The sequence below is a fragment of the Monodelphis domestica genome, chromosome 7, assembly GCF_027887165.1.
Source record: "Monodelphis domestica isolate mMonDom1 chromosome 7, mMonDom1.pri, whole genome shotgun sequence".
Taxonomy (NCBI): Eukaryota; Metazoa; Chordata; class Mammalia; order Didelphimorphia; family Didelphidae; genus Monodelphis; species Monodelphis domestica.
In genome coordinates, this window is record NC_077233.1 from 8,250,766 (window position 1) to 8,537,397 (window position 286,632).

Consider the following 286,632-nt stretch of genomic DNA (forward strand, 5'->3'; position numbering starts at 1 on the left):
AGTCATTTTGGGGGTCGGTCAGCTCTTTTACAGAGCCCTATCACACTGGGACTGGCCCATATGATGTCTCAGAGGCAAGCTAGTGCAACCTCAATTTGGCCAAGATTGCCCTCTTTGATTTCTACAACCCTTTAGTCACTGGGGGAAAGGGGGGGGTCTCATATTAAGAACTCTAGTTAACCTAATGCTGATAGATGATCAGGGAATGACAGGATTCTTAGCAACCTTTGTCTTTTCTCTTTAAATGAGAACCACCATTTTCTTTTTCATTTTTTCATCTGTGTCTTGGTTGTCCTTTTAAAAAATGATTCATTGCCTTTGGGACTGTATTTGAAGCTTTTCCAGCTTCATAAAAATTGTCACAGTTGTTTCTTTGCTGCCTTAATCTTCAAGAGCCCAGGGTCACCACCCACACCATGGAGAGGCATCTAAGCAGCAGAGCAAGATTACAAGTGGTCCATTTCTCATTTCAGTTCATTTATTTAAAGAAAAACCCTCATTTTCCATCTTAGAATCAGTACTGTGGATTGGTTCCAAGACAGAAGAGCATTAAGGGTTAGGCAATGGGGGTTAAGTGACTTGCCCAGGGTCACAAGTGTAGGAAGTATCTGAAGCCACATTTGAACCCAGGACTTTTTCACCTCCATCTTGCTTCTCAATCTACTCAGCCACTCACTACCCCAATTTAATTTATTTTCATTGTGGATCTAAAAAAAATTCTTTGCAAGCATAATCCTAAAGACATCTTTACCCAATATCAAGCCTTATTACCTACCGGCAGTGTCCGATAAGACATCAGTTCTGATAACAGCAATTGTCCTTTCAAGGATTGGCTCAAGATTTTTTGATTTAGCAAAGTCTGGAAAAAATTGGATGAGATATTTCCTTGCTTTTTCTAGATTGTCTTGAAGATCACAAAAACTGAACATTTCAAATTTTTCCAACAGCTCGCGGATGCTACAGAAATAAACATCAAGATAACCAATTAATTTGGATTCAACAGCTATTTACCATTTAGACCAATATTTAGAATTTGGTAAACAATACTAGAACTTCACACCTATTCTTTCTATGAAGACTTCCAACCTGGTTTTCATCTATTATCTCATTCTGTCCTAGGGCCCCGGCCTCTGAGAGGTGATCTTTCACCTTCTCTTGTCTCTTTTCTCCTATCACACTTTCCATACAGTTCAAAATCATACCACCTGCACTGTAGCCATTCTCCTCCTCTTCTCACCAGAATTCAGAGGCACTTAGGCAATACAGTAAATAGAATCCTTAGCCTAGAGTTAGAGTCCATATCTGAGTTCAAATATAGCTGGATATGTGACCCTGGACAAGTCACTTAACCTCTGTTCACCTTACTTTCTCCCGCTATAAAAATGGAATAGTAGAACCACCCGCCTAGAGTTGTTGGGATGATCAAATGAGATCAGATTTATAAAGTACTTAGTACAAAATCTGGCACATAGTAGTACTTAATAAGTGCTTGTTTCTTTTCCTTCTTTCCTTCCTTTCCACCCCTGGGATGCTGGGCAATGAATGATGGGTCCAGAATCAGGTCACCATCTCCCTGTTACAATGCTAGCTTCCCTTTATATGCTGTCTTCCCCTCAGAGAATTTAAACTCTTTTAGAGCAGAGATGACATGCTTGCCTGTATCCCCTACATTTAGCACATCAATCAGGGTTTAATAGGTGACATCATTCATTCATTCATTCATTCACTGTCCAGGTTGTAACACAAGGTATTGATTGGCTAAGTGAGCCCAATGCCTCTCATGGGATTTATTTCCAGTAGACACTGGACATTAGTGGCAATTGCTGATAGAAAGCATGGTGGAGGTTCTGTTAGAACAAAACCTAGCCTCTCTGGTGGATTTTCCCATATGAATGAATGGCCACAAAGAAATAGTTTCCACTGAGTCACTCAGTTTGGCATATGCAAAAAGACTTTAAATTCACATCCTCACCACCAAACCACAGACAGATGTTCCGTTATAGTTTTCTCATTTGGGGGTGGAGTCAAGATAGCAGCATAGAGGCAGCAAAAGTTCAGACCTCTGAAAGCCTTTCCTTACCAATTACAAACTAAATGCTCCTAAGGAATTGAAAATAAAACCTAACAACAAGATAGAGTCAAGGAACCCTCCTGCTGGACTCAATTTAAAAGGTATGCCCCCCCCAAAAGCCAGAATTCATGAACACTTGGGTTTAAGGGGAAGGGAGAAGAAAGGTCTCAGGACCACCGCCACCCCCCCCACCTAGAGCACTAAGCCTCCAGTGGCAGCTAGAACCTCTGGGCAGGCAAAGGCGCTGGTCTGGAGGGAGTACCTTGCGGGCAAAGCTGTGCCAGGCTCAGAGCGTCGAACACAGATGATGGGGAAGGAGTTAAAGAAGTAGTGCAGAGCAGGCAGCCTAGTTGCAGCAGCAGAGACCCTCCATATTGCTCCAGGCTTCCAGGAGGTTTTGGTCTCTGGGCACATCCAGCCCAACCCAGCTGAACTTAATCCCATCAACAGTCCTCAGAGGGCAGGGAAGCTCAAGCGCCAAAACCCCTCCCTCACAGACTGCTGGAATTTAATCCAATCAAAGCCTCCAGAGCACAGGGAGGCAAAAGCTCCAATACCCCTCCCCCACAGACTGCACTGAGAGATTTGCTGACAAAACTCCAAGAGGGAAGACTGACAGAAAAGCCCAAACCCACAGATCCAACACATAATGAGAGGAGCAAGAGTACAGGCAACTACAGGGAGAAAAGAAGGGGAACATATAGGCAAACAACAGAAAAAGAAAAAAGAAATTACAATCGACAGCTTCTATACAGGCAATGAACAAAAAGCAAATGGAACAGAGGAAGAAGGACCACCAAGCAATAAAAACAGAAAACCCAATGAATTGGACATAGGCTTTGGAAGAACTCAAAATAGAATTCAAAACACAATTAAGAGAGGCTGAAGACAATTGGGGAAAGAATTTAAAAACTAAGATAAGTCATCTGGAAACAGAGGCACTTGAATTAAAACAAGAAAATAGTATATTGAAAGCCAAAATCAACCAGCTTGAAAAAGAGACAAAGGAGATGAAAGATAAGGTAAAGAGGATGAAAGATGACCTCCAAAGAAAATCAGAGCGGAAGGGAAGGATGACCAAAAATCCAGGAATGAAATACAATCTTTAAGAACCAGAATACAACAACTAGAATTAAGTGACTTCACAAGGCAGCAGGACACTATAAAACAAAATCTAAAGAATGAAAAAATTGAGGAAAATATGAAGCATATCATTCATAAAACAGAAGATTTAGAAAATTGTTCCAGGGGGAACAACTTAAGAATCATTGGTCTACCAGAAGACCATGACAAAAGGAAAAGCCTAGACATCATACTACAGGAAATTATCCAAGAAAACTTCCCTGATATTCTAGAACAAGATGGAAAAGTGTAGATTGAAAGAATCCACACATCACCTCCTATACCCCTATACTTAATCCCCAACTGACAACACCCAGGAATGTTATAGCCAAATTCAAGAACTATCAGACCAAGGGAAAAAATATTACAAGCTGCTAAGAAGAAGCCATTCAGATACCATGGAACCACAGTGAGGATAACACAGGATCTGACTGCATCTACACTGAAGGATTGAGGCATGGAATATGATATTCTGGAAAGCAAGGGAACTAGGTCTACAACCAAGAATCAACTACCCAGCAAAACTGACTATATTCTTACAGGGGAAAGTATAGTCATTTAACAAAATAGAATTCCAAGCTTTTGTAAAGAAAAGACCAGACCTGAACAGGGAATTTGATGTCCAAACACAGAATTCAAGAGAATCATCAAAAGGTAATTTAAAAAGAGGGAAAAAAGAAAAACAAAACAAAAAAAAAACTCTTTTTAAGAGACCCAATAAGTTAAAATGATATGTATCCCTATAAGAAAAGAGGTCATTGGTAACTCTTAAAAATTGTTATTACTACCCAGGCAGCTAGAAGAAGTACACTTAGAGGGAACAGTGACAAACTGTGTAGGATGAAATGAGAAGACATAAATATGTATATAGATACATATGCATAAATACATATATATGTGTGTATATATACATATATGTATATATACATATATGTATATACAACTAGAGCTAAAAAAAGAGGTTAATACTAAAAGAAATGGGAAAAGAAACTGAAGGGGGTAAATTTATATGTCACAAAGAAGCACATGGCTGGAGGGGGGAGAACATCAATACACTGGAAGGTAAAGAGGTTGGAGATAGAAAATACTCAACTCGTACATGCATTGAAATTGACCCAAAGAGGGAAGAACAATCCAATCCATTAGGGCAGAGAATTGATTTGCATCCTATAGGGAAGTAGAAGGGTAACAAACAGACTGGTGGGGAGGGAAGAAGTACAAGGGAGGGAGAGGGTGGGGTAGTTTAAAAGGACTGTAAAGAAAATAAATGGGGAATAAGAAGGGAGGGGGGAAGAAAGGGAAGTAAAATAAGGGTGGAAATTAGGGTAACTGATTAAAAAATCAACATTGGTATGGAAGGTAATAGTGAAAGAAGAAAAGTCAGGACTAGGAGTAGAAATCAAAATGCTGGGAAATACACCGCTGGTAATCATAACTCTGAATGTGAATGGAATGAACTCACCCATAAAATGCAAGTGAATAGCAGAGTGGATTCAAATTCAAAACCCTACCATATGCTGTCTACAAGAAATACACATGAGGAAGGTAGATACACATAGGGTCAAAGTAAGAGGATGGAGCCATATATATTGGGGATCAATTGATAAAAAGAAGGCAGGAGTTGCAATCATGATATCTGACAAAGCCAAAGCAAAAATAGATCTGATTAAAAAGGATAGGGATGGTAATTACAACCTGATAAAAGACAGTATAGACAATGAGGAAATATCCGTACTCAACATGTATGCACCAAATAGCATAGCAACCAAATTTCTAAAGGAAAAACTAGTGGAGCTCAAGGATGAAATAGATAGAAAAACTATACTAGTGGGAGACCTGAACCTTCCTCTATTCGAACTAAATAAATCAAACTAAAAAGAAATAAGAGTTAAGAAAAGTGAATTCAATCTTGGAAAAATTAGAGTTAGTAGATATGTGGAGAAAAACAAATAGGGACAAAAAGGAATACACCTTCTTTTCAGCAGCACATGGTACATTCACAAAAATTGACCATGTGTTAGGGCATAAAAACATTGCAAACAAGTGCAATAGAGCAGAAATAATAAATGCAACCTTCTCAGATCACAATGCAATGAAAATAATAATTAGTAAGGGTATATGGAAAGGCAAATCAAAAATTAACTAGAAATTAAACAATACAATTCTCCAAAATCAATTAGGTAAAGAACAAATCATAGAAACAATAATTTAATTGAAGAAAATGACAATGATGAGACATCCTTTCAAAACCTATGGGATGCAGCCAAAGCAGTACTCAGGGGGAAATTTATATCCTTGAGTTCATATATTAACAAACTAGAGAGAGCAGAGGTCAATGAATTGGGCATGCAAATTAAAAAACTAGAAAGTGAACAAATTAAAAATCCTCAGATAAAGACTAAATTAGAGATCCAAAAACTCAAAGGAGAAATTAATAAAATTGAAAGTCAAAGAACTATTGATTTAATAAATAAGACTAGAAGCTGGTACTTTGAAAAAACAAATAAAAAAGACAAAGTACTGGTAAATCTAATTTTAAAAAGGAAAGAAGAAAACCAAATTGGCAGTATCCAAGATGAAAAGGGAGACTCTAATGAAGAGGAAATTAAGACAATCATCAAAAACTATTATGCCCAATTATGTGGCAACAAATATAGCAATCTAGGTGATATGGATGAATATTTATAAAAACATAAATTGCCTAGACTAACAGAGGAAGAAATAGATTACCTAAACAACCCCATATCAGAAAAAGAAATTGAACAAGCCATCAAAGAACTCCCTAAGAAAAAATCCCTAGGTCCAGATGGATTCATAAATGAATTCTATCAAACATTCAAAGAAGGAGTTCTACCAAATTCCTTTTATGGCACAAACATGGTACTGATCCCAAAGCCAGGCAGGTCAAAAACATAGAAAGAAAACTATAGTTTTCTCATTTGCACATCCCAAGAGCCCTGTGTGGTAGGTAGTAAAGGCACCTGAGACCCAAAGAGACAGTGAGATTTGACTGACTCCAGGCCCAGTCAAGGACAGTTGGGTGATATGGTGGATAAAGTATTGGTTGGGCCCAGAGTCAGGAAGACCTGAGTTTAAATCTGAGCTCAGACACTTACTAGCTGTATGACCCCGGGCAAGTCACTGAATCCTATTTGCCTCAGTTTTCTTATCTGTAAGATGAGCTAGAGAAGGAGACGACAAATCTCTCCAGAATCTTTGCAAAAAAAAACCCAAATGGATTCACAAAGAGTCATATACAATGACCATAAAATAACTGGGCATATCCCCCTGTTTATGTTCCCTCCTAGACCAATCCCAGATAGACCAGAAAAAGTTCCATAAACCTCTGGACTCCCCCTCTGACTCCTTGAACATACCAGGCTTTAGAGTTACAAAAAAGCTTGGTTTGGGCCATGTTTTAAACTTGGCTGAAGGTTGTGAGATATTTGAAATTTAGCTGAAGACATTCATTTGTGCCTTAGTAATTATTAGAAGGAAGCCAATTGGACAGAGGGGGCATTTTTTCCAAGTCTTCTTGTACCTTTTTGGCCTCTCTTCTTCCACCTTTTTCTCTTCTTCAGTCTCTTCTGCATTCTCTTCTGCATTTTCTTCTGCATTCACTTCTGCATTCTCTTCTGCATTCTCTTCTGCATTCTCTTCTGCATTCTCTTCTGCATTCTCTTCTGGTTTCTCCACTGGTTTCTCCACTGGTTTCTCTTCTGGCTTTTCCTTTTTATTCTTGTTTCCCAGGGAAATGCCCAGAATATAACTCAGGTTACTTGTCATAATTGAGACAAAATCTTCAAAACTAGCCTACAAAGAAATCAAATCTCAGTGATTCCTTGCAGAAGCTCTTCCTGCAGTCATCAGAAATTGATTATCTCATTACAATTTTACAAGGTAAAAATCATTTTCCAAGTGATTATGTGCATGAACAAAAATTTTGCTAGGAAATGCCAAGGGTAAAAATGTTAAATGGCTCTTAAGTAAATGGGAAAACCTGTGAATTGTAGAATAATCCATTTGGAAGGAACCTTAAAAATAAGCTAGTTTGAGCCCTTCATTTTATAGGGAAGCAAACTAAGGCCTTGAGAATAGAAGTGATTTACCCAAGGTAATGCAGCCACTCATTGGCAGAATCAAGACTTTTGACCCATTATTCTTCGCGTTGTCCTTTTCTGCCTCTATTACTTTTCCCCATATGACAGGAGACAAGAACCCTGAGAAAGACAGTGAAGGGCCACACACTGAGGTCAATTGAAGGAATCAGGAATTTAGCCTGCAGAAGAGAAAATTTGGGATTGATTGATTGATGGCTATCTGCAGGTTTTAGGAAGGATGTCATGTGGAAGAAGGTTTAGACTTGTTCTGCTTAACCAAACAGGGTAGAATTAGAAGAAAAGTGGGAAAATGATAACAAAGCAGATTTTTGTCCTCCTATCAGGAACAACTCCCTGACACCAAAAATAGAATGAGCTACCTCAGAAGAGTGGGGACTTTCCTTCTCTGGAGTTCTTTGAGCAGACGGGTGACCATTGGGTTAGGGAGAGGGGATGATTTTGTAGGAGGAATTCTTATACCTAAGTGAACTAGATGATGGGACCTCTGAAATCTCTTCTAACTTTTCCCTTCTGAAATTCTGAGACATTCTTGCTGAGATCAGAAATAGAAGGGAAAAGATAAAACGTTTCGTTTAGTGAATGAGAGATATATCAATAAGTCAGAAGTTATAAAGCAATTTTTATCACAGCTAAAAACAAGAAGTGCAAAAGAAAAACCAGGCATTAAACAAAAGCTTGGCATCCAAATCATCTCATTGGGCTATAGAAACATGGGCTGAAAGAAGTAGATGGAGCTTAGTTTTAAAAATCATTATAGGGGGGCAGCTAACTGGCTCAGTGGAGTAAGAGCCAGGCTTAGAGACAGGAAGTTCTGGGATCAGAATTGACCTCAGATACTTCCTAGCTGTGTGACCCTGGGCAAGTCACTTAACTCCCATTGCCTAGCCCTTACTACTCTTCTGCCTTGGAACAAATACACAATATTGATTCTAAGGTGGAAGATAAGGGTTTAAAAAAGAAGAAGAAAGAAAGAAAAATCAATATACACGTCTGTTATGGGCCCAAACAAACAATTGCACAAATGCAAAATGAGATCAGGATGACTAAACAATATTTCATGTGAAACAGATTCAAGTTTGTGTGGATTATAACTTTACCATGAGTCCGGGATCCATATAGGAGACAAAGAAGCTAAGGCAATGTTGGACAGCCTTAAAAAAAAAAGTACAGGATCTAGAATGAGAAAGGACTTGGACCCACCATCCTCTGCCTTGCTGAGATGACATCTGTTGTGTTATATTCAACTCTGGGTGCCACATTTTGGGAAGAACATTGGAAAAGTTAGAGCATACCCAGAAGAGGAAGAGAGTGATAAAGGAGAGGAGCAGAGTCTCTGTCACACAAGGATCAGAAAGAGAAGACCTGCCCTCAAGGAGTTTATTCCCTCCCTACAACTGAAAGAAATATAACATGTCTACAGAGAAGTGCAGGATGATTTGAGAAGCAAAAGATCACAAACAATTGGGGATCACAGGACAAATTGTACCTATGCTGAACCTCAAAGAAAGAAAAGTATAGGAGGGCAGTGAGGTGGTTCAGTGAAGTGAGAACCAAGCTTGGAGATGGGAGGTCCTGAGTTCAAATCTGGCCTCAGACACTTCCCAGCTGTGTGACCCTGGTCAAGTCACTTGACCCCCATTGCCTAGCCCACTGCTAGTATTGATTCTAAGACAGAAGGTAAGAGTTTAAAAACAAAAGAAAGAAAAGTATTTTTGAGAAGTGAAGATGAGGAGGGAATACATTATTGCAATGGGAGATAGCCTGTGGGATCACCTAGGGAAGGGAAATGTCATGTCATATAGAATGAATGAAAGGAGGAAAAAGAAATAAAGCCAAATAGGCTAGAGTCAGACTGTGAAAGGATTTAATTGTGCATATTGAGAGGAAAAAGATTCGAATCAGGAAAAGCAGTTGGGGAGGCTATTAAAATAGTACAAGAGGAAGGTGGTGAGGACTTAAACTAGGGTAGAGGAAGCACAAATAGAGAAAGGGGAGCAGATGCTAGCATTTTGATAAGAGAACTTGGCACCTGATTGGATTCAGGGGGTGAGGGAGAAGGGAGAGGTAGGTATGGCTAAAAATATCATCCTGAGTAACTGAGTGGATAGTGTGACCTTAACAAAAATGGAAATTTATCTATGTGAGAGAATGAGGTTCTTGTTCCATGATCAAATGGTCCTTGTCCCCCAGCATCTAGTAGATTAAATAATGAGCTTATAGCACAAAACAGTCACTTGAGACCAAAAACAGTTTCAAGAAATGTGATACCTTGCAGCAAGGTAGAAAGACAAATATACATTGAAGGAGGAATGGCAACTATGGAGAGAAATTCCCCAAAAGAAAAAGGACCCCAGACCCTTATTATACAAGAAGAATGAGTTGTCTTGGCCACAGAGATTTCATATATGTGAGTCTCATTGCCATCATGCTTGAAGCTTTTGCCCACTCTTCCCATGGACACTGGGCATATTTCTGGGAGATGACACCCAACACTTGTGAGGGGAATCTTTTCTAGCTGTTGCTCTTACTGTGTTATTTTAGTAAATGTCTTTGCTTTGGGTGAATTGTGTCTACTTTTTGACTGTAATGAGGAAGCACACCGGTAGGGGCCCATGAACTGTCATTCTGTTCCTGAAGACCCAAAGATTAAACCTTTGAAACTGGGTTCTGCTGTACATCCCCTCTCTAAAAATAGCCATATGCTATACATGGAATAGACATTTATTTTTCTAAGATAAATACCAAGAATAGTCAGATCCCATACTCCCTCTAACTTCCCTTACCGTTTCGGATTTATCGTAATAAAAGGTCCGAACTTGCTCATCATCTAGGAGTAACTGCATCTCGGCTACTATTTCAGCGCCAAAACCTGTAATCTTCAATGAGAGATTCACGATCCATTTCAGAAGCATCGATGGGGGACAGAGAAAAGAAATCACTCAGGTTACTCTCGAGGACGGAACAGACCGTTTGCAGTAGATTTCATTTCCCCAAAGACTACACCTAATGCTAAGCTGCTTTAAGTATACAAATGGGAAGTCTGACTGGTCTTGGAGCTTTCCAGAGCATTATTCATTGCTATAGAAAGATGGGCCACATGAAGGCTGAATGCTGGAACGCTGACAAGATGTCCTCAGTTTACAAGGAGGTCAATTTACATGTTCCTCTTTTAAGCTGGCTGCTTGGAATGCCCAGGCACATTTTCCCATAGAAATCATGTTGTAAACAATGATCAGATTTCTGGTCCAGGTGACAAAAATTTAATGTATAAAGTAGCTGAAATTCTACACATTGAGAAAGAAAAGACATAGAAAATGATACTTTTGAAAAAGCAATCATCAAACCAAAAAGGAGTATGATCAAATGAAATGAAAAATACATGTATCTAGGGAAAGCTGGGGGGCTCTTTGGGTTGAGAGGCAAATCTGGAGACAGGAGGTCCTGGGTTTGAATCTGACCTCAGGTACTTCCTAGCTGTGTGACCCTGGGTGAGTCACTTAACCCTCATTGCCCAGCCCTTACCACTCTGCTGCCTTGGAACCAATACACAATCCTGATTCCAAAATGGAAGGTGAGAGTTAAGACAAATAAATGCTCATGGAGACATGAAATTAATTCAATAACAACCCTGTAAGTGCTGAAGGTCCAGTACCCCAGTACAGCACAGATGGATCACCGTGGAAGGGCAGAAAATAGGAAATCACAAGTCCTAGATTCAAATCCAGGCTCTGCTGGATACTTCCTGTGTGGCATTTGGCAAGTCACTTAAACTCTCTTTGACTCAGTTTTCTCCACTCTAAAATGAAAGGGAGTTGAACAAGACAACCTTTAAGCTCCACCTAAGCCCTGGATACCTACAAACATGCTTGGCCAAGTTACTTAGTGCTCCTTGGTCTCAGTTTCCCCATTTCTCTGTAAAATGGGGTAAACTCTAAGGTCCACATCCCCTCACCAACCTCTGTGTGAACCAAACTCAGTTCATCTCACAGTTGGGTCCATTATCTTTATAAAGTGGCCCCTCTGACACCAAGACAACTGGCTGGATCTACTTCCTACTATTCTCATTGATCTGCATTCCCATGGATGAGGTGGCGCAAAACCTTGTCACCTGCTGGCTAGTCACAGAAAGGTAATGAAGGCAGGAATGTGAAACAAAGGACTGAAGGCCAGGCCCTAGCTCCCCCTAGTTAGAGTTGGAGGGGTTTGCCCTTCCCCCTCAGGGCAGGTAAGCTAGCTCCAGCACTTTAGGCAGCTTTCCTTGATCCTGGCACAAAGTCGCACTTGGCCTTCAAATGTAATTCTCACCCCAAGATCAAGAACATGACAAGTTCTTCCTTGGGCCATAGGCCACATGTGGCAGGTTCCTTATGGTTCCTGGCAGCGTTCTCTCCTCTCTGTATATCTGTCTCTACCTCTTCCTGCCTTCCTACCTGGACCTGCCTCTCCAATGGCCTGTTACAAAACACATATTTTTTTTCTCCCTTCCTCCTTCCATCCCTCTCTTTCCCCCCTCATTTCTCCTCCATTTCCTTTCTCTCACCTCTTCTCCTCCCTTTCCTCCCTTACTTCAATCATTCCTTTGCCTCTCCTGTTTCTCATTTCCTTCCTTTCAACCCTCTTTCCTTATGCTCTTCCCTCACTACTATCCTTCCTTCTCTCTCTTCCTTTTCTCAACTCTCCCAAAACCAATAATAAACTGAGCAATGAGGCAGAAACAGACATAAAAAGGATGCTAACCTGCACTCAAGAAGACTATGATCTAACTAGAATTTATCAGCTGGTCCTTGAGGCATGATAGCCCCTCTCCATGGACTGGGAAGGAATGTCTCGCCCTTTGGACATTCAGATCAATTTGACAATGGAATTTTCTATTTTGTTTAAAACTTACTTACCAGTTGTTTGATCGTATCAACTTTTTCCTCTTCCACACCATTCGGTTTTATTATCAATATGTTGTATTCATCCTCTAGGATAAAAATAAATTGGCTTTTCTTACAAAATACCAAAGGAGGAGTTTTTTACTAAAATGTAGACTCTTAACTTTTCATTAATACATCAATCAACCACCTTTGTGTCAGACTGTATCATTTTCGCAAGGTCTCTTTAGCTCCACCATCCTTGGCAATATTGAAGCTGACTCCTGATGCCTTCAAGAAATTGGAATGGGGGCAAGATATAGAATAACCCCCACCCAGACCTTCCCATCTTCCTTCTAGCCAGCACAGCAGTGGTCCTGAAGAGGGGCACAGTAGTGAGAGACACCACAGGTCAGGATCCTCTTGATACAAAATCTGGTTCCCAATGAGTCACAAGTAATGAAAAGTAGCCTTAGATCTTGGGATAATAGGATATGGAGGAGACTTTAGAAGTCATCTCATTTAACAGATGATGAAACTGAGACTTAGAGAGGTTAAATGACTTGACAGAGTCACTTGATAAGAGATCACTTAAGTAGTAAGTGGCAAGATATTTAACTAAAGACCCTGTAGTGTGATTTGACTGAAAGTAGTGAGTGGTACGTGATGCTGGGATGCTGGACTCTTCTTTTTTTAAAGCCCTCACCTTCTGTCTTAGAATCAATACTGTGTATTGGTTCCAAGGCAGAAGAGTGGTAAGGGCTAGGCAATGGAGGTTAAGTGACTTGTGTGAATCTTAAAACTACTCAGACTCTACTTCAGAAGATTTGATTAAGTTATTCCCCATTTTTAACAATGGAGATACTTGATCAGGAATGTATTGAGAACTTTAAAAATTACTCCACCCTACTCAGACAGTGCCTTAGGGGAAGATAAAGTTGAAAACCCCTGATTGAACAATGAAAAGTCTCTAACTCATACTTATAGTAAAGCTAGAACCTTAAGCTAGGTCTATTTTTAGATCTAATACAAAAAGGTACTAAGTACCTATAAAGGTTAAATTAGTACCCAAAAGGTCAAGCAACTTATAAAAGGCAAGCTTAACAAAAAAGGTGTGAAGTACTCAGAGGATTTAATCTAATCAGAGAAGGTGAGAACAAAAGAAGATGAGAACTAAGAATGGGAAGTCCTGGGAAAAGGCATCTACTGTGATTGGTAGACATGAAGATTTTGGGGAGGTGACACAAGAGAAAATTTCTTTAAAAGGAGAAGGCAGTTCAGGTAATGGAGTGGTAGTTGGGTTTAGGATTGGTTGGAGTTCGAAGTTGGAGTTAGTTGGAGTTCAGAGACTGGAGCTTGCTTGGAGACAATCTTGTGGTGAGTGATAAAGACTGATGTGCTCTTCCTTAGGCTCAGGCCTAGGCCATTTGGCCTAGCCCTTTTCTACTACTTGGCTATTCTCTCTCTCTCTCTCCCTCTCTCTCCCTCTCCCTCTCCCTCTCCCTCTCCCTCTCCCTCTCCCTCTCCCTCTCCCTCTCCCTCTCCCTCTCCCTCTCCCTCTCCCTCTCCCTCTCCCTCTCCCTCTCCCTCTCCCTCTCCCTCTCCCTCTCCCTCTCCCTCTCCCTCTCCCTCTCCCTCTCCCTCTCCCTCTCCCTCTCCCTCTCCCTCTCTCTCTCTCTCTCTCTCTCTCTCTCTCTCTCTCTCTCTCTCTCTCTCTCTCTCTCTCTCTCTCTCTCTCTCCTTCCCTTAATTCCTTCATTTATATTAATTAAAAATCTCCATAAAACCCAGCTGACTTTGATATTTTTATATTTGGGAATTTCCCATGGCGACCACTTATTTTTGATGTTAAGTCAAACACTAAAATTTATCCTTTACAGTTTGGCATTTACAGTTTTTAACATTCACAGTTTTAGTAACCACATTTTGCCGGTTACACTTGCCCAGGGTCACACAGCTAGGAAGTGTCTGAGGCCAGATTGGAACCTAGGACCTCACATCTCTGGGCCAGCTGCTCCTTGGACTCCTGATTCTTGACCTGTCTCTCTCTTTCTCTTCTGATGAGCTGAAATAGCCTCCTTATTCTTCTCCCATCTTCTGCATTCTCACTTTCTACCTTTCTTGCTCTTATCTCAAAACTCTTTCAGTCTCTTTTTGTTTCTGTGCTTGTGTGCCCTCTCTCTCTCAAGCAATCTCTCTCCCTTCTCTCTCCCTTCTCTGTCTCAGTATCTGTCTCTGTCTCTGTCTCTGTCTTTCTGTCTGTCTGTCTGTCTGTCTCTCAAGGTGGCTTGGTGAATAGAGCACCAAGCCCGGAGACAGGAGATCCTGGGTTCAAATCTGGCCACTGGCCAAGTCACTTAACCCCCATTGCCTAACCCTCACTGCTCCTCTGCCTTGGAACCAATACTCAGTATAAATTCAAAGACAGAAGGTAAGGGTTTAAAAAAAATAAAAAGAAATACTAAAGAAAATGACATACTAATGAGAGATACAATTCACAAGGAGATCAGAGATGTTCTATTGTCTTTGAGCTGTAGTTCACCTGGAGAGATCCAGGGACAATCAGTGGACAAGTCAATGCTAGAGGAGTCCTCTATGCCATTCTTCTCAGTTTAGTTGTATGCCCTAAACTTTCTTAAGTTCTCTTCCCTAATTTCTTATGCATTTACCATTCATCCATTTCATAAGCCTATGTTGAGCTGATCTATATAAACTGACATTTGTCATCATTTCATAGATGGGAACTTGTAGGGAAATAGCACTAGAATAAAAGGGTTATTTGGGAGAAGCACTTTGCAATTGTGGCAAGCTAGCATCATTAGGTAAGTAGTGGTGTCTTTGTTAGAGCCTTGTGTATTGAACAACTAGATTAGACTTAGCTGCTTTGAACTGGGTCAACGAAGACCTAAGCTTTTCACTCAATTTTAGCTTTGCTATGAAAATAGAAAATGATAGTTCATTACCATATTTTAAAAGGTGGCAAATAATTGGAGCAAGACTTAAAGAAATACAAACTAGGTTCAACTAGGTTCCTTTTCATTTTTCTTTAATTTCATCATTGCTGAGTCTGATACTGGTTCCATTGGCTTAAGTCAAACATACTTATTCATCTCTAACTAATTTATCCCCAAATTGCCTAAGATTTGTCCACAGTTGTGGAATCTCTAGTAGGGTTTGCCCAACTTTCAGAGCCCTTCTACCTTTAGACACACCTTCCACTGAGGTTAACTAAAGAGCTTACTTTTCTCTGGCTCCTTAATTTCACATAATAATCCCCTCTTAGCTTTTTACCCAGCTTCCAAAATTCTTTGAATTCTGGTTCTTCAGAGGTGCAGTTGTCTACTTTTGCAGACACTTTCTCATTTAGTTACTGAAGAAACTCCCTAGATGTTTAACTCCCTTTTCTTCAGGGGCTTCCTTTGCCAATCCACACAGCTTGGAATCATCCAGAAGCAAGAAGAAGTGATAACAATCATGCTTCTGAACAGGAACACTGAATTCCTGAAACCATCTTCTTTGTTTCAAGAGCTAATGGAGTACATCTCTGAATTTAGTGTGTAAGGTTAGTTACTGACTAATTTACTTTTGTGTCAATCCACTTTAGAAACCACCTGAACCAAGAGCAGATTCCTTTTCTCTGCCCTTAAAAGGGCTGTGCCCCTCTTCCTAGGAAGACTTTCTTTAACCCCTTTAATCAGAACAGAACTGGGTTAGAATAATGATATAAAGTGGTCTTTATTCTAAAGCTACTCAATCTAATCATTTTAAAAACATGGTAATATTTGAGCAACCCCTTGTCACATCAGAGGCAATGGAGATTGCATGGTTAGATTGAAAAGGCTGTGCTATATTATCATGTGAATTGATAGGCTTTGGTACATGCCCAGGGCATTGAAGATGGATTTATATTTATATATTATTGACATTTGTCATCATCACAAAGGTGGGAACTTGTAGGAACATAGCATTAAAAAGTCATATGGGAAATGCCAGGGACCTGGTTCTGGGAGGGGACATCCTGGCTTGGCTTGCTGCATGGGTGGCAGTAGCCTCTTTCCAATGGGCATATAGTCTCTGACTTTATCTTCAAATCTACCCAGCTGAGGTACTATCATTCCTTTTTTGTGTCATCCGGAAGGGAAGGGTTCATTCACTCACAGTGAGGACTCTAAGCAATATGGGCATGGAAGATCTACCTTTACGTCAGCCTTTAGACCCCGTAACCCTGAAAAACTGTCCTCTGGTGTCTCCAAGATTTTTATCTTGGGTTGTTTGTTCTATTCAGTCCTAGATACAGAGACTGGAGTCCCTCAAGCAGGTAACTCAAGCCATGGGATCTCAGAGTCCTCCTAGCATCTAGTGTCCAGGCCAGAGGATGCAACCAGCCCAATAGAGAAGGCCTAAGGAGCCAGAGTCATGGCTGGAGCTCCTGGGTCCCAGACCTCACTCCATATCCCTAGAACTGAAAAAGACAAGCAAAATAAGACAAAACCCCCAACCTCATGTCTTGGGGTGGCAAGGCCTATGGGAAAGGTGGCCCTTCTCCATCCAGCTTACTGTCTGGCAATCCTGCTGTGAGTGACTAAGTCCTTCACCCCTGATGCCTCCAGAAAGAGAATGAGGAGAAAGCAGCAGACACCTTCTGCAGATCCTCTGTGGGGAATCTTAGGGAGGATGTGGTCATGGGCCAGAATCACCCAGGACTAGGAAGCAACAGTCTATATCGCTGAGGGTTTACATCTAGAAGATCGCAAGTTGACCAAAAGCTATATACAGAAAAAACTCACCCCAGGATTGGCAACCCTCCTACAGGCAAAGAATTTCATGGACTTTTAAACCCAATAGTTAACTCCCACTAAATTCAACTCTCTAAGCCCAAAAGGAAAAGGGAACTAAGAGTTCAGATAGCACCTCCTATGGGTCAGGCACTGTATACTTTATATGTTTCATCTCATTTGGGTCAAACAGATCCAAGTAGGGATAGCTAGGTAGCTCAGTATATAGAGCACCAGACCTAGAAACAGGAGGTCCTTAGTTCAAATCTAACCTCAGACACTTCCTGGCTACATGATTCTCAGCAAGTCACTTAATGCCAATTGTCTCACCCTTACCACTCTTTTGCCTTGGAACCAATACTCAGTATCTCTTTTAAGACAGAAGGTAATGGGTTGGTTTTTTTTTTTAAAGGATTCAAGTTTTCCCATTGGTTTCTTTGTAAGCAATATTCAAAAATAATATAATAAGAGAAGGCATGATTCACAAAAAGATCAGGGATGCCCTTCACCTTTAAAGATGGTGACTCTAATAATAAGGGAAAAGACTTGTACAAGAATATTCATAGCCACGCTGTTTGTGGTAGCAAAAAATTGGAAAATGAAGGAATGCCCCTATTGGGGAATGGCTGAACAAATTGTGGCATATGTTAGTGATGGAATACTATTGTGCTCAAAGGAATAATGAACTGGAGGAATTCCATGTGAACTGGAAAGAGCTCCAGGAACTGATGCAGAGTGAAAGAGGCAGAACCAGGAGAACATAGTACACAGAGACTGATACATTGTAGCAAAATCAAATGTAACTGACTTCTCTACTATCAGCAATGCAATGATCCAGAACAATTCTGAGGGTCTTATGAGAAAGAATGTATCCAAATCCAGATAAAGAACTGTGGGAGCAGAAACACAGAAGAAAAGCATATGCTTGATCACATGGGTCAATAGGGCTATGACTGGGAAAGTAGACTCTAAATCAGTGGTTCTCAACCTTTCTAATGCCCTGACCCCGCAATACAGTTCCTCATGTTGCAGTGACCCCAAACCAAAAAATTATTTTGGTGGCTACTTCAAAACTATAATTTTGCTACAGTTATGAGTCAGAATGTAAATACCTGATGTGCATTATGTATTCTCATTGCTACAAATTGAGAGGTTGAGAAACACTGCTCTAAATGATCACCCTGGTGCAAATATTAATAATATGGAAATAGGTCTTGACACATGTTAAACCCAGTGGAATTACACATCAGATATGGGAAGGGGTGGGGGGAGGGGAGGGAAAGAACATGAGTCTTGTAACCATGGAAAAATATTCTGTCATCTAATTAAATAAAATTTAAATATATATATATATAAAATAAAATAAAGATGGTGACTCTGGACCCCTGAATTGGCTCAGAATTTCCTCCAGAAGCCAGAATCACAAAAACATGTCTTTGAGCTAAAGAAATTCTGCCTCTTGGGTCACCACAGCCAAAGAATCCATCATCTGGTGAGTGGGCAATCTACTGATGGCCAGTCTCCCCATCTATAGAGAGAGGGAGCCTTAGGCCACAGATTCCAGCTGCCACCAGGACCATACCAGGATCTCCTTCAAATAGGTCAGAGGTGCCAGAATTTGGGCTGCTGGGATGACCCTCAAGAACTGAGAGCAACTTGCATGCCATGAGGAGAACTATTGTGGTTGAGAGATCACATGATTACACTCAAGAGTCATGTAATTTTGGTTAAGCATTTCTCATTTAATTTAAATAATGATTACTTGCCTACAGGAACCTCTGGAACATCACTCCATTCAGCCTCTTCGTCTGAATCCTCCAATGCTAATTCAGGAAGCTGTGGGGGAGGACATACAAGTAGAGGATAATGACTGATTGGCTGGTCAATAATGCTTTTAAAATTGAACTGCTAAAATAAAGAAAAGAACAGGCACAATACCTATAGAAATTTAATATGAACCAAAAAAAAAAAAAAAGCAGAATCCTGTGCGATAGAATGGTCAAAATTTGAGAAAATGTACCTCATTCCATTTCATTCCAGCCAGGATGGTGAACTATGGGGTTGGAACATTACATGCTCAATTGTTTTCTTCTGATGTTTTCATCTTTTCTTACAAGGAACTAAATGCTAGCCAGAAGAATAAGGAATTTTCCAAATATGAGTTTGGAATGAACATCAAGGTAATAAGGATTGATAAAGTGCCTACTATGTGCCAGGCACATAGTGTGCTAAGTGCTAAAGATAAAAATAGAATGGGGAGTATGGCTTATATCCAGATTACACAAGATTAAGGCATCCAGCATGAGGGACCCACTTCAGATACAACTGGTACATACATGGACATCTAAAGTAGTTCTACTATAGGGGTGGGAATTGCCCTTTCCCATGGCCTGTGACTTTAAATCTGCTTAACTGAGGCATGGTCTCTCTCTTTCAGGTGGTATCTAGGGGGTAAAAGACTCATTTGTTCATTCTAGGGATACTAAGCACTAAGGTCCTTCTTCCTCTTTTCTTTAGGTCTTGAGAAATGACCTTGGAGTGGTGGTAATCTTCAGTTCTAGGCACCTGAAAATACTCTCAATGGAAACCAGAATGCAGTCTCTGAATGCCAGATCTGCACACACAGAGAAAGCAAGCCAAGAAGCTTTCAAGGGGAATATGTACACTCCAAAGGGACTCATAGACAGGATGGAGTGATGTTTCTGAAATGTGAGGATCACGTGGATTGTAAAAGAAAATATAACCTGACATGAACTTGACCACTATATTTCAGGAAATTATTCCATATGATTTCCCAGAAACAAGGGACATATTGCAAATCACCAGAATTTATAGACTGCCAACTGGGGATGAGCCCAGATTCAAATAACCCAGATGTATCCCTAACATGGCAATGGCACGAAAGTGGGCTTTTTCCAAAGGAAAATATATTATATATCCAAAAGCCCTAATTCAAACCACATGAGATTTTTTCTAAAGGTGAGTAATTTTTAAAAAGCAGAAAGATGAGTCACAAAAAGAGGTTTGGGGTTTCACCCCCAAATTGCCTTCCCAGCAAAGTGAAGCTTTCTCTTCCATGTTTTTATCAGGCTTAAAGATACTAGTAGTAAAGTCATGCCTATGAAATCTTGTGCATGGAATAAGTGACAGAGCTGTCTTTGCTACAGTCAGTGGACAGAGGAAGAAAATCTGGAGGCACCAGCAAATTTACCAGCTGCTCAGGAAGGAGGATCTGTACTCATTAAAGTTCCTTAGAAAATATTAATAAGTCTGTTTCATTCATTTTTCTTTTATCTCTTCTCCATTTTTCACTGGAAATGAGTTATTTGAAAAGTGCAGTTTGTAACTGCCTCAATTATACCATATCTTCTCACTTTTATTCATTCTTCTAATACATTTATTGTTCACACTCTCACATCTGTTGTCAGACTAGACACAGATGGCTAATTTAGAAATAGTTCATAAGAAGTAATCAATTATTTTCTGTCTATTAAAGTGTAATAATAAAATATAATTCTGTGATATTATTTAGCGGTCATTATGGCCACCATCTCTCAAGTCTTTTTGTTCATGTTTCTTGAGAGAGAGAGAGACAGAGACAGAGAGAGAGACAGAGAGAGAGAGACAGAGAGAGAGAGAGAGAGAGAGAGAGAGAGAGAGACAGAGACAGAGACAGAGACAGAGAGAGAGAAAGCCAGAGAGAGAGAGACAGAGAGAGAGAGAGAAAGGAAGGAAGAGAGGAAGAGAGGAAGGGAGGAAGATAGGGAGGAAGGGAGGAAGGGAGGAAGGGAGAAAGGGAGAAAGGGAGGAAGGGAGGAAGGGAGGAAGGGAGGAAGGGAGGAAGGGAGGGAGGGAGGGAGGGAGGGAGGGAGGGAGGGAGGGAGGGAGGGAGGGAGGGAGGGAGGGAGGAAGAGAGGAAGGGAGGGAGGGAGGGAGGGAGGGAGGGAGGGAGGGAGGAAGGAAGGGAGGGAGGGAGGGAGGGAGGGAGGGAGGAAGGAAGGAAGGAAGGAAGAGAGAGGGAGAGAGGGAGGGAAGGAGGCAGGAATGGAAGGAAGGGGGAAAGGAAGAAAGGGAGGGAAGGAAGAGAGAAAGGGAAGGAGGGAAGAAATAGGAAGGAAGGAAGGAAGGAAGGAAGGAAGGAAGGAAGGAAGGAAGGAAGGAAGGAAGGAAGGAAGGAAGGAAACAAGCAAGGAAGGAAACAAGCAAGGAAGGAAGGAAGGAAGGAAGGAAGCAAGCAAGCAAGCAAGCAAGCAAGCAAGCAAGCAAGCAAGAAAGCAAGCAAGGAAAAATCAAAGAAACATGAAAGGAAAGCAAAGCAAAGCAAAAGGAAGGGAAAGGGACAAAGAAAATTGATTCAGAAGAATTGGGGTCAAATATTGACTGGCTCTTCCCCCTAACTAGCTATAGAACCTTGATTATATTACTTCCCCTTAGTTTTCTCATTTGTAAAATGAGGGAGTTGGACTTGAGGGCCCCTAAGGTCTCCATGATTTTCTGACCTCCTATTTAATAGACCAAGAGATAAATTAATGGTTATAAAGTCTATAGACTCTTGGTCCTGGCTTCTTTCTCTCTCTAACACTGTCCCTCCCTGCACTCTATGCTTGTGATTCATGAATCTTAATGCGTAAGACTTCACTGCTGAGTGGCCAGCCGACTGGTGGTCATGTTCTTGAGAATCATCTCTGGGAGCCACAGTCTGTCACTGAGACTAGTTTCAAAGCTTTCCCCATTTGGAAGAATCTGGCTGAGTCTGTGCTATTTGAGCATCACCTTTAAGACTCCTGCCTCCCCTCCACATAATGTGTGCGATCAGGGGAAGACTTTAAACTAACACAAATTTGATATAGAAAACCATAAAGGATTGGCACAAATTTGCCCAAAATTCATCTCCCTCCCCTTGTAATAGGTAGACCAATAATCTGAACAAGGAGCACACAAGAAAAGAAAAAACCACAGATGATCAAAAAAAATTTTTAAATTCTCATCAGCAGAAACTCTGGGCAATCCCTTTATCTTTCAACATTCAAATGTTCATCTGTGATCTCACAAATTGGGCCCGTGTTCCCAAGATGCACATTATACTCCATCCATGTTGTGTAACCTCCATGAATCTTCAATTAATCAATAAGCATTTATTAAGTATTTACTAGGATGCTAAGTGCTGGAGATACCCAGAAAAGGAAAAGCAATTCCTGCCCTCAAGGGCATCTGGTTCTGATGGGGGAGATAACCAGCACATAAGTAGGTATCTATGATTAGATGGGATGGAACCTTAAAGGGAAGGAGCCATCAGCTGGGGAAAATGGGAACGACCTCCTTCAGAAGTTGGCTTTCAGGCTGAATCTTGAAAGAAGCCAGAAATTCATTCCAAGAGGCAAAGGTAAGGATATTGAGCCCCCTGAAGGGGAAGGGGGGAGCTTCCCCTAGTTTTCTTGACCTAGCAGGCACTGATGGAGCATATGAGCTACTTATCAGTGATGCCTCCCTCTGGCTTCTCCACCAATCCAACTTGTTTTCCAGTGATCTCTGACCTCTAGGAAACAGCTTCTCCTGCCCAGTAATCTCCTGTCAGTGATAGGTCATACCTTGTTCACACCCAATGTTCCCCCCCCCCACCTCCTTTTAGAGATGCTCACCTTCGCTTCTTTAGAAATGGGCTCTATCTCTTACAGAACAAATTGTTGTTACAGCAGTTTGTTTGGTTTTTAAATAAATCACCCTTTTGGTCCATAATTAAAATAAAAAATCACCCAAGTGGACTCCCCCCCCAAAAAACTTCTAGGAATTGATTAGTTATCTAGTCAAACTAATGTTATAGGATCATAAATAGATCCAAACCTGGGAAGGACCTTAGTACAACCCCTTCATTTTTACAGATGAGTACATGAGTTTAAGGAGTGACTTGTCCATGGGCACATAGTAAGTGGCAGAAAGGGATTTGCACTCCAAATTCAGTGCACTTGAGTCACATTGGGTCCTCTGATCTCTTATCACCTATCTGTGGGGCTCAGGGATGTTTTCATTGACTGGAAGGAACAAAGGGACTCAGTGGATTAAGTAATCTCCAACTGATAGAATTTGAAAAGGATAATAATTCTTTCCTGCTTTTGTTTTCTACTATGACTATATTTTAAGCCAACTTTTGAAAAACTTCCTCCCAAAAAAGATATTTATTCTTCTTCTGGGTTAAGTAGTCCCCCTCGCCCTTAAGCAACAAATAGCTGTAAGTAAGGTTGAGTGGCCAGAGCTTTGTCCCCTCTGCCAAATTTAGAGAACACCAACAGTATTTACAATCCTTCAGCAACACAGAAACAACAGAACATGGAGCCTAGCTAGCAAGAATAATTCGTTAAACTAGGAAGCTACCAGATGGAGTGAGCTCCTCCCCTTCATGATTCTGCTTCTCCCCCTTTCCAAGAGATTCTCTATCTTCCATCTGTCAAAACTGAAGAAATATCACCTGCCCCAGGATCAGTTTGGAGCACTTCAGTGCAAAAATCCAGTTAGGGGGAGAGCTAGGTAGCTCAGTGGATTGAAAAGAGCCAGGCCTGGAGATGGGAAGTCCTGGGTTCAAATCTGACTTCAGACACTTCCTAGCTGGGTGACCCTGGGCAAGCCACTTAACCTCCATTGCCTAGCCCTTACCATTCTACTGCCTTGGAACCAAAACAGTATTTATTCCAAGATGGAAGGGAAGGGGTTAAAATGTTTTAATTTTTAAAAGTCCTTAGAGTAAAGAGCTCCCCGTGCTTTCTTGCTGCCCCTGCTCTATCAGAAACCCAAGATAAAATCTCCAGTGTGGAGGACTTACGGGGGAAATGAATCAATGACACAGGCTGAGGATTGGAGGGTTTATTATCTTTGGTTCTTGAACCCCTCAGTTGCTAGTGTCCTCCCTGCCAAGATCTTACTGATCCCTAAATATGAGCATGTTCTCTCCTGTTGGAATGGAGGCTTCTTAAGGGCAGGCGCTGTTTAACTCTTGTATGAGTATCCCCAGTGCCTGGCACACTAAAGGTCCTTATTACTTGCTGATCGATGGACTGTCAGTAGAGAGCATTCACATTGGTGAAGTGTCTCATAGTCTCAAACTGTCACAAGGAGAAGTCAAGTGGCTCTTTGTCAATTACCGATCTCCGGGGCATTTCCCCTGCTAAAACTTTCCTCTCGTCTTCTATTAGTTGAAGCACTTTAGAATTCAACAGAGGGGCATTTGCACCTTTAACCATTGAGACGATTTTGCCATTCTGAAAGAAAAGAAGATAAAGAAAATCACATTTTCAGTGTAACTTGAAGGTTAGTTTTTCCCATTGTAACTGTCTTTTGTTAAAGTCTTTTGTTGATTTATTCTGTATAATTTATTATAATTCACTGTTTTAAAAGTAAGTAATTAGATAATGATAACAATAAAACATACCCTCCCTCTCAGCAGAGAGATGGGAGATCTCTAGGGAAAAATGTTCAGATATCATCACTGTATGAACTGTTTTCCCTTAAATAAATATCTCTCATTATTAACAAGAAAGTGTTCCATTTAAAGGTCAGGAGAAGAAAACATTTCCAAAAAAGCTGCACTCCAAATCACTACTGATTAGAGAAATGCACATTAAAAACAACTTTGGGGTACCACCTCAGAGCTAAAAAAAATAAATAATAATAAATGTTGGAGGAGGCGTAGGAAAATTAGAATACTAATGCATTGTTGGTGGAGCTATGAACTGATCTAACCATTCTGGAAAGCAATTGGAACCACCCTAAAGGACTATAAAACTCTGTGTACCCTTTGACCCAGCTAGGTCTATTTCCCAAAGAAATCAAAGAAAGGGGGAAAGGGCCTATTTGTACAAAAATATTTCTGGCAGCTCTTTTTGTGGTGGCAAAGGACTGAAAACTGAGGATGTTCAACAATTGGGGAATAGCTGAACAAGTTGTGGCGTGACTGTAATAGTATTCTATTGCACCATAAGAAATGATGAACAGGATTTCAGAAAAACCTGGAAAGGTTTATATGAACTGAGCCAAAGTGAAGTAAACAGAACCAGATGAACATTGTACACAGTAACAATTATATTCTATGACAATTGAATATGAACGACAAAGATTATCATCAGTTCAAAGATCCAAGACAACTCTAAGGGACCCGTGATGAAAAATGCCATCCACCACCCCAGAAGGAATGGATGAAGTTTGACTACGCATTCATGAATACCATTTTTCACTTTATTTTCTCCGTGTGTTACTTCTTGAATGTGCAATATGTGTCTTCTTTCACACAATGAAGATGGAATCATGTATTGCATGACAGCATACGTCTAACCTATCTCGGATTACTTGCCATTTTAGTGAGGGAGGAGGAAAAGAACTGAATTGTAAAACTGTCAAAAACAAATATTAAAAACTGCTTCTATGTGCAATTGGAAATTTAAAAATGAAATAATAATAATAAAATAACTGTGGGGTAAAAACAAACAGTATGAATGAAACCAACAAGGAAGGAAACAAAGCTAGCTAGCTATACTCTGTAACGCAGACCCTCAATGCCATGAAGGTCATTTATCACCCCATACAAACCATGCCAATACCTACCTGGATTCCTTGGCTCAGACTTTTAATCAAATTTAGAATACTAAAGGAACCTCTCCCCCAATTCCAAAATTAGCAATAAAATGCTGACTATATGCAAGATAGAATGTTAAATGCTAGAATACAATGTCAAAAACAAAATCATCCTTACCACCAAGGAGTGTGCATCTATTGGGAGGGGATGGAGGAGCGCAAGAAAGCAAAGAAAGCTTCACCATGGAGAATCTAAACTCAGTCTTGAATGTGGACCTCAAATTGAGCTTTCAGAGAAAACAAGACTGAAGTTCAATTGAAGAGGGGGGACATCCCAAGTGTCATTTACAGGTTTATCCTCCATTTTGTACCTTGTCATTTTGAGTGTGGCCCAAGGCTGTCCTGGGTCCTCTTCTCTTTTTCTCTTTCTTCCCTCATCAACTCCCATGTTTTTAATTATCATCCTTATCCAGATTGCTCATATACTCTTCCTCAATCTCTCCTCTAAGCTGCAATCCCACAATAGCAGCAGCTCTCTATTGGATTTTTCAAACTCAATGTTCCAAAGTCATCACAAACTCGACATGTCCAGAACCCAATGAATGATTCACTCCTGCCAAAACCTTCCAATGTTGTGCATTTCCCTATCCCTATTGAAGGTACCACCATCCTTACAGGCTCCCAGGTTCTCGACTCCACCATTACCCTAGATTCTTTACTCTGAGCTCAGCCCACATATCCAGTCAGTTGCCAGACCTCACCATTTCTGCTCCCATCTCTTTCATCCTCCCACATAGGTCCACTAGCACAGCCTCGCCGCCTTGATGTACGTTCTCATCCCCTCTCACTTAGACGATTGCAAACACCTCCCTGGCACAGGCCCCCTCATTCCAGTTTGTTCTCCACACAGCAGCCAGGGTGATTTTTTCCTGAATGGAGATCTAATCACATCACTCCCTTGTCACTCAATAACGCCGGTGATTTCCCATGTCTTCAAGGATAAAAAGAAGAATTCCTCTCTCTGGCTTTTAAAGCCCTCCAAGCCCACCCTACCCTGCCTTTCCAGGCTCATTCTCCATGACTTCCTGTCCCCCACTCTGTAATCCATTTCCAATTACGCTCACTCTATCTATCTATCTATCTATCTATCTATCTATCTATCTATCTATCTCTTTCTCTCTCTCTCTTTTCCCTTCAAATAGCCCTCCATCCTCCATGTCCGTGCCCTCACAATGGCCATGCCCCATGCCTACAGTGCATTCTCCCGTCACCTCTGGCTCATAGGACTTTCCCAGCTATTTCCAAACCATGTCTCTATCTTCTACCCGAACCCAGACTCTAGCACTGGGACTTTGAGAGGCAACACTTTACATCATACTGCCCAGAACCAGGTTAATCCAACACTTCCTGGCCACTTGGTACCCTGGCTGTCCCCTGTCTGGCTCCTCTTTCCATATCCGCTTCCTTCCATTAAAATGGCAGCTCTTTGAGGGAAGGGGCCAGACTGCTTGCCTCTCTTTGTACACCTGCTGCTTCTCACAGTGGCTAGCTCACACTAAGCGCTTAATAAATGCTTTATTCACTCAGACTCAGAAAATCTCCCCTCCTCTTCTTCACGAAGCCTTCTTTAATTCACTTCCCCACTACCAGTCCCCTCCCTCTCAAGCTACCTTGTGCTGAATGCTCTGAGTGCGTCTCTCTATGTTCATTTCATGTCTGCCTTGTCCTTGGACAGGCACAACTTGTCTGCCCCACTTATTTGAATGTGAGCTCATCCCAAACAGAGATGGTCTCATGCCTCCCCATGCTCCAAGAGCATCTAGGGGGTTGATATCAAACACAGACCTCCAGAGATTTCAGACCAAGCAAGAGCTCTCCTGGACTTTAATGGCAGCTCTTGACTCCAAAGAAAAGGTGACAAAATCAGCCTCTTTCCCTTCTGTGGGGGCTGCAGGTTGAAAGGAAGCACTGGGCGGGGGGGGGGAGGGGGAGGAAGTTGGGTAGCTCAGTGGATTGAGAGCCAGGCCTAGAGATAGGAGGTCCTAGGTTCAAATCTGGCCTCAGACACTTCCTAGCTGTGTGACCCTGGGGAAGTCACTTGATCCCCATGGCCTAGCCCTGACCACTCCATGCCTTGGAGCCAATACACAGTATTGACTCTAAGTTGGAAGGTGAGGGTTTAAAAAAAAGGAAAAAGAGAAAGAAAAGAAAGGAAGCACAAACTGTCAAACTGAATGATGTATTGGTAAGCTTTGCTGACCTACTTTCCCCACCCTCTTTTTAATTCTTAGCGGTACTGAATGGCTCCCTGGAGAGTAGAGGGGGGAGGATAGATTTGGTGGTCAAAGCAAGAGATGTGAGAACAAAAGAGTCAGGAGTCAATTCCTCCACCCACTTTGGAAGCGTTCTATAATCTGGCAAGGGGCATCCACAATCCACTATTGGCCACCAATTTATCCTGACAAACTGGTCCCATCATAACCCATCCCACCGTCCTACCCAATGTGGCAGAAACTAGGGGGGCAATTCTGCCTCCAGTAGAGAGAAATCCCAAACAAGAAGATTTTCCGAAGGAGGACAACTGCCCAAAGTGCTAGGGAGTTCCCCGACCCAGCAGGGCAGCATCAAGCACACCTGACGGCTGGAGGGCCACTTGTTGGGGATGCTGGAAAAGGGATTTCCGTTCCCTACTTGGCCCCTGGAGCTCCCGCCCCCAATTTTGAGGATTTCATGATCCTATGAAGTATTTCTTGAGCATCAAATCACTGGGACGGCAGTGCACGTTGGGCAAAGACGCACATGACAATCCTCATCACCAATGAATGTTTCAGTCGCTCTTATAGGACGCGTGTCACATTTCAGCTGGGAGTCTGAATTGGGCACGATAATGGAGAGCATGGGGGTGATACTTACAAGACTAAACAGGAAAACAGGCTCACATTTATCTCTGAATGACTGCAGGGGCCCCAGACTATCTGCTTCTGCCTGAAAGAAAAGCAAATGTTCCATATATTCACAGGCTGGCATAGACACATTCGGTTAGAAACTATATAAAATCAATTTCTACATTCTCTTAAAACAGTGGAAAGAAGCCACTAGTGGGCTTTACAATTCAGGGGAAATTGATGAGCATCTCTGGGCCTCAGTTTCCTCAGGTGCATAATGAAAATGGTTGGCCTGGATGATTTCTTTTTTAGGTTCCTTCCTACTCTAAGTCCTATGACCCAAAGCACATGCATCTGCTGAGGAAGCTTGATGTGGTGGAGAAAATGCTAGCCAAGGTTTGGATTCAAATCCTACCTCAGACACTTGCCATCTATATGACTAAGAGTCTAACCTGTCTGTTCCTCAGCTTACTCATCTGCAAAATGAGAATAGAACCTACCTGATAAGGCTATCTTGTAGATGTAATTAGATTATATGTGGTACTTAGCAAACCATAAAATGACATATGCATACATATCTATTTATATATGTGCATAAATAAATATGTTTGTGCATTGGGGCAGCCTATGATACATAGTAATTATCTGGAAATATATAATATTTATATTTTATTACACTATAATATATTTAATTTATAATTAATTTTATAATATGATTATATTTCTAATATGAATATTAAAATTATATACTATATAGAAAGGAAATGCATATGTGTATGTGTATGGGGGTACATCTATATCCGCAAAGGAATTAACTTCCTTAAAGAAATAATTATATGTATTTATTTCCAGGAACAGAAAAAGAGAGATAAAGATAATACATGTGTGTATAAATGCACTTGAATGTATGGATATGTCCATGTAGATGCATATACTTGGTTTGGCTATCACATAGGCTGAGATCAGAATCCAAGTTACAGGCCTATCGGTATCGTTAGATATCTAGTTGGACTCCAGAACTGCATCCACCTCCAGCTCTCCAAGTCTAGAACCTGTCATTTCATTGATAGGGACAATTCCTGGTATGGAAATTCCCTCCTCAAATGAGGGTCAACAACTCCCCTGCAACTTACAATTTTCAAGGGGGTCCTGAGATACTGAGAGGTTAATGACTCATCCTTTGTCACAGAACTAGTATCAGGGGCAGGACTTGATCCCAAGCCTTCTTGTTTCCAATGGTTTCTTGAACACACCATGTAGCAGGTGCTTAATGGATAAAGTGAGGTGAGTATTTTCTATCTGGTTTGTACCATTTCTTTTAAAAATCCCCTCCATTGTGGATTGATCCAACCATTCTGGAGGGCAATTTGGAACTATGCCCAAAGGGCGATAAAAGACTGTCTGCCCTTTGATCTAGCCATAGCACTGCTAGGTTTGTACCCCAAAGAGATAATAAGGAAAAAGACATGTACAAAAATAGTCATAGCTGCACTCTTTGTGGTGGCAAAAAAATGGAAAATGAGGGGATGCCCTTCAATTGGGGAATGGCTGAACAAACTGTGGTATATGTTGGTGAAGGAATACTATTGTGCTCAAAGGAATGATGAACTGGAGGGATTCCATGTGAACTGGAAACACCTCCAGGAAGTGATGCAGAGTGAGAGGAGCAGAACCAGGAGAACACTGTCCACTGAGACTGATACACTATGGTACAATCGAATGTAACTGACTTCTCTGCTAGCAGCAATGCAATGACCCAGGACAATTCTGAGAGACCTATGAGAAAGAATGCCATCTACATTCAAAGGAAGAACTGTGGGAGTAGAAACACAGAAAAAAAAAAAACAACTGCTTGATCACAAGGGTCGATGGGGATATGATTGGGGATGTAGACTCTAAGCAATCACCCTACTGCAAATATTAATAATATGGAAATAAGACTTGATCAATGACACATGTAAAACCCAGTGGAATTGCATGTCAGGTATGGGAGGGGATGGGGGAGGGGAAGGAAAGAACATGAATCTTGTAACCATGGAAAAATAATTAAATAAAATTTTCAAAAAATAAATACAAGAATCAGAAGGATCACTTACATTATAAGTGAAATTTTAAAAAATTAAATTAAATTAAATTAAATTAAAATCCTCTCCATAACATTCTCAGAGTTATTAAGGAATAAAAGCCAATGGTCTCTCCAAATCTAACCAAATTCATCCTTGAATAACATACACTTGAACCATCTTTTCCCCTCCAACATAGCTGAAGCTCTGTAGACATTCTTTTTTTGAGAACCCAAGAATTGTAGAGCAGAAATAAAGACAAAGCCTCATGCCAAGTGGAGCTGAGTTCAGGATTTCGTGGATGATATTCAAACTAATAAACATATCCAATCATGCAGATAGGAATCAAGAAATGTGCCCATCTCACTGCCACCCTCTGGGGTCCCAAACTTATTTGACCTGGGGGAAATGAGACTGAATATGTGAACTCTCCACAATAACTCTCCCTCTCGATGGCCCACACATTGTGAGGCTAGGAGGTTTTACACCGAGTTACCCAGTGGAAGCTGAAATCTATTCCAAATGTACCAGTATTGTATAGGTCTGAGAGCACAGAAATGAATAGTGAAACCCAGCAGATGTCACAGAGGAGGGAAGACTAGTTGAGAAGCACCCCCTACGCTTCCCTTCAGGGGAGTGGAATTGATTCTCCCAATTACACCTGCTTTCATTCAGTGAGACTGGTTCAAGGTAGGCCCACTTCTTTTGATGCCCACCTGTGTTCCTCTCCCACCCCAACGCCATCTCTCCTGTGGGCAGCAGAAAAGGCCTGAAGGCATCTTTTACAAAGCAACCTGCCAGCTAGAAATAGATATCAATCAGCTCATAAGAGTGTCAGCCCAAAACAAGGGTCCCCCGTCCACTGGACTTCTTCTCCCCCTCCACCACCACAGTTAAAAAAATATAAAGCTACAAAGTATGAGTGAAATCCTTAAAACCACCGAGGTCCCAGTTTGTCTTTTGATTGCCAGGCTAGAGATGGGGTTTCCCAGACAACAGGATTCGATGTTTCCAATTATACACCGGCTCTCTCCCTTATCCTTTTTTTTCTACAGCATAGACGTTGGTGAAAGATGCACGAAAATGATCTTATCTTTATCTAGAAATCCATCATTAAAATAACCAGTTTAAAAATAAGCATTTAAAGAGCCAGGCCTAGAGGCAGAGGTCCTGAGTTCAAATCTAACCTCAGATATTTCCTAGCTGGGAGACCCTGGACAAATCACTTAACCCCAATTGCCTAGACTCACCCTTCTGCCTTGGAACGGATGCTTAGTATCCATTATAAGATGGAAGATAAGGGTTTTTAAAAAAGAATACTTAATAGCAAACAACGTAGCTGCAGATACATACTTGCTGTGTGATCCTGGGCAAGTCATTTAATCTGTTTCCTCAACTGTAAAAAAGGGATAATAGTAACACCCACCTAAGAGAATTATTATGAGGATCAAACGAGATCATATATGTAAAAGCATTTCACACGGTCCCTGGCACACAGGAGGTGCTCTATAAATGCTTATTCTCTTCCCCTCCTTTGGTCACAATAAATTAAAAAGGGAGAAATCAGAGCCATTCACCATCCATCCACCAGCCTCCCTGAGTAGGCAGAGTTCCTCAATGTTCTGTTGGGGTCTCTTGAGAAGTCAGCCAAGCAAGGAAGGCAGGCAGACTCCAGCTGCTACCAAGCTGAGAGCTAGTCGCCCTGGCACACAGGTGGGCTCAATTCTTCTCGCTGAGTGGTTCTAAAGCCTTCCATTCAGTACAAAGCAAACCTCCCCATGGAGAGGTGGGAAAAAACCTAAACCTCCCGGGGTCCTTAGCCATTCCCCTCCTAAGGCGGGACAGCCAGTCTGAGCCTTTCTCTGAATGACTGTTACAGGAGAATTTCTTGTGAATTAGTGGCTACACTCATGGACATGTATCAGCAGGTCCATCCCAGGTTATATAGCCCAAAGCAAATAATTATAATAAATATACCAGAAATTTAATTCAAAGAATTATTTAGTAATCAATTTTATTTTAAAAATGTGCTTCAAAATTCATGAGTCTGGGGCAGCTGGGTAGCACAGTGGATAGAGCACCAAGCCTGGGATCAGGAGGACCTGGGTCAAAATCTGGCCTCCTTAGACACTCCCTAGCTGTGTGACCCTGGGCAAGTCATTTAGTCCCATTTGTCTAGCCCTTACTACTTTTCTGGCTTGGAACTGATAGTATCAATTCTAAGACAGAAGGTAAGGGCTTATTTTTTTAAACCCTTCCCTTCTGTCTTGGAATCAATTCTGAGTATTGGTTCCAAGGCAGAAAGAAGAGTGGTAAAGGGTAGGCAATGGGGGTCAAGTGACTTGCCCAGGGTCACATAGCTGGAAAGTATCTGAGGTCAGATTTGAACCCAGGACCTCCTGTCTCTAAGCCTGGCTCTTGATCCCCTGAGCTACCTAGCTGCCCCCTAGGGCTTATTTAAAAAAAAAAGTGGTACATTTTGTGAACTATTGAGAATTTAGGTAAAGCACCCAGAATTTTAAAATAGATGGTGCAAGATATATCAGAACTTCTAAGAAGACAAACAACTTGGCCAAGTTGAAGTAGTTGCTCTTTGTTAAACATATACGAGGCAAGAAGAAGAGGAAGAGCTCTGTTAGTCACCTAGGAAATGGGCTTCAGTAAATTCAAGTCAACTCTCCCTGCCATTTGGAGAAATGGGCTAGAGGCCTTCTAAGGTGCCTTCTTCCCAGCATGCACCGGGGACGGGTGATCGGAAATCCTTACCACGGCGAAATGTAAAATCTCCTCATCATTCGAAAGCTCGTTTCTCAGTCTCCGGAACAAAGTCTGGGTTGCTTTGCAAGGGCCACACCATGCTTGATAGACGTCAATGACTAAAGCATACAAACGTGCAGGAAGGGTTAGCCAACGTGAGGAGCCTGTCCCGGCCAGAGGCACCCTCCAAGTCTGGGCTGTCCCCCTTATTGGGTGCCAGAGGATCTGTGAAGCTGAGCAGGGGCTTGGGGGAAGGACTGGACCCCAATCTAGCCTGAGAACTGGGTAACAAGCCCCGGAGTACCTGTCAGGCCCTTGTTGGTCAGCATTTCTTCCCACAGGCTGTCAGTGTTGACGACTGTCTGCAAGAAGGAAAGCACAGGAAATCAGTTCCCCAGGGGGTTCCTCTCCAAAGGAAGCCAGCCTAGCAGATGATTCCCAGCCAATGAGCATACCTGTAACTGGATTTCTTTCTTCTTGGTTGCCATTTACTGCCTGGATGGGGAAAAAGAAAGCATTGAAGAGAAAGTGGGAGGAATGGGATGGAGTTTGTTCCCACCAAGTCTGGATGGCCCCCCTCTTGGCCAAGGGGACTGCTCCAATCCATGCCGGGATTCAAGGCATCACTGCTGTGTGCATCTCTCCCTGGAGATGGGAAGCAGGCCAGGCCTAGACTTCCCATCGTCTCCTTTTGGACTATAGCATAGTGACTGGAGGTACAAACACATCCACATGAGCAGGGGCCCACTCTCTACTCTAGGTATGCCGAGAAGGCTTAACCTTGTTGCTTAATGGACTGAGCATTACCGCATGGCCCTGGATTCCCCAAATTGCAGATTTTGAGAGTTGGACAGGAACTCAGTCAACCCATACAAGAAGGAATCGTCAGTATAACACCCCAATGAACATGCTAGAAGGCCTCCAAGGAAAACCTCTCGAGAGCCTGAGCCCTTTTGTACAGCTCTGATGGTTGGGGAGGTCATTTGTAACTTCCACGTTTTCCTTCTGAGTCTGTTCTTTGGGACCAAACGAATGAGTTATCAGTAAAGCGCTTGGCACGGGGCATGGCATTGCCAGGTGTTTTAAGAATCCCACTAATGATCATTATGCAAATGACTCATCCTCCGGTCAGGGCTGTCATGTATGCCACCCCTCAGCACCCTTTTATCCAGACTAACCCTGCCCAATTCCTTTCAGTGGCCTTCACCATCCTAGGGGTGCTATCCAGTTGATCAGGGTTCTTCTTATGTGGTGATGCCCCAAAGAGGAGATTGTACTGCCAATGAGGTCTGGCAAAGGCAGGGTTCTCTCAATTCCCTCTTTGGGGAAGCTCTGTGCCTCCGACTATAGTCCAAGGTTGCATCGAATTCTTTGGCAGTCCCATCACACTGCTGGCTCATACTGATCTTGCAGGCCATCAAAACCCCCAAATCTTTTTCTGAACATCTATCTCTCTGGCAGTCTGTACCTTCCCCAACTCTGTATCCAAGGGCAAGACTTCACATTCACCTTATTGAATTCATCTCAATAGATTCTGTGCCATGGTCCGGCCTTTGGGATCCTGACTGTTGGCCCCCGGAGCAGGGTCATCTGCCTATCTGCTGAGCAGGCCTCTGAGAGGCATAGTCAGAGCCCCCGGGTCCTCTCCCGGAGATACCGTGCCACACTATTGAAGCATCCACACTGACTTGGAAGCAGCCATCCAACCAGTTCTGAATAATCCACCTGTTATCAGATGATCTAGTGGGTACCTCTCGAGGCTCTCCTCTAGTACCCAATGTGCCACTTTATCAAAAAGCTTTACTGAAATCTCTGCCCTCATCCACTAGCTCAGCACTGCCAGCAACAAAGGAAATGAGGCCACTCTGATTCCATTTGTTCTGGAGGAAGCCAGCCTGGCCCTTTGGAATTGCTGCATTCTCTTTCTGAGGAATGAGGCACCAGTTAGTTATCTCTTCAATGGGCAGAGATTTCCTAGGAAGCAGAAAAGCCCAATTCACTGGTCTATACTGGCTGGCCTCTCTCCCACCGCTGGCTCCCTCTCTCTCCCATCAGCACATTTGCCCTTCCCTGGTCACGTAGCAGCCCTCCTATTTCCACACCTCCCAGTTCTTTCAGGGCCTGCAGAGGCAGCCGAGCGATCTTTTACTATGTCCTTGTTTATCTGGGTATTGACTTCTTGTGAGTCATCGTATCACCGTCTCCTTGGGAGAGAAAACACAAACAAAATGGGCATCAGGCAGCCCCACCTTCTCTCTCTTGTTGGCCATCAGTCATCGCCTCCCATCTTCTGCAAGCGAGGCCTGAGGCTTCCCGCATCCTTCTTTGTCTCGCATCTTTGGGTTGTTTTTAGCTTTAGCATCCAGTTATCCCTTGTGGCCTGAAGACAGTGGCGCTTCCATTTAAGGAGGCTTCTTTCCTAATTGGGTGAAACGTCCCCCTTCAGGGTCATTTTTGGTAAAGCCTTGGGCTCGCTTGCCAGCTAAGCATTCGGTTCACTATGATGTGTAGCTGCTGGTGAGCTCCGAATTTTCAAGCTAAAAGGTCCACCGGTCTGCTTCTTCCTCTGCAGGGACCCCGCCTGGGCTTCCCGTCCCCTCCTTGACATGATGCTCTAGTCTTCCAGTGCCACTCTCAGCTCTGATAGGACCATACAGCTGGGCCCACCCTGAGAAGCAGCCAGGAGTCACCCAGAGGGCCCGAATGTCACTTTTCCCTTCCCACCTCAATAAGAGGCTTGTGCATGGAAGGCTGCTGATAACCTGGCTGAATGGCCAATCATGAGGGAGGAAAAGAGAAGCCATGGCAGCCATGTTTAGCCATATGTCTCCTAGCTCTTTGAACTTTCAAGACCATTAGAAAAATGGAGACTTTACTGATGATAGATGTTGTTGGGGGGCAGCGAGGTGGCTCAGTGAATAGAAAGCCAGTCCTGGAGATGGGAGGTCCTGGGTTCAAATCTGTCCTCAGATATTTCCTAGCTGTGTGACCCCATTGCCAAGCCCTTACCACTCTTCTGCCTTGGAATCAATACTCAGTATTGAAGAGAAGGTAAGGTGGTTTTTATTTTTATTTTTATAAATATAATTTATAAATAAATATATTTATTATATTTGTATAAATAAATTATTATTTTTATTCATTTTTTAATTAAAATAAAAAGAAATAAGTGATCTCAGAAGCAGAGGTTTGTTTGTCATTTTTTTTCCTGAATAAATAAGACCAACCTAGCCAAATCCAGAGGCAGCAAGTAGTTGGGCTTCTGAGAACAGATAGTTTTGTCTTACTTTATCTGTCATCTGTAGTACTTTAAAGATATTATCTCATCTCATCCTCACTTAAGATTGTACAAAATAGCCCTGCTCTCCCCAGGTCCTCGGGGACATTTCACTGATTTTCCTAGGCTGGCCCCGTCCAGGTACACTCTTCCATCTGAAAGTAGCCACCTAGGATTTTCGAAAAGGAAACCAATGGCTCTTGCTACCGTTTCTGTTAATGAGGCCAAAGCAAACACTGAGTGCAAAGGGCCAGGTTGGGATTCCTTTCCACTAAACTTGGTGGCCATTGTTTTGGATTTGGAGTCAGGAAATGTTAGGTTCAACTCCTGCCTCTGCCATAGTATCTGAGCCTCCATTTCCTCTCCTGTAAAGTGATGAATGCAGGTAGTGCCTGGCTCACAAGGTGACTGCAAATCTCATGAAACAATACAATAAACATTTCTTCAATCCTGTGCTGTAGAGGCTCTGGAATGTGGGCCAAGAGCAGGCTATCGGAAGACACAATTAACCCTTTCATCTCATGTTGGAAGTGAAGCAACCTGATACAGAGGACACAAGGCTGGCCTTGGAGTAAGGAAGACCTGCCTTTGGTCTAGATTATCTGGGTCGCTGTGGTCAAGTAACCTGACTTCTCTAAACCTCGGTTTCCTCTTCTGTAAAATGGGGATAATAACGCCCCAAGGAACTAACTCTACGGTTCTGCATACAATGAGGCATCCAGTTCAAGTTTTAAGAACCAGTTAGGACCCAAGACAGGAAATCAGAAAGATCCCCGGAGATGTCTGGGTGTCAGCACAATCGAGCTAGACGGTCATCATATGGGCGCATCCACTGACTTGGAAGTCCGAAGACCTGGGTTCAAATCTCTCTTGTACTTACAGTCGGTGCGGCCAGAAGGAGCTCACCCCAATTCTCTGAGCCTCATCTGGGCAAGGGTACGAGGTCCCTAGCGTCTCTTCCAACTCTGAAGCCCAAGACGCTGTGACAACTCACAGTGATGTAAGCATGACCAGGGCAAAGCCCGGGGTCCCCATTCCAACTCTCCGGAAGAGGGGGACGCCCCGCGGTGGGCTTTTACCACCCTAAGTGATTGGCGCCCGTCGAGCAGCTTTTTCCGTCTCCTACCCGCCCCCCTTGCGTTTCTTCCCTTTCAGAGTACCTAAAGAAACACCTAGCGGTGTGCAGGGAAAACTGCAGGGTAATGGAGAAAGGGAGAGACCACACCCAGATGGAAGACGGGATGGCGTTGGGATGGACTATGAATGCAATCACGACCGCTGAACCTTTGAGGGAGACAGAATAAAGGGCTCGGGACGCTGCCAACCCCCAGCGCCCTCGAGCTGCGGCCAACCACCGCCACCGTAACGGGAGTGGGGGGGGGGGGAGGGGCGGATCCCGCGCCACCCCTTCGACCCACTCAAAGCCCCTCTTCTTGGACCCCAACACGCTGCAGTTCTGAGTGAGGCAGGTGGGGAGGGCACTGGCCCACCACCCGTGCGCTTGGCCCAAAAGCATTAGGAGCCTCCAAACGATTTCTCCAGGAGCGACAGAGTCACGGCTAACCCTGTAAATCTGGAACGTTCTGGACTAAGCGGGCCGCCCTACCCCAGCAGCCAGGACCATCCCAATGTCTTATGTCCCTTTTCTTTATTCTTTTTAAATCATTCCAGACTTGGGGATCCTGGGCCCCCAAGGGAGGGGCATTGGGTGAGCCCCTGGGGAGAGAGCATTCCACAAGCTGGCCCTGGGTAGCTTTCTAGTCTAAAAAAAAACACTCCCCCCCTTTCATCTTAGAATCAATTCTGTGGATTATAAGGGATTAAGTGACTGGTCCAGGGTGGCAGAGCTAGGAAGTGTCTGTAGGCAGATTTGAACCCAGAACAGCCTGACTCTCAATCCACTGAGCCACCCAGCTGCTCCACTTTCTAGTCTTTTAACACCTTCCTCTTTCCAGGAATTTTCTGGATCAGCCAGACTGGCCTAGCTGCCAGTCTTCACCCAGGATGCTCCACATCCATCTCTTTGCCTTGATCTCAGTTCTCCTGCCCCACCCTTCTGGTTTTGAGGCTGGGGAACTGGAAGGATGTCCTTGCCCTCTAGAGTAATAAGAAAGAGTATGAGGGAGGGAGTTGGGGGAAAGACCATGAGTTTTCCTGCCTACCACATGAAGCCTGGCATGGCTCCCATGTCTACCCCATGCCATGTCTAAAGCTACCTTCCTTCTAGTCTGTATTTTTCTTGTAGGTAGCAATTACGTGTCTGTTGTCTTCCCATGGGGCAGAGCTTGTCACCCATGTCACCATCACTTAGCACAGGGGCGATAGTAAATACCCTAATAAATCTGGATGGATTTCTTGATTTCCCTTGATTTTTGCCCTCTGTTTCTTAAGTTGATACAGTCCTCTGGGGGATCCTGTTGGTTCCAGCATTGAATGAAACCTACATCGGTAGGTTTCTGGGCAGCCTCCTCAACACCTCTTGAAGCCCCAAGGTGACCTGGGAGTAACAGGCTGAAAAAAAATGTCCCTTTTGAAGGATCCCTGTGCTTCTGGGAAAGGAACTCGGTGCTCAAAAGGCAAGCAGGCCTTTGAGGTCTGTTCTCCAGCCCCCACATTCTTCCTGTTGTATGCAGGCAGTTACCATTGAAGCTCGTTGGGGACTGGGGCTGAGAGTGTGGAGAAGAGGGGAAGACATAGCCCTGCCCTCTTGCCCTCCTTGGTGAAAGCCCCGAAGACCCCTGGTGTTGGCTGTCCCAGCAAAGAGGATGCCTAGAAAAGAGACAAGAAGCTCTTTCCTCTTCTCGCTCTTCCTGGCTCTATTTGGCATAATCCCCAGTCAAGGGACCATGTGAAATTCATCCAGAAGAGACTGGTTGTTGTGAATGTCCTTTAAGAAGGGGACAAAGAGGGGCATTCCTCCCCTGGGAGGCTCCCCACCAAAAGTTCAAGGGTTCTCTGGTCCCTCTTGCTAGATATAAATTCTGAAAGCAGCCACCAGATACCACTGGGTATCCTCTGAAGAGTCTTCTAAGAACATGGGCGAGAGTCACCCAGGATGAGAAGGGTTAATCTAGGGATCTTTCCTTCTCCCCTCCCCCAGCCTGCCAGATATTGAGTCACCAATAAGCCCCTGATAGATCAGCAGGAACAGGCTTTGGGAAACTCATCCCTCTCCTACCAGAGCACCTATTGCCCAATTCCCACTACACACTGGATGGATGCCCATTCTTAGCTAGATGAAGAACATACTTCCCAATAGCCACCTCTGCCTAAAGTGATCCAGAGCTCTATACCATTCCAATGCTGAGTCCAATTAGATAGGAACCATATGCCCTGCAATGGCTCCCCAGTCCCATTGGATCTAACCACGTGCTCTTTTCTTAGCATCAGCCAGTCATTCCATCTGCAAGAAAGGTGGAACCTTTATGTGATCTCAAGTAATTCAAATGTGAGCTCCTTGAGATTAAGGACTAGTTTACCTTTCTTTGTCCCCATCTCTTACCACATAACATATGGTATTTCCATCCCATTTTATAAGGAGAAGGAATTCTCTTTCATTTTTTTGTCTAAGACTCTCTGAGCCATTTATCTCCTCAGATGTGCCTTCCTCATTCTCTCCTCTGGTTCCATTTATAATGACAATTTCAGGACTGTTGGCATGCCATTCCCTCCTCTTCAATCCACCCTCCACAGCTACTAAACTGATCTTCATTCATTGTCATGCCTAGCTTACTTCAAAGCTCAGCTCCTGGGCCCCCTCTGTTCAGGAGGACTTTATCTGCTAGTGCTGCCCTCACACACCAAAAACAAACCAAGCCCCTTCATATTGATTTGGGGCACATTTCCGGTACACACAGGCAGTCTCCTAGCCAGAATGTAAGTGCCTTGGGGAGCAGAGACTGTTTGATTTTTGTCTTTGTATTCTCAGAAGCTAGCATAGTGCCCGACACACACTAGGCACTCAGCAAATGCTTCTTCATTGGTTGCTTGGCAGACTGCACATGATAGAATTGAGAATAGGAAATGGATTGCTCATTTTAATATTTACATTTAATACTGGCTTTGCCACTTAATGACTGTGTGCTCTTGAGTCAATCATTTGACTTTTATGAGTTCTCTCGACCAGTTTTCTCATCTGTTAAATATAAGGATGAATTTCAGGCATTCTTTAAACTGGAGTCTGTGAACTTGTTTTTAGAAATCTTTTAATAACTATTTCATAGGGCAGCTCCTTGGTTTAGTGGATTGAGATCCAGGCCTAGAGATGGGAGGTCCTGGGTTCAAATCTGGCCTCAGACACTTCCTAGCTGGGTGACCCTGCGCAAGTCACTTAACCTCCCATTGCCTGGCCCTTACCGCTCTTCTGCCTTGGAACCAATACACACTATTGAGTCTAAGACAAAAAGTAAAGTGTTTTTTTAAATAACTTTAAAAACTTTTTTTAATTTAAAAAAGTTTTAAAAATAACTGTTTCAGTCTTGATCAATGACACGTGTAAAACCCAGTGGAATTGCACATTGGCTATGAGAGAGGGATGGGGGAGGAGAGGGAAAGAACATGAATCATGGAATCATGGAAAAATATCATAAACTAATATTTAAAAAATAAAATAAATGACTATTTCAGTATGGTTGGTTTCCTTCATACTCATAATCATAATTGTGAATTTAAATAATTTGTCTGAGGAGTCTGGAAGCTTTACAGTCTGCCAGATAGGTTTCTCTACAGTCCCCTTCCAGCTCTAAAAGCTTGTTTTTAGAAAGCCATCCTAATGGTAGAGCTCCCTTCTGCACTGTCTTTTTCATTTTACTGGATTATTATTTGTGCATGAAATCTAAGACAAGAGAGTTTACTGGATCAAACACTGGGCTTGACATGAGAACACTTGGGTCCTACCAGCACCTCTGACATTTGCTAGTGATATGACGGTGGCCAAGTCACTCAACCTCTCTGAAGGTCAGTATCTTTATCTGTCAAATGAAGGGGTTTAAGCATAAGGTCTCTGCCACCTTCTAGTCCAAAATCTATGAACCTAGAGCATATTCATTGAAACTTCAGAAGGAAAGGTTTTTTCTCTTCCCATTCAACAAAAGTGATAATTCTACAAAGGAAATCAATATTTATAGATATCATCAATTATATAAATATATAAGTAATTACCTAGAATTAATGACAAATTATAATTTTAGAATTATAAAATAGAATCTTATCATTAAGATTAATTATATAATAATTAAATAATAAATACATGACAAAAATAATAAATATGTTGTATAAAATGTGTGTGTGTGTATAACCAGTAGATGGCACTTGAACTCAGAAATGTTTTCTATAGACTATTTTTGGTGAAATAAAAGCATGAATTAGAACACAAATGGGTTCATCGGGGTTGAAAAATCCAAGACAGATGTAGGAGTCATTTGCATTCTTAGATGCTACCATCAAATACCAAGAAAACATTATAAGAAAGAAACTCCCTTTAAAGCAACACCAAAAAAGCATTAAGTATCTGGGAAGCAACATGTGATGGAGATCATCAAAAATTTCAAAATACGATCAGCTGAAAAGAAAACCCAACCAATTAGAAGAAACCCAGTGGGCATGACTGGCAATAGAGTAAGAAACACAATTTGCTTTATATTCATTGATGTATTTGATGAAACTCAAAAATATCCAAGTATTTCTTTATGGAACTAACTAAAATTCCAATTAACTTCATAACCCACTCCTTTACTAAAGTTATTCCTCAGCTCAATTACATTTTTATTGACCACCATGGAATTTCTAGGAAGATCGTATTGTTATTAGTGAATAGAAATCATGATTTCCCCATCACTAATGCTTAGCCTTTTCCTTTCTTTTGTGGGCCTTATTTCCAGCTAAGCTTTATAAATATTGGCCAAGTAGGATTTGTGAGAATGGACATCTTTTACATCTTTTTCATGGGAATGTTTCTACTATAGACTGTAGAATATCAATTCTTGATTTTAAGATATAATTTCTACCACAGAAGGGGAAGATACTTACATTGTGGCCACTAAACCCCAGTTGCCTAGCCCTTACAACTCTTCTGCCTTGGAACCAATACTTTAGCATCTATTTCCAAGACAGAAGGTAAGAGTTGAAAAAAAATTGAACTGACAAAAAATATGGAGAAAGAATGACTCTAGACACCCTTTAAGCTAATTACTCGTGGAAAGGACATAACACTTGAGCTGAAATAGGCTACACCTGACTCTCTGACAGGTTATGGTGTTCTTCTGCTCTGACATAAAACACCACTGCTAAGGAGAGGGAGAGAAATTCTCTCCACAGCCACCAGCTCCATCTCCCATACTCCGAAATCTGTACAAGGAAAGGGCAAAGAGGGATTCCCTCTCCGGGGTGTTGGTCTTCTCCAGAGCTGACTCCATCTTCAAACCCAGAGATAACTCATCTCCAAATTTTACCCTTGTTTTTTAAGGCCACTAAGGGTGTGGCTAAGGTTTTACCAGCAAGTTAATGGAAGAACGTCTTCATACTCCCTAGAGAAATAAAGAGAGGAAAACAATTCACACTTACTTGACACTAGCCAATCCAAGTCTGAAAGGAGCACACTTCTTACAGTCTGTGAATGGGTCACTGAATGGGGGAGTCAATAGAGCTTGAACACACTTCATAAGCATTGCATGGGCCATTCCAAATATTGTACCCTCTATGATCTGTAAATAGGCCGCTCGAGATGATGATTCGAAGTCTGAAATGGCCTTTGCTCCACAGCCCTACACTAGAAACTTGGTTGATGCTTTGAGGATATATTAGAAGGTCTTGATTTCAAAAGAAAAGGAGGAAGAATAGGAAGATGCAAATTAAACAAAAACCCAAGCAGTAATAGACCGTCTATGGAAACTAGGTTTAGAAACTTGGGTGCATATTTGAGTAGTTTGTAAAGAACTAGGTGTGTTTATAAAGTGTGCCTGGAGTTGTTTGTGGGTGTGGAAGGGAGTGATCCTAATGCAAGACTCACTAAGAAGACTTAAGGTAGCTCTTACACTCTAATGATCAGAGCTTGGCATGACCGAGGAGAAAGCAAATTGAACAATGATGACTTTGAATTTTCATTAACTGAATTCATCCATAAAAAGAAAATGTGCTCGAGAGTGAATAAAAAGACAATGACCCAAAATATGTTAGCCTTAAGGTAACCTAAAACCAGAGACATTGACCGGGTTAAATTGTGTTGGGGGAGAGGAGAGGAACTCATCCCCCACCCTACTACAGTCAGTTCAAATTTCTGCTCAGGAGTTCCACCTACTTACTCAAAGACAGTTGTTACCTAGTGTTGCTGCTGCTGCTGCTGCTGTAAAATATTATAGTTCTTTTGGAATGAGACCAACCTAGACAATTCTGGTCAACACATTTCCAATGTGTAGGCTTATAGGTCAATCCAGAAGCAATGGAGACATCACTCCTGCACAATTTAGTGTGAGATGCCATTCATCTCTTGCTCCCTGCCTCAAGCATGGGGCAGGAGACTAGGCAGGGAAGGCAGATAAAGAGAGAGAAGAGGAGGGAGGAATAGAAGGAGAGAGAGACAGAGACAGAGAAGGACAGAGGGAGAGGGAGAGAGAACTCAGCATATATTACATTCTAATAACTCTACTAAGGACTTAAACTATAAATATAAGCAAGCAACATTGTCCCTATCTTCAAGGAGCTCCTAATTAGAACACTTAATTATAAGAGTGGAAAATAACCGAGAGGAATTGGAAAGCAGGAAGTGAGAGTATCTGCATAGGTGCAAGGCTATACACTGATAAAGATGGGGAGCTGTCCAGAGAGGGAGTGGAGCTAGGAATGGATAGAGCCTGTCTAGACCCTTCATAAAATAATGGTTTGGGCTAGGGACTTGCCAATAAGGAGAATGGGTCTGAGAGTCCACTGAAGGGCTGGAGAAGTCTAAAGAAAGAGTGTACTCCTCTTTCTCCACCTTTCTGAAGGTAGAAGACATTGACATTCCTTTCCATTTGTCTACCCAGATCCCTTCATCTGTTCTAGTAAATAGCATCAGGCTATACAAATTAGCCCAGGCTTTAAGAAGCATCAAAATAGACTGAACTCTGAACACTGGAGAAGGAGGGACAGGTATGGTTTAATGCAACAAATTCATTCTGGTAAAGATGCTGATCTGAAAGAGAATGAGGACCCTTCTTCCAAAAAGACCAGAATAACATATAAGGAAAGGATCCTCCATCCTGATCTGAAGCAGACACAGGTAGTTTCTTTTCTTTTCTTAATGATATTTTCTTTTCCCCCACTTGCATATAAAAACAATTCTAACATTCATTTTAAAATTTTCCTTTCCACACTCCCTCTCACCCTTCCCTCTTCCCTGAGGTGGTAAGCAATCTGATACAGATATTACATATGCAATCATGTAATACTATTTTCCATATTAGTCATTTTGTGGAAGATATCTGAAACAAAAAAAGGCAAAAGTGAAATATAGGTTATTCACACTTGTTCATCAAAAAATATTGGCATCACTATGTTCAGTGTTCTTTTGGTTCTGCTCACTTCACCTTGCATCAATTCGTATGTCTTCCCAGATTTTTCCAAAGATATTATCCTGATCATCATTTCTTATAGCACAATAGTATTCTATAATAATCATATGCCACAATTGTTCAGTCATTCCCCAAATAATGTACAACTCCTGAATTTGCAATTCTTTGCTACTACAAAAAGAGTTGCTATAAATATTTTTATATGAATAGATTATTTTCCCTTTTAAAAAAAAATCTCTTTGGGATACAGACCTAGTAATTGTATTGATCGGTCAAATGTACAGTTTTAGAGTCCTTAGAGCAAAGTTCCAAATTATTATACAGAATGGTTGGATCAAATTGCAGCTCCACCAACAGTGTATCATTGTTCCAATTTGTACACATTCTCGCCAACATTTATCATTTTCCTTTTCTGTCATATTGGCCAATTGGGCACACCCATTTTCTAACTAGTTCCATATTGATAACCATATGATAAAGAAACAGATTGTTGATTGGCTATGCAGCTGGTGATGGAATGTATTCAAAAAGCACTGTCGGGGGGGGGGGGGAAGGAATCTCTACTCTGGCTCTTCTCTACCTAATTGTGCTCAAATTTGGAGATAAGGAATGCTGTGAGCCTCTATGAGGAGAGAGTCCTCAAGCTTTCGTCTTCATACCTGGGCCACCATGATGGGATCTGTGAGTACATGATGCTACTATTACTTTTGTTGCTATTGTGTCTATTCTTTCTTGCATTTGCAGGAGTTTTGGGGACAGCTACCACCTTGTGAATTTCAAAAGTTCAAAGGTCTGGGAAATATAGTCTATGTCAGTTTTGTAGATAGCTCAGATGGGTAAGGACCAAAGTACTGAGGAACATGTTTGACCCAACACCAATCAAAGGTAACTTAGAGGGAGCAACAAGGATCCATTAAATAGGATAAACTTGGGGACAAATGTTAAGTAGAAACTACTTTGAGTTTGAGCCCACTCTTGCCAAGGACCAGGATGGTACGGGGGAAATTGTACTACAAGGTATTGAGGGGATATATTTGTTCTCTTCTTCTACCTTCACAGTAAATATTCTTTTGTAAAAGCTAATTGAGGTTAACTGATTAAATGAAATGGGTTGCTAGTCCCTAGTGATTAATAGTGGAGAAGATACAACAGAATGGATGCTCAAGCCAATAACATTAAAGAAAGACATCCTTGAGCTCTCAGTTACCCCAAGAACCCTAAAAGAGAATACAGAACTATCCCCTGAGATCTCAACCTGTGTGTGAGAGAACAAATTATATATGTGTCTGTATGTATACCTTATATTTATTACATATATATATTTCCTTGTTAAAATTCAAATATGGGCAATTGTTTATAAAAAGTTGATCACATCCTAGGTCCTAAAGAACTAATAAATTAATCAAGAAGAATTTGATAAGTGTTCACTATGTGCCAGGTGCTATACTAAATGCTGAGGATACAAAGGAAAACAAACGAAAAAAACTACCTTCAAGGAATTCAAATTCTAAGGGTGGAGACAATACGTAAGTAACTATATAAATACTATATGTGTAAAAGTTCCTCCATGAGATCCCTTTTCTCCTCTACCCTACATATAAAAAGCACTGTATATCACCTCTCCTCTCTTCCTTCTCCAAGGAAGAGTTGAGCTATTCTCCTTATCAAGACCAACTCTTCCACTTGGGAATCTGTTCTTATTCCTTCCCATCTTCCCTGAGAGCTGCCTCAGATATCACTATTTTCTCTCTCATCTTCAGTCTCTTCCTTTCCACTTGCTCTTTCCATATTGTTTTCATACTAGTTCAAATCTTGCCCATTGTCAAAATTTTTCGACTTGTTTCCCCTATTCCCTCAAGCTCTATGTCTTTTCCCCCTTTCCCCTCAAAATTCTAGAAAGAATCACTGTAAGAATAGTGTACAGACAGGAAGTGAAGCTAAGGGCAATAAAAGCCTGAGTAGGAAGCTACAGTGGAAAAAGGCAGAGGGTCAAAAAAAGGATAAAATCACTCCTCGGGAGGGAATGGGATAATGACAACTGACAAGAGAGAAGACAGTGCCATTAAGTTCTTATTTCCTGTCTAAATTCAATGCCAAGGAAAATAGTATTGGGGATGGAAAGGGCAGTATAAAGCTGACACAAAATAGCAGAGGACTGGAACAGGTTGTCCAAATATTTTAAAAGGAGAAGATACTAGCATTGGTGAATCCATTCAATGGGCTTGATTCTACTTCATGGACATATTTTAGAAGATATTGTTCTTTGTTATTTAAATTATCTTATTGCTTTGGGGTTTTTTCCTATTACAATAATTTCCAGATTTTTCCTTCATCGTTTCTCCCCATTCTCCTCCCCCATCCTCTTCCATAAGCCTTTCTTCTCTTATTTAATTTTCTGGTATTTTAAGGTTTCTTAAAATAGTGTGGAATTTATAGAAGTCAACAAAGATAATCATTTGCATATTCAAAGAAGAACATTGTCCCTGAAAGTGAATATTATGTACAACTTGTGTTTTCTAAAAAAATGTATGAAATTTAACATGATAATACCTGCATGGCTTCCTTCTGGGAACCTTTCCTCCTAAAAGAATTTAGTGTGCGTGCTCACTCTTCCAGAGCCAGGCTGCCATAGCACATATTCAGGGTAATTAGATACCTCAAAGGTTTGAGAGTTTCTCTTTTCTGTTGCTGTCAGCTTAAATACTCATCAATCCTATAGACTGGGGACCAGTGAGTGACTGGCCCCCTGTTTCATTGAAGTATTTAATATAAATTAGCTTTTACAAAACACTATTTATTGCAAAGACAAAGACAAAGGAAAAACACAAACCTTTTCCCCAACACCTCTAGGGAATAATCTCTCCTATGCCATCTACGAGAGGAGGAGTAAACTCAGGTTAGGTGAGTTTCATTCCCACCAAGTTTATGTCCAAAGGCAAGATATCTGCCCTACAAAAGTGGCAGCAGTAATGCACTGGCTGAAAAACCTGGCTGGATCTAGACTCCCTCATTCCTGTGGCTTACTGTAGGAACCTTTCAAGATTCTCAAGACTGTACTCCCATTAGTAGCAGCAAAAGCTGGAACTACTCCAAGAATCCTCCCAAGCCAACCTTAAAATAGTGCCTCAAAAGGGAACTGACGTCACAGAACCAAAAAGGAGATGAAATGAAGGGGCTCTCCCTTAAAAAACAACTTGAAAGATAAACAAAAAGCATTGGTTTTCACGGGATAAGAGGGAACCAGAAGTAAAATTGTGCACAGAGGAGTGTGGGCCAACCACCCCCCACCTACTGCACCAAGTTCCAAGCCTGAACAGAAGCCAACTTTGGGATACTGGAACCCTCCCTAAGCCAACAGCAGCTCACCCTACATTCTCTGCTTGAAGTCTCAAGTCCTGGCACTAGCCCTCAAGGAGGTCTTAAAGTCCAGGAGAGCTTGATCCTTCTCAAGCCTATAGTGAAACCCCTAGCCCCAGGGCAAAATAGCTCACAGTGCTCTAAGTCCCACAAGCCAACAACAGAGGAGACAGAATCAGAACTTTTCAGAACTCCACAGACAAAAAAAAGAAAAAAGAAAAAAAGGTTGGTAAAATTACCAAACAGCAAAAGAAACACCTAACCTTAGAAAATGTTTATGAAGACAAAGAAGAACAAGGCACAGACTCGGTAGGGAACAGTGAGAACAAAGCAACCACATGCAAAACTTTAAAGAAAAATGTGTGAATTGGTCTCAGGTACTAGAAGAGTTCAAAAAAGAAATGTGAAAATTAAATGAGAGAAATGGAAGAAAACATGGAAAGAAAAGTGGGGAAAGGAAATGAAAGTAACTCAAAAAGAAAACAGTTTAAAAAGCAAGATTGGGCACATGGCAAAAAAGGCACAAAAATCCAGTGAAGAAAAGAGTTTCTTTAAAAATAGAATTACCTGCTGGAAAAGAGGTTTAAAAAAATCCAATGAAGAAAAGATCTCCATGAAAAATAGAACTGACCAATTGGAAAAAGAGTTTCATGAAAAGTAGAATGGACCAAATGGAAAAGAGGGATCAAAAGGTTATGGGAGAAAATCAGTCTTTAAAAATTATAATTGGACAATTAGAATGACTTCATGAGACATCAAGAAACAACAAAACAAAATTAAAAGAAGAATAAAAAGAAGAAAATGTGAAATATCTCATTGAAAAAACAATTGACCTCAAAAATAGATCCAGGAGAGGCAATCTAAGTATTATTGAGCTACCTAAAAGTCATTATTTAAAAAAAAAAAAAGCCTAGGTATCATATTACAAGAAATTACTGGAAAAAAAATCCTTGATATTCTTGAAGAAGAGGGCAAAATAGAAATTGAATGAATCCACAGATCACCTCCTGTAATAAACCCCAAAATGATAATTCCCAGGAATGCTATAGTCAAGTTCAAGAGCTCCCAGGCCAAGAAGAAAATACTGCAAATAGCTGGAAAGAAACAATTCAAATATCATGAAACCCCAGTCAGGATCTTGCAGAATTGGAAGGCTTAGAATATGATATTACAGAAGTCAAGGGAACTGGTTTTACAACCAAGCATACCCTATCCATCAAAACGGACTATATTCTTTCAGGGGGAAATATGGTAATTTAATAAACAGAAGATTTCCAAGCATTCCTGAAGAAAAGGCCAGACCTAAATAGAAAACATGATGTCCAAATATAAAATTTAAGAGAAACAAAAAGATAAATAAGATAGAGAAAAAATTTAAGGGACTCAATAAGGTCAAATCATTTATATTCCAACATGGAAAGATAATATTTGTAACTCAAAATTTTTATTATTATCAGAGTAGTTAGAAGTATATGTGGACACAGAGTATAGTAGTAAACTGTTTAGGATGATAAGCAAAAAAAAATCAAGGAGTGAAAAAAGAGGATTATACTAAGAGAAATGGGAAAAGAAGGGTAAAATGGGATAAAGTATATCACACAAAGAGGTGCAGAGGAAAAATACTGTTATAGTGGAGGGGAGGATGAAGGTGGTGACAGGTAGTACTTAAACCTTACTCTCATAGCAATCAGCTCAGAGAGGAAAGAACAACCAGACTCATTGGGGTATAGAATCGTATCATACCTTATAGAGAAGTATAAGAGAAATAAGAAGGGGTGTACTGTGGGGAGAAAAGTAATATAAGGAAAAGGGCAGTTAGAATTGGGTGATTAAAAGATGCTACAGAGAAGTGGGAGGGGAAGAAGAAAGAAAAGAAAAAGGAATATAAAGAAAATGATCCAGGACAATTCTGAGGGACTTATGACAAAGAATGCTCTCCACCTCCAAAGAAAGAACTGTTGGAGTCAGAATGCAGATCAAAGCAGAAGATTTTTCACTTTAGTTTATTTAGATTTTTATTGGGGGGGTTGTTTTATATGATTATTCTCCTATAAGAATGAACAATATGGAAATATGTTTCACATGATAATACATGGATAACCCAGATCAAATTGCCTGTCAGCACCAGGAACAGGAAAGGAAGGAGGGACACTTTGGGATCATATAACTTTGGAAAACTTAGGTGGAAATTTGTTATTACATGTAATTGGTAAAATAAATAAATAAATTACCAAAAAAACAAAGACTGCCCTCCCTTCACCAGATACCAGGAGCAAAGGCGTCTCTGAGATCCCCAGGAAGAAAATGAGGTAAAGCCAGTAGCCCAAGCTGCCAAACTTATTGAATATTTCCATAGCTAATTAAAAAAACTTCCTCTTCAGCATGTGATTAGCCAAGCAAAACCAGTTCCTAAATGTCTAGCCATGTTCCATTGTCTGTCTCTCCAAAGCACTTCCCTCCCATCATCACAATTCTCCAGGAAGCAGTCTCCCAGCATTCCCCCTGTGGAGACGCCATCTGAAGCAGCCTGGGCATAAACATTTTTTTTTAATGATTTTGCATTGATTTAGCTAAATGACAAAATCCAGAACAACCTTGAACAGATTAACAGCACACAGCCAGAAACAGATCAACTTAATATCCACTGAGGAAAACTTTCCTTTGGACTCCATGGCATTACTGGAAGTCCACATTCATGCCAAGACCTATGTTGCCTTCCAAGACATACACCCATTAATAAAGGGGGGAAAGAAAACGAAAGGAAAAAACAAACAAAAAAGGTCAACAGCTGACTGTCATGCAGTGCAGGAAATATGCTCTCATTGTTTCCCACCTCAGCCATGAAAGGAAGGACTCACATTTCCTCATTTCTTCTCCAGCACCAACATTAGTCATTAAAATATCATAGCCTAGAATGTGTTAGTAAAGATTTAGGAAGTGAAAATATTGTGGGGAGAGTCATCATGGCTCCATTAAGAATGAGTCATGTGGTGAAAAAGTGTTCTAAATCCCTCCTGATTAGAGAAATGCAAATAAAAACAATTCTGAGGTACCACCTTACACCTATCAGACTGACCAATATGGCAGCAAAGGAAAGTGAGAAATGTTGGAGGGGATGTGGCAAAGTTGGGACATTAATGCACTGCTGGTGGAGTTGTGAATTGATCTAACCATTCTGGAGGGCAATTTGGAACTATGCTCAAAGGGTGCTAAAAGATTGTCTGCCCTTTGATCCAGCCATAGCACTGCTGGGTTTGTACCCCAAAGAGATAATAAGGGAAAAGACTTGTTCAAGAATATTCATAGCTGCGCTCTGTGTGGTGGCCAAACAATTGGAAAACGAGGGAATGCCCTCCGATTGGGGAATGGCTGAACACATTTGTTGGAGATGGAATACTAATGTGTTGAAAGGAATAATGAACTGGAGGGATTCCATGTGCACTGGAAAGACCTCCATAAACTGATGCAGAGTGAAAGGAGCAGAACCAGGAGAATATTGTGCACAGAGACTGGTACACTGTGGTACAATCAAATGTAACTGACTTTGCTACCAACAGCAATGCAATGATCCAGGACAATTCTGAGGGACTTATGAGAAAGAACAAAACATAGGGTGGATCACATAATTCAATATGGATATGATTAGGATTTTGATGTTAAAAGATCACTCTGTGTCAATATGAATAACATGGAAATAGGTTTTGAACAAGGATACATGTCTAACCCAGGGGAACTATTTGTCAACTCCAGGAGGGGGGAGGGAAGAGAGAAGGGAAAGAACATGAATCATGCAACCATGGAAAAGTATTCTAAATTTAAAAAAAAAAAAAGGAGTTGTGGGAAAGAGGAGCAGCTAGGTGTCTCAGTGGATCAAGAGCCAGGCCTAGATATGGGAGGTCCTGGGTTCAAATCTTACCTCAAATACTTCCTAGCTATATGACTCTATGTAAGTCACTTAACCTCGATTGCCTAGCCCTTATTGTTCTACTGACTTAGAACCAATATTTAGTATTAATTCTAAGCCAGAAGATGAGTTAAAAAAAAAAAGAATGAGTCATGTCCAAATAACCTTATTGTCATTTTTTAAAATTACTAAAATGGTAGCTCTGAGCAGCTGGGTGGCACAATGAATTATGTGCCCAGCCTGGAGTCAGGAAGACTCATCTTATCTGAAGGATTTCTGTATGAACCGGGAGAACTTCAGTGAACTGATGCAGAGAGAAATGAGCAGAACCAGGAGAACATTGTACACAGGAAGTAAAGCATTGTGGAAAAATCCAACGAAATGGACCTTGCTACTAATGCAACAAGCCAGGATACTCCTGAAGGACTCCTGTGAAAGAATGCTATCCCCATTGAGACAAAGAACTATGGGAGTAGAAATATAAAAGCAGAACATATGGCATCACTTGCCACATGTATATATGGGGATGTGATTTGGGATTTAGGCTTTCAAAATCACTGAGGGCAAAAATGAATAATATGGAAATAGGTATCAAGTGACAACATTTGTACAACCAAGTGGAATTGCTTGTTGACTCCGGAAGGGGGGAGGAAAGAGGAGAGGGAAAGAAAATGTAAATATGGAAAAATATTTTAAAATAAAAATTAATTTAAAAAAACTAAAGACTCATCTTCCTGAGTTTAAATTTGGTCTCATCCCCTTACTAGCTGTGCAATACTTGGCAAGTCACTTAACTCTGTTGACCTGTTTCTCCATCTGTAAAATGAACTAAAGAAGGAAACAGCAAATCACTCCAGTATCTCTGCCAAGAAAACCCCAAATGGGGTCAGGAAGAGTCAGACAAAATGACTGAAAAACACACCAAAAAATAGTAGCTTAGAAGAATGCTATAGTTGTAGGTTACCTAGATATTGGGGAAATCTTTTGTCATGGTAATAATAATGATCATCAAATTTTAATAATGAAAACCATAATTTTATTACAGAAATAATAGATTATTGCCTTAAGATTTGCAAAGCATTTCCCTAATATTATTTCCTTAATCCTCACAACAGCCCTGGGAGATAGGTGCTATTATTATCCCATTTTTCAGATGAAGAAATGGGTTGATAGAGATTAAGTGACTTGTCTAGGGTCACACAATTAGGAAGTATCTGAGGCTGGATTTGAACTTAAGTCTTCCTGAAACCAGATCCAATGCTCTATCCATTGAACCACCTGGCTGGTCATAGGATTATAGATTTCTAGCCAAAAGGACCTTAAAGATGATTGAGTCTAAGTTACATCATAAACTACCTAAATTACATTTTCAGGTAAGGATACTGAGGCCCACACAGATGAAACCCAGCTGTAATTTGGCACTAGGTGCCTTTACTGTAAATCCAAAGCTGTTTCCCTTATACTTTGCTTTTATGTTCCATCATTTCAGTCAAGCCTAATTCTTTGTGGCCCCATCTGGGATTTTCTGAGCAGAGATCCTGGAATGGTTGTCATTTCCTTCTCCAGATCATTTGACAGATGAGGAAACCAAGGTAAACAGAGTAAAGTGACTTGTCTAGGATCACATGACTAGTAAGTGTCCAAGGCTGGATTTGAACTCAGGACTTCCTTACTCCAGGCCATGCACTATGGTGTCCCTTAGCTCCTCTAGACTTTGCAAAGTTTTACACCATTATTTGCAGAAGATATGTAGAGATGTGGACCAGACCAGTGGGTTCAAACTCAAATGGAAATGGATCCTTGCAGGCCTCATATGGATTTCAAAAACCACAAATGAACTATATTGCATTGTATTTTTAGCCTTTTGATAAACATTTCCTGTTATCTGTTAGTCTGGCTGGGGGCACCTTGCAGGCTGCCTGTGGCTATTGGAGGTGACTTTGATGCCTCTTGACTGACAATAATACAGTTAGATAGTTGGAGTTAAGTTATATAGCAGAACCCAAAGATCAATCATTAATGACACCTTGGCAAGAGCCTTCCATTGGCCTAGTACTGTTTCACATTCTTATCAGGGGGTTGGATAAAGCCATTGATTCCCTCCTTATCAAATGTGCAGATGGCCCAAAGCTGGGAGGGAGAACTAATACAATGGAGGGCAGAGCCAGGATCCAAAAAGATCTTGATAGTCTTGACAGATACTTAGGGCCAAATCAGCTCCAATGAAATGTCATTGAGATGCACAGAGTTTGGGGTTTTGTTGTTCTTTTTTTTAAGTCTGGATACTGTGCTTCAAATGAAAACTACTATCTCAATCTACTAAGTCCAAAGGACAAAGTAAAGCTAGAAAGAATACACCAATCTCCTCTCAAGAAAAGCCCCAAGAATGTGAATGCCCAAATCTAGAATTCCTTCATCAAGAAATAAAAATCCTGGAAGCAGCCAGAAAGAACATGTTCAAATACCCAGGCTCTGACAGCTCCTAAGAATTACAGAGAATATTTTAGGAAAGAATATTTCCAAAGACATAAAAGGTAGGCTTGCAACCAACAGTAAGTTACCCCACTTATAATCCTAGAAGAGGGAAATGAGTCTTCAGTGAGACAGAAGATTTTTAAGTTTTTCTGATGAAAATGCCTATGAAATATCAGAGAAACTGAGAAAGGTGGATTATTTGAGCAACTGGAAAGAATTGAATGAGGAGCTAAAGTTAATAGTCTAAGCAGGAAGAATAAAGAAGTGTCCCTTCAGAGTCTTCATGTCTCCAGATTATTGAAAGAATTAAATGAGAAAAGAGAGAGGTCCTGGGGATAGACGGTTCTGTTGAGTCTAAAAGGCGGAGGAGGGAGAAAAGGGAGGAAAATAATGAATGCACTCATGTAGAAAGGCAAAAGAAGGGGTGAGATATGCTATTTCTCATAATTAGAGTTTATGAAAAGATACAAAATGGAAGAAGGGGTTGAAGGTGGATATTAGAAGAGCCTCATTCATCAACAAAGGAGAGTTAAACACACACACACACACACACACACGCACACACAGCATTCAGTAAAGAAGTACATAAAGCTCAAAAGGGAAGCAAAGGGGGATGGGGGCAGGGATTAAGAGGGAAGATAACATTGAAGAGAGAAGTCACAAACACCTGCTAACTTCTAGACCTTCCAGTAGAGATTCAAAAAGGAGTAAGAAAGAAAGAAAGAAAAGAAAGAAAAAGAAAGAAAAGAAAAGAAAAGAAAAGAAAAGAAAAGAAAAAAAGAAAAGAAAAGAAAAGAAAAAGAAAAAGGAAAAGAAAAGAAAAAGAAAAAGGAAAAGAAAAGAAAAAGAAAAAGAAAAAGAAAAAGAAAAAGAAAAAGAAAAAGGAAAGGAAAGGAAAGGAAGAAGAAAAGAAAGGAAAGGAAAGGAAAGGAAAGGAAAGGAAAGGAAAGGAAAGGAAAGGAAAGGAAAGGAAAGGAAAGGAAAGGAAAGGAAAGAAGGAAAGGAAAGGAAAGGAAAGGAAAGGAAAGGAAAGGAAAGGAAAGGAAAGGAAAGGAAAGGAAAGGAAAGGAAAGGAAAGGAAGGAAAGGAAAGGAAAGGGAAAGAAAAGGAAAGGAAAGGAAAGAGAAAGAAAAGAAAAGAAAAGAAAAAGAATCTAAAGGGGTGCCTCCCTTTGCTTGCAGGCAATTGTGGTAATGTGCTGCACAAATGCGTGGACATTATTGTGCTATGAGAAATAATAAGAGAGAACAAAGGATTCTGAGTCATTTGAATTGATAGAGAGTGGAGGGAACAGAATCTGGGGGACAATTTGTACAAAAACAATACCATGGTAAGAGAGACAACTCTGAAAACCTTATGGGCTCTGATCAAAGCAATGGCTAGCAATATCTCCAAAGAACCTGTGAAGAAGTATGTTCCTATCTCCTGAAGAGAAGTAATGGATTATGAAAGGTGCAAAGACAACACGGTGATAATTCCTTTTCTTTGATTTATTTGTCACAAATTAATTTATCCCTCTCAATTAATTGGGGAACAGGTCAGGGGAAAAGATTAATAATGAAAAAAACAAAGAACCCTGGAAACATTTGTTTAAATGCACAGGAGAATTTAAATGCCCAGAATTCAGAAGGAGGCATAGACAAGCAAGAGTGTTGAAACTACATATGGTTTTTATTATGAACTTTTATTTTTAAGCAAGACTTGTGAAATGGAAAGTCATTGTTTACTAGAGGATCCTCTTTTTTTCTTCTGAATCTATATGAACAAGCTCTCTAGGGTGGTTAGTTTTAGAATTAAAATTTTTTTTTATTTTTTTAATTTCAAAATTGTATTTAATTAATTAATTTATAATAAGAAAAAATGTTAAGAATGTAATTGAGATCAATGGAAATTCTTGAACTTGGGTTCCAAATATGGACTTCATAAGAACAAGATGGGGAGGTGACCACTTAGTAACTGTAGTGAATGACAAGCAAGCTCAGTAAGGAAAGTTGAGAAAGGAAGGAAAGAAAGGAAGAAAGGAAGAAAGGAAGAAAGGAAGAAAGGAAGAAAGAAAGAAAGAAAGAAAGAAAGAAAGAAAGAAAGAAAGAAAGAAAGAAAGAAAGAAAGAAAGAAAGAAAGAAAGAAAGAAAGAAAGAAAGAAAGAAAGAAAGAAAGAAAGAAAGAAAGAAAGAAAGAAAGAAAGAAAGAAAGAAAGAAAGAAAGAAAGAAAGGAAGGAAGGAAGGAAGGAAGGAAGGAAGGAAGAAAGAAAGAAAGAAAGAAAGAAAGAAAGAAAGAAAGAAAGAAAGAAAGAAAGAAAGAAAGAAAGAAAGAAAGAAAGAAAGAAAGAAAGAAAGAAAGAAAGAAAGAAAGAAAGAAAGAAAGAAAGAAAGAAAGAAAGAAAAAGAAAGGAAGGAAGGAAGGAAGGAAGGAAGGAAGGAAGGAAGGAAGGAAGGAAGGAAGGAAGGAAGGAGAAAGAGAAAAAGAGAAAAAGAGAGAGAAAGAGAAAGGAAGAGAGAGAGGGATGAAGGAAGGAAGGAAGGAAGGAAAGAAAGAAAGAAAGAAAGAAAGAAAGAAAGAAAGAAAGAAAGAAAGAAAGAAAGAAAGAAAGAAAGAAAGAAAGAAAGAAAGAAAGAAAGAAAGAAAGAAAGAAAGAAAGGAAGGAAGGCAAGTTAGTTAGTTGTGGGACGGGACTAAGAAAGACCCAGCTCTCAGGAACAAGCAGAGGACAGTCCCAATACAATCAGTCCTGGCCAGAACACATTTAGAGCATTAAACTTGGTTCTGGGCACCACATGTTTGGAAGGGAACTGTAATCTGGAGAATGACCAGAAGAGGGAGCTCAGGATGCAAAGAGCCTTGAATTGATGCCATTCGAGAATTAGCAGAAGAAACTAATGATGTTTTCCCTGGGAAATAGATGACTTAAGGGCAATGTCATACACACATGTACATATATACATGCATGTACATATACATACACACAGGTATCCCTTCCACACTGTGGCTTTCCCCATCGCAGTTTCAAAATATTGCCAGTTTCCGTGAGAAATTAAATGGGAATTTGGATGGAGTTTTGCAGACGCCAACAGACAGCACAGAAAAAGTTTTGAAACTCAGAAATGCATAAAGCATTTGTCTAGTTTTGCATAATCTCAGCCTCGTCCATCGTTTAATGCCATAACGATACATGATTTCTTTTTTCAGGTTCAAATGATTGGAAAGAGCATGAAAGCCAGCAGATAACGATCAAAGGCTCGAAATGTTTGCCTGCACATAGCCTGTGGTCTATGTAGAGTCTGTGGCCAAATACTTAACCAGTATTTCACAATAAGGAACTGTAAACACTCCATAAAAGAATAAGGAAAATTTCGGACTTCTCCTCTGGTATAAAGGGAGGGCCAAAAATTTTTGCCCAGATTTTCCAGAGGGTGGGGGCGCCGTGCTCCTAACCTGCCATAATGTGGAAGGCGTGCCTGTATGGATGAACACTGAGAGGGCTGTTGTGCTGAAGAGGGATTCCACTTGTACTATTTGGGCCAGACAGCAAAATTAGGAGCAAGGAGGCAAACTTAGTCTTGATGTCAGGAAACAAGATGGTACCATTTAGAGCCATCATCAAGTGTCTTGACCTGTCTCAAAAGGACCTTACCGGAGCTCTTCCAACAAAGACTGGGTCGCCAATTGTTAAGCACATGGAAGGGGAGATTCTTTTCCAGGTGTGAGTTAGACTCACTGACTTCTGAGCTGAGGCCCCTTCCAATTGTGTTCTGTGATGTTGTGGAAGGGCAGCCGCCTGGGGGAGGCACTGGCACCTTTATTAGGACTATTGGCAATAGCCGTGAGATGATCACTTGTTGAATTTGTCATATAAGAAATTCTTTTTCCATACGAGATGGATTAGATGGCCTCTGAGGCCCCTCTAACTCTTTGTGCTTGTGTTTCTTCCCCACACCTGAAACACTGTGTCCTGCACTGGAAACACTCTGCCTCAAGGTGCTGACAAAAAGCTTAACTCTTTCCCTGCTCCAGGCTAACTCAGAGTAAAGGGTAAGTGAGGCAGCTAGTTGGCATTTAGCTAGGGGGCACTGGACTTCAAGTCAGAAAGATCTGGGCTTAAATCCCATTTCAGATACCTACATATTGGATCACCTGGGGCAAGTCCCTTGACCTCTCTGATCCTCAGTTCCCTTATTTGTAAAATGGGCATAATGATTGCATCTATCTCCCGGGATTATTGTGAAAATCAAATTAGGTAATTTGTGTGAAGTTCTTTGAGTCTTAGAGAGCTATATAAGTGTCAGCTGTTCTTATTAAGGGTATTGACTGGTCTCTGATAAGGGTTTGGTATCCAAGATATATAGACAATTAATATAAATAGATATGAGTGGAAGCCATTCTCTGATTGATAAATGGCCAAAGGACATGAATAAAGAACTCACTAAAGAAGATTTGCAAACTATTATGAAAGAGTGCTCCAAATAGCTAATAATATAAGAAACGCAAATCACAATTCTGAGATTTGACCTCAAATTCAGCAAATTGTCAAATATGACAAAAGATGGAAACAATCATTGCTGGAGGGAGTGTGGAAAGATAGGCATGCTGATACATTGTTGGTGGAGCTTTGAATTACTGTAACCATTCTGGAAAGCAATTTGGAAAAATGCAAATAAAGTGCTGAAACGTTTGTATCCTATGATGTAGAGATTCCAAAGCTGGGCAGATACATGTATATACATAGAGATAGAACATTTACTAAGCACATACTATGTGCCAGACACTATGCTAAGAAAATATATATATACATATATATGTATGTATGTATGAAGAGAGAGATCCCAAAGTCATTGATAAAAACAGATTCCATATATGTCAAAAGAATTATAATAGCACTTTTATGGCAGCAAAGAACTAGAAACAAATAAATGCCCATTGATTATGGAAGTCAAAACAAATTATGGAATGTGACAGTTTATTTCTCTCTGGGAAGAAATGACAGTTATGATGAATTCAGCTCTAATGGGGGCCTGATGAATGGCCAAGCAGACTTAGACAGTATCTCCATGCAGAAGATGCTTCTAGGACCGTGATGGTGACATGCAGAGCTCTCTTTTTGGGCAGTCTTCTTTTGCAGTCACCCACCAGAGTTCCTGGGGTAGAACTGTTCCCTTCCCCCTCTCCTTGGGCCTGAGGACATTCCTCACTTGACCCCCACCTCTGCCCAGCAGCCCAATGGGAGCACTTCCTCCCTCACCTGTCTGAGTTAAGGGAGGGGAGCAGGGGTTGGGGGAGGGCACAGTACTCAGTCTGGGGGATGGGGATGGGGTTGGGGCAAGGCCTGGTACTTACTTCATCTCTAAAAGGTTCACCATCACTGTTCTAGGAGAATAATGTCAGCAACAAACTTTGGAGATCCTGGGCTTATAAGGACCTTCAGTAACTGATTCCAGGATCACTGGTTACATGGTACAAGGAAGGCTTTCTGATTCTCCTTGGAGATATCCAAAAGGTCCTTGTCAACTTGCTCTTTCCAAAAAAGATCTTTTTCTCCAATGTTTTCAACCATCTCTGTCCACAGAGACATTTAGCTGTAAGAGCTTCAGGAACAAGAGAACTCTTCCCACCATGAGCCATCTGGCTCTCAAGAAACAGGCCTTGGGTTCTTAGATTTTTGTTCATTCTTTTCATCCTGGGTGTAGAGAGTGGAATTTCTAACTTTAGGAGGTTTAAAGTCTGGGAGGAGCCCTTCAGGTCAAAATCCAGGCTGGTTATATAGTTTTGAAGCCTTGAAAAGAAGAATCATCTTCCCACATGACCTTGAAGCTTCCACCCCAATGGAAGGATTTACCCAACTTGAGCTAAATGTTGAGCCTACTCCCTGCCCAAATTCACATGGTATGGGGGTGGGGGGGTCATGCCCCCAAGATATTGGGGGAAATGTTTGTTCTCACTATATCCTTTATAAAAACTAGTAGATCTCAGTTAAATGGCTAAACAGAACTTAGCTTAGAACTGGGGGGTACAAGACATTGCCCCCTAAAAGCTGGAGGAAGCCTTGCCAGTGAGGATAAAGCTAATGGCAGAGGAAAGAGGGTGCCTGAGAATTCTGAAGAGGCAATGGACCTTGGCCCTGGGAGAGTAGAGCCAAGCATGTATGTGGTACAACAAAGTATGAAAAGACTTATCTGAACTGATCCAGAGTGAATCAGAAGAGCTGCAGAAACAGTAGCTATAGAATCACCACCACAATGCCGATGGAAAAACAACCACCCCAAAACAGCTGAAAAATAAAGGAATGATGAAAAATCGGGAAGAAGCAGCTTGGCCCCTAAGAAGAGCTACAAGAAGACACCTCCAACACCTTCGTCTTGGTGGGGGTGTTGGGACGATGGAGGTGAAACATCAGACTTTGGGTAATGCCTTGATCGATCTTCCTTGATCGATCTTTTAGATTTTTTTCTCTTTAAAAACTTTGTTCTACAGGATGGCTCTGGAAGCGGAGAGCAGGAAGAACGTGGGGGAAATCTAGGTGAGTTAAAACAAAAGATAGCAAGAGAACATCATTAAGGGTTTTCTCCTGCTGATACCAGGCTTAGTCATGAGACCTCTGGGGCTGGGTTTGGCCAGAATCAAAAAGTCCTTGAATGAGAAGCAGGAGGATGTCATTAGTGAAGGATCCATGGCTAGTTGGCTCTAATGGACGTGTGACATAATACTCCAGAATTCCTACGAGACTAGAACAAACCATGCTGTTATGCCGGCTCTACTTCCCCCTGTCCTAGACCAGTTGTTTACCATTTTGAATTGAATTTTCAGCTGTTCCTGCTGCGGAAATCTGCTCAGTGCACTGGGAGATGGTTGGCTCTGTCCCCAAGTTCTCTCAGCCCCCACCCTTGTTCCTACAATGATCATCAAAGCCAAGCAATTAATCTACAAGGCAGAAAGGCAGAAACCACAGCTGGTGACTCTGAGGAGGGTGGTAGCCACTCTCCCTCCGTTCCTTAGGGGTGTCCCATACATAGCCTGCCAAAAAGGGTAGAGCTAGCCCAGTTTTCTGGGTGGGTGCTTCTAAATTGGCCCTCCTACAACTGAGTCCCCCGTGTGGAGAGGGAGATGAGTAAGAGACCCAAGTGAGGCTCATTTCAGACAGAGTAGTGGCTACCTGACTGGCTTCTTGTGAGTCCACACTGGCGTTCTCCTGACCACTTCCCAGGACTGGGCAGTGAGGACACTGTATCAAGGTGTCAGTGACTACTATGTCCAGAGACACCTTTGGGGGCTTGCCCCTTTCCTTCAGATACTATGGGACCCTAGAAGTAAGAGGTCCTGGGCCCTGACACATTTGGATTAGAATCTCCTCCCCACCCCTGCCCTAACTAGCTTGGGAATAGTGAGTCAGCTTTGGTCTCCATCACATTTTGAAAGCCTTGAAATTGATCCTAATGGTGCGTCAATCAGTGCCAACAGCCAGGCCTGGGCAGCTGCTCCTGTCTCCCAGGAACTGTCATTGAACTGGAAATTGCCTGTCCCAGAAATACACCAGCACCTCAGGGAGATCTAGCACTCTGAATAATAGAATGCTGTTAGCAGTGGGCCAGGAGACAACAGGCCACAGCTGAGGCCATACACCAGTGATGAACGCCCAAGTCTGAGTGCTTTGGGACCAGAGAAGGAAACCTATTTAACAAGAGCTCCCAGTGCACTTTACAGATAGTAAGTATCTCATTTGAACCTCATACACCTGGGAGGTAAGTATCTGAGGTCACATTTGAACTCAAGACCTTCTGTTTCCCAGCTTTCTCTCCACTGAACCACCCACCCACCTAGCTACCTTTCTACCTCATTTTAAAGGAAAACCCTGAATGCTCAGAGTTGTGGCTTGCTCCTTTGATATGGCCAAGAATTGGAATTGGGAGGATTTGGGGCGAGTCACTGAACCCCTCTGAGGGTTGGTTCCCTCCTCTATAAATTGAGGGGATTGGTCTGGACTTGTTTTCTGCCTTCTGGGCTCCAGCTTGGAAATGATTCCCTGGCCACTGTCCATGCTCTGCTGTCATTGGATCACAGGATTAGGGATTAAGTGGTAGAACAATCCCAGCAGCAAGGCCTCAGAGGGCCTTTAAAACTTTGCAAAGTGCTTTACTTGTGTGCCCTTTGTTGCTCAGTTGCCCACAGGCTGGGACCCCATAACCCACAGCTAATCCTGGAGTGTTCTTAGCAAAGATCCTGGAGTCCTTTGTGTTTTCCTTCTCCAGGGGATCCAGGAGATCCTTTTGTTTAAGTGACTTGCCCAGGGTCACACAGCTAGTGTAAACCTTAAAATTTCTTAAACTTATGAATGTTGGAAATTTCCCCATTGGGAAATTTCATACTTGAAAAATTTCCTACTGATAGTAAGAACTCTATTGGAATGTGAAAATCCTTGGCATGGGAGGGTCCTTCTCCTCCCTACTTAAGACTACTTTAGGACAGAAACCTTTTGCTAAACAATGGAAAGGGCTTTGACCTATACTTAAGAATAGAACAGGAAGTTCTTTGAGTCATGATTGATTTTAGAATTGATACAATAGAGATACTTGGAATGACAGAACCAGGTCTTGGAACTTACAATCTCCACCCTTCTCAGAGTAACAGGATTTAAGAAGGGCTGCAGCAAAGATCAAGATTTAATTATTTGAGAATATGACCTTCAACAGACATGCAAAGTGGGGCAGACCTCTGGGCGGTCCTGGGTTAAGCTAGAGCCACCATTGGCACAGGGGAGACATGGACAGTGATTGGTAGATGTGAGAACTGAGGGGAGGGGACTTAGACTGTTGACTTAAAGATAGCAGGGTCTGAGGACAGAGGAGGAGAGGTTTTGCTCTGAGGAGGTTTTGCTCTGAGAGGAGGGCTTGCTCTGAAGGAGGCTGGAGGTAGAGGCCCCTGAGACTGTTTCTCCATTTTGGTCACGTGAGTGATAGGGACTGATCTCTTTTCTTTGCCTCAGCTATCTAAGGGCTTGGGCCTTTGGCCCAGCCTAAAGAGAGGGGGTATTTAAGCCCTATTCCCTTCTTTCCCCTTTCTCTCTCTCTCTCTCTCTCTCTCTCTCTCTCTCTCTCTCTCTCTCTCTCTAATACCTTTCTTCCTCCTGTTTGTAATTAAACTCCATAAAAGGTTGACTGCTGACTTGAGTTTTCATTTAGGAATTACATAGCTGAATTCCTTGGCGACCTTAAATTAATATATATGTCTTTTAAAGTGATTTCCATGTCACACTAGGAAGTGTCTGAAGCTGAATTTGAACTTGGGTCTTCCTGGCTCCAGCCTAGATGCAGGTATTGAGAGTCTAAACTGGTGGGAGAGTTTGCCAAGCCCCTTCCAAAAGGGTTGCTCATTCACCTGTGACTCCAAGAAACTGTAGCATGCACAGTGGCAGATGGGCTAAACAAGGCTGAGGGCGACTGATGCCGTCTCTGACCCACCAGTGAGTTAGGGGAGGCCTACCCTGGCACAAGAAGACTTCTACTGGAGGAATGGGCAGGTGAGAGCTGCCACAAAGGCTGCTGAAGCAGGCACCAGGGGGCCCTAAGAACTTGCTTAGACATCAAAGAAGTCAGGGTCATCCATCCACTCTAACCCCCACCATCTGCACTCAGTCTTGCAGCTGAACTTCAATGACTTTGGAAGAGCGAAGCTGACGGCTTGACGCCATTCTGCCTCACTTCAGTCCAATCTGTGCAGACATCTTTAGGCATCAGTGATGCCATTTTGGTCCTCTTTTCGTATGAAGGACAAGAACCAATTTATGTGACCTCATTTGATCCTCACAACAATCCAATGAGGTAAGGACTATTATCCTTATTTTCTAGAAAAAGCACCAGAGGCTTCCAGAAGTGAAATGACTTGCCCAGGTTCCTACAAGTGTCTGAAGAAAGAATTTGAACTTGAGTCTTCCTGACTCTCTGAAAGGAACCCTCGAGAGCCCAATGAGGCAAACCTGCTCATTTTACAGTGGAAGAAGCAGAACCAAAAGTAGTTAAAGGGACTTGCCCAAAGTCTCTCTGGAAATTCTTTATCAGCTCCCTTTCATTTGCCTCAATCACAGGGTGTGACCTTAATCAAATCTTCCCCAACCCTAGATTTAATCTCTCATCTTCACTGAATTGAGAAAGAGTCAAGTCCTCCACTCTTCTCAGCATTTCCCATTCCTTTTTAGGCTGATGGGATTAATACTCCCCTAGTAAGCACTCAATTCAATTCAATGAGCATTGATTAAGCCCCATTGCTGGTTTTCTAGCAGGGTATGGCTAGAGAGTTGGACTAGGAAAGCAGATCCTTTGAAATCAAATCTTTCTAAATGTGCTGCTGGGGAGCCTTTGGAGAGACCCTGGGCCAGCAGGAAGATACATTGATCTTAAATAAATTAACTCAGGGGCAGCTGGGTGGTTCAGTGGATGGAGAGCCAGGCCTAGAGACAGGAGGTCCTGGATTCAAATTTGACCACAGACACAGACATTAATTCAGACTAGTCTCTGAAAGGTCAAACACTGAAGGTGAAGCTTAAATACTTTGGCCACATAATGAAAAGCCAGGACTCATGGGAAAAGACCCTAATGTTGGGAAAGATAAGGAAAGCAGAGGATCAATGGATAGAGTGTCACAGAAGCAACAAACATGAGCTTGGACAGATCTGGGGAGGCCTGGTACAGCCCCCTGGGGGGGCATGAAGAGTTGGACAGGACTGAACAACAGGATATTCTAAGCCCTGTGCTAAGTGCTGGGGACCCCCAAAGAGGCCAAGAAGCAGCTGCTGCCTGCAGCAGCTTATATCTAAATGGGCAAGAGCACCATGATGACTTCCAAGCAAGGCTGCAGAGAGTTAAGCTGCTCAAGGCACCTCCCACAGATAGACTTTTCACGTTTCGTCCCAAAATGGAAGAGACGGGATTGTTGGGGATGGAGGGATCAGCTGAGGGGTTTTGAGGATGGAGGGTGTTTGTAGAGAGCAGGGAAGCAGCCAGCACACAGGGAGAGCCTGAGGATAAGTGAGAGAATAGGGATGATGGGTAGAGGTCACTTGCTGGAGGAGATGGGAGGAAACCGAATCATTTGTGCAGGGAGAGAGCCAGAAGGAGACCCTCGTTCTGGGAGACAGAGAAGAAGACAGAGATCTTGGTAGAAATCCTCTAGGAGATGTGATTGAGGAAGAGGAAGGAGGATGAAGCTCTCAGCAAATAGTCTCCATATTTTCCTGGAAATATGAGGCAAGGGCCCAGCTGAGATGGAGGGCAGGAGGGAAGGGAGCAAGCTACGGGAGGATTAAGGAGTGCTGAAATGGTTTGGAATAGCAGCTGTAGACAATGAGGGCTCAGTTGAGTTACTTAACCTGTTAGCACAGCTGTACACTGGGTACAAGAGAAAATAGTCCCGACGGCAGTGGTGTGTCATTCTAAAAGCAAGCCCAGCTCAATAGACACCCAACCCTGGCTGGCACTTTCCAATCAATCCTGGGTTTGGGTGTTTGGTTCTTTGTGGAAACCTGCAGCACCTTCAAGCAGCATTCCAAAGGATTCTTTAAGGAACAGAAAAGATTCTCAAAGAGGGGGACGGTGAGACTAGAAGAGTCGTTTCCAGACTAGGTACCCTCCACAGAAATAGGGATTTGTGGGGAAGTGACAATAGCAACACCATTGCCCTTCTCAGCTCTGAAATCTTCCCTATCCAATGGGGCAGCAGGTTTCACTTCCTCTGCTCTAAAATGTCCCAGACCACCTTGATTTGGACTCTGCCGATGCCATCTTTGATGCTCAGAAGGACAGGGCTGCTAGATGACTGTTCCATCTTGGAGGTCTCCCCAGCTTCAAGTCTATGATTCCTTGGAACAAAGTATTCAGTTTAGACATTCCACACCCCTCCGAATCAAACTGATTCAAAAAGGATGTATATTTTTACATATATATATATATATATATATATATATATAAAGCAAGGGCAGCTAGGTGGCCCAATGGATGGAGTCAAGAGTTCAAATCTGGCCTCAGACACTTACTAACTGTGGGACCCTAAACAAGTCTCTTAACCCTGTGGGCCTGTTTCTTCATCTATAAAAATGAGTAGGAGAAGGCAATGGCAAACCCCTCTGGTATCTTGGCCAAGAAAACTCTAAATGGCCCAGAAGCCTCAGAGAGGACTGAAATGATTCAATAGCAACAATGTATGGAGCTAGATAAAGAAAGCGATCATTTAATGATACCTTGTTAAAATATGATTTGCTATAGCAGTTAAAAAGCCACCTCATCCAGGAAGCCTTTCCTGGTGCCTCCCAGGGTACATCTACCCAGCTGTGAGTATCTTCCCCTCTAAGGCTGCCCTCCATCTACTCTCTATAGGCATCTATTCTGTTTTATGTGTTGTCTCCTCCCTGGGTGAGTATAAGCTCCCCGACAGCAGCTTATACAAGAAGCAAGCAACATCCCCCTTCTCTACACCACCATGTCCTTGTAAATCCTGAACTGACCCTGATTGGGAGGGTTTCAGATCAATGGAGTAACAGTGAGGCAGGGAGGGCTGAGTACACAGGAGTACTGTCATCTCTCACCCTGATGACTTCTTCGGAGCTGGCAGCCCTCGAAGATCCCCAGATCCTTTTCCCTGGGGGGATTCTGGCTCCCTCCCACTGGAGGTGCATAACTCAAACTCCTCATCTCCTCCCAATCTCTGCTTCTTCTTTCCACTTCTCTCTGGCCAGTTGCCATTCTTCCAGTTGCAGAGCTGGGGCTGATGGCTTTCCTTCCCCACCAGTTCATTCTTCTTTTATCCCCTCTCTCCCCCAGTGCTTTCCCAAGGTCTCTTCTCTTGTGCATTTAAAACTAGGGGTCTGTAAGCCTGCAGTAAAGAAATCTAGGGAATTCTGGGGGGCCGGGGATGGGGTGGGGATCCATGCCTCCTGTCACCTTCCTCTTTTCTCAGGTGGCAGCAGCAAGAAGGGCTGCACAACCATTAATGCTAAAGAGGAATCTATGAAAGGGCTCAGGTTTCAAAGGGCTCCTGACACCAATCTGCATTAGAAGGTGTAGACAAGAGAGCTAGGTCTTGACACTGGTTTGGTAGGACATGAGCCCAAGGTCAGGGGTGTGGGGAGCCAGGATATTTTTTGTAACATGACTTCGCCCCTTAATGACAGAGAGGAGCTTATGGAAGGGCTCTGAACAGAAGAGTTGCATTTCAAAGACAGTAAGGGCTCTTGATGCCAATCTATTTTTCAGGAAGTATAGGCAGGGAAAGTAGGCATCTTGGCACTGGTTTGGCAGGGAGCTCTGCTTAGAAGGGTTCAATCCTGCTCCTCAAATAAACTTGTGGCTGTTTCTGAATCTCATGCTGACAGCTTCAGTTCCATGCCAGTGTAGACACAAAGTATTGCTCAAGTTATTGAGCTACTGGATCTTCCAACATTGCCTGGGGTTCACTGGTATCAGGGCTCTAAGGCAAAGGAGCTGTGGGGAGGGCTGAGCTCAACATAACCATCGTGATGTCTCTTCAAATCATCCCTTCTTCTGGGAATGGGGCTGCCAGAACAGCCCAGGCACTACCTGGCACTGCCCTGAACCAGGTGGCAGAGGGGAGTGTTGGGAGCATTCCAAGTGTCCTCATCAACTATGAATGGGGATGGAAAAGGATTTTGCGGAAAGAGTAACGGGTTTGGCCTGAGTGAATCCAGAGAGCCTCAGCCTGAATCCTTGTGACCTTGGAAAAGTCAACTCAGCATCTGTAAGCCTCAGTTTCTTCTGTAAAAGAAGAGGTTCAGACTAGATGGGCCCTAAGGACCAAAGCCCAGCTTTAAGGCAATGGTCCTATGGAAGATCCTTAAGGGGAGACTTTCATTTTTGCCTTGGTGCCCCAGGCTAATCCAGGACTGGGCATACTGCAGATCCTAAAGATGGGTTACCAATGGCACCTGTGATGGTGCTCACAAATACCAAGGAGTCACCACCAAAGTCCCAAAGGTCAGCTCCTCATTCCTGATGAGGCCATTTCCACACTGATCTCTGGGGTCCTGGAGAGGCTCCTTGAAAAGTTGGAATCACCCTGGCTTTTCAGAAGGGGAGGAGGAAGGAAGAAGAGGGGCAGTGGGAATCAGTTGGCCTGGGGGAGGGAGCAGGCCAGAGTCCTGGGAGATAAAGACCACGATGGGCTTTTGGCTCTGACTACAAAAGGGAACAATAGCTTGACTTGAGTAGAAACAAGGTGAAACAGTGGGATAAAAATGGAAGACAAGGCTACAGTCTTGCTAGAAGTAAAAGCCATGCAATGTGGCAGGACTTAGGGCCAGGGACGGGGTCTTATGGAGGCTGGGGTGGCATAGGAACAACAGCTCAAAAATACAATGACTCTGGGGCCAGAGGCCCTGGATTCAAATCCTAATCCTGAGACTTGAGAAGTGGTAATCATCCTGGGCTAGAGGGTCTCTGAGGTCCTTTCCAGTCCTGTCTATTTATCTGGCCTCTCTGACGCCCTGGGCTAGAGGGTCTCTGAGGTCCTTTCCAGTCCTGTGTCTATTTATCTGGCCTCTCTGACGCCCAGTGCCTGGCACAAAGAATAACAAAGCTCCATTAGTGCCCATTGACTTGCCTTGGATGTTTTGTGGGTGCTTAACAGAGGTTTGGGATCGATTTAGCGCTGCCATGCATACAGCAGGCGCTGTACAGTGTGCTTGTGTCTGTAGAAGTATACCGTCTTATCTGGATTCAAATCCCGGCTTTGCTACTTGGACTGGCCTGGAACTGAACCTCTCCGAGCCTCGGTTTCCTCATCAATAAAACAAGGCATGCAGATCCTGGAGGAGCGCCACAGTCTTGCAAGGTGGAGCTGCCCTTCCCATTTATAGATGAGGAAACTGTGGTACCGAGAGGGGGAAACGAAGGCCGCACAGGTCTCCAGCCAGGCCCGGTGGTCTTCCCTCACTTCAGCACCTTGGGGGCCAGAACCGGAGAGGCGGCCGGAGAGCCCCAGTGCCCAAGCAGGGAGAGCGGACCGTAGAGGGACCAAGCGGCCGGCGACCGTGCGGGGGTATCTTCGGACCGTTAGTGAGGGAGCTGAGACGCTACTGGACGCTCGCGTCAGCGGTCAATCACCGCACGGCAGGGGCGTGTTCCGGCCGCCCCGCCCTCCTTCCCTTTCAAAAAAGGCCAACAGCTGCGAGGCCCCGGCCCAGGCGGAAGGGGGAAGCGGAGAGAACTACATTGTATCGTCCGGGAGCCGCCGGCCCTCTGTGACGTCAGCCGCACCGGCGTTCCAAGGAAAGCGGCTGCGCTCCTGCTCGGGCTCGCAGGGTCCAATCGGGCGCGGCCCAAGGAAGGGGGCGGGGCTCCAGGAGGGGGCGGTGGGGTAGGGAGGCCTGGGCGGGGCCGCGCGAGCCTCCTGGGCCTTGTAGTTCCTGAGGCCGGGAGGGGCCGGGAGCGGAGGCAGCTCATCTCTTGGCCTCGCTGCGCTTGGGGCGGGCCCGGCGGAGGCGGCCCGACGCTCCCCGTGGGCAGACGCGGAGGCGGCGGTGGTCGGCAGCCCGGAGCAGAGGCTAGGCTGGGGTGGAGGAGGCCGGCGGGGCAGCGAGAGCGACAGCAGCATCGGCAGCGACAGCATGGTGTGAGGCCCCCGGCCCCCACCCAGCGAGGCCAGCAGGGAGCCGGTAGGCCGGCATGGGCGACCGCCGCCACTGCTGCAGCTGAGGGCCGCTGGGCGGGCAGGCAGGGGCAGGGACAGGGGCAGGCGCCCAGCAGCACAGAGCAGCCAGGCCCCCTCGTGCGCCCCCGCGGCCGGGCCATGGCCGGGGCCATGGAGGAGGACGAGTACACCAAGCTGGTGATGGAGTCGCAGCCCGAGTGGCTGCGGGCCGAGGTCAAGCGGCTCTTCCAGGAGCTGGGCGAGACCACCCGCGAGAAGATCCAGGCGGCCGAATACGGGCTTGTGGTGCTTGAGGAGAAGCAGCAGCTGAAGCTGCAGTACGAGGAGCTCGAGCTGGAGTACGAGACCATCCGCGGAGAGATGGAACAGCTCAAGGAGGTGAGTGAACCAGCGAGCGAGCGCCGCCGGGCCTGCCCTCCTTCTCTCTCCCCTCCTCCCCCGGCCTGTCAGGCTGGCTGCGCTGTTCCTGCCCCAGCCCCCTTCCCATTCCCCCAGGAGTCCCGTCGGCCCCAGCTGCCCCCCCTCCCTTGGAGCGGGGATCCTTGGAGATCCTCGTTGGGGTGCTAGTCCAGAGCCCCTTAACAAGCTGGCAGCAGAGAGGTCCGGGAGTGGGGGCTGGCCTCGGTTGGCCGACCCGGCCTGACCGTCTAGAGGTTCGGCAACCCGGGTCCCCGCCTTCCTGGGCAGCTGCAGTGGCCTTTGTGTGGCCTGCGTGCTCATAGCTCCAAGCTGGGTCTGGACCTCGGTGCTGATTGGCCTTTCCGTGCCCCTGGAGGACACCTGGCATAGAGCTGCCCCTACCCTGCAGACATTTCTCTGCTGGGATCTTGGCCCTGGGAAATCCCCTTCTGGGACACAAGCTTTGCTTGGGAGGAATAGAGCAGACTGTGAGAGAGAATAGCTCATACCACACACAGAATCCCCACAGCAGCCCCATCTAGAATGCCAATCATAATCGGAGGCGGAGAACACAGGAACTGGGCCCTGGCTGGCACTGTTGGCCAGATAGCAATCCTGGCCAGTGTGTGTTAGGGAATCTCAAAGAAGTGGTTGGAGGCTGTATATGGGGTTGTGGGCTTGTCATCCCTGGAGTATCTGCATCCTCTCTAGAGTCAGGCATAGGTCACTTGCATGGTTATGTAATGATGCCTCTGTTTCTTTGCCTGGGTTCTAGCCAACAGCTTTCAGTCAGCCCTCTTGAGAAACCTGGGGGAATGTGGCATTAGGGAGATCTGGTACCTAGAGTGAATTCATTGAGGGAGGGGAGAGGCTGAATCCCTTCTGGGGGGACACCCCCCAAGGTGTCTGACTTTGTGGGAAGCCTGTCACCAACTGATCCAAGAAGGCTGTTCTGACTGGGTGCCACCCTCTTTCCAATATGCTAGTGGGGGATGGATCAGAGGAACTTGCCAGCAAAGGTATCCTGGGGGGATCCATCCACAGAGCAGTAGGAAGGCCTGTAGGAAGCCCTCCCAGAGTGTCGGGTTGGTGGAGCCGACCAGCCCCAGCCTCACTTAGTGACTGATCCCCAGTGGAGACCCAGAAAGGGCTACTGGGATCAAATGGAAAGAGGCAGCATTATTTGATTGAGAAGAATTCTGGGGATTGGGTTCAAATATTGCTTCTGACTATGTATGTTGATTAGGGATCTCTTATCCCACCTGAGCCTATTTCTTCTGTCTAATGGGGGTAACAGCAATCAATCACTTGAATATCAATATCATGCATAAAAATCAATTTGGTGTTAGTAGATTGAGAGCTGCTGACCTGAAGACCTGACTTTGGATCCCACTTGTGACACCTAATGGCTGGTTGAATGGGTCCTCCTCTCTGAGAGCTCCCTAGACCAAGGAAATGACAAATCAGATGGAAAGGATTGTTATAAGGAATACCCAGAGGAAAAACCTTTCTCTGTTAGTATAGATCATCACCATCAATATAGCCTCTAGCATGTGCCAGATGGGGCTGGGTCTTCCTGATTCAAAGGCCATTTATTTATCTTATAAATATACTTGTGGGGAAATCTGATGACCCTACTGAGAACTCAATCCAGAACAAAACTTAGTCTGGCTTTTTGATATGATTATTTTTTACTCATAAACACATGAACTCGTTCATTTGCTTTGCTTTTGAAATGGTTTTTGAAAATTGGTTTTTTTAACTAATGAACATTTATTTCCTTTTCTTCCCTCAGTCTTTCCCCTAAGAATATTTTTCAAACATGCAGCATTTATTAAGTCCTTGCTACTAAATGCCAGGCCCTGTGCTACTCTCTTGGGATACAAAAAAAAAAAGACAAAAGCCCTGCTCTTTGCTATCAAACAGCTATCATTCCCAGTTACTTTCTGTTCTTGGCCAGTTCTGCCTCCCAAGCAGATCCCTGGGAAGGAAGAGCTTAGACCTTCGTTTGTGCTGTTTTTCCCATTTATTAAGGAATTTCCATTCTATGGAATGCTTGTGGTTCTGTGCCCCGAATGCATGCATCCCCCTGGGTTTTATAGAAAGGGAAAAGGGACCTTGAAGCCTTTCTGTTATCCTACAGGAAGGTTCTATTGATCATTCTAGACTTGAGTTGGAATTGAATCATACTGAAATACTTGCATAGATTTCAGTGGATAGAGCTCTGACTCTGGAGTCAGGAAGAACTGAGGTCAAATCTGACCAGCTCTGTGAACCTAAGTAAGCCAGTCACTTAGCCTCTCTCTGCCTCAGTTTCTTCCACAGTAAAATGGGGATAATAATTTCACTTCCATCCCAGAACTGTTGTCAAAATCAAATGACATAAAAAAGCATTTTCCAGGCTTTAAAGTGATACATAATTGTTTATTTGTTATTATTTCATGGCATTATTTTATTACCCAGTAAAATGCCCCCACTCCTTCCTCTTGCACCTAACCCTAATTCTAAGCTTCTGTTTAGCCTGGAAAGATCCCTGTTGTTTCATGTCCTCACTGTCTCTTGGAGCTTTGGCAGTCATCCCTTTGATGATTCCCCACACCTAGCCTGCCTTCTCCCTCTCCTTTCCTTATCCTCCTCTGAATTTCAAGTCTGCTGGGATTATTCAGCCTCCCCTTCCCAATCTCCAAACTCTCCCAGAATCGATGACCTGTACCACCCAATTACATCCTGACTTTTATTCTCTCTTAGGTTTGCTCTGGCTTGGTGTGCCCACCCCTCATCCCTAATAAGTGTATACTGACCACTCCTGTATTGGCCTTCTCCTTTGTCTTTTCATTCCCCCAACCCCCAGTGCCCAGGCCATGCTGAACTCTTGGCAATCTCTTGGCAGTAACTGGCTGGATCCCCAATACAACTTCTGCCCTGTGTGTTTATCACCCCTCTATTTTTAGTCTTTGTGTACTAGAGTGTTTGATGATAGGAAGGATCTTTGAGGGCAGCTATTTTCCCCCTCCCAACTGCCCTTTTATTAGAACATCCCTGGCAGGGGACCATCCATCTGAGGAAGACAGCATGGGACTGTTGAAAGAGTCTGAGCTCAGAGGCCACCTCTGGTTCCCTCCCTGGGTGAACATGAACCAAGTCACTAGATAGCCCTGGACTCCAGCTTCCTTTTCTTAAAAGACCAAGAGAGCCTCCTCCATATCTAGCTTGATAATCTTTTGATCTTCCAGCCTCTGTTTGAATGTTGCCAGTGAAGGGGAACTCATTGCCTTGCAAGGAATGCCTATATAACTTAGGACCTGTTTATTTAGTAGTAGTAGTATTTGAGGACTTCCTCTTATTGAGGAGAGGCTCTCTGAGTTGTAGTTTGCTCATCTGCAAAATGGAAGTAATACTACACACTTTGCATCTGTGAAGACCATTTGAGCCCCTCCCATTAGAATGTCAGCTCCCTGAGGGCAGGGCTGGCTTCTTTATGGCTCAGTAATCCAGACCAACTGGTATACAGTTGATGCTTAATAAAAACTTGTCTTTGAGTTGAGTTGATCTGAAATAGGCACTCCTCAAACTGCCACCTTTAGCTCCAGAGTAAATTTTACTGTCTTCTTCATAATGGCCCTTCTGCCAGTTGAAGGCAACTCACCTGGTCCTTCCTGCTGCCTTTTCCTTCAGACTAAGCTTTCTCTGTTCATTCAGCAGATCCTCCAAGAAGAGTGCCTGGATTACTCACTGCCCTCTGGGTGGTTCATAATCTTTCCTTCAAGGATGTGGGCTGACTCGGGCAGAGGATGATGGGATTGTCCACTCTCCTGGGTCCTATGTCCACCCAGCTGCTAAGAAACCCACATTCCCCACATCAAGGTCATGATTTCAGTCTTTTTTCTAGAACTCATCCTACACCAAACTTGATTGAACTCATAAAGTGCCTGGTACGGTCTTGGAAGAGTCATTGTCTTTAGAGAGGTGACTGAGAAGACATACCTTTTCATCCCAACAGGAAGCTAAGTTGTCCCCTCACTAGAAAAGGTCATACTTTTTTTTTTTAACCCTAAAAAATGTTTATTGATATTCTTTTTTTTTAAATGGCACTGCTTCCCGTTGTATCTCCTTCCCCCTAGCACCTCATAGAAACCTGTTACAAGAGATGACAAGTCTGAGCAATCAAAATAAGACAACCCAGAATTCATGTTCCCCTCTTGTCCACCACCATCTGTAGAGACATGGTAGGCATGTTTCACCAGCACGATTTGAAGGCAGAACTGGTCACTAATCAAGGATGTAGAAAGTCCTAACTATGGTCCCTGCTTTGATCAGAGCTGGTTTTGTAGTCCTTGAACATGTTGCTCTTGCTTATTTCACCTAGCATCAGTTCATACAAGTCTTCTCAGGTTTCTCTGAATTCTTCAGATCCATCTTTTATAGCTCAAGAATAATTCTCTTACATTTCTATACTCCAGTTTCTTTAGCCAATCCTCAATTTCTGAGCACCCATTTTGTCTGAAGGTATAAATGGACTTTTGTCTCTGTCTTTGCCTGACGTGGCATACAAGTAGTTATAGGGTCCCTGGGTCAAAGGGCCAGTAGAATCAATTGAGGGTTATGATTCCCAAATGTTTTCCAAGCTGGACCAATTCTTCCCTTACCCAGAAGTGCAGTGGAGGGCTAGGATTCTTCTTTCCTCAATTTTAACCTCAGTGTTTCAAGCCAATGAATACCTAAAATATTTTAACAGGCTTTATTTTGACTCCCCACTCCTTATACTCTATAATAATAATAATAATAAATAATAATATTGGAATCCTAATTTCTTAAAGTTTGCAAAGGACTGTACAAATATAGCCTCATTTGATCCTCGTAACAACTCTAGGAGGAAAGTGCTATCCCTGTTTTGCAGATGCAGAAACTGAGACAAAGTCTAAGGGTCACTCAGCTACTGTGTCTAGAATGGGATTTGATCTCAAGTCTCCCTATAGAAGGGGGCCTCCCAATGAGAGTTGGAGCTCACATAGATTGGAATTTACAAGACACTTACTTTACCAACCCCTTATGAGGTTGAGAGTACACATATTATCCTATTTCACAGGTCAGGTCACTGAGGTAAAGTTCCTTGCCCAAGGTCCTGGCAGCTTGACCCTAATTGCATTCCCTTCTTAATCTAACTACACTGGCTCTCTCACAGGGCCATTCTCTCTCCCCAATACTTCCCTTCATCAGTTATTATTTGGCAGATGGAAGGGGTCCCCATCTTCCCAGTGATTTCAGGACCTCCTTGGCATCCTTGTTTTGTCCCCTAGTGCTCAGAGAAGCTGGTGTGTGGGTGTTGCTGGAAGAGACTCTGCCTGAGCTAGATATGCTGTCCAGGGCCAGCCCCTCCCTGGCTCAGGGCTCAGTGGAAACTTGGATATGAACCTATACTGTAGACCAGAGTGCTGGGGTCTGGAGCTTGACATCAGCTTGGCCCCACTCTCAGCCTGCCAGCCTTTTCCCCAGCTGATCCTTTAGCCTCCTAGACTCAACTGCCTGGGGAGGGTGGGGGAGGAGTGGAGAATGAGTCACAGGATGTGAAAGCTGGAAGGGACTTGAGCAGCCACTAAAGCCAGCCTTGAGCTGACCCAGAATTCCCCCTACAATGTCTTCAGTCTTTGCTCAGAGACCTCCAGAAATGGAGATCTCTCCACCCCCCACGGAGGTAGCCAGAATCCTTAGACAGCATTCTTTCTTGGCAGCACACATGGGGATCTTTTTAGTTATCTGTCCTCCATGTATCTGTTGTCCGAGGAACATCCAGGGCTCATTCCTCAGCAGAACCTTGGTTATCAGAAGGGATTGTGTTTAATCAAAGATCTGGAGCTGGAAATGCCCCCAACAGCCATCTAAACCCCTCTCCTGTTTCCCCATTGTACAGATGGACAAAACTGAGTCCCAGAATGGGCAACCAATTAACCCCAGATAGTACAGGTGACTGAGCTAGGATTTGAACTCAGGCCCCAATTCACTGTGCTTTCTACTACCACATTGCCTCTTTATGTAAGATGCCCTAGGCACAACCAGGATACCATGACAGCAGCCTCAAGGGGGCTTAAGGGAGGCATTGGGTAGACCTAAGGCTCAGTTGCCAGACTATCTCCTCTCAGATGAGAATAGAGTTGAAGGATCTGGAATTTGGGCCCCAATTAAATGTCTCTGTGGTAACCTGAGTTCTCAATGCTGGAGGCATCTTCTAACATATCTTGAATGACAGCCGTCTCCTTCAGAGGCGAGGCATGCCCAGAATGCTGAGCATGGCATCAAACCTGTCGATTGGCGCGACCCTTCTCACTCCAAGAGGCTTTAGGCTCAGGAATGAGGAGAGCCTGCCAATGCTCCTTGCAGAGCTGGTGTGGGCTTCAAAATTAGTTTGTTGTTCATTCGGCCTTGGAATCTGACTCTCCAGTTTCAGGTTTCCAGATTTATCCATCCCAATTGGCCTCATTAAAATCTATTTACCATTCTGGTCTGAACTTGTTGGTTCTCTCTTGGTGTGATACGAAATTGAAGTGCTGGGTCTATTGGAGTATGATCTGAGAGAGTGACAAGGACAATCCTGGGATCATTGAATCTTCAGTGAACCTCAGCAGACACTGCTGGGCCAACCCCCCCCCCACCCCAATTTTACAGATGAGGAAATGAGACCCAAAAAAGAGTACATAATAGTTACCAAGGCTGAATTGGGGCTCAAGTCCTCCACGCTTTCCAGCATATCAAAGAATAACAAGGATGAAAAAAAAATCTGCAATAAAAGGGAAAAACATTTCTAAAATTTTCATAAGAAATGATCTTTTTAGTATGGTCTTTTTTTTTTGAGTTTTCTTTGTTTTTAACCTACTTAAATATTTTTCAAATTACATGTAAAAATTTATTAACTTCTTTTAAAATTTTGATTTCCAAATTCTCTCCCTCCCCCTTCTCTCCCTTCTCATGGAGAAGGCAAGCAATTTCATATAGGGTATACATGTTCAGTCCTGCAAAACACATTTCCATATTAGTCATGTTGTGAAAGAAAACATAGACTAAAAAAAGAAAAAATAATAACGTATTAAAAGTCTGCTTTGATCTGCTTTCAGACTCCATCAGCTCCTTCTGTGGAGGTGGAGGGCATTTTTCATCATGAGCCCTTCAAAATTGCCTTGTACAGTGGAGGGATAGCTAAGTTGTTCACAGTTGGATGTCGGATAATCACTATTTCTGTGTACAATGGCCTCCTGGTTCTGCTTACTTCACTTTGCATCTGTTCATGAAGGTTTTTCAGAAATCATTCTGCCTTCCATTTCTTATAGCACATTGTATTCCATCACTATTATATGCCACAGCTTCCCTAAGTGACCAGCATTCCCTCAATTTCCAATTCTCTGTCAGCCTATAAAGGGCTGTTGAAAATATTGTTGATTGGATCAGCCCTTCTCCTAAAAAACCAAAAAGAAAAATCACTTTGGGATATCAACCTAGTAGTGATATTGCTGGGTCAAAGGGCATGCACAGTTTTATAAGCTTTTGGACATAATTCCAAATTGTTCTCCAGAATGGCCGCATCTGTTCACAACTCCCCCAACAGTGCATTAGTGTCCTAATTTCCCGACATCTCCTCCAGTATTTATCATTTTCCTTTTCTGACATCAGCCAATCTTATAGGTGTGCGACAGCTGTTTTAATTTGCATTCTTCCATCAGTAGTGATTTATAGCGTTTTTTATGTGACTATAAATAGCTTTAATTTCATCTGAAATTCTTCCTTTGACCGTTTATTAATTGGGGAATGATTGGTATTCTTATAAATTTGGCTCAGTTCTCTAGAGAAATGAGGTCTTTATCAGAAAAACCTGCTATATACAATTGCGCCATCAGCTTTTTGTTTTTCTTCTAATCATAACTGCATTGGTTTTATTTGTACAAAACCTTCTTAATTTAATGTAATCAAAATTTCTGCTTTATATTCCATAATAGCTCTTCATCTCATTTGATCATAAGTTCTTCCCTTATCTATAGAACTGACAGGTAAACTCTTCCGTTCTCCTCTTAATTTGCTTATGGTATTATCAGCCTTTATGTCTAAATCTTGTACCCATTTTGACCTTATCTTGGTATGTGGTGTGAGATATTGATCTGCTTTTCAGGTTTCCCAGCAGTTTTTGTCAAATAGTGAGTTCTTCTCTCAAAATCTTGGATCTTCAGGTTAATCAGACACTACATTACTATGGTCATTTATTGCTGTGTAAGGCGTACCTAGTTTATTCCTCTGATCACTGTGTTTCTTAGCCACTACCAGATTGGATTTGTTTTGTTTTGTTTTAAACCCTTACCTTCTATCTTAGAATCAATACTATGTATTGATGAAGGCTCAAGTCCTACCTCTGAAATACCTGGGGAGGTCCCTCCCCAGGGCTGCCTGTACCAATGACCTCACAAGTCCAGTCCATTTAAAAATGATATTGAATAGTGGTATCAAACTCACATAGAAATGGGGGCCACTAAACAGTCTGAGCATAAGGATCTTTGTGAGCTGCAGACTGATTTGGAACACTATATATTAAAATGATCTCTGTTATATTGTATTTATCTTGTTAAATATTTTCCCAGTTACATTTTAATCTGGTTCAGCTTCACTCAGGAGTTTGCAGGGCCCCTCTGGCTGGTATTTGATGCTTCTGGTGTAAAGATATCTTCTGAAAGATAGAGACTGGGAATAGAGGGCCATGTAGTAGAGCAAGAGATAACCAGTGGGATAGCCCATTGGGCCACTGGTCTATGGATTTAGAGAAAGGTCCCCAGTCCACAAGATGATCTCCCGGTGGAGGTTTCATGAGAGCTTCCCAGGATTTATAGGTATGGACATAGATTCTGGAAGGATCCCTTTAGATCAGATCAATGTAGTCAATGTTCCACCTCCAGGATGACTGAATCATAAGATTTTAGATAGGGAAAGGAGCTTTGGAGATTGGCTGGACGATCATGACCCAGTCTTGGGGGTGGATATATGTTACTCAAATCCTTAAGTGTGAGATGAAGGTGGCTGGGGAAATGTTAGAGGAAATTAACTTGATTTCCCTGTTGAACAAATGACCCATATTCTAAGTATCTTCAAAAGAGATGTGATTTTGTATTTACTATGTCAGAAGTGAAACAGTGGCTAGGGCTGCTCACATTTTCTTTCCTTTTTTCTTTCCCCTTACCTTCTGCCTTAGAACCGATATTAAATATCAGTTCCAAGGCAGAAGAACAGTAAAGACTAGGCAACTGGGGTTAAGTGACTTAGCCAGGGTCACACAACCAGAAAGGGTCTGAGGTCACATTGGAACCCAGGACCTCCTGACTCTATCCACTGAGCCACCCAGCTTCCCCAACATTTTCTTATAGATACTCATTAGTGGTGGGGATCCCCTCACTGCCGTGGTTTCATCTCCTCCCTTCCCGCCCTCTGTTCCCAGCCGTGAGTCTGGAGCATTTTTAAGCAGCCTACCCTTTGGAATGTGGCTGTTTTCAGCTCCGGTGGCCCTGGCCTTGCAAGAATGCAGCTGACACGCTCAGAATTGCACCTCCAGGCACTGGCCAAATCCCCCAGCTCAGAACCAAAGTGCCCTGACTGTGTTGGAGTTAAATCACTGTTGGGCCAACTTGGGGAATAAGCTGGAAGAGACCTTTGAGCTCTACCCCCGTCACTTGGCAGGTGGTCCCACAGCTTTGCCGTCCTGACCCTTTGATGGCTGGGGGGGGGGGGGGGGGGTCAGAGCAGGGGGAGGAAGAGGAAGGCAGCCAGCCACTCTGGAAGGTACCCTGGATCTGCAGTGGGGGACCTGGCTTTGATGCTTCCCTCTCGTGGGATGGGGGGCTCCCTGCTGAGTCTGGGATGGCTTCGGCCCCCTCCCTCCTCGGAGGTAAGCAGAGCGTGATCCCCTCGGGCTACCAGAGAGGCTGGGTTTGGACGTGTTTGGTCCACCCTGCGGACGGGCCTTCCGTCTTTGGCTGGAGGAAGCCCTGCCTCTTCCTGACCTTAGTTTAAGTGAAGTTCCAGGCACCTTTTTGGAGCTGGTGAGGAGGAAGGACAGAAGGGAATTGTCCCTGAAATGTCCCGTGTCCTCTGGATGAATCTGGTGGCCTTCAGAAGCCCCTGGGGCCCAGGCTGGAGAGCAGTTTGAACCCTGAAGTTCAACTACCCTCTGCTGTCATTGCCCAGAGCTGAGACCAGGGGACATTGCCTTCCCCTCCCCACCACCTACTCCTTCCCAATTTAAACCAGCTCCCTGGATTTAGAGCCCATGTTCCTTTTTTTAAACCCTTACCTTCTGTCTTCTGTGCTGGTTGCAAGATAGAAGAGCAGTAAGGACTAAGCAGTGGGGGTTAGGTGACTTGCCCAGGGTCACTACAGCAAGGAAGTGTCTGAATCCAAATTTGAGGCCTCCCATCTCTGGGCCTGACTCTGAAACCCCTGGGCCCCTCCGCTGCTCCCTCCCCTCCATTTTCTGATAAATGACACGTGGGTAGATGAGAAGAGATGATTTCCATTTGCAAAGATGTCGTCATCATTGCTGGGAGGTTTCACTGTATTGACAGTCAGCTTTCCAGGCTCAGGGTTGGGCCCGCTCTGGGCGCCTACCAGGGCACGGAGTGGCTGTCAAGGGTGGGGACGGTGCCCTGGCAGCCTTGGGAGCAGGGCAGGCGGGGCAGAGAAGCCCCAGCCTGGCCACGTGAGCTGATGGCGCCCCCCCCCCCCCCCAAGGCCTCCAGAAAGGCCGAGTCCTGGTGGGGGATGGAGAGGCCACCTGGAAGCTGCAGCGGGCCCAGGAGAGACTCTAAGACTTCAGCGGCAGAGAAAGGTGCCAGCCTGCTTGGGCCGAGGGAGGTTCCTCCTCTGGAAATGCCTGATAACGACCCGAGGCGGGCCGCCCGTCCTTCGTGCTTGTTCAGCGAAACTCGTGGGCAGCCGGTGTGGGGAAGGCGGGCACGAGGGGTGGGGAGGGGCGGCCGGTCGCCTCGTGGAGCGCCGCAGCCTCGGGCCGGTCAGGGGCAGGGGAGGAGGCACGGCACCCGCAGACCTTTCTGGCTTCCGTTTCGGCTCTGAAATGCTGGCTGTTGGGACGTCCCCTGGCGCCTCTGAGCGGATCCCCATCCTGTGCCGGTGGCCCTGCCTGGAAGCTGAAGCAGCCGTGCCCTGCGAGGTTTCTGCTCACTCCAAGCCTCGTGAGTTCATCCACAGGCCCAGAATCTCAACGAGCCCCAGCGAGGGTGCCTGACGGCTCCCTCCTCGCCATCTCCAGCCCCAGCCTTCCTTCTGCAACCGCCTGGCCTTCGGTGCCCTTCGCTGTGCCCCCGGGCTCCCCTCCGCCCCCCTGTAAATGGACCCTTCTGGGGAGGCCCCCGCAGTGTCCACTGGGGCAGAGATCTGGACTCCGGGGGCCTCCTGCCCTCTCTTCTGACCACCGAAATCCCTCCTCTTGGGTGGCAGCGGCAGGGCCAGGCCGGATGCCGGAGGGCCTCGGGAGGGGCAGGATGGCGAGGCTGGGCTTCAGAGACAACCGGGGCCCTGCAGGACTCCCTCGGCGCTGGCTGGGCGCTGGCTGGGCAGAGGCGGGCGTTCGGCTCTGGCACCCTCCAGAAGGAGCCCCGCCACCAGGCTGGCTCCCGATCCAGCGGGGGCTGCCCCTGCCCGGCTCACCCACCTCCAGGCTCCAGGCTCCAGCAGCTGTTCACACAAAGAAAGCCTGAAGAAAGAGGAATGCCTGCCCGGCCCGGGGGAAGAAGGAAGGACGCAGGGCACGGCTTCCTCTTTAATTCAGTCCGGCCAGCCTCTGGGACTCCTTCCACTTGAAGGGCCGGCTGAATCCCCTCCCCACCGCCATAGCCCTCCTTGGCTGATGAGACCTGGTAGCGCTGGCTTCTATTGCTTTGTTCCTGGGGAATTCTTTTTCCTTCCATTTAAATCCTTGTCTTCTGTTCTAGAACCAATACTGACTATCCATTCCAAGGCAGAAGAGTGGTACGGGCTGGGCGATGGGGATAAGTGACTTGTCCAGGGTCACACAGCAAAGAAACCTCTGGGGCCAGATTTGAACCCAGGACCTCCTGACCCCAGATCTGACACTCTATCTACTGTGTTTCCTAATTGCCCCTGAACTGAAGGGAGGGAGGTGTAAGAGGGCTTCTGCTCCCTTCCTTTCTCTTCTGCTCTTGCCCCATAGCACAGCCTTAGAAATGCCACCAGGAAGGGAGCCCAGAGCCCATCTGATCCAGCCTTCCTTCCTTCCTCGTCTCTTCCTGTATACTTGTACCTTTCATTCAAGTCAGCAAGCATTTAAGTACCTACTGGGTGCCTGGCACGGTGCCACGTGCTGGAGACAAACACCCTCTCTGCCAGGCTGGGGTCTGGAACACAACTTCAGTCTTAAATATACTGGGATTCTTTCTCATTTAAAGGGAGCTGAGGGTCACAAGGAGGTCAAGAATGGCCCCTGCGGGCAGGAAACTGGGGGTTCTGTCGGGAGGAAAGAGTTTGGGGAACCCTGGGCTCTGCTGGCCCGGGCTAGAGGAGGCAGAGAAGGGAGTGACATGGAACAGGCCCAAGAGGGAGAGGTGACAGGGCAGTGTAGACACGGTCAGCATTTAAGGACAACAGCACTCTGGGTCCGTCTAAAGAGATGATGCTTGGATCTCCCAGCCACAGGCTTCTGTCGACCCCTGCCCATCCCTAAAATGTCCTTCTTTGTCTCTTCTGACTTGGGTTCCCTGGTTCGGGATGGCCTCTGCTTTGCTGGGCTCCCCCCTTGCACCCCTTGTGTCCAGTGTCCCTCCCGGCTTGGGACCTGCCCGGTCATGGACACGCTTCATTCTTGGTCAGATGGCAAGTTTCTGGTGGGTCAGGAGTGGCGAGAGACCGAGGGAAGAGGAGAGAGCAGTCAGCCCCGAGTGAGCTTGCCCATTGGTGGGCCCATTGGAACTTGCCTGGCGGGCATTTGGGGCCCTGAAGTTGGCATCTATCCACATGTGGAGATTCTCAGGCAGAAAGACTTACAGTGTCCTCAGTGCTCGAGAACCCAGTAGGCAACTGATTCTGCTCCTAAGCTCCATCTCCAGAACATTCAGTGGAGCCTCTTCCTCCTCCTCTTCCTTTTTGTCTTCCTCTTCCTCCTCCTCCTCCTCCTCCTCCTCCTCCTCCTCCTGGCCAGCTTCTGTCCAAATAGAATTGTATTCTCGTTTTTATATTGCCTTCATTGCCACCCCCATCCCTCCCTTTCCTAAAGACCCTTCCCCCACCACAAAGAATTTCAAAGAAAATAATCCACTAACCAGAGCAATGCATCAGAGAAAACCAGACAATGCATGCACCAACCCTCCACACCCGCAGACCCACCCATCCCCTCTGCCAAAGCCTGGGAGGGGGCGGGGGACCTCCGGGGCTGCTGCGCATTTATTCGGTCCCCAGGGACTTGAGGGCCCTGGGTTTCTCGCACACTGACTCGGTGTATCTAAACGAATCTTGCCCTGTAAGCCAGCTCCCTTCCCAGCTTCAGTGCCAGGGTCATTCTCCTGGAGCTCTGCACGAGGCCTTCATTCCCTGGGCTTCACCATCACCAATTCTTCCTGGTTCTCCTCCGAACCCGCTCTGCTTCATGTCTGTAGCTCCTGAAGCCGTCTCCAACTTTCCTCTCCTCATTCCACTGCCATGAGCCAACTCCATCTTGTTTTGGGGTTCAGCTGGCTGGGATCGGAGTATTTGGGCTGAAAGAGCCAGCATTGCACCCCCCAGTGCCCTTGGAGCAAGCCCTCCTCTGTTCCTGGTCCCTCCTCAGTAACCCGAAGAGAGAGGTGGGATGAGCTGCATCTCGGAGTTTCTCTCAACTCTAACGGTCCAGCAGCTCACGTTTCTGAAGGGCCTGAGCCCCTAGGACTGGAGTGACCACTGAGGCTACAAAGAAAAGCAAAGACTGGCCCCTGCCCTCCAGGAGCTCCCTGTCTAAGGCGGAGACGATACGCACCTTTGCCCATTCTCTCCTCTTCCAGCTGGCCCTCTCTGAAGGCCCAAGAGCTCCATCACAAGAGCTCCAGAGATCTGGCCTTCTCAGGAGCCTCGGAGGGCTCACTGCCACCAGGCGCTTCTTGGATCTGCCTTCTGGGCTGGGGACACACACCAGGAGATGGAGGTCCCTCGAGGCTCCGACAGTCCATCTGCTTAGAGGCAGGAGACAGATTTGCATTTCTTGGTGTGGAAGCTCCCTTTCCCACTGCATCCATCCTGCAATGGAGAGTTGCTGGGCAGGCCACAGAGGGCCGATGTGCCCAGGTCACTGTCCTACGTGTTTGTGTCTCATAGTGGCATATCCATATTTCCACGTAAGGCTAACTTGACCTGAAAAATAGCATTTACAGGTCAGTCTTAGATCTGCAGGAGACCTTCGAGATTCCCTAGGGCAGTGGTGGTGAACCTTTTAGAGACCGAGTGCCCCAACGGCACCCTCAGGCCACACATGAGCCGCTGACTTACCCCAGACCGAAGTGCCCCCATTGGGCTGCTGGGCAGAGGGGTGGGGGATGGGAGAAATGTTCAGGTGCACTGGAGAGGAGGAGGGGAGCAGCCCCCTCTGGCACATGGGCCATAGGCTCACCAACATGGATCTAGACCAACCATACCCAGGGTTTTTGGTTCCTCAGACCCCTTTCAGGGAAAAAAAAAGGTGTGAACCCCCACTGTAACTCAGACTCTGCTTTTCAATTTACTCATTAAGGGCTTATAATAACTAATGAGAGCATTTGTTCCCCAAAGCTTTAAATGAAGACTTTAATTAAAATTATGACATCTGAAAACAAACAGCCTATAAATTTGTAAAAGGTGCGTTCCTAGCTGCTTGAACATGTGAGGTAAGGGCACAGGGTCATGGGGGTGAAGGAGCTCCTCTGGCAGAGAGGGGAGCAGCAGGGACACAGATTTTCTGTCTGTCCAATGGGCTCTGGCAGCAGGAGGTTCCCATCCCTGGAGAGCTTCAGGCAAAGGCTCAATGCCTGGGCACAGAGGAAGGAGATTTGGTTCAGGACTCAGCACATCCTTGGGTGATCAGTAGTGCCAGGCTGTCTGCCCCTCCATCTTTTGATGGCCCAGAGACCACATGTGCCACACAGCTTGTGTTTGCCAGCTACCGTTACCGCTTATCTCTGCCGCCGTGGGGAGGTCACTTCCGTGCCCACCTGGTGCTCTCTGTATTGGATCCTGAATGAAATACCTGACAGGCTCATCAGCAGAGTCACAGGGTGAGGAGTACTGGGGATGGCACAGAGGGCAAAGGCTGGACCTGGCGTTTCATTCATTTGGGATCAGATTGGCACTTCTCTACCATTTAGAGCTCAAGGGTTACCAGAGAGGGTGCTGAAGTCAGGTCACCTGTACCCTTGTGCCCCGCTCCTTCCCCCCTTCCTAAGAATGGTGCTCCTGTGGCCCAGGGGGAGAGGATCCGGGTAGAAGGCACTGTGCCCAGCTGAGGCATTGAGCAGCTGAGTGAACCCCAGGGAAATCACTATACCGTTCTGTGCCTCAGTTTCTTTATCTGTAAATGCAAGCTTAGACTAATGATCTCTTTGGCCCCTTTCACCTTCAGTTCTCAATTTAGGATCCCTTCCAGATATTAGGAGCCTGACAAACCTGGGTTCAGATGAGGCCTCTGGGACTCGCTTTGTGATTATGGGGAAGTCCCTTTGTGCCTCAGTTTCTCACGCTGTAAAATCAGAATAGTATTGCCTGCAGCACTTACCTTTCATGGTTGTCGTGAGCCTCGAGTAAGGTATTGCCACCATCTTGAGTGATTGATGCTATGATTGCCGCCGTTACTCTTCCGGCTAGGCTAGGCTGGTTTTAGGGGCAAAGGAGAGTGAGGCTACATCGGATGCTTGGAGGCATCTCCCAGGCGTGAGCCCCCCACCCCAGAGGGGGCTTGAATTTGGGGTGCCTGCTGCCCAGCTGAGTCTCGGCCGGCTCCCTCCCCCAGCCCTTCTGCTGCCATCAGCGCATTCCCTAGGGCTGGTGGGGGTTGGAGATGCCCAGCTGTCAGGAAGGGCCCTTCCCTTTGTGGCTGTGGGCTGCTGAATGGGGGGTTTGTGTCCTTGTGAATATGTATGCAGAGGTCTCCCCAGCTGTGCCCTGGAAGAATGGTTGGCTTCTTCTCTCTCTCGCTGCCAGGCTCCTGCCTTGCCCTTCCCTGCCCGGGAAGCTGGACTGTCCCCCGGGACAGCTCCTTTGCCGGCTGGGCAGATCAGATCACTCTGGCTTGGGTGGCCAGTGCCAGGAGGGGCTTTGGCCCAGGAAAGCAGCGCTGGGCCCAGGGCAATTAGGGTGTAAGCTTTTCTAAATGGTGTCAGAGCCATTGTAAATCCCTCCCGTTTATAGATCTGGGACACTGCCCAGGGCAGTGCTGTCTGGGGAGAGGCAGGTCTCTGCCTGCCTGCTATCTACCGTGCTGCCCCCAAGCCAGCCTTACCCATGAGGCAGCAGCTCCACTCACAGCTGAGGCCACCCAGGCCCGGGAAGAAAAGGGGCTCCCGCCAGGGCCTTGAGCCCAGAGCTGGGGGGCCCTCGGAGAGCTCCTCACCCAAGCTCCTGATTACTGCTGGAGTGCTTTTGCCCAGGGCCCAGGGAGGATGGGCAGATTGTAGTACAGATTCCCTGAGCCCAAATCTGGGCGCCCTTTGTACTGGTGAATGCTCATGGGCCTTTCATCCAGAAGTTCCTGACTCTTGTCACCCATAAATCCGTCTAGAAGAAACTGTTGTATTTGGAGCCCCCCCTGCCACTTGGGCTCTCAGAGGCAAGACTTTGGGGGGCAGCTGGCAGGGGTGGCTCCCCTCTCTCCGGGGCCCTGTTTGCTAGAGGGGTGAGCTAGCTGATAAGGTTGGGATGGTGAAAATCCCTTCATGTGGGCCATGGTGAGGCATAGAATTAATGCCCAAACTGGAAGGGCCATGGAACGAGGGATGGCTGCGAGGGAGAGACCTGAGAGAGGCTTCCATCCGGACACCCCTCAGCCCCGTGGTGACTGAAGACACTGGGAAGGGACTTAGCCAAGGCGTCTTGGCTACTAAGTGGCATGTCCTGACTGGCTTCTAGAATAAAAGGTGCCCACATTTTGCACGTGGCCCGCCCCTCATCGGGTTTCTCGAAGCCCTGACCATTCTCATTCAGGCATGGGTTAGGCTGGATAAGCCCCGAGGTGTGGGGATTCCATAATCAGTTGGGGAGGGGGAGCACTCATAGGATCACAGGAGGGGTCTTAAGAGACCATCAAGCCCACTTTCTCATTTTACAGACGAGGAAACTGAGGCCCAGCGAGGCTTGTTCAGGGTCATACTACAGGGTATGCTAGTAATTGTTTAACTGTCAGCTCTCTGGAAAACACTGGAACACAGTTGTAATCTGCATCTCCATCACCTTGAGTCCAGACAAAGCAGTACACCGCCCCCAGATCTGTCGGTTTGCCACTTTCTGAGGTATAAACGCTGACCCAGAAAATTGGAGGTGGCTCAAACGGGTCCTGTGGGGGTCTTCAAGACCCCAAGTTTAGCCCTCTCCCCACTGTGCCACCTCCAGGGAGGCCCCCGTGGGTCCTCTGTGATAGAGGTCTGCCAGCAGATCCACAGATTCCCCGAGACTCCTCGTGGCCTCCTTACAGAGGACCCCGAAACCATGTCTTTTCTCTTATTTCCCTTGGGGTGGCACCGCTGGATGGCATGGAGAGGAGATCATGAGTGACCCTCCATGGACTCCCACCTCCCTGGGGGACTGGCCACTGGTCGTCCCTCTACCCCAGCCTCTGGTTACAGGCTATCTTTGCAAGGAGGCAGCTAGGGGGTACAGTGGATAGATAGAGTGCCAGCCTGGAGACAGAAAGACTCCCCTTCATTGATCAGCTGTGTGACCCTGGGCAAGTCACTTACTCCTGTTGGCCTCAGTTTCCTTGACTGTAAAATGAACTGGAGAAGGAAATGGCAAACGACTGCAGTATCTCTGTCAAAAAACCTCCAAATGGGGTCACAGAGAGTTGGGCACAACGGAAACCCCTGAACCATAACAACCCTACTCTGTGGAGGGGGTGACCACCTAGGAGGTGGCGTGGAAGTGCTCCTTGATTGCTTATGGAACTGCTAGATCCCACCGGTGTGGGCATTTTACTCTTTTTTTTTTAACCCTCACCTTACATCTTAGAATCAATACTGTGTACTGGTTTCAAGGTAGAAGAGTGGGAAGGGCTAGGCAACGGGGGTCAAGTGACTTGCCCAGGGTCACCCAGATGGGACATGTCTGAGGCCAGATTTGAACCCAGGACCTCCTGTCTCTAGGCCTGGCTCTGGATCCTCTGAGCCACCCCGCTGCCCCCTGGGCATTTTACTCTTAAAGGAAGCCAAATTTGATGGTGCTTGTGTGGGCACATTCAGATTATGCCTTTGTGCTCCCCACATTTAAAAACAAGAGGATGCACGCGGTGGTGCTGTACCATGAGGGGCTGCTCTAGATGACTTCCAGCTGCTTCCAAGCCTTGGAGTGATCCAGTGAACTCTTACCAGGCGGCTCAAAGGCGATGAATTATTTCAATTTAGCTGGAGCTCCCTCCAGATGGTCCAGGACTTCAGGGAGGCTAAGGGAGGCCAGAGGCCATTGTGGAAGCTCCCCGGGTAAGCCCTGGCATCTCCTTAAAACCCCAAAGCATCGAACGTCCCTAATAAAGCAGAGAAACCCCAGCCTTGGGTGGTTAGAGGAAGAAGAGGACGACGCAAGCCCAAAGCCAGATCCTCAGAAGCAGCTCCTGAGGATGCCCCGGTGGAGCCTGGAAGGTTTGGTCTGGCCTGGACCCCAGCAGGCCAACACATCACTCTCAAACGTGGCGCTCGGATAGAGCCCAGCATCTCCCTTCTTTTCCAAAGGTACTTGGGCGCAGCCTGCCAAAGACCCTACTGCCTAGTGGATCCAGAGCCAAGACTGGGGAGAACTTGGGTTCAGGTCTGCCCTCAGACACCTCCTAGCTGTGTGACCCTGGACAAGTCTCTTAGCCCCTCTTCTACCCTCTGAGGCAGAAGGTGAGGGTTTAAAAGCAACGATTCTCCCTCTCCCACCTGCTTGTGCCATCTCCACCCGCCTGACATGGGGAATCTCCCATTCCCCCTCCTGTTTGGAGACGTCTCAGATGCCCTCTGCTCTTCCTGCCGGCTTTTCTAGTCTGTGTGTGAGGGATAACATGGGGGGGGGGGTCCCTGGACCCAGGCAGGGCCCCCAGCCTTGGGGAGGGGCATGATGAGGAGAGGACACCCAGAGGGATGGCTGAGTCTGGGTAGGAGCCATCCGGGCTGCTCCTTTTTGCCTTCTGGGAGCTGAGAGAGCACGTTGTGTGCTGCCCATGACCTCATCTGGGGGGAAGGAGGAGGAAGCAGGCCTGGACACTGGCCACAGCCACATGACTCAGATGGGGGGAGCATGGCCCCTGCCCTTGGCAGCAGCCGCAGCAACATGGCCACAAGCTCCCCCCTCCCCAGAGGGATGCTCCAAGAAACCCCCCAAGGGGGAGACAGGCCACAATTAGAGCCCAGCTCAGAAGGGCTGTTTTCCCATCCAGCAGGCACAGGGAGCTGGAGGGAGGGAGAGAGGGAGAAAGGGAGGGAGAGAGGGAGGAAGGAAGGAAGGAAGGAAGGAAGGAAGGAAGGAAGGAAAAAAGAAAGGGATAAAGAGACGGAGAGATGGAAGGAAGGAAGGAAGGAAAAAAGAAAGGGATAAAGAGACGGAGAGATGGAAGGAAGGAAGGAAGGAAGGAAGGAAGCTAGGAAGCTCCTTCACGGGTTCTTTTGTGGAAAAGGCCCATTCGTGAGGGTCTCAGACTGCCTCAGCATGGGATCCTGGAGGGATGGCAGGAGGAGACCTCAGACACCATCCGGTCAAAAGCCTTCGTTTCACAGGCAGAGAAAATGAGGCCCCAAAAGGCAAAGTCTTCTGTGAGGACATGCAGCAGCAATCAGAAGTCAGACTTGGGTCAGAACCGCAGCTCTGCCATGCATTATCCAGGACCTTGGCCACCTTCCCAAGCCTCAGTTTCTCCCTTTCTAAAATGGACCTAGTCATCCTTTCACCATCTCCTTGGGATGACCCAGAGGGGTCTCGGGTCTTCCGGTCAGCCTCCCTCTTTACAGATGAGAAGACTGAGGCCAGACAGGGTGCCAGTAAATGTCAGTGGAATTTGAACCTGGAACTTCAGATGGCAAACCCGACTTTCTTTCCAGGTGTGACACAGGACAAAAATGCCAGCTCTTCTCTGCGGAGGTGTCCTGGGGAAGGGGCAGCAGCCAGCCTTGGAGTCAGGGAACCCCGTTTCATGTCCTGGCTTTGATTTCACAGGTGTAAATCCCCAGAAGCCTGCTTTCCTCTTCTGTAAGAGGGGAAGAGACCATGTGAGACTGTCACACTTGGGGTCTCAGGCCTCAGCGTCTCCATCTTTAAAAAGTGGGGGAACTAGACAAGCACGGTCTTTGAAGTCCAGGGAGCCTCTGCTGTTCACCGGTGGTACCGGGCGCATCCCTGAACCCCTTTGTGGGGCCCCGTGACCCTCCTCACCTCTCGGGGTTTGGGAGGAGGCTTTGAAGGGCTGCATGGCTTTGAGTCATTGTGGAATGAAGGGAAATTCCCAAGCTGGGGGCTTGTTGAGGCTCTGACTGTGCCCACCACTGCTTGGTGAAAGTTCCCGTCCTGGAGGGAACTGGGGAGATAATGATTTATCTGTGAAGGGCTCCAGGTGCTGGGGGGCAGGTGGGGGACGGCATGTGGTCTGGCCGGGCACTCTGGGAGTGCCACGGACACAACTAAGGCAACACAAAATAGGAACAAGGAAAGAAGTTGGAGAGGGACAAGGAGTCCCCCGAGGCTTCCCAAGGGATGAGGCTGAGGAGGGAGAGGAGTCAGATGGACCGGGGAAGCACTCGGGAGGTCCACATTTGTCTCGACTGTAGAACGTAACATGTGTGAGCACTTGGGAGAGATGGGTTTGCCTCTCCTCCTCACAGCCTAGGGATCTGGCCTTGGACCCGTCCCCGGGCACCCGAAGTCAGGGGCCTGTGTGCACTCCTAGAAGGAGTTTCCTCACCTGGGAGTTCCACTGTAGTCAGTCACAGATCCAGTCTCTGTTCCCCTCCCTGGCAGTAATGGGGAGACACTAGAGGTTTTTGAGCTACAGAGTGGCACGGTCAGAGCAGTGAGAGATGAACTGGAAGCGGACTGTGGGCTCTTCTGTTTGGGCATTTGAGGCTCTGGAGTGCCAAGGACTACGTGCTAGCTCCAAGCTGGCACTCAGTGTCGGGCGCTGAGATGAAGGCGGGAGAGCTGCCTCAGGCCCAGGGAAGGCCCCCCCCCCCCCCCCCCCCCCCCGTCTCCGGTGACTTTGGTCAGGGATGGAGGCTTGGGGTGCCCCCGAGGCCACACGGGGTGAATAGTGGCAGCAGTGAGGGCAGAGCTGCGGTACCCCTGGCCTCTGAACCAGGCCCCCTCCCTCTCAGAAGGCTCTCAGGGCAGAGAAGGCGGAACGGAGCCCCCCTCTGACATCCCCCGCCTGGGCTCTGAGAACCCAGGCAGGGCTGAGGCAGAAACAAAGGGAGCCGAGCCTTGGGAGCCCAGCGGTCGTTTCCCCTCCCGGCTGCCGGCTTCCGGGCCTTTGCTCTGCAGCAGGGGAAGGACTTGCCTCTTTCACACACGTCTGCCCTTTTCCCCTGCTTCTGGGCCAGCCACAGATTGGCCTCCTATTCTCTGGCTGGTCATCTGGGCATGAGAGTCGGCAGTGCTCCCCACAGCTCAGCGGAGCTAATGGAGTGGGGGTGGGGGGACCTAGGCAAGCGGGGGGCTCCCTGCCAGGCCCCCCAACCCGTGTCTCCATTTCTGTCGGTTCTTTTTTTACTGATGAGGCTGGCCACGATGGTGGCGTCCCTGCGGCCTCAGCGCCGAGCCGAGTCAGGATGGAGGAGAGGAGGCTGGGAAGTCCAGAGGCCCCAAGGACCGAGAGCGCCTCTGACAAGCCCTGGTGGCAGCCTCCTATGAATTCCCGAGGGAGGGCCCCGAAGAACCCCAGAGCTACCAGCTTTGAGCCTCGCTTTCTTCTGCCCCAGAACCCTCGGTGGCTCCCTCTTGCCTCCCAGATGCATCTGAACCCTGACTTCCTAACTGCTGTCACCCCTCTCCGCAGCGCCCTCTTGTCTCCCTAGTATTCGTTCCGTTTCCACGATTGTCCCTTCGCTGCGCGTCTGTCAGATGGGGACAGCCGGGTGTGTCTGGAGGGCTTTGGGGCCGGCCTGGCCAGAGGCGCCCCCATTCTCTCAGGTCCAGGAGGGCCAGGCTGGCCTCCTTCCTTCCCTCCTGCATCAAACCCCCAACAGCGGGGACAGATAAAGCTGGGGAGGCTGAGGGTGCCTGAGGACAAGCTGACAGCGGCCGGCCGTGGTCCGGGCGGCAGCACCAGAGTCAGAGTCGTGGCCTCTGGGGGGAGTCGGCCTGACGTGGCACTTGGGAATGCTTGGGGGAGGGGGGCCCCCCCAGCTGGCCAGGAGGGGAAGGAAGGCGGCCCTCTTCCTGTTTTGCATGAGGCAAACAAAGCCGCCCGCCCTCCCCAGACACGCAGGCTGCCTTCAGGCTGGGCGAGCCCCTGCTCTGATGCGGCTCTCTGACAGGAAAGCACTTTGGAGGAGAAGGGCGAGGACCCGGCCTTCTAGGATCCTCCCCGCCCCCGGCCTCCCTTTGCACTGCCCAGCTCCTCTTCTCCCTCCCAGCCCCCCACCCTTGCCTTGTGCTCTCTGACACCTCCAGAGAAAGGGCTCTCCCGGACCGTCCCCGCTCTGCTTGCAGGCTCCCCTTCTGCTGCTCCCCCTGCGATGGCCTCTTCAAGCCCCTGAAAAGGGCTTAGGATTGGTAATCGATGCCCTTCCTCGTGCCCGATGGGCAGGATGGCCTAATGGGCAAGTCGCCTGGTTTGAGTTATAGTTAGTGCCTCAGTTTGCCTGTCTGTTGAGAGGGGATTAGCTCGTGGCTGCTAAGGTCCTCAGATCCTCTCTTCGATAGCTGCGATAGATTTTGTCTCTGCAGTGCTCCGGTTGGCATTCGAGGCTCGCCGTGACTTGGCCCCCCCCCCCCCCACCCTGGCCACCCTCTTGTACCTCGCTGACCCTCCATCTGGGCTGCCCCCTCCTCATCTCTGCCTCTTGGCATCCTTTAAGCCCCGGCAAACATCCTTCCTTCCTTCCCCAGGAAGCCTTGCCATCCCCGCTCCATTCTAGTGCCTTCCTCTGTCCCTTGGGTTTCCTGGAGCGTCCTGTTGTCAGGACACACTTGTGTGCTGGTCGTCCTCCCCCTTCCCCAGCCCTGGAGACCCGGACTCTCCGGCCTCTCGGCACAGGCCCAGCACACAGTAGGCGCTTAGTGAATGTTGACTGACTGTTTGGAAGTGCGGATCTGCTGTAGACGGGAAAGGTTTCCTGAGGAGGCGATGGAGGGCCCCCCAAAGCAGCTTGGAGCCCGCCCTTTCTTGCCTGAGGACCGGCCCCCAGAGAGGCGCCATGGCGCTCCCCATTGTCCCCACCGCACTGGCCAATCCGCAGCCCCCAGAACTGGGTTCCCCAGCAGGGGATTCGCCTTCTGACCCAGATCAGGGTTATTGGAAAGGCTGGCAGTGGAGCCTGGTCGATTGTCCGGAAGGGTCCGAGCCAGCAGGAGCTTGGCCACCCAGGCGCTCCTTGGGCCGGCATCTCTGCGGGGCAGACTCCCAGGATGCTCGGGCACCGCAGACCCGGGGGGTTTGGCAAGGACAAAACGCCAACCCAGACTGCTAGGCGGCAGCAGGATTTGAACAAAGGAGGCTGACAGCTTCAGACTTATTAATGAAATTACTTCCTGGAACTCTTTCTTAATTAATTACGATGCAGGGACTCATCCCAGTGTCGAGGGTTTCAGTTGTGGGTGCCGCGAATGGCCAAACTGGTTTGGAGGAAAACCCAGGAGGCCCAGCAGGCCTGCTGGCTCCCCCGCTGCCCCTTAGGCTGGCCCACATCGAAGGCACTTCTTGGGAAAGAGAGAGCTTCAATTGCTGCTGTCGGAGGCTGGGGATGGGAAGAGCTTGCCAAGGGCCCAAGCAGGAGCCTCTTTCCGGCCTTAAATCCTCTGATGGTCCACAAAGGGCCGCACGTTATGATTCTCAGGCTCTGAAGAGACTCGGCCGGGTGTGGGAGCCCCTTGGCTGAGAAAGGGAGAGCCGCCATCCCTGTATGGGGAGAGTCTACTCTGGAAGGGGCCTGGGAGGCCAGCGTGGCATCGACCACATCTAGAGATGGCCAAGGGAGGCCCTGCTGGATCGGAGCCCAACTGACTCATCTAACAGAGGAGAGAGACGGAGCCGCCGCCTCGGAGGGAGCCAACTCCGAGCCCCAGGTCGTCCACCCCTCGTTTTACAGATTAGGAAACTGAGGCCCGGAGAGGCATGGAAGGGCTTGCCCACAGGTGCATAGAGAATACATGACAGGAGGGATTTGAAGCGTGTTGTGGATCCAAGGGCACACTTCCCCCTGTGCCCCGTACAGGGCCTCCCCGTTGTCCTTGGTGAGGAGTCCAGGGAAAAGCCTTGACTTTGGTTTGACAGCTGATCACAAACAGCATCAAGCCACAAGCTCCAAACCATTTCTCGTCAGCTGAAACTCTGGCGGGACGTCTTCTCTGCCCAGGCCCTTTGGGGCTCCCTTGCTTCTCGGGCCAGCTCAGTTTGGGTTTTTCTATACAGTCGCATTTACTGTATGTGCACACGTCCCATTCGGCCATTCTGCGCAAGTCACTGGTTCTAATTAGCTGGTACTGAGAGGAAAAGCACTGTTGGCTAAACCAGACACTGGAAGCACACTCACGCTCTCCCTCCCTCTCCTCTGTCTGTCTGTCTGTCTGTCTGTCTGTCTCTCCCCACCCCCCCCCACCCCGGTCTGTCTCTCATGTATCAGGGGATTGGTGCTGCCCTTCAGTCTCAGGGTGGGTCAGCGCCTTGGCCAGACGATGCTCTGGGGGATGGCAGAGGGATCCGGTCGGCTGCAGCTCTGGGGGCAGGGACGTTGCTCTTCCTTCATTATCAAACACGACCTTGCCTGTTCAGAGCGAGCCCTGAGAATCCTCCTCCTCATTCTGGGATCAGCAGCAAGACTAAGGTTGAAAATGAGCCGAGGCTTTGCCAGCCTTTGTGGTACAGTAGAGTCAAGGCTGGATGGGAGTAAGAGGGCTCAGGTTCAAATTCAACTGCTTACACAGTGACCGGCGTGGAACAAGCACTCAAAAAATATTGGCCGAATAAACAAGGAAATCCTGCCAGACTCTGCCCTTGGCCACGCTATCCTTCTCTGGGCCTCGGTTTTCTCATCTGTACTATAAAGGAGTCCGTGCCACCCATTCCCCACGTTCTTTACTTTTTAATGCTGATCAGGGGAACAACAGGCGCGTGTTATCAGACCCCTGATGCGATCAATGTCTGCTAAGAGACGACAGCAAAACCAGAATTACTTGACTGGCCTTTGTTTTCATCATTTTCAGGGAAAATGGCCTAAAAAACTGGCAAGAGTAAAAGAAAAACTGGTTGGAAGAGGAATGAGAGCCATATTGGTCAAGTGAATTCCACTTCCACCAACTTTTTCTTTTAAACCTTACCTTCAGTCTTAGAATCAGTACTTTGTTCTTGGTTCCAAGGCAGAAGAGTGGTCAGGGCTAGGCAATGGGGTTAAGTGACTTGCCCAGGGTCACACAGCTGGGAAGTGTCTGAGACCATCTCTAGGCCTGGCTCTCAATCCACTGAGCTACCCAGCTGCCCCTTACCATCCATTTCTGCTCATTCACAAGTGGAGAAAGAGTGATGGACCCAAAGGGGACCCAGACTGCACAGCCTATGGTTGGAAACCCATCATTCTCCTAGTTGTGGGTTATGAACTCGGAGCCTGAAGGGAACTTTGAGATCATGTGCACCAATCTTTCTTATTCCCACCCCCGCCATTTTGTAGAGGAGGAACATCATATAGGTACAAATGAGAAAGATGGGATTTGAAGCCAGGGCCCCGACTCTGGTTCTAACCATTGCACTACCCAACCCCTCGCTTCTTTGGGAAGGAGAGCAGGATATGGGGAGTGAGCAAAGTAGAGTTTAGTTTCAGGACCAGTATGAGAACATTTGGATCCTGCCAAGGGATGGAGCGTATCTCGTGAGGACTGGAAAGAATGTGCTTAGCAGGAGATTTGCCAGCCTGATGGGGAAATTTGAGGCGAGGGAGGAAAATGCCCGGATAGAATGGCAAAACGAGCCTCTAGCAGGTATGATACAGAAAGATTAGTGGACTCAGAAATGGAAATAACAGGGAAGGGGGATGGGCGCCATCCTCCTGGCCTCTGGTGTCTGCCTGCTAAGGCATTGGAGGGGAAGACTGTTCAAGGGGAACTTTAGCATTCCATCTGTTGTCTGGAGCAGTAAGAAAGGGACCACAGTGATAGGAATTAAAATGCCATCTCCTAAATGGCAGTGATACTTGGTGGGAAAAAGAATGATTAGAATAAGGTGGGAAGGGCATGCCTGTTTTAAAAGTCAGTTGAATAGGAGGCAGCTGGGTGGCTCAGTCGATGGAGAGCCAGGCCTATAGAAGAGAGGTCCTGGGTTCAAATCTGGCCTCAGACACTTCCCAGCTGTGTGACCCTGGACAAGTCACTTAACCCCCATTGCCTAGCCCTTACCTCTCTTCTGCCTTGGAGCCAATACACAGTAAAGTCAGTTGAATAACAGGAACTAGGATCACTTACCAAGGAGGGGAATGGACCTAAGTGGGAATCCATAAACCTTAGAAACATGGTGAGTGGCCTTCAGCTGAGGATAGTCAAGAGAGAAATAGAATGGTTCTGGGAGCATAGTCTAAGCTGACAGGCCAGATGGAGTCTATGGATGATAGATACATTTCTAATAAAGATTTGACACAGCAGACAAAATATAATTGCCAACAGAGGGCTTTTTGGTTTATAAAATACTTTCATGGCAACTTTATGGAAAGGCAGTACAAATATTGTCATTCTATTAACGCAAGGGAACAGAAACCCTGAAAAGTGAAGGGGCTTGCTCAGGCTGGCAGGCATTGGAGGCAGGACTTAAATCCCAGTTTTCTTTCTGTTCTCTCTTTCCGTGTTGTCTTTATAGTAGTGAGGGGCAATTTTATCCTCTAGGCCAGAGATGTGTAACCTTTTTTGTCTTGGAACATCTTGGTGGTCTGAGGAAGACTACTGACCCCATCTCAGGATCATCTTTTTCAATGCATAAGATAAAGTGCACAGGAAAACAAAGGCTGGTGGAAATAAAGGCATCATTTTTCCCCATCCAAGTTTAAGGGCTGCTGTGAGCCTGAGCTTAGAGAACCCATTTTCTACATCTCTCTCGGAAAGCTTGCTCTGCTAAAAGAAGGCACCTTATAGATTCTCTGGAGTCATAAGAGATATCAGAAGGCTTTTATGTTCATCTAACCCAGGGATTCCATTTTGTAGATGGGAAAACTGAGGCCCAAATTAATTTGCCTAACAGGAACACCACCAGGAATCTCTTGGGTAACAACCCAGCAACTGGTCCTCCAGACTCCATGTGAAGCCTTCTTTCTGATGCTGGAGAAATCATTACCTCATGAGGCAGCCACAACCACTACCTTGCTTTGAGCCACTTCTTCCCTTTCTCGTTCTGCCCTCTGAAGCCTTCCTTATTCCTTCTGTGGCCCAGCAGCCCGCAGAGGCCACACCTGTTCTCTAGACTTGGCGGGAAGACCCCAGATCTCCTAAAATGGAGCCAATGACAACAGCCTCCTGCTGGAAGGCAGCTTTCCTGGGTTCACTTGAGCCTTTTCTCTGGAGGTGAGCTCTCCGAGGTCCTTCAGCAGATTGGTGGGAAGCCAGCTGATAACCCTCCCCAGATGGTCATCTCCTGGGTGTGCTTCAGGTTGTCGGTGTCTTCCCTAAAAGGTGGGGCTCCGCCATGCAGTATCCCAGATGCCCCCTGCGCAGGGATGAGGAGGGAGGCCCTAGGTCACTTAGTGCAAGACTCGATTTAGTTTTGGTCTCCTTTTTTTTCTTCCTTGACCCACTCACCATTGACTGAGATGGAGCTTGCAGGCGACTCAGATCCCCGGCTTTATCCCACAGTACCCAGCTGTCTGGCCACGCCTCCCACACCCAGTATTCCTGTTCTTGACTTTGTGTAACTCAAATGCACATGTTTACATTTAGTCTTATTTCATCTTAATAGATTTGATTCATCTTCTCTGCTTGTTCAAATCTTTTGGGGTCTTGTCATCCAGAGGATTAGCTTTCCTTTCAAGTTTTTTGTCATCTACAAATAAATCTGCTAGTTATCCTTTCATCTGGGTCTTTGATAACATGATTTCAGGAAATAACACAGTACAGTGCTACATCCAGGGTCCTGGGTTCAAATCTTGGCTCTGTCATTTATTATCTATATGACCTTGGGTGAGTCGTTTCTATTTTCTGCTTCAGTTTCCTTATCTACAAAAGGAATTGAACTTGATTGCCTCTGAAGGCTCTTCCTGCTCTAAACATTGACATCCATCATTCGTCATCACTCTCTGGGTTTGGTCATTGAACCAGTTCTCTTTCCACTGTCCTTACTGCTTTCTCTTTAGACCTCCATTTCTCTGGCCAGCTGAAAGGCTGGTAAATGTCTTGCGGAATCGGTTCTGGTTTAACCAGGAGTAGCTGGTTGCTCACTGACAATGTCATCTCATGGAGAGTTGGAGGAAGCAGTGGGGAGGCCTGAGCCAAGAAGCAGGAACTGGTTAAATGGCTAGAAATGACGTGACTCTGGGAGAAGGCACCTATGTCATCGGCAAGTTCATCATAGCCAGAGAATGGCATTTTGGGCATAGTCAGACACGCACCCTGGATTTTAGGAAAGCAGATTTCAAAAAGAAAAGAAAGGCATGATCCCATCGCCAGAGACTTTGAAAGAACACACCTGGAGGGATGGGAGGCTCTAAGAAAATACCGTTTAGACAACATGATCATGAAGACGGGAAGAAAAGGGGAGGTACCCAGAGCAAGCAGGGTGACTGTCTCAGGAGGAGCTCCAGCCATGGAGAAATACAAGGAGTGGCCGAGCCTGCCGGGATGTTGTTGGGATAGATGGTGCCAAGGATGAAGTGGAGCATGAGGAAGTTCTAAGGATAGGACCAAGTCCCAGGGCTTGGGGGCAGGTGGCGTCATGCTCATAGGTGGCACCAAGAAAAACTGAGCTAGGCAGATTTCCTTGGCTTAGCTTGTCTACCCAGAAGAAACAAACTGCAAGGACCTAGTTTTTCTTTTGTTTTTCTTTTCTTTTCTTTTCCTTTCTTTTCTCCTACCTTGGAATCAACACTAAGTGTCAGTTCTCAGGCAGAAGAGCAGTAAAGGGTCACATAGCTAGGAAGTGTGTAAGTCCAGATTTGAACCCAGGACCTCCCTCTGTAGGCCTAGCTGTCTATCTACTGTGCTCCTTAGGTACCCCCAAAGACCTAGCTTCTTTACATTATTTCAAATCTAGGCCCCAGGGAATGCATTGCCTATCAGGGCACCCTGGAACAGCTTGCAGATGTGTCTGAAGAGTTGCTGTTAGTATTCTCTGAAGAAATCGTGGTCAGTGGGTGGTGTCCCCAAGTTGGAAGAGGAGAATGATCTGAATAAGCATCTCCTGGCCAGAGTTCGAGAAGAGGTCTGTTAAGGAGATGATTTGTGCCCCCTGTGAAGAGAGAGCGCCGATTACCAGCACCTGGCGTGGGTTCCACAAAGTGAACTCCGCCAAATCGGCCTTGGTTTGGGCTTGTTTTGGTTTGACGCCAGCATCTGCATTGGTCATTAGACACCCCAGATGTCGACCTCAGCAAGGCCCTTTAGAGTCTGGGTCCTTCTAGGCTTAGACTTCCAGGCAGAAGAGCATTTAGAGATAATTGAGTCTCCACCCTTTGTTTTAGAAATGAGGAAACTGAGGCTGCAGGTCTGGAGTCTGATTCCAGTTTCAGGGGCTTCCTGTGGTGGATGGCCTGTCCGGCTACCCCACACCCCTTCCTGCCCATGTTTGTAAACACAGGGACATGGAGGCTGGCCGCCTCCTCTTCTGTTGGCCCCATTGCAATTCTCCCAGGCGTGGGCTTCCCAGGCGGCTGCCCAGGCCCTTCCAGCTGTTCTTGAGGGAGGGTGATGTTTATGAGGTTTGCGCCTGGCTTGCAGAAGGGAAGGGGCTGGTAGGAATTCTGGATGACAGGACCAAGATTCACAAGTCTCAACAGGCCCAAACCAACAAGAGGTAAAGTGTAGGTTCAGCTGTTTTGGAACACAAGATAAAGAAAAGCCTCGGTGGTAGCTGATGGGGGAGAGCCAGACCTGGGCTATCTGCCTCAAGCTTCCTTTGGGACGTGACTGCTGAGACAGCTGGGCTCTGGCCGGCTGTATGGATGGAGGCAGAGCATCCCCACCCGGTGGTCGCCCAGGGGCCTCTCAGGCTCAGACCACATCTGGACACGGCTGACCAACCAGCATGGGCAGCTTAAATCCTGAAATTCTCTTTTACCTGCTGTGTGCCTGGCCCTGGATGGGCAGGACGGCAGCCTGGGGACGGGGGAGGCCCCCTGCCCATCCAGTGCCAGGCAAAAACTGGGAGCTGCCTTCTGGAGGCATTTTGGGCCTTCCTCGACTCCTCTATTCAGAGCTAGGAAGGATGGCCATCTGGTCCAACCTCCTTGGTTTACAGTTAAGTAAACTGAGAGCCAGAGTGGTTCGTGTCCCAGAAGGAAGTCAGAGAGTTGGGAGACTCAGCTCTTTCCAACAGCCCACATGGCTCCTCATCCCTCTTTCTGTCAGCATTTTCCCAGGAAAGTGGCATCACCTCTGATCCATGACATGTGCATCCACACCACCTCTCCCCTCCCCAGGAGTTCTCCCCCCAGTATCTCCTGGATCACCTCTTCGTCCTGAGCTCGTCTTGTACTCACCTCCATACTCTTCCTAAGCTCTGAAATCTGTGCCTTGTTCCAGCCTCTGCTCATCCCAACGGCCCCAGGCTGGCCAGCATAGGGCAGGCAGCTCAGGAGAAAGATGAGCCACTGCCTGGGTCTTCACTGTCCCCCTCCACTTGTTAACACCGTCACCACCACCACCGGATTTCTAGATCCTGTTCCGTTTGAAAAGTCCTTACTCCACACCAACCCTATTATCTTTTAAGGGTCATGAGGACCCCTGTTCTACGGCTCGTGGGTTGTCACCCTGCTACAGTCACTTGTAAATTGTTGAGCAGAAATTGAACCCAGCTCCCTCTTGCCTTGGAGCCCAGCCTCTATCCATGGGCCCTTGTCACAGAAGGCTTCAGCTTGCTCTTCCCCATTCTCAGCTCTCAGAGGGGAAGCTGCTTCTGAGACTGCAGGTTTGGGGGATTTCCTCCTCTGCCAGCCCTCATATCACCAGTCTGACCAGCTCTATGCAGCCACTAGGGTCCCTGATTCCTTTGCCATCAGTTTGCTTTGGGAGGGTCGTTGGGAGCACCCAAACCTCCTGGTCCCAATGAGCCTAGAGAAGGTGATGGTGGGTGGGTGTGAGCCAGCCAGAAAGAGTGCCTGAGCTGCAGATATAGGGACAGTCATGCGATCACCTTGGACCAGAATCATCAGAGCTCATGCTTCTGGACTCCCAAATGTTTATTCCTAGTTTATTCCCAGTAACCAGAGCATGGTTACTGGGAAGGCTGTGTGGGACCCAGAAAGTGGCATCCAAGGGCCTTGGCTGGAATCCCAGCTACCACTTCCTGGGTGGCCTCAGACAAGGCATCCTCCCCCATGATAGGTTTTCCTCTTCTGTAAAATGAAGAGGTTGGATCAGATGGTTCCTGGGGCCAGCTCCAAATTGTACAATCCTGTAATTTAAAAATCATTTTAAGTTGATCTCGTCTGTTTTCCCTTAATCTCTGATCCCAGAGAACAATTCTTTATTGTAAAGGACAATGGGAAGAAAAAAGATTTCAAGAAAGGCAGTCAGTTCATCCCAAACCCTGACATTAGAGTGTTCCCAAGTCTGCTAAGTTATTGGGGAAGGGGTCTTCGCCTAGCTTTTGGGACCCGGCTTGTGAGTGCCTTCTTTTCTCAATTAGAAGTCGTCACCTGATGTTTTGGGGCTGCTGGTCATGGCAGCCATGGTTCCTCAATTGGTGACCGCCAGCCTCAAACCCTGATTTGACCAAAGCTCCCCTTTCTGCAGATCTTTGAGCTCACCAAAGTTACTTCCTCTGAGCAGTCCCATGAGGGAAGTAGGGGAAGTGGTTGCATCCTCATTTTATAGACAAGAAAACTGAGATTCAGCAAGATCAAGTGATTGACCTCTACCAGATCGCTGGCAGGTGATGTGGAGGCAGGATTCGAGCATCAGAGAGATTCAGACTCCAGCACCATTTGCTGGACATGTAATTCATAGTGGGACAGCCCCTTCTCCCAATCAGTCGGAAGGGACCCGACAGTCTGGCACCCTCCTTGGAAGGGAAAAGGATGCCCAGAAAGGACAAGTGAACTGGTCAAGGTCTGCTTTGCCCTTTGTAGGAAGCAGAAGTCAAACCCAAACCTCATACACTGCCCCCTTTGGATTCTTGTTTCAGTTAATAAATTTGTTTTCTTTCTACCTTCCCAACTCCCCAGGAAAAAAAGGAAATCTTTGTACCAAAGACACTCAGGGCAAAACAAGCTGTCCCACCAGCCTTTTTTTTGTTTGTTTCTCAATCTTTTTTTTTTTTAATTTTAAACATTATTTTATTTGGTCATTTCCAAACATTATTCACTGGAAACAAAGATCATTTTCTTTTCCTCCCCGCCCCCCCCCCCCCCACCTTTCCCTCTCCCATAGCCGATGCATGATTCCACTGGTTATCACATGTGTTCTTGACTCGAACCCATTTCCCGGTTGTTGGTATTTGCATTAGAGTGTTCATTTAGAGTCTCTCCTCAATTATATCCCCTCAACCCCTGTAAAATGGGCCTGCAACCCTGGCTGCAAAATGGGCATCTCTGCCCCCTGGCAGGAAGGAGGATGAATTGTCCTCTGGGCACATGCTGGGTCACTGAGTCCTTAAACTTTTCAGAATTGTTTGCTTCAACAGTGTCGTTTCTTAGGAAGAATACGTGGTTCTACCCCCTCTGCATCAGTTCATAATGCTTTCCCAGGTTTCTCTGAAACCCTCCCCTTCATCGTTTCTTGGCACAGTCACATTCTGTTACATTCAAGGACCATGGTTCAGCTGGTGCCCGGTGGGTGGGCACTCCTTCATTTCTGGTTCTTTGCCACTACAAAAGGAGTTGGTGTGCCTTCTTTTCCTGGCCCCCCTCCACCATCCTTCTTATCACACATGTTCATGTGTCTGTACCAGTCACAGTACCAGGTCAATGCAGCTTGGCTGGATGCTGACTGGTAAGCTACGCAGTGAAGAATTTAAAAGGTCAGAGTTGTAAGCATTTATGAAATGCCTGCCATATGCTCAGGAGGTAGTAGGCACGACGGATACAGTGACAAGAGTCAGTCACTCCCTGCTTCCTCAGGGAACTTGGGCCCAATTGGAGGTGGAGGGCAGGGAAGGGGGCCAGATGCAGAGAAGCCAATGATACAAACTCCCGTTGATTTACCAATGGTCTGGGAGCTTTGGCATCACTTCCTTTTCCCACTCTATCCCTTTCCACTTTTACCCTTTAAAAAAGGATTAAAGAGGGAATGGGGTGGGGGAGGATGCAGTTCAGCTAGAATGACCAGCATGGATAGAGCCTACGTGTGTGGCTTAGCCCACTCAGCCCCCCAGCCCTGCTGAGCCAAGCTGGCCAGGAGATGCCATCCCTTCGGAGCCCAGCTCATTCTGTCATCATTATCCGGTGTTCAGAGGTGATTGTTTTCTCACGATGATTTTGTCTGTTTCTTCTTGTCCTCTTTTATCTTCCTTTTAAACCTCAACCCCCTAGTTAGAGCTGATGATCCTGTCTCCTTCTTGCCTGAGGAGATTGAGACCCTTGGCCTGGGTGCCCTCCACTCTGTGCCTCCTCACTCCTCCCTCTGTCTGTGATCTCTGACATCATCCCCTCCTGCCTCCTTGGTGGGCGCCCCTTTTCCTTCCTTTGTTCCTATCTCTCTCTTTGTGTGCATCTCCCATCTCTCCCTGGCTGCTGGCTCCTTCCCAGGTGCCTGCGCACACACCCCAGTCTCCCTAATCCTAGATAATTCTCCCTTGGCCTCTCAGTCGTTACCGCAGCACATTTCTCCCTTCTTTTGCTGCCAGTCTTCTAGCCAGTGTCTCTCCTTGGCCCCTTTGAAGTGTCTCTAGTCTTGGGCATGGGTACAAGCTCTTCTCTCAGGACCTTCTTTTCTCCATCCTCTTTGTCTTTGATGTCCCTGAAGTGCCCCTTCCTCTGGGATCTGCTTTCCATGACAGTTCAGGGTATGATTTTAGCTAAGTGTCTTCTTTCTCAGAGCCATAGCTTCTTGCTCTGGAAAGGGGGGGTGTGTGTGCACTAGATCGGTCAATTAAGGGTCTACTGTGTGCAGATGATTCTGGAGATGTCATCCAGCTATTTGTCTCTGACCTAGGGGAGAGCTGCCCCCCTTTCCCAGGGGCAGAGGGGAAGCTGCCAGCTGGCTGGCCCCTCTTCCCACAGCAGAGGAAATGTTACATGATCAGGCTGGCTCCTGCGCTATGTGACCAGCTGGAGCAGCTGCTGATGGTATGCAATGTTAAGCTAGCCCAGGAGAGTGGATGTTGGGCAAGTGGCAGAGTGGACTCTGCTCCTTTGGGGGTGCTGGGACGGCAAGGGGAAGAAGAGAGGGAGGTATAAAGGAAAGAGGGCCGAAAGGGCTAGGCTGGGCACCAAGCTGGAGTCAAGGTGGCGGAGACTACCACTCAGAGATTCCCTAGCCCTCTTCTCTCCATTCCTGTGGGATCCAACAGTCTACAGCAATGATGGCAAACCTTTTAGGGACCAAATGACCAACTGTGACCCTCACACTGCACATGAACTCCTGCCTTACGCCAGACAGGGGAGGGAGGAAGCACTCCCATTGGGCTGCTGGGCAAAGGGAAGGGGATGAAGTGAGGAATGTCCTCAGGCACAGTGAAGAGGCGGAGAACAGCCCCCTCTGGCACATATGACATAGGTTCACCAACCAACACAGGTCAAGGACATGTCATTTCCCTGGGCCTATTTCGTCCTCCTTAAAATGAAAGTGTTGAGCTAGATGGCCTCTGAGCTTTCTTCTGCCTTTAAATCTTTGATCCTCTAATGATGGGTATAAAGGGAAAGAATAATAGGCTATGAAGTGGTAGAAAAATCTGGGTTGAAATCCCTTCTCCAGGACTTACTAGCTATGTAGCATTGGGCAAGTCCTTTCACACTCTCAAGTCTACTTTCTCTTCTGTAAAATGGGGATAATAATAGCATCCACCTCCCGAAGAAGTCCTCCTCTGCCCTTTTTTTCTGCCTTTCTGTCAGAAGACATGGACTTGTTGACCTTTCCAGTAGTGGAGCCTAATCATGGCTGCTAATGTACATGCTTAGATCCATCCAATGCTCAAGCCAAAGGAACCCCAGAGTCTTATCTTGTCTCTCTGCCCCCACCTCCAATTTCAGAAAGCCCAGATTGGCCATGCCTCTGATGAGCTAATCCTCATAAAGTCCCTTTTCTGGCATGTCCCCTCCTCTAGGGGTCTTCCTTGATTAAGGTCACCAGAGGTCCCTTGGCTTATGGTGAGGCGGATCAGCCCAGCCCTGGGTTGGTAAGGAATCGGTTATGTGAGGAATGGGTTAGGACTAGAAGTTGAGGCCCTCCTGCTGCCAATGCCACAGGCTTTCCACCTGACTGTGCTGGTCAGAAGTTCTTCTGCTTTGGCTAACATGACAGCAAAGGAAAATAATAAACGTTTGAGGGGATGTGGCAAATTGGGACATTAATGCATTGCTGGTGGAGTTGTGAATTGATCCAACCATTCTGGAGAGCAATTTGGAATTATGCCTAAAGGGCTTTAAAAGACTGTCTTCCCTTTGATCCAGCCATAGCATTACTGGGTTTATACCCCAAAGAGACAATAAGGAAAAAGACTTCTACAAGAATATTCATAGCTGCGCTCTTTGTGGTGGCAAAAAAATTGGAAAATGAGGGGATGCCCTTCAATTGGGGAATGGCTGAACACATTGTGGTATATGTTGGTGATGGAATACTATTGTGCTCAAAGGAATGATGAACTGGAGGGATTCCATGTGAACTGGAAAGACCTCCACAAATGGATGCAGAGTGAGAGGAGCAGAACCAGGTGAACATTGTACACAGAGACTGATACATTGTATCACAATCGAATGTAACTGACTTTGCTACTAGCAGCAATGCAATGTGACCCAGGACAATCCCGAGGGACTTAAGAGAAAGATGCTAACCACATCCTGAGAAAGAACTGTGGGAGTAGAACACAGGAAAAAAACAACTGCTTGATCACATGGGTCGATGGGGAGATGATTGGGGCCGAAGACTCTTAAACAGTCACCCTGGTGCAAATATTAATAATATGGAAATAGGTCTTGATCAATGACACATGTAAAACCCAGTGGACTTGCACATTGGCTATGGGAGGGGGGTGGGTGGAGGGGAGGGAAAGAACAGGAATCATGGAAAAACATTCTAAATTAATTAAATAAAAATTTCCAAATTAAAAAACAAAATAAGCAAACAAACAAAAAGAAGTTCTTTTGCTGGAGCTTGACCCAAGTAGGCCTGGCCACAGCCCAGGAAGACCTTGTAGTCCCAGCAGCCAAGGGACCTGGCACCTCCTGCAGGGAGGACTCTTTTCAGGCAGTGAGCCCAGGCCACCCAGGTCCTGGGGCCTCCCCCATGAACTATAAGGTTTTTGCCCTTCAGGGCATGGGGAGAAGAGGCTCTCCTGAGTCTACCCTAGATCATTGCACGTTGAGGACACACACTTCCTGGACAGCAGGTTGATTCTAGCCCTTTGGTACAGTGTGGGGGAGGTGGCCTCTGCCCCAGGCCTCTGAGCAGCTTCCTTCCATGTCTTACTTTGGGGGCTCGGATTGACTCAAGTCCTGGCCCCACCACTGCAGCCAGCTGTAGACCCAGTACAAAGCCCAGCCTTCAAGTTTACTCCTTCTGTGCCTCGATTCACCCGTGAGCTCACTACTCTGGGGCACTGGAGGCCTCCTGCAGGACCTTCTATCTGGATTCAGGAGGTGTTAGAGGAAAGAGACTTCCCAGCATCTTTGGGCCAGGATGGCTGGGCCTCCCTGGGCCACCTTGGCCAAGAGCCTCCATGGACCTCAGTCCTTCATCTGTAAAATGGGGTAGTTGGACTTGGTGGTCTCTGAAGGCTCACGGATTCAGGGATGAGAGGCTTCTGGTTTTATGAAGAAGGAAACTGAGGACTGGATGAGAGCTGGCTTGCCTAAGGTCATAAAGGTTGATAAGAAGCCTCTGAGCCAGGACGGCCTCTGGTGACATTGAGTCTTCCATGGAATCGACTCCAGCGCCTGGGCAAGGCAGCAGAGGAGCTGTGGCCTCCTCTCCTTCCTTTGACTTTGCCCTCTGCCTGGCCGGGTTCCTTGCCCACCACCTCCTTGGTGCCACGTCAGGCAGCCCGCAGGGCTTCCCTTGGTTTCTTCATGCTTGGTGGTGCAGAGAGATGTATGGAGGCAACAGGATGGCATGTGGCTGGGACTGGTGTGTTCCAGCCATGTCTCTGGACTTTGCCCCAGTGCCCACTCCTGGGGGGAGCCTCCCCAGCTTGCCCCTCCTGGAGCTCAGCCCCAAGGCAGTCCTGCCAGACTGTGCCACACAGGCTCCAGAGGCCCGGGGTTCAGACCCAACTGTGCCACTTGGGACTCGTGTGACCTCGCAGAAGGCCAGGAGTCTCTTCCAGATTCTGTTTCCTTTTTTGTCCAGTGGGAAAAGCCATCCCTCATCTGGCTGGCTGCCTGGGGCTGTCCCAGGCCCACATATGGTCAGGTATGGGCAGGTCCCCCTCCCTCCCTCCCTCCCTCCCTCCCAGCCAGGCTTCAGGATCTCGCCAGTAAGTTACTCTTTACCTCAATGCCTGTTGGCATTCCCCACATTGCTTACCTCACCCTCAGCTCCTCCTACAGACCTCTCCTGGCCTAGAAGCAGCGCTCTGTGTCTGCTCTAAGGCAGAAGAGTGGTTTAGGCTGGGCAGAGGGGATTAAATGACTTGCCCAGGGTCCCAAAGGCACAAAGAAAAGGCTTGGGAGCGGATGCTGAGCTGGCCAGTGCGAGGCCCTCTCTGTGGCCACTTATCCTGGGGCTCCCAGGTGCTGCCCCTTGGGGATCCCCCTCCCTTTGGGCTCCTGCAGGCTCAGGGCTGCCCACTGAAGAAGCCCCAGCTTGCACCTGAGGACAGAGGCAGCCTTGGCTCCCTCTAGTGCCACCAGATTGCCCTTGCAAAAACAAATCAAAAAAAGACTCTGAGAAATTGTCTCATCTCCAGCAAAGAGCAGCCTGTGCCTGCTATCTGTCCTCCTGGCAATGATCCAGGAACTGGGGGAGCCCCGTTGTCATGGCAGCATGGGTGTGGATCACCAGAGAAATGGTGGCGTTGTGACCTTCCCCATCCCCCCCCCAGTTGTGGTCGAAGGAAGGCAAAGCCTCCTTTGGGGGGCCCGAGACTAAGCGGACATCTGGGTGGAGAGCAGCAGCCCCTCCTGGCTCCGGTCCTCAAGGCAATTTGGCTTCCCTAGCCTTTCCCTCCTAGAGCAGCCCTCCGGGGCTGCCGGCCCAACAGGACTCTGGCTCCTGGCCTGCCTCCCCGCTCTGATCTCCCTCTGCTCAAGGGTCGGTGGGCCTTTCTCCACCTACTTCCCTGGCCTCCCTTCTTTCTGCTTTGGAGCTGGCAAAGTGCCTTTAGCCAAAGGACCCCATCTGATCCTCGGAGCTCTGTTGAGAGGTTGTCGTCCCCATTTCCCTGACGAGAAGACTGAGCATTTGAGGAGGTTCCTCTCCTGGCTCCCGATCCTATTGTAGGGAGCCATCCTGGAGATGCCGGACATCTGTTTCATTCCATTTCCCAGCATGCCCCTGCAGGTGAAGGCAGGAGACAGGAGAGTGACTGGCCCTTTTCCTAAAGGGGACCCCCCTGAGCCGGTCACTGTGTGGCCCAATGTCAGAAGGGACCTGCAAGGCCGTGGAGACCAACCCCCCATTTCATGGAGGAGGAAACGGAGACCTAGGAAAGGAAAGTGATGCCCATGGGGTCACCAATGGGATTTGAACCCAGATCTTCCTGATTCCAAGTCCAGCACGCCATCTACTACATTACACTGCTTCCTGTGTTGTAGTAGAAATGTAAGGAGAAATAAGGCTGTAAGGAAAAAGAAAGGTCATTGGGAGCCACTAATGCTTCTTGAGCAAGGGAGTGACACAGCCTGGAGGCCTGGAGGAAGCTGTCCTGGGCAGGGTTAAGGAGAATCATGTGGAGATGTGGCCCAGTGACTGCTAGGGAGAACCGAGGCACCTTCTGTGAGGGGGAGCCGGTCATGTTTTCCCCCTCCCTGAACGTGGACCTGGCACTGCCTTCTAATGCAGGGTGCCCCTGCTCTAATAAGGGTGAGGAGCTCAGCTCACCTCTGATGCAAGACTAATTAGAGGCTTACAAGAGGCAGGCAAGCCAAGAACCCAGCTGCCTCAGGGAGGGGCCGCTTGGGTGGCTGAAAAGAATTCCTTCTGGTTAAGGACCAACCCAACCTCTGGCCGCCACTACCTGCCTCTGGAGGCTGATGACGTGGGGGAGCGCCTGCTTGTCTGTTCCCTGCCATGGCTCCCCATTGCCTCATGAAGTGTGCTCCCTGCTGACGCCCAAGGCTGAGGTCCTCTGGCATCCTGCTGGCTTTCCTCTGCTCTGAGGCTCCCTCTACACTCCCCAGAGACTTGCCTCTGGCCCTGCCCTCGGGGTCCAGTGTGCTCCCTCTTCCTGGAAGGGACAGAGCAGCGGTTCAGAGGGGAGAGAGATGGACCTCTGAGCTCATCTGGTTCAAGCCCTGCATTTTTACAGCTGAGGAGACTGAGGCTGACAAGCAGAGGTCCCTCTCCGCCCTGGATCATGGAGCCTGGGCCCCAGCCCAGCCTCCCCAGGACCCAGAGAAAGGGGGCACTGCAGGCGCTCTGCCCTGGGCCGCTCCAGACAGATGAGACAGAATATCTGGAGGATTGGGAAAGGGGATCAGCCAAGAGAGAGGAGGCCGGGGAGGCCTGGAGAGGGAGAGCATTCCCTGCCATGATGTGCATTAAGGAGTCTCTGTGGCTCGGGCTTGGATGCGGCCCCCTTTGCTGGACTGACCTGTGGGGGAGCCAAGCTTCCGGGTGCTTCCCCGGAAGGCAGGAGGGGGGCGGCTCTGGGTAAGGCAGGGTTGGGGCTTCCCTCATCCCTTCCCCGCCACCTTTTCTGAACCCTAAGCCAAGGTATGTGGAGTCTAGTGCATAGAGAAGCCGGCGTTCTGTCCTGACTCCCCTGGCCCCGGGACTGGATTGGCCAAAGGGTTTTCTAGGCAGATACTGATGGGATTTGCCATTTTCTTTATCGGTGGATGAAGGCAAACAGGTTATGTAACTTGCCCAGTCACCCAGTGAGTGATCGAGGCACGATTTGAACTCAGGTCTTCCTAAAAGAGACGGGAGTACACTTGAAAGAGAATGAATTGCTTTGGAGTTGGTGGGTGATGGTTCAGATCCTGGCTCTGCTGATGTCTAACTGTGTGATCCTTCTTCATCTTCCTGAGCCTTAGTTTGTTCATCTGTAAAACAGGGAGGGTGGACTTGATTGACCTTTCTTTTTAAGCCTGACTTCTGTCTTAGAATGAGTACTACACATTGGTTCCAAGGCAGAAGAGCGGTAAGGGCTGGGCAATGGGGGTGAAGTGACTTGCCCAAGATCACCCAGCCAGGAAGTGTCTGAGGCCAGATTGGAACCCAGGACCCCCTGTCACCAGGTCTGGCCCTCCATCCACGGAGCCACACAGCTGCCCCCTTGATTGACCTTCAAGGCTGCTCATAGCCATGATCCTGTGGACGGTCCCCAGGGTGCCTCAGGTCTCCTTTGAGCCCTCCTGTGGCCTTGCCTCAGTTTCTCAGTAGGGACCTGGCCCCTCCCTGTTCCTATCCCCACATAAGCCCTCAGGAAATGCTTGCGAAGGAATGAAGACGAAACTGCAAGTGTGCAAAGTGTCTGAGGACTCCATGTTTCTCACCGTCCCGAAGCCTCGGGGTTTGCTGTCATCATATTTCCTGGGCTGGGAAGCCTGTTCAGGACAGGTTGCTCCCACGATGCTGCCCTGGAGTTGTTCCCCAAGGAGAGGCGGGTGCCAGCCTGCAGCTGTTATTCATGAGGAGGTTAGACTGCCAGCACCCTCCTTCCCATGTTGTGTCTGTTGTGTCTACCCCCTCGGCTCCCTCCAAGCTCCTCCCACCTTTAAACCCAGGAGCCAGCCTCCCTGCCCACGAATGGCACTGGACCCTGAGCATCAGTCACCAAGCTGCAGACCTTCCTTTCCTGCCCCTCTTCTATGGGGAAGGATGCCGTGGGGCACAAGGCTGGGCTTGGATCCCACAGGAGTGTGGCCAGACCCTTTGCCTCAGTTTCCCCAGACAGGAAGTGAGGGGCGTGGCCCCTTCTGGCTCTGACTCCAGGGCTCCTCTCAGTAAGGCAGAAAGAAAGGAGGCCTCAAAGGCTCTGATCCCAGAGCACCGGCTGTCAGCGTGCTGCTTAAAGAGCCTTCTGCAAGAGGAGCTCCTCAGTAGACTGGCTCTGGGGGCAGTCAGCCCCATCGACTCCACTCAGCAACCCCACAATGCTCCCAGAACAATCCCTTCAAGGTTGGGCAGGGGCTGAAGTTCCTCTGCCTCATCTTGTATTATTCTGCAAAACCTGCTTCCATATTATTTATTCATTTATTCATTTTTGTAAGTGAATAATCTAAACCAAAACTCCCAAATAGAGACCCAAGACACATAGTAAGTCATCTGCTTCCATTTGCGTTTTGACTCCCCACAGCCCTTTCTCTGGAGGTGGAGAGAGACAGAGAGAGACCAAGAAACAGAAAGAGAGGGAGAGAGAAGAGACAGAGACAGAGAAAGAGAGAGAGGAGAAGAAAGACAGAAAGAGAGGGAGAGAGGAGAAGAGAGACAGAGAGAGAGAGAGAGAGAGAGAGAGAGAGAGAGAGAGAGAGAGAGAGAGAGAGAGAGAGAGAGAGAGACATAGAGGGATAGAGGAGAAGAGAGAAAGAGGGAGAGAGAAGAGAGACAGACAGAGCGCAAGCGAGCATCCTTTGTCCTGAGTCCTGGATCACTGCACTGCTGAGACTGGCTAAGTCTCTCACAGTTGATCATTCCACAGTGTTGCTGTTCCTGCACTCCATGTTCTCCTGATTCTACTTCTTGTACGTGGCATCAGTTCCTGGAGGTCTTTCTAACTCTTTCTGAAATCTTGCAGTTCACCATTCCTTTCGCTGCCATAGTATTCCATCCCCATCGTGTAGCACACTTTGTCCAGCCATTCCCCAAGGGTTGGGACCCCCAGAGGCCCTTTTTCGAGGGTCTTGTCCTAAAGTGGGAGTATCTCTTGGTGAGAAGGACTGTGAAAATGGAGCTTCTTTGGCTGACCAAATGGCCAGGCACTCCCAAGTCCTCACCGACTTCCTGACCTGACGGAACCAGCACCATGAGACCCATGATGTGGCCCCCTTCCCTCACCCCACCCCACCCCACCCCCGGCTTTGGACAGAGCCAGGACATTTGGCTCCATGGCCACTGAATCCTCTCCTCACCTTCCCCCCAGTACAGTAGCCTTGGTGGGGGGAAGAGCCAAGATGGTGGCTTAGTAGTCTCAAAAATTGAAGTTGCTCTGAGAATCCTTCCCCCCCCCCAGTGCAGTAGCCTTAAATGGAGTAGGCCAAGCAATCAGTGGGCAAGCATTTGGTCAATGTGCCAACCATTGGGGATACAAAGATAAAAAAGGAAGCCACCCCTGCCTTCAAGGCCTTGCATTCTCTCCATGCTTGAAAATGCTGATTGATTGATTGATTGATTGAAAACTGGATCAGAAACCAGAGGCAGCAACTGGTTCGAGGGCCAGGAATGGAGTCAGCCACACAGACCTGGAAGGGTCCTTCTTTCTCACCGCAGACGGAGCACGAGCCCTGGCTCTCTTAGCTACCTTGTCTGGACCCTCTGCGGAAGGGCTCTGGCTTTCTCATCACAGGCAGCTCCCTCTTTGCTGATCATACTTTGGCCTTGGCCCAAACCCATGCCTGGAACACCCACCCTCACTTCAGCCTATAAGAATCCTTTGTTTTCCTTCAAGACTTGTTTCCAGCGCCATGTTCAATGGGCACCTCCTCCAGGAAGCCTTTCCCGACTGCTTCTCTGCGGCAGTCACCTGTACATATTTTGTCCGTTGCTGCATGTGTTCGGGGTGTCTCCCCAACAGAGTAGACACTCCTTGCAGGCAGACGTGTGTTTTTGCCTTTGTCTCCGGCCACAATTTCCACTTATTCTTTTACCCAGCCCCCCACCTTCCATCTTAGGAACTGTGATTGGTTCCAAGGCTGAAGAGCAGCAGGGGCCAGGCATGAGGGACCTGCCCAGGATCGAGAGACCTCCATGGGCCTCCCCAGACTTAGAACTCAATCCGCTGAGCCATCTGGCTGCCCTGTGCCAGTGAGAGAAAGTGGCAGAGCTGGAGAAGACAGACATCACTGCCTGACTCCTGAGGGCAAACCACGGTGGGAGCCTCCCCTCAGGCCCTCGGGCTCTCTTGTTGCCTCCTCATTGGCAGCAGTACCAGGCGCAGCATCTGGATCTCCTTGAAGGCTTCGGCATCCTCCCAGGATGGCCTGCTGGGCACCTCCTCGAAGGCTGGGGCTCAGAGCTGGTTTCTATTGTGAGTGGGCTGACCCGAGCTTTAACGTGAGGGAACCCTCGTGGGGAAGGGCCGCCGATAGCACTGAGGACAGGCCGAGGACCCCGATAACAGGCTAACCTGGACAAAATGGGCTGAACTAGAGAGTCTCCCAGCACCAAAGAGCTCCTGCTCCAGGCCAAGCATGCCCGGACTTTCTCAGCAGATACTGAAGGGTTTGCCATTTCCTTCTCTGACTCATTTACAAATGAAGAAACGAGGCAAACAGGGACGTGACTTGCCCATGTCATACAGCTATTGCTCGTCTGAGGCCACATGTGAGCTCGGGATGCTCGGGCTGGGGCGCTTCCCCTTTTCTGGGCTGTGGAGCCCTTTGGCAGGAGCCAGAATAAGGCTTTTTAATGCACAGAATAAAGCAGTCCAGATTCCTGAGGAAGCCGGTCACACCGACATCATGACGGCGGAATGACCGGATCCAGGCGAGTGTGCTCAGTGCTTTCTGGAGTTCTAGTGGAGGGTTCTAGAGACTGGTCAGCCCAGCGGTATCTGAGAGCCGGACCCCTGCTTGAGGAGCTGACAGGACAAAAAATAAAATGCCGTGTAGTGGACCCCTCCGTCGATCGGGCTGCAGGGGCGCTCGGCTGTGGTCGGCGTGCTGTCCCCTGCAGATTCTCCGAATGCCCCCCTGGGCTTCAGGCCAGCGGTTTCTGCGGCCACCCCTCCCTCCTGGACTTGGAGCACCATCCCCCACCCCTCATCTGCTGCCCACACTCTGTTCTTCCTCCCAATGTTCTCCCTCTAAAAGGATGCAGACGGGCAGCGGGGTGGCTCAGGGGGTCGAGAGCCGAGCCCAGAGCCAGGAGGTCCCAGGTTCAGGTCTGGCCTCAGATACTTCCCAACGGTGTGACCCTGGGTCAGTCACTTACCCCCCCTCCCCCGCGCTCTTCAGCCTTGGAGCCAATTGATACTAAGACAGAAGATCAGGGTTAAGAGAATAGTAATGCTGCCCAAATGTGGCCCGACCCCAACACCTCATCCGCCATACTCATGGCGCCCACCTTTGTGGGTCAAGCCCCTTGGTCAGCACGATGGCCTCCCAGCCTTGTGGGCCTTCATCCCCTCCACAGGAAGGGAGAGTGCCTGAGCCAAGCATCTCGGGTGCCCCTCCGAGCACATAAACACCCCCCCCCTTAAACCCAGCCCCCCAGGCCTGTGGGAAGCGGGGAGGGGCTCCCCAAAACAGATGGGATTCTGGGGTCCTGACTGGGCACAGAGGAGTCCTGGAATGGGGATGAGGACAGTGAGGCCAGGCTGGGCTGAGCTCCGGGGAATTGTGCCAACCAGCCTTGGCCCCGGAGGCCCTTTGCGGGAAGGCGGGGGGGGGGGGGGCAGGACACCACGGTGCCCAGGCAGCCCCCTCTTTGGCCAGGCCATGGGACTCCCAGGTGCCACAGGGATATTCCTGAATGTCACATTTGGCCGTGTCACCGTCCTCCATAAACTCCTGTGGCTCCTGCTGACCACTAGGGTCACATGTGGACCCTCTGCCAGACGCTGGAAGATCTCCCTCCCCGACCTCGTTCCATGGCCCTCCTGGCCTCTGGGACCTCCCATCTCCCATCTTTGCCTTTGGGCAGGCTGCTCTGTGGGCCATGAATGCCGCCTCTCAGAGTCCTGGGTTCTCCTACATGAAGCCTCCCTTGATCTCTCCTCACCCCGACCTTTGTTCTTGTGTTTATTTGTTTTAAACCCTCCTCTTCTGCCTTAGAATCACTACTGTGGGTTGGCTCTAAGGCTGCAGAGCCGTCAGGGCTTGGCCATGGGGGTCAAGTAGTCAAGTGACTTGTCCAGAGTCACCCAGCCAACCCTCCTCATGCCCTGAGCCACCCTATTGATTTCTCCCTTCCGTGCTGGGGGCTCCACCTTGACAACTTCCCTATCTGTCCCCAGGCCTTCGGACAAGCTCACACCAACCACAAGAAGGTGGCAGCGGACGGCGAGAGCCGCGAGGAGACCCTCATCCAGGAGTCAGCCACCAAGGAGGAGTACTACGTGCGCAAAGTCCTCGAGCTGCAGACGGAGCTGAAACAGTTGCGCAACGTCCTCACCAACACGCAGTCAGAGAACGAGCGCCTCAACTCTGTGGCTCAGGAGCTCAGGGAGGTAAAGGCTGCGATGGCGGGGAGGGCTTCCTGGAGGAGGAGGGCGGACAGGGAGAGGAGGAGAGCAGCAGCCACGGCACCTCGGTCTGGGCCAGGCTAGCACTGGGTAGCCTTTCTGGGGGAAATGGGGGGACCCACCCATGAGGAAACCGAGGCCCCAACAGGAACGGCTCCATTGCAGGTGCCCAAAGGGCTACAGCGGGGCGCAGTGGAGAGTCAGGAGAGCCTGGGCTCCAATTCCACCGTTGCTGCCAAGCCCCTGTCTGTAAGACAAGAGGCGGCCGCTGAGGCCCCTCAAACGCTGAGGCTGTGACCCTTTAGGACGTTCAGTCAGGATGGGGGACCAACTCGCGCAAGACAAGGATTCTGGGAAAGGCCAGGGCCGACCCCTTTCTCTCCTGGGGCAGGCACAGCCCTGAGCTCCCCCCAACTGGGCCAAGGCCCCCTCGGCTGCCCCCCGCCCTTAGCTTCTGGTCAGGGCAGACAAGCAGGCTCTTGTGGTGACCACTTTCCCCCTGAGCCTCAGTTTCCCCACCTGCAGACTGCTAGAGCAGACGAGGTGAGATCTGGGGCCTTTTCAGGGTCCAAATTTATTCTATGAACCAGCAGCACGGGGGAGCCCCAGCCAGGACCCGGGAGACTGCAAATGCCAGCTGGGCCAGGAGGCCAAAGGGTTTCTGGGGGTTCCAGGGGGACCAACAAAGGCAGGGGCTCATCCCACACCCATCAGATGGGGTCAGGAGCCTGCTGGAGCTTGGAGGGGGCCCTGAGGCTGCCTTCCAGAGGACTGGCCCCTTTCTCCTTAGGATCTTTCCCTCCCCGCAGCCAGCCTGCCCCAGGAGGATTCTCTCCAGAGGAAAAAGGCCTAGCGGCTCCCCATTCAGGCCGGGCTGCTCACTGCTCTGGCCCTTTGCTTCTGTTGTGGCCCCACTGTCCCCCAGAAGAGGGAATTGGGGCAGACGGCCTCACAGGCGAGGAGGCCAGCCAGAACTTTGCCTGGAGCCCCAAGCTTCACTGGGCTCCCCCGACATGGTGCTGCCTCCACCTTGTCAAACCCCAGCATGTCTGCCTCCACAGGGAGGCCTCGCCTGGCCCCTCTGTCCTCAGAGGCCGAGCCTCCCGGCTGGACAGCCCAGCTCTGAGAAGGGGCCAGCTCTCCCCGGGATGCTGGCTGATGGAGCTGCCCCGGGCTTCTGCAGGACACCAGCTGAGCCGGGTGGACACCAAAGGGTGATGACGTGGCAGCCCCCACATCAGAGCCGGCCTTCTATGGGTGCAGCAGACACAGGCATCAGGAGCCAGCCTCTCCTCTCGGGGTTCGGTGACTGGGCCAGGTCCTCCGACCCCCATCCTCTTGTTTAGTCTAGAGGGGTGGCAGGGGGCACCCACAAACACCAATAAATGAAGTCCACGTGCGTAATTGGGCCTCTCCTGGGCACAGCGGATCAGGGCAGGCATCCTATCGAAGCTCGGGCGTGTGAGAGGCCCAGGGGGTCAGCAGGAGGCAGAACCCCCGGGGGCATGGGGAGGAACACGCAGGAAGCTGGGAGAGGGGCCGAGGCGCACAAGGGATCCTTGGTGACCTGGCTGGAGCTAGCACTGAGCGGAGCCGTGCCCATCCCAGGGCTTCTCGTCAGCCAGGCAGTCCACAAAGCCCCCAGAGCTGGCGGCATTAGGGCTGAGGAAGGGGCTGACCAGACCCCCACCTCTGCCCGGGCCACCATGGGCCCAGATCAACCAGAATCTGGAACCTCAGAGGATCTCCTTGGGAGCCAGACGTCACGCTGCGATTGGCTGTGATTAATGAGGCTGCTGATGGCTTTTAATCCTATAGATGGAGTCCAGCCTCAGGCTCAGGGAGAAAAGCTTGAAGCCCTCCATCATCAGAGGAGAGCCACATCCACGGATGACCACTAGAGAGGGCAGTGGGAGCAAGCGCAGGGAGGGCAGGAGGCGCCTTGCCGGTCAGCGAGCCTCGGCCACTGCCCAGGGAGGATTAAAGAGGGAGCAGGCTAGGTGGCACCAATCACTGAAATGGTGCCTTTCAGGAGGGGGAAGATGAATTCCATTTGGGACATGCAGGCTTGGAGGTCTGGAGGACAGCAGGGATGGAGCCCCAAGGTCTGAGCAGGTTGAGAATGGCCATGTAGACTGGGGAGTTGGCTGCATAGACAAGTCTACGGGAGAAGAAGAGGGCTCCGAGGGAGCAGATAGAGAGCAGAGGGGCAAGAACAGAACCACAGGGTGCTCAGGTTTAAGGGCAAACAGGAAGAGCCTGAGCCAAGAAAGCTGTCTTGGAGAGGCCAGAAGACCCGAGTCAGAGAAGAGGCTCTAAGCGACGACGACCCGAAGGAGGGTCGAGGCTCTGTGGGGAGAGATTTGGCAGCTGATCCCCTGGCCGGGGGGAGGTAGGAGGGGGACAAGGATGACTCCGAGACCATAGACTTGGGTGACTCAGGCATTGGTAGGACTGCCAAGGAAAATGGGGAAGCGGGGAGCAGCGAGCCGCCCGGGCTGTGAGCAAAGGAAGGAGCTGGATGCGAAGGGCATTCCAGGGAGCATTCACAGGTCGCCAATGGCTACGGAACGGTTAGCAGAGTTATGAGAAGCATCGCTCTTTGACCACATTGTCTTCTTGCCTAGAATTGGGGCAAAACATGGCCTTCTGGGAGCAGGACGCAATCCCTCCAGGCCACGGCGAGCTACATGGCCCCCCAGACCAAAGCCAGAGCTGCAGTGGATGAGAGCTCTCTGTCTGCTCTTACAAAGTGTTTCTTGATGCCTTTTGTGTTTTCCAAGCATGGTCATTTGAACAAATAAATGAAAATGCCTTTTACTGAGCTTTTTAAAAAATCTTTACCTTCTCTCTCAGAGGCAATATGGGATCCAAGGCAGAAGAGCCTCAGCAATTGAGGTTAAGTGCCTTATCTAAGGCACTTACAATGTCTGAGGTCACATTTGAACCCAGGACTCCCCATCTCTAGGCTGAGCTACCCTCACTGCCCCTTGTCAACTTGGAAAAACACAGAACCTAAAGTAGTCAACAAGAACAAGTCTTTAGTCAGGACAAGAGACAGCGCTCAGGATTCAGCGCAAAATTCCGCACCATCAGAGGCTCTGGGGCTCTGGGAACAGCGTCTCGGGGAGAATCGCCGCCAAAGAGGATTCTCCGAAGAACCCTAGAACTTGGGGACTGACATGCCTTTGGGGAATTGAGTGTCCCAAACGTCTACTGGCAGCTTGTAAGCAGGCTTGGGAGAGCCTGAGGCTGTCCTGAGCTCCAGGGGACGCAGAAGGGTGGCTCCGGCCAGGGGCTGGTCTCCTGGGAACGGACCTCTGCTCCGAGGGGGGAGCTCCTCAGGCAAAGAGGCTGGCTGAGCTTTGAGCATTTCCATCCCTCCAATCCGGGACACTTGGTGGTCCCTCGTTTGGGGCTTCCCTGAAGGCACGTTCCCAAGGACACGGGCAACTAGGGGCTCCCCAAAACCCAGTTACTCCCTTAAGCTTTTCACATAGGCAAAACATACTCAGCTACACCTGGCCCCATGGGCGGAGAGGCTTCTGGGACAAAGAAAAACCACTAAGCCAGCCCCAGCCACAGAGTGGAAAGAGATTCCTCTTGGCTGAGGCCAGAGTTCAGGCTCCCTGTCAGCTTCTAAGTTGTTCTGTGCCCTCTCCTGGGGAGGAGCTGAGCCCCAGCCCCACCCCCATCATGGGGGCCCGGCACGGCGGCTCTTGGCTCCACGTGCTGCTCTTTCCCCCACAGACCAACCAGAACGTGGAGATCCAGAGGGCACGACTGCGAGATGACATCAAGGAGTACAAGTTCCGAGAAGCCCGTCTGCTGCAGGACTACACCGAGCTCGAGGAGGAGAACATCAGCCTCCAGAAGCAAGTGTCCGTCCTGAAACAAAACCAAGTGAGTAACTGAGGGCTGCTGGTCACCTTGACCCTCGCCGAGTTGGGCACGTGGCCTCCCCCTGCTTCCTCTCCCCCCCAGCCTTCTCCCTCCTCCCTCTCTTCTCCCCCACCTCAGCCTGCTCTCTCCTCCTCCCTCTCCCCCCCATGGCCTGCCCCCTCTTCCTGCCTCCCCCCATGGTCTGCCTGCTTCTTCTCCCTGCTCCCTGGCCCCTACCTCCGTGGTCAGACTCGGGAGCTCTGCTTCGTTCTGTCTCCAGCTTCTTGGCCTTTTCTCCACCCCCTGGGAGAGAGCGGCTCTATCTAGCCTTGAATCTCAGGAGAAGTTTGAGAAGCAAAAGTCAGAGCCTGTGTGTGTTCAGAAATATCTACTTCACGGGGAGAGGCCTGGGGAGGCATGGCTAGACATCAGAGAGTGTGAAAAAGATCTGGGGGTTCTAGTGGACCGCAAGCTCCATAAGTCAGCATATGAAGCGGCATTCAGAGAGGCATTGTATTGTATTGTGTTCAGGTCAGGAGAAGTGATCGCCCCACTGCATTCTGCCCAGGTCAGGCCACATCCAGTGAATTGTATTTATTTACACCACCTCCCCCCCTTTTAGGGAGGGCACTGGAACCCTTGAATCCTCCAATCCCAAGAAATTAGGGATATTGAGCCCACACAAGACCACATCCAAGTATTTCACAAAATCAAAGAATTTGATTCAGCAGAAATCCAGCAGCCCTTGGGCCACCTCACCCAGGAACCGGATCCCCCTCCAGCCTCCTAGACGAGTGGTCATCTGGGTCCATCTGGAGGCCTCCAAGGAGGGGCGGGGCAGGCGGGGCCCACCAGCTGGCCCGCTTTGGGTGGTTTTTCCCACTTGAAGGGCTTTTATGTGGAAGAGGGGATTAACCTTTTTCTGCTTGGCCCTAGGGAGCAGAGCCAAGGGCAAGGGGCAGAAGCTGCAGAGAAGACTGAGGCCGGGTGGAGGAGAAAAACTAGCCAAGAGAAGGCTGGTGGACCTCGTGGCAGGAGCCATAGAAGTGGGGATTCGGGGGGACTAGCGGGGAGGCCGCTCAGGGACCCCGAATGGTGTTGGGGGAAGCCAGATGCCGCCGCGGCACTCGGGATGCTGAGGAGCCTCCAGCCTAGGAAGAAGGGAGTCCCACTGCCCGGCCCTCTTCCTTGTCGTTCCTCACAGACTAGCCAAGTCTCCTCCTGAATTTCTCTCCCATTCACCCATCAAGCTCTGGCCCTGGGCTGGCTCTGCGGCGGGCACAGTGGCTACCCACACAAAGCAGCCAAGTCCCTGCCCCTGGGAAGCAGCCCCTGAGGAGCCCGTGACAAGGCAGGCTCTGCCCCCCGGGGTCGAGGCGGGGACTCCCTCCGTGGCCGGGTCAGGCCTCTCCTTGACTCCCGGATCCCTGTGGTGGAAGGAGGCGGCCCCAGAGGGCCAGCAGGACTTTTGAACCCTTTTTCTCGTTGTTTTCCTTCTCAGGTGGAATTTGAAGGCCTCAAACATGAAATCAAAAGGCTCGAAGAGGAGACGGAGTATCTGAACAGCCAGCTGGAGGATGCCATCCGCCTCAAGGAGATTTCGGAGCGCCAGCTGGAGGAGGCGCTGGAGACCCTGAAGACGGAGCGCGAGCAGAAGAACAACCTCCGCAAGGAGCTGTCCCACTACATGAACATCAACGACTCCATGTACACCAGCCACCTCAACTTCTCCCTGGATGGCCTCAAGTTCAGCGACGAGGCGGCCGAGCCCAACAACGACGACGTCCTGGTCAACGGCTTCGAGCAGAACGGCCTCAACAAGATGGCGGCCTGCGACAGCAACAAGACGTCCACACCCAAGAAAGACGACGGCTTCCCCCCGGCCCCCAGCCTGGTGTCGGACCTGCTGAGCGAGCTCAACATCTCAGAAATCCAGAAGCTAAAGCAGCAGCTGATGCAGGTAAGGACCGCAGGGCTCCCCAGCACGTCCCCCTCTGGCTTGGCTTCCACCTTCAAACGCCTCGGCCACAGGGCAGTCCCTCAGGCCCAAGAGCCCCCTCTAGTCGCGCAAGTCTTTCTTTTAATGTCGTATTACTTATTGCTTGCTTGCCTTGTGAAAAAACTCATATTTTTTCCTTTTAAAAATTTGAGTTGCAAATTCTCTTCCTCTCCTGATCCATCCCGCCCCAGTAAGAGGCGAGCAGAGGTCAGCCATCCATGGGAAATAGTCACGTCCACTTCCAAAAGGCCCTGGTCCTCCCCCGTCCCCCACCGCTACCGCCAAGCCAGCCCTCCCTTGGAACAGAGAGGCAGATGGTGGCGGGTGCTCGTCCTGCCCCGGAGCCTTGGTGGGGCCTGGAGGAGCCCGGGGTCTCCGCGTAACATTCTCGGGCCTCGGCTTTCCAGCTCTTCAAATAGAAATGCTGCTCGCTGTCCTGGAGCCGCTGGACCGGCCCTCGTGGCAGTGAGGACGAGCAGACTTCATTCTGTTGGAGTCAGCCCCTCCTGGGTGCCAGGCCGAGCATACGGGGCCAAAAGGACAAGAAGGGGGCTCGGGGAATGGCGTCAGGAGCTCAGAGGACCCACGAGGGGCTTGTGGAGGAGACGAGGCTGAGCTCAGTCTTCAGTGGCCCGAGGATCCCGTGAGGCGGAGGGGTGACGAAGGTCCCTTTGGCACAGACCTCCCTGCAGGCAGGGGACCCTACAGTAGCCGCCCCGGGGCGGCACGGCTTCATTAGCGTGAGGGACTTCCCATGGATGGGGCTGGTGTGCAGGGGCGTGAGTGGCCTGAAAGAGCGCTTGGCGACACTGAAAGGCCAACTGACTTTCTCAGTGTCCCTCTGACCGCCCAGGCTGCCCCCTCTGCACCCAACGGCCAAGTCTCCTCCTGTCTCACTCTGTGGGCCTCCTGAGGAGGCGGGACAAGGACAAGGCCTTGGGCATCCTGCATGCAGTTTCTGAATATCTATTCAGAATTTCTGTTTAGATTCCATCCCTCCACCCAAGAGGTGGCCCGAGGGAAGGCCGGCGGCCATTGTCTTTGGTTGCTTTGGGCCCTGGGGTCCTGCCACGTGGCTTCAGAGGGAAAGATGGAGCCATTGGCCATGTGAGCCAGTGTCTCCTGCCCTGGAGACCAGCCAAATATCCGCCAGAGAATGACAGCCCGGTTTTATGCTTTTCAGATGGAGCGAGAAAAGGTGGGCCTCCTTTCCACTCTGCAGGAGTCCCAAAAGCAGCTGGAGTCCACCAGGGGGGCCCTCTCTGAGCAGCGAGAGAAGGTCAGCCGTCTCACCGAGAACCTGACGGCCATGAAGAAGCTCCAGGTGAGCAAGGAGCGCCAGTCCGCGCTGGATAACGAGAAGGAGCGGGACAGCCACGAGGACGGGGACTACTACGAAGTGGACATCAACGGCCCCGAGATCCTGGAGTGCAAGTACAAGGTAGCCGTGGCGGAGATGGGCGACCTGAAGGAGGAGCTGAAAAGCCTGAAAGCCAAGTACGAGGAATGCGAGTCCCGGTACGAGGAGGAGAAGGGCCGCTACGAGACCGAAGGCCAGGCCTTGGCCGAGAAGATCGTGCTGCTGGAGAAATCCAGCCGGCTGGACCGGGAGCGCCTGGCCAGGCTGGAGAAGGAGCTGAAGAAGATGAGCGACGTGGCTGGGGAGACTCAGGGCAGCCTGAGTGTGGCCCAGGATGAGCTGGTGACCTTCAGCGAGGAGCTGGCCAACCTGTACCATCACGTCTGCATGTGCAACAACGAGACCCCCAACAGAGTCATGCTGGATTACTACAAGGAGGGCAAGGGGGGTGGGCGCATCAGCCCCGAAGGCAAAGGGAGGCGCTCGCCCATCCTCCTCTCTAAGGGGCTCTTGGCCATCGACCTGGGCAAGACTGAGAATGGAAGCGGGGACAGCTCCCCCTCTCCCGGCTCATCCCTGCCATCCCCTGTGCTGGACCTCCGCAAGGAGCCCATGAACATTTATAACCTGATCGCCATCATCCGGGACCAGATTAAACATCTCCAGGCTGCCGTGGACCGCACGACAGAGCTCTCTCGCCAGCGTGTGGCCACCCAGGAGCTGGGACCTGTAGTGGACAAGGACAAGGAGGCCCTGATGGAGGAGATCCTGAAGCTGAAATCTTTGCTGAGCACCAAGCGTGAGCAGATCGCCACCCTCAGGACTGTGCTGAAGGCCAACAAGCAGGTGAGTCCCAGGGGGGCAATGAAGGGGCTCACTCGGTGGTTCACGATGGGGACCTGTTGGGGCCCTTGACCTTTCCCTATAGGCCTATGTTCCCAGCTGCCTTTTGAAGGATAAATGGCCATGGGCATCTTTGGCACCTGGGCCTACTGTGGACATGAGGCTCAGGCAATGGGACAGCCTTAGCTCCCAGCCTTCCTGAGGGCACCCAGGCTCTTTCTTCTCAAAGCATAATCATGGCAAGTCTTTGCTGCTTGGGCAAGGAAATGCTGGGTTGTGGAGTGGTAAAGAATTGTATGTTTGCATATAGTTTGGAGAGGGAGCCAGAGAAGTTTGCCTCAGTTGCCCCCTTGTCTATGCCACTTCTTCCTTTGGCCTCCTTGCCCTAGGTGCTCATTGCCCTCATGACCCTCTTTGCCGTCCCTTCCATCCCCCAACTGTCTGAAGCTTCCTCACATGCTCACAAACACTGGTGTTTATGGGAGATGGCACTATCTTGCCACCATAACAGAGCCTTGGTGCCTTACCCAAAAGGAACTACAAGGAGGTGAGGCGGCCTCAGCTCAGAGCTGTCTTCCCAGGCTTCTCTGAATTCTCATTCATCCTTTCTTACACTGCAGAAAGGCAATGAATGCCCTTATGGTGTTCCCAGGTAGAATTTCTAGTGTAGCATCTCCAGGGTTTCTAGTTCTGTTTCTCTTAATTAGCAAAGCACCATTCCACCCAATAAGCCAAGCCCTACTTTTTTTTTTTAAGTCCTAGACCCATATAAACAAGTGATAAATCCTGCATTTCTGCTCCCACAGTTCTTTCTCTGGATGTGGATACATTCTTTCTCATAAGTCCCTCAGGATCATCCTGGATCATCTTTGCACTGCTGCTAATAGCAGTCAGTTACATTCGATCATGCTACAATGTATCAGTCTCTGGGTACATTGTTCTCCTGGTTCTGCTCCTTTCACTCTGCATCAGTTCATGCAGGTCTTTCCAGTTCATGCAGGTCTTTCCAGTTCATGTGGAATCCCTATTCCATCCCCATCAGATACCACAATGTGTTCAGCCATTCCCCAATCGAGGGACACCCCCTCATTTTCCAGTTTTTTTGCCACCACAAAGAGCTGCTATAAATAATTTTGTACAAATATTTTTCCTTATTATCTCTTTGGGGTACAAACCCAGCAGTGGTATAGCTGGATGAAAGGGCAGACAAGACAGTCTTTTAGAGCCCTTTGCGCATAGTTCCAAATGGCCCTCCAGAATGACTGGATCCATTCACAACTCCACCAGCACTGCATTAGCGATCCAATTTTGCCACGTCCCCTCCAACATTTATCATTTTCCTTTACTGTCATATTGACCAATCTGCTGTTTTCATTTTCATTTCTCTAATTAGGAGGGATTTAGAACACTTTTTCACGTGTTTATTGATAGTTTTGATTTCTTCATCTGAAAACTGCCTATGGTCCCCTGACCATTTGTCGATTGGAGAATGTAAGCCCTACTTTTAAATATGCACATTAAAGAAAGTGCTCCCCATACTGTTTGCGTAATCTCTGGGAAGAATGTTTTGTCTTCCCTTGGGTTTGGGAGGGGAGGGGCAAGAGGGGGTGTTAGAAACTCTCCTTAAATGAAACCAAACAAGCATTTCTTAAAGACTTTCCAAGTGCCATGAGTTGTATAGAAAGTGAAGCACATGGCATCCTGGCCCGACCCTAAGGAACTATCTCCCATTCTGTTGGTTAGATGAAGAAGAAACAAGATGGTGGTCAGAAAGGATCTGGTTTCTAAGATCTGGATGGCAGAAAGCGAAGCCAGTGTAGACAGATGTGAGCTCTTCTATACTTATTAATATGATCACTCAGTACCCCCAGGACCTCCCTTGGAACTCAGGCCTCCTCAGTAACACAGGGTGGTGCTTCTTCCATTTTTGATTGAGTGTTTGGGGCTCTCTGAAGATTAAGTCCTAGAGGAGGAACCCAGGCTCTCTTGGACAGCAGAGAGGCATGAGTGCCTGTACATGGGCTTCTGAGAGCCAGAGGAATTGGGGCAGGGAATCCAGGCCAGGAAGCTTAGGCCTCCCCTGCTGATGGTCACCTTTGGAAGCCTTTTTTTCCTGTCAGGGCTTGTTCTTCCCTTCCCATAGTCAATAAGCTAGAACCCAATAAAGCAGACCAAAGCAAGCCTGGCCTCTGGAGTGTGTGAGCTCCTTAGTCAGAGGCCCCGAGTCCAGTCCTTCCGGATTCACCTGTGTGACTTGAAGCACAGCCCTTTCTCTCCCTGGGACTCAGTTTCCTTATCTATAAATTAAGGAGGCTTGAATAGACCCTTCTGACCCTGATGCTGTGCTCAGAAGAGGCAGGAGCAGGTCACTGGGCAGCTCCAGACACAAAAAAGTCATGCATTTGCTCAGTCTCCTAAGTCTGGCTTGAGAGAAGCCTCATAGACCATGAAAGATGGAGGAGAGCCAGGCTGGTGAGTCCTAGGCCATGTGAGCACAGGATCAGCACACGCGCATGCACACACACTCACACACACACTCATACACACTCACACACACTCACACTTCCCGGAATTAAAGTCCTTTCTCTGACCTGTCTTAGCATTTCCGGAGAAGTGGGCTTCCTGCTAGGAGATCTGCCCTCCCTGGAGGCTATCGAGCAGAGGCCTGGGTGACCCCACATCAGGCAGGTTGGAGGGAGGGCCCTTTGGGGTGTGGGGTAACCTCGGCTGGATCCCTTCTAGCTTAAAATGCTGTGAGTCTGGGGCCTCTCTTTGGCCCCCCGGGATCAAAGGTACTCCAGCTTGGAGCCAATGTCATTAGGTGCCTGCTGGCTAGTGGGGTCCTGCCTGGCCTGGAGGGGCTAGGAAGAGGCTCACGGTGGGGAGTGGGAGTCTTTCCTAGAGCCACAAGCCAATCCCTCATCCCCATCTCCTCTCCTTGGTCATCCCCAGACAGCTGAGGTAGCCCTGGCCAACCTGAAGAGCAAATACGAGAACGAGAAGGCCATGGTGACGGAGACCATGATGAAACTCCGAAATGAGCTGAAGGCCCTCAAGGAAGATGCAGCCACCTTCTCCTCCCTGAGGGCCATGTTCGCCACCAGGTAACACCCCCTTGACCTCCTGACATTGGCTCGGGTTTCTGAAAGGCATTGGGTGTGGCAGAGGCCACCTGGAGGAAGGAGCCTCCCAAGCGGAAGGGAGGAAGGGAGGAAGGAAATCTGAGAAAAGAAGTGGGAGAGAGCTTCCTGGGATAGGCTCTGTGGGTGTCACCCTGAGCTGGAGGGGCTTCACCCACTGCCCTACAGCTGAACCTTCAGCAGAGGAGGAAGGAGGGAAGCCTGGCCTGAGCCCCCACTGTGGGCTGGCCTCATTGTCCTCTTTTTCTGTTTCTCTTGGGCCTTCCTGAGCCAAATGGGGGTGCCCCAGGACACTGCCACCAGCAGGCAAGACAGTTTCACCCAGATGTGGGAGAAAGCCAGGTGGGAAGGGGGTGAGAGAAAGGTCCAGCCAGGAGAAGCATCTCACCCTCCAGTGCCAAGGCAGGAGTATTACGGGGTTGCTCGTCTGATACCGTTATCACATTCCAGTTGTTCGGGCAGGTCCCAAGGGGAAACCTTCCTGCTTGGTGTGTCGGGGATCCCATATCTGTAACCCAAGCACGGAGGGTGGCGAGAGCCCTGGGCAAGTCCGGGATCTCACGCGGAGGTGGGAGCCCTTTTGTCCAGTTCGGAGGGCAGCGCGAATCCATGCCGGGTCCGGCTGCTGCTGTGCCACAGTGACTGGAGGGTTTCGGGCTCCTGGACATTTCTCTGATGCCTCATGGCAGGTCTCGAGGATGCTAACGGGGCTGGAATGGGAAGCCTGGTGGGGCTTCCTCCCAGGGTGCGAAGGAATTCTCTTATACACAAAAGACAAACGTGGTCTTGATGGCTGATTCCCTGGGAGGCTCAGAGGTGGCTCTTCCCGCCACCCCCACCCCAGCAGCCTCTGATGCCAATGTGGCGGAGGAATACCTTGGAGTTTCTCTTAAAAGAGAAACATTCTTGGGATTCCTCCGGATCACTGAACCCGAAGCTGATCTAAGCCCGTTTGACCCAAGAGGAGACTGAGTCCAAGAGAGAGAGAGAGAGAGAGAAAGTAACTCATCGAGAGTCAACCAGGCAGTCAGTGAAAAGGAGGCAAAATTTGAACCCGAGTCCTCAGACTCCAGAGCCAGGGCTCATCGCTAAATCACTTACCAATGATCAGAGAAGGAAGGCCAGACCGGACGGGTCTGCAGAAGCCGTTCGATCCAAATCCGACCCCTCCGTTTTCTAAATGAATCATTACGGCCAACAGCGGCGCTCCATAGAATTTCCTCTCAGTGTTTTCTCACCCGGGTCCTAGGACTAGGCCTGGTTAATGCAAAGAAACACCAGCCAGAAATGCGTCCAGCCCGGGGGAAGCCGTAAGGCTGGTTCAGGACAAAAGGTGTGAGCATGAGAAGGTGTACTGAGGAGAGCAGCCCCCCATAACTTGGGTGGCGTCCCAAAGCGGGCTCTTCGGCTGATTGTTCCTTGAGCTGTCCGCACGTGTGCATGTGTACACTCACACACAGCCACACTCACACTGTCACAATCACCCACGCTCACAGTCACACACACTCAGTCTCTCACACTTGCACATTCACACACAGCCACACTCACACTGTCACACACACACGCTCACAGTCGCACACACTCAGTCTCTCACACTTGCACATTCACACACAGCCACACTCACACTGTCACAATCACCCACGCTCACAGTCACACACACTCAGTCTCTCACACTTGCACATTCATACACAGTCACACTCGTACTCACACAATCACTCACACACTGTCATTCTCATACACACACAGTCACACTCATACATACTGTCATACACACACACTGTCAGCCACACTCACACTCACACACATGCGTGGATGGAAGACACCTCAATGACCATTTTCTGCTGGGTGAATCGAGTTTGCTTCCAGCCTGGGCTCTGTCCCAGGAACGTGGCGACACGACTGGCCTCTGGGAGACCCCCCGGCCGGGCAGGCCCTGGACTCGCGCTCAGCTGGCTTGTTTCTCATCAGTACAATGGGGATAACCGAGGGCGTGCTCGCATCGCCGCCTCTCACGGCCGCAGAAAGACCCGGGTTCAGATCCTGCTCATAAGCCTCTCTGCGGGCCTCTGACACTTGTGAGCCTCAGACCTGCCCTGCTCCTCTGGCCTCAGCTGACCTCAGTCTCTCCATCTGGGCCCCTGGAAACGCTAAATTGACCACAGATACTGGAAAGACCAATCTGTCCCGGCCCTTCATCCAACAAGCTACTGGGTTCTGTCTCCCCCTAGTGGCCATCAAGGGGACCCACGTCTAAGCTGGCCCGGTGTTTACTCTGCCAACACCCCCAAACTCGGTCCCTCCTGCAGTGGCATGGGCTGCCCGGGGGCTGGCGGGTTCTCCAGAAGGTCTCCAAGAACAAAGCGCTTTAAGCTTGACAAAGTGCTTGGCAAACCTGGCCTCCTCCTGTCCTCTCCACAATCCTGAGAGGTAGCTGCTCTTCTCCCCATTTTACAGATGAGGAAACGGAGGCAGACTAAAGCTAAAATTTGAGTGACTTGCCCAGGGTCGTAGCTAATGAAGTGACTCTCCGACTCCAAGTCTTAGAGTCAGTACTGTGTGTGGGTTCCAAGGCAGAAGGGCGGTAAGGGCAGGGTAACTGGGGCCACCCAGCTAGGAAGTGGGCAGATTGGAACCCAGGACCGCCCATCTCCGGGCCGGCTCTCAGGCCACGGCTCCCCCCCCCCATCTGAGCTCCCCTCGCGCTTTGTCGTTGCAGGTGTGACGAGTATGTCACTCAGCTGGACGAGATGCAGCGTCAGCTGGCGGCGGCCGAGGACGAGAAGAAAACCCTGAACTCCCTGCTGCGCATGGCCATCCAGCAGAAGCTGGCCCTGACCCAGCGGCTGGAGCACCTGGAGCTGGACCACGAGCAGGCCAAGAGGGGCCGCACCAAGTCGGCCTCCAAAGGCAAGAGCGGCGCCCCGAGCGTAAGTCACCTGCGCTCCTGCGCGGACAGGCCCGAGGCGGCCATGCTCGGCAGCCAGGTGTTCTGCAGCGAGAAGTATAAGATTTATTGTGACTAGGGGGCTGGCGGGGAGCCGCCGCATGGCGTGCCGTGCGCATCTAACCCCCGTCCTTGTCTGCTTGCGCCCACTAACGTCTCCGCCGCGGCGGCTTCGCGCACTGCCCTCCTGCCACGGACGCAGCCGGGGAAGGGGGTCCTTGTTTTCTTTTCTATAAAAGGGAGCGTGTCCTCGAGCCCGGGCTCCGTCGGGCGGCACCCGCTCTAGTCTGTAGTGCCCTTCCCGGCTCTGCCCGGCAGGCAGGCGGGTGCCGAGGCGGTCCCCGAATCAGTGGTGGCGGGCAGCGTGGAGACGTGGGCGTCGGGCTCCCAGGAATAAAGGGCTTCGAGGGAACGATGGCTAACTCGGCTTCGGGGGGGTCATTCTCCCACACTTGCACATTTCACATGCTCTCCTCTCAAAGTGATGTAATTGGACACCCCCTGCCCGGGGCGACGGGAGGCGGGAGCCTGTGTGTGGCACATGGGGTTGGGCATCCACAGGCGTCCCTGCCAGTGTGGCGAGCCGGTTCCCTGGGTGACCCTCCGTGCCCGCTCTAGCCAGGGAGAAGAAACTCACAGAAGAAACACACACGCTGTAAAGTGCACAACATACACACATACACGCACACACACGCACACACACACACATGTGCACACACGTGCACACAGACATTGATTACCCAAGCAGAGTCCGTTCTGGGCACAGGCAATGAAATCAGTTGATCTTGTGAAGGCGCTCCTTACCGGGCTGGGAGCCCATCAGTAAACTTAGACGCTTCCGAGTTCCATTTCCCAAGAAGCAACACAAACTCCAAAAGGACTGACTTCCAGGACAGGTGCCTGAAGGGATGCGGCAAAGGCTTGGGGAGAGCAGACAGGACAGATGAGGCCGGGTTTGGCTTTCTTTTTAAAAAGTGCCTGATGCCCTCACCTCCCTCTTCCGGGGAAGCCCTGCGCTCTCTGCCTCTCTCGCTCTCTTTTCGGGACGTCTGGAGCATCCTAACAAATGGGAACAGCCCACGCCATTGCCAGGGCTGCCATTAGGATGGGAGGTGGGCTGGGCTGTCTTTTTTTTTCTTTTTTCAGACTAAATTCTCCTTGGAAAATAGATGGGGGTGGGGGGGTGAAAGCTCAGTTAGAGTCTTCTTCACTCATTTTCATGGACTTGAGCTTTTGTTTTGCCTCTAAGCAGCTCCGGTTCTTTTGGAAACACGCATCCCGATCCTGCTGCTGTACTGTCTCCCTGTACCCTCCTCCTCCTCGCAACCAGCTGCTTCTCCCAAGGGATTGTTTCCCTTTGGAGCTAGAAGCTGCTTACACTTTTACACACGCACGTACACACACACACACACACACACACAGCCCTGTCGGGCATCCGTCTCTACAAAGCCCAAGGAGAGATTTCAGGAGACGTGCACTGCCAGGGAGGCTTTCGGGGTCCTTGAGATTTTTAGAAAAAGGGATCAGTGTTATCAAGGGACCCGTCAGTGGTGGTCGTTGTGCGCCCCCATCATTTCTCAAGGCAGAAGTCAAATGTTTTCGATTTGGTCCAAACCTGAGATGCTAAAGGGGCCCAGCTGTGACAAAGTCAGTTGTGCTGGCAGCCGTGAGACCGCAGGGCTTGTCCGCTCTTTGCTCTTTGCTCCTGGGCTCGGTCTGTGTCCAATCTCAGCCTCTTCTCACCCGGCTCTTTGGGGACTTTTAACCTGGGAAGTTTCTCCAGCCATCACCTACCTCCGCGAGCAGGCTCCTGTCGGTTGGATTTCGGCGTTGGCCCGCATGACCCACGCTTCCCTGCATGTTTTTCCAGAGACTGTTTAGCTTCACTGACAAACACTTCTGATGCTTCTTCCCAGCTGGCTGCTTCTCCTCCAGCCTCGCCATTCAGCACTTGTAAGAACTCTTTCTTCAGCAATGGCAAGCCCCGGCACATCCCCCCTGGCGCTGTCGGTTTCCAGCGCTCGGCAGCCCCGATCCCTTGTCTCAGGGGCTGCCCTCTCACCACCACACTAACCCACTCGTTAGCTGTCGCAGCACTGTCAGTATTAAGACATCGAGCCTCTTAGCAGGATGAGTAACTTGTTTTTTCTAACGCGATTTCATTTTTCCCCCATTTTCAGCTGTAGAGTAGTACGTGGAGACGGAATTGGCCTACAGTGCCCTCGGTCAAATTGCAGCTTTCTTACAGCGCTCCTGCCGCTGGCTAACCCAGCCCAGGGAGCTCTGCTTGCCCAAAGGAACGGACACAATCCCAAATTGCCACTCTCTTTTTTTCTTTTTCTCATGAATATACTGCCTGTACTCAGTTTCAAACTTTTGCATATCCTGGTCTCTAAAGAGAAAACCTGCTCGCTTGGTGTACCGAGATGTCTGCAGGAAGACCTTTTAGCGAGTGCTGAAGACGCCACCTTCCAACCAGCCACGAGGCTGCTCCGGAGATGTTCAGACTGGGGCGGGGGCCGCTGAGGAAGCCACCTTCCTTGTCGGAGAAATTCCTTTCTTCTCAGATCGTTAAACCTGTGCACTTTGGATATTTTGATATTGTATTCGCTTCCTTAATTCCTTCTGTAGGGGTCTGTGTGCTGCGCATAGTAGGTCTCCATCAGGCTTTGCTCGTACATGGTGATTTCTCCGGAGGCACATTGCAGACGTCGGTGAGCTTTTTGGGGGGTGTTTCTGCGCTAGACTGTGTTTAGCTGGGTGGCTCGGCTAAACCCTTTTTAAATTCGGAAATGTTTATGGTTTCTGTTTTAAATGACTGATTTTTAACTGCCATGTTCATTCAGAAATCCAGGGTATTCCAATTCTGGGGTTTTTTCATATCGTATTATTATTCTTAGGAATAGTTCAATGTAACAAGGAGAAAACTTGACTTTGCTCTGGTTCATTCAAACAGTAATAGGCACTTGAAAAAGACAAACGCAAGCGACTCGAGCAGTAAGTAGTGTTACCCGCAAGGTCCAGACACTCTGGATTGGAGGAGGTCGTGAAGCATGACTGATTAACAGAATTTTCTACAACTGTACCAGTGAAATTCCAAATTGGAATTGTTTCGTTACCTCTTTTGTTTGTTGTGCCAAATTGTGGTACATTTAGAAAGAAACATTCTAAAGTTGTCAATTCTAGGGTGTTCAATTTCAACGCCTTTTTGTTAATCATTGTTGCCAGTAGTGCCTTTGCTAATTTGAGGGAGAATCCTGAGATATCGTTTAGTCTGGGGGCAAGGGGGGGGGGGGGGGGGTCCGGGACGAGCTGGTGGGGAATTAGTACAGTTGTGCGGCAATAACCTCAGCTCGTTGGTTTGTGGCGATGGGTCTTCACGGCCCACGAGAGAGGAGAAATTGTACCAAATTCTGTTAGTCGGTGATACTTCACCATGAGGCTCCTGGCAAATTCCGGGGTCGAGAAAGAAAAAGCAAACACAAAACATTGAATACACTTTGGGAGCCAAATGGACTTTTTGGAACAGAGAAGCAGGCTGGACGAGGAAGCACACTCCCGGCGGCGTGTCCGCTCGCTCTCGACGTTAGCGGTGGACGTGGTTTTTAGCCATTAGTATTCTTTGCGATTGTGAAGGCGAGATATTAATATCTTCTCTTGCATGTGGTATCTAATCATTGTAATTTCAGGAAACAGAAACGAAAAAAAGAACACCCAACAAGTGCCGGGGGCCCAGGGGCCTCAGGGCATTTGTTGAGGCTAGTGTGAGGAATGATTAAATTGGTACTTCTGGAGGAAAAAGAACCCTTTTTTCCCCTCAAAAAAGTACAAATTATAATAATAAATAATAATAATATAAATGGCAGGAACAAATGAGTTCTGTTTGCTGGAATAAACATTCTTATTCCTAGATGTGGGGGCTTCTCTATTTTCACCTTCTGTTACAGTATTGATTTATATGAAATATTGTTGCATTTAAAATAACTTCATCTGTCTATATGTGGGTATTTATTTGAAATGATGTCTACGTACTGTATTCTGTTCTCTGTGCATTACCCTTAGCGGCGGATTATTGGTCCTTATTTTAAAGTCATATGCATGTATTCCTGCCAAGGAACCTTTACACAGACCCCAGGGGGCAAAAACGGCCTCATTCTTTTGGGGGAGGGAGGGAGGGAAAGAATGAGGACGAGAGCTCAGAACAAGAGTATAATTTTCATGATTGGGAAACTCTCTGTTGTCTAGGGGGTGCAAAAGTATGACTTTTAAATTAATCCAAATGCAATATTTATAGGAAACAGCCGGCCTGTGTAAAGAGTCACATTGGCAGTTATCAATAATAAAAAAATTTTTAATGATTAAAATGTGTCTTGGCCTCTGTTGTGACTGGGTTTTCTATTTGGAGTTCTGGTATGGAAGAACCTTTGACAACTGTGGTTTGGCCTTGTATGAGCCTTCGCATACGGAGGTGACCTGAGAGATTATCCAGTCAATACCACCCGGATATCCACCCAGGGCCATTTTCCTCATGGTTCTCTTTGGAGGACTTAGAGGACCTCTTATTTGTAAGAGATGCCCACGTTGGAAAGAAATAAACAGAAGGTGTAATTTGCCACTAAATGGAGTCCCCATCCCACGGAGCTCCCAGATCCACTTGGTAGAATAAGGAAGACTCCAAAGGAAAGGAGAAAATCAATTGTTCTTAAAAGGAAGGGGGTGGGGCAACTGGGGAAAGAGAGAGATTTAATGTTTTATTGATGCCATTTGCTTTTCCATCAGTTATCTGAACACAGACAGCCCTGTTCCCTCTTTCCCCAACTCTACACACAAGAAACTCTTCTTTGTAGCAAAGGAAAAGACAGTTAAGTAAAAGAAATTGTTCCATGACCTCACTTGATGGTGTATGTAACACTCATTGGATGAATGGGTTTAGAGCTAGGAAGGACCTTCAGGACCATCCAGTCCAATCCCCCCTTTTTCCCCACACAAAAGCAAACAGAGCAGAGCAGGGAAGGGACTTGCCCAAGATTGTGTAGGTAGTGGGTAAGAGTCAGAATTGGAACCCAGGTCTTCTGTCTTCAGTACTTTGTCAACTACACCCATGATCTAATCCCTGCCTCTTAGCTGAAATGAGGAATTCGCTGATTCTAATCACTGTTTGGTTTCCTTAATTTATAGAATCATGGTGATTAGTACTTGATCCTTCTATTTCTCCTTAAGCCAACTGCATCAGCTCATAGAAATTTTCCAGTGCTTCTCTGAATTCTTTATCATTCCTTTGTTTTAGCCATTCCCCTTTTGCTACATATGCACCAGCTTTGTCATTTGGTTCTTTGCTTTCAGAAAGAGGATGCTGCAATAAACATCATCATTTGTCTATACCTGTCTGTCTTTCTGTCTACCTATCCATCCATCACCTATCTATCTATTGGTATCTCTAGTTTTCTTTCTATCTATCTATAGATGTCCTTTGCTGTGGGGTGGGCCAGCCTCCCACAAGGGATGGGGTCTTGGAGGTGGGATGGTGTCAGCGAAATGATGGATGAGACAGAGCTTTCTCATTCAACCCACAACACAGGTTTCACAGGATAAACTGCTCCACCTTGACTGAGACCTGACCTTATTTTATACCCTCATGATCATACATCTACTTGGCACACAGTTTCATTCTCAGCATACATGTTTCCATGCAACCTAACAACAGACAGGAAACCATCATACATCTACTTGGCACACAGTTTCATTCTCAGCATACATGTTTCCATGCAACCTAACAACAGACAGGAAACCTAGAGAGATAGTCAGCAGGAGACATGAGGAACCAAGAGCAAGCAGCCTGTGGCATCTGGAGATAAGCCAGAACGATGGCGCTCATAGTCCCAAAGTCCTTGTTTCATTGAGCCTATACTAAATTGGTACATTTTCAGCTGCCATTTTTGATGCCCAGAAGCACCCACATCCCTGGGCCAATCCCCCGATTTCTCTCTCTGGGAATTAACCTCCAAGTGAATATCAATTCCAAGTATGGGGGTTTCCATTGGACAACATTCTGTGCCATGAAAAAGAAAAGGGCCTTTGCCTTGCACTCAGGTAAATAAGGAATATGAGGGGGAGAGATGATATGAATTCGTAAGTGTCGGGGAAGGAAAGTGCCCAGGAGAGCATTCTGCTGTACATGGCACCTGAATACAGCCTTGAAGGAACTGGAGATGCTATGGAAGGAGAGTTTTCTAGGCATGAGAAAGATATGCAAAGAATGGCAAGTTAAACCAATTGTCTGGGTTGGTGGGGACTGGTGTGAATTAAGACTTTTTAAAAAGTAGATTTGAAGGGTAGCTGGGTGGTTCAGTGAATAGAGAGTCAGGCCCAGAGATGGGTTCTCCTATCTACCTGAGCACTGTCCTCTCCATCTTTGCCACACCCACTGTAGGTTTTCCCTAAAGTTCAGGCCTGACCCCTCTTCTCTTTCTCTGGCTTACTGGTAGATCTCATCAGCTCACCTGGGTTTGATGATCACGTCTTTATCAAGGATTCCTGGATCTAGCTATCCAGCCCAATTTCCCCCCTAGACCTTATGTTACCATTGCCAACTGCCTGGTGGGCATTCTGTGGCAGCTACGTGGCACAGCAGATAGAGCACTGGGTCTGGAATCAGGAAGATCTCAGTTCAAAACTGACCTCAGATATTAACTGTGTGACACTGGGCAAGTCATTTCACCTTGTTTACCTCAGTTTTCTCATCTGTAAAATAAGCTGGAGAAGGAAATGGCCAACCACTCCAGTATCTTTGCCAAGAAAACTCCAAATGGGGTCATGAAGATCCAGACACAAGTGAACAACGACATCAGTTGGACATCAGAATGGTTGCCCTGTGGGCGTGTCAAACTCAACATGTCCCAAACAACACCAGATCGTTCTCTATAAACTCTTCCCTCTTTCAAACTTCGTCTTATTGTCAAAGGCATGACCATGCTCCCAGGAATCCCCTTCACAGTTTCTCTCTCTTGCCCCACACAGCCACTTGGTTGTCATGTGGCGGTTTCTGTCCCCATAGCTCTCACATCTGTTAGCTTCTCTCTGCTCACATAGGTCCCACCCCAGTTCAGTCTCTTGTCCCTTCTTGCCTGGACCACTGTGCTAGCCTAATTAATCAGTGCCCTGGCCTAAGTCGATCTTGCCATCACCCACAAATATACCACTTGCAGGTTCAAAAGTTCTGAAATCCCTTTTCTGACCATAATCTTCCCATCTCTCCCTCTATTATAGCCCTACTCCACCCACCATGTGTCCCCTTCTCCCTTGACCTCTCATCATCTTCCAGGCCATCTCCCTTGCACTCTCATCTTGACCCCTTGGTGAAGCAGTTCAGCCCCCCAATGTCCACCCTTCTTGAATCCCCTTAGCATATGGCTGCTTAGGCCCAGCCAAGCCATCACCTTAGCTGCCATGTCACACACCTGTTCTGGCTGGGTCTATTACAAATTTTGTTACCCATCTTCAGCTGGGCCCTCTCTGCTGTATAGCAGTCCATCCTCTAGCTCCCTTATCAGCTTTCTCTCCTACTTTCCACAGTGCCTCAGCTCTTCCAAACTTCAGTCCTCCCATAGCTCTCCTTCCATCACTCTCAATTCATATTTTACAGAAAAAATTGTGGCCATTTGTCCAGAGCTACTTCTTCCCTCTTCCACATCTCCTATCACTCAGGTAACTTCTGCCACTTCCTTCTCCTTTGTCTCACATGATGGGATGGCTTTACTCCTGACCAAGGCTGACTTCTCTGCCTGCTCAAGTGTCTCCTCTAACAGATTGTCCCTGCTGCCCCAACACACACACTATCCCTTGTCTCCAATTTCTCTACTGGCTCCTTCCCTCCTGCCTATAAACATGTTCATGTCTCTCCCATCCAAAAAAAGAAAAACCTCACTTGACCCTTCCATCCTTGCCATCCCATTCCTCTTGTGCTCTTTGTAGGTGAACTCCATGGACAGGCCATCTACAACCAGTGTCTTCACTTCCTCTTCTCTTAACTAACCCCTTACAGTCTAACTTCCTACCTTATCATTCCACCCCAACTGCTCCCTCCAAAGTTATTCATGATCTCTTGGCAGCTCCAACCAATGGCCTTTTCCCAATCCTCGTTCTCTTTTCTCTGCAGCCACTAATACTGTTATTCATTTTCTCTTCCTTAATGCTCTCTTCTCTAGGTTTTCAGAACACCATTCTCTCCTGGTTCTGCTCCTACTTCTCTGATCACTTCTTCTGTCTCCCTTGCTGGATCCTCTTCTAAACCATTCCCTCTAGCCATGAGCATCCCTCAGGACTCTGGCCTGGGCCCTTTTCTCCTATATTCCTTCACTTGGTGATTTCATCAGTTCTCAGATTTCCCTTACCTGCTGCCCCAGACTCTCTGCTGACCTCCAATCCCCATCTTCAACTTCCAAAATTGTCAAGCATCTTGTCTGGTGACATCTGCAACTCAATCTATCCTTCCCTAAGACCCGACCTATCTCCTAGCTTCCCAGTTACTGTAGAGGACAACACCATCCTCTGCATCCCTCAGGCTCATGAGCTACAGTCACACTGTCTCACACCTTCCATATCTAGTCCCTTGTCAAGGTTTGGGATTTCATCCTTGCCACATCCCTCCAATATGCCTCCACCTGGTGCCAGCTCTCAGCACCTCAGGCCTGGACAAGGCTTTCCCCACTCCAGTCCATCCTCCAGGTAGACACTAAACACACACACACACACACACATTCTCTCTGCCATGCCTGGAATGCTCTCCCTCCTCATCTCTTCCTCTTGGCTTCCTTTAAGTCACCTAAAATCCACCTCATTATTTCCTGTTCATCCTGGCTCTCACTTGTTTCATATACTTTGGGTTGTTTGTTCTCCCCCACTGGAATCTAAACTCCTTGAGGGCAGGGACCGCCACCTCTTTCTTGTATCCCCAGCATTTAACAGTGTCTGGCACAGAGTTGGCACTGAATGTCCATTGATTAATTGCTTGATTTTACCCCCAGGGCCAAACGGCCCCCTAAACACACACACACACACACCAGTTCTAAGTATGTGGTGATGAGAATATGTTTGCAAGCAGTTTGCCAACATTCTTTCATTTGGTCTCTTCCACAATCCTGTCTTGATAGCTCACAAGCCTATTTTGCAGATGAGGAAACTGAGGCTCAGAATTTAAATGAATTGCCTAGAGTCACAGTCAGAGTTGGGATTTCAAACTCAGGTTCTCCTGCTAGAGCCCAGAGCTCTAATAGCTCTAATGTCCTGAGTACGGATCTTTGGCCCCTTTTCTGATTCCAAATGAGATGGCAATGCTCAAACCTCGATGGATCTATCATCCATTCCTCCAGCCAGACAAATGGCAGCCCATCCTGCACGACTCTGGTCCATTTCTTCCTGTAAGGCCACCACAGGGTGTCCTCCCGTTGGGTCAAAGGCCTTTCACCAGCCGTTCTGCCCATTCTTCCCCCTCAGGGCATGACAAGGGTCCTTTTCCATGCCCGTGACTCTGCCAGCCTTGAGGCTTGTGGTGTCCACGTCAGATAGAAACAAGGTCACTAAATGGTGCCTGGAGATCCCTGCAGGTGGCATGTTGACTTGGAAACCCCGTGCTCACACTGTCTAGGTTCTAGAATCTTGGGGTTTACTTTGTTCATTATTTCCCAGCGGCTTCACAGCCCTGGGTGTGCTGTGGGTCTGGCTGCTCTGCTTTATGGGATCTTGACTTCTCCCGTGTCACGCCTTGCCAGGCCACCTTCATCTACCTGGTTTGCCTTGTTTTCTATACCTGCGGCCAAGCAGTGGGTCTTAGGAGAATGTCCTGAGTCAATTAAGGGCTCTAAAGTGTCTGTTGAGTCCCTACTGTGTGTAATATGCCACAAAAGCTCGCGGAGAGCGAGTCCTCCTCGTCTTGTGTCCTTTCCAGCCAACCCAGACTATTCCAGACTATTTCTGGCTTTCTGCTATGCTCCCTTGCCTCCATACCCTTGCATATGCCATTTCCTGCATGTGAGTAACCTATCTTGGCCTTTTGGAATCAGGCCTTTGGAGGCTGGATGGTTCAGTGGAAAGATTGCTGGCCTTGGCATCACAGGACCTGAGTTCAAATCCTGACTGTGACGATGGGTTCAGCTTCCTCATCTTGAAAGGATTGACCCAGAGGCCTCTGTAGCTCCAAAATTCTTCTTGCAAGGCCATGCAGGCCTGCCCAAGAAACCAGTGCTCCCTTCCAGCTCCAAGGGACTGGAAATACCCTGTACAGACTTGTTCCAGAGCCCGCCAGATGGCGCTGTTCTCCCATCACAGCTGGTTCCCCTCTTCATTAAGTGATGGTGATGACAAAGGATGGAGAGGACATTCAGACTGGCCCTCCCATTGGCTCTCCCAACACACACTCTGTCTCTTTCTTATTCCAAAAGGGGGAAGGCTTACATATACAGAGAGAATCATGGCACTATGCTGCCCATTGGGAAGGCACAGAGGGAGGGTGGCAAATGGGTGCAGCCTTGAGATGCCCAAAAATGTGTATCTTGGGGGCACTCAAGAGACATGACCCCACAGTCCCATACATGAGCCAGAGACATGGAGAGATTTAAGGCATGGCCACCGCGGGTTATTTGTGTCTCTGGGTGTGTACATGTACCCACATAACATGGCCTGGTAGATAAAAAGATGTCCTTGGAGCTACTGAGACTTGGATTCAAGACTGGTGGTTTCTGATCCTGGCTTTGTGACCCTGACCCAGTCACTTGACCATTGTGTGGTCTTGAAGTTGGAAAGGAAGTAGGGCCCTGTGTGGATAGTGTCTCCAGTTCCAAATGTAGGCTGGAGATTGTCTCTTCCCATCCAAGTGAAGCATCCCCCTCTCTTCTGTTTGGTCGTTGCTATTTGGGGCTATCAGGGTTGGGACAGAGCTCTGGGGTTTGTGGGCCCCCCAATGGCTCATAAGTGAACTTTCTGCCCTGAGGCTGCTCCTGAGGTTCCCAAGATCCTGCAGCTTTCCAGAGATGGAAGCCCAGGTGGCCACCTGCTCAGCACCTCCCTGTCTGAATGGGATCCTCCCACCCTCACTGTCACAGGACGTGGAGCAGCCTCTCCAGGCACCCTTGGGGTCCTGGGGGGGGTGGCTCCCTGGAGACAAGTAAGAGCCTGTTACATCCCCCAGAGCTGGCAGGCCTGTGCTAAATCTGCCTGCAAAAGTAAAGCAATGAAGCAAGCCTTGGAGAGGGCATTTGTCATTGGATTATGTTGTCCCAGCACCCCACCCTGGGCTCCCCAGTTCAGCCACACACACCTTTGCTCCCAAAGGGCCTGTTGGTGTCAGCGTGTCTGGATATCTGAGGATGGGGGGGGGTATTATTAAGCCCTGGGCTTACCCATCAGCTCCAAGGTGACCTGATTTAGCCCTGCACTACACCCACCTCCCTAAAACTCTTCTTCAAATAAAATCCTTTTCTTGTGGTTTGGAGGGAGGGAGTCTGCCATTCTTGGGTCCTGCTCCAGACCTGGGTGTCAAACCTGACTCAGCACCTTGAGTCAATGATTTTGGGGGCTTTCCTAGAACTTGGTGATTAATGACCAGAGAACCAGGGCTAGAAGGGCCCCCCTTCCTCTATAGTACAAGGAGAAACTGAGGCCCAACTTGCTTGCTTTCAGTCTCTCCCCACTGAGAAAGGACAGGGAGCTGGGTTCAGTTCATTTTCCAAAGTAGGGAAAGGAGCCCTGAGAAAAAGGACAGAGACGCACTATTCCCTCCTCGCCCTCCTGAGGCTCACCCAGTCCCCTCTGGCCTACTGAGCAAGATGGCCTTGTTGGGGCAGGTTTGATTCCTCCACACAAGGTGCCTGAGCCAGATGTGGCCACAGCTGGAAGAGCAAAGAGGAGGAGGGGCGAATCTTCCATTGACTCCTCATCCCAGGCCTGGATTCGGCACCCTTCAGAGACCCTCAAGGGCAGGGAATCTTTCCCCTCAGCCAGCTGCTCTGGCTAGCACCAAGGCCAGCTCCACTGCTGCTGCTGCTGCTGCTGGTTGTTACAAAGACATTGGCCCACTGGCTTCCAAAATGTTTTTTATTTTATTGATCCTCAGTAGAAACAAGTGAAAAATCGAAAGTTACAGGAACGTGGCCGTCGTGGCTCAGGCCTTTTTAGACAGGATCCCCTTGATGGTCTTCGCGATGGCCTCCCGGTCGATTTCAAACATACTCAGCAGCTCTGTTGGCTTCCCACTTCTTGGGACGCGGCTGACCGCCATGCGAGTGAGGGTGATGCCAGGCTCACCCACGACGACGCCGGCCACGGCTTCTCCGATGCCACCTGGGGAGAATAGAAGGAGATGGCCTAGGTCAGCCAAACGGAACCTTGCAATGGGATTCCTTAATGAATCTGCTCTTCTCCATGTCTGGAAGGGGACAGAGCCATAGCCGGGGGGAATGACTGAGCCAGATCCATATGGTGGGGGGTGGGACTAGGGGGCCCCCGGCTGGTGCTGTCTGGGATCCCATTGGTTCTTAATGTTACTGCCAAGCCAATCACACTGAAAACAGCAATAAATCCATGACCAGCCAGCATCAATGGGGGACGTTTTCTAGCATTGCCTTAGCAAGGGATAATCAGGAATGGGCTGAAAGCAAGAAGGCCTGTTGTGGCCTTTGTTATCCATGTGGGTTTTTCTAGATCCTAAAAGTGGTTTGCCAGGGTTGCCCACCTAGAAAAGAGAGAGGCCAGATTTTCCTGACTCCAGGCCCACCACTCTACTCTATCCATTGCACTACCTAGCTGCAAGGACCACCAAGTCTGCCTATTCCCAAAGTTTCTGGCCTGCTTCTCCCCAAAATCCTTCATTCCTCCCTTCCCCCTCCCAACCAGCCCTCCAGACCCCAGATCATCCCTCCCTCACACACACACCCCAAAGGCTGCAGCCTTACCCTCGTAGTAATGGTCTTCCACGGTCAGAATTCGGCCATTGGTTGCACGAGCGTTTTCAAGGATGAGTTTCGCATCCAGGGGCTTGATGGTAAAGGGGTCAATCACACGGATAAACACCTTCTCTGGAAACAGACAACAGAAGCAGGTGAATACTCAGTGGGCAGAGCACGGCACCCCCTCTCCTCCGCATCCCCCATTCATCCAATCAGCATTCCCAGAAGCCCAGGGAGAGAACGCAGTTTCGGGCATTTCTAGAAGAGCTCCTCTGCCAGGAGGAGACATTGACTATCTTAGAGCCTAGCAAAGGGCTGCCCCAGAAGAGAGCTTAATAAATGCTCCTTGGCTAACAGCATTGGAAGGCCCTGAGGGTACAACTAGGGAATATCCCTTCATGGCCTTTCAGGGAATGTGAGGGATTGAGGACTGGGCCTGAAAGCAGAGATCAAACACACATAGTAGCCGTATGACCCTGGGCAAGTCCCTCTCAGACTCAGTTTCTACAATTGTAAAGTGGAAATAATGAGTACCTAGTTTTTGTGAGGATCAATTGAGATTATGTGTGTAGTCTTTGTATCCCCGCAGTGCCTGCCCCAAAGGTGATACATTGGCTGTATGACAACCTGGCCCTGACACGGACACAGGGAAGGGAGGGCACAGGTCCAGACAAGGGTTCAAATCATCCACTGACTAGCAGTGTCATCTTGGGTGGGTCAACCTACTTGAACCTGGGTTTAAGTCAGCTTCCAATGCCCAGAGGACCTGGAGCCTCAAGTCAAAGAGCTGGTCAGACAGCTATTCCTGAGGGACAAACGTGGGCCCTGTACTGTTTCTTCACAAATTTGTATGGAACCCAAATGCGTGCATGTCGGTGAGTCAATGTATGCTACCACACTATCTTCATTGATCCCTGTCACCCAGTCCTCCTGGTGGGGATCCCTGTGGCTCTTCCTGGTCTGGCCTGGCTTCTGTCAAGCTCAGATTTAGTTTCCCCAAGTTGGTACAAGAGCAGCAGGCAGTTCAGTTCTCCAACCTCAGTTCCCAATTCTGGCACTTGGCATCCCATTGCTCTTGGAGATGTGAGCTTTCTCCCAGATGCCTTCAAAATTGGGGATCGTCCCAACGTGACTGGGCAGTGTTCACCATCCAGGCCCGTGCTTTGGGCACTAGCCGTGGGGCGAGGATCTTTCACTTCCCTGGCCCCAGAGGGCCCGGGGTCATTCTTACCTTTCTTCAGCAGTTCTGCAGCTGCCAAAGCTTCGTGGAGGGTCACTCCAGCTCCAATGACAGTTATCTGGTCATCTTTGCTCTTCAGGACCACCTGAGAAGCAGAACACGTCAGGACTGGGGTGAGCAGTGGGTCTGGGCTGACTGGAAGTCTGCCTTTCCGGCCAACACTGTCCCGGATTATTGAGGGGGAGAGGACGCCAGTTAAGAGCACTCACCTTAGCCTGGCCAATCTTGAAGTCTTCATTGTTGTCGTAAATGACTTCATTCTCTGGGCGGCTGGTCCTTATGAAACAGATGCCCTGAGTTGGGGACAAAGAAAACCTGTCAGAAGATAGGATGAGCCTGGGAGGTGGGACCCCTGGTCTTGGTGCTTTCAAATCGGGTGAGCAGGACAGTGATCTACCCATTGAGGAGGAACCACTGCATTAGCTACAGATCCCCAAGCTGCCATGGCTAACTGATGACCTCCCCTTCCACTGGTAAGGGAGCAAAGGAATACCCCAGGCCAACCTTGGTGTTAGCAGCTAACTCTACTGCTTTCTCGGTAGACACAGCATCACTTGGGTAAAAGACTGTTCCATTGGGAACGGCCCGGAACATGGCGAGGTCTTCGAGGGCCATCTGAGAAGGACCGTCTTCACCTGAGAAGGAAACAGGGTGCCTGAAAAAACCACCAGGAGCCGCCTTCCTTCTGGGTGCTCTCAGTTTCCTCCCAAAGAGATCCAAAGGCATTCTTTGTACCTGTACCCTCCATACAGATCCCAGGAGGCCACATTGGTTTATTGGTCTCTTTAATTGATCCCATTACCCATGTTTAACCATGGGGGGAAGAGATGGAAAAATCTCAGAATACTAAACAGTGCTTACCAAGGTCCACTAAGCAAAGGCAGGTTGCCCAACATGATGAAGTGTGCCAGGCCAAACTCATCTCCCTCTGTGATTGTGAAAGGTTCCCTTGGTCTGTTCTGAGTTTGCCCTAGGTGTCCTCAGACACTTTCCAACTGTGTGACCCTGGGCAAGTCACTCAACCCCCATTGCCTAGTACATTTCATATGTCCAACTGTTGTTTAACCTTTTATACCATGTCCCAATCTTCCTCTACTGATTATTGTAGTGCCCTTGTTTAAAAAACACCAATTATTTACAGGGGCAACTGGGTGGCTCCGGGGATAGATTCAGACCTAGAGATGGAAGGTCCCAGGTTCAAATTTTACCTACAACTCTTGCAAGTTATGTGATCCTGAGCAAGTCATTTAACCCCCCACAACTCTGCCTTGGAACAATACACAGTACTGATTCCAAGATAAGAAGGTGATGGGTTTGGAATATAAAGACAACCCAGGCAAGTGGCTTACCAATGGAAACACCACAATGGGAACCACACAGGTTGATATTGCTTTCTGAAATGGCTGCCATCCGGATCTGGTCAAAGGCTCTGGAGAAGAAGGCGGAAAAGGTGCTGCAGAATGGCACGGTCCTGTCCCGGGTGGCACAGCCCACAGCGACGCTCACCTGAGGAGGACAAGAGACAAAGGCATTCATTCTACGCCAGCCTACGGAGAACAGGTTTCAGATTCAGCGTCCAGGCCCTCCTCTACCAACTGATCCAGCCAGAAGAAATGACCACAAGTAGGAGAGAGAAAAGCAGGATTAGACCTCGGGTGTTCTTTATACCGTACCACACTCCCCGGCACAGGAGGGAGAGCAACACCCTTCCCCATTAGGCATTCCAGGTTCAATTCACCTCACAACAGCAGGGCAAAGGCTTTGACCTTATTGGGCGGGATGGACCGACACAAGCCCCAAACCCAGGCCCAAGCAGCCTGTATCATCCAGGCAAGCTTGGATCTCACTAAAGGGTCATTGCTTTTGTTGACTAGGAAATAGCTAGACAAAAAAAGTAGAAATAAATGGGGCCTTTCCAGCTTTAATAAAGTTAAACCCACACCTTCTGTCTTGGAGTAGATATTAGTGATCAGTTCCAAGGCAAAAGAGAGGTAAGGGCTAGGAAATGGGGGTTAAGAGACTTGGCCCAGGGTCACACAACTAGGAAGTACCTAAAGACTAGATTTGAACCCAGGCCTGGCACTCTATCCACTGTGCTACCTAGCCGTCCCTACTTTTATTCTCCAACGTCTCCCCCAAAGCCATTAGAGTTCATTGAAGTGTTCATAAACAGAATCAGTCATACATACTCAACACATACATGTATTACTTATGTAGTATGTGCATGGGGAGGGGGGAGTAAGATTGGCTGGCTGTTGCTTCTCCTTCCCACCTCCAGTTATTCCTCAGTTTCCCAGACCTCCAGGAAGGCCCTCCTCTTCCCAACCCATTCCCTCCTGAGGCCCTTCCCCAGACCTACCAAGTTCTGCTCTGCAATGAAACATTCAATGAAGCGGTTGGGATGTTCCTTCCTGAAGAAGTCTGAAAAGGTGGAGTTCTTGGTGTCCCCATCCAGGGCAATCACTCGGTCATTGGCATGGCCCAGTTTGACGAGGGCCAAACCATAGGCTTTACGGGTGGCCATCTGATAGAAGGAGAGAAAGAATCCACATTGGATGATCTGTGGACACCCGCTTTTGGTAACAGAAAAATGTCACAGGAGGAAAAATGGTGCCAGTGCACGCTTCTCCATCTTGCCTACAAGGAAAGTGGGAAGCATGGCGACTGCTCTCAATCAAAAAGGGCACTGAATGGCAATACTTGGCGTTTGCATAGAACCTTTTACAGGTCTCATTTGGTCCATATGGCACCTGACAGGTAGATGACGGCAGGCAGATTGATAGAGTTTGTTCCCATATAGAAGTGACAACATGTCTTATCCTCTGCCAGACTGCGAGCTTCTGTCTAACATTGTGCCTAGCTCAGTGCTAGGGGGCCTTCCACTATCCATCCATTCATCATTTAAGTGGGCATCCAGTAGGCAGGGCCAGCTCTCCTGATGCCAAATTCAGGGTCCTTCCCAATCTCTCAGTATAGTATGTCCTAGAGCCTCAGTTTCCTTGTTTGGTCAAATGGACAAAATGTCTGTTCTGCCCACATCAGAGGCGAGTGATTCAAATTAAATGGCAGTAGGGAGAGAAATGTGGCTACATCATTCTTCGAAGACTTTTAACTGTCCTAGGGGGACGAAAACTCCCTAAGAACACGGAATATTTCAAGGGTCCAACTGGCACAGAATCAGCTTTATCAATGAGTTGACTTGCTCTCCCATACTTGGTAGTTGTGCCATATCCACTCTGAATGTGTATAGATTCGAACTCTGGATTCCCTTCCCATGAATGAGGCTCCCGCTCATACCTTGTCTCCAATTTTGTAATTTGGAGGAGATGGCATCCGGATGTTGGTGATGTTAACTTTGGGAGCATCTTCTTTGGGGAGTGTTGGTGGAATCTTCTTCTGGCTTTGGATTAGGCTTTGGATTTCCTCAATGGCCTGTTCCGCCATGTTTTTGGGAAGGGGCTTCCCATGCCAAGACTCCTTGTCTTCCACTCCTGTGGTAGGAAAACCAAAATGAGAGGAAACAGTGAGACAAAGCACAGTGGAGGCTCTCATCTGCCCCACAAAGCTCATGGGGAGGTAAGGCAAGCTTGGGGGACCAGAAAGAGCACTGCTCTTACCAGCTATGTGATGGTGGGTCCTGACTAAGTCAATTCAGCTGAGTTTCAGTTTCTACCTCCTTTGCCAGGATTTTTGCCAGAATGGGACTTTGTACTATAAAGCCGCACAGAAAAGTGTGCCATTGTCAGCTCCATCCACCCAAATCATTGGGAACCCAGAGCTGGGAATTTGATGGATGAGAGCATTCCATTGAGGGAAGAAGAAGAGTTGTAGGCCAGAAGAGCACTGAGTGCCTGCCTCAGAGAGCCAAGGAACCCTTGTGGAGAAGACAGCTCATGACACAGCCAGTCACCCAAACAGTACTCACTATGGGGCTGCTTTGTGGGGCAGAGAAGACAAAAATGAAGGGGGGGGGGGGGGTCAGCCTCCAAACCAGGCACTTCCAGCCTGGACCATCTGAATGGATTAAAAGCTCTTGGTGGGGGCAGCTGGGTGGCTCAGTGGATTGAGTCAGGCCCAGAGACAGGAGGTCCTGGGTTCAAATGTGGCCTCAGACACTTCCCAGCTGGGTGACCCTGGGAAAGTCACTTAACCTCCATTGCCTAGCCCTTGCCATTCTTCTTCCTTGGACCCAATATGATTCTAGAACAGAAGGTGAAGGTTTTTATAAATAAAAATTATAAAAAGAAGCCTTTAGTGTGTAGGGGAGGGCAGAGCCTTTTCTGGGTGCCGTGGGCTCTGCTGAGGTGGGGAATGCCAAGTCTCCAAAATGCTCTCACAAATGAGAAAGGGAAATGTTATCAGTTGTAGCCAAGAGGATGCTGCCAAGGAGCTGAGCTGAGATTGGCACCTCAGGGCAGGACACTCCCTATTGGCATCAAATTGAAGCATCAAAGGGCTATGCAACTGGGGTTAAAGTGACTTGTCCAAGGTCACACAGCTAGGAAGAGTCTGAAGCCAAATTTGAGCCACCTGGCTAGTCTGGGTCAAAGTATCATCCAACCCCTTCATTTTACAGAAGGCAACCACGTCTCCAGAATGGAGTGAGAGAGTTCAGAGAAGCTTGGCTCCCTGGAGACACCGGGGTGTGGGCACCACGGGCACAAGGGCGAAGCTGCCATTCCTCACCTGAGATCCCTCGGCCCTTGTACGTCTTTGCGATGACAGCCAGTGGCTTCTGCTTGCTCTGGTCGAAGCCTTGCTCGAAGGCTTTGCAGAGCTCCTCCACACTGTGTCCATCCACCACGATGGAATTCCATCTGCAAGAGCACAAAGGGCAGAGCCATGATGCAACTCTGGCGAGGACCCTCAGACAAGGGGCTCCCTGGGCCTGAGCCCCACCCCTCCGTGTGGAGGGTCCAGAAGGCTCTAATCGGAGGGTGTATCAGACTGCTGGGCCCTCTGGGCCCAGAGGAAGAGGGAACATTTTCCCATTTTTTCTTAAATGCTGGAAATTTTTTCCATGTAATTGGGGGGAAACTAAAATCTTCACAACAGAAAGTGATGGAATCAATGGGTCCCCAACCCCCACCCCCAGCAGATGACCCCACGCACCCAAAGGATTCGCATCGCTTCTGGTACACGTCCATTTGGTGCTGCAGTGGGGCAGGGTCACTCTGGCCCAGCCGGTTAACGTCCAAGATGGCCACCAAGTTGTTCAACTTGTAGAAACTTGCGAAGGCCATGGCTTCCCACACGGAGCCTTCAGACACCTCTCCGTCGCCCAGCAGGCAATAGACCCGGTAGCTGAAAAACAAAAGGCCCCATCATGTCCACAATGGGAAAAGGGGAAAGAGGATTCCTTTGCCAGGCCAATGACTTTCCATCCAGAGCCACTCAGCCAGGACATAGGAAGTGACAAGAGTTGGAAGGAACTCAGGAGTCAGCCCACTTTCCCCACTGAAATCAAAAACTCCGGAGAAGTCATCGCCTTCCCTCGGGGGCAGCATTTCTATATGGAAAAGAAGTCAGCGAGTCACAGAACACCAACGTAGGGACTCCCCAGCCAGAAGAAATCTGGCTCGACTAGTCCTCGGGGACCACAAGGGAATCTAGCCACAAAAGCACAGAGGTGGGAAAGTACAGTGTAAACCAGTTTGCCTGGACCCAGTGATGTGTGCCTCAGTGTCCAGTCCCATCTCATTTCATAGCTGAGTGGCCTCATGGGAAATAAGATTGGAGACCCCAGGGGCCCCCTGTGTCTCCAAGGAGTCAAGGAACCCTGAAAGGGGAGTCCCTGGAGGCACTGAATGAGTCTGGGGAGAAGGATCTTGAGGGGAGAGGCAATGAGTCCGGAACCCAAAAGAACTAAAGCTAGGCTCTTGCTTCTGCCCTTGAGGCAACTGAGGAATTGATGGTATGTCTGGCCAGGGAGGAACAGGAAGCTCTACCAGAAAGCAGCCCAGCTATTTCCTTCATTCCATGAAGGACCGAGGACTTAAAGAGGCCGTGAGCAGCCTGAGACAAAATCCGGAGATCACCTACCTGCCCAGGGCCACCCAACATTATGGCTCGATGCAGAGCTCAAACACAGGTCTTTGTGGTACCAAGCTTCTTCTCTAACTGCTGGGCCACACTGTTTCTAATAGGCGTGACAGTAACTCCATTCAGTTTTTCTCCTGTTTCTAATACCCAGAATCAGAAGTGCCAGGAGGGGCCTCAGGACCCCAGGATCTAGTCCTATCTCCTCATTTTACAGATGAAGAAACTGAGGCCAAGCTCAATTAGTGGTCGCAAACAGTTCATGGAAGAACAAGGATTAGAACCCAGGTCCCAGGCAAAGGAGCCCTGTCAAGGTCTGTGAAGGCCCTGCTTTGACCCTAGCTGAGCATAGCCCATGGTGAGACACATCCCTTTTAACAGTCACAGTGATTCAGCAACATTGATGGCCCTGTCAGGGACCAATTTCCTCTTGGGTGTGTTCCTCATTCTAGGGAACTTCAGAGCTCCCATCAGCACTTTCTCTTTTCTCAGTCACCTGGATCCAGGCTGCAGGCACAAGCCTAAACAGGCAGGAAAAGTGTCTAATCCTCCCCTGTGGCCCAGTGCTGCAGGAAACCTGGGGTAACAGCTTGGCCTCACTTATCTGGAAGGGCCTCAGTTATCCCCAATCCATTTCCCAAGAATCCTAGCAGTGAGTGGCCTTGACAATAAGCAGTGAGTTCAGGGTAAAGGGGGGCTGAAGGAGGCAACCAACCTGGTTCCAGCCCTGCTCAGACACCCTGCAGACAGCTGCCGATTCCCCCCTCCCCAAAGAACATGGCTCACCCCAGAGAGAGGGCAGACAGAGAAAGACAAAGTGGCCTCATGGGGGACCTCAGTTACCCTGAAATGCTATGTGGAAAACAGCCCACTGGGCCCCCTAAATCAGCACCGAAGGCCCTCTTGATCAGAAGCTAGCCAGGATTCTCCAAGCTTCTGCTGGCCCTAACTCCTGGGCATGACTGCCCTTTCCACATGGGCCACCTTCCTTGGAGGCATTCATTCACCCATGGAGTGTAGAAGTAATTCCCAGAGAGAGTCAGCCCAGGGCAGTTGGTAAGGGTCAAGATGTACTGGGAAGCCTCTAGGCCCAGGGGCAATCCTAGGTCTGGCCCACTGACCGCCATTTTGTGCTTGAGAATCAGTGAGCAGACAGACACACAGCAGCCCCCAACCATGGGGAAGTTACTTCCTGAGAGAGTATGATTAGGTGTCAAATACAGCCATCTTCTAGCAGTGAATGGGCAGAGAAGAGCAGGGCTCCACAAATACAAGCTCGCATGCCCAAATCCAGCTGCCAGGGCCTCAAACTCCCAACTGACTCAATTTACCCGACATTTACGGGCCGTTCATTGAGCACCTACTATGTGATGCTCACAGTACTTTCCATGCTCATACACATGGTCCACTACGGGCCCAGGCAAAGACACCATTGTTTCCATTTGTTAGTTCAGTGCCTGGGACACTAGCTGAACTGAATGAGAAAAGTGCTGAACAGGGAGGGAGTCAGAGATCCCAGGCCTCTGGCCCTTCCATCACCATCATCCCCATCTCTCCAGGCCTAGAGCCAGAGGATGGGTATGGTCCCTGCCAGCTCTTAGTCTTGAATGGAACAGTCTCTTCTCCCAAAGAACTCTCAGGATCAAGACCAAGGGCTACTGGTTCATCCTCAAGTTCAGTCTCCATTTTCCCCCATAGGGAACCACTCCAGTTAGTCACCTTTCCAAGGATGCCATTGGACAAGGACTCCCTAGCCTGTGACCGTACCAGCTAATGGCCCCAGAGGCAGGACAGCCCAGGTCTTCCTGGTCACCCTAGACCACTTACACTAGGCAGAGGGCGCCATGATTCTGCAGGTACTTTATGCTAGCTAGTCAATCACTCAGAGCCCAGAAGACTCATCTCAGAAATTTCCTAGCTGTGTAAACCTGGGCCAGTCACTTCACCCTGTTTGCCTCAGTTTCCTCAGCTGTAAACGAGCTGGAGAAAGAAAGAGCAACCCCTACAGTATCTTTGCCAAGATTAGCAAGTAGCAGAGCTCGTATTATTTTACAGAGGATTAGTCAAAGGACCATGATAAGAAGTCTAGGATTTCTCTGGAGCATTACCTGGCTTTGTCGAAGTATTTGCCTGTGTAGGCCATTCCACAAGCTGCTCCAAGCCCTTGGCCCAGGGAGCCCGTAGCCACATCTGTAAAGGCTTGTTTCTACAATGAGCAAAGGCAACAGGTGGGTTATCAGCAGGGGTAGAGAGAGACAGTGAGGTGCAGTAAGAAGGGCACTGGGCCTGGAATGGGCTTTGGTTGGACCAGATGCCTGCTGGGTGCCCATCTTGGACGAGATGGGTCCCAGACCAAAGCTGGGCTGGATACCCATCACTTCACAAGCTGGGGGGACCCCAAGCAGCACCACAGGCTGATCCACGTGGCGCCAGATGGCATTTGGCCTTTGTTTTCATCCAAATCCATGGAGGGAGGGGAAGAGGAGGCTCCCTCTCCCAGCACGGATTATAAGAGGGCAACATCTAGACTGTAACTTGTAGTCCTCAGTCAGTCTCAGAGGTGGGATTGGCATCAATTCTTTGTAACTCCAAGGCTATCTCCGCTTCCACTATTCCTTCTTTCCACCCTTCCTCTCTTTCTTCACCTTCATCTTAGAATCAACGTTGTGAATTGGTTCTAAGGCAGAAGAGTGGTAAAGCTGGGCTATGGGGGCCAAGTGACTTGCCCAGGGTCACTCAGCTAGGAAGTGTCTGAGGTCAGATTTGACCCAGGACCTCCCATCTCTGGGCCTGGCTCTCCATCCACTGAGCCACCCAGCTGCCCCCTTATATCATTCTCTGATATGCCTGAGTTTGTCAGGTTCTAAGCCCAAACCAGCTTGCTTCACTGTGTCTTGGAGGGAGGCCAGAGCACATCTTGGGAAATGGGGCATTTCACCAGAAGTCACTAGGTGACTCACCACCCACCCCATGCCCTCCTGCCCTACACACTCACCGGCACTGGGTGGCCATCTAGCATGGAGCTGATCTTCCTCAAGTTCACCAGCTCAGCCTCTGGCACGAAGCCAGCCTCAGCCCAGACAGCATAGAGGATGGGAGCCGCATGACCCTGGAGGAATGAGAATGGATGAGCCAAGGAGTGGGACGGGGAGAGGGAGAAAGAGAGGAAGAGGGAAGGAGGGCTCCCCTGGTGGCAGGGGCCCCTCAGGGCTAAGGGAAGAGCCTCTGCATGCCTTTGACTTCACCCGGAGAAGGGCAGGTCAGCCAAGGAGTCAATCCTGGCCCAACTGAGTCACTGCTACACTCTTCCCTTGGCAAGAGGCCAGCTTGAACTCAGGGCTTCCTGGGACTATTCTGACCAGACCAGAGTAGCCTCCTGAGGGGAATGACCGTAGGGAAAGGGATGTTGGGGGAGCTCACCTTGGAGAGCACAAAGCGATCATTGCTGGAGTCCCGGGGGTCCTGTGGTTTGTACTTCATGGTGTGGAAGAAGAGGACTGCCATGATCTCGGCCGCGCTGCAGCATGATGTGGGATGGCTGGGGACCAAGGACACAAGACACTGAGGTCACCGAGTGCTCCCCTGCTGCCCAGCCCAGAGCTGTCCTTGGAAAGCTTGGCCCATGGTGGAGATCACCTGCCTGAGCTCATCAGGGGAGCCCCAGTGACCCCGTAAAGGTGGCCAGCTAAATAGATCTACTCTCAGGCCGCCCATGGGCCCAAAGCCAGGGGGCCGGATTCCACAGAGCCCCAGGAGGGACCCAAGAGGTGAGCCACGGGATGTCCATCACGTTCATATACTGTAGAGACTATATACTGTGTTAAGGCCTGGCTCTGGTGGGGAGGACCAGAGAGGAAAATGCAGCCATTACAGACAGCAGAGAGCAGATTCTCACAGGTGGGGCCCTTTGCACACTTGGGGGGGGGGGGGGATGGAGCCCTTCCTGTAAGTAGGATGGGGAGGGAGGAGAGTGATTCAAAATACCAAGGAAGAAGGGGCAGAAGGGGCCAATGGTCAGGCAGGATGTGAGAGGCCAAAAGGAGGGGCCCAGGGAAATCAGCATCTCCCCCACCACCCCGAACCGCAATCAGGTGCCACTTCTCCCCACAGGGCTTGAAGGACATGCTGTGGAGCCTGGCAGAACTGGGAGGGATGGAGGGAGGGAGAACCTCAAAAGGATGGGAATCCATTGACCTCAAAGGAAGACTCCTTTCTAGGCTATCCCTTGCTTTTGGAGGAGGAAGTGGAGGGAAGGCTACAGGGAGAGCCTGATTCTCCCCTCTCAGGTAGCCTGGACGCAATGGAAAACCAAGTCAGAGACCCGCCCCATAGAGAGCAGCAACCTGGGCTTTAGGGGTCCCAAGTTCTGTCCTCAGCCTTATTCGGGTCTTGAGGATTCCTCCAGCATTGACTCTACTAGTCTCCCCAACTCCCCATAGCGGCATTTGGTCCTGAGCACAGCACACGGCACACGGCACACAGGGCACAGGGCAGGCCCCCACTCTCCATGCGTGTTAGCACTGGGCTGGCCCACTGGGGGAAATGGCACTCATTTCCTCCTAAGAGCATCCACATCTGGGGAAATGGCACCTCCTTCCTCAGAACACCTGGAACAGCTTCCCTCTGTATCTGGAGGCCCTTCGCCTTCCCCCGGTCTCCCCACAGAATCCCAACAGCTCAGACAGGTATTAGTGGGGTGACACTGTCAAAACCAAAGCACATGCGTGTTTAAGGCTGGCACTTCATACTTCACCATGTCCAGGTATTCCTGGTCTTGGGGGGAATAGACTTAACCTGAAAGAGTAAATGCGCAGTGCAGTGAAATTCTGCGACTCCGAAGGCACTTTTCCCAGCTTTAACCCCCTAATGCACACACGTCCACGTGTCCACATACATATACACCCACAAAACCAAGCAGGAGTCCCCGCACCAGGGTGTGGGATAATTCAAGCCAGGCTCAGAATTCAACTTGGCACAGCAGCCAGTTGTTTATAACCCGTGTGGTGTGGACCCCCCTGTGGTGTGGACCCCCCCATCTTTGTACTTGACAGCATTCCTAAAAATTCTCCAAGGGAAACAAGGAAAGCATCAGATCCTGCCCTGTCTGCTCCCCTCCATCTTTCTCCTCTCCGGGGGAAAGACCATAGAGACTAAGAGCTGAAAGGGCTTTTGGGGCCACTGAGCCCATCTTCCCTCATTTTAGAGATGAGGAGAGTGGCCAAGACCCGGGCTCACAAATCCAGCAAATGTGGGGAGGATTTGAATTCAGGTCTGTCCTCCATCCACTGTGCCACTCGGCATGTGCCTTCAAGGAAGGCGTTGTCAAAGCCAGCAAAGGGAAAACTACAAATAACCCCCTACAGGATGGGACACAAAGAACCAGGACAATATGAATTGTGTCCCAGAAACAGCTCCCATCTCTAAGTGCACAGCCTCCCCCTTGGAAATTGCCCAGATGTCTTCAATCCATCCTGATCAGGTCCACTAGGAAGGAGCCCCAAGGGATTCCCCAGAGGTCCATCCTTCAAACACCTAAAGGAGGGAGGCAGAGGAACCTACTCCCATCTTTGACCCTTTGGGTTGGAGAGCATTGAGTCAAAGCCCCGGCTTCAAATTCTGAAAGGGAGGCGGGAGCATTAAAGGGACTCATCCAAGGACATTCAGCCAGCTGATTGACAGCAGGCAGAAGGAACTATCCCATTACTTCATAAGACGGGCAGAAGTTACCGGAGAGCTCGAAGGAGGAAACTCAGACCAGTTAGCCCACATATCACTTGCATAAGGTATTGCGTTGGCATCTGTTCTGCAAATCCAGCCCCATTCACTTAAGCAAGAAAGTAAGAGAGGAAACCCTGGTGCCTGCCCTGGTCAGGGAAGGGCTGGGGGGGGGGGGGGGGGGAGGGCCCTAGGAAAGCACCCAGAAGAGGGCTATTGGGTTGCTCACACCCTGGTCTCTCCAGCACAAGGTGGGTCCCAGGCCCCCACCCAGCACCTCACATTTAAAGAACCTTAGTGGTCAGGGAGCCTCTTATTTGGCAAAGGAGGAAACTAAGGCTCCCAGAAGGCCAAGGATAAGGGCTCCCCAGTCAGGCCCCCAATCCTGAACAGGGATCTCTTTCTCTTGCCCCAGCTGGAGCTCATTCTCGCCTATTCCCCCCTCTCTGCTGAAGGCACTTCAGCACTCCCATGTCTCCTGAGCTCCTGGAAGACAGAAAAAGAGCACTTGGAGCTCCCAGGGGAAGGGGGGGGGGGGCTTTGGACTCCTCCTTCCTCCCTCAGTCCCGCACGTCCCAGGAGCAGAAGCAGGCAAAGTCCTGAGCGGGCCGGCCCCAGGCCCATGGAGTTGCTGAGGAGAGCCTCCAAGCTTTGGAGCTGGGCTTCCAGATGGGTTCGTGCCAGCTGTTGCTCCCAGTGGTGGGGAACAGGCAGGATGACCCACACTCCCTGGTACACCCTATTCAGATCCAAGGCCTGGCCAATGGCCATTGAAACAATCCAGTCACTCTGGGGCAGCACGCTCCATCCACACTCTCACCGATAAAATCTGGGCAAGTTCACCTTTCCCTCACTTGGAGTCGGGGAGCCCGCCGGACGGCTGGGCTGGGCTGAGCCTCAGGAGCAGCACAAGCTCAGCAAGAGTCAAAGAATGAGGCAGTCAGCCTCGCTGGAAGAGCCTTAGAAACCACCCAGCGCAGCCCACTTTCATCTTTTACAGATCAGTAAACTGAGGCTCACACCCTCCTTCCTAGCTAGCTAGTCCAGGACCAAGGGCAGGGGGGCCTCTAGTCTGGTGGGAGGCAGGGAGGCAGCCTGAGCTAAGCCAAGCCCTGAAGGTGAAGAGCCAGTGTATGGAGTGCAGGCCAAAAGCATGGCAGGGTCCCATTCGGAAGGGCCCAGGAATAGGCCTCACTGGCTGGGCTGAAACCTGTGGGAAGGGGGCAAACACCCAGGCGTTGAGCCCTGCTTGGCACATTTCTCCCCACTCAGTGCTCCCAGCATTCAACCCAAAGCAGTAAGAGGGAGCTGTGGCTGCAGAGAACAAGCCTGCGCTGCGCTGCGCTGCGCTGTTCCATCCAGTAGGGAGCAGCCAAAATGACCAAATCACCAAGCCTAGTTTCACTACACTCTGAAATCAGCTTTTCCTTCCCTTTGGGGGGGAGGGAGGATCTTTACCACCAGGGCTAGAACGGGAGGTCCTGGGTTTAAAAGTGACACTTCTTAGCTATGTGACCCTGGAAAAGTCACTTCCCCCCCCCCCCATTGTCCAGCCTTTGCCATTCATTACTTAGTATAGTAAAGGCTTAAAAGGAACTCAGAGGTTCTTTTCCCTGCTTCTTGGTCTCCCTAGTTACAACTGTTTCCCTCTGTTGATTTGGGATCCCTGACCCTGTGCACATAGTAGGCACTTAAAGTTTGTTGATCACTGATTTGGGGAAACTGTGAAACCTGGTTTCACTGGGGTTGTTAATGCCAATTAAAATTCCTTTCAGCACTTGGCTGCCTGAGGCAGGATGGGAGGTTACTTTGTATTGACTTGTATTCCCTCATCTGCCATACTGTATCCCCCAGCAGAAGGGCCCACTGAGGGCTGAAACAGTTTCTTTGTCTTTACATCCCCAGATTCAAGAGAGGAAGCATGATGTGGTGGTCAGAGATGTTAGAACCAAGAAGACCCCGATTCAAATCCTGCCTTTGACGGGTTTGCCTTAACTTCTTGGTGCCCCAGACTGTTACAGAACAGGAGTACTGTAGGGAATTCTGGAAGATCTGGGTTCAAATCCTGCTCCTAATACTCCTGAGATCTTGGGCAATTAAGTCAGTGATTGTAGGTCTCTTTCATCACCTGTAAAATGAGGGTCTGGACTTGAGGGCCCTTCCAACTCTAAATCTATGCAGAGGTGCCCTTCTGCACAGGTAGAGGCCCCACAATGGGACCTTTTCTCCCAAGCCCCAAAGCACTATAGATACACAATCTGCAGCTAGGTGGCCCTAGGGAGGTCCATCCAATCTCTGACATTCGCTGTGTCGCCTTTGGCAAGTTACTTAACCTGTTTGTGCCTCAGTTTCCTTATCTGTAACTAAAAACTAACTAAAAAACTAAACTTTTTAACTAAAAAAGCCAATTTAGAGGCTTAGCTTACAAGGAAACTTAAAGCAGCTATACAACAAAGCAGGTATACTCTGAATGGTATTGGTTAAAAATGAACAGTAAAGGGGTAGTAGGTGTCTCACCAGGCCTGGGGACGGGAGGTCCTGGGTTCCTAGGTCCTGGCCTCAGACACTTCCCGGCTAGGTGACCCTGGGCAAGTCACTTCACCCCCTAGCCCGTACCACTCTTCTGCCTAGGAACCAATCCACAGTATTAGACGAAAGGTAAGGGTTAAAAAAAAAAAGGCAGGGACGGCCTTTCATAGAAGCCCCAAATCACCCAGCCCAAAGCGGATTGGCCCTTCTCTCTAGGATCACAGGGTCAAAGAGGAATCTCCCTCGTTTCATCCCCCTCCCCCACAGGGAAATTCAATTCTCATTCCCGGATGGGGGGGGGGGGGGAGCCTAGGAGCAGCTAGGCCACGTGCTCTTTTCACTCGCGCTTCAGCCCGGAGGGGCCACATCTTTCGGATGCTAATCGGTTTTCACCAGAGGAATGCAGAAGCCCCGGCCTGAAATCCCAGCCCGAGGCCAGAACAAAGGCCGGTCTGGTCCATCCCTCCCCAGCGGAAGGACCTACACCGGGCGGGACGGCGAGCCAAGGCAGATTCCCATTTAGAAGCAGCAAGTCCCTGCCTCAGTCACTGAGCTGGGGGGTCGCGTGCTCTCTGGCGCTCCTCCCAAAGGATCTCCAACTCCTCACGCCTAACCTGCGGTCTAGATCCGGAGAAGTTCACCGGAAGGGCCGCGGGATCAAAGAAAGTCAGTGCGGAGGCAGAACTGAAACCCAGCTCCGTTCCTTCAGGCTTCCCAAGCCCATTTCTCGGATGCGGAGCGCCTAATCTAGACCTTAGTCGCAGGGATGGGATCCCTGGTCGGCCCCTGGACAGAAGGGGGTGGGAGGGACAAGGATCCTATAACTTTCCGAAACTTTCGGTGGAAATTTGTTATTGAAATAAACTAAAGTTTAAAAAAGTTACCTGAGGCTCAGAGGTTCAGTGACTTATCCAAGGTCATACAGCTAAGAAAAGTCCCAGACCACCAATCTCGAAGCCAGGTCTCCGACTCCCAGTCCAGCCATTGTTTCCTACATTAGACCTGCTGCATTGGAGGGCTTTTTTTTCCCGCCGTCTGGGCAAGAGTTAACCTTAAGAGGACATCTTAGATTCTCAGGTGGGCCTAGCGCATAAATGAACTACTCAGCCCCGGGCCGCCTCTCTCTCCCGGGAATGGGCTCGTAAGGAATTCTGTGGATAATCAGACCCGACGGAGGGCATCCTCCCTCGACGTCGCCTTATAGATAACAGAAAAGGGTGTGAGGAAAAGGGACCTAGAATTGGGCAGCGGAGGCCAGCATCCAGGGGTCATCTGGAACTTCTCTGGGCCCTCGGGGGGCGGGTTCTGGCGGACTCAAGCTACAGAAGGACAAAGACCAGGGCTGGAGGGGGAAGGAGACTTCATGGTGGTTGAACTTACTTAGTATTGAGTCAATGCTATGTATAGCCTTCAAGGCAGAAAGCGAAGTAAGGGTCTGAATCCAGATTTGAACCCAGGACCCTCCATCTCTAGACCTGGCTCTCCATCCACTGAGCCACCCAACTGCCCCAAGAAATACTTGGGAGGATCAGGTCAACAAATTCTCTCTTCTATATTTACTACAGGTTGAATGGCTCTGAAATCTAAGGGTCATCGGTTCGAATCCTCTCTCTGAAATGGGGTTTTTATCTGCCTGGACCTGTTTCCTCACCTGCAACTTTAAGGTTCTTTCCTCCTCTTAGTCAAAGATCATATAGCCGGGCCTTTGTATGCAACCTCCCCCAACCCCCCTACCCCCCCCCCCCAGCAATCAACATTTCTCAGCTACCAGGCACCTGGTCTTTGGGAGCCTCAGTTTCCTCAGCTGTAAAATGCTGATGGCCTAAGGCTGTGATGGCACATGGATACAGGGGGTGAAAGCAGATTCTGGAGGGCCAAACGTGAAGATCGAAAGGTCTCCAACTCAGCCACGTGGCTGCCCCACCCCCACCTCATCTGGGTGACCTGGCCACTCTTAAAGGCTGGAGACAATAGCCATTCCCCTCCCGGGGCTGCTCCAGAGGCCCCAGGACACAGAAAGACGGTTAGTTATCAGCCCCGCTGAGTTCCCACCCCTCCTTCTCCAGGGCCAGCACACAGTAGGGCCACAGTAAAAGTCTGCAGGAGGCACTTGAACTCAGACCCTTGGTATCAGACCTAGTTCTCGCCCACTCCGACTCTCACAAAGAGTTTGTGAGACTAGCGGAAGGACCCACACCGGGCGGGACTGCGAGCCAAGGCAGATTCCCATTTAGAAGCAGGAAGTCCCTGCCTCAGTCACTGGCTAGAAGAGCTGGGGGGTCGCGTGCTCTCTGGCGCTCCTCCCAAAGGATCTCCAACTCCTCACGCCTAACCTGCGGTCTAGATCCGGAGAAGTGCAGTTTCCCCACTGAGGAACTGGATAGTTTTCTGCGCCCAGCGTGAGCCCATCCCACGGGCAGAGCCCTGCCTGACCCCTCATCGCCCAGCAACTTTCCTGCCAGGGAACGGCCGCTGACTTTCTGCCTCTTCTCCGCCACCTCCAACCTCCCGCCCAACGGACCGCACCGAGCCGGGGGAGCGCCCCAGCTCCGTCTCCCCTCACCCCAGACCCCGGCTGGGAGCACGCAGCCCTGCGCGGAGCCTCAGGGCTGCGGGGATCGGCCGAGGTCGGGTGGAGGGAGGGGAGGAAGAGTCCCTTCCCCATCCCCGCCCCCTCCCTGGACTCGAAGTACCCGCCCGCAAGCCCAGGTCAAGCCACCGTGCCCGGCTACCCCCGGGACTTGGCCCCTGGATGGGCGGAGTCCGCTTCGGGTTCCGGGCGGGGAGAGGAGCCTCGGGAAGGCCCCGGAACCCGGAAAGCCTGCTGGGCCGGGCTAGCATGGCCACAAGGGCGCACGCACTGAGATCCACTACTCTCTCCGCACTGCACACACCCCTCGTTCCCCAGGCCGGCGCCGGGTTCGGCTGCTGCAGGAGCTGCGGCCCGCACCTCCAGCCTTCCCCTCCTGGGGCCGGGGTCCCGATGCCCACTCTCAGCCCGAAAGGGACCTCTGCAGCCCCGCTGTCCCACCGCCAGGAGCCCGCGCCTCCAGGCAGCCCTCCCCTCCGGCGCTGAGCACTGCCGGCAGCCCGCTCTGCCCCCTAGCCGTGAGTGCCCTCACGCGCTCCACACCCCCCACCCCCGGTTCCCAGACTTACCCCGAGCCGGCGGCCGTGGTGGCCTGGATGGAGAGGATGCGCAGCCGGTTGGCTGTGTCTTTGAGTGCCTGCAGCTTCTGCTGGTCGGGCTTGTGGTAATCCTCCATGGCTAAGGTAGGGCTCGACTTCGGGGCCGGGGGCGGCAGCAGCAACAGCGGGGCGACAGGAGAAGGGGCTCCAAGGCAGCAGAAGGAGGAAGAGGACGAGTGCCAGCCCCGGGCGCCCTCTTATGACTGACCTACCTGCGGGAGGGGCCAGGGAGGAGGGAGAGGAGGAGCCAAAGGAGCGGAGGGGGCGGGGACGGGACAGCGCGGGACTTTGGGCCTGCCCACAGGCAGGGCGGCGGTCTTTGCCCTCCGTCCTACCTACCTGCCTGGCTGGAGAGTGGCCAGCACCTTGGACACCAGCCGGGGCTTCGTACCCTGGGGGCAAACCGCGGCCCAGGGAGGCCAGAGAGTGTGCGGCCTTTAAGTGGCCCCACCGTGGGCTAGGCCGGAGCTCGGACCGCCGCTACTCCTTCCTTTGCCCCCACCGAGCCTGCTTGCCTCCTTTCAAGTGTGGGTGGCAGGAGAGGCGCAGAATTGCCGTCTGCAGCCCCTGGAGCTCCCGGACCGCTACCCGGAGGGGCCTCCGGAAACCTCCCAGGCTAACCCTCTCGCTCTCTCTTTTTAATGAACTTACTCTGTGCGAGTGAACGTACAACCGCACGGTCTTGGTTTTCCTCCTCTGTTAAATGGGTATGTTAGTGCTTGAACTCTCTCTCGGGGGCTCCGAGTCTCCAGCGAGACAAGAAAGTCCTGTGGAAAGGAGGGATAAAACCCTCCGACCAGGTCAGTGTTTGAAAACGTGAACTCCTAGTTTAAGAAGCGAAGTAGCCGCCTCCCGTCACTTAGGGAGTCTACAGGCGGCAGCGGCGGTGGCGCTATTGGAATCCCGCTCCCCCATTGGTTAGCTGAGGTCTCGGCTAAGCCCTCTGGGCCTCGGATTCCCAGGCCAGAAAAACGAGGATTTGGAGAGCCAGAACTTGAAAGGCTCCCCCTCCCTCTCCTCCCACCCCCCACGGGCTGTAGGTAGGGCTGGCTCTCCCGCTTCCGAGGAGTGAATAAGCTTTCCCTGGCCGGCTTCCAGGAGGCGGCGGCAGCGGCCCAGCTGACCCGATCCCACTTTGCACGGTGCATTAACCAGATTTTCATGGTGGCTTTACGAACCCTGGTGGAGGAGGCGGTCAGCGCCAGGGCTCGGCCTTCCTCTCCGCGGCTGTCCGACTTGAACAGACTCCGAAACAGCGCGGGGTCTCTTTTCCTGAGTGGGAAACTGAGCTCCAGAGAGGGGGAGTGATCGCCCTGGGCCACTCGAGGAGCCACTCCGTCCCGCCCCAACAAACCGAGTGTACTAGGGCCAGGGATCCCCGAGGTTTGGGGGTTAAGAAAGCCCTGGATGAACCTGCTCCGAATCAGATTTCTGAATGCATAACCCAGAATACGGAAATACAATGCACAGAGTTTTGTTTCAAATCCTTCCCTTCTGTCTTAGAATCGACGGGGTGTATTGAGTCCAAGGGAGAAGAGCAGTAAGGGCTAGGCAATGGGAGTTAAGTGACTTCTCCAGGGTCACCCAGCTAGATCAGACTTGAACCCAGGACATCCCATCTCTAAGCCTAACTCTCCATCCGCTGTGCCACCCAGTTGCCCCCCAATGAACAATTTTTTTTTTAATTCACCAACTCTCCTGAACTCTATCCAGAACCTCCTGCCCTGGGATGTAGTGAGCTCCCTGTCACTGGGAGGAGAGGGGGGTTGGTTTAGGGTCCATTTTGACCCTCATTTTATAGAGGATGAAATTGATTCAGAGAGGGGTTAAGAGAGCTGCTAAGCTGCTAAGGGGCACATAGCTAGTAACTGCCTTCCGCACCAGGTCAGCTGAGGTCCTGTTGAAGCTCAATCAAGAAACAAGTATTTATGACAAAGGTTTGATTTCCCAAATACATAAGGAACTAAGTCAAATTTACAAGAAATCAAGCTGTTCCCCAATCAACAAATGGGCAAGGGACATGGATAGGCAGTTTTCACAGGTGAAATCAAAACTATCAGCAAGCACATGAAAAGTGTTCTAAATCCCTCCTGATTAGAGAAATGGGAATCAAAACAACTCTGAGGTATCACCTCACCCCTAGCAGGCTGGCCAATATGGCAGCAAAGGAAAGTTATGAATGCTGGAGGGGGTGTGGCAAAGTGGGGACATTAATGCATTGCTGGTGGAGTTGTGAATTGATCCAATCATTCTGGAGAGCAATTTGGAACTATGCCTAAAGGGCACTAAATGACTGTTTGCCCTTTGATCCAGCCATAGCACTGCTGGGTTTGTACCCCAAAGAGATAATAAGGAAAAACACTTGTACAACAATATTTATAGCTGCGCTCTTTGTGGTGGCAAAAAATTGGAAAACAAGGGGATGCCCTTCAGTTGGGGAATGGCTGAACACATTGTGGTACCTGTTGGTGATGGAATATTATTGTGCTCAAAGGAATAATGAACTGGAGGGATTCCATGTGAACTGGAAAGACCTCAATGAACTGATGCAGAGTGAAATGAGCAGAACCAGAAGAACATTGTACACAGAGACTGATACATTGTAGCACAATCAAATGTAATGAACTCCTCTACTAGTAGCAATGCAGTAACCCAGGACAATTCTGAGGGACTTATGAGAAAGAATGTATCCACATCCAGAGAAAGAACTGTGGGAGCAGAAACACTTATGTTGAAGAAAAGCATATGCTTGATCATGTAGCTCAATGTGGATATGATGAGGGTTTTGATGTTAAAAGTTCACTCTATTGTAAATATGAATAACATGGAAATAGGTTTTGAACAAGGATAACCCAGTGGAACTGCTTGTCAGCTCCAGGAGGGGGGTTCATGAATCATGTAACCATGGAAAAATATTCTAAAGAAATTTAAAAAATAAAAAAAAATAAGAAACATCTATCTATTCAGCCATAGCCTAGTGTGTGCAGAATGCTCTGGCAGGTACTAGAGAAACAAACGAAGAATGAACACAGTCCCTCCTCACATGGAGCTTCCATTCTTATGGGGGAGACAACATATACAGAGAAAAGAGAGACCACAGAAAGTTCCAGACTCCATACATTCGCACACAAAGTAGTTCAATACCAGGTTTTTTGGAAGGAAGAGAATGAGTGAGTGATTGGCACATCAGGAAACACTCCACATACAAGAAGGAGCTTAGTGGAGGTTGTTTTTTAGTTGTTGTTGTTGTTTTTTTAATTTTCCAGATTACATGTACGTTCAATTTATTGAAAATGGCAACATTTCCCAAACCCATTCTTTCCCCTCCTCCTTCCCTCTCATCCCTCTCCCTTCCCCAAGAAGGCAGGTAGTATGATAAAAATTGTACATATATCAACTGATAATATATATTTCCCTATTTGGTGTATTGTAAAATGACCACATTGCTCATGGAAGAAATCAAGTGAAGAATGGCAAGCTTCAACCTGCATTCAGACTCCATCTGTTCCTTCTCTGGTGATGGAGAGTCTTCTTGTCATGAATCCTTAGAAGCTGGCCTGGACCCCTGCCTTATTGATAATTATTAAGCCACTCACAGTTGATCATCATACATTGTTGCTCTTACTGCATACAACATTCTCTTTATTCTGCTCACTTCACTTTGCATCACTTCATAGAAGTCTTTCCAGGATTTTTTGTGATCATCTTGTTTGTCATCTCTTATGGCACAATAGTATTCTATTACAAGCATATATGTAGCTTATTCCCCAACTGATGGACTCCCCTTCAGTTTCTAGTTCTTTGCCACCACTAAAATAGGTTCTTTTCCCCTATCTTTAATCTCTTAGGAATACAGGTAGTACCATGTTGGCAAACCTATAGCACATGTGCCGGTGGAGGCTGTTCCCTTTCCCCTCTCCATTTGTGCCTGAGGACATTTTTCACATGACCCTCTCCTTTGTCCAGCAATCCAATGGGAGCACTTTGACCCTCCCCTGTCTGGGGTGGGATTCACATGCAGCATGAGGGTTGCAGTTTGGGCACTTGGTCTCTAAAAGGTTCACCATCACTATAGTAGTAGTAGTAGTATTGGATCAAAGGGTATGCCCAGTTTTATGGTCTTTGAGGCATGTCCAAATCACTCTCCAGAATGGTTAGAGCAGTCAACAGCTCTGACAACAGTGTATTAGTGTCCCAATTTTTCCACATCCCCTCCAACATTGACTGTTTTCCTTTTTTTTTGTCATGTTTGCCAGTCTGGTAGTAATGCAGAGTTGTTTTAATTTGAATTCTCTAATTAATAGTGATTTGGAGCATTTTTTCTTATGACTAATGAGAGTTTTAATTTTTTCATCTGAGAATTGCCTGTTCATATTGAGGAATAAAAAATGACCACCCACCCCAAATGACAATTACAAACCTGGAGTCAGAAAGTGAGATAAGAGACAGAAGTTTATTTCTTTTCCTCATGAAGAAGACAAATGCCTTAGTGGCAAATGCAATGCCTGGGCACAAAAACAAACATATAGGTTCCTGATGTGAGATAACCCTCCCTCCTTTGTCTGATCTCCCTTTCTCTGGAAGCCAAGATTTACATTCTAGCCATGAAGTCTACCCCAATCAAAAAATAGCAAGATACATGAGCTCATCACTTGTGAGGGGGTAAGAGTGAGAATATTACCCTAAATTTTCAAGGGTAAAGAGAGATAAGGAGGCAGCTGGGCTGACCTTGGATAAGGGGACCTCTTATAGTCTCTCATCCTCTCAAGGCTTCTGTCCCCTAAATCTTCTGGGCAAATAATCATGAAGCCCTTGAAACAAAGATGGGCTGGTTTTATACATTCCACTCTTAATTGGGGAGGGTAACTAAGTGCTTTGCCTTGAGGACACACTGAATTTTATCACATTCAATAAATATCCTTAGACCATTTGTCAATTGTGGTATTCTTTGCAGTCTTAGAAATTCAGTTCTGCCATGGATCTCCGTTATGTGAGGACCAAATATTTCTCTTTTCTGTACTGTGACATAGAAGGAGCACTCAATTAATTAATTGTAGTTCCCTCTCTATCCTTAATGAGCTATGTCCTTAGGTTAATCATTTAACTTCTTGAAACCTCAATTTCCTCATCCGTCAAATGGGCATAAGAAATCCCTCAAAAAGATACTTCTTAGCTATGTGACCTTGGGCAAGTCACTTAACCCCTATTGCCTAGCTCTTTCCTGCTTGTCTGCCTTGGAATCAAAATATAGTATTGATTCTAAGATGGATGGCAAGGATTTTTTAAAAAAAAGAATACTTTGTTAATACATAAAATCAAATACATAGGATTACAAAGGAATCCAGGTTTATTGAAATAGTTGAGAAAAAATGTTTTTGAATTTCATAGACATCAGGTTAAGAGCCCTGTGATTTCCTATCATCTTTGGTTTGAGGATCACACAGAATTACCTTCCTTTATGGTTTTTGTCAATTACATGCACACTGTATGTAATTATGTGGGTTCTTCCTCTTTTGCTCTGCATCAGTTCATGCTAATACCAAGGCCCCTCATTTTAGGGGGTCGAAATTTGGCCCTCAGGCAGTTTAAGGGATTTCTTTGAGTTTATATAGAAAGGAAATAGCTGGCCATCTGTGTAAATGCCCAAGTAACATACCTGGCTTTCAACATCCATAGCCAGAGGACAAATTCAGCAGCCTTTGTGGAGCTCTCCCAAGATCTATTCTTGTCTAAATGAATTAGGGAATGAATGAATGAATGAATGAATGAATGAATGAATGAATGAAAACTTTTTGTTTTGTCTTTATTTTAATAACAAATGTACACATCAGTTTTCCACATTTATATGATTCGTGTTGCGTGTTGCCTCCCTCCTCTCTTCCCTCTCTCCCCCAGAGTTGACAAACAATTCAGTCTGGGTTATACATATATACCAAATATTAACCTATTTTCATATCATTCCTATTTGTAAGAGAATAATCTTATAAAACCAAAACCCAAATAAAGAAGTCTTCCTCTGCATTCCTACTCAAACAGTTCTTTCTCTGGAGGTGGACAGCATTTTTTTCCCCGAGTCCCTCAGAATTGTGCTGGATCATTGCGTAGGCATTAGTGGCAAAATCTCTATCATTCCACAATACTTCAGTTACTGTGCACAATGTTTTCCTGGTTCTGCTTATTTCACTCTGCATCAGTTCAGCTTTTTCTGAAACCATCTGTTCATGATTCCTTACAGCACAATAGTATTCCATTACCATCATATTCCACAATTGGTTCAGCCATTCCCCAATTGAAGGACACCCTTTCATTTTCCAATTCCTTGCTACCACAAATAAATATATTTTCTTGTGCAAACAAGTCCTTTCCCATTTAAAAAAAAATCTCTTTGGGATATAGATCCAGTAGTGGTATCGCTGGATCAAAAGGTATACATTATTTTATATCCCTTTGGGAATAGTTCCAAATTACCCCCCCCCAGAATGGTTGGATAAATTCACAACTCCACCAGCAATGCATTAGTATCCCAATTTTGCCACATCCCCTCCCACATCTATTATTTTCCTTTACTGTCATATTGGCCAATTTGATAGGAGTGAGGTGATTCCTCAGTTTTGTTTTTTTTTAATGTGCATTTCTCTCCTTAGGAGGGATTTAGAACTTTTTCATATGATTGTTGCTAGCTTTGATTTCTTCATCTCAAAACTGCCTATTTATATTCTTTGACCATTTGTCAATTGGGGAATTACTAGAATTCCTATAAATTCAAATTAGTTCTTTATATATTTGAGAAATGAGATCTTTTTTTTGTTATAAATTTTTATATATTTATAAATGTTATACATTTTGTTAATTTGTTATAAAATTATTTCCCCAGTTTGTTGCTTTCCTTCTAATCATGGTTGCATTGGTTTTGTTTGTACAAAACCTTTTAAGTTTGATAATCAACATGATTCATTTTATACCTTGTAATGATCTCTATCTCATTTGGTCATAAATTCTTCCCTTCTCTATAGATCTGACAAGTAAAGTATTCTACATTCCCCTAATTTACTTTGAATGTCACTCTTTATATTTCAATATGTACCTATTTTGACCTTATCTTGGTATAGGGGGTGAGATTGATCTAAACCCAATTTTTGCCATTCTGTGAAAACTCATTTTTTAAGTGCTATGTGCAAAGCTCTAGAAAAGCAAGACACACACTTTAATGGGAGAGATAGCAGTTCGAGAAAGTCCCAGGGGCTGTAGAGGCAGAGTAGATGGTTGGGCCTTCATTTCCCTGATAAAATCTGATTGGTCTCTGACAATGACCAATTTTGCCAGGGCCAAGGCTGAATCCTCAGGGACTTGCATGCAGGGGCAGCTGGCACACAATCCTGTCCTGCATGACCTGGAGCCATGAGTGTGCTTTGAAAGGTAAGGGAAAGAACTTCCAAGCTCTAAATATGCGTAGGCTGTAAACACTTTACAGTTGCAGGGCTTCCTAAGATTGCTCAGTGAGAACCGTGTAGCCAGTCACAATGGATGTTATCCTGCCCTTAAGTCAAGCCCTAGAGAAATTCTGATGCTCAGCAGAGGATCCAGGCACTGGCACTGGCCTACAATCACCCCCCAACACTATTGCTTCTTTTGCCTCTGGTTCCACAGCGGTAAACTGAGTCCAGCTGGGTTTGATGGAAGGAAGAGCTAAAACTGTCAGAGAGCATTTTGCAAAGCCCTGGAAGTAGACCCAAATGTTCAGGGTTGATTCAACAGGCAAAAATGATTGCCAATGCATGTGGAAAACAGGATGGAGAAGCTCTCCTTGTTCCACACGTATCTGCACACACCCAGTGTCAGGTTCATTCACTCTTGTTGCTTCGGGTGATTTGATGGAGTGTGGCTTATGGATTTAGGCTTTGCATAATTGGCATATTTTCTTCTGCCTCAGTTTCCCCAAGAGAAAGAACATGTGATACCAAAGGAAATCTAGAAGTCAGAGACCACAAGAGCTGCCTGCTTCAGGCAAGGGCTTCTCCGCCACTTGCGAGTCCTAGATATGCTGGACTGTAACCATCGGTGAAGCCTGTGGACTCTTCTTGGAATGTGAAACACACAAAAAGAGCGACAAGAGATTGCCAAGGAAACCTAAGATTTCTGAAAATAAAAATCGAATCGTTTCCCTCATTCGAGTTCATTCCTGCCCGCCCAAACCTCCCCTTGGACCTCTTGCGGTAGAGGCCAGTGTAGAAGGTGGGAAGTTACCAACAGGGTCAGACAAGTTCAACTCGGGGTCTGATTGAACAGAAGGGAGTCCATGGGCCCCCACCCAGGTGAGGGAGCCCTGCTTTAGGGGCCTCCTCATCCCACTCCAGCATGGCTGGGCTCCCTCCTTCATTTTCTTCTATCCCACAGGAGCAGCCTATAAACCATACCTTACAAAGTGGAGAGGGTGCTCAGGGAGAAGACATGTCCTCAGTGTCCAGATGAATTGTCCCCCTGCACCACCCATAGATCACATCCTTAAAGCCCTAGTAAATAACCACTATCATTGGGGCAGGGGGAGGTAAGTACTGTCCATAACCCACCATGGGCCACCACATCACTCTCCTCTCACCTGATTCTTATTACCATTGGTGGTCAAACCAAAGAGATCATAATCCCACATCTAGAGAATCAAGATTCGAACCCATGGCCTCATCTTTTCACTGCTCCTCCCCAGAGCAGGATGATTCCCAGTCACGCTTCTCACAATAACACTACAAAGTCAGTGGCATCTGAATTACTGCCCCCAATTTACAGGGAGAGAAACTGAGATTTTGACAGGCAAAGTGACTGGATCATCCTCTAGAACTAGCCAGCGGCAGAAGAGGGATGGAAGCCCTGGAGCGTGGCCGAATGGCACGTTCCAGCTTTGGGTTTGCAGGATGCGGCTCCAAGGCCAGCTCTGCAGTTTAATTCCTTGTGAGTTCTTGAGCCAGTCACTCCACTCTGGACATCGCCTGCTCTGTAACCGAAGGGGCTGCACCAGCTGACCTGAGGTCCGTTTGGCTCTAGCTTTTGGCAGGCCAAGTGTAGCCGTCATTCTCCTCCTGCCCATTCTGGGCGCTAGACTCCAGGGACCCGAGGAGGATGCTGGCCCAACACGTGGAGCTGAGCCCAAAGGGAGGCTGACTCTGGACCCTTCTTTTCCTGGGACCCTGGGCTGGCCGAGGCACACTGGGAAGAAGGCAGATGGGGCTGATCTTTTGAGCAGCCCTGTGTGCTTTTCTAGGTAGCCCTGCTATAATGTCCAAGTGTGCACCACCAATTGCCTGGGCAAGTGGCCCCACTGAGATGCTCCCAGAAGTCTCCATCTGCCACTCCTCCAAGGCATCTTTAAACAAAGGAGCTCCCTTTCATTCTGGCCTCCCTCCCCCCAGCCCGACCTGCCCCTGTCCTCTTTAATGCCTAGTCATCATGGCTTGCAACTTGGGATCCTGGGCTCTGGGGCCCAAAGCCAGGGCTCCACCCAAAGCTGGTGATACCAGGGAAGCCTGTGGGCCATGTCTGTGCTCCTTTGTAGGCAAAAAGGGAGAGGAAGAAGCATGCAGAGGCATGCAATTCTCTGGTCTCCAAAGCTCTAAAATGTCCCCAGGTGAAAGAGCCTTGGTATCATGACCTGGGTTCAAATCCAGCCTCAGCTCCTATTCTCTCTGCCTTTGATTAGACAAGCCCCTTTACCGCCCCCCCAAGACCCTGTTTCATCATCTGTAAAATGAAAGGGCTTGACAAGATTCAGGGTTCTCAATCTGGGGTCCATGAACATTAAAAAGTAAATGGTAACAATTTCAATATAATGGGTTATTTTCATAATCCTATACATTTAATTTTATGCACTTAAATATAAGAGTGCTATGAGCAGTTAGGTGGCTCAGTGGATTGAGAACCAAACCTAGAGGTCCTGGGTCCAAATCTAATCTCAGACACTTTCTCACTGTGTTACCCTGGATAAGTAACTTAACCCCTATTGCCTAGCCCTTACTGCTCTTCTGCCTTGGAACCAATGCACGTATTGCTTCTGAGATGTGCTGACTGGGAAAAAACACAGATTAAATAGTCAAAATCATTTCTTAATCAAGAGCAAAAAGGGGTTCAGCGCTAGTAGGCCTTGACAGAGCTGCGGGCCACACATGACTGCTCAGAGTCCGAGGATTGAACTCTGGTCGCTCTGGTCACTGACGCCTGGGAGTGCTACAGCGCTAGATGGACTCAAAGGAACAAAAGAATTTGGGGAACCTCTATATCATTTGGGTAATCCAGGGGCAGGGAAAGATGATTGTCATCATAATAGCTACAAAGAAAATGGGAGGGTTCAAACTGCATTGACTGGATATGATCAAGCTTGGGAAAGGACTCCTAGCTAGAGGCTGGGGTGTAAGAGAAGGGGCTGCTTACAGTGGATACTAAAGGATGGTTCCCCCCTTTCTCCTGTGGTTCTTTTTGGGGAAGAGTCTGATACAGTAGGGGAGACTCCCTAAAACACAGAGAGTCCTTAGTATATACTCAGTACCACCCAACTAGGATTGTCATTCTCCTGAGGGTCTCCCACTAAATCTGAAACTACCAGCTTGTGATTCTCCTCAGGGTAAATTCCCATGGGAACAGGAAACAAGGACAAATTTTAGGGTCTCCAACTTATAAGCTAGTCCTGAAACTTGGGATTCACCAGATCCCACTAGGCCACAAGTTTGGGGTTCCTAGATTCCATGTTGACACAACCCCCTTTTGGTCAAGACAAATGAGAAATGCTATATGGGATTGGACTTCATCACTAATGGCGGGAAAGCCTTGGGGTACAGGTACGTGTACAGGTAATTAGCATTTGGGGGCATTTGAGCCACAAAGGCAGGCAGTCTGCCTTTGCCAAGAACTAACAATCAAAACACGACCCCATTTTCCCAAAGTCTTTCGTCTTTCACATCTGGTGGGTCCTGATATGATGCCTTCAGCCTCCTGTGCTCCTGCAGACTCCTCCTCTGTACTAGACCACTTCCTTGCAGCTACAAGAGAAAACGAGAGAAATTATCCATGATCACATTCTTTAACAGGACTTGATCAATTCCCAATGTGCTTACTCACTACAAAGATTATCCAAGCTGCTAACCTTAACATTTGTCATCCTATATTATTCATTTTAGTCATGTCTTTTCCTCAATTATGAAATTATGTGATTTACATGCTTAATCACAAAGAGTGCCTTACTTTACCAAAATAATAATATAAAAACCCTACAAACTATAGAAGTAGAAAGGCAAAAACAAAATCCCCATCACAGGTTATTCAGGCCTTTGTAAATCTGGAAGTGGCCCTACCTGCTGTTTGTGACCCAAAATTAAAATGTTGTCTAGCCCCAAGTCAAATTCTAACTAGATATTTGATCACCCCAAAATCCAAAACCACATTAAAATGACTGCATGGCAATTTCAGCTTTAAACTATTTTTAAAGTCAAATTTAAGTTTCAATATTGAAATAAACTCCAAAAATCCTCAAGATTAAAAATGCTTCTAATTTTCCTTCATTTAAAAACCTCTCACACACCTCACACACACCCCTTTGGGGGATTTTGAAACTGTTTTCATTCAACATTAACTGCTTAAAAGCCCTAACGCTGCTTAGGCCAGACAATTTAGGCTTTTTACTTCTATTAACTGTTACCTCGTATGAAAAAAAGAATGTTGCAACTGAGTCAGCTAATGTAAAGTCTGTAGATAAAAATTTTTGTTAAAATCATTCTCCTGATTTGACTGAGTTCTAGCCTTAAATTAGTTTGGGTTACACATTTCATTTTCCTGAGCATTTATTCCTTGGCAATAAGGACTCATTTACCATTGAACTTCTGCCTAAATCTATAGGTGAATGGATTAGCATTCCTAGTCCCAAAAGTTTTCTTCTTATCTCCTTGTTTCCTGCCTTGAGGCTCCAAAATGTATAAACTTTACTGGTACTAGGGAGCAACTCAGTGTTCTATCTGATCCTTCCCTGTATATTAAAAATGATGCTTAGAATCTATTATTTACCTGCAAGGCTTCCCCCCCCCCCTTTTGGGCACTGCTATTTTGTCAGGTTTTCCTTATGACCTAAACTCTTCCTTTTAAGAAAAGGGACCCCTTTGCATTTGCTTCCTCATTCATAATGGCTAAAATTTTCTATCTGCCTCCACAATTTCCGTATTCCATGTCTTGCCTTCCTGAGGCTTCCTTCATCCTGTGGTTACAGAAAATTTGCTATTAACAGCAGACAAGTGGGAAGTAAGCTAAAATGAGGGAGAAAAGCTCCCAGAATTTGGAATATTAATGCCCTGTGCAAGTTGGCCATGATCAGCAGCCACCTGCAGAACTTGACAGAAGCTTTGCCCTTCCCTCTGCCCCTGTGACTGCATCAGTAACCCATTTCCTCCCAAGCACTTCCTTTCCCAATGATCTTCCCATACAATTCACCCTCAGAGGGCGACTCTCTCTGACCAGGCTTCTGTTGGTAACAATTCTTTCTCGGCTCCACCATTTCTTCCCTAACTTCTTCTGCTACTACTTTGAGACAAACTAGCGCTCTGGAATCTCTGCTGCAAATCCTCCGATTTACAGATGCTACTTCCAAAGCTCTTAGCCAGGTAAAAAGCTCCTATTTAAACTTTGCCACTTCGCCTCGGCCTGGGGACGAGCCACTGAAAGGGCCTTTGCTCAGGGCAAATAGAATGGCCAGTTAATGTCTGCGGCAGAAATAGTTCTAAAGTCAATGAAAATGATGAGAAACAATCCTTATCCGGAGCCGGATCTTGGGGCTCCTTCGGATTCTGGGCTGCGGGAAAGCTGGTCCAGGCTTTTGGCTCCATAGAACCATCTTGAGGTAAAGCTTAACTGCACCCACTCCAGACCTGGGGTGGCAAAACAGGGCGTTCCTAGAAATGTCTTAGGAGTTTCCCAGATGGGCAATTCTTCTCTATTAGCAGTCAGGTACCCAGGATCACCAGAAATAATGTGTACAAACCATTATTCTCTCCACTTAAAAAGGAAAATGAGTTCCCAGCATTCGCTGGTCTTTTGAAACAAAAACTTCTCTTTCGTAATGGCTGCTCTCTGGAAATTTACCTCAAACATTCCAAAAATCAGGTTAGAGTTGATGATGCTTTTACTTTTTCAGAAACTCAAACCCGGAACATTTTCCCTCCAAACACAAACTTGGGGTTACTAGGAAAAGCTTAGACATTCCCTTTAACTCTGAATACCTCTCTAAAGCCTCTCTCACCTTCTCTCTCTCTCTCTCTCTCTCTCTCTCTCTCTCTCTCTCTCTCTCTCTCTCTCTCTCACCTTTCTCTCTCTCTCTCACCTTTCTCTCTCTCTCTCTCTCTCTCTCTCTCTCTCTCTCTCTCTCTCTCTCTCTCTCTCTCTCTCTCTCTCTCTCTCCCTCTCTCTCTCTCTTTTTCTCTCCCTCCCTCTCTCTCACCCTCTCTCTCTCTCTCTCTCCCTCCCTCTTTCTCACCTTCTCTCTGTCTCTCTCTGTCTCTCTCTCTCTCCTCTCTCTCTCTCTCTCTCTCTCTCTCTCTCACCTTCTCTCTCTCTCTCTCTCTCTGCTTATTTATTTATTTTTACTCTAATTTACTTTTGTCTCCAAGGTTGCCTTTCTCTTGGCCTAAGGCTCAAGCCTCTCCTTGAGGGGATATTTGGTGGTCAATTTCAAATGTTCCCGGTTTCCTTCCCATTCAAAGCGCTGCCTTTCCCCCAATGTTTCTTGTCATTTACAACAATTTCATGGCCAGTCAGGCCTGTAGTTGACCGTCCTCAAATTCCATTTTGCTGCAGAGCTTGCACCCACTTTGCTCTTGACAACAAGGTGAAATCGAGCGCTCGGATAGCCAAGTTAATACCTGGAATAAAGTGCTGTGTCTCCCTGCCGACACTCGCTGCACTTGGTACCAAAGGTTTCACCCATTAACCACACCAAAACTGCGGGAAGAAAAGCTGAGGCTCAAAGTTCAGAATTTCCGGCCCTGCTTTTGTCTCCAGCTTCTGGGAGGGATTCGCTGTTAACAACTTTCAGACTTTATTTGCCAACGTTTAAATCTCCAGCATTTGAAATTATTGGCAAAGCCTCCACCCAAGAAATCCATGAGTCATGATATGAGCAAAAGCCCACAGAGAATGGAGAAGAAACCCAGAACTTCAGTTCTTCAGCTGCTAGGAGAAGCTCTTTCACAAACTTTGTCGCCATTTAAACCTCAAGCCCCGGCATTTCAATTCATAAAGAAACCTTCTCTATTTTAATCGATCGCCTTAAAGCAGTTCCTCAGACCCTCTATGGAACACTCTGGCTCTCACACTCCAGCTCAAGCTTCCCATTCAAAGCTTTCAGCCAACCATTCACCCTCTGAGCTGCTCTCCTGGGCCTCACCTCTAGCACAGACATGGCTGCACTCACACAGGCACCAACACCCCCTCCCCCAAATCGAGTTAAGCTCGGGATGGTAGCCAGGTTGAACTGGACTCCATGTTGTCCAATACGAGTTGGGGCCAGACTCTGCCATCTTCTCAAACCTTAAAACGGCCCTATCATGAGGTGGTTCCTCGGACTGCCGGCTGCCCCCACCTCCATTTTGGGGGTTACAGACATGCTATTTCCCATGTCCAGCAGCACCCAGGGAACTCTGGATCCTGCGGCTTTCTGTGTATCCCACAGACTACCGCTTAACAATACCTTCTTTAAAGAGTGAGTCCCTCCCAAATACATGAGACAGGAGTCCACTTACCTGCCCTTCTGCTGACCGGACACCTGACTCCGCCCCAAACGCCCATTGTGGGGATACCTCAAGTTTTGGGTCCTCGTGAGCAGGGGGAATAGGCAGCTGGGCCTTTGGATCTCGGTGGGACCTCCAAAAATGCCGACTGGGAAAAAACCAGAACTATTAGATAGTCAAAATCACTCTCTAATCAAGGGCAAAAAGGGGTTCAGGGCTAGGAGGCCTCGACACAGAGCTGCACAGTCTGAGGATTGAACTCTGGCTGCTCTGGTCACTGACTAGATGGACTCCAGGGAACAAAGGAATCTGGGGAACCTCTAGACCCTTTGGGGAATCCAGGGACGGGAAAGATGATTGTCATCATAATAGCTACAAAGAAAATGGGAGGGTTCAAACTGCATTGACTGGATATGATCAAGCTTGGGAAAGGACTCCTAGCTAGAGGCTGGGGTGTAAGAGAAGGGGCTGCTTACAGTGGATACTAAAGGATGGTTCCTCCCCCCTGTGGTTCTTTTTTGGGAAGAGTCTGATACAGTAGGGGAGACTCCCCTAAAACACAGAGAGTCCTTAGTATATACTCAGTACCACCCAACTAGGGTGTCATTCTCCTGAGGGTCCCTCACTCAGTCTGAAACTGCTAGCCCAAGATTCCCCTCAGGGTAGATTCTCAGAGGAAAAGGGAACAAGGACCAGCTTTGGGGTCTCCAACCTATAAGCTAGTCCCTGAATCTTGGGGTTCACCAGCTCCCACTAGGCCACAAGTTTGGGGTTCCTAGATTCCATGGTGACAGATGGAAGGTAAGGGGTTAAAAAGATGTGCTAGGAAGAGGTCCCATGGGCTTCCCCAGACTATCCCTCCCCCCAAGAGGCCTGTGACCTAAAAAATGTTAAGATTACCTTGGATTGATAATAGCAAGAGCAGGAAATGCACTCAGATCTTGAAAGTCTGCCAAACACTCTACATGCTGAAATGATTTGTGGAATTATCAGAAAGGGGCAGGAATGCCGGGTCCTTTGGGTGCTCCAGGAAAGACCACAGTGGCTGGGGGAAGTCATGCTTCAGTCAGACTTTTAAACAAGCACAGAGGAAGCAGGGACTAAATGGTGCAAAGGGGCTGGCTGAGGTGCCCAGTAGGGCGGCTGGTGGATGGGGAGCAGGGAGAAGACAGGTAGAGATGGGGAAGAAAACAAGGAGGGGGAAGTCCCCTCTGTAGTAACCCCAAGATTAGACATGGGGAGCAGGCAGTGGCAAGGCCTGGACGGAGAAGGAAGCAGGCTGGGGTGGGAGGGAGTTGGGGTTCATTGTTAGAGGGTTTAGTGGGGGGCAGAGTAACTCTTCCGAGTGCCACCTAGGGGCTACTTCGCCAATAGAGTCATATTCCTGCAAAGGGATGTGCTATTGGCACAACTGAATGTGATGGCTGGTGCCTAGCAGAGGCTTCCAGAGCAGGGCACTGAGCAGGGCTCCGGACAGGACCCAGATGGCTGGCCCTGATTTCACACACAGGCTCCACATGGGATTTTAGTTAATGATACGGTTTGTGAGTGACATTCCTTTGATCTTCGGGACAGTCTGAAAGTGCCTGGCATCGAGGCTCCCCTTTGCAGTCTTTAATTCGGTGTTATACTTACTTTAGACTGGCTCTGAGAAACCTCCTTACTAGAAAGCAAGGGGGTGATCAGAAGGACTGAAACAAGATGCAAGTATTTACCACATATACACTGACATTCACTTGAAGCTCATAACTCTGGGAGGGAGGGAGGTGTCAACATCTTCATTTTATAGGTGAGGAAACTGAGGCATAGACTGCTGAAGGGCTTGCCCAGATGTCACACAGGTACCAATATCAGAGGAAGGACTTGAACTCAGGTCTTCCTGACTCCAGATCCAATGCTGTATCTACTAAGCTAGGCCTAGGTCATGTTGCCTCTCCCTACACAGATGATCAACAGTATGCCATGAGAGAGAACATCAGACCTGGGTTCTACTCAGGTCAGCATCCAACACTGCCCTGGAGCTTATGATTATGAAATCAGTACCCCTGAGATAGCTGGTGATACAGTGGATAGAACACTGGACCTGGAATCAGTGAGACCTGAATTCAAATGCAGCCTCTGTGTAACTCTTAGTAATTCACTTTGCCTCTATTTGCCTCAATTTCTTCATCTGTAAAATGGGACAACAATAGCAGCATCCTCCTAGGGTTGTTATGAGGATCAAAAGAAATAATATTGGCAAGTGTTTAGCACTGTGCCTGACACATGCTTGTGTATCACAGAGTAGAATTTTCTGGCATTAAAAAAACATGCAGAGGGAATGAGGTGGCTCAGTGGATTGAGAGTGAGGCCTAGAAATGGGAGGTCTTGTGTTCAAATATGACTGCGATATTCCTAGCTGTGTCACCCTGGGCAAGTCATTGAATCCCCATTCCCTAATCCTTACAGGCTCTTCTACCCTGGAAGCAATACATGGTAGTGATTCTAAGATAGAAGGTAAAGGTTGTTAGCTTGTTTAAGTGCATTTAGATAGTATTTTTTGCACTCCACCTATTTCTATACACACTCCTCAGAGCTGAATGTGGGCACACCTACCCCTGGCTCTGATTTTGCCTTCAGTGGCCTTTTTTTCAGTCCTCTTTCCTTCTTCTTGACTTCTCTGCAGTCCTTGGACACCATTACTTAATCTCTGGGATGTTTCTGGGTCCTGGTTCTCTTCCTTCTTTCCTGATCACTCATCCCAGTCATGATTGTCCGTGGGGTTCTGTTCTGGGCCCTCTTTCGTTTGGGGATCTCCCCTGCTCCCATCTCAGTGCTGATGATCCTCTACTCCTCCTCTGTCCAGACCTCTCTGTTGATCTCGGTCAACATGGAATCTAGGACCCCAAACTTGTGGCCTAGTGGGATCTGGTGAACCCCAAGTTTTACAACTAGCTATAGGTTGGAGACCCCAAAGTTTGTCCTTGTTCCCTGTTCCCACGGGAATCTATCATGAAGGGAATCCCAAGCTGGCAGTTTGGGACTGAGTGAGGGACCCTCAGGGGAATGACAATCCTAGTTGGGTGGTACTGAGTATAGACTGCAGTTAATGGGTGAAACGTTTTGTACCAAGTGCAGCGAGTGTTGGCAGGGAGACACAGCACTTTATTCCAGGTATTGACCTTGGCTATCCGAGCCTTGATTTCACCTTGTTGTCAAGAGCAAAGTGGGTGCAAGCTCTGCAGCAAATGGAATTTGAGGACGGTCCAACTACAGGCCTGACTGGCCATGAAATTGTTGTAAATGACAAGAAACATTGGGGGAAAGGCAGCGCTTTGAATGGGAAGGAAACGGGGAACATTTGAAATTGACCACCAAATATCCCCTCAAGGAGAGGCTTGAGGCCTTAGGCCAAGAGAAGGCAACCTTGGAGACAAAGTAAATTAGAGTAAAAATAAATAAATAATCAGAGAGAGAGAGAGAGAGAGAGAGGGAGGGAGGGAGAGAGAGAGAGAGAGAGAGAGAGAGAGAGAAGGTGAGAGAGAGGGAGGGGAGAGAGGAGAGAGAGAGAGAGAGAGAGAAGGTGAGAGAGAGGGAGGGAGAGAAGAGAGGAGAGAGAGATCGAGAGAGAGAGAGAGAGAGAGAGAGAGAGAGAGAGAGAGAGAGAAGGTGAGAGAGAGAGAGAAAGGTGAGAGAGAGAGAGAAAGGTGAGAGAGAGAGAGAGAGAGAGAGAGAGACGAGAGAGAGAGAGAGAGAGAGAGACGAGAGAGAGAGATGAGAGAGAGAGAGAGAGAGAGAGAGAGAAGGTGAGAGAGGCTTTGGAGAGGTATTCAGAGTTAAAGGGAATGTCTAAGCTTTTCCTAGTAACCACAAGTTGTGTTTGGAGGAAAATGTTCCGAGTTGAGTTTCTGAAAAAGTAAAAGCATCCAACAACTCTAACCTGATTTTTGGAATGTTTGAGGTAAATTTCCAGAGAGCAGCCATTACGAAAGAGAAGTTTTTGTTTCCAAAGACCAGCGAATGCTGGAACATTTCCTTTTAAAGTGGAGAGAATACTGGTTTGTACACAATATTTCTGGTGAACTGGGCACCTGACTGTAATAGAGAAGAATTGCCCACCTGGGAAACACCCTAGACATTTAGGAACGCCCTGTTTTGCCACCCCAGGTCTGGAGTGGTGCAGTTAAGCTTACCTCAAGATGGTCCTATGGAGCCAAAAGCCTGGACTCCTTCCACGCATCCCAGAATCCGAGCCGCCAAGATCCGGCTCCGGATAAGGATTGTTTCTCATCATTTACATTGACTTTAGCACTATTCCCGCAGACATTAACTGGCCCACTCTAATTCCCTAGAAAGCCCATACAGTAGCTCGTCCCCAGGCCGAGGCGAATTGGCAAAGTTTAAATAGGAGCTTTATAACCTGGCTAAGAGCTTTGGAAGTAGCATCCTGTACAATCGAGAGATTGCAGCAGAGATCTCAGAGCGCTGTTTGTCTCAAAGTAGTAGCAGAAGAAGTTAGGGAAGAAATGGTGGAGCCAAGAAGAAAGACCAACATCTGCTTCACAACATTTCCTCCAAGTCCTTTCACATCTGATGTACCTGATACCTCAGCCTCCCATCCAGCATCCTCTCAGCCATCCTTTTGTACCCATGACAGCTCACCTGCTGCACAGACAAGAGACACTCCCAGAGACATCCAAAACTTAACAAACATCCCTAACATGCTTAACTGCAAAGATTATCCAAGCTGCTAACCAAGCCTGCAATACTGCACCAATTCCATCCCATGAATTAGTAATGTCCTTTTCCTCAATACATGCTTAATCACAAAGAGTGCCTTACTTACAAAATAATAATATAAAACCCTACAAACTATAGAAGTAGAAAGGCAAAAGCAAAATCCACATCACAGGTTATTCAGGACTTTGTAAATCTGGAAGTGGCCCTACCTGCTGTTTGTGACCCAAAATTAAAATGTTGTCTAACACCAATGGGGGAAATGGGATAATGTTTTGATTGTTAGTTTTTGGCAAAGGCAGACTGCCTGCCTTTCTGGCTCAAATATCAATGCACCAGCGGCTTTGGGGAATGCCCCCAAATGCCAATTGCCTGAACCTGTATCCCTAGACTTTCCCACCATTAGCGATGAGAGTCCAACCCCATGTAGCATTACCCATTTGTCCATTTGTTTGGTCAGCAACGTCCAGTCTTGACCAAAAGGGGGTTGTGTCAACATGGAATCTAGGAACCCCAAACCTGTGGCCTAGTGGGATCTGGTGAACCCCAAGTTTCAGGACTAGCTTATAGATTGGAGACCCCAAAGTTGGGCCTTGTTCCATTTCCCTGTGGGAATCTATCATGAAGGGAATCTCAGGCTAGCAGTTTCAGACTGAGAGGGAGACCCTCAGGGGAATGACAGTCCTAGTTGGGTGGTACTGAGTATATACCAAGGACCCTCTTTGTTTTAAGGAATCTCCCTATTGTATCAGAGCCCCTTTCCCAAGAAGATCCACACCTGGGCAGGAACCATCCTTTAGTATCCACTGTAAGCAGCCCCTTCTCTTATACCCCAGCCTCTAGCTATGATTCCTTTCCAAGCTGGATTGTAGCCTGTCAATGTAGTTTGAACCCTCCCATTTTCCTTTTGCTATAGTGATGTCAATCATCTTTCCCTGCCCCTGGACTCCCCAAATGGTATAAAGGTTCCCCAGATTCTTTTGTTCTTTTGTTCCCTGGATCGTCATCTAGCGCAGTGGCACTCCCAGGGCTCAGTGACCAGAGTGGCCAGAGTTCAATCCTTAGACTGTGCAGTCGTGTGTGGCTCACAGCTCTTTTGTTGAGGCCTCCTAGCACTGAACCCCTTTTTGCCCTTGATTAAAGAGCGATTCTGACTATTTAATAGTTCTGTGTTTTTTCCCAGTCAACATCTCCTACAGCCTTTCCAGAAGATGAGCTGGACGTTCAGTAGACTGTTTAAACTGGCATGGGATTCTTTCCTTAGGCAAGAGCTTCAGTCCCCGCTTAGGGGACCCTTCAAGGCACTTGAGCCAGCTTCTAGGCAGAAGTTGGATGCTGAAGGCAAACACTCACCTGGGAAGAGCAGGCTGGCTCCATGAGATCCCTATCCCTGATTTGCTATTGGAGACTGACATCCTGGCTCCCCTCTCCATAGCACTGAGTTACCTTGCTCCCACTGGGTTCTCTGGGATACATTCTCCCATGGAGACCTTCCCTGATTTCTGCTTTGCTCCCATTTCAACAAGCAGGCTTCTTTGCTATTGGCTGTATGTGTTCATTATGGAGGCAGTATTTGGGGGAAAAGGAGTCAAGCCTTGGCTAGAGACTGTGGAGTCCACCTTCCCCTCAAAATGATGGAAGTGATGAAAGGTTAGGGTTAGGGGGACTCATTTAGATCTGCTCAGATGTGCAGTCTTTAAGGGAACAACAGCTCTACTGGGAGTCTGTATGCCCTATCTCTGAGGACAGAGTGGAGCCCCAAATTCCAGTTTTCCCTCCTGACAGGAATGAAGGCCTTTTTTGGAGAACACGGGGAAGAGGGAGAAGAGACTCTGCCATCTGTTCTGCCTCCCTCAATGATTGGCCTCTCCCCATCAGGAGCCTTCCTTATAGGTGGGCTTCTCTTTGTTTCCTTATATGGGCTCCTCACTGCCCAGGGAGAGTCCATCATTGCTCACCACCAGTGGGGCACAAAGTGGGGTCTGTAGGAATATAATTGTTGGCTGCTTCTATTTTGCAAGATCCCCAGTTGGCTGCTTCTATTTTGCAAGATCCCCAGTTTGGTTGGGCTAGCTTTTTTATCCTAACAACTAGGACAATTTCCTTTCAGCCAAGTGCTTCTTCATTACACTTTCTCAGGACCAGCCTATTGTGTTTCAAATGGAGCTACTGGATTCCACCTCTAAGTCCACTTTGAAAGGCTAATGAAAACCCCAGCTCTCTCCGGGGTGGCTCCTCCTTTAGATTTTGATGGATGGAAAGGAGTGTAATTAGTCATTGTTTTCTACCACAGAGCAAAATCTGGAGGATCTTCACCCTAGCCTTGCATGACCCAATGAGCATTTCCTCTTGACAAACCTGGGAAATTGCCTTGATTGATTGATTTTAATTGCCTTGATGTAGAAACAGTTCTGGGCATTTCCCAGTGACCAGATTTCTTTCAAAAGCAAGATTGTGTCTTCTCCTTCTGAGAAATAGTTTTCTTTTACATTTTACTCTCTAAGTGGAGATGGAATCTTCCAACCTTAACCGAATGTTCCCTATACCAACTTAAGTAAATAAATATGAAGACATAAAATTTAGGTTTTTCAACCTAGCTGGCTTGCCAACTTTTAAAAATGTATATAATTTGATACCAGGGATGCAGGGCTGGTTCAACATTAGGAAAACTATCCACATAATTGACCACATCAACAAGCAAACCAACAAGAATCACATGATTATCTCAATAGATGCAGAAAAAGCCTTTGATAAAATACAACACCCATTCCTACTAAAAACACTAGAAAGCATAGGAATAGAAGGGTCATTCCTAAAAATAATAAACAGTATATATCTAAAACCATCAGCTAATATCATCTGCAATGGGGATAAACTAAATCCATTCCCATTAAGATCAGGAGTGAAACAAGGATGCCCATTATCACCTCTATTATTTGACATTGTATTAGAAACACTAGCAGTAGCAATTAGAGAAGAAAAAGAAATTGAAGGCATCAAAATAGGCAAGGAGGAGACCAAATTATCACTCTTTGCAGATGACATGATGGTCTACTTAAAGAATCCTAGAGATTCAACCAAAAAGCTAATTGAAATAATCAACAACTTTAGCAAAGTTGCAGGATACAAAATAAACCCACATAAGTCATCAGCATTTCTATATAATTCCAACACAGCTCAGCAGCAAGAACTAGAAAGAGAAATCCCATTCAAAATTACCCAAGACAAAATAAAATACTTAGGAATCTATCTCCCGAGACAAACACAGGATCTATATGAACACAACTACAAAACACTTTCCACACAACTAAAACTAGACTTGAACAATTGGAAGAACATTAACTGCTCATGGGTAGGACGAGCCAATATAATAAAAATGACCATCCTACCCAAACTCATCTATCTATTTAGTGCCATACCCATGGAACTCCCAAAAATTTTTTTTACTGATTTAGAAAAAAACATAACAAAGTTCATTTGGAAAAACAAAAGATCAAGGATACCCAGGGAATTAATGAAAAAAAATACAAAGGAAGGGGGTCTTGCAGTCCCAGATCTCAGACTATATTATAAAGCAGCGGTCATCAAAACAATTTGGTACTGGCTAAGAGACAGAAAGGAGGATCAGTGGAATAGACTGGGGGCAAGCAACCTCAGCAAGACAGTATATGACAAACCCAAAGATCCCAGCTTTTGGGACAAAAACCCACTATTTCATAAAAACTGTTGGGAAAATTGGAGGACAGTGTGGGAAAGATTAGGCTTAGATCAACACCTCACACCCTACACCAAGATAAATTCAAAATGGATGAATGACTTGAACATAAAGAAAGAAACTATAAGAAAATTAGGCGAACACAGAATAGTATACATGTCAGACCTTTGGGAAGGGAAATACTTCAAAACCAAGCAAGAATTAGAAAGAATTACAAAATGCAAAATAAATAATCTGGATTACATCAAATTAAAAAGTTTTTGTACAAACAAAACCAATGTAACCAAAATCAGAAGGGTAGCAACAAATTGGGAAACAATCTTCATAAAAACCTCTGACAAGGGTTTAATTACTAAAATTTATAAAGAACTAAATCAATTGTACAAAAAATCAAGCCATTCTCCAATTGACAAATGGGCAAGGGACATGAACAGGCAATTCTCAGCCAAAGAAATCAAAACTATTAATAAGCACATGAAAAAGTGCTCTACATCTCTTATAATCAGAGAGATGCAAATCAAAACAACTCTGAGGTATCATCTCACACCTAGCAGATTGGCTAACATGACAGCTATGCAAAGTAATGAATGCTGGAGGGGATGTGGCAAAGTGGGGACATTAATTCATTGCTGGTGGAGTTGTGAATTGATCCAACCATTCTGGAGGGCAATTTGGAACTATGCCCAAAGGGCGATAAAAGACTGTCTGCCCTTTGATCCAGCCATAGCACTGCTGGGCTTGTACCCCAAAGAGATAATGGACAAAAAGACTTGTACAAAAATATTCATAGCTGCGCTCTTTGTGGTGGCCAAAAATTGGAAAATGAGGGGATGCCCCTCAATTGGGGAATGGCTAAACAAATTGTGGTATATGTTGGTGATGGAATATTATTGTGCTAAAAGGAATAATAAAGTGGAGGAATTCCATGTGAACTGGAACAACCTCCAGGAAGTGATGCAGAGCGAAAGGAGCAGAACCAGGAAAACATTATACACAGAGACTGATACATTGTGGTACAATCGAAGGTGATGGACCTCTCCATAAGTATCAATGCAATTTCCCTGAACAATCTGCAGGGATCTAAAAAAAAAAATACTACCCACAAGCAGAGGATAAACTGTGGGAGTAAAAACACCGCTGAAAAGCAACTGCTCGACCACAGGGTTGGAGGAGATAAGACTGAGGAGAGACTCTAAATGAACACTATAATGCAAACTCCAACAACAGGGAAAAGGGTTCGAGTCAAGAACACATGTGATAACCAGTGGAATCATGCGTCGGCTATGGGAGAGGGAAAGGCGGGGGGGGGGGGGGGGGGGGGGGAAGGGGAGGAAAAGAAAACGATCTTTGTTTCCAGTGAATAATGTATGAAAACGACCAAATAAAATAATATTAAAACTTTAAAAAAAAAAATGTATATAATTTGGAAGGAGGGAAGGCAAGTAATACAGGGAAAACAGTACATATAAAATTAATGAATTTATTCAACAGAGAAGGGAAGGAGAGTGGAAGAGGGTGAAATCTAAATGTTTTACCCACTAAATCAACAATATCTAACTCACACTAAACTAAAACCTAAGTTCCCTTAGGCAAGTCCAACAGGGAATCAAAATCTCACAAATAGAGTCCTTGATAAGTCAGATACTGAAGTCCCAGATGTGATGTCCACATATAGTCTCATCAAAGTATGAAGGTCAGCTCTCCAGTCACTGGCCAGCAGAAGATTGAAGATAACTTCTCACCACAGCCAGTAGATATTCAAAAGCCCAGTAACTGGATGGATGGATGGGTTTCAAGATGTCTCAGCCACACACCTTTTCTCCTTCACCTCCCAAGTTCAGAGTGACAGTTGGGGAACTGTTCCCAGGAGTTCTGACTCAACCAGGCTCAAGAAGATTCTGGTCTCAAGCCTCTGTCAATCATCCCTTGCAACCTTTACTTCCCACTGCTATACTAACCACAATATTATGTTCAATATACCTGGTGATAGCCTGGGAAAAAATTTGTTTAAAACCCTCATCTTCCATCTCAGAATCAATACTGTGGATTGGTTCCAAGGGAGAAGAACAGTAAGAACTCAGTCATGTGGGTTAAGTGACTTGCCCAGGATCACCCAGCTGGGAAGTGTCTGAGGCCAAATTTGAACCCAGGATCTCCCTTTTCTAGGCCTGGCTCTCCATCCACGGAGCCATCCAGCTGCCCCCTGAAATTCTTTTTTCGAGGTAATTTAAATTTTGTTCTATTGGGGAGGCGGGACAGACTTACTCTGGCTGGGCTTCATCTCACTGGTATGCAATTGCTACATTTATCTGTAAGATGGATTTCTTGAAAGTCAAAATGTTACTTAGTGAGTCATTAGGTGATACATGAAAAAGGCAGGAGTGTTTTCATGATCTGATTTCATGCCTTTTAGCAGGGGCAGCCTAAGCCCAAAGGCCAGTTGCTCTGATGGGTTTGTCCATGGGGATGTGGTACAGTGGGGAGGCTCCTAAAGCAGAGTCACTTGGTTTAGGCTTAGTCCCACCTAATTACCTGAGGGTTCATTATTCAGTCTGCAACTGCTAGCCTGAGATTCCCTTCAGGGTGGATGGGAACAAGGACAAGCTTTGGGGGCTCCAATTTACAAGCTAGTCCTAAAACTTGGGGTACATCAGATATTACTAGGCTACAAGTGTGGGGTTTCTAAATTCCATATTGAGAGACAGGCCTATAGAGGACAGGTCCCCAGGCACCTCCCAGCTGTGTGACCCTAGGCAAGTCACTTCACCCCCATTGCCTAGCCCTCACCGCTCTTCTGACGTGGTATTACAGAGTACTGATGCTAAGACAAGAGAGGGGCTTAAAAACGACCTACCCCCTTTGGGTATCAAGGAGAGAAAAGCGGAAAAGGCTCCTCACATCACACCTGGAGGAGGAGGACATCTCCCGAGGAATCTTGGGGGGAGTCATTCCTGGGGAGTTCCGAGCCATCCGCACGTGACCTCGGGACAAAGGAAGCCGCCTCCCGCGGTACCCTTCTAGCCCACAGCTCCACGGCCCGTGCAGCGTGACCCCCGGGGCCCCAGGGCGGCATTTTCTCCGGACATAAACCCAAAAAGCCCAGAGCTGGCAGCGTGTCGAATCACACAGTTTAGCTTATCCGGGCCGCTGCGCGGCGCGCGGGCCGGGACTTCCATCGAACTACTGAAAAGGGGGCGGGGGGAAGGGCCGGGATGAAAGAGTCTTTGGAGAAGAGAAAGGGTTGGCTAAGGCTGGGAGGGATTACCCGCGTTCCTACTCCGGCCCCGGGGCTGGCGCCAGGCAAGAGCAATGGATCGTCAATTCCGTTTGGAATCTGTCTGCTGAGTTCTCGGTCTGGGCCCACGGTAGGATTAGGAGGTCGCAGGAAGTGACAGGAAAGGAGGTTGCACCCCTCCCCCCTCCCAGAAGAATTCTGGGCCCCTTCGGGTGGGCAGGTAGGAATGTGCCCGGGCCGCTGGGAGAGGCCAAATGGTGCAGGGCAAGAGCTTATACACACTTTAGCCGGCTGTTGGAGTGGGCGGGATCGCTCTTAGATGGCTGCTCTACTCTGGTCTCGAAACTGTGCAACTAGGAGAAAAAAACCCAGTGAGCTCCTGTGCAGCAGGAGAGCTGCTGAGAGCAGCACACTGATTGATGCAGTGCTAGGAGGGCTGGGGGGCCTCTGATTAGAGCGCCAGGCCTGAAATGGAAAGAATCATCTTTTTGTGTCTCAATCTGGCCGCAGACAATTCCTAGCTGTGTGACCCTGGGCAAGTCACTTCATCTTGTTTGCCTCCGTTTCCTCGTCTGTAAAATGAGTTGCCATTTTGGCAAACCACTCCAATAACTTTGCCAAGAAAACTCCAAATGGACCCAATTGAAAAATGACTCAACCCAACACATGCAGGCCATGAATGGAGGACAATTTATAGTGGAGACTGTTCCAGGACTTGTCCGGCCCTTGACATTATTTTCAGAGTCCTCGACCTCAGGGTTAAAACAAAGAACTCAGAAGAGAGGGAATGACTGAACTGATGAGTTTCTAGAAAATACCCCTGGCCTTGGAGGACTGCGTTTGAAAAAGCATAATCAAACCTGAAGAACCAGGGGCCCACTGCCAGCCACCCTAGCCTTGGCTACTGCTTCTTTTAAGCATTTGGGAACCCAAGAAAGCTGGCTTTTGCCCTCTTCCCTGGTTCTTTTTTTTTTTAAACCCTCACCTTCCTCTTAGAATCAATTCCGTGTATTGGTTCCAAGGCAAAGGAGCTGTTAGAGCTAGGGAATAGATAAGTGACTTATCCAGGGTCACAAAGTTAAGACCAATCTGAGGCCAAATTGAATCCAGGACCTCCCACCTCCAGACCTAGCTCTCTGTCCACTCAGCCACCAAGCTCTCCCTCTTTTTCCTTTAGTTCAGTGGAAGACCCAGCACCAAGGCTCTGTGGGGCTCCCCCAGATTATAATCCCAAGGCTCCAGCTCTGTGGTTTTCTCAGTTATGATCCCCCCACAAAGACAGGCTATTATAACTATTTGGGTAGTTCTGTATTGTTTAAGGGGGACACCCCTCATGGAGAGCTAGCTGGACATGGCCTCCATTGCTCTCCATGGTTGGGTTTAGACAGGCTCGCCTGCACTAAGACAGGCTCGCCTGAGCAAGGTGGGTCCCAGGAGCAAAGTAGGACAACAGCCCCATCAGTGATGCTTTGCAGTCTCAGACCCTGAGATCCTCAACTGAGAAGAGATGGAATGATTCAACTCTCCTTGGAGAGGGAGAAATAGTGGGAAGGGAATGGTAGCCCGGAAGCCTGTCAGATCAGCCTGGTCAGATAAGCTGAAATCAGAGAAGCCCGTCTGTCTTTTTTTGCAGCTGTGGATTGGATGGACAGACTTATGCTGGCTGCACTGGCAGGGAGAATGCAATTGGTGACAAAGAAAGAAGTTGAACCTTCTGCTCTGGCTTCTAGAAACCAGAGCGGGGCCCTGGGAGGAGGTCCTGTGGGCCCTCAAGGACAGTCCCATTAACTTCATACTCAGTCTCCTCCGGTCTATTCCACCTGGACTCAATGGAGCTTCTACAGAGCTGAGAGTAGTGTGGACCAAGCGCTGCCCCTGGCCAGTGGATCTCAAGTTCCCCTTGTTAACTTGAGAAGAACACAGAACTACTACCGTAGGCAGAAATCCCATCTTTAATCAGGAGAGTGTTCACAATTCGGCCACTACCCAGAGCCCAGCGCCTAAAACCACACAGAGCCAAAGGCTCTGGCACTCGGGCATCTCAGAGAGGATCTGTGCTAGAAGAACAATAGCACTTGGGGAATTTATACCTTTTGGGGAACTAAGGACAGGGCAGGATGACTGATTGACATTCCCATGGCTGCAGGGAAATGAGAGGTCCAGCCTACCGAAAGACCACCCCAGAGGCTCTGCTTACAAAGGATACTAAAAGGATGGTCCCTGCAAAGGTGCCCATCTTCTTGGGAAGGATCTCTGATAATATGGGGGAAACTTCTAAGACTAAAAGGGTTCCTAGCATTTGATTAGGTCAGCTAGCCCCACCTAAGCTGGGATCAAGTCCTTTAAGGTCTATTCTTCAGTCTGAAACCTCCCTGGGGTGAATTCTCATGGGCCAGGAGCAAACTCCTGGGGTCTCCAGGTTTCAAGTTTGGGGAAATCTCTTGAAAGGCTATCCGTACCTGGGCTACATCCCACAAGATACTGCAACCAAAAGCAGCAATGGAACCCAATACCTGCTCACGCTGACCATTCATGGATAATGTGCAGAGGCTGACAACAGGATGAGGGAAGGCATTCTAGTGAACAGCACAGGAGCCCCAACTCTTCTCCATCTGTGCTGGATCCTGAGGTATTTGACTTTGGAGACTCCCCAGTGCCACCAGAGTAGAAGTATCGATAGCTTGAGGCTGGACCTCAGCAGGAGGACAAGTGGGTGTTCTCATTGCATGAGGGGGATGTGGGATGTCTTTGAGGTGCTACTCACAGAATCTAACTCATCGATTCCAAACCATTCCAAGAAAAGTCAAGGGTTGCTCTGTCTATGTTGGAGAATCTCAGAAAGCATCTCAAAGGAGCGCGTCGTCACAGAAAGCAGCAATTCGTAGGTATCACCCAATAGTGGTTGCGTCTAGGAAAAACAGACATCAAGGATGTCAATAAGAGTATACACGCTCAGGGGTCCAAGATGTTCCCGTTTGTCTAGTGGGCAGCCTGTGGTTTTCAGTCTCAGATTGGCAGAGCTGATACTACCAGATTCCCATGTCTAAGGAAGACAAGGAAAGACTGCTTTCATCATCCAAGGGTCTTACAAGTTGGCTGACCAATGGAAAGCTGACTCATTCAAAGTTATTGAGAGACTGGGCCACCTATTTAGGGTTAGGGTTAGGGTTAGGTGCCTGTTGACAAAATAGTCCCAGAGAATGGAAGGGGCCCTATTGTGCCCAAAGGAGAGTTAGTTGGACTTTCTAATGAGCAAGTGGAGAAACCTGAGGGGCCCTGACGGAAGAGAAGGCTGAGAAAAAGAGACTCTACTGGCTGCTTAAAGACTTTCTTTGTACAGTGCCCAGAGATGGGAACTGAAAGTAGCACATCCAGTGAAGAAACTGGCTATTCTTACAGGGCAGGAGCACCGAGCCCAGAGACATTCCTTTCATGCTCCAAATGGCTAGAGAGGGTCCCAGGGTACAGATTCCACCCAGAGAACTTGAAAAACTGATAGCCAACACAGAATGGGGGCCAGTCCTAGGGGAGACATACAAGCCTACAATCTCCCTGACAGTCATCAGTATATGCCAACTCCTAGCTCTGGCATAGGACTAAGAGTTCAGTCAGTGACAGGAGAGCTGGGCCTGTTAGAGCGGTCACTAGGCTAAGTTATGAGGTTGCAGCTAAAGCTGAAGATGTCCTTCCCCATCTCCAGGCGCTGATGCTAGAGATGGTTCATGGGAAAAGTGCCTTCCATGTAATTGCAAGTTCACTGCCATCCATGTGAATTACTGCATGTTTGAACTTGCTTATTTTGTTCTCCTGTTCACTTGACTGTGTTTGGTATTAAGTACACACCATAGCAATGTCCGGCAATCGTTTTGCCCATCTGCTATTGGATAGTGTTAAGTCCTGGTTTGATTGTAGACCTGTAGATCGGTGGTGAGATTGGCGCAGCCCGCTAGCAGCTGTGTTAGTTAGCTTTTCATTGATTTCTGTGTTCTGTGGATATCGATGTGTCATGGGGACAGGGGCAGGAGACATGTGACTTTGGAGCGGAGGGTTGGAAGTGGTGACTTCAGTGACTCTAGGAAGGGCCTGGGGTTGACATGTGACCTCAAGGATGGGTAACTTGGGGTGGGGGGAGGTTGACATTGTGACTAGCAAGTTCAGGTGACTGGCAGGGCCAGCTGGAGGTTGAGGAAGTTGTTTATTAGGAGATATGCAGACTGCAGAAGGGTGGAACACGCATGCCATCTTTATCCGTTTATCTGTGCTCATCAGGGATAGTCTTCTCTGGCCAGACCATCATAGTGGAATCCTTCATTTGTCCCCTGAAACTTCTGGGTTTTCTGTGCTCTGCTCCATTTTCCCCTCCTTATTTCTTGGTTCTACTACACATGGACTTCCAATTCAGGCATGTGTTATATCCATATCCCGTGTGTAGTTAGATGTGGGTAGGTGAGACTCTAGAGCACTGTACAATTGTTTTTATTTCAGTGACACCAGGAAAACCAGCCTTGTTGTTTTGAAGCATTGATTTTTGTGTCTATACTATATGCTGATATAGTATGATGTACTATATGCTGAGCTTTGTAAGCAGCTGCAAAGAGTTTCAGCCAGGGGAGGAATGGGATCCCTACCCCAAGGCCCATTGGTGGAAATAAAGGCCTGCCCTGTGTGAGGGACAGACAAGAGCTTCAGTTCTCAGCCAGTTTTCCCTTTGGGGACTCTTCAAGTGAGAATATTCTTTGAATGTAGTCAATTCCTTTTGAGCTTCAAGAGAGAAGACAAAAAAGGACAATCCCTCTTCAGGGTGTTGAAGGAAAGGACTCTGGGAAGCCAGGAGAGGAACAGGCAGTCTCTGTTATATCCCTGTCCCCAGCTTGCTACTTGAGAGACTTTAGGGAATTTCCCCTTGGGAGAAATTCAGGACATTCTCTCTTGATTGAACTGGGTTACTTTGCTCCCAGTGGGAAAGCTCCTCTGTTCTGAATTGTCTGGTGTTAAAATTAATTGTGGTTGGACTCTGAATATTAGTTATATATGTGGTCACCAGGGATTTAATTTCTAAATCCCAAAATGAATTACTAAAGTAAATGGAATTTATGGTAGTTTATTTACAATAGAAGGAAGATATTAAGGAATGAGATAGAGAAAGAGAAAACTCTGGCTTTTTCTGATACCAGTTAGAATCTCTAAGCCCCAGCCAGGGGAAGAGAGCCTTAAGAAGATAGGCCTTACCTGGAGGCTTCACGCCTCCAGAAAGGCAGGGGCTTTTCACTCACCAATGGTGACAGTCTAAAAGAAGTCTGGGTGTTTGCCTTCTGGTCAATCCTCAAGGGTCTGCCTTCCAGTTGCTCCTACAAGTCAGTGCCGGAATGAATATGAATGATCGAATGTCTGAATCTGAATGTCCGTCTTCCCTCCAGCTCCAAGTGACTGATCCTTCACTCCAAACCCAGGTGACTGACTGTTTCTGGAAGTCATTTGAATGTCTGAATCCAAATGAATGATTCTTCTGCCTTTTGGTCCTCTTTTTAAAGACCTTTTTCTCTTGTGTCACCTACCCTAAATTTTCATGTCTACCAATCACAGCAGATGCTTTTCTCCAGGACTGCCCATTTTTTAGTTCTCACCTTCTCTGGTTAGATTATATCTTTTGGGGTTACTTAACACGTCTTTTGTTAAGTTTACCTTTTGTAGTTACTTAACACCTTTTTGTAGTTTAAATCTAAAAATAGATTGTAGCTTACACTTCTAGTTGTAATCAGGAAATAGGTAAATCCAATCTTCACACTGGTGTATAGTCTGTTAAACAGACTTGCTCTGATTTCTGTTTTGCTCAGATTTGGACTGGGCAGCTAGGTGATACAAGAGATAGAGTCAGGAAGACTCATCTTCATGAGTTCAAATCCAGCCTCAGACATTTACTAGTTGTGTAGCCCTGGCCAAATCATTTAATTCTGCTTGCTTCAGTTTCCTCTTCTGTCAAATGAGCTGGAGCAGGAAATGGTAAACCACTCCAGTATCTTTGCCAGGAAAATCCCAAATGGAGTCATGAGGAGTCGTACATGCCTGAAATGACCAACCAACAGAAATGACTTGGGAAAATGGACTTCTTTGCTATGCACTGTTGCTAACACCTGTTGATTTTACCTTTGCAACATCTTTCAAATATGCCTTCTCCTCTCCTCTAATCCTGCCACCTCCTGGTACAGACTCTGGACTATGGCAATAGCTGCTTAATCGCTTCTCCAGTTCAGTCTCTCCATTCTCCATTTTGCCACTGATAGGATTGCCCTAAAATGAAGGTCAAATCACATCCCCAACTCCCTTCTTAGTAAACCTCAGGGGCTTCCTCTTGTCTCTGGCATGAAATACAAAATCCTTTGTTTGGCATTCCAGACCTTTCAGAAGCCGTTCACCTCCTACAACTCCAGGCTTCTTACACCTATCTCCTGGACACATACTTTTCTATCCGGACACTGGCCTTCTGGGTATTTCCATTTCTCAGCTTTGGACAATTCTTCGGACTGCCCCCCATGCCAGGAATGCCCTCCTTCCTGTACTTTCCCTATTGACTCTCTAACTTCCTTCAAGTTCCAACTAAAATGTCACCTTCTACAGGAAATCTTTCCCAACTCATCATAACTAATAACACCTTTGTCATCTTGAAAAACTACAGAGCTGCCCAAGTGGTTATGAGGGTGGGAAGGAGATTATGATCAGGAAAACCACAGAGACTAACTTTGGGATTATAATCTAGGGAGCCACCCACAACCTCTGTACTCAGTGACAGAAAAGGGGGGACTTATAGTCTTCCGAAAGGGAGGGGACCAAAGCCAGCTTACTTGAGTTCACAAAAGCTTGAGAAAGAAGCAGTAGCCAAAGGCTAGGGTGGCTGGGAAATGGGTCTCTGCTTCTTCCCATTGGCCTTTCCTCTTTCAAATTCAGACCTGGGAAAGTGGCAAAACCAATAGGTGGTTGATTCAATCTTAGTCTTCTGAATTCTTTGTTTGAAGACTCTGGGAGAGTCAGTAATGGAATTAAGTAAAAATGAAGTCATCACCTCTTCTCTTATTATATTGTGTGGAGCTTGCTTTGTGCCATATTAGTTTCCTGAGGACAGGGACAGTCTTTTTGCCTCTTCTTATGTCCTTGGCACTTAGCACAGTGCCTGGCACATAGTGCGTGCTGGATAATGTTTATTGATTAGCTCTGTTCTTTTATCTCCTTTCTCCTCCATGCTGTAGTGGGTTTTTGGTAGTGGGAAGCTCTAAGAAGTGTGTTTGTCACTGTTTCAATTGGTGGTTGGACCTTACGTGGATTTGGTGGGAGGAAGCTGAAGCTGCCTCATGGAAGGAGGGCCAGGTTATTCCTCCGTGGCCCTGGAGAGCTGAACTAGGGGTCCTGGGCAGAAGGTTAAAGAGGCAGGCTTCAGGTGGGGCCTGTAGAGAGAGAGTGGAGAGGGTTCCCTGGGAACAAGGGTCCTTCTGCCCCCAGTAAAAACAGCTGCTAGGAATGTGGTTCTTGAGAGTTTGACAAGTGTTAACGTGTATTTTCTCTTGTGTAGGTGGACTAGGTGATAAGGTGATAGGCAGAGCTTTGGACCTGAAGTCAGGAACACACTGCATTCAAATCCAGACTCACACTTACTGTTTCCCTGGGCAAACCACTAAACCTTCATCGGCCTCAGTTTCTTTATCCGCAAAGTGATAACTGTAAAGGATTATAACATCACCTCTGTCCCAGGTATTCTTTGTCAAATTCTTTCAAACCTTAAAGCATTCTACTATGGAGACCTCAGAGGGCCCTTCCAGCGCTGGCCTCTGGGACCATTAACTCTCTAGTCTTGGAACCAAAGCTCTTTGTGGGGTTGGGTGCAACATCTGCACAGAGGTCTTGGCAGTGGGGCCAGCACACAAACACTACAAAGTGCCTACCTACTACTGAGGTGGAGAGAAGGATTCCTCCAGGCAGGGATTGCCTGGAACCGTATCTTCAAAGTTCAGGACCCCAGAGCCAAGTGGGGACCAGGAACGCATCGCCCTTGCCATGGATGGTAGGGATCATCGATTTCGGATTGCAAGGGACCTGAGAGCTCTGCGAATCCAATTTCAGGGCCTTAGTCAAGGAGACGGTGCCCACATTTTGGGTGAACAGATTTTCAGCCACTGGACATTGCTGGAAAGAGAGAGTAATGGAGGTCACAGAGAGGAGAGAGGGAGGCCCCTTTCCTTTTCTCCTGCCCTCCACTGCCCAGATTTAGTGGCTGCAAAAGAATGTCTCCTATCTCCCAGGGGTAGCCAAGTCCAACAAAGACGTGATTAGGATCAAGGAGCCTGAGCAAGTCACTTCTCTTGGTTCTTCACAGACTTATCATTTCAGGACTCCAAAGCCTCTGGGGAGCATTAATTAATAACCTTAAAGTTTCCCACTGCTGAGTAAATAAGCCGATAAAATCTCCAGTTGACACAGAGATAGGGTGATTCATGCTCAGAAGCAGCAGCATTTGAGCTGAGATCTTGGGTGGCCAAAGCCAGAGGGATTCCTGACCTCTTGGTGATAATATTGTCATGTAGACTTATCAGGTCACTCCCCAGCTCAAGGAACTTCAATGGCTCTGGTTTCCTTTAGGATCAAATTTAGACCTCAAACTATACTGAAAAATAGTAATCCTCAGCCAATCTCTTGACAAGTATTTACTAAACCCGAGTACCAGCCAGCACCGCACCGTCCATGCTAGAGGCCATTGATTACAGCAAATGGAGAAATTTTGGGAGCGGTGGAGGAATGAGTGCACTTACCTTGGGAGCATGCTTTCCAGGGATGCCCATATAGGCGATGAGGTTGATGCATGGATTGCCAGAGCGAGCTCAGGGTTTGGGAGGCTCTGAAGAAAGTAGAGGAGAAAAGAAGGATTAGGCTGCCTACTGGACGGAGGCTCTCCAGAGCCATTGTGCTGACCTCATGGCTGGAGGTCTGAGTTCTGGGCAGTATGGCAGCCCCATGCCAGGAAGCTGAATCTCTTCCATTGGAAGTGCCTTAGGGAGATTGTGAAGCTCACCTGGCGAGAGGAGGTATCAGACATGGGTGTTTTCTTGAGCTGAACTGCCGAGTATTCAAACATATGGTAGAGAGGGCAACTCCAATGGCCTGGCCAGGATGCTTGAATGCCAAACGCAACTATATTATGGAGAACTCACAAGGCGAGCACTCACATATGGGCCAGAAGGAGCAAAACAAGGACACTCTAAAGGTCTCCCCGGTATCGACTGGAAGACATGGGAGATGCTGGGATGGGACCATCCAGCAGGGTGTGCCTGCATCAAGAAAGAACGATGTTCTATGATCAAAGCAGGACTGCAGAAGCTCCAAAGAAGTGTGAGATCCACAGATTTAGAGACGTCTCCATCCTAAATGTTCCTTCAGGCGCTTGTGTCCGACCTGGGTGACAGCCTCAGTCTGATCAGCCACAATCAGACCCGTTGTATGTTGACCCTGACATAGTGATGCCATTTGGGTCATCTTTGAGTACAGAGGACAATATCCAACCAACTCTGTACCTGGCTGGCACTGGGCTAGGCCAGAGGTAACAAATACAATGAATGAAACAGTGCTAGTGGGTACACAAGGAATTGGCATTCTAAAGGAGAAGACAACAGGTACAGTGTGTAATCCCTGGCTCAAAGGGTATTTATTTGCATACCTCTCCTCCATGTATTCATGAAGGAAGGAATAGGGATCCTGGTCCCCTGGCTTCCAGCATAAAGTGTCAGACTCTCTTCAGGTCCCCAGAGGGAGAGAAAGATTCTGGGAAGAAACCAACACATGAAGGAGCTGGCACCTCTCTCATGGCTATCCCCAGTTTACTACACCAGACACTTCCAGGAATTGCCTTTGGGCGAGATCTAGGACCCTTTCTCTTGCCTGAGTGGAGATTTCTTGCTTCCAATAGGAGAGTTCATTCATTTTGTGTATTGTCTTGTATATATTCTCATCTGGATGCTTTCTCTGTTTTCAGTTTACTATTAGCTTGGATAAATGGGTTTATTTACTCTTTGCCATGTATGATCTCTGCAAAACTAGTATTTAGTGAGAAGAAAATGTGCCCTGGAGATGGGTATAGACCTGTGTTGGCGAGCCTGTGACATGCATGCTGCAGGGCTGATCTCTGCCCCCTCTCCATGCATGCCTGAAGACATTTCTCATATATACCTCCCCCTGCTAGGCAGCCCAATGGGAACACTTCCTCCCTCTCCTGTTTGGGGTAAGGTGGGGGCTCACCTGTGCTGTGAGGGTTGCAGTTTGGGTGCTCAGTCTCTGAGTTTACCATCACTGGTATAAGCAATGGAGTTTCCAGACAATGCCTGGTCCTATAGCCAGTGCTAGCACAGGAGTTCCTTATAGTCTATTTTTGGTCAGTTGTCCAATCTTCTTACTGCCTCTAGTTCAAGAATTACCAGAGCTGCTGCTGCCGCCACTGTTGTCACAACTGTCTCCAAGGCCCACGCTGGTGTTCTAGGCCAGCCCCCGTCTATGTTGCAGACCTCACCTTCCATACCTCTAAATTATGCTGGAGTGCAAAAATGTTTCACACAACTCTCTGCCACTTCAGAGTCCATTTTGAGGCATTATTTCAAAGTTGTTGGAAAGGGAATACTGGGAAAGCTCAGATGTAGTACTTCCCTTACTCTGCCATCTTGGTCTTTCAATTCATTTAGAAAATATATTTTAAGGAATAGCTAGGTGGCTCAGTGGATTGAAAGCCAGGTCTAGAAATGGGAGGTCCTGGGTTCAAATTTGGCTTCAGACACTTCCTAGCCACATGACCCTTTACAAGCCATTTAACCCCCATTGGCTATCCTTTATCATTCTGCCTTGGAACCAATACACAGTATTGATTCTAAGATGAAAGGTTAAGGGTTTAAAATACATGTATATAAAAAAACTTGAATAATTTTTGCTTTATCTCTTCCAGGAATTCTAGTTATGCTTGTGCCCAAGTTTTGTTTTAATTTGAGGTTTTGCTTGTAGACATTTTGGAGTAGGTTTAGATCTTCTGGGCTTATTTTCTGAGTATTCTATCATATTCTTCTGTCTGCCCCCCACCCCATCCCTTCTCTTTAAGTTCTGTGAGTAGTTGTGAGGCTGATCTAGTTCTTGGTCCTCCCCAACTGAAGTCTTTGTTATGCTTGATATAGTCTTCTGTTTACTCAGAGTTTTAGTTTCAGATTGGGAGATTGGGAGAACAGACTTGGTCAAATACCCTTTGGCACTCTTCTATGTGATGGGTAAGCTTTAGTCTGGACCCCACTGTCTCTGTTGGATATCAGGCCCCAGCCTCTGCCTCAATGCCTCAATTTGTGATCAGCCTTCTAGCAGTTAGTCTACTGCAGGTTTTGACCTTGGCTAGCGTAGAACAATCTCTAGTTCGGAGTGGACTCCATTCACCATTTGGAGCCTGATAGATCTCAAGGAGATGTTAGAGAACAGGCTGGTCTCGGGCCTCTGGCAGAGCCCCTCTGGAACTGAACCCAAGAGCTGAGGGCTGGTTCCTTGCTGTATTATAGTGCTCTGAGGACTGCAGATATGGACCTTGTGGACTGTAATGTCCGAGGGCTGGTCTTGTTTCCCATTTCTCTTCTGACAAGATCCAGCTGAGATCCAGTTTTTAAGTAACCAGTTTGTAGCGCTCATGACACTTCCCCGGCTGGCTTCATGGCCCCTCTCCCCCCCGCTGCCCCCTCTGCTTGAACTCTCACCTTCTGTCTTAGAATCAATACTGTGTACTGGTGCCAAGGCAGAAGAGTGGGAAGGGCTAGGCATTGGGAGTCAAGTGACTTGTCACACAGCTAGAAAGTGACTCAGGACAGATTTGAACCCCTGACTTTCCATTTCTAGGCCTGGCTCTCCATCCACTGAGCCACCCAGCTGCCCTCCAGGAACTCTTGAAGACTATTATGCTATAGTTGAATTGCCAGGCTAGATGGGTGGAGGGAGTTTTCCCGTATTTATGAAATTATAGGTAGATCAAAAAGAACAAGGAAATGATTGAAACTGTCATTTCAACCTCAATATACGATTGATTCCAACTATACCACACTAACAAATGGTGCCCTTTCAAAGCTTTCTAAACATTGTGCTCTGGGGAGAACATCAGAGCAGCTTGAGCCAACCCACTTGGGTCATGGGGTGTCCATCTCGCATTAGACAAAGCCACTCTATAACCCTTTGCTTTTCCTGGGGAAGGACACCACGTAGGGCCCAAAGCAGGGAACATGACTGGTTCATTTGTGCTTTCCATTCTCCCACACGACAGGCATTTTCCTATTCCCTGGTCCTGGGAGGGAGACCTCAGCCCCTCTGGCAAGAGGGTGGGATGAGATCTGAGGCACCTGACTCATGCTCAGAACAGCCCCTGCAGAAAATCAGAAAATCAATCCACTGGGGGGGGGGGTCCTGGGACCCCCCCCCATACCATCTGTCCCCTTTACTCATTACGAGACTCAGAAGTCACCTCCTTTGTGGAACCTTCCTGATAGAGCAGAGTAAAAAATTCTCTCTGCTTAGGCTCGTGGGGAATCCTTTGCCTGGATCTCCTTTTGTGGACGTTGTACCTTATCGAACTTGTGGACACACAGTGTCTCCCTGAGGACCGAGGTTATTGTCAGGCCTCATCCTCCACTATCTCGATCCCCAGCACTTAGCACAGTGAAGTCTCTGGAGATACTCCATCTGTCAAATTTGAACTGCTTTAGTCATTTCTCGCTCTTGTGGAGAAAGCTTATAAGATCTTGCTTAATTTTTAAAATAAATCTTTCCCTCTAATGTGAGATTTCCCATTGTCATTGCAGTTTAGAAAATTAGTCATGTTCTATCCACGGAGTCATTTAGTTGCCTCCAAAATGATAACGTTTTGCACCAGGCCTAGAGATGGGAGGTCCTGGGTTCAAATGTGACCTCAGACACTTCCTAGTTATGTGACCCTGGGCAAGTCACTTAAACCCCATTGCCCAGCCCTTATTGCTCATCTGCCTTGGAATTAATACTGAGTGTTAATTCTAAGAAAGAAAATAATAGGTTATTTTTTTTTTAAGAAAGAAAATTAATGATTTATTTGGGTGAGAATTTTATTTGGGGGCTTCTGCAGATAGTTCTACTTTTCCATCCTGTTGAATTTCATCTTCATAATCCCCTCACATTGTTAGCTGTATCGGATGCCAAGCTGATTTGGCAGTCCTAGTTTTTACTTTTAATTCCTCATGCGAATCCCTCTACCCCCTTTTCTGGTGCCAGCTTCTGTAATTTATTGAGTGAACATAAGTGTGTGTGTGTGAGAAATAGAGAGAGGGAGAGAGAAAGAGGGAGAGAGGAAGAGACAGACAGATGGAGAGAGGGAGACAAGAGAAATAAGAGGGGGGAGAGAAAGAGAGGGAGAGAAATAGAGAGAGAGGGAGGGAGGGAGGGACAGAGATAGACAGAGAGAGAGAAGGAGGGAGAGAGAGAGGGGAGAGAGGGAGAGAGAGAGAGAGAGAGAGAGAGAGAGAGAGAGAGAGAGAGAGAGAGAGAGAGAGAGAGAGAGAGAGAGAGAGAGAGAGAGAGGGAGAGAGAGAGAGGGAGGGAGGAGAGAAGGGGGAGAGGGAGAGAGGGAGAGAATGGGTCTTGAGGGCCTCTATAAAGTTCTACTCTAATGCTTTTCTGAGATCTGATGATGCCAGTGGATTCTCCACATCTTTGCCAGGGAGACTGATGAATGTATATTTGAATGAGCAGCCTGGCTAGTAGGTCAATAAACGTTTATTTCTTTATTTTTTTATTTAACGCCCTTAACTTCTTTAGACTCAACACTAAGTATGAGCTCTCAGGCAAAGGAAAGGTAAGGGCTGGGCAATGGAGGTTAAGTGACTTGCCCAGGCTCACATGACTAGGCAGTGTCTGAGGCCAGCCCAGGACCTCCGATCTCTAAATGTGCTTCTCTATCCGCTGAGCCTCCAAGCTGTCCCTCAATGAGCATTTATTCAGCACGCGCTATGTGCCAGGCACTGGGCATACAAAGCGAGGCAGTCCCCACTCTGGAGGAGCTCCCAATGGAGGAAGCCTGGGGGACTGTGCATGTGGCGTGTGTGCACACACACACGTGTACAAGCATGCACTAAGTGTGCATGCATGTGCACACACAAGGATTTCCATGAAGGCTGGGTTCAAAGGTTCTCTGGGTTTAAAATGGGGGAGGAGCTTCAGGCATCTGGAAAGTTCCCAGAGGCGGAGCGCCCGATTCCCTCATGATGACTCCTCCGTTTTCTCTTCTTTGTGCCATTCAGAAGCAGACACGTTGGTGGTCGGCGCCTACTGTGTGCGTAGCAAAGGGCTTTGTGCTATGAGAGATGCCAAACGTCCACACCTCAAAGGATGGAGGGCTGCAGTTTGGGGGGCGCCACGGTGCTCACGGGATACTTGAGTTCCCGATTCCCAGGGCGGGGGCGGGACAGCCACTTGGGAAGGCACCTCAGCTAGCCCCGGCCGGCGCTCTTCAGCCTGGCTTTGTGGTGTCTCTCCTCGTTCTCGTGGCTCGCCCTCGTGTGTGCCTGCGCCACACGTGCCCTCCCAGAGGACGGAGGCACCGAGAACTGGCTGAAGGCGTTGGGGACTCCACCGACCAAACGCCGCCCCTCAGGCCCTTGGGATGCGGGCCGAGAAGTCTTCCCGTGTAACTCCTCACATGTGCACGCGCAGTAGGGGGACTCTCGGCCCCTCCACCGGGGAAGAGGCTGCCTTTCTTAATCAGCTCCCAGACTCTCAGGGGCAAACATCGACCACCAGGCCACGGTGGGAAGCCAGGAGCCGGCTTCGGCGGAGCAGAGCTCAGGGGAGAGGCCTGGATTTGCCAGAGAACTGGCCGATGACCGCCGCTGGATAGTTCTGCTTTTATAAATGAAAGGAAAACACCACGTGACATTTGGTAGGTGAGAAAACTTTGTTTTGAGATTTTATTAAAAAAATATACTTGCAAACATACAAAATTTCGGATGAAAAACGCTCGGTTTAAAACATGTAATAACTTAATATTTGCAAACACACATGGATGGTAGAAAATTCATATAATAAAAAAGTTAGTGATGCGGTATCAATGTGGAAAAGAAAAGACCCATTTCCAGAGATTCTTCCGTCCACTTCCTAAGAAGGGAAGCCCGCGGCAGGCACTCTGCAAAGAAACGCTTGATGACTGGCCCGGCGCGCCGTGAGAGTGGGCAGCCCGAGACCCTACAGTAACCCCAGAGGAACCCCAAACCATTTCCGATGGACTTGTGAGGAATCAAAGAAAACGCTGTCGTCTCACTTAAAGATGAATAATGCATCTGAACGTATCTGGTGTCAAATACAAATGGGCGGTGAAATATATTGCACAATTTTCCTAAATTAAGCGGAAAGACCAATCAGGCGAGGATGTGGGCTCCGGGCCGGTCTTCGGGTCGGAGGCAAATCACGTCTGCTTGATCTTTCCTTCATATTTAAATATTTAATACATACGACATTATTGGCTTCACAAAGGAACTCTGAAGAATAAAATAGGGACAAAATGTGCAAGAATACAATTATTCATTCTTTGTTCAAGGAAACAATTGGAATCGAGTGTGTGAGCGGGTTCCCCTGCTGCCCTCCCGCCACAGCTCTGACGCGCCTTCCTCCGGCCCTCGGGTCGCCCCACTGCGCCGCCGGCCAGAGAACAGGAGCCACGACACGGACGAGGCAACATGGGGGGACCCAGCCTGGGCTCTTTGGGGAAAGAAGGCGAAGGCGGGAGGCTGACCACGAGCTTTTTGGTTGGAGGACGGGCGGATGTTCTTGAAAAAGGTCACTCGCCCGAAGGACGGGTCTGTGTGGGAGGGGCTCGCTCTGACTTGGCTTCTGCATTCTCGGGAGGACTCTGGGAAGAGGCAGGAGGTCGGGAGGAAGGCCCGGAGGCCTGCCTGCTCGCAGAGCTCCTGGGAGCCGCCTGCAGCCGGCGAGACGCCCTTCTTCTGGGCCTTCGGACCGGCTGCCCGGCACGAGGCCGTGCTCGGGCCGGTCGGAGGAAGCGACAAGGCGACAGAGCTGCGGACTTCCGGCAGGTCTGAGCACCAGCAGCCCCGAAGCGGCCTCAGGAGCGATGGCAGTGTAGACCTGGCTCAGGCGGTATAAATAACTCGAATAGGCAATGATGGGAGTTAAAACGAAACTGTCTCTTTAAAATCTCCAGCACGCGGCACTTAAAAACGTGGAGTGCCCCACTCGGGGTCGATACTGAAGGGACCTCCGGCGGCGGCGCTGCCCCTTCCGGCGGGCTCCGGCCAGGATCTTGGCTCAGGCCTCGGGGAGAAGCAGCCTTCGGCCAGCCGCCGGGCAGCAGGACGAGCGGGCCGGGCGGAGAGCCTCCCCGGCCGGAGGGGACTCGGGCGTCCCGAGCCTCGCCTCGAGCTCGCCGGCCCGGCCGGCCCGTTTTTGGCTGTGGGATGCCTGCGCTGTCTCGGAAGCGCGGCCCTGCCTTCGGGGGACGGGCTGGAGGCCTCCCTCAGTAAACCGAGGCCAGACGGAGGATCGCGTACCTGCAGAGGCGTCGCCACTAAAAATTCTGCTAGAAAAGCCCACGAATCGGGCTGCCACGACAGCGTAACAGACTGTTCCGAGGACGGCGCCGGCCTGGGCTCCGGGGGGTCAGCGGCGCCGCCGGCGCCCACCAAGACGCCTGGCTTCCAAAGGCCACGAGAAATGACTATTGCTGAGTCCAGGGCACGTGCGGGGGACAGACGAAGCGCGGCACAAGTGTGCTCCTCGCAGCGCCCCGCCGGGCCCGGACGGGGGCTGATCCGCTCCTCAAACCTGGCCCCGAGGCGCCCCCGAGTCCTCCTGCGTAGCTGCCCTCCGGCCGCTCATGCAGGCCGGGGCGGCCGCGCTGTTCAGGCTCCCCGGACCACCGGGCGGTTAAAAACATTTTCCAGCCTAACCGGATTCTGGCTTTGCCAATCGGCCAACTAAGTAAAAGCGGGACCTACAGCGCGGCGGCGGAAGGCCCTTCTCCCGTCGGCGGCCGGCCCGGCTCCAACCGGTCAGCGCTAGGGACGCCCCAGCCGCGCCGCTGCCGTCCAGCAGCCTCACGCTGCGCGGGAGCCGGACGTTTCCGCCGGGAGCTCCTCGGCGCAGGCGCCGGGCCGGCCCTGCACGTCCCGGGCTGAGATGAGGGGCTGCTGGTGATGCTTCTCAGGGAGATCCGCCTGCCTCGGGCTCTCCCTCAGCCCCGCCAAGCTCAGCTCGGCTGCTTTGAAAAGAAACTCTCCCGCACCAGGCCCGTCACTGAGGCGTGTTTGTTTCTGAGCAGACACACACGCACGCACGCACACGCACACACACACGCACACGCACGCACACACACGGACACACGCACAGCGCCGGCGGCCCCCCAGCTCCAGGGCTCTACAGCTGCAGGTTGTTCATGTTCTTGGTCAAGACCTGCAGATAGACTTCGTGCAGCGTGCTGAGGAAGCTGGCGTCGTTCTGTGGGGAGACAAAGACACGGCCCGGTCAGTCAGCCTCCAACCCGTCCTCCTGCCTCTGGGGGCTCCCGGCCAAGGGTCAACGTCAGCTCCGAGAGCCCGGGGGTGAGAGCAGACGCCGGGTGGGGGAGTCACTGTCTCCTGAGCCAAGCCCAGCTGTGAAAAGAGGGGAGGCAGAAGCGCCCCAAGAAGGACCCCCACCCCCACCCCATCCTCGGCCCAGAGGGGCCACGTGGCCATGTTGGCGCCTTGGCTGTCGCCTCCAGAGGGCTGGATGGACCCCTTTCTGGAGCTGGTCTTCCACCCGCCTCCTAGGGCCGAGGCCAGTGACGGACGCCAGAAGGCAGCCGGTGACTCCAGGCCGAGCCAAACCCGGCTCACGCCCTGGTACACCCAAATGCTTGCTGAGTGACTCAGTGACGTTCCCCCAGTCATGGCCAGCGTGTGTGTCCAGAGGGGTGGCGCCCGCCCACCAACGGCTTTAGAAAGCAGGGCCGAAGCCCAAGAGGAGCCTGGACCCCGACGGACAAGTCGGGGTAAGCCCCTTTGATTCCAGATCTGACATTAAAGCACAGAGGGCCAGGAAGCCTCGGCCGGTTGGCTGGTCTCCCCACGAAGACACAAAAGAGTGAATTTCTTTCTTTCTTCCTTGCTACAAGCATTGACTGTCCCCAGGCAGGCAGACAGATGCCGGACGCGTGTACCTTTATGAGATGTATCAGCGTGTCCTGCAGCTGAGACCTGCTCAGAACCAGCGGAGGTTTGCTCGGGTGTTCGGAGGCACCGCTCGCGAGGCACGGGGAGCTGACCTTCTTCTCGAGCTCCGAGGCCTTGGGCGCCGACTGCTGGAAAACACTGGGCGACAGAAGGATGGAAGAAGACGGCAAAGTGGTTGTTGTGATGAACTTGGGAGAGGAAACCTGCCGGCAGAAGAATGAAGGGGAGAGCAAAGTTAATACAGAAAGATTCGGAACAAAGGGAACAAATTCTCTGAACGTGAGCGATAAGACCCAGAAGAATTTGAAGAAAATCCCATTTTAAAGCCACTCGTGGGTCAAGAAAATACCCGGGCTAGAGGCCTCTGAAAAGATTCCTCCCATTTCTTCAATTTTCAGTTGTCAACAAAGCACAAAAAAGATATTGTTACCACCAGAATGATCTTGGGGGTTGCTCCAGGGTATTGAGACTGACCTGCTAGACTAGCCTTGGAAAGAGAAGCCCCAGAGCAACTGGCAGTTTTTTATAAAGTGCTAAAGGCTAATAATAAGTCTGTCAAACTGGTACTAACATTATCCCCATTTTACAGATGAAGAAACTGAGGCAATCAGAGTTGGTAAGCGTCTGAGGACAGATCTGAAGTCAGGTCCACGTGACTGGCTGGGCTCCATGTTCTAGCCTCTGGACCAGATGTTTAAGAAATCTAGAGAATGACAAATAATAGCCATTCAACTGAAAAATCCTTTGTGATTGCCTACTCAGAATGAGGCGCTGTGCCCAGCCCTCCCTGACCTGAAGGAGCTGACAGTCCAGCAGAGGGGCTGAGGCTGAGGGGATCACCTTCCACAGAGGGGCCCTGGGCCAGGATTCAGGAAAGCCAAGCCTGGAAGGCAAAGGATTCTCATCAAGCAAGCACAAAGCTTTTATAAAGTGTGCACTGTTCACTGGACCTCAGGGACTCACAAGGAAGTGCCCTGCTTGGGTCAGAACCAAAGCTGAGAAGCTGAGGCCAAAGAGCGAGGCTGGGTCAGACGGTGAAGGGCTTCTGAAGCGCTGCAGAAGCAGCTGGGGAGACTGAGTAGGGGAGTGATAGGGGGGCTTAGAGAAAGCCCTTTGGGCAGAGGATGGAAGAGAAATGGGCAGAGAAAGCCCTGAACTGGGGGAAGTCCAAGATGCCAAGGGAATGGAGAGAGGCACCAGGGTCAGTGTGGGGGTGAAAGAGAGGGAGGAGGCCAGGAACCTGGCAGGGAATGGAGAACCAAATCTGGGTCTCAGACATCACCGCCTCATCAGTCTGACAGGCTCAGCTGGCAGACCCTGGCATGAAAAGGCTGGGAAGGTCACCAAGAGAGACAGACCCTAGGCACACCTCTGGACAAGAGCAAAACACTGAACATTGAGTCTGAGGAGAGCCTGGACAAGCAGCAGGAGAACCAGAAGAGAGCAGGGTTATGAGGAGGACATGCTTCCCACACTGATGGATTCCCCCTGTCTCGATGCCCTGCTTCATCTCAAAACCCCAAGTCCAAACCTGACCTCACCCTCTCTGGCTGGTTTGTCCCCACCTAGCCTTCCCTGTTCTCCATGACTGGGCAGTTGCCAGCTCTGCCTCATCACCACTAACCCAGGCTGTGGCACTCAGCCAGCCTGGGAAGGTCTATTCCAAGTACTCTTAACAACACCAACAGCAATCAAGATTGGAGAGAAATCATCATGGATCCATTGTTTGTATGTCAAGAGAGTACCATTCGCTGAGAATGAAGATCAATAAAATTGTAAGAACTGCTACAATCGGACATTATTTTCAAGAAAGAAAATACAAGGACAACTGGACTATTTTCAAGGACACTATTTCTAAGGACAAAGATTAGTATGCCAGCTGGACTATTTACAAGGTCAATGGACTACAACAAAGACATTGAATTTATATTTCTGTTTTGATGAAAGGTTTGATGTTTTTGTATATAAAGGTTTGATTTTAAAAATAGAATGAATAATACTAAATAGGTAAGTATATAATTTATGCTAGGATGTCTGTTTAAAAATCATTATTAATACAGAAAACAATATATTAAATAGTAATATTAATAAATAAAATAAATAAGGAAATAAAACAACAGATAATTAACACAACAAATAAATCATTAGAGCAAGCAAAATTTTAATAATTAGACATTAACAAATATTAAAAATATAAATATATTAAAATGTTAAATAATAGGGGGCACCTCAGGGGGAATATTATACTGTATATAATGTGTATATAATGAATATTTTGTTTGTAGTGAATTTGAGTTATTATCTTTAGGTTTTGTTTCTATAGTGTTTAGTTAGAATTGTGTTATATCTTGTAACTGTAAATATTTGGAATTTTATGTAATGTGTAACACTTGCATGTTGCAAGAATGTTTTTTTTTGCTTGCTTTCTTTTGCTTCCTTTCTTCCTCTAACTCTCCCTGTTTCAAATATAGAGTAGAGAATAGTCAGGTTAAATGATTCATTGGGGAGATGGGCCTCCCAAAGAATCACAGGGAGATAAATTGTTATAAGGAATTTATTAAATGTTCACTGTCTCCTTACAAGCAGAGTTTCTAGTTTAGAGGAAGTTAAGTAATATCACTCTGTTCTCTCTTAAAGGAGACAGCGTGATATTAATAAAACTTCATAAAACTCCTGCTCTTAATGAAACAGAGTAATATTAATTTTCCTCTCTCTACCTCTACTAGAAATAAATAAGGGTTATATTAAGCTGTTTCTGGCCTTCCATCCACCGCCTGTAAATAGTTTAGCCGCTGACAGATTTAGTTTATTATAACAGCTGGGCATTGCCATTTGGCTATCAATACTCAGTACCAACATTAGATCATTTATAGTTATAGCACCCTCCTCCAATCATTGTATCACTCCCATGGCTTCACTAAGGCAGGACAGACAGGGACAGAGAGAAAGTTCAGGTCACCTGCTTACAGTTACACAGCTGGAGGATCCGAAGCTGGACCTCCTGACACCAAATTAAGACGCGTCTGCCCCATCCCCGGCTACCTCCTTGGCTGCCTTCCCGGTTCCCACAGGTCCTGCCTCTTGTGGGCACTCTTACCGATGGTGTTTGCCTTCTGGTTACCGGTCCTGCAAAATCAGGAACTCTTTGAGAGTAAAGAGCCCTGTCCATCCAGCCTCTGGCACTGAAGCCAGTTCCCTGGCTGGGCCTCAGTTTCCTCTTCCCTTGTTCTGATTCTCTTTCCTTGGGGTCTGACCCTCTGCTAACCTGTGACCTTTCACTTTGGGCTCTCCACTCCCTCAGGAAACAGATGTATTTAATCTGGAGGGAAGACGCTTCAGGCCCTACAAACAAATGGGAGTTGGAATGGGATGCAGGAAGAAGCCCTGACCCCCAGATCCCTTTGGGAGAGGATTCTAGTGGTTGAATCTCAGGGCCCTGGGCTGGCTTAACTAGAGCCACCTCGTACCTTCAGGGAAGGCCTCCCAGTGATGCCAAGTGTGGCTGTGGCCCCTCTTCTTCTGGCATGAGGCTCTCTGAAGCTCTCGGGGGTGGCGAGCTGGCTTGCTGATGAGGCAAAGTAAGGCGCGATGGGGTTCTTGGTGAGGGCTGCTGGCTGGGGCGTCAGCTGGAGCTTGTGAAGAAGACTGGCGTTTGTTGCGCTTCCTGGGCTCGTCCCACTCAGTGGTGCCACAAACTGGCTCTGGGTGGCCGACAGAGTGCGGGCCTTGTGCCTCAGCTCGGAGGCTGGCTGTGCCAGGAGGGGAGAGGGCTGCTGGGGAGTCTTTTTTGCGGCCGGGGAGGCGGTGGCCTTGGCTGGAGGAGCCGCCTTCACGACGGGGCTCATCGGGACCGCGCAGCCTGAAGAGCTCTTCTTGTCTGGGGCAGTGGCAGGCGTTGGGGCCTCCTGCTGACCCACCTGAGGGTTGCTGGGCTGGATGCTGGGATTCTCTGGTTGATGGGTCCCTCTCGATGACTCAAAAGAAAATGGCGAGAATAAGTCATACTCCTTGGGGGAGGTATCGGGGGGCAGCTTCTCGATGCCTTCTGAATTGGGATACGCCACTGGTGGCTGATCCTTTGGCAATGAGGTTCCAAATAATTCTTCCACGGTGAGGTGCTTGTGTCCTGTCGGAGCAGGCTGCAAAACAACAACAGCAGTGCAGTCAGTGTACACAGCTACTCTCTTGCTTTCTGTCTTAGAAATGATATTGTTTACTGGTTAGGGAATTGGGCAGTGGGGGTAAAATGGCTTGCCCAGGGTCACACGTTAGGAAGTATCTGGGGTCACATTTGAACCCAGGACCTCCCATCTCTAGGCCTGGCTCTCCATCTACTGACCACCTAGCTGCCCTCTAACTCCCATTTCTAAAGGAATGAGGGCTCTATCCTGCATTTCAAGGAAGGTGCCATAGTGGCAGTCAAACTTTAGTGCTAAACTATTTCACGTCTAGCAACATCCATCATTTGGATCAACAGCTGGAGAAAGGGTGAAGCCTTTGTTCCTTTCCCGCAGGCACGTGCTGCAAGCTGAGGAACATTAAAGAGCACAGCCACAGTCCCCGTGCTCGGGGTGCCCTTGCCGTAGACAAAGTGAGCCTCCTTCTGCCCATCCCTGCTTTCCCCCTTCTCCTTCTTTCTCTAATGAACAAGGAGTTTGTTTCCTGCCTGCCAGTGGGGCGAGGCCAGCTGTCCAGAAGGGAGGGAATTCTCGTTCTCCCCCACTAGATGGCAGGGCGACCAAGCAAACACTTCTGATTTGGCTTTGTCAAATGAAGATGGAATTTAATCTTCACCATAGAAATACGCTTTAGAAGCTCCAGGAGTGGGTTGGCAGCGTCACTCCAGATGATTCTGTTAGCCTGGACACCACCATGTGGAGTTTAAATAGTGAGCAAATCCTTCACATCTACTTTAGCCCAAACAGGGATGAGGAGCCCAGCATCGAGGGAGGCCCTCTCTGCTCGTCCCTCTTGTAAAGCTCCTGATTGTAGGAGAATCCCGCAAGTCTTCCTTTTTCCAGAGCTGGCACGTACCGCGAGGTCAGGCAGTAATGGAAGAGTCTACACCTGGAATTCACTGAGACAGGGAACTCCCAAGGGAGGAGGCTCCTCCACCGGTGCAGATTGACAACTTACAAGCAATCTCAGGGCGTGAAGGGACTTTCCCAGGGTCTGAGGGGCAACTAGGACTTGTCTCCTGGGTCCTGAGGCCAGCCTTCCTATCTACAATGGCACGCTGCCTCTCATCAAGTAAAAGCCTATAAAGATCAGGAGGAGCATTTGCTTCTGAGAGAGGCAGTATGGGAATGCTGAACTGGTCAATGGAAGCCCTGGTTGAGTCTTCCACCTGAAACACACTAGTTGTAGGACCTTGGGGAAGTCATTAAGTCTTCTGGGGCCAAGCCTGACTATTGCAGAGAAGGTGCCCAGCTGCACAGAGATAGGAAATTACTTGGGAGGAAAGAAGAGGGTGTCCCTAAGTATAGCCACTTTGTTTCTGTAGCAGAGAATCCTCATTTCTGAGACCCCCAAGCAATCCTGGGAAGGGTCAGGGATGTGGAGCTGTGTCCCTGGGAATTGAGCTTAAGTTTACAGAGGGCAGCTCCCATGCTCAAATTTGAACCCAGGACCTCCTGTCTCCAGGCCTGACTCTCAATCCACTAAACCACTAGGCTGCCTCCAGACAGTGATTTTTGAACAAGAGTGTTTATTCTAAGCTGAGGCAGGCCCACCTTCTCTTGTGTTTGTAATCCAGGGGAAGTCTCTTCCGAGTTCTCCTCAGCACTGCCAGGGTTGGTGAGGCGAGCACTTGGTTGTAATCCAGGGCTTGAGATAGTGGAGTCTGTAATTTGATTCTTAAAAGAGAGAGAGAGAGAGAGAGAGAAAATCACTCTTTAAGGCTGTCAATCCTGCCCTCCACAGAAGCCTCCCAGGAGTCTGGTGGGAGGAAAGAGCTGCTCTTCTGAACCATTTAAAGCCCATATTGCCTTTGTGAGCTAAAATAAACAGGAGGTGATTTCTAGGAACCTTTGTAAGAGTTTTCTGAGGAAATAAAATGTTAGTAATCATTTACTCTTCCTCCTTTCTTCTCTATCCCTAGACATGGGAAACCCAACGATCATACTTCTGTCAATGTAGCACTCAAACATCTGCACTTGGCACAGCCGACATCGAATTTTTAAAATTTCTGTTAAAGACAAGATAAAGATCTATAATACACTCTTGTTCACTGACAATGTCCTTAAAGAATTTTCTTTTTAAGAACTGGAGGGATTCCATGTGAACTGGAAAGACCTCCAGGAACTGATGCAGAGTGAAAGGAGCAGAACCAGGAGAACATTGTACACAGAGACTGATACATTGTAGCACAATTGAATGTAATTGACTTTGCAACTAGCAGCAATGCAATGACCCAGGGCAGTATCTACATCCAGAGAAAGAATTGTGGGAGCAGAAATGTAGAAGAAAAACATAGGATTGATCATGTAGTTCAATGGGGATATAATTAGGGTTTTGATGTTAAAAGATCACTGTATTGCAAATATGAATAACATGGAAATAAATTGTGAACAATGATACATGGATAACCTAGTGAAACTACTTTGTCAGCTTCAGGAGTGGGGAGGAAAAAGCAGAGGGTTGGGGTGGGGGGGTGGGGATCATGAATCATGTAACCATGAAAAAATATTCTAAATAAAAAAAGAATTTTCTTTTTGGGGGGCAGCTGGGTGGCTCAGTGGATTGAAAGCCAGGTCTAGAGATGGGAGGTCCTGGGTTCAAATCTGGACTCAGATACTTCCTAGCTGTATGACTCTGGGCAAGTCACTTTATCCCCATTGCCTAGCCCTTAGTTCTCTTCTGCCTTGGAACCCATACATAGTATTGATTCTAAGATGGAAGGTGAAGGTTTTAAGAAAAAAAAAAAAGAATTTTCTTTTTAAAGTGCAACAACTAGAAATGGGAAGAAAAGTGACTAATAAAGAACTTGAATCTGATTTTTAGTTTTCTGGGTCCATTTTTGCCCCAAACAGAAACAATTTTACAAATAAGTGTTAATTAGGCTTTAACAAGAAAGCCTCAGAGTCAGTTTTGAAAAAGGAATTCTTATTACTCTGACACTTGAAAGATGTTAGAGTTCATTAATGAGGGAACTTCCATGACCAACAGAGAACATGAGCCTATTTTTGCTCCATTCCCTGGGGCCTCTGAACTTAGGGTTGGGCTAAGAGGTCCCATTAGTCCCTGGGTCAGTCTTGAGAGATCCTCCAGAGCTTTGACTGCCTATTGGCACAAGCAATGACAATTCAAGGTAGCCTCTAGGTCTCTGCCCTGAGTATGGCCCAGAAAGAAGGCATCTGGCCCTCTTCTTGCTCCTGGACAAATAATGTCATCAACTACTAGGAGGTTTAGCAGTGGAAAGGGCAAAGCAAAACTTAGTGATGGCAAAAATGTTCAGTTCTTCTGTCTGCAAACTCTCAAATTTGAATGATGGCAGATTACGCTGTCTATAGCCACGGAAAGAGACTGGCCGTGGCAGTCACCAGCAAGCAGCAGAGAACTGGATCTAAGGCCTAGAAGTGTTGCCAAGGAAGTCACTGCTCAGAGCCTCAACGTGATATGAGCAGTAACTTGTGCCTGGGGCACCTCGCTGATTTTAGCTATACCTGAATGAGGTGAGGCAACAGCAAAGGGTGCAGGCATTGGCTACTCTACCACTGCTCTGGTGCGTGTCCTTGGGAGGACTGGATAAGTGAGCCTGCATTAAGACAGACTGGCCAGATGAGAAAGGATCTTGTAGATGACCTAAATAATGACGGTATCTCCAATTCCTTTAAAGTGGGAATATTTACTGATTTCCCCATATAAACCTAACCTCCTGAGGGACTAAACTCCTTTAGAATCCTAGACTCAACCACAGCCCTATGGCTTTTATGTTATTTTCTAAACCTCCACCTTCTGTCTGATATTGATTATCCTATTTATCTTATTCCTTCCAGTTTCTCTTGGTGCCATCTTCTATTCCCTCCTCCCTTTTTCTTCTTTTTTGTTTTTTTTGCATATCATCTTAGACCACTTGTTACCCCAATCTTTACCTATGAATGATTCTTCTAATTACTATAATAGTGAATATAATTTTTGAAAGTTACAAATAACATTTTCCCATATATTAATATAAACAATTTGATATTATTGAAGCCCTTAAAGAAGAAAATTTAAATTAAAAAAACTTTTTTTTTCTCTCTTTCCTCTCTCTTTCTTATTTACCTTTTCAGGTTTCTCTTGATCTTTGTGTTTAGATATCAAAATTTCCACTTAGTTCTGGTCTTTTCTTTACAAATACTTGGAAATCTTCTATTTTGTTGAATGTCCATACTTTTCCCTGGTAGTATATAGTCAGATTTGATGGGTAGGTGATCCTTGGTTGAAGACCCAATTCTCTTGCCTTTCTGAATATCATATTCCAAGCCTTGCGGTCCTTTAGTGTGGAAGCTGCCAGATCTTGTGTGATCCTGACTGGTGCTCCTTGATATCTGAATTGTCTCTTTTTGGCTTCTTGTAAAATTTTTTCCTTAGCTTGGAAGCTCTTAAATTTGGCAATTCCATTCCTGGGGGTTGTCTTTTGAAGATTTAGTGTAGAGGGTATTCTATGAACTTTTTTTTCTTGTAGTATGATGTCAAGGTTTCTGTTTATTTCTGGGTTTTCAGGTAGACCAATGATTCTCAAAATGTCTCTTCTAGACCCTTTTTCTTGGCCAGTCATCTTCTCAGTGAGATAGTTCATGTTTCCTTCTATTTTATCAATCTTTTGACTTTGCTTTATTAATTCTTGCTGTTTTGCCAAATCATTGGCTTCTAATTGCCCAATTCTGGTCTTTAAAGACTGGTTTTCTATTATAACCTTTTGATTTTCTGCTATAATCTTTAGATTTTCCTTTTCAGTTTGGTTTATCCTGCTTTTTATGGCTTCCAGTTGTTTAATGTTGGTCTCTAATTTATTTATCATTTCATTTGATTCCTGGGCTTCTTTCTCCAATTGGGAGTTCCTGTTTTTTAAATGGTTACTTTCTTTTTGAACTATTTCCCACTTTTCTTGCCAACATTCTTCCATCTTTTTCATAAGCTCTGATTTAAATTCTTCAAGAGCTTGTGGCCAATTTCCATTTTTGGGGGAAGGTTTGGATGCATTTATTTGTGCGTCCTCTTCTGCTATTTCCTCTGTAGTAGGGATTTTTCCTCCATAAAAATTATCCAGGGTCAAAGCCGCCTTCTTGTTCTTCTTGGTGTTGGGAAGTTGTTTTTCCTGGGCATTTTTTGCCATCACTATGCTGGTTGTTCCTTCTCTTTCCAGTCAGAAGTCTGAGTGAGGAGGGCAGGCTCTCTGTGTATGGAGCTAAGGAGTGGGGTTTTTGCCTAAGGCCACCTCTTGAGTCTCCAGAGCTTCTACTTTTTGCAGCCCTTCTCTACTCTATTTCTATGCCCAAAGTCTGTGCTCTTCTGCCTGTTGGGGTCTCAAGTCTAGCTGCCAGGGACCTAGAGGTGCCCCTCACTCACTCACTCACTGATTCTAGCACATGCTGGCTCTGACTCTAGCACACTGGCTCAGTGGGGTGGGGGAAGGTAGATCAGCTTACATTTTGGTGGAAGCTATTTCATCCCCTTATAGTGTGGAAATGCCCAAATCCCACGTACCTTCAATGCTGTGCTCTACTGTGGATTCCCTTTGTTCATATGAATTTGGGTTTTTTTTTGCCTTTTGAGGTAGTCTATATTGGTAGGCAATGAGAAGAGGTAGATTCTGCATTTAAACTGCAGCCATGTTTACCAGCAAGTCTCCTGCCTTCTGTCTTAGTATCAATATTAAGAGAGAAGAGCGGTAAGGGCTAGGCAGCTGGGGTTAAGGAACTTGTCCAGGGTCAGGAGGCAGCTAGGAAGTATCTGAGGTCAGATGTGAACCCAGGACCACCTGTCTCTAGATCTGGATGGCACTTTATCCACAGTACCACTTGCCTGTTCCCCACCCAGGGCTTAGGAGGCACATTTTTTTTTTAAACCCTTACCTTCTGTCTTGGAGTCAATACTGTGTATTGGCTCCAAGGCAGAAGAGTGGTAAGGGCGAGGCAATGGGGGTCAAGTGACTTGCCCAGAGTCACATAGCTGGGAAGTGTCTGAGGCCAGATTTGAACCTAGGACCTCCCATCTCTAGGCCTGGCTCTTAATCCACTGAGCCACCCAGTTGCCCCCCACATTTTTTTTTTAAACCCTTATCTTCCATCTTGGAATCAATATTATCTTTTGGTTACAAGACAAAAGAGTGGTAAGGCCTAGGCAAAGGGGGTAAAATGACTTGCCCAGGGTCATATAGCTAAGAAGTGCCTGAGGCCAGACCCATGGCTTTTGGAAACCCCACTCCTTATCCTCTTTTCAATCAGACTCACTGCTTATCTCCTTTGAGCAATAGGGTTGCTCCCAGACTGTAGTGGATAGAAAAGGGTTTTTGTCTCAAATGTAAAGATGCACACTGAGGTGTTGGTGCCCTCAGCTCTGACAGGACAACTCTCCTTCAGGAGGTGACATTTATTCTACCAGTAAATAGGAAAAGTGGCTTCCAGAATTAGTAAATGCCAAATTCACCCAATCCTCCAAGAGTTTTTGTTTGACAAGAACCCTAAAAACCTTTCAGGAGGCCACAGTTTGGGTCTGATTTCCCTTACAACTGACATTTCTCAAAGCTACTTTTTTTTTCTTTCAAAGTTCATAGAAGGTAAAGGCACATCACCCGGTTTTCTCTTGAGCCTGGATTTTCTTTAGAGACACAGATAACTCAGTAGGCTAAAACCAAAGGCCTTCCCTTTCCTTCTTTAGTGGAATAGTTGAGGCTGGTTTAAAGGCCAGTGTAGACCCCGTCACCCATGTGGAGTCTCTGAGGTGGAGCACAAGTGCTTGTAGGGTTTACATAAAGCTTCAGTGCTGAACGGGAACCCTGTCCTGGTGCCCGGGTGATGAATTTTTTGGCCATAGTAAGTCATGAAACATGGAAGGGCTGCAGTCCCCACTGGTTAAAGGGGTAGAGCCACTGAGGAAATGACACAACTTTCAAAGTACCTCTCACCTGGAGGAACCATGCTACTGATGCTGGAGAGGGAAATAGAAAATGAATGCAAACAGATAAGCTCAGTAGAACCTGACTGGGAAATGGAAGCTATAATCCAAGGTTAATATTTCTGCCAGAGTTTGAATGGAAGGAATCTCACGGCCTCTCTGGATGAACACAGGTCTGAGTGATGCCTCTGGGAGAAAGTGCCAATCTGAGTGGCGGGGTTTCAGGCTTGCTCTGATGAGTTCTGGGAACAAACTGTGGCAATGTTTTGGTTCCACTATTTTGAGGTTGCACCCCACAAAACACAAAGGCTTCAGGCTTCCAAGCATGTCATATGGGTTCCTCAAATTTGGAAAACGAACGAATGTCCTACAAAATGTTCTTTACCCTTTTCAACTCATAGAAAAACCTGGTTAACTCAAGGGGATGAAGAACACTCTGTTCCATTCTGGAAATGCATCTCTGGGTTTAATTCCAAATGTAGTCCACTTGAAGCTCTAAAAGCCTTTAATTGTTATCACAGTGGGATACAAACCATTGGCATCTCCCCAAGGCCAAAGCCAGACTGTAAAAGATAGCAAACAAGCCAGGGGTGAAGGACTCTCCTAGGCCCAGGGAGCAGCCCTCAAACAGAGGTTCAGAGTTCTTTGTCTCAATGTTCAGAGCTTCTTGGAGCCAAGAAGCCAAGAATTCAAAGCTGGACTAAAGCCCTTATTGGCTGCACTCGGTTTCCACATCAGTAATGTTTTGTAAGAGAAGGTTTGACACCTTGGAAAGAAATGAATAAGAAGACCTCACGGGACTGTTGTGAAGATCAAATATGTACTGAAGTGCTTTTCAAATCTCCAAGTACCATATAGGGCAGCGTCCCCACACTTTTTACCCAGGGGGCCAGTTCACTGTCCCTCAGACCGCTGGAGGGCCGGACTATTAAAAAAAAAAAAAGAACACATCTGCATAGCGCTGTCTGGGATAGCGGAGGCTGCAGTGCTGGCTGGGATGGCCCTGTCACACCCTGCACAGGCCCATCACTGCCACCACTATACGGGGCAGCAGTAGACACAGTGCAGAATCCCCTCCCCCAGATCGCCGCTCACCATGCTGATGTCTTCCATTGTGCAGCCACAGAATCCTTTGCAGGGCGCCTCGTTCTCTTCAGTTACTCTCAGAACAAGGAGCCACACAAAGGATGACGTCACTGAATTAGTACTGGACGTGAGCGACGCCGCGCTTTGTGGTGCCACCACATACAGGGCTCCTCTCACTGACCACCAATGAAAGAGGTGCCCCTTCCAGATGTGCGGTGGGGGCTGGATACATGCAGGCAGCGCATGTGGCCCGCAGGGACCCCTGGTATAGATACTGGCTGTTATAGAGCACAAAGCTGAGTGCTCACTTAGTCAAGTGAGATTTTTGTATTTTTTAAAAATCTCTACCTTCCAATTTAGAATCAATATTGTCTATCTGTTCCAAGGGAGAGAAGTGTTGCGGGCTAGATAACAGGGATTAAGTGACTTGCCCAGGATCACAGAGCTGGAAATGTCTGAGGTCATATCTGAACCGAGGACCTCCCATCTCCAGTCTGGCTCTCTACCTAATGAGCCAACCAGCTGTTCCCTTTCCTATGTATTTGGAAGGCAAGATCTGGTAAATACCATCTTCACCAGAAAAATGGAGAGAAAAGTCAAGTTTTCCCATTGTTGTCCCCAAAGAGCTCTGTAGGACCGAAAAGAGAGTTACCGCTTTCTGTGTAAGTAACACAAATTTCGAACTTTTTTCTTTGAATAAACAATTGTAAATCCCGCATCTTCAAGCTTTTGTGGTAATTAATGGTAAAATCTAGTTTTTTGTTTCTGGGACTCTTGGGATTCAAAAGGTAACCATGTCCAAAGTCTGACATGCCCAGCGCCCACTACAAAACCTTCTTATTGGCACAAAATAACAACTTCACATTTAAAGTAAAGAAAACACTTGTTCTGGTGGACTACAATTGCATTTGAGGAAAAGGATGCATTGTTTTAAGTGAAGAGAGAATCTCTAATGTAGAAAGGCTCTTGTCCTCAATAAAAACGTAAGAGAACCCCCCCCCCCCCCCCCCCCGCTTTCAGGCCAGTTCTGCTCGAGACTCACTCGCTCATACTCGTCCTTGGCTTTACTCAGCATCTCCAGGATGTCAATGGGCCTCTTGTCATGGCGCCCGTTGGCTTGGCTGGAGCTCTGCTTGTCACTAGCAGCCTGCTGGCACCTTTGGGTTTCCTGTTCCACCACTCTAAAAATAAGAATTCAAAACGTGTCAGATAGCTGTAATCTGCCTTAAGAACGTCTTGGAGGCACAAACCTGGAAAGGAGATCGGTCTAACCAGCCAGTTAGACCCTTAGCAGGGTCCAAACCGATTTCCCGTCTGTCAGGCTACCCACACAGAACTGACAGGTGGCTAGTGTTTTAGGGAAGAAGCAGCAAAAGCACATGGAAAGCTTTCCTCTTCTGTGTCTTCTTTCCACCAGAAGCATCTGGAAACAAACCAAGCTATATGCAAAGGCATCTAGAAGTCACTAGTTAGACAGGATCGGTGGAGATCAAGGGGAGAGCTGGAACACCATCCAGTAACCTGACAAACAAACAAATAAACCCCCCAATCCGTTGCTCGGTAGAACGACGCCGTAGCCAACAGACCCCAACGTGAAAGGCCCGCTCTGAAGCTGATGGAGAAAAAAGGAGGTTTTCTTGAAAGGGAAAAAAGAGTAGCATCTGGGTTAGACCCAACTCCAGTGATAGAGGCAGGTACAAAATTCCAAGCAAATGGAAGCCCCGAATTCTCACTGCATTCCTCCTAACAGTAAGAGGAGGACTACATCGCACACACCGAATTCCAGACAAGACTGCCTGGCTGGGGTAGGCCAACATCCAGTTCCTGGGGGAAGTAATCCCTGCTGACTCACTGTTCCTCCATTTGAAGGCAGACAATGTGCAGGACCAGATGGAAGGATGGAGAAGGATTTAAATAGCTGCAATAAATCTGAGCCATGGGCATAAAAAAAAAAAGGCCAATGATCAGATCTTCAGTTGGGGATTCAGGGAGGTTTTCCCCCACATCAGCATGTAGTCCAGGTCCGATGAGCAGACCACAGAGCTGTATGGACAGAAATGCATGACTGAGGTGTACTGGGCTTGCTAAGGGTCTCCCCGAGCAAAGGCAGAGAAAAGCATCCTCGTATTTATTTGCTAAAAGATACAATATGGAACAAGTTGGTGCTGGGCAGACTCCAGGACACCTCTGAGTTCTACCTGTGTTTAATATGACTTGTAGATGAGGAAGCTGGGGCAGAGAAGCTGAGACAGAGCCACGAATGGAGCTCTAGCTGGAGGATGAAGCAAATGACAAAAAGGTCAATTTGCTGGGAATTGGCATCACTTAAGAGAAAGTGCCCTGTGGCAGTGGATAGAGAGCCAGGCCTAGAAACAAGAGATCTTGGGTTCACTTCCTAGCTGGGTGACCCTGGGCAAGTCACTTAACTCCCATTGCCTAGCTCTCACCACTCATGTCTTAGAACCAATACTTAGTATCAATTCTAAGACAGAAGGTAAGGGTTTTTTAAAAAGAGAGGGAGAAATTATGTGGTCAGGAGTTTGAACCTATTTCAGACAGACTAGCTTTTGGCCTTGGGTGAATCACTTAGCTTTTGGTTCTCCATCTGTAAAACAAGGATAATAGTATCTAGACAGGGCAGCTAGGTGGCACGGTGGGCTTGAAATCAGGCTCATCTTAATGAATTCAAATGTGTTCTCAGAAATTTCTTAGCTGTGTGACCCTGGGCAAGTCAACTAACCCTGCTTACTTCCGTTTCCTCCTCTGTAAAATGAGCTCTAGAAGGAAGTGGCTAACCACTCCAGGATCCTTGCCAAGAAAACCCCAAATAGGGTCACAGAGTCAGACATGCCTGCACATAGGGTTACTGTCAGGAGCCAATGAGAAATGGATGTGAAGTGCCAGGCAAATACCACACAAGACCCTAGATTAAACTCTGCCAAGAAGCAGTCACAGAACCAATGACAGAAAAAGGAAAAACGATGGCCCGCTGCATGGGGGACGCGTGAGGTGGAGGACAGAGGGTCTGAGGCGCTCACTGCTACAGACACATTTCCCCAAGGGACTGAAGGAAGGTCTTCCATGCGCTCAGTGTGCTGGCTAGCGAAGATTCATGGGAAAAGAGGCCCAGGATGAGAGGATGCAGCTGGGAAGCAACGTGCCCAGGAGGAGGGAACAGAGCATCACCCCAGCACGTGGGAGCTCCTCGAGGGCAGAGCGGCTGAGTTTTGGCACAAGTCTCCCAGCACACGGACTGGTGCCTGATACAGAAGAGGTCACAGCCCGAGGAGTGACTACAAACTCGCCTGTGCCCCTTGGTTTCAGGCCCTGATTTAAGACCAGCTGCCCCAGAGGGGGGGCAGGGAAAGGGCACTTGCTCTTCCTGGAGGTCCTCTAGCACAGGCCAGTGCTAGTGCTGGCCACGCTGTTTCTGTCCAAGCCGGACTTCCCAGCTTCTAAGGCTCCTTCTCACCCTAAGACAAGACTAGACTGGCTGACATGGGGATTCCTCCTCTGGGAGCCCACTGGAAGCTGTGGCAGACCAAGCAGCCTCTGCATTTATAACTGTCTCATTTTCCAACTCGGTGATGCCGGGAACCTCAGGGTTTCCGAAAGTTAAGCTGAATGTGGGTCCGTGAAGAGATAAACAGAGGAAGATTTTGAATAACGCAGTTTCCTATTTCAGGAACCTTTCTTCTATGGCAGCTATCAGAACATGATAAGAAGTGATTTTCCCAGAACTGGCCCTGACAGCCTTGAGAGCTTGGAGCCACGTTAGTTACCCACCCAAGTTCTGCGTTGATCCTCCTGAAGCACCCAAGGGGAGGCTTGCAACAGAGGGAGGCAGCTTGTTTTGGGGGTGGGTGTGAGGAGGGGCAGCTGGGAGGGGTCAGTCAGTGGGAAGAAGACAGGCTTCTCCTCTGTGACTGGGGAGAATCAGTCCTCCAGCTGGCCCTGCTCTAAGTTGGGGATGGCTCCCTCCTCTCCAAGCTTCAAGGGAAGAAGGGTTTTTATTAGAGCTTCTTCCCAGTCACTCCAAACCCACTCGCTTCATTAGGTGCTGACCAAACGGAAGTAACTTCCCTTCTCCAAACCTTTCCAAAGGCACAAGGACAGTCTTCTTCCCCAGGTCTCAGCCCCGGGCACCAGGTGGCCCTTTTGTCTCCCATGATCTCTGGCCTGCTTCTTGACTGCCGTCATCATCATCGTTAACATGTTACTTAATGCCTACTGTGTGCCAGGCACTGTGCTCGGTGCTTTCCATCTCACCGGATCCTCACAAGCCCCCTTCGCAGGAGGGGCTGTTCCTTCTCTCCGTCTCTGCCTCTCTCCCTCCCTCCCATGCTTAGACACAGCCAGTGCCATCCCTTGCCTTTCACAATCTCTGCTTAGCCAAGCACTAAAGGCTGTGTCGATGCCGTGACTGGGCTCTTTATCTCAAACAAGGACCTCGATGCTCTTGGCAGGGGACAGGGAGGTGGGGGGGGGGGCACCCTTCATCTATCAAACAAACGGTTTCTAACGTGTAAATAAGCCTCTGGGTGAGCTAGAAAGAGGCAGAGGAAGGCAGAGGCTGGTCCAACAGAAGGCAGCCGAGGGGTTGCTCTAGAGGGTGCGAATGCAGCCTTTCATCCAGGTCTCTTATGCAGGAAACCCCCAGCCTCCCCAGGGCTGCATGACCTCCTCAAAAAGTCACTTTTAAAAATGCAAATAACTGGGAAGGTGACGGTGCCAGGAGTCATTCACGCAGTAGTGTGAAGCCATCTGGAATCTGGGGGTGAAGGTGGTAGGTCTCAGCAGGGCGCTGCAGATGGACAGGAAGCCCCCGGGGAGAGGGGATGGGCAGGGATGGGCTCTGACGGAGCCCTGCCCCCAGGAAATAAGCAAACAACTCTACCCCTGTTCCTAGGGTCCAGAACTCCGATTTGTTCTAGCCATAAGCTATAAGAGAAATCAGCCTGGAGACCAGAGGGGAATCCTGCCTTAATGGGTCTTCACCGTGTAGTGGTGACCTCATAGGCTTGTGGTGAGAATAAAATGAGATCAACCAAGGAAAGTGCTTTATTAACGTTAATAATGTTCTATAAGTGGCTCTTGATTGATTAAAATAGGCTTTTCTGAGCCGGTGTAGGCAGCTGACCACCATTCTATAACCTGGATCTAGGGCAGGGGTTCTTAACCTTGAGTCCACAAACTTGGTTTTTCCCCTTTAAATATTTTGATAAGTGTATTTCAATCAAGTTGGTTTTCTTTGTAATCCCATTTTAGCGCATTAAAACTCGGCTCTGGGAAGTTTCCCCGACCTGCCCCAGGGCCCATCACACAAAAAAGAGGAAGAAGCAAACTCTGGTCTGGAGAAAAATACATTTCAAGATCAGGCCACCAATTACAAATGAATTTGCTCCCCATGCTATAAAATAAGTTGGGGATGGATCCCTGCCCAAGGAGAAAGGAACAGTAGGTGAAACATTCATTTCTCATAGCAACCATGGAATTAGAAGGTGGATACTTACTTGGCCATGAGTTTGGCTATGCGGTGACAGTCATTCTTGTCATAAAACCAGATACTGTAAATTGACACTTGAAAAAGAAAAAAAGAAATTAAAATGAGAGCAAAAGAACTTCACGTAAAGCCTGCTGGCTCTACCTACAGATGGGTCAATACAGAATAGAGCTCTCCCCTCCCACAAGGGAAAACACCCACCATAAGGGAGATGGCTAAAGGTCACAGGGCAAGTGATTAAGAGAAACTATTAATTGACTCGTTTTTAACAACCAGTTGGCTAGAAAAGTGTTGGGACTCCTAAAAGGTGCCTAAAACTCAGAATGCAATCATTTCCAACATAAGAGGATGCACGAGAGCCTGTGGCTTGAAAGCCTACTATTTGTTCTATGAATCATGGCACATTCATTTGGTTTTTCACCTCTGACAAGGGAGCTCCCATCAACTTTATGGTCGAAGATGAAAACAAGCCATTACAGTTTATTGCCATGAGGTAAAAAATCGTTCACATGACTTGAAAGGCCATAAAAATGACTAGAAATATGATGATCAGAGGAGAGGCAAAAGAGCTTCACATAAGGATTTCTCGCCATTTCTTATACACTCAAGTACTCAGGTGGGGGCCCTACAGACTTATCAGAACTCAGCAGCAGTTAGGGAAGGCAAGGCTGAATATCACTGCACTCTAGGAGTTAAAGAATTTCAGGGAAATGTGTTTTCTTCTTTCTCCAACCACACGGTTGCTGGCGACTTTTCAGAGTGGCTTTTCCTCAGCTGCCCAGTTCAAATGGGCAAGTTCCATGGACTCAAAGAATGGCTTGCCATCACAAGAAGAGCCGGTCTATGGACATTTTTTGGACAGATGGGTCCTTCTCCTCTATCATTTTCCCCAATGGTCCAGTAGTTACTCTGATATTTTAGAAATCACCCCATTTCTGAGCCCTGTCTACAAGATGTCAACAAGTACTTTTGATATTTTAACTGAAAGAAAAAAACATTGAAAAGAAAGCATCCTCCTCCATGGGGTCATTATGTTCATTGCAGGAGTTTGGGGAAAAACTTTTCAAATAAACAGAATCCACACACCTCCTGAATTCTTTGCATCACAGCTGACTATTGATTCTGAAAAGCCTCGCCCCCAATTTGGGACCTACCCCCACCCCTGGCATTTTATCATTCTATATTCAAGATTCAGCAGGGCCACCAAAACCAAGGCCCCCTATTTGGATGTACCCACATCCCACGAAAGTTTTAATAAAAGAGGTTTCGGTCGCAAAACCCATCAGGATGATTAAGTGTTTTCATAGGAAACTTCAACAGGAACTTTAAAAAAAGAATTAAATGTTGATCACCGAAATAATTCCGTTCTAGCCAACCCTAACTCCTTACAACATCTCATCGTCATTTCTGCCATTTTTTCTCACCACACAATCACTGCCACTAAGGCAATGTGCAGCCACATTATCAAGAGAGCCATTCCCACCAGCCTGACGCCCCTAAAAAGCTTTTTCAGAAGCTTGTTTGCGGAAGAAATGAAGATAAGCAACTTGAAATGATAGCTTAATGGGGAAGATGATAAGAGTCACACTCAATTCTGCCCAAACCAGCTCTGCTGAGGTTCAACTACGCTTGCCAAAATCAGGCCTGTCTGCCAACAGATCAGGAGCTTCACTTCATGTACCCGGCCCCGAGGCAGAGGGGGTTCCCATCAAGTCTCCCTACGACACTCATGAGACAACGCAGACAGGCCAGCAGATAGCTAAGACCCACAAAGGGCACCGTCGGCCTTGACGGGACGCGAAGTCACAGCCCATTCTGCCAGCAAGTGGCATCTTCCAGTAAAATTCATTTGGGGACATTTCTTCATAGAATTCAGTTATATAAAGCAGGTTCTGCATGAGGAACTATCCTAAGGGAAACAGTTCAAAGATAGAGGCGATCCGAGTCCTGCTCTCAAGGAAAGGCCAGGGACAAAAGTAACAGTGCCAAAAAGGAGCTCGAGTTACCATAAGGGACATCCAGACAGAGTTGCGAGAAACCAGAGAAGAAAGAGGCCATTTGGGTGGAGAAAGGGAAAAAATGGCTTCATGGAGGCAACAGACTTCGGGCTTGAAGGGGAGACCCTTTCATAGCCTGGACAGAAGGGGGAGGAGCACAAGGCCCACAAAGGAGACAGTCCCTGGATCATAGGCATAGAGCTGGCCAAGTCCAACTTCCCACTTTATAGATGAGAAGACCGAGAGCCAGGGAGGGGAGTTGCCTGGGGCCACAAAGCCATAGAACATCTGGAGGGAGTAGGGCTGCATTGGTTGGATGGCAGAACGTTAAAGGGAAACAGAAAGAGGGAAGGCTAGAAGGGATGGATGGATGGATGGAGCACTGATGAATCACTTACTGGGTACGAAGTGTTACGTGTGGAGGATACCAATAGGCCAGTCAGATGATCCCTGCACACTACGAGTTGTCATTCTGATGGGGGGAAAGTTTCAATTGTAAATGTGGTGGGAAGGTCCCAGGGTTGTCAGGGCACAGCCACAAAGCAGACAGCTGTCCAGCCCTCTTTTTTCGCATCGTCTCCTCTGATATAATCACATTCGTTTCTGACGTTAAATCACTTGACAGTGCCGAGGACACTAGGAACAAAAATGTTTTTCTCTGAGTCTTCAGGATGATGGCTGAGGGGGCTGGGTGAGAAGCAGGCCTGGTCACCTATGGGTGCTGCCATCATGGGTTCACGTGTCTGCCCAGGAGAGCTGGTCGGTGGGTGGTGATGGTGAGGAAGGAGGAGGATCCCCTTTGGGGATGGCCTAGGATGGATGCAGGATCTGTAGTTTGGGAGATACTGCTATTCACAGGGCTCTTGGGCTCAGGGACCTCCTAGAGCTCTAAGGGCTGAAGGAATGGTACAGGGCAGTAAGGGTCAAGGCAGGATGAAATAAGACTGTGGAGGATAGAGGGCAGCTGGGCAGCCCAGTGGAGAGCCAGGCCTAAGGATGGGAGGTCCTGGGTTCAAATCTGGCCTCAGACCCTTCCTAGCTGTGTGACCCTGGACAAGCTACTTAATTCCCATTGCCTTCTCCTTACTACTCTTCTACCTTAGAATCAATGCATAGTATTGTTCTAGGTAAGAGTTTAAAAAAAAAAGATTGTGGAGGATGGTGAACCCCAGTGCCAGCTTTTCCTGAGGTCACCAGCGGCCAGTACATCTCCCCTGCCCACGACTGTATTTAATCTGTAACCTTGTGTATTTATTTGAACGTGTGCCACTATTCCCTTCTGTCTTTGTCTCCTGAGTGATGAGCACCTTACCCGGCCCATCATGAAAGCGGGTTGACTTGGACTGACCTGGCCTTTCTCCTTTCCTTATTAAGCGGTGGGAGAGCCCTGGTGGCTCTGGGAAGAGGAGAGACGTGACTGGAGTGGAGCATTAGGGAGATTTCTCAGTCATGTGAGGAATGAATTAGGGGATGGAAGACAAGTCAGGTCTAACTGAGAAATTAGGATGGCCAGAAGCCCTGCTTGCATTTAAATTTGAAAAGGTAGGAGCTGTATTGATTTAAAATGATCTTGTTATGCTATTTTATGAATGGCTTTCCACAGGAACCAGCTCTAAGAGCAGAATAATGCTGCTTCAGCAAAGTTATGGAAAAGAGTTTCAAGTGGAGGTCGCTGGGAAACAATGAGCAGATAAAATATTGCCCATCTGGCTGAAACAAAACCTGTGATACTTCCCTAGGAGTAAAGTGGTTAATGATAGGAACAATTTCCAAAATGATTCAAAAGAAGGAATAGAAACTATCAACAACCAAAGGAAAACTGTCCCAAGTGACTGATACGGCAAATGCGCCCAGAAACGACTCTGAGATTGCACTTCTATCCAGCAAACTGACAGAGACAATAAAAGAAGGAAACAGCCAGTGTTGGAGAGGCTGTGTGAAGACGGGCACACGGCCAGGCTGTTGATGGACCTGTGGAGGTAAGAAGAGTGCGGCACCCTGAAAAACAATCTGGAATTATGTCAGAAACCACCGAAGGATTCCTACCTTCTAATCCAGAGATCCTGCTACAATGTATAAGCCCCAAGGAAGTTAAAGGGATGCAGCAAGGCGACCCAGTGAATAGTGCTGGACTTGGAGACGGGAAGGCCTCAAATGCTCTAGTTGTGACTTAATTTCTATCTGCCTCAGTTTCCTCATTTATAAAATGGGAATAATAAGGGCACCTACCTCTCAAGGGTTGTTGTGGGGATCTAGCGAGGCAATGTATGTAAAGAGCTTTGTAAACCTTACAGCAACATAGAAACACTGGAGAATAGTATTAAAAGCAGAAGATGCACACGCCACCATGCACAGAGCAAAACTCTGTGGTAGCAGAAAAAAAAGGAAGCAAAGTGGGTGCCTGTCAGATACATGAAGGGCATAGTCTCACTCCAGAAGAGATGCAAATATAAATAATTCAGAAAAAACATGGGACACTGGGGCCAGTGGATGTGGAGTCACTTGGGCCAAGCCAGGAAAACAGCCTTGGGTACACAGCGACCATGTTATCTAACTCGAAAGGACACCACGGCTCACCGAGCACAAGGAGGGTCATCCTGGTCCCAGAGGAGAGATGGGGAAAACCCCTCCCGTGACTCAGCGCAGAGAAGGACGGAGAGATGCCAGACGCGACAGGTTGGCTCTGTTTTAGTCGGATGAGTTGCCAGTTTTTATTTGTTAAAAGGAAGTTTCATGGGGTGGGTGTTTGGAATATGGTGTAACGGAGGTGTCTAAACAACAGTATACCAAAAACCTGAAATAAAGCAAAACAAAAACAGCCAGAGGGGATGGCAGTGTGGACATGCAGGAGGAAAATGGAAGTCGGGCCCATCTGCCATCGGGATGAATCTGAGCCTCACTCCCTTGTTTTCCTTTCAGTGTGTCGGGGACACTCACCACTGTCACTTCCCCAATCCTCTCCAAGCCCATCAGCCTCCTTTCTTAGAGCAAATCTACCCAGGCAAACAAAACAAAGCCCTCTCAAGGTGGGCTGGCTGCCGGATGCTTCTCAAGGTGGCTTTCCTTTTAGGTCACTGTCACCAAGGAAATCATTCTTCTCAAGGAGCGGGGAGGGAGACATTTGGAACTGAAAAGGTTTCTGACCCTTTTTATTCCCTAGGGCCTGACACAAGCCAATGGATGGTATAAATATGAAGCCAACTAAAAGTGCCTGGAAGCTATCTGGAGACACGGAATCAGGAGTCTGTAGGACTACGATGGCGTCTTTGCTGTAGTATTTTGAGAAGCGATTTTCAGTGATGATAAAATGGAGACTGAGCCAACAGAGAAAAAAGGACTAGAGGTAGCTCAGAATACTGGAGAAAACACTGGTCTTGGCATCAGAGTTCAAATCCCAACTTGGCATTACTGTGTGACCTTGGGCAAGTCGCCTGACCTGTTGGGCATTGGTCTTAACATAAGATTTCTTACAGACCCACATTTAGGCCTTAAATTGTAACCAAAAATATTTAGATAAAACACAAGGAAAAACTTCCTGGACTATAAATGTGGTTGCAAACTGGAACAGAAATCACATTTGTAAACCTGTCCTTGGAGGAGCAGAAGACACCTTCTGGCTCCGCTGCAGTGACCATTTCAGGGCCAACCAGCCAAAAGGGGGTGATGAGGGCTGGGCCTGGCACCTGGGAGGACACATTCACTAAGTGTTTGAGTGGAATGTACTGAAAAAAGAGGGTGACAGAATGGTTTGTGAGCCTGGGCAAGCCAGAGAGCCATGAGAGGGGCTGGTGGCCATGCTAGGAGCCAGCAAAATACCCGGGGCAGCTGGAGAGAGGGCAGAGGTGCTGAGTTAATTCAGCAGCCAAGGGGTCTAAGTCCCAGTTCAGGATACCATTGGTTTGTTTCCTTGGGTCACAGAAGTATTTAATGGCATTCAGCAGGATATGGAAACAAAAACGTACTTGTACCTAAATATCATGTCATAAATGGTACATTTTCATCAATGTATTCATAACATTCCATTAATATAAATAAATTCATAAATTTGAATTCCATTCTTCTCTATAAGCAAACAAGGACTTGGGGGCACTGCGATCTCTTCTGAGCCTTTCTGGAAAGAGAATGTCCAACGACGTCAGGAAAAAAATCAGACAAAATGATATCCATAAAGGAAGAGCAAAAGAAAAGCCAACATTAGCTTCCAACATATCACTTCCTTTGAACTACAAATGGACCTCGAATACCATGACAGGGAGATCCCAAACAAAGCATCAGCATCAACTACACTGTAAGAAAACTCCAGACATACAAACAGAAAACCCCTCCACCATCCTTGTTCTTGTAGTCCCCCTGCCCCTGAATCTCTTATTCCCAAAGCCCTGATAGTTCCAATGTTCATGCCCTGGTGGCAGCCCCCAAACCACAGGGCCAAAGAATGGGGGAATCCAAGCAGCCAGTGGGGAACCTCTTCTTCAGGCCTCTCCTGTCCAACATCTTCTCTTCAACCATAACAGAAAATCTGGAGTCGAGAGAGACCATAGCAGTCATTTAGTCCTTTCCTCTAATTTTACAAATAAGGGAACTGAGACTTCTGGATGAATGAGCATTTGAATCCACCGTTTTCTTCCATAGTAGGAAAGATGGCACCCTGTGGCAGAAGGCTAGGCCTGGTAAAAGCAGATCTTGAACCTTGAAGGTCCTTTCTGCCACCAACCAGCTGCTTCACCTTGGAAGTGTCTCAGAGGATTCTCTCCTGCCATTTAACAGGGAAGACCTGAGCTTTAATTCCTTCCTCAGCTCAGACACTGCCTGCCCATCAGAGCAGGTCTGGAACATGACAAGTAATGAAAAGCCCTGATTAGTTCTGAAACTTGAAGTTTCTGGAGCTTCCCAGCTGAGTTTGGGCTAGTTTTTGCTCCTGAAATTTCTTTGCCAATAGCTGTGGCTTCTTTTCATTTCGATTTGTACAACAAGTTTCTTACACATTCTTAAAAACTATATATATTAATATTTATTTATTAAATAAAACTATATATATTAAAATATATAAAGCCTAGTAGAAATACTAAAATGAAATGTTATTTTTCCTTTTCTTTTTAAAAATTTTTTCCGAACCCTTACCTTCTGTGTTAGAATTAATATTATATATTGGTTCCAGAGGAGAAGAGCAGGAAGGGCTAGGCAATAGGGGTTAAATGACTTGCTCAGGGTCATAAAGCTAAGAAGTCTCTGAGGCCAGATGTGAACCCAGGACCTCCTGTCAATGGGCCTGGCTCTCAATCCACTGAACCACTTAGCTGGCCCCAGTGAAATGTATTCTTTATGGGTTCAATAAGAAATAAATGCTTTTACTATACTATAAAGTATATACCATATACTACTATGAAGCAACCCTGAATAACAACATTTAAATGGTTTGGGATGGAAAAACAGGATTAAATGAATTACCTGTTATCAAACAATGTAAATCTCTCTAAAGCTGGAGTTCTTAACCTGGAATTCGTGAACCTGTGTATTTAAAAACATTTCGATAACTGTATTTCACTAGAACTGGTTTTCCTTTGTAATCCTATATATTTGTTTCATTCATTAAAAAACGGAATTCTGAGGAGTACACAGGCTTTGCCAGATTGCCAAAGGGGCACCAAAAGAGGCGGATCCCCTGCCCCAAAGCATCAAAAATTGCTATTGGGAATAAGAAAAACTACTTTCAGTAGGCTGAAATGCTAATGAATTTAGTGGTAACAAAGCTGATATTCAAGAAGACCTTCTTACATTAAAGCAACAGCAAACCGCCCAGCCTGGGCTCAGTGACACTCATGTGATGATGGTGTTTTCCCATGTTCCCAGACTCCAGTGACTTACAGCCAAGCTCTTTCCTTATCTTGGCCCAGGAGGCTGGACTAATGGAGCTGCCTGCCACCCATCACGTCTCCTTCACTGATCAGAGACAGAAAGACGACATCAGGGGATCCGCTACTAGTGGAAGAAAGACTTTCTGCAGGTTAAGACTCATTATCCCAAGATTGCTGGGTGGCTCAACTCTCTCCTTTTGTTCTTTGAGAAATACCTAAACTGAGGCCTGCAGAACTCCTTTCTGGAGACAGAGCTCACATTTTTTGCACCTGACCTTAAGGTTTGCCTAAGAAACTTAGCAGCAGCTTGTGCTGCCGTTCCTGTCGAGATTCCTGCCAAACAACATCGTGGGCCACCTCTCGTCTTTGCCGTTGTGACTGTCCTGCCCTTGAACTGGGAAAGTTTGAGCCAAGGAACAAGAAAACCCACAGTACTGGGTCTCTTCTAGAGAAACTTTCCAGTCAGCAGTCAACACCTTGGAAATGAATCTCCCTGACCCATCAGCTGAATTAATTTCAATTACAAGTCCTCCCTGTGGAAAGCCAGATGTCAGGTACAAAGGAAAAGTTGTCAGTGAGATGGAAACGGAGGCACCCTTCGCACAGGCTTGTGGAGGTAAGTGAAGGATATTTGCATTTTCAATTATATTTGTTTAAGCTTCTATTTTCTTCTGCCAGATTCAATTTCTGCCCCACAAAGACATCCCATGCTTATAGAAAGCTTTTTGAAACATGTTGATAGTTTAAAACATGCCCATCTCTGATCAAAAGGGGGGCATTTATGTTTCTTTTGGAAAGGATGGAAAAATCTCTCTTCGTAAGACATATGTTTCTGTCCGCACATATTTAAATACTAGAATACAGGTCTTAAAACATAGAAATTGACACAGATACGGGTAGGCGACAAAAGTCTAAAATGCCATAACCGGGATATGCCTAAATAGCAAGTGACTTGATCAGCCAGGATATAAGCAGGTATTAACAGAAGGATGGAAATAGTTTTGCCAAGATAAAGCAATAACTGCTTCCAACAAACTAGATCCCACCTGCTGAAAACACTGAGGGAAAACAGACCAACATGCTTACACCTTAGTGGCTACAAAAGAATATTTCTCCTGTGCGTGATCGGATTGCTCGAGGAGGCAGGAAGGCTATCAGGGAAAGAGGATTCACTCTGTGGTGGGCTGATGATCTGGGGCTGTTCTGGCGCTCTGTCTCTTTGGGATGATATGACCAGAGATGAATCCTCAAACCTCTCAAGGCCTCAGTTTCCCTATCCATAAAATAAGGGGTTTAGATCAGATGATTGCGAAGGTTCCTTCTAAGTTGAACAGTCAAATTCCAGAAAAAGAATGTGTTTCTGTACATCCTTATTCTAAGTATCTTAAACAGTTTATCTTTGTCATTCGCTAAGGAGTATTTCAAATAGCATTATCCAATTGAGCCAACAACCACAGTTCTGAGGACACTATAAAATATGTGTTTTCTGTTTACAATTTTCTACGAAAACAAAGTTAATACATACTGAGAAGTCAACATCAAATAAATTCCTAGAAAACAAGCAGGGCCATTTTCACCCATTACGCTCAAAGAACAGGAATCCTGGCAAGTAACTGTTTCAAAGAAGACCCTCAGTTTAAGGATGCGCACACATTTCTTCATCTCTCTGTGGACATATCAATTAGCAGCTAGCAAAACACTTCCCAAGTGTGGCCCCCGAGACACCCCAAGCCCTCCCCACTGCATGGCTCAATGACAGTCTGAGCAAGGGTACTGACGGCACCACTGAGTTTCAGTCTCAGCCTGTTTCAGACTCAGACCCCTTATTGGGGGTAGGGGAAGAGGTTTCACTTTGACTGTCAAGGCCTCAGTTTCCCCATCTGTACAATGAAAGGGTTGATCTCTGAGACCTCCTTTAGCTCTAAATCGCTGATCCTACTTTACAAAACTGGCCTTTATTATTGCCACTCTGTAGACTAATGTGGAAAAGAGAAAACAAAGCTATTTTCCAGAATTCCTTTTAGTCTTAGCCAATTTATGTATCAGCTTTTGATTTTAAACAATTCAAGAAAATCCTGAACTTAAAAATGCTAAGGAAATGCCATCTGGTGTAGAGTCAGGCTACACAAAGACAGGCTAACCAGTGGGCCCACATGCCTCATTCTGAGGCTGCAGCAGAGGCCAGGGCATCACTTTCAGTACTGACAGTCGCCGTGGCAAAGCCGACATCCCAGAGGAAGCCAAAGGGGCTGCCATCGAGTACAAAGAACCATGGACGGACCGACGAGGGCCTGGCAGAGCTCTGACTCGGACGGGTTGAGTTTGTTAGGAGGTGACGCGGACGGCTCATTGCGGTGTGTCCGCGACAGCCCCAGGGAGGTGTCGGCACCCAGGCTTACAAAGCAGACTCGTCCCAAGCTCTTCCTGCCTCCACAGCCTGTGTGCTATCTGCCAGGTCCCTGAACACACGAGGAGAACTCGGCTCTGCTCGAGCTCTGCCTACAGGAAGCCTGTTAGTCTCCTGGCCCTTGACCCTGCAGTCGCTTTTGCATCCATTTTTGGTGGACTGATATGCAGTAATATGCAGTAAGTAGGCAAGTTTAGTCATGGCTGGCGATTCCGTAGTGCTTGAAGGTTGATGAAGCACTTTCAGACCTGATCTTATTTCATCCTCAAAAAAAGTGAGGTAGGTGCTATTATCACCCCCATTTTACAGAGGAGGAAACCAAGGCTCAGCGGGCACAAGGGACTTGTCCAAAGTCACACAGCCATGAAGCCCCTGAAGATCGGAGTGCAGACATCTACTAAGCAATGATTTCATGCAGTGTCTGCTCGGTGCCAGGCCCAAGGACAGCGGAGGAAACATTTCTTCCTCTCGGAGCTTACATTTTCTTGGGAGAGACCCCAGGCGCACAGGTATAAGCCGAATAAGTGCAAGAACCAAGAAAGGCTTTCTACAGCAGTTGGTGTCTGACTGGCCTCAGACCCGTCCTAGCTGGGTGGCCCTGGGGAAGTCACTTGACCCCAATTTCCTAGCCCTCATGGCTCTTCTGCCTTGGAACCAATACTCAGTGCAACTCTAAGATGGTAGGTTAAGGCTTAAAGAAATACAAGAGCCTGGAGGTGGTCAGGGCACAGAGGAGGAGAGGGAAGGCCAGGTCAGCTGTGGAAAGGGCTTCAGGGAACAGCAGGAATTCGGACGAGGTCCTCGAGGCCCCGGGGAGGCTCCGGAGTTGGCTGGGCAGGGGCTGCTCCAGGAGGAGCTCTCTCACAGCTGTCTGGCAGCTGAACAGGAAGACCAACGAGGAGGCTGCGGCAATGGTGCAGGCCAGGCAGGGTGATGGCCTGACTGCAGAAGACAAGGTGGGAATCTGGACCAAAGAAGCGGCAGGTAGAAATGCCAAGGCTGGGCTGGATCGGCTACCTGGAGTGAGTGTGAATGACCCCAAGGTCTCACCTGGGAGATACAGTAGAATAAAATGGGAGTCCCGTGGAGGGAGGGTGACTTGAGGAGTCTGAGATGCTCCTGGCTCTCCAGGGTGAAAGGTGCCACGGACCCTGGGAGGGCAGGTCTAAAGCTCGGGGGAGACCAGGGCTGGGCCCAGAAATCTCTGGCTCACCTGCCTAGAGATGAGGAACAAAGTCCTGGGGGTGAGAGAGTACCTGAAGAGCCCAGACGAGCCTGGGGGAACCACCCTGATTGCGGGAGAGGAGGCTGCCAGGAAAGGGGACAGGAAGGTGGGTCAGACAGGAGTCGGACCAGGGAAGAACAGGGTCCTAAGACCCCAGGGAAGGCCAGATTCAGGAGGAGGGGGAGGAGGACTGCAGAGAAGTCACATAGAATGACTCAAGCCCACATTTCAGGTTTCCCCCATACCCAGCGCTGAGGAGGAAGTTCTGAAATGGGAAACTGCCTTAAGTCACGCCTGGCCATCCACACTGGCTTCCTTTTATCTGCTCTTGGGGTTTTCTTGGCAAACCCTCGGGCCGCTCCCTTTCACCCTTGTGGCTCCCACTTGGGCGGCTGATGTTGCCCCTTTCGGCGTCCGGCCCTCTATTCCCTAACATTGCCTTGGAAGGGCCTGTGGGCAGAGGCGGCAGCAGCAGCAGCAGCAGCAGCAGCAGCACGCTCTCCACATCCTTCTGGCAGGTCACCTCGCGCCATCCGCGGGGCAAGAGCGGGGGACGAGGGTTGGACGGCTGCAGGTGTGGGGTGGGTCCTCTACTAGACACGCACAGTCAGCATTCAGGTCGAGAACTAGTGGATGGCTGGTAAGCTGTCTGCATGAGGCTAGGAGGCCAGAGCACCACTCAAACAGGATGGGATGGGGGACAGCTGGGGGTTCAGGGGATGGAGAGCCAGGCCTAGAGACAGGAGCCCTCGGTTCAAATGGGACCTCAGATTCTTCCTAGCCGTGTGAGCCTGAGCAAGTCACTTAACCCCCCCAACTAGCCTTCGGAACCCAAACTCAGTACGGGTTCTAGGACAGAAGGTAAGGGTTTAAAACGACAAACAAACAGGATGAGACACAAGACCAACTAAAATAAGTCTCCCAAGTTGTGACCTTCAGGGCCTCTGCTGCTACGCTGCTGGGAACGCTGCCCCAGGCTCGCCAAGGCTAAGCCAGCGGAGTACACGGGGCAAGTGCCAGGGACCAGGATGGAGACGCTTCTCCTGGAGGGCCCGTCGCTCAGTACCGTGGTCCAAAGACCGGTCCAGCTTGGTTCTGAGCGGCTGCCTCAAGGCAATGGTTTTACATCAGTGAACGGTAGGCAAAGTCCAGGCCAAACAACGATCCTGGGCACTTCACAAACACGATCTCCTTCGACAAGCACCGCAGCGAGGCCGCTGACAGGGCTAAGAAGGAGCGAGCGCAGAGCTCTTGTGAGAACCGCTGCACGGCCCCATCGGGGAGAGCGGCCGGCGGCTCTTGGAGACACCGCCTGGAGTCTCGGGGCACGACACTCGGAGCTCTGTCTGGCGGCTTTTCCCAGTCTTTTAAAATGACATTTACCTAAATGCCAGGCATTTCTGTGATGGATGCAGGTATGGCAAGACCACACGCCTTAGAGCGGAAAGGACTTTGTGCGTGTTCAGTCATTTTCATTGTGTCTGACCCTTTGGGTCCCCATTTGGGGTTTTCTTGGCAAAGATACTGAAGTGCTTTTCTATATCCTTCTCCAAGTCATTTTACAGATGAGGAAACTGAGGCATACAGGGTGAAGTGACTTGGCCAGGATCACACAGTTAGGAAGTATCTGAGGCTATATTTGAACTCAAAAAAGAGGAGTCTTCCTGACTCCAGGCCCAGTGACCTACCCAACTGCACCACCCATAGCTGCCCAAAGGGCCTCTCTTGTTTTACAAATGAAGAAAACAAGGCTGATGGGATGATCTGAGTCAGGTCTCCTGGCTCCAAGTCCAGTGCTCTACGCATTGCACCCACCGGCCTCCTCAAGCCTTCAATGGCTCTCGTACAAGCACAGAGGTCACAGGCCTGGGCACTCTTGTGGCTATTTGGGCACCCAGGGGTGACGCCCGTCACTGCTGGATTTCAGAGCTGACCTGGAGCCCCTTCACTATCTCCCACAACCTGTATCTGATTATGTGAGACTTCCAAAATCCAAGAGCTAACAAGGGGGACACCCACATTCTGACCCACAGACACAGACAGACAGACACACACACACAGTTCTGGCTACTAACCTTTAGTTTCACTCATGCTCACATTATCCAACAGGTCAAAAGCAAAAGCTGGACTGTAGCTCTGTGACCACACACTGGCTGGGGGCTCCAACATCTGCTTTGCTCCCCAATCTCCCACATAGTTGCTAAGTCATTTTTTCTTGAAACCAATCCATCTCCTCCCACCCAACAGTCTGCGAAGACAATGTACTTTTTTTTTTGAACCCTTACCTTCCGTCTGGGCTAGGCAATGGGAGTCAAGTGACTCGCCCAGGGTCACCCAGCTGGGAAGTGTCTGAGGCCAGATTTTGAACCCAGGACCTCCTGTCTCTAGGCCTGACTCTCCATCCACTGAGCCACCCAGCTGCCTCCAAGACCCTGTCCCACTTTCTAGCCTGCCTGGGGTTTGTAAGGGGCAGGGACCCTCAGTCACAGGAGGTGTGCAGGGCCCAGGCCAATGAGGCTTTTGTGAAGGATAAGCCGGGATCATCTGGCCACTAAACGCTCCACTGCGTCACTTCATCGGCCAGCCGCCTGCCGTAGAACGTGGGTGCTGACCGCCTAAGATGAAGGCGTCTCCAGACTGACAAGTCCTAGTCAGTAAGGTCACAGATCTGCAGGTTTTACCTCCTTACAAATCTGAGTCTGAATCACTGTAGATGAGTATTTCCCCCTCAGCTTCCAAGTGAGCAGTTATTAATACAGACACCCATCTGCATTTTTAAAGCACTAAAGACTTGGGTTTTTTCCAAATTTACCCACACTATGAATTATCCAAGAGGCAAAGGACAGGGTAATTATCTCGACAGATGAAGTCACTGCGAAGCCAAGAGATTCACCCTCTTTTGCCCAGAAATGGAAACGTAAAGCTGAGAATAGAATAGAATCAGTTTTTGAGCTTTTAACAAACTTTGATGCTTCTAGAATCATAAAATGTTGGAAAACTAAAAACTTTACACCTTGACTGAAATCCAACAAGGCTCTTTCCCTACGAGGGTTTATTTTTCTAGTGGAGACATTTTTTCTTGTAGGAATCTGCATTTTATCACACCATGTAGCCATGTCAGGACACACAGGAGAGGGCATTGATAATTACAGTCTTCCGGTAGGAAAAGGCCATAGGATTTTAAGAAGTAAGGAGTGTGGGCACTCCAGGCCTGGGATGGAGGGGAAAGCCTGCCTTGTGCAGAGAAGCACAATAGACCGAAAAGGATGAGATGCAGAATTTGTGAAAGGCAGGACTATGTAATAAGCCTTGAATGGACGGCTGGTGCCAACTTGAGGCAATAGGGAGCTACCGAAGACTCTTAGGGAGGTCTGGTCAGACTTCTGAGGCACCAAGATTACTCTAGGAGTTCCGTTAAAGATGGGATGAAGAAGAGAGACTGGGTTCAGCCATCCAATTCAGAGTCAATTGTATATTCCGTATGAGATGCGAAGGCTTCCATCTGGCAGTGGCTGTGAGTACAGAGAAAGGCAGCTGGGGGGGCCCCAGTGTATAGAGTATTCAGCCCGGAGTCGGGAAGATGCAAACTCAAATCCTACTTCAGGTTTATAGCCGTGTGATGCTGGATAGTCCCCTTAATCTCAGTTTCCTCACCTGTAAAGTTAGGAGTTGGGCTGATGGTCTCTCAGGTCCCTTCCAACTCTAAATCCATGATCCCACAACTCCAAACAGCGGTGAATTTGAGAGAGAGAAGAATGAGAGAGGAAAAAGGAAGACTCCAGGCTGACTCCCAGATAGCAAATCTGGATAAATGGAAGAATGATGGTTTTCCTGAGAGAAACAGAAGTCTGAAGGGAAGCTAGAATTAGAGGGGAAGAGAATACACCTGGATACACCATGTCTGCAGGGTTGATGGGAGGGCTGGTTACAGGTCTGGGAGTCATCAGCCCGAATCCACAGGAATCATTGAGCTCCCCAAGAGGATGAGGAGCCAGAAAAGGGCCCAGGCAGAGCTCTGAGCATTCCTGTGGTTTGGCAGTACCACAGATGATGATATAGCAAAGAAGGGGAAGGCAGAGAGGGGAAGAGGAGAGCCAGGAGGAGAGGATAGTTCCCGATGGAGGAGACCTTAGGAAGGTCAAGGACTGAGAACAGCCCCACAAATTTCTGATTTATCCTCTAGGAGATAGTTGATAACCTTAGAAGAAACTGTTTCAATTAAGTAGTGAAATCTAGTCATAAGGAACTGAGATGTGGACAGGAGGAAGTGACCTCAACGTTCATTTCCTTTGCTGAGTGGATTTTCTATGGCCTGGGGGAGTGGAGGGTCACTGGGTCGTGAAAATGATATTTAAGAAAAGAAAGCACCAATGAAACACTGATTTACAACTTTAAAAAAGTCAAACAAAAAGCATGAGTGGGAGGAGAAATGGAGGCAATGAGAGTAGACAGCTTTTCTTAGAAGTCTGACTCTGAAAGATATGGCAGAAAAAGCCTGGACCTGGAATTAAGAAAAATCTACATTCAAAGCTTGCCACTGACAGCTGACACTCATGAGATCAGCAGTGCCCTTGGATGAGTCCCTGAGCCTCGGTTTCTTCAGGTGTCAAGTGGCAGGAACTCCTCCCTGGCATCGCGGTGAGAAGCCAGAGAGGTGATGCCTGAGAAAGTTCTTTGCCAAAGTTAAAGGAAGAAATAAAGCCTCAAAGAGGGTCTTTTAAAAACACTGACAAGAAGGAAGCCACGATAAATGACCCGTTTCTCAGATGTGCAAATGAAGCGAAGCTGGGCAGTGGGGTGGACATGACAGAACACACCCCTACTCCCCAATTCTGCAAGCTAGTACAACAGGTCACTCCAAGGAAGAGAAATGGTAAGGAGGGTAAATGCCAAGTCCACCTTTAGATTTACAAAGTTAAAGGCATGAGGAGAAGATGGTAGGACTGAGCCCCAGAATTAGAGCATATGGGGACCTTGATGAAGCCCCAGCCAACCTTAGGAGTGAGCTACAGCTACAGCTCGTCTTGTTCATAGAGGAAGACTACAGATCACCATCTGAAACATCCCCAATGCCGGGACCTCAAAGGAAACTGCCATTACCCCCAGTTATTGGAATCCAGAACCCCTGGTACTCACAGCTGGCATTTCGGTAGAGAAGAAATGGCTCGTGGAGCTGGAATTCCAAATCTTTGTTCACAGGTTCCACAAGGTTCTGCATATTCAGCCGATTCACAATCGTGAAACCGTGGAAAGGTGAAGCTGACCTGAGTTAGGGAAAAAAGGCATCTGATGTGGAGCTGTCCCATTTTTGCTCAAACTGCAGAAATCTCCACCACTTTCATTTCCATTCCAATCAATACGCAAGCACATTATGCAGAATCACCTAGCAATGTCTGTCTATTCTAGCCTCAGCAAGATATGTGCCAGTGACAGGCTTCACCTTCCAAGAGGGACCGTCTTGGACACTGTTCTATTGCCTGAGACACACAGACCTCAGAGGCCTTGCAGCAACTCATTTCTATGGGACGGATCACAAGATGGAGCCATCTTGTGCCGAATCTGGCATTATAGGAAAATATTGATGATTTATTGGGGCTTTAAGGTTTGGCAAGCACGTTCTTCCCATGAAGTAGGGTTCATTAAGATGTGCTTAAATTGTGCCTGAAGGCAACTGTGTTGAGCTGATAAGCTTTAGAAGCAAGGCTGAGAGTGAAATTTGAAGGAAGGAAATCTCAAATTGACAAATCTCAACACCAAAACCAAACAATAACGTTAAAGCCAAATGGATGTCAAGAACATTTTGGGATTGGGGATACTTGTAACCCACATAAAAGATTTGGGGGAAATTCCCCCCCCCCCCCAATCTGGACAGAATCATTTAGGCTTTAAAACTTCTCTTGAAAGGATCCACCAAAAGATTATTCAAGGTAACATAAGGCAGGCAAACCATACAAATGTAGAAGAAGCATTTACTTAAAGCAAAATAGGATAAAAACACCCAAATCTTAGTTTACATGGCTCATAATGACTCCAACTGAGAAAAAGAAAGCCTGATCAAAGAACCTGAGAGTTCCTTAGTTTTTTCTGATCTGTATGCCTTAAAACATACCAAAACACTGACTTCTTTTCCAACTCTCATTCTGCAATACTGAGATAAGCTTGGCTCTGTCTGGGTTTTGGTGGACCCACACATTCTGCTTATGTCTATCCTTTGTCCTTTGATAATACAGCATAATAAATGAGGAACTGAAGAGTGAGGAGGAATGTTCATATTTTTAGGAGTAAAGTAAAGTCACCACAGTTGCCATTATTAAAATTTAACAACAAAAACTGGAGGTTTGGAATTTTTAAAAATCTTACCTTCTGTACACAAATAAGGTCCCTTCTATGTCAGTTTTCTCCTGTAATAAAGACAATCATAAAGATAATTAGATTTAACTTCATTCATCTTACAAAACCTATCCTTAAATGTCATCCTAACAGAGGAATATATTTGAAAACCAGTTTTAAAATGTTTTAAAGACTTATCTGGCTCATCAAGGTATTTATTTTCTTTTTAAGTGGTGAAGAAAACTTGGATCACAAGATATTTTATTCAGAATTAGAAAAAAGGTTTATGATAGACTGTCTAGTTTGAGATTTGGTTATTTTTTTTTTAGCTCTGTTCACATGGGCACAGTACTTTCTTCCCTTTTTAATGTTGACCAGAGCTGGCAGCAAGAAGGGAACGTTGGCTTTATAATGGTGACAATTTCTTTTATTTGGGAAGTTTTATGCAAAGTGGATCATTCTGAATTAAGCAAATAACTAGTGTCAAACATTTTATTTCTATTTGTAATCTCTAGGTGTGTTAAACTCAGGTAAAACAGGTTTTTAAAAAAACAAACTTTTTATAAATGTTTAGTCAGTATGATGTGTGGTAAGAACATTGGAATTACAAATCCAGCCTCAAGCACTTATTTCAGCAGTCTTCTCAGGACCTCAGTTTCTTCATCTGTAAAACTAACATAGCAGGCTGGATGGAGTTCAAGCAGAGGATGCCCTGATTTTACAGAGAAAGCCACAGGAGGCCAGGTTCACCTCTCAGGTGAGCCCCACCATTTAGGGGTGGTATGAGGTTTTTGTCAGGAAAACATTCTGTAAACTTCCAAGTGCTATAAAAACATGAATTGTAATTAAAATGGAAATTCCACACCATTTTACTCTTAATGAGATCAGTCCTTTCTGAAAACCCACAAATCTCTGCCATCTTTCTTTTGAAAAACAACAACAACAAAAAAAAAACCCCAGCTTTTAGTCTGGACACAAGTACAATCTCAAAGTGGTGAAAAGTCATTTTCTGTATATTTTTATGAACAGAAATCAGTAGGATTTGTAGGGGAGCTCTTTGATTTCTTATAGGCAAAGAGGTTAACTAAATTTTAGGGACTTGGTCTTTTTTCTTTTTAAGCCAGACATGTTTAAAAATGTTGAGTTAAGAAAAAATACATTTCATCATTTCTTTAAAAAATGGCAAATGTCTCCTTAAATTAAAATGAAAATTAAATTTCCCCAATGGAAGTCTGCCACTCCCATCCCAGTGAGGCCTCCCTGTCACCCAGAACCATTTTCCCTTAGGTTCTGTATACTTGCCAACACAAGCAGCCTACCCCTTTGGGGTCTCTAAAGCTACCTGGCTGCTCCCCTGCCCTTTTTCAAGGCTTCCTAGCTGTGAGGACCGTCTCAAAAGCAGCTCTTTCACATTCTAAGCAACTCCTCCATTTCAATCTTATCATCCTAGAAACCTACAGAAATAAAGGGGGGGGGCAGAACTAGCCAGCCTTGGTGAGCCCAGGTGACAGGATCCCTTAACCAGGTTCCTGAGCCTGCCCTCTTATTTGCTTGCATATAATTTCATAATAAGAGATACTGTAGCTTGTGTTGACTAGGAAAGGGAGCCGCTTGGCTACCACAAACAAAACTGAGTCAACCCTGGGTCACCACACTTAAAGCAGATGAGAGGAAACATAGTTATAAACAGAAATACTGTACACTCCATGAAAACAGACCTCAAAGAAACAAAGAAGCCAGAACCAGGGGGAATGAGGGATTTTAAAAGCTATTTAGTAAAACAAAAACGAATACAACAAAGAATCCCAGTAAAAAATGTTGCCAAGGCTGAAGCTATCTAATTACATAATATCTAGTCTTCCATACTTGGTTGGATCCTCAGAAGGACTGAAGAAAGCATCTGTTACATTACTGATACAACAAACTGAGTAGAAAGTCACAGAAGTTTGAAGAGTGGCTTGAAACTTAAAAAAAAATGCTGTGTTTCTAGGGGCAGAAAGAAAAGAAAATTGATTTCTAAAAATTATTGTATTTATCTTTTAACTTTTTTCAGTTAACAAGTTGATTTTTCTCCCCCTTCTACTTCTTAAAGAAAAAAAAGAAAACAAAATCCTGGTAAGGGAAACAGATGGCTCCCATCTTGGTTCTCTGGAGCCAGGTATCAGTCTTTCAGCCACAAAACTGTCTAGGACGAAGGAGTTGACTGGCCCCAATCCTCAGACACCACATTGCCAGGGTGAACTATCTGCCTATGGGGAAGTTCATTAAAGCCCTTGTGGTGGTCCAGACAATACTCTGAAATAAGTTGAAATTAGCTTCCAAATAGGCATATGCCCTCCTGAGTACCCTCCATGGACCACTTGGAGCCAAGGAGACCTTGGGAATCATGGGATTTTACCCATTTAATGCTTGACTCAGTGGTTAATGAACTATAGAGCAGGCCCAGAAGGCCTGGGCTTTAGATCAGTTAATCAACATGTATTAAATGCCTGCTCTGTATGCCAGACACTGGGGATACCAAAAGGGGCAGAGGCAGTCCTTGCCCTCAAGGAGCTTACATTAACTAAGCTGGGAGCCTTGTGGAAGCCACTTCAAACTCTAAAGGGGAGAGTTGGAGTCAACCAGGGTTCAAATCCTGCCTCAGCTACTCCTTCTACAAGTCTGAGCAAGTCACCTATTGGGCAACTCTAAAGAATGAGCTATTCTCTTGATAACAATGCCCCTCACCCTGGTGGAGCTTGGGCATTTGAATCAGGAAGGATCTTAAAGGCCATCTCGCAGATGAGGAGACTGAGGCCCAGGATTGCAGAGACAGAGTGGGAAGCAAATAACAATATGTCAAGTGCTTTGTCATCCTCAGCTGCTACTGTTGCCACCTCTCACCCGGGTCCACCAAGCCTGGTACAAACGTCGGGGAGCTCTGGCTGTTGGGCAGTGATGTACGGCAATCGAAGGGTATCGAACCTGGGGCCAAACGAGAGGTATTTTCCAGCCCCAGTGCTACTGCTCTGAACAAACTCAATTAACCAGAGCTCTTGAGAAGGCAAGTCCCTAAACCGGGCTTGGCTGGCGAGTCCGAGGGACCTTGGTTGGCTTGGAACTTCGGACAGCAGCAACCCCGCCTCCTCACTGGAAAGGGGCAGGTGCCCCCCCCCCACTGGGAAGTGGCAGGGGGTCTTCCCTAGCTCCCCCTAGGGGCGGGTGCCCACCCCCTCCCCTATACCTCACCCAGATCCCCCCACAACTCCAGGCAGCATCTGGCTATAGGGTCAGGGGTCTGGAGGAGGCAGAGCCGCAGTCTGGACACATGCCCCTATTTCAGAGATGGGGGAACTGAGGCAGGCGCTGGGACTGCGCTCCTGGAAGTGACGAGCCCTGGGTCACCCAAGGCTCTTTTGCTGATGGAAGGATTTGAACCCAGGGTCCGGGGAACACACAGCAGCGAACATCACTTATGCGGCGCCTGCAGCGTGTCTGCCGCCCTGGGCCCATCCCGCGGGAGACGTGACAGAGGGAGGCGGCGGGCCGGGCCTGGAGCGGGGCCTCAGTTTCCCCGTCCGCAGAATGGGCGCAGCGGCCCCAGCGGAGACCCCGGGGGCGGCACTCACCCACTGATTGGCCTCGGGGCTGAAGGTGTAGAGCGCGACTTGTCCTGTGAGGTCGGCGATGCTAGTGATGTAGGGGTCGTGGCGCCGTAGTGCCGCTAGGCTCATCTCGGCCCCGGCGCGATTCGCCGCCTCCATCTTGGCAGCCCCCCCAGCCGCGGCCCGGCACCGGAAGCCGGGGGGCAAAGCCAACCTATTCAAAAACTCCGCCTCAGCCGCGCAGGCGCAAAAGTCACATCCGACGCCGCCATGGAGACCGGGCAGAGCCCAAGGAGGAGCAGGAGGAAAAGGTCCGCCCCTTCCTGTTCCGTCCTCCTCCGCCGGATCCTGCGTGGCGAGTGCGCGCGCGCCAACCCACGAGCCCGACAGCCGGGTGCGCGTCCCCTAGAGCGCGCCCGGCTCAGGTCAGGTGGTGAGTTGAAGCTAGTGGCTGTCGCGGCTCGCCGCCTGACTTATAAGGGGGGAATTGAGCGTGGCTGGTGGTGGCCAGAACCGAACTGGAGGCCGAGAGCACGAATAACTACAGCAACCACCACAGCTGCGGGCTGGAGACAGGGTATCCGTCTTTCCCTGAAGCCCAGAGACACTAGAGCCTGGGTTCTAATTTGGCCTGACACTTCCTAGCTGTAGGTCCTTGGGCAAGTCACTTAACCCCCATTGCGCAGCCCTTCCCGCTCTTCTGCCTTAGGGAAAGAATTAAAAAAGAATAACACTATTGGCTCAAAGGTCCCGTTGCAGGAGCCTCTGCTCAGTGGTGGAAAGGGTGCCCGTGCTTGGGTGAGGGCCAAGAGAGAGTCTGGGTTCCTCCCGAGGGGGAGAAGACAGGAGGGGCCAGGTTCCCAAAGGGGCGAGAAAGACTGGGAAGCAACTGAATTTCTGGAGTCAGCATCCCCGGCACGGCCCTAGCCACAGCTTGCTCCACCAGAGACTTCTGGGAATTTCTCCTTAGGTGAGATCTCAGCCTTTCTCTTGGTGGAGCCAAACTATCCCCTTCACACTGACAGAGCTCAGGCAGGATCTATTCTCAGGTCTCTGCACGGTCTCCTAGACCAGTGGTTCTCAACCCTTCTAATGCCGTCACCCCGCACTACAGTTCCTCATGTTGCGGTGACCCCAAACCAAAAAATGATTTTGGTGGCTGCTTCCAAATTGTCATTTTGCTACAGTTCTGATTCGGAATGTAAATACCTGAGATGCGTTATGTATTCTCATTGCTAAACTGAGAGGTTGAGAACCGCTTGCCTAGACAGATTTTCTCTGCTTTCTGTTTTGCTGTGGACTTTGGTAAATGAGTTTGTTTGCCATTTGCTATGTGTGGTCATTGTTGAATTGGCCCGGGGTGCTAGGAGAGTATATTCCTTGGGATTCTCCTTGGCCTAGGGAGAGCAAGCATGAACTGTATTTCCCCGAGAATAACAGTATTTAAGGGAGCAAATATATAGAGTTCTAGCTCAGCATTCCAGTCTCTCAGGGGAGCAGAGTAGCAGCCTCTGGCCCCAACCTCCTGCTTCCTCTGGCGACAGGAAGTTTCCCTTTGGGAGAATGAAGGAAGGAATCTTGAAAGGAGAGCAAGAGGAGTCTTTTTTTGCCTCTCCATGAGCTGCATTGAGACAGATCTGGGTGGACATGCATAACTTATGTGGGCAAAACCAGAAAACACACACACACACACAACCCTCAACAGATGAACATTAATAGTGAGGCAGAGAGGTGGCATGCTGTTTAGAGCCCTGGACTTACTCTCAGAAAGACCCAAGTTCAAATTGAGCCACAGTTACTAACTAGCTATGTGACCTTGGAGAAGTCATTTGACCTCTGCCTCAATTCCCTTATCCTATCCTATGGAGCTAGTTGCTGCCTCAGTAATATGAATTATCTAGAAAATAGGCATCCCTATAGTGCCAAAACGATTTAAGTAGATTATCTCATTTGATCCTCACGGTACATGAGATTATTATTACCATTTTACAGATGAGGAAAAGACCTTCAAGACCTTTGCATCCCCTCATTTTACAGATGAGGAAAGTGAGGTTAAGTGACTTGCCTGAACTCAGTCTGCCAGACTCCAAGGCTGGCACTCTCTCACCTGCATCACAAATGCTGGTTCAAGTAGACAGACTCAAGGGCCTAGAAGAAGCCCAATAGTGAGAACCCTTATCCCCACCCCCTGCTCCCTACTGCATTTCTTAAATGCTCATTGACTGATTCTCTGTCACTGAGGAAGACAGATTTCTTGGCTGTATGTGCAGTCTTAACTGGGAGCACCTCAGAGGCCAACCCCATCATTTTACAGAAGTAGAAACGGAGGTCCAGGAAAATGAAGGGACTTGTCCAAGATTCCATAGCTAGGAAGTCATAGAGTCAGGATTCAAACTCAAGGCCTGTGACTCCAAGCTCAGCACTCATGAGTCGTTCTGCCTACTGGCCTCCATCTAGTGTGTTGCTGGTTCTGATTCTCTGCAGCTCTCTCTTTGTGTGGGTTCGGTTTCTCTGTTTCTGACTTTTTCTGTCTTCATCCTTAGACTGTGAGCTCCTTGAAGGCAGCCTTTCATTGTAAGAGCAGTGCTTAGCCCAGTGTCTGGAACATAATACGCCCTTAATAAAAGTTTATTGACTGTCTGATATAAAGAGTCAGCATGAATTTTCCCCAAGAGCATAGCAATGTCATCATAATGCCCAAGCCTTTGCCCCTAACTCTGGGGTAAAGAAGCAGGTTGACCCCAAACACAGGTCACAGAATAAAGGCCTCGAAGCTCTTCCCCTGGATACTTGGGCTCAGCTCCAGGACCCGAGAATCAGTGGGTTTAAGGCTTGTTTGGGAGAATCAATAGACTATGAAGAAGTATGCAGGACTTTCCCAGAGGCTGTATGGCCAGAGGAGCACAATCAGACTTAACTGGAACAACTGAGGCTATCTATACTGGGCTTAGCACAGTACCTGATACATAGGAGGCATTTCATAAATGATTATTCCCTCCCTCCATGGCTGGTAAAACAAGGACCCCGAAAGATTTACCCAGGGAGGCTAAGGCTTTATCTAAGACCATTACTCCCCAGGTCCCCAGCACCATTTTGTTTCTCTTGTTTGTAAGTTCTCTAACTCTCAACCTTGGGAAGCAGATGCTATTATTATCCCCATTTTACAAATGAGAGAACTGAGCCTGAACATCTTGCCCAGGGTCACATAGTAAGTATCTGAGGTCAGAGTTGGACTCAGGTCTTCATAAATGGAGGGTCAGCCCTTTAGCCCCTCTATCACTAAGTTGTCTCCTCCCAGTGGTGGGATTTGAGATTTCTTGGACAGATGAATTGGGACCCAGTAGAGGACCTACCTGAGGCTTTCCACCTCCACAAGAAGGAGCCAAACTGAGAACCACTTGAGACTGTTCTGGACTTACTGTGTTTCAGGCAGCTGTTGTTTGGGGCCTGAGATATCTAGATAATGGCCTCAATTATTCATTTCACTCTGCACACTGAACCAAACTGGGTTTTTTTGGACCCCCCGCCCCCATTTCATCCTGTTTTCAAGGTTTTGATCTACTTATTTTCCCTCTGACAAGTTCTAGGCATTGATGTACTATTTGATGATGCTGTGAGGGAGAACTCTCCAAGAAATCATAAATATTCAGTAGAAGAATTAAATAATTATGGCCTGCCAGCTCTTCTTCCTCCCTTCCTCTTTCTTGATAATGACTCAGTCAATCACTCTGTGCACCTATGGGATACTCAGTCCTTTTTCTCTTTGACTTAACTTTTCTCCCACATAATTTTCCTGAAATAATTAAAGTGGTCTCTTTCTTTTCTGCTTATTTAAGCAGCTTAAGCAGATCTAGAAGGGTGAAGAACATAGAACTTATTAATAGTGTTATTTACATTGTCAGTAGGGAATAGCTTCAAATGAGATTGGGTGGAGACCCAAACTTGTCTAATTGCTTTCCCACAATTCTGCATCGAAAATAGTAAGATCATGAGGGTCCTTGCACACACTGGGAATACTTGATCTTGACTTACACTGAAGCCTGAATGTTCCTCAAATACAAAGTATGACCTTTCAAATCAAGGAGCATTTGCTGCTTAGGAGCTTGGGAATTCCTAGGAAGTTATTTGAGTCACGGAGAGGTTTAAGCAACTTGACTGTGATCATATAAACCATTTACTATCAGAAGCAGGAATTGAACTCTCTAAGTCCAGCATTTCTACTACAACTGAGAAGCTGATTCTTTTGAAATCCCATGGTGCAATGCACCTTATCCACAGCATTTATACAGTGTCTTAATGCCCTTTATGGACATTACCTTATCCTGTTGCATGTTAGCAAATCATGTTTTCTGCTTTAATTATGTGTGTGACCTTGGCCAACCCACTGAAATTTCCTAGATCTTAGTTTCTTCATCTGTAAAGTGAGAGGGCTAGACTAAATTATTCTGGGCTCCTTTCAGTTCTAATATTCAGTCAATGAAATCTCTTTAGCTGTCCTCTTGTCAACAGATGTCGTTTAGCCATAGATGTCTTAGGTATATGTAGCTTCATATCTTGTATAATGCTACATTTATAAATATTGGAACAATAATAAGAAATGATGTATGATGGCTTGGTTGACCCTGCAGAGAGGAGCCTAGAAGCTAGCCGATGGGTAATTTGCATGTATTCTGTGGTAAGGAGTAGTGTCTAGTGCCTTGAAGACATCAGCATACCAGCGGGGACAAAAGGCAAGGTCCTCATCAGAAATGGCACCCATAGTGGGGAGCAGGTTCCATGAAAGCAGATAGATGATATCTCCAGAAGACAGGGACAGTCCTGCAGCAGCATCAGGACCTTCATACATGTTCTCTGGTCACATATGTGGGCAACATGTGTGCCTCAGGCCCTATACATGCTTATTCTCTCTGTGGATGGCATGTGTACTTTGGAGGTTTATGCAGGGAATCTCCTTTTGGGAATCTTCTGAGTATGTTATTTAGCGAAATGTCTTTATTTTTTAACTAACTGTGTCCTTTGGCTGACCAGAGGACAAGTAAACGTACTGATGGGAGCTCATGAGTTATGGCTTTGATTGGATGCTGAGCCACAGTACCTTGATCTTAGGGGTAGCTCTTTTGGGGATCCCTTGTATTGGAAGATATTGAAGGATCCCTTGGGCACAGCATATTTATAGGGCCAGAGAATTTATTTTAGTTTGGTACAGCCATGTCTGCAAGTATTGTTTGGCACACGCTAAGAATGTAACTTTCATATTCAGTTTCTTTATCCTCCCTCTGTTGGAAGATTTTTCACTGAGCTCTCTTGAAGGGTATTCCATTTCCCCAGAAAGCTGCATAATTGCTTATTAACTCTTTTCTTCCACAAGTGGAAGGACAAACTGATCCTTTTACTCTGATGCTTGCCCCCTCTCCCATTCTTCCTCATTTCTGTTTATGGCAGCAATTTATGATAAGAGAATTATATGCTTAGAGTTGGAAGGGAGCCTTTTGCTCTCATCACTGTATAGGTATGGAAACCAAGGCCCAGAGAGGCTAAGAGACTTCCTCAGTGTCCCACAGACAAAGCAGGCAATTGAGCCTAGGGCCTTGGACTCCAACCCTATTTCCACCACACCACACCACATTTACTGAGATTTGTTCTTCTTCCTCATTCCCCACTATCCAATCAGGTGATAAGGCTTAGTCCCACTTCTCTCTCCATGACACCTTTCCATTACAGCTGTTACGTTTTAACTTAGGGCCCTCATTGTCTCTCACCAAACCTGTTGTAAGGGCATCCTAAGCTAATTGCTGCGCCATCTTGAAATCATCCTATACATGACTCCAATCTTCACTGCCTAGAGAACAGATGCCAAATGGCTTTTAAGACTCTTCTCATTCTAGCTCATGTCTCCCTTTCTTTTGTTATTTCTCTCTTCTTGACTTAGTCTATGTCCTAGGCCATCTGGACCATTTACTATTTCTTGATCTCATTCCTTCTCCTCCCACCTTCCCACATGGTATCAGAATGGCTGGTATGGATGTTCTTCATACACAGGGGATGCCATTTCCTTGTTTCAAGGCTGAAATCAAAAGCTACTATTGCCAGGAAGCCTCCCCTGACTCTCCCAGTTAAAAGGCAATGTCTCCCTCCTTCAGAATCTCACATTTCCATTTGATCTCCATAATGTACTTGTTGTAGTCTAATTTTTAGTTATTTGTATATGGGCCTTCTCCTTGCTACCACATTGTGAGGTTTTTCAGGGAAGGGACGTTTTGACCTTTTTTCTTAGTAGCACCAGGTTTTTGACACGGTAGACACTTAGTAAAAAATTGTTGAGATGAATTAATTTATCCAAGGTCACATAATATCTGTGTGCATTCTTGGAACTCTGGCTCCCGGACAGACGCTGGTCTTTACACCATATTGCATGATGCGCCCTTAAATTACATCAGCCCAAGTGAGTGAAACTCATTACTCCTGGACAATGATTCCATCACTGAGAATCACAAGCCTTTTTTTTTTCACTTGTTTCTTGATTGACATCTGAAATGTTATAGACTTAGTAGGAAATTCATTTTAGACTAAATAGTCCCTGATTTCTCTAGATACTTAGGTCAATCGGTATGTTTTCAATTTCATCATATGTGGTCAGTCCCAAATCACTAAATATGTTCAGAGTACTTCCTTTGGCTGGCAGGCAGACAGACAGACAGACAGGCAGGCAGGCAGACAGACAGACAGACAGACAGACAGACAGACAGACAGACAGATAGATAGATAGATAGATAGATAGATAGATAGATAGATAGATATAGTTATGGGATTTGGCAGAAGAAAACCATTTTGGCAGGTAGAGGTAAATAGGTGGCATAGTGAATAGAATATTGGCCTTGAAATCAGGAAGAACTCAGTTTTAATCTTGCATCAGATACTTATTGTGTTACCCTGAACAAATCACTAAACCACTCAGTATCAGATTTCCCCATCTATATGGAGATATAGATGGAGCATAAAACCTCCAGGGTTGTTGTGATAGGTATATTGCCATAATAAATATAAAGTACTTTGCAAGTCTTCAAGCACTATGCAAGTGTTAACCATTATAATTAGGATTATGCTCCACATCACCTTACTTCTTAATTGAGCAAACATTTGTTTCTGAGGTGGATGGGTCTTTTTGAGCTAATTTAATAAAGCAATTTCAAAAATATGGGACTAGAAGGGCATTTGGAAATCATTTAGTCTGTGAGTATGTTTCCAAGTAGGATTCTAGCTACTATATTAATTAATTTTTTTAAGTGAGCAAATATTGCGCTGATTGACAGACCCCACCTAGTACTGAGGAAGATTTAAGGACAAACTGTCCTGCACCCTTCAAGTGTTCTCTTTATCGTTGGTACTTCTAATGATTGGTGTAAACTGTTATTAAATAAAGTGTGGTTAAATTGAAAAAAAAACATTTAAGGAGAGAGAGGGAGGCTCTGGCCTCTAAGAGCTGATGCCTTCACTGACTCCCAAGATAACAGCTATACCAATAACATAAAGTAGACACCAAAGGGTACATCTAGGAGAAGGCAGAATAAAAGCATGGTAAAGCATGGCACCTCAAAACTGATTTAAAAAAAGGTCCTCAACATGTAAAACCCAGTGGAATTGTGCATCAGCTATGGGAGGAGGAAGGGAGGGAAAGATCATGACTCTTGTAACCAAGGAAACAAATTCTAAATTGACTAATTAAATAAAATTTTAAAAAATGATAATAAAAAAGGCCCCCAAAAGACCCCAAATTAATAGAAATTCTAACAATGACAAAAACAAAAGGCAAGCAGCAAGTAAGAGAAGAGTACAAATTCTTTTTTTTTTTTAAATAAACCCTTAACTTCCGCCTTGGAGTCAATACTGTGTTAGGGCTAGGCAATGGGGGTCAAGTGACTTGCCCAGGGTCACACAGCTGGGAAGTGTCTGAGGCCAGATTTGAACCTAGGACCTCCCGTCTCTAGGCCTGGCTCTCAATCCACTGAGCTACCCAGCTGCCCTCCACAAATTCTTTTTTAAAATATTTTTAAAATTTAATTTTTAAATTAAATTAAAATTTTAATAATTATTATTAATTATATATTAATATGTAATATATGATGTATATTAATTAATAATAATAATAAATTAAATTTAAATTTGATTTAAAAATAAAAATTTTAAATTTTAAGAATATCTTGGAGTAGAAGTATGAAGGAAAAACACCAGTCAAATCTAGTCTCACATGCTTATTTGCTGTGTGACTTGGGGAAATCACCCAACCTTTGTCTGCAAAACATTTTATGTTTGGCATGTTGCGAAAAGAAAAAAAGCTACCACCTTGTATGAGAGAGATAGGATCAAAGAATTCTCAAGTTACTAAAACACTGAGTTGGATCTGTTGAGCTGGAATTTTATAAGAAAAGAGGCAGTGTTGCACATGAATCCAAAATGTTAATTGCCCAAGTACAGGGAGAAGACCTGGGGAGACAACAATCTGGGGTAAAGGCCTCAGGATTTTTGATGACTGCAAGGGAGGCAGGTGGGGATATTTATTAGAGGGATGGCCTCAGAGTAAGGAAGACCTGAGTTCAAGTCCTGCCTCTGACACATCTCGGCTCTGGGACCATGGGCAAATTAGTACGCTCTCAGTGTCTCCGGCAGTAACTCTCTAAACTCATTAGCTATAGACAAGATACCATTCTTGGGATCAATCAATCAATTGGTAAAATTTAATGAGAACCTCCGATGTGCCAGGCATAGGTCATCTCTGCCAGGCTCCATCTAGCACGGTGTATTTTATCCTGGGTGTCACATTTGAGGAAGGGCAAGAAGATACATCCCAAAGAGGGCAACAGAGAACAACAAGAAGATGGGAGGAGAGTCAGCCATGAACCAAACTGCTGACAGACTGGGGATGTTCAGCCTGAAGAAAGTGATGATGGCCTGGAGGTATAGGGTCTGAGGTGATCTGTCTGTGGATTGATCCTTGGAAGATGAAGGCAGAAGTAGGGACACCTTAGAGAAAGGGGAGGTTTCAGGTCTCTGTTAGGGAAAACTTTCTTATAACCCGATCATCCAGAAGATCTACTGGGCTACCTCAGGGAGCAAAATCCCACCAATAGACATAGGATATGCCCTTGTTAGGATGGACTCATGGAGAGAAGACCTGGCCTTGGAGTCAGGAAAACCCAAGTTCAACTTCCATCTTGGGCATTTGCTAGCTGTGTGTCCTGGTCTCTGAGCCCCTCTCATGTGTAAAAAATGAGCAGATTGGAGCTGATGACCTAAGGACCTAATGTTCTTTCCAGCACTAAATCCCTGATCCTTTGACATTGTGGAGGAAATGTCTTTTGGAATAGGTTGGACTAGTTAACCTAGAATGTCACTTCCCACATTGAGCTTATGGAATTCTGGGACATCTGCTTTTAGCTGCTTCCTCCAAGGTATGGGCACCAGCTCCTCTCTTCCTTCATGACAACTCAGCTGCCTTCTGTCCCTGATTAAGGGAACACAAGGCCACATTTACTTTATAGAAACCAAACATGGGCCAAGATTTAGTTTTTAAAGCCCTCCATAGCCTGCTCCCAGTCTATTCCAATCTTATTGACTTTACTTCCTCTCCTATATATAATCAGCAGTCCACTCAAAATGACCTTTCAGTAGACTTCTATGAGGTGATGCAAAGTGAAGTGAGCAGAACCAGGAGAGAATGATACACAGTAACAGCAATAATCTACAATGATCAACTGCGAATGACTTATTTATTATCAACAAGGCAAGGATCCAGGACATCTTTGAGGGATTCGTGACAAAAAGGCTATCCACCACCAGACAAGGAACAGACAGAGTCTGAATGTAGACTGAAACATACCATTTTTCAATGAATTTCCTCCATGAATTTTTCTCTAGTGTAAGCAATATGTCTTGTTTCATAACATAACAAATGGAATAATGTATTATTATATGACTATATATATATGTATACAACCTATATCATACAACTTGCCTTCTTGGGGAGAAGGGAGGGAGAGAATATGGATTGCAAAATATCAGAAAATGAAGATTAAAAATTGTGTCAATATGTACTCTGGAAAAATAGAATTTTTTTAAACTGCCTTTCTGTTATTCCCAAATGACACTTCAGTTTCCACCTCCATGCCTTTTCTTACTGGCCATCACCCAAGCCTGGAATGCACTCACTTCTAGGAGACTCTGTTTCCTAGAGCCCCTCTGTCCCTTTCAAATGCAGCTCAGGTACCACAAAGCCTTCCTGATCTAAGTTCCTTGTGCCCTCTCCAACCCCTCTCCAGGAGAATGTATTTCATGACTTTTGTAAGGGGGAAAAGGAGTTAATTTTAAAAGGGTTGTACTGGATGATTTAAGAGTGTGGTCAACAGGAATTTAATTTATCCCAAAGAGATTTATTTATAAAATGTAGAAAGAGTGAAATAAGAAAATCAGAGAGAGGATAAGGTAAGTCTCTCCTGAAGTTAGTTTTTTCAGAAAATTCAGCAGTTAAGAGTCAGGTTTTCACCCACCACATGTCAGTTCAAAGGAAGAGATTTTAGAACAGCCACACCAGGGTCTCAGGTTCAGCCTCCACTCCAGAGAATGAAGAATTGTCCCTCACAGGAAGTGACAGCTCCTTTTAAAGACGCTTCTTTTGCATCACTTCCTGTGTCTTCCTTTAGTTTTACATCTACCAATCACAGTTGAAGCTTTGCTTTAAGACTGCCCAGGGGCAATTAGTTTAATTCTGATTTGTCACCCACTATTGCACATGTGAGTCACAGACCTGCCACTTAATGAGTAAGTGGTATGTTTACACTTTTGGTAATTAAATCTAAAAATGGGCAGATCTTGTTACAAATAAAAGAGTGGTTGGCTTAGACTGTGACCGCGAAAATATGGTTTCAAATCAAAAATATAGTGGTCGCCATGGGAAAATTCCCAAATATTAAATACCCAAGTCAACTGGGTATTATGGAGATTTTAATTAATACAAATTAAGGAATTAATGAAAGGGAGAGAGAGAGTGTAAGAGGAAATAATGAGAAAAGTGCTAGGCCAGCCTAGGCTTTAAGCCTTAAGAGAGAAATCAGTCAGTCTTTAATCCACTCACCACAAAATTTGTCCCAAGCAAGATTCTAGTGTTCAGAAAGACCCACCAGTTCCCACCAGTTCCTCAGCTCAACTAAGTTCAGTCACCGAGCCCTTCAATTCAGCTTTGGCAAGCTGACCTCCTTTGAGGCCTTTCTGATCTCCTTTTAAAGAGAATTTTCTCCTATGTCACTTCCCCTAAGTTCTCACATCTACCAATCACAGTAGACATTTTCACAGGATTGACCATTCTTAATTCACATCTTCTTTAGTTCTCAACTTCTCTGGGTAGACTAAAACTTCTGAGTAAATTCACACCTCTTTGTCCCTTGCAAGTTTGCAAGTTGCCTGACCTTTTAGTGATTAATTTGACCTTCATAGGTACTTATCACCTTTTTGTATTAGATCTAAAAATAGACTTAACTTAAGGGTCTTAGCTTCACTTTAAGTATGGGTTAAGTACTTTTCACTGTTCAGTAAGAAGTTCACAACTTTATCTTCCCCTAAAGTATGCTTAAGTATGAGTGGAGTAATGTTAGAGTTCTCACATTTCTGATCAAGTTCCTTCATTGTTTAAAATGGGGAATGGTCTTAACTAAATGTTTTAAGGTAGAGTCTGAGAATTCTTAACATTCACAAGTCTGAGAAATTTTAAGATTCACAATCTCCATACTCAACTTTTAAGAAGGGTATTTATCCTTTTGGTGATTAAATCTAAAAAATAGGCAGGGGTTACAATTTAATCTTCGCAATCAGGGGAGAATTAATTATTTTCATTTTCACAATCAGGGGAGAGTTAAATTTAATCTTTACACTTTGTAGATCTTTGTATTTATTAATACTCGGTTTATGCTCTTTGTAATGTATTTATTGCCTCCCCCATTAGCGCATAAGCCCATTGAGAGTAGAGTTTGTTTCATTCTTTGTATTTCTATCCCCAGTACCTAGGAAGTGGTCTGGTGCATAGTAGTCATTTAATTCATGCTTGTTGATTGATTATAAAGCAAATACTTGGGGCATACCTCAGCTTGGGTCAGAAGACCTGAGCTTGAGTCCCAGCTCTTTTGTTTAAGTTATGCAACCTCTGAAGAGCCACTTCTCCTCTAGGGGGCTCATTTCCCTCATTTACCAAGTGAGGGGGTTTGGACTAGAGTCCTATTAGGTCCCACCCAGCTCTCAAATTCCATGGTTCCATAGCCAGTCACTAATAACACTGGTGTAGAGGTGTTGGCTGATCGTGAGGCAGCCCCCAGTTGCCTTCGGTGAATTAAAATTAGCTGGCCCAGACAAGTAACGTGCATACAGGAGGCTGGTTAGAGAATCAGTCTTTCTTGTGTAAATCCATAAATTGATTTTGAAATAAGAGAAGTATTTAAAAAAAAAACTATTTTATATTCTCTTAGAAAACTCAAATTAATTTGATAAAACTAATGATAAAAAGATCCTATCTTTTTCTACCCAATCATCAGGTCAAAAGTAATATTGAGCAGAAATTCAGGAAAAGAAAACTATGAATTATTGAAATGGCATAATTTAATCAAGATAACTGTTGCAACATGAACAAGAAACATTTATTCACTTTCTCCCTGGCCTTGAATTTAAGGAATGACCACTATTCCAGTCACTGGGAGAGAATCTCAATATTCATTATCTGAAGTGAAGGGAATAAATTACACATTGTAACTCAATAACCATTAAACTCAGAGATAACTGAATAACGTCCTTCTCATGGGCAATCAAATGATTCCTGCTCCTACGAGACAAGGGGTTGATCTAGGTCAGTGGCAGCCCTCTTTACGTCGCTCAAGAACTCTAGAAGGATGAAAAATTGATAGACTCTCTCCTAGAAACAATGATCTGGTACAGACAGGTAACCCAATAGCCAATATCTGATGTCTCTCTAGTGTGGCCTATGCCATTTCATTTTGGATATGTAGGAGGGTGGGTGGCAACTCTTTAAAGAAGCACCTTTGAAGACTGTCCCTGGACAATGGTGAGCATTTACAAACCCAAGGATGTGGCTGGAAAATTCTGAGCCCAAAGGTAGAAAAAGGTAACATAAATATTCGGAATTGTACAACGTAAGATCAGATTTTGCTACTGTTATTAATGCTATTCTGCTAATGTGTTATTAATGTTAACAGTACCCCTGGGTTAATGTTCTTTTCCCTGTTACTTCTAATGAGAGCTTGTTAAAAACTGCAATCAAAGGATTTATTTTGTTCAAATGTATCATCATGGCACATTATATTTCTAGATAAAACTATCCAAGAAATACAATGTAGTTCATTTTCATGTGAAGCTACAAACTGCTGAACTTACTTTTACAAAAGAGCTCCCAGACGATCCTTTGTCTGACAATTTAGATGCTAACATTACTCAGCCTTGGAGCTGGAGCCATGTCTTTGCTAACTTGTCCAAATTATTGTCTCACAAATTTTGTATGTTTTAACAAAAAAACGTATATTTTTTGTACAATGTTTAGGGAAGGAGGCAAGAAAGCCTTGGCAATGCGATCTTTTGCAAACTATTTTGTGTTATTTGAAGATGTCATGGTGAAAGCCACTTGGAACTTCTAAATTGGAAAATGCCCTTGAAAGTTGTGTGTGTGTGTGCATGTTTATACATATGTGTGGTGCTTATGTGTGTGCACGAATTCTTAATTCAGTGGTCCTTTTTCTGCCTTTGCTTTTCCCTGGTGACCTTTAGTTCTTCAGTTGTGAAACACCCGAGAGCAGAAGTAGTGGCAAGCTTTCCATTTTTCAGCTTTTTAGGTAAACTGTTTTAGGTTTGGAAAATGATAATGGCAATACAATTAGAGCTACAGAAAAATACTGCAATACTCTCTTCTCCCACAGATACCTGCATTTAAAATACTTCAGTGAAATATGCAAATTTGGCAGGGAAAAAGTACTCAACCGCTCTTCCTATTGAGACAATACTTAGGGGAAATGCTTAATATCTTTCATCAAAGACTCACTAGAGACAGAGATCATTATTTTATAGAATATAACAAAGAGATTTGTTGATAGGCATTCTAGACTTGGAAAATAGATCCTTCCCAGGCTCCAAAATGCTTGTGATTGCTACAGAGGAGGTGGGGAGAGGGAGAGTCTCAACTGTTTAAAGTGAATGCTTTGCTTTCCTTCAAAAGGATTTAGGGTTTATTGCCTTAACATTCTTCCCGGGGAAGAGAAAGTATTTCAACTTACCCCTTTGTTCTGAATAACCTAGATCCACCCCAATGAGAAAAAATGGAAACTTTAAAAAAAGTAGCTTCATTAGCTATTAAAAAAAAATAGCTTGTGGTTTTTTTATTTTTCCCAAACAATGATTGAAACAGGGAAGTAAGGGTCTTGGAGAGAACAGCTGGCATTCACTTCCAGTCTGGTGGAAGTGGATTTATTAATATGGTGAAATAAGAGACCACTGGCCTTTTATGGAGAAAGGAGTTGAAGAGCTCTAGCCTGGTGATTGTTGTATTCTTCTAGATAGTTCCACCAGTAAGTCCTATCTGTGGTACAAAAGAGCCAGATGGCTATTGAGCCCAGCTGCCCCATGTAGTGGACAGAGGACAGTCGAGGATTGCTGGTAAACCTCTCTGCATTTCCCCCAGACCTGTCTGAGCTAAATTTTGGCTTCAAGTGGCTGCAGTATTCTCCTTTTAGCCTGATGTTTGACGGTGACCTGACTAAGCTGAGAAGGGAAGTGTGTTTTATTGCATTTCTTTAGTGCTTTACAGTTGTAACTTGCTTTCCGTATGGTAGTTTATTTCCTCTGCCTCAAACAGCTCTGTGAGTATTATTCAGCCCTTTTAGAAGTGGGGAAACTGAGGTTCAGAAAGATTCTGACTTTTCTGAATGTCAGAAGTGCTCTTTCTGCTCTCTAACTCATTGCCCCTCCAACTCATCTGCTGCCTTGGATCTCTCAGGGATCAAGGGATCAAGCAACAAAATCAATGCTAATGTTGCAGTGTGAGACAGATTTTTTTTAAGCCTTTACTTAAAATTGATACTAAGTATTGGTTCCAAGGCAGAAAAGTGGTAAGGGCTGGGCAATGGGGGTTAAGTAACTTATGTTAAGTAACAATGGGGGCTTAAGTCAGCCCAAGCTTACAGGGCTAGGACCAGATCTGAAACCAGGACCTCCCATCTCCAGACCTGGCTCTCTATCCACTGAACCACCTTGCTGCCCTGGGAGAGAGGGAGATCTTGAGAATGACTCCTTGGAGTCTCCTTGATACAATCTTTGCTCACTGGTTGTATAACTTCCTAGCAACTTGCTCACAGATTTTGAAGCTGGAAAAGACCCTAAAGTCCATCCATCCAATCAATTCTTCTCATTTTCCAGAGTAGGAAACTGAGGATCACAGAGGTTAAGTGACTTTTCCAATTAAGTAGCAGAAGTATTTGGCTGTGGCCATAAATAAGATGCGTTACTATGTAGAAATGTTCAGGAGTTATCACATTTCCTCAAGAATAGGATTTTCTGTCTTATATAACATTTTACTTATAATAGTTACTTTTTTGATTACTTCATTTATGATCAATTAAAATATCAGCATCTATGAAACATTTCAGTGACTTCTGGAACGACTACAGAGAATATTTGGAATTTTTATTGGAAAATCCAGATATAATTAATAGCCTCACTTTTTCCTAATTGGATTGGAAGTTCTTTGAGGATGGGGACCTCGTTTCATATGTTCTTATACATCTGAAGAATACTATCCCATAACCTTATGGCTAGTAGATATTGAACAAATATTTCCTGACTTATTTTTTCTTATGCAGATATGCTAACTGACTCTAAATCTAATTCCTCAAGGAATTGTCTGCCTGCTTAAAATAGATTTCTCTCTCTGACCCAAAATTCTCACCATTAAAGAGAAACAGTATTGGGTAGAGGAAAGAACGTGGGGTTTAGTCCGAGAGGAATTGGGTTGGCATCCCAGGTGTACTACTTACATCTATGTCACATAACCTCTTTTATCCTCAGTTTCCTCCTTTGTAAAATAAGTAGGCAGCTCCCAGGCATCTCTTAAGACCCTAAAGAGCAGGGAAGGTGCTGACCTGTATTGAAAGAGGGTGTTTTTTTCTTTGGGGAATTTTCTATGCCAAAAACATCCCAAGGCCAGCCCTTGTGCACAGGTGATAATGTGTGTAGGATGTACTCATGCTGCCCATGAAACCTGACTGGATAGGGCAGCAGTGGGCTTGTCCCCAGATTTCTAATTAGCAAGTTCCTGAGCATGGCAGACTGGGCATGAATATGCATATGTATGCAATCATTCCAATCTGAGGGAGAAGAATCAGAAAGAAACCCTTTGCTAAATCAATGGTCCCACTTAGGAATTTAGGAAATAAGGTTATTGTAGGGATGAAGGTGCATATGAAAAGAGCCAAGTAAATGCTGTAGTTGATAAAAAGCTCTAGGAAGGGGCATTCACTTTGGTTTGGAGTGGAATTTGAATGACACAAAAAGGTATTGGCAGGATTTATAGGGTCAAGGTGGTAGGGGGAAGTGGCAGATTCCTCTCTCCCCAAAGGGGCATCCTTGAATGCCCAGGGAAGGGACAACAAAAGACAGCCTTTTTCCTTGGCTCCATTTGTAGCATGCTCTTCAGGAGGGGCACCTCATACCAGTGAGCCAAAGCCATTTTGAAATAGGAAGGGAAACAAGCTCTGAGACCTGGGCAAGTCACATCATCTCTTTAGGACTCCAGGTTCCTCAATCAGAAAATGAGTCGTTAGGGCTAGGTAGGTGGGAGGCCCCTTCTTGCTCTAGAAATCAGTGATTCTGTATCAACTGTAGGCCCCAAGTGAGGCCAGCAGTCTAGGGATTTTATTGTTGGGAAGGTTTGTTCTATACTGTATATGTTAAGCCCCAGAACTGGAATAGCAATTGATGAATGGTGGTCTGGGGAGCTTCTGTCATAGGGTGACAAATGGCTATGGTGCCAAGAGTGGACAGATGGACCTAGAACTTGGGTCACTCCAACGGGGCCTCTCCCAGAAGGCCCAGGCTCCTTCTTGGTGACAGATAATGGGGCTGTGGGTAATACTTCCAAGTCCATTACTAGTCACGTCCCTCAAACCACTGACCATGGCTCCTTGGCCACATGTCATCTGGTGAGATGACTGAAGGACGGGACCATTTAAAAGTGGAAAGTGGAAAGTGCTGAGTGCAGTCACTCTGCCTGGATCCAGTGGCAAAGATAAGCATATATATTAGAGAAGGGGGAGGAGAGGTGTTTGGCCAGCCAAGAACAAGTCTGTGCAGCTCAGCAATCAGTTGGCTCCCAGGGAGCTCTTTCAGCACAGAGCTAAATTAATTTTTCTTAAATCCATTTTCCTGGGTGGTCTTCTAAGGGCCGGCCCGCAGGAGTGAGGAGCAGATGGAGCAGGCACACTGGTTTAACCTGATCTCCAGCCATCCAAATCAAACACATGTACTATAGGCAGAAAAAGTCTTCTGTACCCTCCTTAATTAATTCAAACATTTTAATAGAAAAGACCAATCCATTACAAGAAAAGAATCCGGTTTTAGGGGTTGTTCTGAACCTAGAAACATCAAAGAAAGGGACAGGGAGAGCAAGTATAACAGCTCCAGCAGCTAAACTCAGTAAAAGTACAAAGCAATTTCCTAGTGAATAAGGTCACAGCAGCTGCTGGATCTGGGGGGGGCAGATGCTCAGACTCCCTCCTCCCCTTTTAATGCAAAACAACAACAATGACCAAAAAAGTCCTCAAGACACTCCTAGGCAGAGAAATTAGTATTTGCAATCAGAACAAAAGACATAATTCCCTCAATTCAATATGCAGTGATTCAACATAAATATTTGGGGAATTCCTAGGCAAAAATGAGACAGCCTCTTGGCTTCAAGGAGCTCACATCATGCTAGAGGGAAACAATCAGGCCTGGAGGAATGTCCTCCCAGGAAGACATTTGAGGGGAGTTGGTGAAATTAAGGGGAGGCTCCATGGCCCTTGAGTCAAGCTAAAAAGGCTTCTGAAATGAGGAGGGAGCGTATTCCAGGCAGAAGGCATAGCCTAGGCAAATATACAAAGGTGGGATGGTATCCAAATTCAGGAACTAGCTAATAATCCAGTATTTCTGGAACAGAGTGGATGAAGGGGAGTGATATGAAATAAGACTAGGCAGGTAGATAGATGGGTGGGTTCCAACTTAAATGCCAGGTTCAGTACTTTGCAGGGTGTCCTAGGGCCTAGGAGTATTCTTGAACAAGAGGGAGGGGACATGAACAGATCTGTGTCTGGGGCAGATGGATGGAACAAGAGAGAAACTCAAGGCAGAGAGGGAGCCCCGTCAGGAAGCATTGTATTACTCTAGGGAGGAGGCTGTGAGAACTGATTTAGGGCTGAGTAAAGGGTGGAGAAATGCTTTCTGGAATTCAGAGGATCTGGCAACTGATAGGGATGAGGGCATTAAGACAATCCCAAGGTCAGGAGCCTGACTGACTGGCAGGAGGTGACATCAACAGAATAGGGAACTGGGAGAAAGGGGGGGGCTTGGGATTTGGGGAGGAAAAAATGAATTCTTGACATTTTCACTTCTGTACTTTCTAACCTCAAGGCAATCACCTAGGTTTCCCCTTTTCCCAGAGTCCTCTCCATATGGAGGGGAGGCAAACTCTACTCTGTGTAGCATTCTCTGACCACCTGAGGCCAGAGTGAGGATTTCACCCCCACCTCCTATGTATAGAGGCCCAAGGCCTGGCTTTTCACAGGATGTGCTGGACCTTCTTCTCCAGAGGATAAGCAATTTGGTAAGAGATCCCCAAACCAGGGCGTGCAGGGATACCAGATGAAAGAATTAGGGACACTTAGCCTGGAGGAGCCAAGGCTTAGGGGAACATGACAACTAGCTTCAAAATCCCGTCAGCTTTTCCTGGTTTGGGTCGTGAATTCTTACTTGTCTGAAGGCTAAAGCACTAACACCTCTTCGGCATTTAAAGTTCTTCACCATCTCCTGTCAGCCTCCTTTTCTAGGCTCAATGTGCACATTGGCCCAGTAATTTGTTCTACTTCACAGTCTAACTGACCTTGTTCTTCTGCTTCAAAGACTTGGTACCTCCAGGCCTTTGTACAAACTGCCGCCAGGTCTGAAATATACTACTTCCTTACTTCTGCCCCCCAGAATTCCCTGCTTGCTAAGGCTAAGTTTAAGTGCCGTAGACTATAGGAGGCCTATCTGGATCCCCAATGTAGTATTCCCCAACCATGGCACTTTATATATGTAGTGAGCCTCTGGACTTTCTCTCCCAAGTCATACCTGTACTAGTAGGGCAAGTTCTCAAAGTGTAGCCAGCTTCATTTTTCCTCTTCCTACAGCCCTGGTCCTCAGAATACCCAGAAGGGCAGTGGAGTCTTCTAGTGCTCTCAGCAAGTCCCCATTCTGATAAATTTCCCCCTATCAATTGCTAGTGATCAGCACCCCAATATAATCTAACCAATTAACCTCAATTAGCTCTTAATGAGATTTTCCTAAAATGATAGATCAAGAACAAAAGGAAAGAAATACCCCCCTTGAAGAGGGCACAGTTTCCTCTCTACCATTCTGGTCCCTGGGGAGAGTGGTCTCAAGCTTAAAAGAAATATTTCTGTGACAGTTCATTTCAGCCATAGCCAATGGATGTTAATCCCTTGCTGTCAAGGGGCGGATCTCAGTTGCTTGAAGGCTGTACTTGTCAAGTTCAGACTTTTGGCAGATCTCCAGTTCTGGGACATCTTGTGGTTTGTCCATCTTTTCAAAGCTCACAAGATGAGCTAGTCTAGGCACTTTAACACTGATCTCAGAACAGAAAGGACCAACCAATACCAGGAGGCAAGAAACAGAGGGGCCATGTGTCCATGGACCACACCCCAGCCCAGGTGGAGTCCTAAGGGCCTCAAGCTCTGAGCTTACAGCATCTCTTCCCTCAGTGGCCACCAGGAAAGAGACCTTGTTTTGGCCAGTTGGGTGTGCACTAAATTCTGAGTCAGCAGTCAGTCAGAAGGCTTTTCTTTACCATGAAGTAAGTGAACAGCAAACAGTAACAGATTCCCTGCTCATGGCCCAAATTGGGGAGCAGAGCGTGATCATTCACTTTCAGAAATGGGTTCACCACCTACCCTCCCTCCATGAGTTAAAAGCAGAGTAGGGAAGCTTCTCTCCCCCTGAACCCCCCCAAAGAGCAGAGAAAAAGCCCCCACTTCTCTTCCTTGCAGAGGAATCCAAGAGGGATTCTAGGGATACAGCATTGCGTAGACTGTCAGTGACAGATGCTGGATGGGCTGATTTTACTAACTTACTTTTTTCCTCTTTCATTTTGATTCTTTATTGCAAAGATGGCTTTACTGGGTGGGAGAATGGGAGGATTTCAGGTATCATTTGTATCATCCTTCATATTCAGGAATGGACATATCAAAATAAGAGGTAACCATGATATTTTAAGTGAGAAGAGTGACGAGGCTGAGCTAGCATGTGGTGGGCAGGGGTGGAGGATGGGCTAGGGTCATTCTGGCACCTATGGCTCAGGCCTTCATTTTATAGGGCTAGAAATAGAATTTTATCCATTCTTCCAGGGCTTCACAGAAGCGTGGAAGGCAATGTATACCAAGATAACTTGTAAGAGATTGATTCATAAGCCAGAATGTCAAGTTGTTACTTTGCACTAGCGTAAAGAACTATGGTCACTGTGTTTAACAGAGCAAAGTTGGGGAAATGTTATTCCATTTGGGTAAAAGTCTACTTTGTCAGGGGCAGCTGGGTGGCTCAGTGGATAGAGAGCCAGGCCTGGAGTCAGGAGGCCTGGGTTCAAAAGTGGCCTCAGACACTTCCTAGCTGTGTGAACTTGGGCAAGTCCCTTAACCCCCATTACCTAGCCCTAACCACTCTTTTGCCTTGAAACCGAAACTTAGAATTGATTCTAAGGCAGAAGGCAAGAGTTTTTAAATAACGACTGTGTTGTCTTTTAGAAATTGGAACTATATTGGATGTATGATTGCTATAGATAAAACTTTCCAGTGGTCAGAATACTTCATGTGGCTATCCAGGCCACCCTTTTCCTGTCATCCAGGGACTTGGAAAACTCAATAAGTCATCTCAAGATTGCTTGGTATGCCCCGAAGACAATCGGGGGAAAAGGGAATTGCCTCTTCTGGCAGAACATTTCACTCAGGCCAGGGTGAGCCTGATATAACCTGCACCATCCAGGGGTCTGCCAGAAATTCTGACCCTTATGGAGGAGAGGAGTGGGGCTGGCTACATTCTTAATTCAAATTCTCCAGGCTTTTCCTCTCCTTAAAGAAGGAGTCTTGGGAGACTCCAGCCTTTCTGTTATCTAATGAGATAATAAAATGCTTTACATATCTATCGAGATATGGAAAATGCTTTGTGAACCAGAAAGCACTATCAATCAAGGAGCTTTTATTAAGCTTCTGGCCTGCAAACAAGCCCTGCTTCAAGGATACAAAAAGAAAAAACAAGAAAAAAGAAAAGACAAAAGAAAAGACAAAAGCTAAACCAGCCACCAAGGAGTTTAAGGTCCCTAGGGGGAGGCGACAAGTGTTCATATAATTATATACAAGATCAATATAAGGCAATTGGGTGGGAGGTGAGGAAGATGCTAGCATCTGGGAGAATAGGAGAAGGATTTATGCAGAGAATGCATTGGGACTGAACTTTGAAAGCTAAAAGGGTTTGTAGCACTGGAGGGGAGAAGGCAGTAGTGCAAATAAAGATGCTAGAGTGAGGTAGGAAGACCTGAATTCAAATCCTTCATTGGATACTTATTAGCTATGATTCTAGGCATGTCATTTCATTTTTCTCAACTTGGGTTTTCTCATCTGTAAAAAAAAAAAATTAAAACTTTACCTTCCATCTTGGAATTAATATTATGTATTGGGTCCAAGGCAGAACAGTGGTAAGGGCTAGGCCATGGGGGTCAAGTGACTTGCCCAGGGTCACCCAGCTGGGAAGTGTCTGAGGTCAGATTTGAACCCAGGACCTCCTGTCTCTAGACCTGGTTCTCCATCCACTGAGCCACCCAGCTGCCTCCTGTAAAATTAAGATAATGACAACTCCCCATCTTCCAGGGGGTTTGTGAGGGTTCAATGAGATGTTATTTGTAAAGCACTTTGCAAACCTAGAAGTGACATATACGTGCTAGCTGTCATTATTGTCATTATTGTTATTACCATTAGTATTATCAGAAGATGAGGAAGGTGTATTCCAGGTTTTGGGTGGGAGAAACACAATGCAGAACCAGCCTGTGCAGAGACCTGTGTAAAGTCTAGAGATGGAATTTTGTGAATGATGAGTAGCCGGAAGACCCATTCCACGGGATTGTGGAGTATATGAAGGGAGTAAGGAGTAACCTGGCTGGAAAGTCAGAGGAACAGATCTTAGAAGTCATTGGGACTCACTGCATTAATGCCAGCTAAATACTATTGGGGGGAGGGGCAACTAGGTGGCTCAGTGGATTGAGAACCAGGCCTAGAGACCAGAGTCCTGGATTCAAATTTGGCCTCAGACACTTCCTATCTTTGGAACCCTGGACAAGCCATTCAGCCCCCACTGCCTAGTCCTTACCACTCATCTGTCTTTGAACCAATTTTACTAAGATGGAAGGTAAGGGTTAAAAAGAGCCGAAGCAGCTGCAGCAACAACAACAAAACTAGACCTCAAACGCTCACCTAAAGAGTTTGGGCTTTTTATCTTAGGAAATCTTGGAGCTAGGGGATGATGAACGTCATACCTGTTCTTTCGGAAGATTTGGGGGACAGCTATGGTGGCAAAGTTGAATTGGAGAAAGGGAGAGACCAGAATTAGGGAGGCCCAACAAGAGCCTTTTTGTGGACCCAGATTCAATCCTGGAAGGAGCTGACCTTAAAGGAAGCTCAGTTTCTCTCTGGGATTCTGCCTTCTTTAGCCCAGATCAGAACTTTATTTCTCACCAGGACTATTGCAATAGCTTCCTAATTGTTCTTTCTGCCTCCAATCTCCTCTCTCTAACCCATCCACTATTGCCAAAGCGACAGTCTTAAAGTACAGATCTTATCATGCCCCTCCCCTAGTCAGATATTTCCAGCGCCTCCCCAACCTTCTGCCCTATTCTTGATCTCACCTGTCTCACCTCTTGCCTGGTCTTCTTTCATTTGACATTCAGCCCCATATTCTCTGTTACCATCCAAATGGCCTGCCAGCTGGTCCCCACACATTCCATTCCTTCCCTACTTGGGTACCCTCAAGGAATGCACTCTTTCCTCACATCTATTTTATAGAATGTCCAGATTCTGGCAAAGCGGAGCTTGGCTATTTCCTCAGACACCAGCCTTTCGGGATTTCCCCGATTCCTCCCATGTAGCCCTCTCACTCTTTTGAAATACAAGTACAAAGATTCTTTCTTTTGTGGGCTGTTTACAGTACTTTATTGTAAATTTTGGGTTAAGTATCCATTTCTAAATTTTTCTGTGTCATCTGCTTGCCTTTGCGTGCCATCTGTGGCTTCCCCCCCGCCCCATCTCACTGAGTTTCTTATTGAAATCTCAATAGAGACAGTTGTGATGGGGAAAGGTATATCTCTACCAAGAAAGAGATCTCCCTTGCTACCTCTTCTGAAGTGTGAAGAAGTTCCCCATTATGGAATCAGAGCACTCAGTGGAGCCATCTGATCTCTAAGTCAGCCGGCCCTGTAAAAAGAAAGACATGTTCGTTCTCTAAGGAGTTGGGGGGAGCTGGAGAAAGAGAGCTTGGAGGAGTGTAGCCTTTGGCAAGCCAGAGAAGAGCCAGCTCTTGGTAGAGGATGGCTCTTAGCCTTTTTTCTTGTGCAGCTGCCAGAGAACCGTGAGGGAGGGTGGGCGACTCCCCTTCCATCGCCTTCATTGGCCATGACATCTCAGTGCTGCTGCTCCCAGTTAGGAGTGGAGCTGTAGATCTTGCTAGGGAGTACCCTTCTGATCTCTCAGGCTCCCAACCTAGGTGTCATCCTTGACTCCTCTCTCTCACCCCCTATATCCAACCTATTGCCAAGGCCTTTGCGGCATCCCTCAGATATGCCCCTTCTCCGCTCTGATACGCCATAGCACTTTCGTTTAGGCCTTTATCATCTATCTCATCCTGAACTACTGCAATAGTCTGCTGGTGGGTCTACCTATCTCCACTCTCTCTGCACAGTGGAGGGTAAATTCTCCTTCAGTTACTAAAGTGATTTTCCTAGAGTTTAGGGCCCCCTCTCCCCCAATAAACGCCAGTGATTCCATACTGCCCCTACAATCAAATACAAAATTCCTGGTTTGGTATCCCAGGCCCCTCCTACCTTTCTAGGCTTCTCATATCTTAATTCCTGATTCCTACTCTGCCATCCAGTGACATTGGCTTTCTGGTTGTTCCATGAACAAGACACCCCATCTCTTAGGAAATTTTCTCTGTCTCCCATTCCTGGAACACTCTCCTTCCACTGACATACTGACTTCTCTGGCTTCCTTTAAGACCCAACTAAAAGGCCACCTTCTACAGGAAGTTCTCCCAACCTCTCTTAATTCTAGCACCTTCCCTCTGTTAAATACATTCTATTTATTTTGTATATAGCTTGTTTGTACATATTTGCTTGCGTATTATCTTCCCAATTTGATTGTGAGCTCCTTGAAGACAGAGGACTTTTTTGGTGTCTCTTTTTGTATTCCTAGCACTTAGTACAGTGCCTGGTCCATAGTAGGTGCTTAATAAGTATTGATTGATTGAGCAACCTGCCCGGTAGAGATGCTGTGCCTGGAATAGGGCACAGCATGAGGACTTTATGAGAAGAGAAAGGACACTGGGATTCCTGCAGTGCTGGAGATGTGAGCTACTTAGGCTGAACATGTTACCTCTGTAGATTCCTTACTAACAATATACTCTATGTATTTACCCATTCTTCTCTGTAATGTTGGATGCATTTCTGGGAGAATATGTCTCAGGTTTATCTAGGAAAATGCTTTGTAATTACTCTTCTTTAAATAAATGCCTTGCTTTGAGCTAATCATGTCTACTGGCTGAATATTAAAGAGAAACATTTTATTGGGGATTCATGAACTATAGTTTTTTTTTTTAAACCTTTACCTTCTGTCTTAGAATCAATCAATGCTAAATATCAGTGCTAAGGCAGAAAAGTAACGAAAGGTATATAACTGGGGTTAAGTGACTTTCCCAGGGTCACACAGCTAGAAAATGTCTGAGATCAAATTTGAACCCAGGTCCTCTCAACTACAGGCCTGACACTCTAACCACTGGGCCACCTAGCTGCCTTAAGATGAACCTTGGCTCAATTCCTGGATACCTGAACTTCCATCTGGAAGTGCCAAGCTGGGGAGACATGACATATATTCTGGGGGAGGCTCTCGGGCAGTAGGCTATACTGAAAGCTTCTGGAGGTCTGAGGCACCATACGTATCAGAGAGGTGTGCCAAAGGCTATATAGGACTGCCCTGATAACAAGGTTCTGAGTTCTGGAGTCCAGAACTATGTCTCTCTGAATCCCCTTTTGTGCTTAGGAGAGACCTGTCTGTGATATGAGGGTAATGACGGTTGGCTGAATGGAAGGGTTTCCAAACTGCAACAATAGCAACCTTTTCCTATATGGGTGTTCAATGAAATAAGGGAGACAAATAGTGGCAGGCATGAATACATTTTGCCTGACATCAAACAGAATTTGGAGCAGGACCCAGTGATATAAGCCCAGTCACGGTCATTGTGGGGAATGACTCTTCCTGAGCAAGTTCCTATGTGTATGGTTTTGTTGTTGTAATTGCTGGGTAGCCAGTGTTCCCAGACAGGCCCATGTGGGCTCCCTCCTGACTAAGGCATCTCTCCAGCTCATTTGCCCAGGCCAGGTGATTCTGGTTGCTGCTGAAGCTCACTCTAATCCAATTTCTTTGGTTTCCAGAGGCACTAACAACCCCAGGTAGAAATAGCACTGAAAACCTAAAACATTTATTGAAGACAGAGACCAACAATAAAGCGTCCCAGCTCACAGGCGCTTGTAGTTCAGGCTCGCTCCCCTTTTCTCTGCTCCTAATCTTGGCCTCCAATCCCTCCAACTCTTGTCTCTGAGAGGGAAACCCCAGAGGTGACCAGCCAGCACTGGTGATGGGGACAACCTGTCTTCTTTGATCACAGCTTGCCAATCTGAGCAGCTTGGGGCAGCCAGGAGGCCTCTTCTCCCCACTCTGTTCTCTTCAGGCTTTACCTGTCCCCCTCTCCCACCTCTTGCTGCTCCCCGTGGTGTATCTAGACCCCCCCCCCCTCATTGCAGCATTTGGCGAGGAGTGCCCTCTTACCAGCCCTGCTTCTTCTCAGGAAAGAGGAGGAGAGCAGCCACTGAATTTTCTCTTTTCTCTTCCTCCATCCATTTGTCTCCTTGACCTTCTTCCAGCAGATTGGATTTTGATTTCAGAGGATCTAGATAGATCCTTATGGCTGGAAAGACTTTATAGGGCAGCTAGTTCAACAAGAACCCCAGAGCTTATGTGACTGGCAAGGTCAGGGCCTACTAGATTCCCATGGAACAATCCACCGATCCAGCAGTTTTCTGGACTTTTTGCTTCAAGGAAAGGGTATCTCAACCACTTGGTAGAAAAGCTCCTTTCCTAAACTCTTGTGTGTGCTCTCTTTAGACCTCTCTTGAGCTGTCTCTGTCCCTCTCTGTGCCTTTCTCTCTTTTTTCCCTGTCCCCAGCCCCACCACGGCCTGCCTAAATAGTGAGAACTGAAAGCTGGGTCTTCCAGGGAGCCCAAGTATAGAAGGAGAGCACCAGAAAGTCTTACAAGATGAGACACAGAGTCAGAACCAGGAGGTTCTGCAACCCCTGTCCTGGGCCACAAGGTCTATGGTCTACACAGTGTAAGAGGAAGAGGGAATTTTCCATCAAGAGGTAGACAGGTCCAAAGCTCTGCCTTGGAGAATTCGCTTCAGAGGACTAGTCCAGACAGGTACGACGAGAGGTCAGGTAACTTCTCAAGGGGTCAGGGGGGTGAAACCTCCAGGGAAGGGCCAGATGGCAGCAGGCAGCTACTTAGGGAGGGAAGGGAGCTTTGGGGTTGACATTTTTAGAACAGTTAGATGTCAAGATTTTGCTTTATTATTTTTTCTTCTTTTAAAACCCTCACCTTCCATCTTAGAGTCAATACTGTGTATTGGTTCGAAGACAGAAGAGTGGTAAGGGCTAGGCAATGGGGGTTGAGTGACTTGCCCAGGGTCACACAGATGAGAAGTGTCTGAGGCCAGATTTGAACCTAGGACCTCCTGCCTCTAAGCATGACTTTCAATCCACTGAGCTACCCAGCTGTTCCTAGATTGCTTCATTAAAAAAAATTTTTTTTAAACCCTTACCTTCCGGCTTGGAATCAATACTGTGTATTGGTTCCAAGGCAGAAGAGTGGTAAGGGCTAGGCAGATTGCTTCATTTTTAATACTTTTATTGATGTCTTTCTTTCATATTGGTGTCTTGTTTCATAAGCCACTCCTTTTCCCATGTTTTCCCCACTGAGCCCTCCTTTGTAGTAAAGAATAATATTAGCTATCATTTATGTATGTATCAAAGGCTTTACAGTTATCACATTTGATCCTTACAACAATCTAGAGTAGGTTCTGTTATTATCCCCATTTTACAGATAAGGAAACTGAGGCAAACAGAGGTTAAGTGTCTTGTTTAGAGACAAGCAGCTCATAAGTGTCTGAACCTTAATTTGAATTCTGGTCTTTCTGACTCCAGCTATAGCCTTCTATCCACTGTACTGCCTACCTGCCTCAGAAAAGTATTTAAGCAGAATCAACGGATAAAATAACCATTCCTAAAAATGTATGCAACACTCCATACCCATAGCCCCCCTCCCTCCCCAAAGCAAGGAGAGCAAATTCATTTTGTTATTTGCTGGCTGGGACCCAGACTAACTACTACCATTGGTCAGATGTTTTCCTGAGAGCAAGTTTTGGTTATGAGAGAACTCAAAAACTTCAGGCCTTTGGGAGACAGATTGGGGAGAGGTCAGAGGACTGAGGAGGAAGATTGTCCAGACCCGAGGCCCTTCAGCTCTGGTGAAAGGAAACATGGCAGCTATGCTGCTTGCACTACGTGGAATGAAAGGTTGAGGATGGTAGGACAATCCTATGGATGGATGGTGGTCCTTGGAGGTACCGGCTCAGCTGCTGCTGCCCATTAGCATTCCACTGACTACTCTCTATGTTGGGATCATCCTGCAACATTCAGTTGCAGTGCAACCAAATGGATAACGTCAAATTTCTAGAGACTAATACTGAACAATATTTGGTTAACTATAGGGTTGGTGAAGCTCTCTTAGAGATGTGTTCGGGGCTATTTAGGATTGATTCCTTGAGCATGAAGTCAAGGGAGATCTGCCCAAGTACCCCATCATTCTGGCTTACCACTCAGCAGGAGATTGGCTCACTGGGAGGATTCCCCTAAAAGAGGATCCCATTCTGATAGAGGATTCCCCCCCCCCACCACACCCCCATATCTTGGTGGGACATCAAGGACTCTTGCAAGGTCAAAGCCTTGGGAGACTGAGCAGAGTTAGAGTAGCTCCAACCTGCAGAGAATTTATGTGGTGGGATAGCTGGGAGCATGACCAGTCATATTGGCTTCTCTTGGAATGATGTGGTTGCCTCTTTCTCCTTTTGTCCTTCAGGGGAGGTTCTCTAAGAACCTCTGGCTTCCCCCCCTTTGTCCTGAGAATTTTTCTGTTACTGGCAGTCCAGAATACAATACTCAGGAAAGCCTATCAATACTAAGTATACAGAGAGGAGTTCTTGACCCCACTATAGTAGGAACACAGGGGACGTTAGGACATGGATTCCAGACATATTGCCATAGCAAGATTGGGAAGATTGTCAGTTGGATTTAATGTAGGGTTGAAGAAAGGAGATAAGCTGAAGAGGACCCTAACGAGTTGGATCTAGCCTTGGTGACCAGGAGAAGGATAGTGGCAGCAATAGAAATGAGAAAGTTAAGGAGAGGAGATTTGAGAGGGGTATGTGATGAGCTCAGTTGGGGACTGTTTGAGATCCTAATTCAGCCTCCAGGTTGATATGTCCAGGGGGAACACAGAGGATGTGGGACTGGATCTCAGGGGAGAGATTAGCACCAGAAATAGACTTAGGAGATATTAGGATGATTTGAGACATAGAAGTATTGAGGGAGAAAGGGACAGAGGATAGACTATAGGGAGACATGCATACCTAGGGAGCAGGAGGATAATGGTGAGCCAGTGGAGGGACCAGGAAAGGATAACTGAGGAGAGGACTAAGGGAATGCAGTGTCATAGAAGCCAGGCCAAAGAAAGGGAAAGAGTATGTGAAGAAGAAAAGTAGGACAGCCAGGAGCCTCATATGAGCAGGAGGACCAAGGAAGAGGAGCTCTAAGAAGAGCCGTTGGATTTCCCAGTCAAGAGGATGACTTGGAAAAGCCCAGTGGAAGATTCTTGAGTGCCAGAGGGCCATTTTTCAATTGTCTTTATATCCTAAGCACAAGGAACACATCCTTGCACATTTTGTGGGGAGGATTTTAGGATTCAGAGTTATGATTTTGTCCATGTAGAGAATACCAAATAAAGAAATTCTAAACTTCAAAATAGATCAGAACAAGCTCAGAGAACTGCCTGGCAGCCAAAAGGGTGCCACAGTGCATAGACTGCTGGGCCTGGAGTCAGGAAGACACAAGTTCAAATGTGGTTTCAGACAGCTGTGTGATCCTGGTTAAACCACTTAACCTCTGTCTCAGTTTCCTCAATGGTAAGCTGGGGATAATACTAGCACTCACCTTTCAGGGTTGTTGTGTGTATAGAATGATATACTATCTGGACACCAAGGGAGGCTCTTTATCTAGTATAGCACACTGTCTTTCCATTTGGCACATAGTAGGTGCTTAATAAATAATTGCTTAGAAGGATTGATTTGGAGGGAGCAGTGTCAGTAGAGACAGAAGCTAGATTACAAGGAACAAAGATGACAGAAACTATAGATAATTTTTTTCTAGAAGGTTATTTATGAAAAGGGGAAGAATAAGGATACATATTTTTAAATTACTAGAGGGAAAAGGCATTTTGAAAGCAAGATTATACTGTTTTAATGGAAGAAAAGAGTGTTAGATTCATTTTATAATAAAATCCAGTAATTGGTTATTTTGTAGGAGAAAATAGCCAAGAGTTCCATTCTTCTACTTGACAGAAGGTATCAGTTCAAATAACTTTTCCAGAAAGACATTCAGCTCTATGCTAATGAAAGAGGAGACTCTTCTAGCTGGAACCTGTCTGTCCTAATCTCGAATGCCATTGATCTCCCTCTTTGATCCACAGAGCAGCTGAGAATATACTTCTGCTAAGAAAACCTCAAAAGCAAAAGCAGAGCCGAAGCCATCAATAAATCAGAGGTTGGAGGAGGGAGCCTGGGCTCTCTCTGTATGTTTCTTTCACTCCTGTAACTTAGGGGAATTAAGTCGGTTTTTGGTCGACCTGTTTGCTGGAGGGGAGAGTCTCAAGGGAGCATCAGTACTCTGGCAAGGCTTTCTGAGTTGTACAGCTTGGGGTCAACTTATGGAGCTGGTGGATTTCTTCCCCCCCCCCTCCAAAAAAGATCTCTTTGGCATACTTAGGAATTTACTGAACCCTTCTTGCAACATAATTGAGGCTACTTGGGAATATAGGAACAGTTGACCTAGAGCAATGATGGCGATCCTTTTAGAAACTGAGTGCCCAAACTACAACTCTCATGCCACATGTGAGCTGCCCTCTTACAGGGGAGGGAGGAAGCACTCTCATTGGGCTACTGGGCAGAGGAGTGGGTCATGTGAGAAATGTTCTCAGACACGGTGGGGAGGGAGAGGGAAGCAGCCCCTTTCAGGACTCATGCCATAGGTTCACCAGCACAGGCCTAGAGTCATCATTAGAATGCTGTCATTGGGCTTTGTGCTGAAGGCCTGTGACAGAGGTGAACAGAATAGGAAAAAGCTACTTCTTTCTGACCCTCCTCACATCACTGAGGTCTAACCTGCTGCTTCTCCTGTCTTATTCTCACTTGTATCATCTACATGAAGTCTTCTTGAAATCCCCAGTTGTTGGTGCCTTTTCCTCATTTTACTTCCTTTGCTTGGACCATCATCTCCACCTCTTCCTTATTGGTTGTTTGGATTCAGCCCTTGGATCTCTCTGCTCTGATAGGTCAGCATTTTTTTTTTATCCTGCCAAAACCTAGGTTTCCATGCTACTTTTGGGCCCAGTTCAAGCCATGGAGTTTCTGGCTTGCTCCTTTCCCTCCTTTTCAGTTCCCCTTTGTAAATCTTGAAATTTCTCAGACTTGTGAATGTTAAAAATTTCCACATTGAGGAATCCTCCATTGGAACAAATTCCCTACTGGGAAACATTCCCCATTTTGACTGTGAGAACTCGCCAGGATCAGAAATGGGAGGACCTCTACTCCACCAGTACTTAAGACTGCTTTAGGGGAGAAAACTCCTTGCTATGGGAGGACCCCGCCCTAGGCATCCAATACAATCTTGGGCAGCTCAAATATTGATGCTCTGAGACTTCTTCCACTCTGAGGAGCTGAGCTCTTTCATTGAGCCAAATCACATTGTCATGACAGTCAATCTAGGCTTTGGAGTCTTGGTTATCATGCCTGCATCTAGCATCCTACCTTGAGTTTTCACCTCCCCTCTAGCCCTCCCTTCCTCTCACTCCTACCCCTGAGAGCAAAGGAAGTTTAGAGAAGCCAAACAAATAGGCAGAGATTCATCTACCCAGTATTCAGTGTGTGTGTGTGTGTGTGTGTGTACCACAAACCTTGTGAGGAACACACAAGAAGGGCACAAGCTGAAGGCAACCAAAGCAATGTAGTGAGTGGGCTGGAAACCAAGCCATATAGGGACTAGGTGAACAGTTTGGAGAAAGGAAGCGTCAGGGGACAAGAGAGCTATCCTTAGAAGGACTGCTGTGTAAGAAAAGGCTTGTTCTTGCCCTGAGAGAGCAGAGCTTGGAGCACTGGGTAGAAGGGATGGAGGCAGATTTGGGCCTGAAGGAGAAAAACCTGGGGGAGATAGCTTTGTTTTTCACACCATCTCTCTGTCTCTCTGTCTCTCTCCATCTCTAGCTTCTTGGAACTTTTTTCAGTACAAGTACATGAAGGTTCAAGAAGGGTACCGGTCACAACCATGGTTTCAGCAGAGACCTCAAAGCACAGCCTCATGGCTGACCCAGCATGGTGGGGTCACCAGCTTGAGGAGTAGGCAAAGACTCAAAGGCTCTGAGTTGGAAGGGCCCTGAGAGGACATCTAAAATCATCCAGTCAGAAAAGGTATCTCCACTGCGGTAGTCCCAACTAATAGCATGCCAGCCGTTTCTGCTTGGAGCCCTTTTATCCCTTCTCAAGCTGACTCATTCCACTTTGGCCTAAATCTGTCTCTTTGCCATTTCCATCCATGGCCTGCTGGCAGTTCTGCCCTCTGGGGCTAAGAAGAACAAAATGAAACCCCCCTTAAAATACTGGCAGACAACACTCAGGGCCCCATTACCCTTCTTTTCACCAGGCTAAAGAGCCTCCAGTCCTTTGACCAGTCTTCCAATGACATGAATTGAAGGCCACAGGGTGTTGGGACCTTTGGCATTAGAGGAGAGGGGACCCGGAAAGAAATGAGACGTTGGAGGATTTAGGAGGCATGGCCTCTGGGTAATTCTGGGCCCCAGCTGGTATCTCTCTGCCCTCCCTTCTATTTTATATTGTCTGGGCCTCATTAACACAAAAAGTCTGCAAATGGCCCTGAAGGTCCACTGAGAAGCTTAAAATGAGTTCAGTGGGGTTGGGAGGAGACATCAGAGAGATCTGGTTCGATTATAGAATTTTGGAAGCAAGAGCTGGAAGGAATCTTAGAAACAGTCTAGTAAAGTTCAACTTCTCCATTTTAGAGAGGAGAAAATTGAGGCTGAGATCATATGATTATATAGTTAGTGCTGCAAGGCGCCGTCCAGGTCAACTTACATATGAGGAAACTGAACTTTAGAAAGACTTAAGTGTCTTACTCAAGGTCATGCAAGAAGTAAATTCTGAGGCAGGATTTGGACCCCCGTCATCTGTGTCTCAATCTGGGGACTTTGTGGTTTTCTGAAGGAGCTACAGCTTCGAGCAGACTTATGTGTTTGTTCTGGCCTATTATCATTTTCTAAAGTGATACCTAGAACCTTGGAATATACTTTAGATTTATCAAGTTCTGGGCTGTCTCCTTTGGCTAGAGTGCCCAATGGTTTGGCCATGGCAAACCCAACTGCAACCCACTTGCCTTGAGCCAACTGACTAAGAGTCTCTGGTGCCCTCTAGGGGCCAGTGGAGCCACACAGATAGTATTTAACCTCTATACCTTAATTTCTCCATCTGTAAGATGGTAAGATACCAGAGTAATACTTTCCTCCCCTTATAAAATAGGACAGATGGGACTATATTGAGATTAACTGTTTAAGCTTTTGGAGAAATCACTGTTCTCTAAATGCTTGAGATTAGGCGGGCATTTTCTCTCTTCCTTGTATGTGGACTTCCCTCTCCCCATCTCTGCCTCTGGGCTTCCCTGGATTCCTTCAGGTTCCAGCTAAGATCCCCTTTGTAGAGAATGCCTTTCCCAGGACCCCTCAATGCCAAGGACTTCCTTCTGTGGATTATGTCTAGTTTAGCCAATACATAGCTCATTTGTGGGTCCCTCCCTCCTTAGTCTAAGAGCTCCCTGAGAGCAAGGGATCATTGTATTTCTTTCTTTTGATCCCTGGCACTTAATACACTGTTTGGCATATAGTAGGCACTTACTGGTTGACTTCTCTTGACTAATACTTCTAAAACGCCCTCTTTTCCTTGTTCACATGCCCTGATTTCAACAGGCCTTTCAACCTTCAGAATATCCATTGCACTCAGCTTCTGGTTCCTTTTTCTTTCTTTAATCTTTTCCTCCTTAGCAAATGAAAAAGAATTCATTATTAAAAGAACTGATAGCAGTGATGGCCCCGGCTTCCCCCTTGCCCACTGTCAGTCCAGGGACTTAAAATAAGGCTGCCCACCTTTAGATTGCAGGGGGCTGAAGGCAAGTCCCCTCTTCTTGCTCATTTCTTGGAAACAACTGGTTCTGCCCCCAGGAAGACCAACTGAAGCCATTTGGAATTCAGTTTGATCTAGTCTTGTTTCTGTGTTCTCAGTGATGGAATTCCATTGAGGCTGAACAAACTACTCCAGGGTTTTGATAAGAGAGATTCTCAATGATCCTCCTCACTTTCTTCTGGGGAAGGAACTCATCCTTTGCCTTTGTGGGTTCCTTTTTCCTTTTTGGTTTTAAGGTTTGAGGAAACAGACTTTTATATTGAAGGGTAATTCCACTAGAAGACAGATTCAAACCCTTCTCTGATCATTAGAAAATGGATGATGGTTCACTTCCATTTTCCAGTCCAACCCTGTGTTCTCTTGGGTAAGTCTCTTAACCATTTTTGTGCCACAGTTTCCTCATCTGTAAAATAATGGGCTGTACTCAGATTCTGAGATCCCTTCCCACTCTGGATCCATGCCCCTGTGATCCTATACCTACAGGACTTTTCAGCTTCCTTTTGGCTCTAGATCAATGACCCTTTAAAGTCACTTAACCCTTGACCTGATCTTCACTGTGGGCTTTGTTGTCTCTCCCTGGTTTTCTGCTCCTGCATGGAGGATTGAAGCCTGTCACTGCAGCACAGCTTTTCATGTTTGGAAGTGACCCCTTGGGTCATTTAGTTCAGCCCATGCCCTAAAGCAATCCCCACTTAACAAGCCATCCCCTGTGCTGTGCTTGGGCCCACATTACCTCCCCAGGTTTCCCCTTCCACTTAGAGATGTAGGATAATGATGATGACAACATGAGCTACAGTCAAGGCAAGGACTATCCCTTGCTTCCTATGTACCAGGCACATAGCTCATAGCCTCCTGAGGGAGACAACATGCAAACAACAATGCAGAAATAAGATAGATTCAGAATAAGCTAAGGCCAGACTCCCAGGGGAGGTCCTAAAACAAAGGAGGTTTGGGAAAGGCTTTACCTGAGAATCAAAGGGAGGCAGGGAATCTAGGAAGCAGAGAGAAGGAGGGAGAGCATTCCAGGTCTGGGGAGCAGTTGCCAGTCTACACTGATAGCAGGAGATTCCTTCCTGGCAGTTCCTTCCCCCAAATGAAGTCATGGGTCCTGTTTAAAAAATGACAATAAGGGGGGAAGCTGGGTAGCTCAGTGGACTGAGAGCCAGTCCTCGAGACGGGAGGTCCTAGGTTCAAATCTGGCCTCAGATACTTCCTAGCTGTGTGACCCTGAGCAAGTCACTTAACCCCCCCTTGCCTAGCCCTTATTGCTCTTCTGCTTTGGAACCAGTACACAGTATTGATTCTAAGATGGAAGGTGAGAGTTTTTAAAAAAATAAAACAAAAAAAAGAAATGACAATAAGAAATCACAAGCAGGGTTTTTCCAGTTTTAGAGATGAGGAAACTGAAGTTCCAAAAGGTAAAAGTGACTTGCCCAACATCATTCGGTTAATGAGGACAAAAGGCAAGATCATTGCTTGAGCTCCAAACTGAAATCCAGCACTCTTTCCACTGTGCTGTCCACACATTAGTCTTTGTATCTCCAGAACCCAAGATGGTATCTGGCACATAGGTGCCAGCTAGCTGACAGCTAGGTGGCACAGTGGATAGGGCACCAGGCTTAGAATCAGAAAAATTCATCTTTGTGAATTCAAATCTGGTCTCTGATATCAGCTGTGTGACCCTGGGCAAGTTTCTTAACCCTGTCTGCCTCAGTTTCCTCATCTGTAAAGTGAGCTGGAGAATGAAATGGCAAACCATCTTGCTAAGAAAACCTCAAGATGTGGTTATGAAGAGTCAAACATGATTGAAATAACTGAAAAACAACAATAATAGCAACAATGATAATGCTTGTTGAATGGATGGTGGAATCAGACCAGATTGATGAGGATGGAATTTCAGAGATTATGTAGTCCAACCCCATAAATTCACAGAGGAGGAAACTGAGGTCTAGAAAGGCTAAAAATTTGCCCAAGACATAAGGTACTAAGTGATAGGGCCAGGATTTAAACCCAATTCCTCTGACTCCCAATCCAACAGTCTCCCTCTTTCTGCTACATCAAGCTTCCTCTCTTTGCTCGGTTTCTAGGTTCACAAAAACCTACTGAACCCATAATGTGCCTGGAATATTACAGAACTTCACTCTTGTGTAGAACCATTTTCTATGGCAACATGCATTGATAATTCCAACTTGGGTTACAAATATCGCATCCCTCCTGCCACAGCAAAGCAGGGAGAGCTTCCTCCAACACTAGGGCACTGGTGGTAGCTCGCATGGTCTTGGGGGAGAGGGGAGTGATGGCTGTGGATTAAAGCATGGAACTGGACTGGGGAACAAGGGAGGAAAGGTCCAGAGGAAATAGAAAGGGTGAAGGACTAGGGTAGATGAAAGGGAGCATGAGGGAGGGGAGTCTGACAACCATTGAACTACATGGCCATCACCCACATTTGTCCATCTTCCACAAGAATAGCATGAGAAATTGTCAAATGTTTCCGTATATTATATCTACAACATTGCCTTGATTTACCCATCCTGTAACCTAGTCAGTGGCAACAACAACAATAACTAGTATTTATATAACGCTTTACAAATATTATCTCATTCTCTCCACACAACAATCTCTTAGGAGTTAGGTGCTACTATTATTCCCATTTTTACAGGTGCCAATAGAGGTCAAGTGACTTGTGCAGGGTCACACAGCCAATGTGTCCAAGCTGGATTTGATCTAGTCTTCTTGCCTCAAGCCTGGTGCTCGATCCACTATGCCATGGAACAACTTTATTCAGTGGTTGGACTTTATCTGTGATATCGTTCCTGTCCCTCCTTAGGAGTGGGATTCTGGAAGCAAATGTCTCTTCCATCACTAGTTTTATAAGTAGTATCTCCCTTGTTCTCCTATGTGTGTAGTCTTCCTTTATGAGAATCTCAGCTCCTGAGGACAGGGACTGTCTTTGCTTTTGTATCTGTATCTCTAGCACTTAGAAGAAGCCCTCAATACATAATTTTTCATTCACTCATTGATTCATTCATTCACTCCCTTATTATCTCATTTGTTCCTTTATGAGTGTTTGTTGAATGAATAAATAAATAACTGAATGGAGTCAAGGCTTGGGGAGCCAGATAAAGATGATACTGTTATCTGGATTTTTCACGAGATAAAAATCAGTCTCACCAATAGGCGTTGGTGGAGTCTAGACTAGAAGCCAGTCCTCCACCCGGCAGTCTGGTGCTCCTGCCAGTACCCAGCCCGATTTGAAGCCTGTTTGTCACCTGGAAGCATGCATGAGCGCTGTGCCCCCAGCCTGATCGGAAAACAGAACAGACCATCTATGAGCTCTTTCTGAGCCTCTGCCAAGTGACCGCAGAGGCTGGCTCCCTGCTTTCCTCCCTGAAATTTTCGCCTCCTCTGGCCAGGGCCAGGAAGCCTTAAGGGTGGGTGTGGGCACTTCCCTCATTTCTTTGCCAAGGTCGGGGCTATGAGTGGAGAACACAGATGTGGATGTTGGGCTTGGGGGCTGTGTTGGCTAGTTTTGTTGAGCCAGGGTTCTCCCCCATTTAATTACTATCTTTTAAACCCCACTTTCTATCTTAGAATCAATACTAAGTATTGGTTCCAAGGCAGAAATAAAGCAGTAATAGCTAGCCAATGGGGGATAAATGACTTACTCAGGGTCACACAGCTAGGAAGTGTCTGAGGTCACATTTGAACCCAGGACCTTTTGTCTCTAGGCCTGGCTTTCTATTCATTGATCTACTTAGCTGCGCCCCTCCCCTTTTTATTGTTTATTATAAGTTTTTCTGGAAGGAGAAAGGAGGGGTAGCCTGGGAAATGAGCCAGATAGAGACAATTTTTTAAACTTGATTGGCTACAGGGAAAGCCTGAGTCTCTGTAAACGCTAACATCCGTGGCGCCCACACTCGAGTCCTTGGGTTCTACCTCCTTTCCTGGCTCTGCACAAACAAGCGGGGAGGGGACAACTCTCCATCACTTATTCCTCTTCTCCTGTTTTCCAAATCAAGTCTATTTGCTGCCCTGGTTGGCAGAGGAGACGCAGAGAAGGCTTCGAGAAGCTCCGCTGTTGACATAACCAGGGGTTTGCCTAGCCGTGTTCAACCATTCATACAGTTCCCATCCGCGCACACACGCTTGCCATCTGCCATCACAGTCAAATGAAGTGGTCAGCTTTTGCTTTCCCACAGTGTCAGCATTCTGTACCTGCAGGCAGCTGGGGCTGCCTGGAGAGATGGTCCAGGCTGTGTGTGTGTGTGTGTGTGTGTGTGTGCCTGCGTACATGTGCACACACATGTGTGCATGCATGTGCATGTGTTCTGGGAGAGTCTACTGTGTGCTCCCAGATCGAGAGCTAGAGGGGCCTCAAAGGCCGTATGGTCCAACCTGCTCATTTTAGAGATGAGGCAACCGAGGCCAACAGAGCTTACGGGATTTGGCAGAAAGTTACACAGACAATAAGGGTCAGAGGCCAGCTATGAACCGAAGTTCACTGACTCCAGAGCCAGCAGGCTCCCCTGCACCCCCCTGTGCCGCACTGCTTCCCCTACACAGATGAGTCAATCGAAAATATCTCCACGTGAATGTGCACGGCTCCCTGTCAGTGAGAGGGCCAGAAAAGCCATCTTGCAGGAGATGGAGATGAGGAGGGAGAGCACTGCCTGCTGGGAGATGCCCTATGGCAAGAGGAGATGGACTGCTCTATATAAGGAACAACCGAGGAAGGCAGTTTGACTTGAATGTTGAGGGGGAAGCAGTGGGGACAGAAAGAAATATTGGAGCCACATTGTGAAAGGTCCTAAGTGTCTGACAGAGGGATTTGCATTTAGCTCTACATGCAATAAGGAGTTACAGAAGCTTCTTAAAAAAGGAGTGACATCCCAGTAATAATAACAACAACAACAACAACTAACATTTATAGAGTGCTTACTATGTCCTAGGCACTGGTGTAAGTGATTTACAGCGATCTCATTTGATCTTCACAGCACTTTGGGAGGTAGGTAGCATTATTATCTTCATTTTTTTAGGTGAGGAAACTAAGGCAAACAGTGGTTAAGTGACTTGTTCAAGGCCATATAACTAGTGCCTGAGACTGGATTTGAACTCAGATCTTCCTGATTCCAAGCCGAGCTTCTGTCCATTGTGCCTCCTAGCTTTAGGAATATTAATTTGGTAGCTGTATGGAGGATGGATTAGAGAGTGGGAAAGGATGGATGGAAGCAGTATGACCAGTCCTTTAGATCTCAAGAAATTGTCCACATTGTTCTTTTAATAAGCACTTGCTATAGCCCTGGTGATGTGTCATCTCAAGTGCTTATGAAATGTGTCAGTTGAGTTTGCAGTAGTTAGTGATGGCTTTAATATATTAGAAAACCCCGGGGCTCTCAGGGATCACAGAGATTTCAGGTCCTTAGAGGTCATCTCATTCTGTACTTGTGATGCCAACTGGGAGATTTGAACAATATGCCATGAGCCTAGGGGTAGGAATAGCCCCATCTCCATACTTTTTTTTAAGTGTTTTTTTTTAATGGCAAAAATTTATTTAATTAATTAATTTAGAATATTTTCCCATGATTCCATGATTCATGTTCTTTCTCTCCCTTCCTCCCACCCCTCCCGTATACAGTGAGCAGTTCCACCGAGTTTTACATGTGCCATTGATCAAGACCTATTTCCATATTATTGATCATTGCACCAGGGTGATCATTTAGAGTCTACATCCCCAATCCTGTCCCCATCGACCCATGTGATTGAGCAGTTGTTTTTCTTCTGCATTTCTGCTCCCACAGTTTTTCCTCTGGATGTGGAGAGTGCGCTTTCTCATGAGTTCCTCAGAATTGTCCTGGATCATTGCATTGCTA

General features: G+C 47.3%; 4 protein-coding genes and 1 long non-coding RNA gene across 8 annotated transcripts in view; 1 reads left to right on the forward strand and 4 right to left on the reverse strand.

Annotated features, from left to right (window-relative positions):
* Window positions 1-37,818, reverse strand: part of NME8 (NME/NM23 family member 8) — an 87,383-nt gene extending 49,565 nt beyond the window's left edge. Inside the window, exons 1-11 of the mRNA XM_056806258.1 lie at window positions 37,647-37,818; window positions 33,665-33,704; window positions 33,514-33,571; window positions 33,219-33,328; window positions 28,418-28,489; window positions 24,046-24,195; window positions 18,712-18,853; window positions 12,207-12,280; window positions 10,098-10,190; window positions 6,735-7,006; window positions 776-957 (exon numbers count right to left, since the gene is read on the reverse strand). Of these exons, the coding sequence (XP_056662236.1) occupies window positions 776-957; window positions 6,735-7,006; window positions 10,098-10,190; window positions 12,207-12,280; window positions 18,712-18,853; window positions 24,046-24,195; window positions 28,418-28,489; window positions 33,219-33,328; window positions 33,514-33,571; window positions 33,665-33,697 (1,186 nt within the window). The 5' untranslated portion in view covers window positions 33,698-33,704; window positions 37,647-37,818. The remainder of the gene's footprint in view (window positions 1-775; window positions 958-6,734; window positions 7,007-10,097; window positions 10,191-12,206; window positions 12,281-18,711; window positions 18,854-24,045; window positions 24,196-28,417; window positions 28,490-33,218; window positions 33,329-33,513; window positions 33,572-33,664; window positions 33,705-37,646) is intronic.
* A 32,284-nt stretch (window positions 37,819-70,102) lies between these two features.
* Window positions 70,103-135,514, forward strand: BICD2 (BICD cargo adaptor 2). Of its 4 annotated transcripts, none has more exons than XM_056804150.1 (8): window positions 70,110-70,789; window positions 116,751-116,963; window positions 120,729-120,881; window positions 122,362-122,820; window positions 124,043-125,065; window positions 128,015-128,166; window positions 130,919-131,109; window positions 133,327-135,514. In XM_056804150.1, exons 1-8 carry the CDS (start codon window positions 70,550-70,552, stop codon window positions 133,335-133,337), a joined length of 2,442 nt encoding a protein of 813 aa, XP_056660128.1. In that variant the 5' UTR covers window positions 70,110-70,549; the 3' UTR covers window positions 133,338-135,514. The 4 variants fall into 4 exon arrangements, with proteins under 4 accessions (XP_056660129.1, XP_056660128.1, XP_001368941.2 ...); XM_007500622.3 differs by having other exon boundaries at window positions 70,111-70,789; window positions 130,919-131,129; XM_001368904.4 differs by having other exon boundaries at window positions 130,919-135,514.
* A 7,705-nt stretch (window positions 135,515-143,219) lies between these two features.
* TKT (transketolase) lies at window positions 143,220-164,359 on the reverse strand. The gene is made up of 14 exons (XM_001368841.5): window positions 162,767-164,359; window positions 154,784-154,901; window positions 154,359-154,472; window positions 153,472-153,569; window positions 150,437-150,628; window positions 150,011-150,141; window positions 148,622-148,815; window positions 147,684-147,848; window positions 146,674-146,830; window positions 145,829-145,959; window positions 145,534-145,617; window positions 145,316-145,409; window positions 144,091-144,213; window positions 143,220-143,479 (listed from the first exon to the last, which is right to left on the reverse strand). Exons 1-14 carry the CDS (start codon window positions 162,871-162,873, stop codon window positions 143,301-143,303), a joined length of 1,887 nt encoding a protein of 628 aa, XP_001368878.1. The 5' UTR covers window positions 162,874-164,359; the 3' UTR covers window positions 143,220-143,300.
* An 8,192-nt stretch (window positions 164,360-172,551) lies between these two features.
* Window positions 172,552-178,207, reverse strand: LOC130455380 (uncharacterized). The gene is made up of 2 exons (XR_008913304.1): window positions 177,559-178,207; window positions 172,552-173,817 (listed from the first exon to the last, which is right to left on the reverse strand). It is a non-coding gene; the product is annotated as an uncharacterized LOC130455380 (long non-coding RNA).
* A 25,956-nt stretch (window positions 178,208-204,163) lies between these two features.
* DCP1A (decapping mRNA 1A) lies at window positions 204,164-246,813 on the reverse strand. Its single transcript, XM_056804152.1, has 9 exons — window positions 246,560-246,813; window positions 242,982-243,022; window positions 241,758-241,885; window positions 225,148-225,214; window positions 220,677-220,815; window positions 213,181-213,303; window positions 210,916-211,587; window positions 207,436-207,651; window positions 204,164-206,732 (listed from the first exon to the last, which is right to left on the reverse strand). The coding sequence occupies exons 1-9, from the start codon at window positions 246,692-246,694 to the stop codon at window positions 206,652-206,654; spliced, it is 1,602 nt and encodes a 533-aa protein (XP_056660130.1). The 5' UTR covers window positions 246,695-246,813; the 3' UTR covers window positions 204,164-206,651.
* Between the last annotated feature and the right edge of the window lie 39,819 nt (window positions 246,814-286,632).

Coding starts and splice junctions, on each gene's coding strand:
- BICD2 (XM_001368904.4), top strand. CDS start 70,550: ATGGCCGGGGCCATGGAGGAGGACGAGTACACCAAGCTGGTGATGGAG. Junction 116,964..120,728: donor TGGCTCAGGAGCTCAGGGAG/GTAAAGGCTGCG, acceptor TTTCCCCCACAG/ACCAACCAGAACGTGGAGAT. Junction 122,821..124,042: donor TAAAGCAGCAGCTGATGCAG/GTAAGGACCGCA, acceptor TATGCTTTTCAG/ATGGAGCGAGAAAAGGTGGG.
- TKT (XM_001368841.5), bottom strand. CDS start 162,873: ATGGAGGATTACCACAAGCCCGACCAGCAGAAGCTGCAGGCACTCAAA. Junction 154,902..162,766: donor ACCACGGCCGCCGGCTCGGG/GTAAGTCTGGGA, acceptor CTTGGTCCCCAG/CCATCCCACATCATGCTGCA. Junction 150,629..153,471: donor AAATACTTCGACAAAGCCAG/GTAATGCTCCAG, acceptor TTTGTTTTTCAG/CTACCGGGTCTATTGCCTGC.
- DCP1A (XM_056804152.1), bottom strand. CDS start 246,694: ATGGAGGCGGCGAATCGCGCCGGGGCCGAGATGAGCCTAGCGGCACTA. Junction 213,304..220,676: donor CCAAGGACGAGTATGAGCGA/GTGAGTCTCGAG, acceptor CTCTCTTTTAAG/AATCAAATTACAGACTCCAC. Junction 211,588..213,180: donor GATTACAAACACAAGAGAAG/GTGGGCCTGCCT, acceptor GTTGTTTTGCAG/CCTGCTCCGACAGGACACAA.